Genomic DNA, 288358 nt, shown 5'->3' with positions numbered 1-288358 from the left:
AAACCAAAGTGTGTTGAGGAAGAGACCCCTTTTTCTCATCCACACCAAGGAGCTATGTCCATTACTGTTGGTCCCGGTTTCTGGCTGTTAAAAATATTAGAGCTAGGTGGAAAATTATGTCCACACAAAAATCTACACACAGATGTGAACAGCAGATTTTTTCACAATTGCCAGGACTTGGAAGCAACAAAGGTGTCCATTGCTGAGTGGGTAAATAAAGCATGCTACACCCACTAGAAGATATGAGCTATTAGGCCATTAAAAGACATGGGGAAGCATCTATGCCTATTACTAAGGGTTTACTAACCCTTCATTACTAACTGAAAAGGTTACATACTGTATGTTCCAACCAAAGGACATTCTGGAAATAGCAAAAGTATGGAGGTAGTAAAAAGATCAGTGGTTGCCAGGGGTTAGGGAAAGGAAGGACAAATAGGTGGAGCACAGAGGTTTTTTAGGGCAGTGACAATACTCTGTCTGATACTGTCATGGTGGATACACGTCGCTCTGCATTTGCCCAAACCCATTGAGTGCACAGCACCGAGAGTGAACTGTAATGTAAACTGTGGACTCTGGGTAATAATGAGGTGTCAGTGTAGGTTCATTGATTGTAGCAAATGGACCCTCTGGTGGAGGATGTTGATGTGGGGGAGGCTGTGCTTGGTGGGGCAGAGGGTATAAGGATATCTCTGTACCTTCCATTCAATTTCGCTGTGAACCTAAAACTGCTCTAAGCTATCAAGCATTTTTTTTTTAAGTTAGCACTCAGAGCATTAGATGTTTGTCAGTAACAGCAACAATGCTACTGTTGGGCACAGATGTCAGTATCCTTTGGGGTGGGAGTGGGTGACAGGGGCTGGCTAGAGGTGCTGAGAAGGAAGAGGAGCCAGATGGAGGTGGGGAAGTTGCACTGGCAGAGTTTGAGGCTCTCCACCAAAGGCAGCTGGTGGGGTTGGGGCAAGAAGGAGCTGGGTACCCCGGAAACAGGCAACAGCAGTGCTGAAACCAGGGAGCTCTTTCCACTAAATCTGCAGTGAGCACGAAGTGGGAGCCAGCCCAGGCTGAGCCGAATGCAGCAGAAGTTGGTTTAACAGGGAGGCACATCGTGTACCCTGATGTTTGCGCTAAGGCAGGTGTCAGAGACTGGAAAACGGGGAGGCAGACAGGGAGACATGAGAAAGCCAGAGATGGTGCAGAGTATCTTGTGGGAAGGCACAGAGCACTGAAAGGGAAAAGCGTGAGCGCGGGAGGAGCAGCATGAGTGTGGGGGAACTGCGTGAGCCTGAGCATGGGAGGAGCAGTGCGAGTGCAAGGGGAACAGTGTAAATGTGAGCACAGGAGGAGCACTGTGAGCATGAGCCGGGGGAGCAGCACGAGCCAGGGAGGAGCATCATGAGCCAGGGAGGAGCAGCACGAGCCAGGGAGGAGCAACACGAGCCAGGGAGGAGCATGATGAGCCAGGGAGGAGCAGCACGAGCCGGGGAGGAGCAGCATAAGCCAGGGAGGAGCATCATGAGCCAGGGAGGAGCAGCGTGAGCCTGAGCGTGGGAGGAGCAGTGCGAGTGCAAGGGGAACAGTGTAAATGTGAGCACAGGAGGAGCACTGCCAGCATGAGCTGGGGGAGCAGCATGAGCCAGGGAGGAGCAGCATGAGCGTGAGCTGGGGGAGCAGCGTGAGCTGGGGGAGCAGCACGAGCCAGGGAGGAGCAGCGTGAGCCTGAGTGCAAGGGGAGCAGTGCGAGTGCAAGGGGCAGTGCGAGTGCAAGGGGAACAGTGTAAATGTGAGCACAGGAGGAGCACTGCGAGCATGAGCCGTGGGAGCAGCACGAGTGTGGGGAGGAGCAGCGTGAGCCGGGGAGGAGCAGCATGAGCAGGGGAGGAGCAGCACCAAGGCTGATTGGGCCAGCGGTGCCTGTGGGCTCCTGTCCCTGCGCTCCTACCTGGGTGCTTGGCTGGTTTAAAAACTGACTTCCGGGCCGAGCCCGTGGCGCACTCGGGAGAGTGCGGTGCTGGGAGCGCAGCGACGCTCCCGCTGCGGGTTCGGATCCTATATAGGAATGGCCGGTGCAGGGCCAAGCCCGTGGCGCACTTGATAGAGTGCTGCACTGGCAGGGCGGCGACGCTCCCGCCGCGGGTTCGGATCCTATATAGGACTGACCGGTGCACTCACTGGCTGAGTGCCGGTCACGAAAAAACGACAAAAAAAAAAAAAAAAAAAAAAAAAAACCCAAAAAACAAACAAACAAAAAACTGACTTCCAAGCTCTTTCTAGGGCGCAGCGTACACCTGCTCCACAGACACGGAGAGTGGAAGGAAAACTACGATAAAACCTAGGATGACGCCAGAGAGCACACGCGGATTTGTTTAAATCAACCGTTTGTTTATCTAGAATCTCTCAGCAAGCAATCTTTTGAGAATTCCTCTAGTCCAGTAAAATAGGATCTCTATTATTCAAGGTTTAATATATTCGTATTGAGAGAGCAACATTTTCGTTATCATTTGAAAGGAAAAGAAGAGAAAATGATTAGGATTTATTTTTATTTATGGGTCAAAAACTACATTTCTCATGAAGTAATCTATTTTGCTGGAACTTATATTCCTGAGAATAGATTGAGTGTGTATGTATGTGTGTGTACATGTATGGATGAGTAAATGTGTGCGTGTGGTGTGCATGTATGTGTGTATGAGTGTGTATGAGTGTGCACGTATGTGTACATGTGTTTGTGGTGTGTATGTTTGTATGTGTGCGTGTGTGTGGATGGGTGTGCGTTTGTGTTTGTCTGTGTCTGTTTAGACACCTGGGCTTCTTAAATGGTCAGTAGAACAACTGAGAAACAGCCAGGGAACCCCGGCGTCAGGCTGAGGTACCCGGCGGGCATGCCGGTGCCAGGGCTGGAGACAAGGTGGGCTCTGGTCTGCTCCCCACAGAGTGCCTGGCCCAGAAGTGGGCTGTGAAAGCACAGTCGTGCAGCGTTTTTCACTTAAAAATATTCTACATTTGTTACCTTGCGTAAGAGTTTCAACTTTTTGCAGCCAGTCATACAATTGGGATAGAGGGATGAAAAAGCCCTCAGTGAAACTCCCCTGTTCAGGGCTCATCGATTAAGAAACTCCACTCACTTCTTCCAGGTGGTCTGTGAGGAGCCTTCCTGGTTCACACAACTGCATGGAAGAAGAATCTAACAGGACACAAAAATATGCGGGCTGGATGGAAGCAGATAAGGAGCAGCTATGAATAACATTAGCCCGTCATTCTAACTGCAGACCGTCAGCCTTCTCTGCTTTTACCCCGAAGATTATTAAACAGATAAAAAGGATTTTCCAGAATCTTTTAATAGTTCCATATTATTCTAAGCTTTTGATTTATGTGCCTTTCTTTTCCCTTTGTGTTCATTTATATCTATTTCCCCTCAAATCCAATGCATCTTTACTCAGATTATTTTTCAGCAGGATGCCATCTGAGCCTGAGACATTCTGGGAAGACCTACATGAAATGCACGCAGGGCCTCTGTTCCAGGTGGCTCAGTCCCAAGTCCGCAGAACTGTGTCACTGCAGATTCCAGCTCCAAGTCTGGAAATAAAAAAATATACAGGGCACCAAAAATTTCTGGAAGGAAGCAGGTCACATCTGTTTTGGGTGGCTAAAGCTTAAGGCCAGATAGTGTTCATTATTAAAGGCTTATATAAAATATCTAATTTGGGGGAGGATTAAATACCCCCATGTACACACACACACATTTGTGCAAACACTCACATGTGTGTGCACACACATACAGTGACTTCCTGCTGCCGAGAGCAGCCACTGTCCTGGGGCTGGGCTCCCCCCATGCATTGCCGCTTGCACAGGAGGTGACTTTTCTCTGGTGGGCACCTAAAAAAGAGAAGATGTATACCAGCGAACACAGTTCTGGAGCTGTGCTCCAGTCAGAGATCCTCATGCTCCTGATGCTTGGAAAAATCTCCTGAAGCAGTCACTCTGCAGCTCCTGGTAATCACTTTATTTTGATTTTTGAACATCTGATTATTAACTGGAAACCTTCCCACCGTGGGAAGTGCATATTGATGGTGACTTTCCTCTCAATCTGACCAGATAAGTCAGTACATGAATCAGATGTCAAATATGGATATTATATTTGGAAAGAGCCATTTGATGAGTCTTAGAGTCAAGGTTGGCAGAACCAATTTTACTCCCTTTAAAAAAAATTTATAATATCGGATGCAATTTTTTTTGGTATTAGCTTCATGTGTTTATAACTTCATGTTCGTAGCTTCATGTGTTTGAATTTTAAGGTTTAAAATATTTCTTTTGAACCTCTGCATGGAACATGAGAATGTAAAATAGAATGTTTTATCCTCATAATATGTTCAATTTAACGTAGTGTTTAAATATTGTGCATTAACGGCATTACTAATATTGTCAGTAAGTGGAATGACTGTTGAAAGTGGCTTGCAGACAGACCGATCTATCTATCAATCAATCGATCTATCGTTGAGAGCGATTTACTGTAGGGACCAGCTTGTGTGATTATGGAGGCTGAAAAGTCCCAGATCTGCAGCAGAAGCTTGAGACCCAGGACGGTATAAGTTCCAGTCTGAGCCTGAGTCCAAAGGCAGAAGACTAGTGCCTCAGGTTGAAGACAAACAGACAGAAAGAAATAGTTATCTTTTTTATTCAGATTTTAATTCTGTTCAGGGCCTCAGTAGATTGCATGAGGACGTCCACACTGGGGAGGGCAGTCGACCTGACTTGGTCTACCAATTCACATGTTCACCTCATTCAGAAACACCCTCACGGCCACACCCAGAATGATGTTTAACCAAGCATCTGGGCAACCCATGGTGCAGTCAAATTGACACATAAAATTGATCATCACACTCACCTTTTCCTACATGTGGGGAATCCCCACCTGTGAGTTTGGCTGGGAGTCAGGACAACCCCCCCCCCCTGCATATAACAGCTGCCAATGCAGCCACTCACCTTCTACCACCTGCGTGGCTGAGTGTGGGCTTGTGTCCTGGGCTCAGCCAGGACCAAGGATTTGCCATGGACCCCATTAGGAGGTGAGAACACAAAGACACCAAAGCCTGAAGAGCCTTTTCGGTGGCAAGTCCAAAATTCCAGAGCAGACGATTCCAGAGCTAAAAATTGCAGAGCCAAGGATTCTAGAACAGAAGATTTCAGAGCCAAAGATTCCAAAGCAGAAGATTGCCGGAGATTCCAGAGCACAAGATTGCAAAGCTGAGGATTCCAGAGCTGAAAATTCTAGAGCCAAAAATTCCAGAAGATTCCAGAGCCAAAGATTCCAGAGCCGATGATTCCCAAGCCAAAGATTCCAGAACAGAAGATTTCAGAGCTGAAGATTCCAGAGCACAAGATTGCAAAGCTGAGGATGCCAAAGCTGAGCATTCCAGAGCAGAATATTCCAGAGTTGAAGGGGCAGCTGTTCCTGTTCAGGGAGTCAGAGCCGCTGCCTTGGTATGCCAGGGAAGACTCAGGACCTGCACTCAGCATGGTGGCAGCACATCCCCTCCAGGTCACTAGGGCCAGCGAGAACACAAGTGCTGTTCCTGTCTGTGCAGGCTGTGAGCTGGGTCCCTGTGCTTCAGGAGGCTCTGTAAAGTACCCCACATATTCTAAACAAAACCCTCTTCTGCTGAAATCAGCCTGAGTCATGTCTGTTCTCATCCAGAAACCCTGTAATGCCGAGCTTCCGAAGGAGAGACCTGGGCATGTTTGGCCTCATTTCAGGATCCATGATGACCTTGGAGCATGTGAGGAAAAACACACTTGCCCCTTAACTAGTGTTGTTGCATTGAAATGAGTCTCAAAAAATGGACATATGCAAAAAGAAGCAGTTGCATTTATTGGTTCCTGAGATCCCAACACACCCCCCATCACATGAAAGGTGGGAAGCGAGAACACTAGGTGCATGCTGGACCAGACGCCCTGATCTCTGGCAGAGGGCAGACTACGGCGCGGGGTTAGCAATGGTGGGCATGGCTCATAGGAGGGGCCTCCTCTTCCCAGCAGAGCCTGCCTGCCATCCTCCTCCACGGCCCTCCCTGCTTCTCTGCAGAGCCCGCCAGGCGTGGGGCTGCACACAGCACCTTGTGCCAGCAGTCCTGGGGTGCACTTGGCTTCTGTAGATGAACCCTCTTACTTTTCCCCTTTGTCCCCATTGGACACTCTGAATGGCCTTTCTCCTGGTGTTCCCTGCAGAACCTGCACTCACAACCATGACTGCATCTTGCAGTGTTTGTCTTTGTGTGACTGGCCTATTCCACGGACACGAGCAGTCTGAGGTCGTCAGGAGGGGCAGAGAGTGGAGGATGTTGGCCAGGGAACAGGGCCAAGGGGCGTGGAGAGCTGCTGCTCCGCACTGTGAAGGTGCAGTTATGCAGGCGGCCAGCAGCAGAGGGTCTGGCCCTGGAACCTGAAGCAGGCCGAAGGGAACACTCGAAGAGGATTTGTGTTTTGATTCATTAAAAAGCGAGCTTACATTTCCACTTGGGGGCCCCAGACTGTTGCGGATGTCCCCACACCAGCAAGGGGCAGCCCCTCCAGGGGCAGAAAACAAGCAAAAAGCGCCAGATATGTTAGAAATGAGCCTGCAGGGGAACCATGACCCTGATTTGGGAAAATTTCCTGCATACTGGGCAGTGCTTTTTGAAAATAATTTCTGTCTGAAAGAAGAAAAATGAAATAGTAGGGAACTGTCAATGTGAGTCTATTTGAGAGTTTGACCTGCTTTTCCCAGAAGTTCCAAGCACGGGACCAGTACAGCAATAGGCAGACCCTGCTTTTGTTCAGTGACGATCCTGGACCAATGGCCTTTCTTGATGTGAACAGCCCTGGGTCACTGGCTTTCTTGATCAACAGCCCTGGGTCACTGGCTTTCTTGACGTGAACAGCCCTGGGTCACTGGCTTTCTTGACGTGAACAGCCCTGGATCACTGGCTTTCTTGATCAACAGCACTGGATCTGTACCGAGTTGGCTTTTCAGAAACTATTTGGGTCCTCGGTGTCTCCTGATGGCTTGCTAGAATACTGGTCACTTTCAGGACTAAGAACCCCAGGACCAGAGTCTCATCCTCAGGACAAATGCCACTCCCCGTTGCTGTGGGAATTTCCTCCTGTGTCTCCATGGTGACTTTGCCTTGGTCAGTGGTTATCTCAGTGCCTGCACAGAGAAGTTGGACGATAAGGACTTGACAGCATAACCTTAAATTCAGGCCATAACTTTTAGTGTGAAAATTATTATATGGAGAGATGCAGTCAGGATAAAAACACAAGCACATGTATGCACACATACGCACACAAGCATGAGCACACGTGCATACACACGTGCTCATGTGGCTTTACATGTATTTGAGTCACCTTCAGATGTTAGGTCATACTCCAGAATTGTTTTATCCAAACATAATGTATAAATCTCTGCAGTAGCCACTATGGATGACATTCAACGGCAATTTTGGTGCAGAACCATAATCCACATTTTTACACATGTGCCACCAAAGCTCACTCTGGCTGGCCAGCTGTAGCTGTGGCCACTAATTCCTGGAGCACATACCCAGGAGGGAAAGAATCCGCACTCCCCTGGGTGACCATGTCAAGAGTCGACCTTCTCCAAGGACTGTGGGTCAGATGGATTCCAAAGCACACTTGAGACCAGTTTGAGAGCTGTGTGGTGGAAATTGTGTCATGAACTCCAAAGGGAACCTCACTCATGGGGAGTATGTGAAAGGCTCTGAATCACGCTATCCAGGAGGGAGATAAAAATAAATATCAGGGTTTTCAGAAGCACAAACACGGACTATTGTGCCTTACTTTATTTCAATCTATCCTCAGCAGGGATAATCCAGCAGCCTCCTGAGAACAGATCCCATAAAGAAACGGATAGGAGGCCTTACAAGGTAAGTTTCTATTTACCACCTCGAAGACACGAGCAGAACCACAAATAGATAAATCAGTGCCTTGTCAATCACACTTTGCAAAAACTCCCGGCCCATTAAGCATCTCCTGGCTAATCACCCATCGAGACCAATCAAAGCGAGGTGGAAACAGGCTTTCTCTAGCCCTGCTGTCGACTCTCATCTCCATTGAGCTGGCTGAGTTTTACGTGGGTTTTATTGGCGCAGGGCTGCTCCGCCTGTCCATTCATTACTGTCAGCAGCTCTAATCACACTGGCTTGATTTAGACAGAAGAAGGGGGCTGCCTGGAGAGAAGGGGGTGGGCTGGTGGAGGGTCTGATTAGCATGTGTGAAGCTGCTCGGGGGTCTCTGAGGGGCAGTGAGGTCCTACGTGTTCACGGCATGGAGCAGGAAGGGACCCATCACAGGCAGAGAGTGAAGGTTCTATATTTTAAATGCTCTTTACACAAAATCATCCTGAAGGCACAGAGAATCTTTCCAATGCATGAGAGTATAGAAAATCTTGTTGCAAGAAAAACAAAAATTTTAATTAAAATATCACCTAACTATTTCCAGAGCCGAAAGTATCAAGGATATGCTGTGTGGGCCGCTGCAGTGGTGGCATGAAATATTACAGTTTAGATTTTCAAGGTCCACAAGGTGCCTTTAGATGAAATGTTGTCATTCCAGAGACTCCTTCGTGAAGGTAAGCTCCCGCTCAGGTTTTCTGACCACCATGGCTGCGTGCTGTCACAGGCAAAAAAAGACTGCTTCTTAGATCTTGGCAGAGCTGAAACAAACCAAATCTCCCAGCAATCAGGGTGGGACCTTGGCCACTGTCCTGTCATTCACTCCTGTGTACTGACCTCCGTCTCTGTGCAAGGCAGCCTCGGTAGAGACACAGTCCCAGCCTCAGGGGCTACAGTCCAGTGATGAGGACAGATCTACTCCAACAATCACTTGGTTAGAGTTAAGGGTCCAGTTGTAAGTGCAGAGATGGGAAGGATCACAGTGCTGGGGCTGGCTTCAGCTCTGGAGGGCCAGGGAAGACTTCTTGGTAGGGATGTTACCTAAGATGAGGTTTCCATGATGAGCAAGCGGTGGTTAAAAGGACGGTTTGTTGGGGGAGCAGAGGTGCAGACACATAGCATGTGCAAAAGTCCTGTGGCTGGGGCAGAGTGTCCACGAGAAGGAAGCAGGTTGGACCAAGTGGAGCTGGTGAGACGAGGCTGGGGAGGGTCTGCACAGACGATTATGGAGTGGTGGTAATAGCTCGCTGCTTCAAGGTTTTACATAAATAAATTGTATTTAAAGTCAGGCTGTCAATGGAAATTTTGAAGCCAACTATGGTTTTAAAGGTAATTTCATTTTATCATTCATACACGGTGATGTTGGTTAAGGGTATAATCAAAATTCAGAGGAATTCATTATTTAAAAATAAAAAAAAACTGCTCAAGGGGATAGAAAATCTCATTTAAAGTATCCATATTTAATAATATAAAATAATAATATTCCAGTAATTATGAAAATTGTATTTTGCAACTGTCTTGGTATATTTTTAATTTTTATTGTTATAAAACATATTTTCTCCATTTATTATGCTTTGGGAAAGTGCCTGTTGGAGGAAATAAAAAAGGCTTTTTTCCCCCACACCACAAGATTATATAAGCTGCCCTGATCTTGCAGAAAACCGTTTCTTCCTCAGAAGATCATTTTTTCAGATACAGTGGCTGTTTGTGACCTGAGTGAGGGACACTCTTCAAGACAGGGAAAGGAGCCATGTGCCAGGCAGAACATCTCACACAGAAAAGCAAGCATCTAAAAACCTTTTGTAATGTGGCCAAGTATTAAAAATGGTAGAAAAAGAATAAAACTATAAATCAACATTTCTTCCAACTTTTAAAGCTTTAAGAGACTTAGATTCTGAACATTTTATAATGGAGAACACACCAGTCCAGGACCCAGAAGCCACCAGACATTGATTAGAGCCTTTGTGCAGGTCTGGGTGGGGCAGGCAGCTGATCCGCAGATGCAGAAGGTTCTGTCTTGAAGGCTGGTTGATCGGCGCTGTTGGCTGGCATGCACAGGGCTGCAGGGCCCCTGACCCTTTCTGGGTTCAGAGGACAAAGCAAGGAGGATTTCCCATAGAAAGGTGGTCCTCAGCCTCGACCACACAGCAGACTCATCTTGGAAGCTTTGTAAACCAAGCCTGGGCCACACCCTGGAACAAGTGAATCAGAATCTCAGGGAGGGGACCCAGCATCAGCATTTGGGGGCTCCCTCAGTGATTCCAGTGTGCACACAAGGCTGAGAGCCAGGTCATGGAGGTGGTGAGGGGCTGAGAGTTGTAGGAGGAGCCAGGGAAGGAGGAAGCGATGCGGTGGTGGAGACTGTTCTGGGAAGAGGGGGAAGCATCTGAGGGGGACAGGAGGTGCTGTCCTGCCCTGCTCTCCCACGGGCTCTGGCTATAGCCATTCATCTCCTTCCAGGAGTGTGGGCCTTGAAGCACCTCAGCTCTCACTGTGGACTGAAGGGATTGCAGGTTGCAGAAGTTCTTCAGGGAGCGGGGGGTCCTTTCCGGAATGGCCCTTGTTCCTGCTCTATCTCAGCTTCAAGCAGTGACCTGCCTTGGGGACAAACCTCTTTGTCTTTGAGCCCCTGCATGTGTTACATGTAACTCATGGCTGCCACCCTGACTTCCTGGTGTCCTGGAGCACAGCTTCTCACTGGGCACAAGCAGCAGCTCCCTGGAGTCCTCTCCGGGCATGCAGAAGCCGCTGCTCCCAGACAGCCCTGGAAAGCCTGCTGCAAATGTCTTCTTGCAGCTCTGAGGTTTCTTGTAAGTGTCAGTGTGTATTTGTTGGGAAGACAAACGGGAATCTGAAATGGGGATTCCAACAGAGCTTGGTGAGAATGCAAGCAGATTACTTGCCTGGACCATGTAGACAGGGAACCGGCTCGAGGAATCTCCTGTCGCTTGTGCAGTGCTAGGGCAGAATGTTAGCAGTGGTGGACACTGGGCTAAGAATCCAGTTCCAGTGCTGTCCAAAGACAGGGCATTGCAAGAGGGAGGATGCAGAGCTAGAGGGATGGGGGCTGCCACCAGTGGTCCATCTGACCATCTGTTTCTTCACTGGCACCCACAAGTGAGACCCCCTTGACTGCTCAGGGTCTTTGATGTAAGCGTGGCTTGTGGGGAAGGTCTGGAGAGTGTTGACGGTATAAAGACACCCTGAAAGTTTCCTGATGAGAAAAAGTGAGAACTTTGTCACCTGCTATCATTTTGGATGCGTAAGGGTTGTCACAGAGAAATCAGCGACACTAGCCTCTAATGTTATTATGTGCACACTGTATATTTACCTTTTTGCCCCATGGAACTGTGATGTGTTTACATAACAATGACTTTCAAAGGCTTATCTGAAAAATGTGCACAAAGCAATAATCAGTGGTAATAACCAGTAAATGTTGCATGTTTAATTAAATTTTGGAAAAACTATGTTAAAAATAAATATTTTTGTGTGTGTGGCAAAACTCTTTAAAATCTTTAATTGGTAGCACGCATTTTCAATTCCTAAGGACATCCTGTGAAACACTTCCCAGATTCAAATGACCACAAGACAATTTTTTTCTTCAAGGTGTCTCTTGGAACTATTGGTGCAGAAAATTCACTTTGGAAAATACAGTTTTATTCCAATTTTAGCTGCAATACAAAAAAAAAAAAAATAGAATGAGATATTATTACACACAAATAATAACTAAGTAGCAAAGCGTCTGATTGCTGGGGAAGCTGGCTCTCAGAAGCAGCTTGCATGAAGGAAGATTTTTGGGAGTGGAGAAGGGAGGACTGGGCAGCTGGACAATGTCGTAGGGAGCCTGGAGCTGGGATGCTACTGCAGCTGAGTCAGCCCCTTACATGCCTGACCCAGTGCACCTGCCCGACACAGTGCACCTGCCCGACACAGTGCACCTGCCCTTGCCTCCCCTCCCACTGGAGTCCCATCTCAGTTCTCCACAAAAGAGTGAGCCATGCCCCTCTGACTACATGTCTGGGGTTATCAGAACTTCAACTACCACCAGTGATGAAGTCCCCCTTGCAAACCACCCTGGTTAATCCAGGCCCCAGATCCCATTTCAGAATTGGATTCCTTTCTGGGTGGAGTTTTCTGGGAAATAGGGAGTAGAAATCTGCTTGCAGGAAGTAGACTGGGGAGTTGTCTTGGTAAAACTGCTTGAGAAGAAAGTTGGGAAGCAGGACTTGCAGAGAGAAAAGGTGAGCTGTGGTCTTCAGAATTGCTCCAAATTGTGGCAAGGGGTCTGAGCCTCTCTACCAGCACATGGACCAGCTATCCCCGGGGAAAAAGCTTGGCCTTGGGCAAGGAAGCCCCCATTAGCTGGAAATATTTCTCCTAAACATCAAAGATATTAAAATGTTAAATTTCAATAACTACATTTAAATTTTAGTGGTCTATTCTCAGCTTATTACTTGGCAACTTGAAATATAGATTTTTATTCTTAACAATGACTATTTAAAATTTAATATTGTAAATATGTCATTTCTCCAATAATTATCCTATAATTTAATGTAATTTCTATCAAAATTTTAATAGTGCTTTTTGAGAAACACAGTAACGGATTCTAAGACCTGTCTGAAAATATAAGGGAAGAAAACTCACCTTTAAAACACCAAACAGTATGTAATGGGTATAGTAATTTTAAAAGTATATAACTAGTGTAGGATAAACAAATAAAGGAATAAAGCAGGGCAACAGAACGTAGAGTCAGAAGCACATTTGCGTTATGGGTAAAGTCAGAATTCTAAATCCTACAAGGAAGGACAGATTACTAAGCATAGTCCTGGAGCAACCTGGTTCCATTGGAGCAGTGGTTTCTGGGAACTCCACGTGACATTTTACACACAGGTTTTACATATTCTATGTGGGTTAAACATTCAAATGCTAATAGTCAAACAAGAAATGGTACTAGAAGATATATTATATGGAAGATTGTGTCTAAACTTGACATGCAGGAGAAGACCTCCTAGAGGACAGACCCCAAGCCCAGAGAATAGAAGAAAAATGGATGTTTTTGACTGTACTCAGAGTGTCTCAGTGAGAGGGAAGAGCTGATCGAAGACCACTATTTCTATGAAAAATATTTAGACAACAAGATAACATAAAGAAACCATCTTGTTGTGAGCAGCAGAGTGATGGAAGAAACTTGGAGAGATGGGTTGACTTATGCAGTTCAGGGGTGTTATTTTATTTGAGGGGTGTTAGCCAGTTCTGGACATGGGCAGGAAATAGAGAATCCAGCTTTGCACCCATGGGAATGTGTTGGTGAAACATAAATAAGCCACAGAGCCTTTGGGAAACACTGAAGAGGCACCAAGAACATGGCTACATTTTCCTCAAGAAAATTGGCAAATACCAGGGCTACCCTGAGCAAGAGATTAAAAACCTGTGCAGAAAACCTCTGCAAAGTATGAGAGTTCTGTCACTCGCATGAGCCAAAGGTTAGAATTTATGACTGACTGGAGGGGAGATGCTGTGGAGAATACAGACTTGAGTCAGGATCAAACCCCAGAGGGCCATGGGCAGATCAGGCTGAGAGTTGGCTTTAACTGAGTGCAGCTTCTGGCTGGAGTGAGGTGATCAATCATCCTCTGAGGGCTTAGTGTAGGAAAGATACCACAATATTTCATAGGCAATGTCTGGTACTCAATAAAGTCATATCTTGAGGAAGCAGTACCACGGTATCGAAATTAATAGACAAAATAGACAATAGAAACAGATCAATAGATGATGCAAGTAACTGAGCTAGTTGAGAAAGGCTTTAATACGACCATGATTAAAATGTTAAAAAAATGAATATACAAATGTGGGGAACATATGAATAAATCGGAATATTACCAAAGAATGGGAATTTATGAAGATGAATCAAATAGAAATTCTAGAACTGAGGGAGTAATAACTGAAAAAAAATAATCATTGGACGAATGTGACTGCAGATTTTAAATAGCAGAAGAAAGCATGAGGAAACTGGAGAACAGGTCAACAGGTCATATCAAACCAAAGCACAATGAGAACGTTAAGTGAAAAGACAGAAAGTAAGAGTTAAATTGGGGGCGGTGTAAAGTCGTAAAATATCTGTCAGTTGAGCCCCAGAATGAGAGACAGACTAAATGGAAAGAAGGAAAATCCAATGAGTAATGAGCTAGAGTTTTCTAAAACACTAACAGGAATTCAGCGAGAGTGAGGCGGCGGGGATTTGTAGGACAGTGTACTCTCAGGAAGGGAGATACTCATAGAAAGAGCTCCAGAAGTGTGCTCTGGGGTGCCCTTGAGTCTTTAGCTGAATTTGAAGCTGAGAACACACAGAGTCATGTTCCACGAGTCTGGACAAAGGCAGCAGCCAGGGAGCAAATGGTCGAGCAGGTCAGACTCCACGGGAGACATCCAAGCTCCAGCCAGGCAGACTGAAGAGACTGTGTTGGAGGCTCACTGGTTTCAGAAGAGACTCAAAAAGACCGTGCCTCAGAAGCAGCTATGATAGATCTGCTCTAAAACAGCATAAAATCAGACTATATATGTGTGTGTGTGTGTGTGTGTGTGTGTGTGTGTGTATCACTGATCCATATCTCACTCCATACACAATATTTAACTTTAAACAGAGGACCGAAGTATAAAAGCTTAAAATTATAAAACTTCTAGGAAAAAACAGAGGAAGAAACCTTGGATTTGCAAATATTTCTTAATCATTCTTAATCATAAATGAAAAGACTTTATAAATTGAGCTTTATCAAAATAAAAACTACTCCTTGGCCAAAACCATCAAAATAGGAAAAGATAAGACAAAGACTAAGAGGACATAGTCACAATATAAATAGCTGACAACAGACTCTTGTATTTAAAACATAAAGATATCTTTACAACTCAAAAGGAAGATAGACATCCTAATTCAATATTGACAGAATACAAGGATTTCCCAGAAGATGATTTTTGGATAATCAATTAACACATTAAAAGATATGCAACATCATTAGTCATCAGGGAAATGAGAATTAAAGCCACAGTGAGGTACCACTCTCCATTTACTGAGAAGGCTGAAAAATTTATTGTAATGACAATACCAAGTGAGAACCCAGAACAACAGGAAATCTCATTCTCAGGTGGAGAGAGTGTAAATTGTGCAACCTGCTTAGAAAACAGTCTGGAAGTTTCTTATAAAGTCGCGCACACACTTGCCACATGACCCGATGAATCCACTCCTGAACATTTACCAACGAGTCATGAAAACACGTGTTCAAAACAAGACTTATGCATGAATGTCCACGGCGCTGCACTCCCAATAATACAAGACTGGAAATGATCTCCGTGTTTTTGAACAGTAGAGTGAATAAACATTTGCAAACATCCAGACAACAGAAAAATATTCAGCAATAAAAATGAATAACATGCTGATTTACACGACAACATGGATGAAATCTCAAAAATATTTTTCTCATAAAAAGAAGCCAGACACAAAAGAATACATATTGCATGTATTTTTATGGAATTCTAGAATAACAAAACCGATCTATAGATACAGACAGCTGCTGGCTGAGGATGGGGTGGGAGGATTGACCAGAGGAAATCAGGGACTTTTTAATGTAATAAAAATGTAGATATTTGTCAAAACTCATCTAACTGTACACTTAAAATGAATGCATTTATAAACATGTAAATTATACTTCTATAAATTCTATAAATACAATGTTGTGTCACTATGTACCAGCAAAATGGCTAAAATTGAAGAAGTGGATGATATGGTGTGTTTGAAGAAACCTGGAACAGTTGGAACCCTTATATGCTGCTGGTAGGAGTGTAAGTTGCTGCAACTCTTTTAGAAATCTATTTGACAATTCTACTAAAATGAAATAATATATAACCTAGCTAGTCCATTCCTACTTAAGGACCCAGCAAATGTGTACAAGTGTTCCGCAGCATGCCTGCACTATAATGCTAATTGCAGCATTATCGGCTTCAGCTCTAAACTAAAAGCAGCCCAGATGCCCATAAATAGTGGAAGGATTACAATAGAATACTGAGTGGCAATTAGTATCAGAATGGATGAATTCCAACCACATACGATAAATCTCACAAGCCTTATTCTGAGTGTAATAAGACAGACACAAATGGGCACACTCCTGTGATTCTAGTTACACAGTACCCAAAACCAGGTGGGAATGCACCGTGCATCAGTCCAGGTGTGACCTCCCGCAGTGGAGGTGGTGTGTACTGGCTGGAAGTGGACTCCAGGTGGCTTCTGTGGGTGTCCTAAGAACTATTTCTTGATCCGACTACTGGTTACATAGGTTTGTGCACTCTGTGAAAATTCACCAAGATGTGTATTTACTGTCTGGCTACTATCAAAAAGGTAAAAGATAACAAGGGTTGGAGAGGATGTGGAGAAAGGGAACCACACACTGTTGGTGGAAATGCAAGTTAGTACAGCCATGACAGAAAAGGTATGGAGGCTTCTCAAAAAACTAAAGATGGAACTACAGTACGACCCAGTAATCCCACTTCTGGGTATAAATCCAAAGGAATCAGTGTGTCGGAGAGATGTCTGCACTCCCATGTTCATTGCAGCACTATTCACAGTTGGCAAGGTACGGAAACAACCTAAGTGTCCATCAGTGAATGGATGGATGAAGAATATGTGGCATATGCACAATGGAGTACCACTCAGCCTTAAAAAAGAGAGGAATCCTGTCATCTGCAATAACGTGGATGAATCTGGAGGACATCATGCAAAGTGAAATAAGCGAGGCCCACAGAGACAAGTCCTGCAGCATTTCTCCATGTGGAGTCAAATACAACTGAACTCACGGAAGTAGAGAGGAGCGTGGTTGCTACCAGAGCCTGGGGAGAGCAGGGGAGGGACAGGGTGGGGAGCTGTGGGCCGAAGGGTGCAAAGTTTCAGACAGGCAGGAAGAACAGGTTTTGCTATCTATTGCACAGCACAATGAGTACAGTCAATAATAATTTCAACGTAACTTAGACAGTCAATTTCAAATGGCTCCCTAGAAAAAAATGATAGATAAACCAGGTGATGGCTATGTTAATTAGCTTGATTTAGTTAACAACATTTAATATGCAACATTGTGTACATATATCAAAACATCACATTGTACCCCATAAATGCATACAATTATGATTTGCCAATCAATAATAATAATAATCTTTTAATAATATACATTTATGATTTCTGCAGTTTACTGAATGTTTAATCTACTTAATAAAAAGCTTGCATAGAATGTCAAAAAAGAAGAAAATATAAATGCCCCAGTGGAATGATGGGCAAAATACTTGACTAGAATTCAAAGAAATACAAACGGCAGCGGGGACGTGTCATCGTAGGGGACGGTGAGAGCTTGGCCGATCATGTGAAGGTGAGAGGAGATTTGGAAAGGACCTGGAGGAGTGAAAGGCAGCCCCTGACTCCTGAGAAACTCTTGAGGGCTCTGAACATCAGCGCTTTTCTTTTCTTTTCTTTTTTTTTTTTTTTGCTAGCACAATCTGTTATGTTTGCTTGTGTGTGTGGTCTCGTATATACAAAACGATTTCATGGCTCATACAGAAAACTGAATTGTGACCGCCTGACAAGCATCACCGACCACATTGGGAGGGACTGTTCTTATTGACCCTTCACTAGAATGTTAAGTATTTACCAGCCGTTTAACCTGTTTATTTATAACAAACCAAGTTCAGCAAAGGGAATGAATGCTACATCATCATCCAAAATAAGCGTCTCTACTTTACATCAGTTAGGGAATGGGATAGAAAGCCAGAGCTTGTATGTGAGAGGCGTGAGTCTAGACAGACAGGAGCTTGGATGGGGACCTGCGTTGTGAAGTGTGGACAGAAGCGGAGAGCTCGCGGGAGAGCAGGCGCCTGACCTCACCCACATCCGCGGAGAGCAGCGCCCGGCTCCTTTGCATAGCACTGAGCTTTGCAGTCTTTTACATGATGTTATAGAAGATGCACTTATAACTTAGTCTGTGCCATAGGAAGTGATGATTCATTTGTCAGAAAAATTATTCAAAAATAGACATTCCTTGAAGAAAAAAGAGGTTGATCATGCATATCCCTTTTTATCTACAGAAGCACACCATTTATTCAAAATTTGTAATGTTGAATGCTGTTTAGCAGAAAGAAATAAGCCTCTGTCCATGTCAAGAAGAAAATAAATTTGGAAACCCAAATGCTATGGTAAGATTGTTTACATGCTGCAAGTTTTGCAAATGAAAAGATCTGGTGGGAAAGAGAGGAATGCACTTTCATTATTTTAATAGGTTAATCTAAAATGTGCAGCGGGGGATGAAAAGCCAGGCATATGCGTTTGACCCAGCACCTGCCTCCCCATGTTTAGATTTCCACTCTCAGTGATTGAGCGTCAGATCAGAAGCAAGAGAAGGACTGTCTGAACTTGTTGCAGGCATTTCATGTCAACACTCTAACTCAACACTAGGATAATTTTATAAATGAAATCGGGATCTGAGAAGTGAGGCCACATGATTTTGGCTCCCACTACATCCAGTTCCAAACTTCAAAACTCCATGTGTCTGCCTCTATTTCATGCTGTTTTTTAAAGATTTTTGGTTTTTGTGTTTCAAATGCCATCATTACCTGGCGGGGCAGATGACCGGGTTCATTCGCTGTACTGGACGTTCTGCTTTTGTTGAGGTCACCAGGTGCTCGATGGCTACCTAATCACAACACGACCTCCCACTTCTCGTGAAGAATGGGCTCCAGACGACACTCCTCCTGCAGGTAAGTGCAGCCTGTTTTTCACATGAAGCATCTTCCCTCTCACATGAACACATCCGCACAGCCAAGTAGCAAACAGCCCTCAAAGCCTCGTGCTTTCAGGTACATAAGAGCAATGCTCAGCTAATTGCTCAGGACGAGAAGATATGCTATTTGGTAAATGAGGTGGCTTACTTTGGAAAAATTATCACTTTGATCACCAAGGTATAAAATGTTTAAGATGTTTTAAATTCTTGTATAGAACTAACTTTCCTACAGTACTTGTTTTGTGAAACACAAGGAAAAAATAGCTGGGGCAGAAATGATAGTTTAATTTACATGTCAGAAAAGCAGCCAAGAAAACATTGAACAGCTTGAGAATACAGTACTGCCAAGTAGCATGACTTAAAAATTCAGTTCAATTTTGTAAAGAAAATATTTCTCTTCCCACGTCTGCAAAGCACAGAAGGAGAAGTTCTAGGAACCCTGGGTGCTGGGTGACAATGGCAAGAGTCACCACCTGGCTCCACTCACACCTGTGAAGATACAGGGCTTGTTAGTGACTGATGAGGGACCATTCAGGTGGCCAGCGTCCACAGAGGGGAGGGACAGTGGGGAAGTGTTTAAAACCCTGTCTAAAGTTAAGTGTCATTTGCTGTCTGCAGTCTTGAAGCTGTGACAACCAGCAGCACAAATGAGTGACCACAACGGAGTTTAGACAACAGGTACTGGTTCACAGATGCAGGGCCGGGAAGAAGTTAGACAGATGCCACGGACTGTTAGAGGGAGTCTCAAGAGCTGGGGCCACACGTGACGCATGTCCATGTCTCCTCATGTGGCATGGCACCCGACACCTAGTAGGTGCTCGATTAACATCTGTTGACTAAATTAATTAAAAACTAATGCTGATAACAACAAGCCTCCAACATTCATAGGTACCACTTGGAATGTCCTTCTGTCCCAGGCACTGTGCTAGGACCCTGAGCCTTCAGGACAGACGAGGAAGCTGGGACCCCTAATGATTGAGAAGCCTGGTCAAAGTCACACTCCCAGTTAGAGGCAGAGCCACAACACAAAACTAATCAGCCTTTTCTGGAGTCAAAGCCTCTCTCTTTCCAGTACTCTGTGATTACAATGGAAGGCCTGAATGTGAGAGAAGGGACCCCACTTTCAACCGTGCTTGTAGCTTAGAGACAGGAGGGACAGGAGTTGTGAGTGGCTGTTGTATGAGACAGGATGTCCACGTCCATTTTTCTCCCCTCCCCAGGCTCTTGGATGCCACACTCCTCACCCACTCCCTCCTTCCCTGTGTGTGCTGAGCACCACTGGGCACCCCATGCAGCTCCTGCTGAGACATGTGCCCTGCCCTGGCAAGGCCCCAGCTAGCGAGGGGAGCTGATCCCTAAGGAAAGGCCAAAGCACGGTGTGGCATGAGCACGTTAGAGGAATGTTCCTGTTGTTTCTAGGAGCACCAAAGAGGCGGCTATTCCTGTTTGGGGTGTTCAGACGGACATCACCAGAAAGGTGCATCCCCCTAGATCTTGAAGAAGGAGCAGACTGGGGGACAGTGGAGAAAGGCTCAGGGCGTGCAGAAGACAGCAGCTCTGGAGTGCCCGGCACAGAGCGCGGGGGAGGGCACGGCAAAGGGATTTGTGTGCTGTATCAAAGGAACCTAGGAGGCATGGGTCACTGCCAGTTAGACAGTGACATGTCAGGTGCCGGTTTCACAGAGGTGACTCTAGTCTAGAAGTCGTATGGAGGGGAAGGGGCGAGCCCCGACCTGAGAGACCTGAGAGTCTCCTTGTGTCTCTCACTTGGACTCGGAGGCAAGATAAAAAGGGCGGGTGAGACCTCAGGGGATGGAGCAGGCTCAAGAGAGATTATCATGGCCAGAGACGGATGGCAGGGGCACCAGCTGGAACGGACATTTAGGAGGCTGGGGGCATCCAGACCTGAGTTGGAATGGAGAAGGGGACAGGTGTTTGGGGGTCTGGGGAAAAGAGAATGAGCTTTGGTCATGTCGGCCAGAGATCGGCAGAGCTTGGAGGTCAGGGGACACAGGGGTCGGGGCCAGCGCTATTTTGGGTAAGGCCCCTCAGGGAAGATGATCAAGGGAAAGAGGTGACAGGGAGTGCATGAATCTGAGGAACAGCACAGGGACACACTCAGGCTGAGGTCATGTGCAGTGTCCTGAGGTTGGTTGGGGCAGAGAGGAGCCTGGAGGCACAGGTGCCAGGAGAGGAGAGCGCCAGGTGCACTGGGCAGGTGTGCAGGCGAAGCGGCGGGCAGAGAGAAGGCTGTGGCCGGTCACCACACTGGGGGTAAAGTCCAGGCTGGGATCCTGCTGGGTGAGCTGAGGCTGCCGATGACCAAAGTGTGGAACGTTCTCCCACTACTTCCTGAACTGGAAGTTCCTGGTGTTCAAAACACCATTTTGAGTGAATGAATGCATAAGAGAGCCTCTCTTCCCTGCAAGACCAAGGTACAAGCCACAGAACCTGTCAAAGTGTTTAAAATGATGCCCTGTACAGGTTTGCACCAACTAAATCCTCAGTTACAATGAGACTCAGTAGGTTCACTTGGCAAAACACTAATTGAGAGCCAACATTGCCAGTGAAACTCAGCACAGCTGCCCCAGTGCATTAACAATGTGGACACCAGCAAGACCGAGGACTCCCTACATGGTGATGCCCCAGCCAGTGAGCACTGAGGGGCCAGCTGTTCCCAAGTCCACATCCCTGTGGTGCCACTGCCATCAGTCCCCTGCAGGGCTCAAGGGCGGCCTCTACTCCTGACTGCTCAGGAGTCACCACATGGAGGAAAGTTGCCCTGACGAGTCCCCAGGCCCAGTGGACTTTGCGTGGGCAAGACAGTCAGCTTTGTTTTCCCAGCCCTGGGGCTTGGGGGACTTCTGTTACTGTCTCATAACCTCGCTTTGCTGACAGACACACCTGTCGTGAGCACTGTGGCCTCCCTCTTCCCAGAGCAAGGTTCAGCATGGGCCCGTCCCAGAAGTGTTCCTTTCCTTCCCCACCTGTATCCTGAGCGTCTGCTGCCTCCGGGCCGGCCATGGCATGGACACAGCTCCCCCAGGACTCCCTCACACTCTGTCACCTTCCCTACCTTCGTGGCTGCCTCTGTTCTCCAGCTGAGCCCCACAAAGGCAGGTGCCGCATCTGTGCCGGCTCTTGTTACAGCCCCAGTCAGTACTCAGGGTGACTGTGGAATGAATGGATGAATGGAAGCTTTATGGAGAGGAGAGTCGCATAGTGCAAATGGCCACTCACTAATTTGTTGCTTCTGTGAATTAGGAGCATTTCACGTTGGGTTTGTTTTAAATGGGGCACATATCTCGCTGCTGCTAGGATTTAATTTTAATGAAACAGACACTTTTGCTGAAGCTGTTTTTGCTTTTATCTTTTAATGTCTCACATTGTTCATGAACGATTCTGCTGGATACTTTCTTTCCAGCAATGTCAGAACCTGGGAGAAAGCCATGTGGCCATGAATAAGTCTCTATAATTTGCTGCAAAATGTGGGCAACTCAGACACGAGTGTGTGCCTTGCTAAAGGGGGCTCCTGAGGTGGGTGGATGGTGGTCCTTGTCCCAGGGCATCAGACGGGCTGGGAGGGCTAGAGGTGGGAAGCGGGGGCAGGTTCCTCTCCCGCCTGGTAAAGCATGGGAAAGGATGGCCTTAGCTGGTCCTGAGTAGGTGAGGATTTGCTCTCTCCCATGTGCTCACTCATATGATCACTTTTCAGCCATTCATCGAGGACCTGCTGTGCACCAGCACGTGAGATACATTGGCAAACAAGCCACCACTCTCACCATCAGGAGCTTGAGGTTTCTTTCTCTGGTCCTCAATATGCTTAGCCCATTTACACACAGCCTTCCCTGCAGAACACACTAACACACACACAGGCACACATGCACACACGCACGCATCCCCAGGCTCAGAGCTTGGTGGGGGTGGGCTGCCATGTCCCCGGGGCACCTGTGGCCAAGGGAACCCTATAAGGTGCTGTATGTAGCAGCTAAGTCTGAAATCATCTCTGTGATAACTCTGCTGTGGCGATGGGCTATCTTTAAGGAGAGGCGGGAGCACTTTTGTCATCGTGGTACGTTGACAAACTTCCTGAGCAGTGATAATGCAGTCATTACTTAACAGAAGGGACATTACCTGCTCTGGGGAATTTTGCCAAGTGCCTTCTCAGCTCCAAAGGGAAATCCAGTCGGCATACAGACCATGTGAAGAGATAATCAACTGCCCTCGAGAAGCTGCTGAGACGTGACAAACGGCTGATGGCAGGGGACAGGAAACCTCTAAGCTCCAGCTGGGAAAGGCATCGCCTCCATCTTGCCTCCGTGGGCGGCACTCCTGCTGTTATGACCCTGCCGCTCTGAGAGATGGTTAAACGTCAGGTGGGTGTCTCTGTGTGGTTCGGACCATCTCACTTCTGAACTTAAGAAGAGGTTCCTCTTGTTTTATTTGTTTGAAAATTTCCAGTGGGAACTGACTCAAAAATATCCCATTACGAGGCATCAAATCATAATTTCTGTAACAGAGAACACGAGCAAATGAAGAGAGCCCCGAGTTCAGAGCCCCTCGTGGCACACACGTTTCCCAAGTGTTTTGCTGTCGACACTGGGGAAAGTCTCCTCACCGGTCAGCCTCGTCCTGGGGCAGGGTGTAGGACGCACTTGGCGCTGGGAGCCAGCTCAGGTGTGAGGACAGCAGGCTGGACTAACGAGAGTCTGTGCTGTCAGGGCCATGATCCTTGCTCTTCCCTCACAGTCACAGTTAGTGCTGAGGACAGTCTCGTTTCATCTCCAAGGGACATCTCAGCAGTGGAGCATTTTATGTTGTTGAGAGTGAGAGGCTGGGCTGGAAAGTCCACTGTGGACAGAGCTGAACAGTGAACTCCAGACGAGAGGAAACCACAGCCCACCACCCACCCTTTCTGTTTGGACACAGACGAGCTCAGCCTCAGGGCTGAGGCATGCGTGGTTGTGAGCTGCAGAATGTACTTTGTTAATGTGGAGAATGAAAACACTTGTGCTGAGCAGACACATTTCCCAGTGAAGATCTGCAGTAATTGATTTTTAAAGCTACTGTAGAAAATGCCGTTTTTCCTTCTCCGTTCTCTGCTGTTAAAATACAGTTTCATGCAAGCACATTCCTCTACCTATCTCCTTATATCTCTGCACAATAACTAACAATTTTGTCAGATTGTTTTGCCAGGATAGGCTTTCAGATTTCCTTAACTAAACCATCATTTACAAGCAGCCTGAGCAGAGCCGGGAGGAAAAAGTCAGAGATTATCTTGCAAAATTGCAGAAAAACAATGTGAGTGGTTGATTGATTTTCAAATGGATGACAAATAATTAATAAAGAGAGTAGTTCTGTTTGGCTGGTATATCTTTACAAAGTGAAAGATGTTGCTATTCTGAACTTGCAACAGTCATTTGTGAGCCCAAACCTGGGAAAATCAGTTTGCTCTCAGGAGGTGTCAGGATTCCACGCTAAACCTTGTGATCATAGTGAGCTGCACGTGTGATCTGGGGTCATCCCGGTTGTCCCCTTATTAAGATGTGAGCAGTGGTGGTTTCTCTGGAGCCTTGTCTGTGATGGCAGCGTGGGCATGGCCATGGACTTTGATGATCACCATTGTCCTGCATTTGGCACTGAGCTAACCACAAGAGTGGCACCTGGGATAACTGAAGCCACGTGGCTCATGGTGGGGGCACTGCATCCCTCGCTGGGAGGTTGGGTGGGCCGTCAGTAACACGTCAGGCTGCAGACACCCCTTTTGTAAACGTGAAAATGAAAACCCAAAGAGCAGCGTTTCCACCAGTGGCGACACTAGCTTTGCATTCCAGTTGAACCTGCGTGGTTTTAGAAGCCACTTCTGCGGAAGGAAGTTAAACCTCTGCTTTGTTTTAACCCATTGGTGGTTTAAATTCATAGCCATGCCTGGTAATTTTAACACTAGCACGATCGTGGGGTTGGTTCCACCTTTTAGGGCCTGGTTGATGAGCCTTCCTCGGATCTTTTGTGCCCCATCCACTCTCTTTTGACCTTTGTCGATCCTCACCCATTAGAATCTTGGTATTAGCAGGAGGCAGAGACAGCAGCTCAGAGGGGAAGCGATTGTCAAACACTGGGACTCAGTGGCATGGCACATTTTTTATTTGGGGCTAATCATTTTGGGATGAGGACACTAAAACATAGAGTGACGAAGTGGCTTGTCCATGATGCCACAACAAACTTAAGTGGTTCCAGATGGGGAATAGAGTTTTGGCATCTGTGTCACATGGAAACTTGAGCTCAAGGTGGAAGCAAAGCTTGTAAATCACACATAGAGTCCCCTCCCTTTCCTGAGCCCCCCCCACTTTATTCCCATACAGATGTCCATGTAGAAGGAAAAGTAAAGCACCTTAGGTCAGCTGCCTCATCGTGGTGACCCTCTGGCTGTCATTCTCAATTCTATGCTGAAGCACACTCAAGTGACGGATTTCTTTGCTTGACACTGAGCTATAAACTCCTGTGGACTGAGATAAACCAATTTGGAAGGAGGACTATTATCCCACTACATGGCAAAGGAGAGAAGAGAAGCTATTGGCTCAGCTGGAAGAAAGCCTCAATAAATGGCAAATTTATTGCATTTGGCAATGCTTCAAAGCACTTCTAGTTTCTATTTTAATAAGGTGACATTGAAAATAACCCCAAATTTCTTTTTAAATTCAGAAAATAAAAAATCTCTTCAACTATTCCCTGCCATAAAAATAAGTCCAAATGTTAGGTGAAGGGATTCTAAATTATAAACTACGTGCTCCTTGGGTTGCCCTGTGACTTTAAGCCCCACATTGATGTAGTGAACATGATCATTATCGTTGGCCGAGCAGAGCAGCGAGTCTCCAGTGCTGTAGATTCCTTTGATTTCTTTATCATTAAATGGTAAGATGGCAAATGGAAGCTACGGCCCACATTTTAGGGATACCGCAAGATCTGGGCTGCTATGAACAGAAAGCTCACCCTGCAGCTAAGGGTCTGAACTGAGATTCCTTTGTCAACAAAAATTCGTGGAACACCTAGAACATGTTTGGTGCTGTCCTAGGTGCTGAAGATACCTCAGAGAGGGAAAGACATTAACAACCCTGCCTTTCAAGGTGTGAATGAGTCCAACCAAAATCAACCAAGTCTGGTCCAGGTTGCAGAACCATGTGCTAACCTATAGGTGCATGAGCAATACCAAATGCACACTGTTTTAAGACAAAAACCACCAACAACAAAAAAGCTGTCCTCATAGAGATTATAGCTTACATCCTAGTGCACAGACGTAGTCAATAAACAAAAAGTAAAGGAAATCTGCAGTAAATCAGGAGATCAGTGCTATGGAAAAAATTAAGACAGTTTGAAAAAGGTATGATCCATGGGCATACCTGGGTGAAGATTGCTCTGGGCAGAGGGCACAGCAAAGGTGTGACCCCAGGTGATCCAGTGCATGGCAGTTTAGAGGATTGGCAGGGAGGCCACATGGGTGGAACTAAATGCATGGAAGGGACCATGGCTGGGTAAGGTGGGGAGGGTCAGGTGGAGCAGGACCTGGCCAGCCAGCAGAAGACCGTGGCTTTCCTTCTGAGCATGCACTGAGGAAGACGTGGATATGGAGGCAGGAGAGGAGTCCTGAGGCCTCTGAGGCCATGGCCTGACCCTTGAAAGGACATGGTTTTTGTTAACTGAGAGTGCAACAGAGGATGAGCTGGGGCACTTAGGATGGTCTCTGGGCAGCATCTGGCCCAATCAAGGGCTGTTGTTAGCTGTGGAGTGAGGACATTCAGTGCAGCTCAGTGTCTCTGCAGCCATGTTCCATGGAGGAGGCACAACACGTAGTAGGTGGAGAGTTGGGTTTAAATAGGTTGGTGATTTTGCCAAAAACAGAGGCAAAGGCAGGGATGGCACGTGCAAAGCAGTGATGGTAAGGGTGGCCCGTGACACACAAGCTTGACAGGAGGAAGGTGAGGACACGGGAGGGGAAGGGACACTGGAGAGCCAGTGTGGTCAGTGGACATCTTGTGTGTGGGGGGCGGGGTCCAGGAGCAGGCTGCAAAGACAGCAGGTGCCACTCAGGGAATAGACATCCGGCGTGTGGTTGTAAATGAGATGCGGTTCTTGGCAACAACCAGGTCAAGAGTCTGAGTGTGGGAGACAGCAGACGGGGAGGGGGAGGTCCTGGAGGAGGGATGGCCACATGGGTGGACATTGAAGCAACCATGGACTGTGCCTGCAGTAGTACTGGAGAGTGTCAGCAGTGACAGTCATCAAGTGGTGGTGCTGGTGGTGTCTGTGGTCTTGTCAGACAAGGTCTTGACAGTCACTGGTCTGTAGTGCAAAATCATTGAAAGCCAGGTTTAGGAAACCATTCTCCTCTGGGGAACTATGGGTGAGGAATCAGGACAATGCTTGCCACGTCATGATTAACCCCCAGGCCTTGGTTGGCAGGGGGGTGAACGGTTCAGTGGACCAGGCTCCTGGAGGGATGTTAGAGCCATGGCTGGTGGAGAGTCTGACCTGTGCATTGTCCAGCCACCTGCTGCAACCTTGGCAGAGGTGGGGACTTGGGGTCAGAAGCTGGGGGTTCTGAGGTGGTGGGGGGAGCAGGGAAACATTAAGTCATTTGTTAACATTACAGCTACTCGGGGTAGAACTCTGCAGCTCACTAGCATTTCTTACTTGGTCCTCGCCTGTTAGGTAGGTCGGGCTGGTACTATTGACTGTTTATCAAATGAGAAGCTACAGCTCTGAGAGTTTAGCTGGCACCCTGGACTCCATCAGTGGAGCTGGGACTCACTCCTGGGCCTCCCCTGCTGCCTGTCGTGTTCTTTCCACTGGCCAGATCAACCCCAGCAGCCACCCAAGGTGAGACGCGGCCACGTAGTTCAGACCAGGGCCTGGCCAGCCTGGGAGAAGGCAGTGAGCTCTGGGAGGTGACATCGGTCCTAGCCATGGCCCTGAGGCTGGCTCTGAGCTGTGAGCACTAAGGTCTGCTCTGTAAGTGGCCAAGAGTCCTGTGAGTTCCAGGGTCACTGCTTCTGCCCACCCCCCTTATCCAACCAGGGCCTCCTCTGTGGCCTCCAGCCTGCCTCAAAGGCTGGGTCCCAGAACTCTGAAAGAAGAGAGCCCAGAGGGTCTCTGCACCGGCCGGGGTCCCTATTCACAGCCTCCGAGGGAAGCAAGACCCTGAGCTACTGAGCAGCCTCTCCCAGACCTTCCCCACGGTGTCTGCAGGATGTCCTGGCATCTGGCAGGTCAATGTTTATGCTTCTAACCCTGGAAACAAGAGAACAGGGGACATTTCTGTTCTCAGATGGAACCCCGAAAAATTTGATTAGTGTGGTAATTAGTCAGTGTCGGGTGTCTTCCTGGCTGGGCTGTAGGGCTCAGAGGTTGAATCGAACACTGGACCGGGGTTGCCAGGCAGGTGCTTTGCAGATGTGCCTAACACCTACAGTGGGGCTTGAGCAAAGGAGGGCACCCTCAACAACACGGGACGGCATCGTCTGATCAGTCGAAGGCCTTAAGAGCAAAGTCTGAGGTCTCCTGAGAAGAAGAAATTCTGTCCAAGGCGGAAGCGTCAGCCTGACCTGCAGATTTCAGGTTTGCCAGCCCCGAAAATCTTTCACTTTGTTAAAACGAAGCCCTCTCTGCTTCTGTCTGTCTGTCTGTCTCTCCTTCACACACACGTGCGCGCACACACTTGCACACATGCACACACGCACACACATGAACTTCTGGTTGTGTTTCTCCACAGAGCCCTGGTTGACATAATTAGTCATTTAAAAACATATGAAAGTAAACCAACAATTTGTTACTATCTTTTGGCAAATATACAGAGAAAGCTCAACCTTCTGTCTCCAAACATCTGCCCAGATGTCAGACAAAGTGAATCTAAGCAGGGGCTGGGGACAAAGAGAGCCCAAGAGACCTGTCACCTGTTTCAGAAAGGACCTCATGACTCTGAGCCACTTCTTCCTGAGGGAAAATTTTATGCCAAATTATTAATTATGAAAGAAAAGTTATAAATCAGCATGTTGTTTGAGTGTTGTTCACGCCAGTCCAGTCACTACTTAATTTGTGTCCCAGAGTCTGCCTCTGAGGAGTGTTACTGAGCTGGGACTCAAACCATTTAACTTTTCACCAGGCTATTCTGCAATTGAAAATTCAAATTTTACAAGAAACATTTATTTCATTCATTTATTTAATTTTTAATAAGTGGCTCCACTACTAGTTTGTTTATGAATTTTTTTTCATAAGGAGAAGAAAAATGAAACAGAATCACTTCTCCCATGAACAGCCGCTGGGCCCATGCTAAGTTCAGGGGTCGCTCCAAGGGAGTGAGACCCCGCAGAGCGCAGTGCAGGGGTGGATTGTGCAGGGAGGAGCTTGGACTCGCCAACACTCCCTGACACGTCGACAGCTGTGTACCTATTTCGAGCAAAATAACCAAACAAGAAAAAAGATGAAACGATACCAATCATTACCCGATTCTCACAGTGTCTCTCACAAGAGGTTATTCTGTTTGCTTTCTTTTATATTCAAGAGCACGTAAATGACAATGACATCAATCATATTTTTGAAATCATGGTGATGGGAAAGGAAGATCAGCCCATGATGCCTGTTTTGAGTTGCTTCTTTGCTTATTTCAGGCCCCCCAAGAGAGCACAGCCTGGCCCCTCCAGAGGACGGAGGGATCAGGAGACCCCAGGCTTCAGGTTGGTTCCAGAGAGACATGGCCCAGACCACACAGCCCTGTCTGTGCTCCTGAGCCAGAGGGAGCAGCTCCACAGGAGCCCTGGCTCGAGCCCCTGGAGGATGGTCCTCCTTTGTGAGACTTTGCTCTGTGCCCTACCCAGATCCGGCTCACTCTCCCCGACAGCCAGCGTTCCTCTGCCCTCCTCCCACTCTGGGGCCCCCTCTGGCTCTCCCCAGGCATTCTTCTAAGCCCATTCTGCTCAGGTCTCCAGCTCCTGACAGCCAGTGGCCCAAGGGTCTCCAGCTGGCTGGACTCCACGTCCCAATCAGCAACTTAACCTCAGGGGAGGGCCCCACTGATGCAATAGAAAGTAGTTCTGAACTAGACCACCCCTGCTTGACAATGAACTTCCCATCTGTTCAGCATGGTTATTATTTCTTAAGAAAGTGGGTCTCCACTGTGGCTGGATTAAACCTGCCCCGGCGTGTAGCTTGTGCACAGGAATGATTTTTGATGTCTCGATTGAGTAAACTCACAGAGCTCTAAGTAAATTTGCTTCATTCTCTGCTACATCGATCTTGAGAGGTACGTATTACTGAATCTGCAATGTTGACTTCACGCAGTTCTTGTGATGGGTTTGGAGACTGCAAAGTGCAGGATAGAAGCACAGACTCTCAGCCCAGGTTTAAAGCTGGCTCTGTCCCTTCCTAGCTGTGTGACCTTCTGCAAACTACTTGACCTGTGTGTGCCTCGGGCTCCTCAGCTGTAACACGGGATGACAATCCTGGAAGCACCTGCCCCATGCATCTGCTGTGAGAATGGAAGCAGGTATGCATGGGGACGAATCAGAGCAATGCCTGGTGCTGCATGTCGCCGGCCTCACGACATTGTGCGGTGCTGAGTGCCTATGTGCTTTGCTGTGACTGTTTTGAAACCCATCACGGCTCAGGTCCTGACCAACTTTGTCCTTTACAGCACTTTTCTAAGTCTCTGGTAATCCTGGTGAAGATGTGCCTGTCTCAGGTTTCAGGAAATGATTTCAACACCAGGTAGAGCTGATGTAGGTCTCGACCCCTTTACATCCCTAATGCATCCCGAAAAAGCCACAGTGCTCCATGCGCCCATTCTTGATAATACGTCTCAGTCACAGAAACAGGGCCCGAGTAGGTCAAGATAACAACAGAGAGGGATCCCGATCTTCAAGGCGTCTTCCTCCTTAGAAGCTGGGGACAGGAGGGGGGAGAGAGAAGAAAGGATATTGAGATTATACATATGTTGTTATAATAACTGTATAATAATGCAATTATGTAATGGTTAATTACTATGAATTAATAGGCACATAATGCACTTTTGTGCCCACTGATGGCTCAGTTTCCATCAGGTTGTTAGTCCCAGCTGTTGTCATTTGGCTTCTAAGAGGAGGAAAGGACAGAGTGGGTTAGGAAGGGCCAGATGCAGGTGTCGGGGCAAGATGCCCGGGCCGCTGGGTTCAGTGCAGAGAGGGCAGGGCCTGTCACAAGTCACTGGCGTCACCCCAGAGCTTTCTGTGTACACTTATTTATTTACTGGTGGCAGGCCAGTACAGGATGGAACCCTGGACCTTGATGTTATCGGCACTGCACTCTAACCAACTGAACAACTGGTCAGCCTGGAGCTTTCATCGACCTATCAAAGGCCACTGCCTGGGCAGAAACACAGCTTGTCCCAGAGGGTTTCCACTGACCCAGGGCCCAAAGGCCCCATGCTTCCCTCCTTTGCAGGCACACCGAGGAGAGAGACGTGAGCCCTCCCCATCACCGGGCGGTGACACCCAGGCGTCCCTGACAGCAGGTGGGCGTGCTTCCTGGCTGCTCTGTGATGCACAGGTGCTTGGGAGAGCCCCCTCCCCTGAGACAGGAAGCACCCCCACCCCACAGCCCCAGGCTCTCCAGATCCGGCCCACATCTCACTTCCCACTCTGGCTATAGTCAGCGCCTTCAGAGACTATGCAATTTTATCAAGACATGATTTCCTTCCAGTAAGGACGACTGATGTTTAGCTCTTCAAGACTAATGGACAATACAAAATCCCCCCACACAAGGGAGTGCTCATGACAGCCATGTGATGTGTCTGGCAGCAGACTACAGAGCAGGAGAAAGGTCCCCGTTGCTGTCCTGTTACCCCAGTCACCTTTTAAACCCTGGGCACTGTCTGCCTCGCTGGCAAGGAATGTAATGCATCCCAACCCAGCCACGTGCTAGCTGGGGACTGTCAGAGGAATGGGATACAGAGTGTATCCAACAGCAAACCTCTGGAGCTCACTTGGCCCTTGGGTCACAAAGCCTGAGCACAAAGCTTCCCCTCTTGGGTGACCAGCACAACTTATGCTGAAATTCAGACTGATTTTCCCTTTGCAAACCACCACCAAATAAGGGTCTCAGTGCAGAGCAGCTACCTTTGCACATATCTGGCCCACACCAAGAGTTAAAACGTGTCACAGGCCCCTCGGGCCTCTGCAGGCTGTAGCCCTCTGCTCTCCCCCACCCTCCCGTGTGCTGAGTGTTGTACTCGCCTCAGCTCCTGGGAGCAGGAGACACTTGAAAGGGAAGTGAGGACCCAGAGCACTCGCTCTCAGGCTGCAACATACATGACAGTTATGGGGGGATCCAAATTCTGACCCTGCTCCCCCAAAGCTGATCTTGGAGAAGGAGCCACAGACCAGGGAGGATGGTATTGTGTCACACAGGTGGCACACGCAGGTCATGCACACAGGTGACACACACAGGTGGCACACACTGGTGGCACACACTGGGTTCATCAGCACCCCCAGGGCTCTGCTTCCAGCTGCTGTTGGGCTTTCTTGGAAATGCTCAGCAGCTTTCCCAGGCCTTGGGAGGGGAGGCTGCCAGCACCAGAGGTAGTTCACACTTGGCTTTGTGACTGAGCATTGTTTACCCCAGGATATGGTGGGTCTTTGTTAGAGTCCCGACTGGAAAGATCCATCCAGGGTGGCCAGCCTGGACTGGGTGCCTCTCCTGACCATTGCATCACCCCCATGGTGCTGTCGGGGGCTCTGCGGAGATGCCTGGGCCCTGACCACTGGCAGGCAGCCCTTCCAGAGCAGAGCCGCCCAGGAGTGGAGGCTGCAGGTGAGCATTCTGCACAGGTACACACAGCAGAGGTTTCTTAGAGCACCGATCACCTGCTCCTCTCAGCCCAGCAGCGCAGCATTGTGGGTGGTGTGTGCATCTCACAGTCTGGACACTCCTTCCAGATCCTGCACGTCTCCTACAAGCTCAGACAGCTGCGTGCGTTGTTCAGTGTTTTGCTCCAGTTTCTTTATCGGCAAAGTAAGCGAAGTCTCAGCACGTATCTCCAAGGCCTGTTGGAGGTTTGCATTAAACAATGCATGCAGAGGGCATAAAACGCCACCTGGCACATATTAAGGACTCAGTAAATACATACAATTATCTCCAAGTAGTTTCACCTGAGAAGTGAGCTGTAGCGTCCCTGTATTGTGATTTTCTCTCAGGGGAATCAGGAAAATGCTTTACTTTTGGTGAAGTCTTCACACCCTGTGGGTGAAAAAGTCCTCGCCGACCTGTGTAAACGTTAACGAGCTTATGTGTTTTCTCACAAGCTCACTTAGACCCAGGGACTGAACCTGGTGACACCAGGCGAGGGAGGCAGCTGTTCTTGTCCTTGGAACGTGGACAGGCGGAGCTGGTGGGTCATCACCTGCTAATTCCTGCGCTTTCCGGTGTGGACAGGCCAAGCCTGAAGGACCTCCTATAACGAGACAGAAGAAGAGAAGCCCGCAGCCCTGGGTTTCCTCCCTCGAGATTCCCTAACAGGAAACTGATCGAGCAGTAACACACGTCCCATCCTCAAGAAGACCCAGGCCCCCGGTGACCTGAGGCAGACCTCACGCTCTGGGTCCCTTGGAGCTGGCCTGGCATTTCAGGGTAGTGGGCCTGAGACTTTAGTGGCATCAGAGCCTCCTGGAGGCCCCAGCCCAGAGTGTCGGGTTCAGCCGTCCAAGTGGGGTCTGCGAATCTGCATTTCTAACAAGCTGCTGCTGCTCTGCTGGAGCACAGCTGGACAGCCACCGTCCTGGATTTCTGTCGGCCTGTCTGCTGGTGTGAGGGCGAGACCCAGATGGTGGAATGAGCTTTGCCAGGCCCTGCAATGGCGACTCCCAGCCCTGCGGGGGGCTGAACTTTTGAAGACCACTGCATTTGTCCTCCTGCTGTGAATTTCTCCCGGAGGCCAGTGAGCAAGAGGCACAGAAAGCAGGTTTTTACCATGAATTTTTCTACCTTGATGCAAAGATGATCACGTTAAGTTGCAAGTCCATCCGCTGCCAGCTTAGCACCTGCACATTTAATTCGCCCAAGTTACAATGTCGCCGCACCTTTCAGATGTTTCTACTAAAGCAGATTTTTTTAGAGATGTTCACATCCCAACCGGCTACAATGGCACGAACACGAGTCTACAGGGACATTTGTAGCCTGTGACACCTGGCCGTGTTGTATAAGCTGTAAATCAGAATTATAAAAATCACTTTTAAAAAAGAACGTTTTTCTCCCAGTCGTATTGTCATTACTTGCCGCTTGGTTTGTCCTGTTCATCACTGTGAGCTCCTTAACTGTGGGCAGGTCTCAGAGAGCGTCCTCGGGAGGAAGGAAGGAAGGAAGGATGGACAGAGGGAAAGAGGGAAGGAAGGAGGGAGGGTGGGAGAGAGGCAGGAGGCTACTTCGCTGCTGTCGTGTCCACTGTCTGTTTGCTCTTCAAAGCCACCTTGTCAATCTCGCTCTAAGAATCCAACCTGGACTCCAATGATCCAGCTGGTGTTCAATGAATAGCTGTTGAAAGAGCATGTCTGCTTGTTCAGCAAACACTCGCTCTTCGATTTCTCTCTGCTCAGCTCTGCACCAGGTGCACATTTGATGCTGAGCACAAGTGACAGAGTCCCCGCTCGGGTGGCGTGGGCTAGTGCCCACACCGTACACCCTGAGGCGCTCTTTCATGTGAGAAAATCCCAACTTCACAGGCCTCTGAGGTGGGGACTCTGTCATCTCATCCAGACACTGGTGGAGCATCCCGCAGGAGTTCTCAGGGTCCGAGCAGCTGAGTTTGAGAGAAGAGGCCGTTCCAGCTGAGGCCCAGTCTTGGGACACCTGGTCCTTCTGAGCAGGACGTTTACCTTGGAGCATCTCTGGACCCAGCACTGTGGCTAAACAATGAAGCAAAAGCACAAAGACACACCAAAGTCTTGAAAATGTGTTCATCCTGTGCTGCTCCAGGACAGTGGTTTTGAAAGTTACAACCACACATTACTGATATTTTACTTGCATATGCTATGTAAATATCTATATATGACATACAGCAAATATATATACACACACACACACACACGCACACACACACACACACACACACACACACACACACACACACACACACATATATACATGTATATATAAATCTCTATTTCTCACAATGAGCCTAAAAAGCTGGGCTTATAACTGCCATTTTGGAAATGGACTAGAAGAAGTTTACAGATCTTACATAATTAGTTCAAGGTCACTTAACTAGTGTCAAACGAGACAGAATTAAAAGTGAGCAGCTGTTGAATCCAAAGGAGATGTTTTCCCACAGTGTCAGAGGCCGTGTCCCCTGGGATCAGAGTGGAGAACGGGCACGAAGTCCCCGTGCAGTGCCCGTGCTGGAGGCCTCTCCCCGGAGACCCGCCGTGGGAAGAGGCTTCCATCGGCTGACGCCCTTTCGAGCCCCGGGGCACACAGATTCCATCCTGCAGAATGGTGTGTGATGGGGGCTGAGGACAAGGCCCCTTCCGAGCTGCAGAGGGCCCGTCTCAGACCACAGCACTGGGCATGCAGGCCTGGTTTCTCCACTCAGAGACGTCTCCTCACCTGTGCAATGCCCCACTCCGTACCCCTCCTTCCCGACCCCCAGGACCCCTCACCCCTGAAGGAAGTCCCTCCCGCTGCTGAGTGAGGTGTCGCAACGTGTGCCAGGGTGGGGACTTTTGTCCCAGGTAACAGCCCACAGAGGGTAGGGGGCCACTACTCTGGATCGCAAAGCCACTGAGGGCCGCTGAGACCATGCACAGAGGAGGGTCCCCTCCCAAGCCTGACTCCTCCGGCCAAGCCCACCTGTGAGAAGGGAGGGTGCCTGCAGGAAGGAGTCTGCCCTCGGTGGGCCAGACTGAACCCGCTGTGGCACATTTCAAAGTGGTCCCAGCCATCGTCCCTCCTTGCGATGGCGTCCCACCCTGATGCCAGACTCAGGCAAGGACGTGCCCTGGTGGTCGGGTGTACACATTCCTAACTCAGGCAGAAGTCTGCAAAGCACTTGCCGGCTTCTCTTCCCAGTCTGTGGCTCTGCCTGGGCCATGGTGGCATGGTCCAGCCCCTGCCAGAAGGTCGGATTCTTGAAGAAAACCGGGTCTCTCCAGGTGTCTCCACAAATCCACCCTCCAGGCAAATGAGGAAATCCAGCCAAGATCACAGGAAGCACGTTGCCAGCCCAGGGGGCATGAGCTAAATCAAGGCTCATTGTTCTAAGACCTTGCAGTTGTTACTTGGCAATGCTGTGACCACGGACAACTGATGTACCTGCACCAGCCGAGCAGACAGCCACCACCACAGGCCCAGTGTGCCTCTCCCTCCAGGGCCGGGGGATAGCCAAGGCCAGGAGGGCAGGGACTCGAGACACCTGCCTGCTGCGTTCCCTGGAGGGGTGGCCCCTCCCACCTGTAAGCCCCTCCTGGTTCCCAGCACTTGAGGACTCTCTTCTTGCCTGTTCCAGACTCACCTTGCAGGGCCTAGAGAAGACCTGACTCCCTGTTCTGTGGCCGGGATGAAGGCATCAAGTATTTCATGGGGAAAGAGCGGCCAGTGGAGTGGGCATCGCGAGCCTGGCACCTTCCCGGGGGCAGACTGCACTTTGAGGGAAAGAGCAGATCACAGTGCTGAGCACAGGAGGGCAAACCCTGATTTTTCTTTCTGAAATGAACTGTCTAATCTCATTGTAAATGCGGCTATGTGATTTGACGCGGCTTTTACAGCATGGTGTTATAATAATTAACACTATCAAGATGAAATGAAGCATGTGGACAGCGATGGGCCAGAGAAGAACAGGATTGGTGAAATGAAATTAAATAAAAATTCGAACCAGAAACAGACACCAACTTCCCATTGTTTCAGTGATAGAAATATTTATGTCTCTAAACATTTTTTAAAAAATCTCATTCAGTTATTTCAGGGTCTCGATAGCTCTTGAAAATGAGACAGGCTGGAAATTTAAAACAGCTTTCTTTCTTTTTTTTTGTCTTTTTTGTGACCGGCACTCAGCCAGTGAGTGCACTGGCCATTCCTATATAGGATCCGAACCTGCAGCGGGAGCGTCACCTGCAGCTCCCGAGTGCGCCACGGGCTCGGCCCTAAAACATCTTTCTTTTAACTATTCGATGCCAGAGGAAAACGTGAAAATGACTCTTTCTTAATGAGTACAACTTGCATACACTGTCGACCTTGCACGAATCCTGCATCATGTGAAATACGCTGCACACCGTGTCACCTGGCACGTGTTTTCCTTTCATACGGCTGACACTTAAAAATACTTCCCAGAACCAAGAAAAATATCACATTAATCTTACTATCCATATCTAAAGAAAGGAGGGAAAGGAAAGCAAATCTACATTCTTTTTAAAAAAATTTTATTAGCATATTCATTATTACAAATTGTAATTATTCTTTATGCCCCTTACCGACCAGTCACTCCCCAACCCCCCCTCTTCCTCGCATCTCTAGCACCCTTAGGTTTGTTCTCTCCTTCTGAAGGTTCAATGTGTTGTTGTGGTCTGTCCTTTCCTTTTTCCCTTCTTTTTCTTTCTTTCTTTTCTTTTTTCTTTCTTTCTTGGCACCTAGTTATGAGTGAGAACATGTGGTATTTCTCTTTCTGTGTCTGGCCAATTTCACTTAACATAATTTTCTCCAAAGTCATCCATGTTGCTGCAAATGGCAGAATTTCATTCTTTTTTATGTCTGAGTAGTACTCCATGGTGTATATATACCACATTTTCCTTATCCAGCCATCAGTCAATGGACACTTAGGTTGGTTCCAACTCTTGGCTATTGTAAACAGAGCTGCAATGAACATGGGAGTGCAGGTGTCCCTTTGATATGATGATTTCCATTCCTTTGGGGATATGCCCAGCAGTGGGATTGCCGGATCATATGGTAGCTATTTCTGTTGATGTTTGAGGAACCTCCATACTGTGTTCCATAACGGCTGTGCTAGTTTACAGTCCCACCAACAGTGTAGACGTGTTCCCTTTTCCCCACATCCTTGTGAGCATTTGTTATCTCAGTCTTTAATCGTGGCCAGTCTAACTGGGGTGAGGTGGTATCTCAGTGTGGTTTTGATTTGCATTTCTCTGATGCTTAGTGATATTGAGCATTTTTTCATGTACCTGATGGCTATTTGTATATCTTCCTTTGAAAAATGTCTCCTCATCTCCTTTGCTCATTTTTTAATTAGATTATTAGGGTTTTTTATTGTGTAGTTTTAAAAATTCCTTATATGTTCCTGGATATTAATTCCTTGCAGGATGAATAGATTGCAAATATTTTCTCCCTCCCGTAGATTGCAAATGTACTCTTCTCATCGACAAAGGGCATAAAGTGAAAATTCCCATAGAACCACAAGCGCAGAAGGGGTGGGCTCCTGCAGAAGCTCAGCAGGAGAAGAGGAAGCCGCCTTAAGCCCGAGATGAAGCTGCAGGGCTTGGAATGCTCATGGAGGGCAGGCACCGTTCTCTTCAACCACGTTGTTGAGCGCTCTGTGAACGAGGTTCAGGGTGACCCTGTGCTGCACGGGTCTGCCCCAAAGTCCTGGCGTCTGCAAAGCCAAGAAGCCCTGGGGCTGGACGGACCATGGTGAGTGAGCCTGGGGAGTCGTGCTCTAGGGCATGAGAGTGTCCCTCCCATGTGTCTGACTGTCCCTGCTGTGACCACACCCGACTGCAGCCTTGCCCGTGAGTGGCAATAGAGCCCTGGCCACTAGGATGTCCGTGTGGCTGAGCCAGTGTCGGCTCTCCAGCATGCTCTTTGTTCAGGGCGGTGTTTTGGTGGTGGTTGTTTGCCAAGGTTTCATGCCTTAGTCCTTGCCTAAGGCTGGTCTCCCCATTTTGCCGCGTAAGAATGTCGACCAGTTTTCCCAGCTCCCCCTTGGATGAAGAACCAAGCATCCCTGGCTGTGCCCCTGACACAGACCTGTGAGCAACGAGGTTGGCATCTCCACATCACTCATTCATTCATTCCTTCATCCCAAAACACTTACTGAGGGCCTGCTCTGCAGGAGCAGATAGGATAGAATTCCTGTCCTCCAGAACACCATGTAGAAGGATAAGCAGTCGTGTAATCAAGACATACAATGAGCTGCGGGAGGGTGGAAGGTGTGGGATCAGAAGTGCCACGGAGGTAATAAAATGCTTCTCACAGGAGAAGATATTTGATTTAGGCCTTGAAGTATGAGGAGGCAGGAAAAAAAGACAGTGCAGCCTTCTCAGGCCTGCTGTGCAGAAGGAAAGCACCTGTGCCGTGGAACGAAGAGCATGGGACTCACAGAAGCTCACGGGAGAAGCTGTGCATGTGAGCATCTAGCTAATAAACACCTCTACAAAATGACTCGGCCTCCATAGGAATGCATCAGCATGTAAATTAAACTGCAAAAAGGTATTACTTGTCACCAAGCAGGTTAGGAAGATTTTTAAAACAAGCATTAACTCCACAATGAGATGATCCGACTACACTCACACAGTCCCAACTCAGCCACATACATCAGGAATTTTGAAAGGGTCCGTACCATTTGGCATTGTATAATCTGAAGTGAGGACAAAGATTTACGCTCAAAGACTGTACTGTGTATATCCAGTCAGCAAAGCTGGGAAGCCCTAAATATCCAACACAGAAATATTGAATATTTACACATTATTATGTGGTTGTGAAAAACCATGTTCATAAGAAATGTTCAGTGACAAGAGAAAATCGTGGTGGCATAAACAACAATTTACGTTACACCTGCACATAATTACGTTACCTTAGCTACATAAACAGTGTGTCTTATGTAACACACCTTCAAACGTCATTAACAACGTGTGACTACGACAGCCTCATGCAATGAGAGTTTATTACCATCCATCGCAAGACATCTGGACACAGGTGGCTCTAAAATTAGTGCACGGCACTTGTGAGGATTCTGCACTCCCACGCTTCCTCTTGGCCACCCTTGCTGCTGTGGCCCTGTCCTCGGGCCTGGTCCCTCCTGCTCACAAGATGATGTCAGCCGATGGACTCGCTCAGCTGTGTGTGACAGCTCTTCCACAGCCCCCTGTAGACCTCCCCGTACATCTCAACTCTCAGTGGCTGTGATGCAGTATGTGCACACACACCTCTCTGTGGTGACAGAGACGGAGAAGACAAAGTCAACGTTCATTCTCTGATGGTGAGGAGAAGCCCATGTTCCCCAAGCACTGCCACCTGATACCTGAGCAAGGCTGTGTCGATCTGCTTGGACTGACCTAACAAATATCATGGGCTGGGCAGCATGAACAACAGACATTGTCTCGAAGTTCTGGAAGCTGCAAGCCCTAGAGGAAAGTAGTGTCAGGTGTGGTTTTTCCTGAGGCCTCTCTCCTTGGCTTGCAGGTGGTGCCTTCAATCTGTGTCTTCATGTGGTCTTCTTCCATGTCCCAATCTCCTCTTTTTATACAGACATCAGTCAAACTGGATTAGGGCCCCATCTTCTATCCATATGACCTCATGGAAACTTCATGAGCTCTTTAAAGGTCCTGTCTTCAAATGCAGTCACAGTGGGGCTTAGGGCCTCAATTTATAAATTTTGGGGAAACACAATTCAATTTTTAACAAAAGTCAAGAGTTTTGCTAGCAAGAATTTTGAATAGAGAGAAAATAGCTGTTGTGTAGACAACAAACAATCTTTCAGAATATGCTTTGAGTAAGGAAAGAAATATTCTAAAGGTTCAGCAATCATTATCTTGGGGGTGATTGTGACATTAGGGTTGATTTCGTTTTGTGTCAAACTTGCAAAGAAAGAAGGAAGCTGTGTAGAGGAGGGTCTGTGGAAATTCTCATAGGGCACATAGTATATTTGACTAAATATTAAGCTAAACACGCACAGTGTGGAACTTTATACATTTGGAGAGAGAGGAACTGCTGTGTGACTGTAAAATACACACTTCCCAGAGCTCAAACAGAGCTGAAAGGTGCGTGGGCTCCCACCGGCCAAACAAGCAGTGTGGCCTCGTTGAACGCCAGGGAATTTACCAAAGACCTGAGAATATTAAACTTTGAGAAAATGCCCTGCGGAGATTATAACACAGGCAGGAGTAGAGTACGTGACAATGACGTAAGGACGAAAAGTGAGGACAGAAGTCCACTGTGTGAGCTCCTGCACTAAATTTGAGGTTGTGCATGGTTGAAGCTTGGCTGTGGTATTTCAAATATGTGTGTTTTCTATGCAATAATAATGTATTGTTATTAAGTGGTGGTTACTACCAGAATGCAAGAGTAGCTAACATTAAAAGCCAATTAATTTAACTACCATGTTAAAACAATAAGAAAAAGGTGACCTCAACATATGTGGAAAATGCATGTGACAGGACATATTCTCCATGTTCTCAGAATATACTTTCATACATTCCCGATGAAAACTATCAGCGCAGATGAACAGAAGGGAACTCCTTAACCTGCTGATGGGCATCCAAAAGAAAACTACTGACCTTATATTCTTTGACCTTACTAAATTCACTTATAAATGCTCTATCTAATGTTATTCCTTTTATTTGAAATTGCTTTGACTCTTCTAAGTATTTTTAATTTTCATACGATCATGCTATCTGATTTCAAGACTTATGATAAATCTACCTTAATCAAGAAAATGCACAATTTGCATAAAGATAGACAAGCGGATCAAGTGAACAGAATACAATGTCAAGGTAACCCAGTGCAATGAACAGTCCCTCAGAAGCCCCTCCAGAATGGCTAGACCTCTGGAAATCCGCTGCTCTGCAAAAGCAACGAGAACACTGTAAAGAATTGTCAAAACAATTTTTTCAGGACTTTGTAAATTAACCATAAGCTGCAACAACCGTAGGAGCATTTATTCAAGGAAAATAGATGAATCTGGAATTGGTTTCAAAACACATAAATAACTCATACAACTCAATAAGAAGATAAACAATCCAATAAAAGCGGTCAAAAGATTTGTACAGACACCTCAACAAAGTGTTACATTATACACATTATACTATACTCTTTAAACAAGTGCATTTTATTCTACATAAATTGAATCTCAGTGGAATTCATTTTAAATTTTAATATTAAAAACTCAGCAAAATATTTGAAAAGACACTAGTCAAGGGAATATGTATGAATGACCGATAAGCATGCAAAAGTTGCTCAATATTGGTAATAATCATCAAAAAGCAAATGAAAGCCCCAGTGAGACGGGCCTACGTAACATTAGCATTGATAGAATTTTAAAGCAAGAATGTTTGGTGAATACAGAAGCAACCAAGCCCTCTTACGCTTCTGAAGAGAATAACGTTGTACGACACTCTGGAAACCAGTCAGACAATTTAGTACAAAGTTAAACACAAACATTTCACATAACCCCAAAATTCCACTTACATGTTTACAAAAAGAGATGAAAACATATGTCCACACAATGAGTTGTCAATATGTCATCATAGCAGTTTTATTCATGATGGCCCAAACTTGAAACAACTAAGAATCAGCAGGTGAGCTGGTAACTACGTCTGGGGACGTTTGTGCAGCAGAACATCACTTAGCCATGAAACTGATCCTCTTAAAGCTCGCACAAGCCTCAGAGCATTATGCTGAGCCAGAGAATCAAGATGCAGATACGTATGCATTGCAAAATTCCTTTTATGTGCAATTCTACAACAGGCGTAACCAATTAATAGGACATGAGCAGGTGAGTGGTCACCTGGGGTCTAGGGTGGGCTCATGGGATGGAGTTCAAAGGGAGCCTTGGAGGCATGGTGGAAATGTTCTATGTCTTGATTATGGTGGCGGCTACACTGGTGTTTATATTCGTCAAATATTTAAAACTGATGAATTTTATTGCATATAACGATGAGTATCCTCAGTAAAGTTTATTTCATAAGTAAAATAAACAAACGAACAAAAAAACCAAAAAACCCTCTGAAACATGAAAACAGAATAATTATTGTTCCCCATACAACAAATTTACCTAACCAAGAACTTTTGCAGGAAAAATGTGAAGCCCTTTCCCAAATTTTAGGAGAGCTTATGGCATGTCACGAGAGGAACTTGTGCCCCTGTGACTAAAGAGCAGTCCGTGGTCCCCAAGCGGATGAGTTGTGTAACAGCATCTGGGTACCTTCCTGAAGCACATGCTGGCACACAGGGGACAGAGAAGTCATCGGGTGAAAAATCACCTTTGAAAACGTATACCTGGAAGGGGCACAGTCTTGAGACAGCCGGTCCTAACTCACAAAATCACTGGGTATCGGAGAGACACAGCTTTGGAGGTGGATTCTCTCTACTGACTGTTAAACCTCCTTTGCCCCCAGCACAAAGCAAACTGTTTCTTTCTACGTCTGTGTGGATGGCTAGGGTGAAGACCTCCTGGCCTCAATCTCACTTAGTGTACACGACAAAAGTAATACCCAACTTGCAATTTGCTGTATAGATTGGATGTGAATTCCTGCTTACGTTCCAGGCATGGTGGGATTAAGGGTCTTGCTCAAGGTCACAGATGTTAATAATGTTCAGATTCAAACTCAGGCATTTAACCATTAAGTGTAGAGCAGAGCGTCTTCCAAAAGTGCATCTGACATCTTATATGGATGAGATACGACATGACTGTCTACAGTGCTGCTCTGAAACCATTAACACAGCTCATGGTAAAGTTATTCTAGTTTTTGCAAAGTGTAAATTTTCATGGAATAGTCTCATGGTTGACATTGCTAATTTTGTATAAAAGCCTCTTTCCTTCTTACAGAGTGATAGCGTGTAGCTGAGACTGCCCACCCCCATGAGTCTAAAAATTACATCTCCTGGACCCCATTGCCAGTAGGGGTGGCTACGTGACTAAGTCATGGCCAGTGGGATCCAAGTGGATGTGGCAGTGTTTGGAACCTTCCCAAGGAGCAGCTGGCATGCACCTTTTGATTTTCCTTTCTTTCCTCATCCTGCTTATCCCATGGCTGGAACTCCATCTGGGACCATCTGGGACATACCAACAAGGCTGGGTCCTGAGGGCACACAGACATAGAGCCCTGGCCCTGGCCTGCTGTCCTCAGCACTTGTAGTTGTGAGAGAGAAAACCCCACATATTAGTGCTTAAACAAAACAGACAGACAGAACAGACATTTATTTTTGTTACTTGCTAGATGAAACCAATCTCAGCCATCAGTGCAAAAGCCCATGCAATTTCATTTCACAGAATTATCTTAACCATGGAGTATCTGTATTATACACACTGAAAGTCATCTGATATATGCAAATGAAAGTAGAGCCAAACAAGATTTTAAAAAAGGGAGCTTAAGGCATCACCCCAGAATGTGAAACAGGAATGGAGGACGGGATTCCTTGCTTATCCACTGTGTATGGAATATGTACCATCCCCATGGAGCCGTGGGAACTAGTAAGACCCAGCCCCCTGTGCTCCTGAAAGTGGGATGAGAAGGACCCTCCTGAGGGTGAACATTTACTCTGCTTTTGCATGTGTCATCAGAACTTTGGAAGATAAACGTTAGGATCTCTCTTCTACTTCCCAGGGGAGAACACTGAGCTGCAGGTGTTGTGTCTTGCTCCGTGCTGCTCAGAAAGTGGCTAACTAGGACATGACCCTGGCAGCGGGACACCAGAGCCTGTGTTGTCCAGACAGGAGATGCCTCTCGGAGCTCGCCAGCTCACGAATGATGGAGAGAAGGACAGAGACAGAGAGAAAAGAAGGATGCGGAAGCGAATGGATGTGGTGACAGATAAGCGGGACCCCCCAAATGAAAACTCCGAGGCTTCAGAGAGCACACGCAACAGAGCGAAAAGGCCACCCACAGTGTGGGGGGAAATGTTTGGAGACAGACACCTGCAGAGAGGTTTATATCCAGAATGTATAAAGAGCTCCTGGAACTCCACAACAACAAAGCAAACAACCCTAGTTTAAAAGTGGGCAAAGCACTTGAACAGGCATTCCTCCTAAGAAGACGTGCAGATGGCCAGTGAGCACAGGAAAAGGTGCTCAGCATTGCTAATCATCAGGAAAACGCAAACGTAAATTAAAACTGTGGTGAGATATCACCTCACACCCATTAGGATAGATACTATGAAACAAAACAAAACAACACAAAACAAACAGAAAACAACAAATGTTGATGAAGATGTGCGGAAATTTGGACGCTTGTGAACTGCTGGTGGGACGTACATGATGTAGCTGCTGTGAAAAACAGCATGGCATTTCCGCAAAAAATTAAAAATAGAATTACCATATGATCCAGCAGTTCCTTTCTGCATGTAGACCCAAAATAATTGAAGGCTGGGCTTCAAAAAATACTTGTACACTTGTGGTGGAGTTTGGATGTGTTGTCCCCTCCAACACTCATGTGGAAATTTGATCCCCAGTGTGGCAGTGTTGGAAACTGATTGAGTCATGGGGGCAGATTCCTCATGAATGGATTAATGCTCTCCCTAGGTGCGGGATTAATGAGTGAGTTCTTGCTCTATCAGTTCCTGCGAGAGCTCGTTGCTTAAAAAGACCCTGGCACCTTCTCTCTCTCTCTCTCTCTCTCTCTCTCTCTCTCTCTCTCGCTTCCTGTCGCCATGTGATCTGCTTGTACCCTCCAGCTTCCTGCCAATTTCCACCACAAGTAGAAGCAGGCTGAGGCCCGTCCCAGAATCGAAAGCCAAATAAACCTCTTTCCTTTATAAATTACCCAGTCTCAGGTAGTTCTGTTACAGCAACACAAAACGGACTAAAACAACTTGTGTTCAGAGCAGCACTATTCACAATAACCCAAAGGTGGAAGCAACCCAGATGTCTACTGACAGATGGATGGACGGACAAAATGTGGTCTATACATACAGTGGAATACTATTCAGCATTAAACAGGAAATAAATTGTGACACATGCTACAACACAGACAAACCTCGAGGACATTCCCATGCTCAGTGAAATACTCCAGCCATAAACAGACGAATACTGTATGGTTCTACTTTTATGAGGTACATATAATCTTCAAATTCACAGAGACAGAGAGCTGGATGCGGTGGCCAGGGGCTGGGGAGAGGGGTGGAGAGTTCATGTTTAATGAATACAGATTTCAGTTTTGCAAAATGAACAGAATTCCAGACAGGGATGGCAGTGACGGCTGCACAACAACGTGAATGTGCTTAATGCCACCAAACCATATGCTTAAAACTATTAACAATTGTGAATTTCATGTTGTGTGTATTTCGCCACATTTAAAAAATAAAAAAGAGGTTAAAAGAACTAAATGCAGGTAAATGAAGGCACTGGACCTGACATTCCCTTGTGGAAAGTTGCAAGGATAAAAGGGAAAAAAGGAAACAGGTTCACACATCGAAGAAAACTGAGGCAAGAGGCCGCTTGTTTTGGAAATATTCAAGCTCATCTGCCTTTTGCTGAGCTGGGATCGGTCAGGGAGTGGACAGAAGTAACTGTAAAAACGATATGGAAAACAGGTACATGTAATATTTGTCAGTGTCTTTTGCATCCCACCATCCGCCCCCATAAAATATTCTAAATAACTTCTAACGATCCACGTACCAACTGTCCTCTGGTGCTGAGGCTTTGCACGGTAACCCTTCTCGGCAAGTCGTGAGAAATGATGAAACAGTGTGTGGGCTGATGGTAATTAATGCCTCAGGAAAAGTCTGTCCTTGGCATGGAACAGGATTCCCTCCTCATCGGTGGAGGGAGTGTAGGTTCTGTTCGGCACTGCTGGTGCAGCTGGGTGGGTGGGCTTTGGAGGCTTTGCGTCTTTCAGTCTAAAACCGAGCAGTCCAGGAGAATATCTTCTGGTTTTGAAACTGTCTCTGACCGGAGGCTCCATATTATGGTTGCAACAAAGCCAGCTTGTGTTTGCTGGAAAGGATGTTGTGTACAGACTGACAGGTTAAAAGAGAAACAGTGCCATTCTGTACTGTTTACTTGTTAAGGCATTTTTTCCAGGTAGTTTGCTTTTACTGATCTGCTCCATTTTATGTATATATTTGGTGGTAGCAAGGGTGCGGGAAAAATGGCAGCAAAGGCTGAAACAATCCCAGCATTCTGCACGTTTGGGGAGTGGCCAGTGTCCAGGTAGGCTGGATAGAGATGCCCTCTGGGATGTCCCCCGTGGCCACCGAGAGCCAGGAGGTTTGCCCAGGCTCCAACCCCATTTCTCCCTGCTGCGGGCAAAGCTGTCCTCCTACTCCTCACTTGACTTCTCCCAACCTTTGCAACTTCTCAGCCCATGAGGTTGCATCGCCCTCCTTTGATGATTCTTCTCCTCTGCTTGCCATTTATGTACATTCCCATCTTCGCTCTTATGCTGGTGGTTCCCTTGTAGGGAGAAACACTTGTGCCATGGAAGAAGCCTCTAGTAGTCACCTTGGGCTGCTACAACAAAACCCCATAGACCAGACAGCTGGAACAATAGACAATTATTTCTTACAGTTCTGGAACTGGAAGTTCACGATCAAGGTGCCGTCAGGGTCAGGTTCTGGGGAGGACTTCCCTCCTGGCTTGCAGATGGCTGCCTGCTCCTGTGTCCTCAGCTGGTAGAGAGAGAGCAAGCTCTGGTCTCTCTTCCTCTTCTTATAAGGACACCAGTCCCATCATGGGCTCCACCCTCATGACCTCCGCTAACCTTAACCACCTCTCAGAGACCCCATCTTCAAATACCGTCCCATTGGAGGTTAGGACTGCAATGTGTGAATTTTGGGAGTGCACCAACCATCAGTCCATGATGAAGCCTTTGTGAGGGGGGCAGAGGAAGCGACTCCAGCCCCCTGAATCTAAGTGGAGCACAGCGCTGGTTTCAAACCCATTTTTCTTCTCTGTGACTTCCAAGGCCGGTTTTTACACAGGTGGTGACCACACGGCATAGTTCTCCATCAGCATCTTCCGAGACGTTCAGGATCACCATGTGTTTAACAGCGCCCTTCTTCACTGCAGTTACCTCCAGGAGCCGTGGCTGGACCTCGTAGGAGGAGTCACTTCAGGGCGACTTGGTCTTGAGCAACCATTCTTCCACCGTTGAGGGGTTGCTTTGGTGGTCTTCACAGCAGAAGACGCATCTCTGGGGTTGGACATGTGGATGACTGGGTTGTTGCTGGGGCCGGAAGGCATCAGGCTTCCTGCATGAGGCTGCCCTTCCCCGGTCCCCGACGCCAGCTTCTGCAGGTCTCCGGAAGATGAGGCTGTGTTGGCATCTTTAATTCATCAGCCCTTCATGCACCAAACTCATCGTGCACATCAGTCACAGCACGAGGGATGTTATTTTAAAGCACCTCACCACTTGATAGTAAAAGTAGAATTGTTCGTGCAGCGCAACGCGTCATCTCCACTATGGCATTTTCACGCTTTTTCCGTGGAAGGTTAAGTTTGTGTGGAGTAACAGGAGTGGCTCTGCTGGCGGCTGATTGCTTTTCTGCTTGACATTTTTCTATATGAAATCTGAATAAGGGATTCTCCTTTTTGGACATTGTTCCTTGAGAGCAGAGATGCTCTCCAGCCTCAAATGAGGCTGCTTGTCAACAATGTGGTGGCATCAAAAGATCAAAACTGGGCTCTTCTTCAGAGTAGGATGCCTTCATTAGCCGGTGGGGCAGGGTCCTCACTAGGGTGACCAAATCACCTTCACCCAAGTCATCCTGGTTAAAGTGGATTGGAAACTGTGGAACCATTGGGATACTGCAGACCTATGTCACAGCGCACAGCCATGACCGCTTCTTCATTAAAATTTCTGATCAGCAGATTTAGGGATCTGTCTGTCACTTTCCACTTTGCGCTTGGCTGGGTGGACCCACAGACAATGAGCTTCAGTCCAGGGAGTGTTGAAGGCATCTGAGGGCATCTTTGTGAGATTAAGTTAGCAAAGTGGCCCGAGTTGCTCTGCTCACGTGAGTGCCTTGGGCTGGTGTGTGAGAGCGTGTGGTAACTCTCGGAACTTGCTCCAGAACCTCACGGGGCAGTTCTGCTCTGGCTACCCTCGTGGCATGGCTTCAAGGTCTCCCCGCCTTTTTAAAACATTTTAATTTCTCAGTATACAATGTAGGTGATTGTCGTGTCCCCTTACCAAGTCCTCCTTTCCCCTCTACCCACAATCAACATCGTATCTGTTCACTTGTCTTACGAGGTCTCCGTTTTATTTGCTATTCTCTCAATCTATGACATTGATTCTCAATGTGGGCGGGGGGTTTTGGGGTGATATTTGGCAACGTTAGGAGACATTTTTTGATTATCCTGACTTGGGAGAGTGATACTGACATCCAGTGGGTAGAGACTGGAGATGCTGCTAAACACCCTACAATGCCCAGGAGAGCCCTCATGACGAAGAACCATCCAGCCAAAACAGTCAGTAGTGCCAAGGCTGATAAACCCTGCTCCATGCTATTTATATGCCCATAACACCATAACTTTCAAAATGGCATATGAAGGAAATAAATTAATAAAATAACAAAAAATGATTCTGCAGTTATTCCATTAGGAACTTTCATCATGTCATAAACCAGGTCTATCTTAATTTTGATGAAGAGAGAACTGAGCACACAGGTAGCAGTAGGGATTGTAGAAACAATTCTAGTGTTAGAAGTATGTATCAAGGCTCTTACCATGTGTGGGCTCTACACAAAGTACTGTACGCAAATTATACCATTTAAGTTTTACAACAACCTTATGAAATAAAGTTTAACTAGCCATTTTATAGACAAGATAAGTGAGGATAAAATAAATTCTGCTTGCAATTGTTTTTCTTTTCTGAATGGTCTGCTATTGGCTCTTGCACACAAGCACAATTTTCTTCAGGGTACACACCTGAGAGCAGAGTTACCAGGACATAGGCTGTGCACTTCAAGAGATAATACCAAATGCTTTGCCAAAGTTGCTAGGTCAGTCTTTAATACTTTCAACAACATTTTGCTCCAAATCACTCCCAACATTTGACTAAATCAGACTTTAAAGTATTTGACTACCTGGCAGGTGTGTTATGGTGACTTATGCTTTTAATTTGTGTTTTTGTTATTAGCAAGAAAGGCAAACACTTGTTCAAAGTTTAACTGGCCATTAAAATTATTCTCCCAGAAAATGCCTTTTGTTGTTTCATCCACTGAATAAACTGAGATTTTTAAAAAATCTTTTACTTATTAATTTATAGTTCTTTATGTGGTGAAAATCTAATGTATTATACATGCTGTAGCTTTTTTCATTTTCAAATTTTAATTTTAATTTCTTGATTTTAATGTAACCAGATTTATCAAAATTTAATTTATGGCTAATCTATTTTATATTTTATTTAAGAAACATTTGCTAAATCTAAGGTCAAAAACATCACTTCTTTAATTCATGTGAGATTGCTTAAAATATATCCCTTGTACCATTAAGTCCTCAGACAACCTGGAGTTGGATTTTGTCTATGGTGGGACACAAGAACCAAGTTCATTTTTTCAGTAGAGCCAACTGGCTGTCCTAGAAGCATGTGATCCTCAGGGTCACTTCTGCCTCTTGCAAATATGCTGTATGCATATGTCTCTGGGTGCTCTATTTTTAAATTTTATTCTATTTCTGTAATAGATGTCCTAAACAAAATTAATGTCATTGAAAAATATGCATTCAAATTCTACTTCTAAGAAGATGGAGTAGGCATATTCTTCCCTCTTCCCCTGGCTACATACAACTAGAATCCCTGGGCATTACACAGAATAAATAAACATCCGATTGGTGGAGCAAAGAAGGCAGGCTGGCTAGAGGTATCCGGACCCAAGGGAGAGCATGGTAATGAGTCCCCCGGGCTTCTTTTTGTCTCACATACCCCAAATGTGGAGCTAAGGAAGTTGGCAAACTGGAAATGCCAGTGAGCATAGACAAAAAAAAAAAAAAAAAAAAAAAAATCGGAACCTGCAATCTTCAGCTGAAGAACCGGGACAGGGGAAACCTCACAAGAAGGAAAATTTGAGGGCAGTGGCAGCTTTACTGCAGCTCCACACACACACACACACACACACCAGTAAAGGCTGAATGCGGAGCCTGGAAAAATATAGTAACATCAACAACAACAAATAAAAAATATTCAATGTCTGGACTCAAAAGCAAAATGGAGGGGGCAGAGAAAAGAATCTTCCAGGAAACTGAAAGATAGAAAAACAGAAATTATCAAGGCTGAATAAAAGAGAACAAATAGACTGAAAAAGAAATAAACAGCCTCAGGGACCTGTAGACTATGACAGAGGATCTAACATTGATGTCACTGAAGTCCCAGACAGAGAGAACAAAAGGGCATTGGGTTGAAAAAGTACTAAGAAAAATAATGGCTGAAAACTCTTCAAATCTGACAAAAGACATAAAACAAGAGATTCAGGAAGCTGAGAAAACCCCAAATATGATAAACTCAATAAAATCCCTACCAAGACACATCACAGTCAAACATTTGGACACCAAAGATAAAGAAAAAGTTTTGAGAGAAGGAACGGAAAACCAATCAGTTACCTGTAGGGAAAGAATGATTCAAATTACAGCAGATTTATTGTCAGAAAATATGGAGTGCAGAAAGAAGGTGAATAGCACTTTTCAAGAGCTAAAAGAAATGACAAACCAGAATTATATACCCAGTGAAAATATTCTTCAGGAATGAAGGGGAAATAAAGATGCACATGAATGAATGAAAACTAAGACAGCTTGCCACTAGGAGACTGAACCTATAAGAGTAACTATAGGAAGTTCTCTAAGCAGAAAAAAATGATAAAGAAAAACCTTGAAATATCAGAAAGGAAAGATAAAATAAGCCAAAATATGCATAACACAATAGACTTTCGTTTTCCCTTTGAGTTTTCTAGAATATGAGTGTCAGTTGAAGCAAAAATAACACTATCTGATGTGGTTCTAAATGTATGTAGAGGGACTATTTAAGATAGTTCTATTCTTTTTTTTTTTCTTAATTTTATTTTGTCGATATACATTGTGGTTGATTATTGTGGCCCATTACCGAAACCTCCCTCTTTCCTCCCTCTCTCCCCTCCCACCCAACAATGCCCTTTCTGTTTGCTTGTCGTATCAACTTCAAGGAATTGTAGTTGTTATGTCTTCTTCCCCCCCCCCCCCGGTTTGTGTGTGTGTGTGTGTGTGTGTGTGAATTTATATATTAATTTTTAGCTCCCACCAATAAGTGAGAACGTGTGGTATTTCCCTTTCTGTGCCTGACTCGTTTCACTTAATATAATTCTCTCTAGGTCCATCCATGTTGTTGCAAATGGCAGTATTTCATTCGTTTTTATAGCTGAGTAGTATTCCATTGTGTAGATATACCACATTTTCCGTATCCACTCATCCAATGATGGGCATTTGGGCTGGTTCCAACTCTTGGCTATTGTAAAGAGTGCTGCAATGAACATTGGGGAACAGGTATACCTTCGACTTGATGATTTCCATTCCTCTGGGTATATTCCCAGCAGTGGGATAGTTGGGTCATATGGCAGATCTATCTGCAATTGTTTGAGGAACCTCCATACCATTTTCCATAGAGGCTGCACCATTTTGCAGTCCCACCAACAATGTATGAGAGTTCCTATTTCTCTGCAACCTCGCCAGCATTTATCGTTCAGAGTCTTTTGGATTTTAGCCATCCTAACTGGGGTGAGATGGTATCTCAGTGTGGTTTTGATTTGCATTTCCCGGAAGCTGAGTGATGTTGAGCATTTTTTCATATGTCTGTTGGCCATTTGTATATCTTCCTTAGAGAAATGCCTACTTAGCTCTTTTGCCCATTTTTTAATTGGGTTGCTTGTTTTTTTCTTGTAAAGTTGTTTGAGTTCCTTGTATATTCTGGATATTAATCCTTTGTCAGATGTATATTTTGCAAATATTTTCTCCCACTCTGTTGGTTGTCTTTTAACTCTGTTAATTGTTTCTTTTGCTGTGCAGAAGCTCTTTAGTTTGATATAATCCCATTTGTTTATTTTTCCTTTGGTTGCCCATGCTTTTGGGGTCTTATTCATGAAGTCTGTGTCCAGTCCTATTTCCTGAAGTGTCTCTCCTATGTTTTCTTTAAGAAGTTTTATTGTTTCAGGGTGTATATTTAAAGCATCTACAAAAAAACTCTTGGAGGTAATAAATGATTTCAGCACAGTAGCAGGATACAAAATCAACACACAAAAATCAGTAGCATTTCTATTCTCCAATAGTGAACATGCAGAAAGAGAAATCAAGAAAGCCTGTCCATTTACAATAGCCACCAAAAAAATAAAATACTTAGGAATTGAGTTAACCAAGGATGTGAAAAATCTCTATAATAACTACAAACCACTGCTGAGAGAAATTAGAGAGGATACAAGAAGATAGAAAGATATCCCATGCTCTTGGATTGGAAGAATCAACATAGTGAAAATGTCCATACTACCCAAAATGATATACAAATGTAATGCAATCCCCATCAATATTCCAAAGGCATTTTTCTCAGAAATGGAAAGAACTATCCAGATATTAATATGGAATAACAAAAGACCACGCATAGCCAAAGAAACGCTGAGCAAAAAAAATAAAGCTGAAGGCATAACACTACCTGATTTTAAACTATACTACAAAGCTATAATAACCAAAACAGTATGGTACTTGCATAAAAACAGACACACTGACCAATGGAATAGAATAGAGAATCCAGAAATCAACCCACACACCTACAGCCATCTGATCTTTGATAAAGGCATCAAGCCTCTACACTGGGGAAGAGACTGCCTCTTTAGCAAATGGTGCTGGGAGAACTGGATATCAATATGCAGGAGAATGAAACTAGACCCATACCTTTCACCATACACTAAAGTCAACTCAAAATGGATTAAGATAGTTCTATTCTAACAAGAGGAAATAAAGAGATATATAGGGAGGTATGGTTTCTAAACTTTACTTGGATTGGTAGAATGAAAACACTGGTAAACTATAATAAGTTATGTCTTTAAAATTTAATACACAGAGCAACCAATTAAAAAGCTATGCAAAGATATTTTCTCAAAATTTCTATATGTTAATCAAAATTAAATTCTAAAAAATAATTAAATAACCCAATGGAAGGCAGGAAAAAGAAAACAGACAAAAATAAAACAAATAGAACAAATAGAAAATAAAATGTAAAATGTTAGACTTAAGCTCCTACATATCAACAATTATATTAAACATAAATGGTCTAAATACACCAATTCTGAGACAGATCAGCAGAGTGGATTAAAAAACATGACCCAACTATATGTTATCTGCAGGAAACTCACTTCAAACATAACGTTAGAGGCAGATTGAAAGCGAAAGGATAGAAAGGCTGTATTATGCAAACATTAATTAACAGAGAGGAAGAGTGGATATAATAAAATCAAATAAAGTTGACTAAAAGACTAAGAAAAATACCAGAACCAAAGAAGGGCATTATTTAATGATAAAAGGGTCAGTCCACCAAACTGACACAGCAATCCTTGGTGTGTATTAGGAAATAACAGAGTTGCTTAATATGTAAAGCAAAATCAGATAGAACTGAGAAGATAAGTAGCTAAATCACAATTTGTCTTTAACAAGTCTCTCTCAACAAGATATGAGAGATGTCAATAATGGTCTGTCAACAATTGATAAAAAAATTAAACAGGAAAGTAGCAAAGATATATAAGAATTCAACATCACCATAAAGCAGTAGGTTTAACTGACATTTACAAAATATTCCATTCAGTGACAGCAGAACTGATATTGCTTTTAAGTGTCTACAAAATATATACCGTGATAAACCATATCCTGGGCCACCAACCTCAACATATTTAAAGGAACCAAATCCATCAGGGTGTGTTCTTACACCACACTGGAGTCAAGCTAGAAACTGATAACAGATTTCTGTTAAAGTTGTAAGTGTCACCAATCACTTAAAACAAAATACCATATTTATAAATAATCCATTGGTCAAAGAGAAAGTCTGAAGGGAAATTTTTAAAAATACTCTGAATTGTACAAAAATAGAAATACAATATTTCAAAGTTGTTAAGAAATCACTAAAGCAGTATTAAGAGGAACATTTATAGCACTAAATACACAAATAAGAAAAGATAAAAAATCTCAACTCAATAATATATGTTCTCATCTCCAAAACAGAAAAGGAAGAGTAAAATAAACCCAAATCCAGCAGATTTAAGGCAGTAATAAAGATAAAAGTAGAAATCAATAGAATTGCAAATAGAAAACAAGAGAAAATCAATAAAACAAAGAGCTTTAAAAAGATCTGTAAAATAGATAAAACACTAGCAAGACTGACAAAAATGAGAGAAAAGACACAAATTACCAATATTAGTAAGAAAACATGGGAAACCAATATAGACTTCAAAAGGATAATAAGGAAATACTAGGAACAACAATATGTGCATAAATTTGACAACTTAGATCAACTGGATTACATCCTTGAAAAACACAAACTACCACAATTCTCCCAATATGAAATAGCTAACTTAAATAACCCTGTAGTTATTTAAAAAATGAATTTATAACTTTAAAAATACCCCCAAAATGAATCTGCAGGTCCAGACGATTGCAATGGAGAATTCTATCAAACCTTTAAAGAAGAATAAATACCAGTTTTACACAATCTCTGCTAGAGAATAGAAGAGGAGAGAGCTCTTTCCAATTTATTAAAAAATAAAGAAAATCTTTGAGACCTATCAGACAACCTCAAGAGCATAAACATTTAAATCAAGGGTGTTAAAGAAGGGGAAGAAGAAGGAAAAGACATTGAAAACCTATTCAGTGAAAGAATAACAGAAAACTTCCCAGGTATTGGTAGAGACATAGATTTCCAGATCCAAGAGGTTCAAAGATCCCCTGACAGATTCAATCCAAAAAGGTCCTCTCTGAGACACATTGCAGGAAAACTGGTAAAACTCAAAAACAAAGAGAGAATCCTGAAAAACAGCATGAGAAGAGCATCCAGTCACCCAAAAGGGATTCCCCATCAGGCTAGCAGCAGACTTCTCAACAGAAACCCTACATGCCAGAAGGGAATGTGACAATATATTTAAAGTACTAAAAGAAAAATATTGCCAGCCAAGAATACTATACCCAGCAAGCCTATCCTTCAGCTACGAAAGAGAAATAGTGTATTTCCCAGACAAACAAAACTGTGAGAATTCAGCACCACATGACCAGGGCTACAAGAAATCCAAGGTTAGTCCTGCATCTGGGATCCCCAAAACAATAATCACCACCACATGAGCAAGAACAAATCCTACTGGTAGGGCACACATAGGCAAATGAGAAAGAGAAAAAAGTATATCTTACCACTTCCAAAACCAACAAACACCAAAGACAAACAACCACAGGGAAAGAAAAGAACAAAAGATTCTTAAAACAACCACATGAAAGAATTAAATGACAGGAGTTAAGCAGTACACTTCAATAACAACCCTAAATGTTAAGTGGACAATTCAGTAGTTTTTAGTATATTCACAGATATGCGTGATCATCACTAAAACGAATTTTAGAGAATTTTCACCATCTCAGAAAGAAACCCTCTATTATTTAGTGATCAACTTCCATCACCACATCCTCTCCAGCTCTAAGCAACCACTGTAGATTTTCCTGGACATTTCAGATAAATAAAATCATATGTGGTCTTTTGGTACTGACTTCTTTCACTTAGCACAATGTTTTCAAGGCTCACCCATGTTGTAATACGTATCAGCACTTTGTTACTCTTCATGGCTGACTAATATTTCAATATATGGATACATCACACTCCGTGTGTCCACTCTTCTGCTGATGAACACCTGGTTGTTTCTACTTGTCTAATTTTTGATAAAAGTATGACAGCCATTCAATGGAAGAAAGATAGGCTTTTCAACAGACGGTACTGGAGCAAACAAACATCTATAGGCAAGACAAACACAGGAATGACCCTTGACCTAAGTATCCCACCTTACACAAAACTTAATCCAAAAGGCATCAGAGACTGAATGTGAAATACCAGAAAGAAAAGGCACAGGAGTAAATCTTTTGGAATATGGCTACGTAACAAGACTGGACACCAAAAGTATGACCCAAAAAGTATGACGAAAACCTTCATCAAGATTAAAATATTTTTCTCTGTGAAAGACCTTGTTAAGAAGATAAAAAGACAAACTACAGACTGAGAGAAAATATTTTTAAATCACATTTTTCAAAAGACTTTTTATCTAAAACACATAACTAACACTCAATATTCAAAATTTAGCCAAACAATCCTATTAGAAAGTGAGCAAAGACAGGAAGAGACATTTCACCAAAGATGATGTAGACATGCCCGGTAAACACAGGAAAAGTTGTTTGACATTATTACAAATCGTGGAAATGCAGATTAAACCACAGTGAGATTTAAGCACACATCTATCAGAATGACTAAAAATATAGTGACACCATCAGATGCTGGGGAGGATGCACAGAAGCCATCTCTCCTACGTTGCTGGTTTTGGAGAACAATTTGGCGGTTTCTTATAGAACTAAACATGCAACTATCATACAACCAAGAAGTTACTCTTCTGGGCATTTTTCCCAGGGAAATGAAAACTTATGTTCATATAAAAATCTGTACAGGAATATTTATATCGGCTTTATTCATAATAGCCAAAAACTTGAGACAACTCAGATGTCTTTCAAAGGATGAATAATTAAATTGTGGTATGTCCATGAAATTTTATTAGTAGTGAAAAAGAACAAACTGCTGATGCATACAACCACCTGGGTAAAACTCTAGAGAACTATGCTGAGTGAAAAACTGAAAATGTTACATACTTCCTACTCACCTTTCTATTCTTGAAAGGGCAAGATTATTAGTTTTAATTTGACATAAGGTCTTTATAAACAGGTGATTAAGTTAAAATAAGACCTTTAAGGTGAGCCCTAATCCAATCTGACTAGTATTCTCATAAGAAGAGGAGGTTAGGACACAGACACAGGACAGAGGAACCAGCACATGAAGACACAGGGAGAAGATGGCCATGGACAAGCTAAGGAGAGAGGCCTCAGAGGAAAGCTGCTGGCACCTTCATCTTGGATTTCTAGCCTCAGATAAATAAGTTTCCATTGTTTGAGCCACCCCATCTGTGATACTTTATTATGGCAGCCTGAGCAGACTGATACTGGGCATTTCTAATTTAGAGCTATTATAACTAAATCTGCTGAGAGATTTTGGATGAGGCTTATTGCAGACGTATGTTTTCATTTATGTCAGGTAAGCACCTCAGAGTGAAGCTGCAGGTCACATAACAGGTGTAAGTTGAACATTAAAAGAAACTGTCAGACAGACTTCCAAAAGAGTCGGACCATCTAACACTCCTCTGCAATGGATGAGAGCTTTGGTCTGGTGTTTGATATTGTCAGTTTTTCATTTTGCTTTAATTTTAGCCATACTGGTGGATGTGAAATGGTGTTTCTTTGAGGTTTTGATTTGCAATTTTCCTAGTAACTAAATGTTTCATATATTTATTAGCCATTTTAATATCTTATTTTATGAAACATCTAGTCAAGTCTTTTCTTACTGGGCCATTAGTCTTTTTGTTATTGATTAGTAGGAGTTCTTTATATATGTTTGCTGTTCTTTACACATCCTTTGGCAGATGCATGTATTATACATTTTTTATCTCAGTTTGTGAATTGATTTTTCATTTTCACAGTGATGTCCTCTGAAGAGCAAACATTTTAATGATTGATCGAAACATTTATCCATTGTTCTTTTTCATATTTCATGCTTTCTGTGTCCTGTGAGATTTTTGCCTACACCAAGATTGGGAGGATTTTCAAACATGCTTTCTTCTAGTAGCTTTAGCTTTTACTTTTAGTTATATGATACATTTTGTGTGTGATATGAGGTAAGGGTCAAGCTTTGTTTTGTTTTGTGGTTTTTCATGCTTTTATCCAATAATTCCAGTACCATTTGTGGAAGGGACTTTCTTTTCCTATTGAACAGTGTGTCATGTCATGGCTACTCTTGCCCTTTGCACTTGCAAAATGTGTTCTAGAATCAGTTTATACAGTTATGTAAAAAAAAAAAAAACTTTTTGATTCTTTTGATTGCATTTAAATTTTACATAAATTTGGGAAGATTGGTAGCTTTAAAATATTGTATTGTCTTCCTGTGTATATCACCTATCTCTCAATTTTTTAAATTTTTTAATGTCTTGCTAAAGTTATACAATTTTATCCATAAATAAATCACACATTTTATGTTAGATTTCTCTTAGGGATCTTATATTTTTTGTTGCTGTTGTAAATAGTATATATTCTTAAATTATATGCTCCATTTGCTGCGTGTATTACAGAAATACGAATAACCTATACACTGATTTTTTAAAACTTACCAAACTCTATTTTTATTTACTTAGTATTTGCTCTAGAAATTTTAACATATGCATTTAGTTTGACAAAGTTAAAACTTAACAAGCATCTTTACTGTCTCCAAATCTACATGCTGTTTTTGTCCAACACTTCAATTCTAACTTAATTTCTAACACCACGAAGTATTCATCATTGCTCTATCATAGATCAAGGCAGGCTGGTGTTTTCCACATGCATCTGCTGCTTCCTCTGCCCACTGGTCTTGCCGGCATCTCAGGACTTCCTCCTGGGATGGTTTTCCTTCTTTCTGCAGAGTCTCATTATAGGTTCCTCCAGTGAGATTCTGTTGGAGTAAATGCCTTCGGTTTTTGTTATTTTTCACGTCTTTATTTCGCCCTTACCTTTGTATTACACAGATGTTGGGTGTGGTGTTCTACATTTATCAAAAAAGGTGAACTTTATTATCATCTATGCATTTCTTCTATATACTTGATGATTTCTTTATTCATCTGGCTTTCCTATCAGTTACTAAGAGAGATGTGTTAAAATCTCCCATTGTGATTATTAATTTGTCTACTTTAAACTACAGTTGTATAGTTAAAGATTATGTTATTAGGTCCATTTACATATACAGGTTTAGAACTGTTGTGTCTTCTTCTCGTATCATTATATGCTGCTGCTCTTTAATCTGTAATAACATTTCTTGCCTTAATGTGTGCCCTTGTTTGTGATCTGTATACGTCAACCAGCTTTCTCTTGGCCAGTGTTTGTATGTGGGACTGCCCCTCGTGTTAGCACGGCCTCGGGCAAATCTTCCATGTTAGACTCCTGTCTATAGAAATAATTTGACCTAGAAATGTATTAGAAGATGCATGGGTCTACTTAAGGAACAGCAATTTACCCATGAAGATTTAGAACAACGGGGACAGAAGAGGGACATATGTACTGGGGGATTCTCCACTCGCTGCACGTGAAATGCTTTGTGGTGTCACACATCATTTCCTCCTGTCCATGTCCAGGAATCTTCTTCTCGTGTTCTTTATCTTCAAATGTACCATACCTGGCTATTTTCACATCTCCTAACATGAGAAGAAGGTGGCCGTGCTGTTGTGACTCACGGTGGCGTGGCACTTTGGGGGCCGTCGTCGTGGAAGCCCCTGCGGCTCCAGCGCCAGCAACCCCAGCTCCCAGCGACTGCTCCAAGGCTGCTCCTGGGCTTCCTGATGACGACCATCAAGGAAGCCCCTTCAGAGAGTGTGGGACGTGGGCTGGGGATCTGCCACACTTCCAGAGACTGGGGACTCGCGATCGGCATGGGTTCTGGAGGAGGTTTGGTCATTACCTCTCTGAATACTGCATCTCTCTTTCATTTCTCCTTCATCCCTTTCTGGAACTCTCATGACATACGTGTTGGCTCTTCTCTCGTGACCTCCCTCATTTCTTATCTGCACTTGCATATCAGATTCCCGCCTGTCTCTTCCAGTCCGTCTATTGTCTCTTCGGCTGTGTCTGATCTGCTTTTTAATCGAGACATTGCAATTTACACCTCAAACACTGTCTTTCATTTCCAATTTCCCAATTCACCCAGCTATTTTCATAGCTTCTCATTTTCAGCTGCAGCTTTAGTATGCTTTTTGAAAATATTTTTAAATGTTCTTTAAAGAGAGTATAAAAATATTTAAATTTTGTTTAACTATATCAAGCATACATATTTCATATCCCATATCCTTTAATTCCAATATCATTCATCTTTTAGAGTCTGATCCTTCTGTTTTATGCACTTATTTTTCTTTACAAAACTCAGTCACGACGGCTTCTTTCCTCTTGTGCTTCTTGCTTTCGGATATGTCTCTTTGATCTTCTTCTATGGTGTCTCTTTGGGGACTGGATTTAAAACTCATCCCTCCAGAGGTTTTATATTCCTCACTGCCGAATGTCTGGGGCCCCCTCCCATCAGGGACCAGTTCAAACTATTTTTTATATATGTATCGTTATCACACAATATATTTTATATACATATTAGCTCCACAGCACGCGTGGGCGTCCGTGACTATGCATTTTTCGAGGAGGCAAACTCCTTCCTCCTCCTAGAAGCAGGTGCTCAGCATCACGCCCGTCGTCTTCTCCTGCAGGACATTGTCTGCTGGTCCATGCCAATGGTGCCACCTTCCTAGGACCCCAGCTCCATGTGGAGCCTCTCAGGTAGCCCCCCCTTGATTTCTGCTCCCCACGAGCACAGCACATGGAAGCAGAAGCACGCAGCCACCCCGAGCTGGCTAATGTCCCCATCAGGTGACAGCTTCAGCTCAATCACCCCTCTTCATTTTGGGTTTTCTTGTCATTTTTGGTTTCTCAGGATTTCCCCTGCTCTTTGGCCAATTCAGCCTGGTGTGTGTGTACATATATATAGTAACCATATATATATATTTTTAAAAATCATATGACTCGTATTAGGCAGGCTTTTCAAGGCATGTCCTTGATGATCCTCATGCAAGAAGGGTGTGTAGGCGCACCGAGTCTATCACGCCCAGTTCTGAGGACACAGGCAAGTCCCGCTGTGTGCAGTTTACATTCCAGTGATTCTCAGCGCAGAAAAGGAAGGAGGCTTCCAGGTGCGTCCCGACCCCGTGGCCTTGCCCTCCCCAAGCTCGGCATCACTCAGGTGAGTCACTGTCCTGAGGCACCTGCCTGGGCTTCCACTGAGGGGGGTGAAGAGAGGAACGGTGGCTCCCCCAGAGCAAGGGAGGACACAGGGGAGCCCGCTATGGCTCTGGAGCATGCAGAGAAGCAGAGCTGGGGACAGGGACTGGGAAAGGTCCCTCTGGGAGCTGTGTGAGTGGAGGGATGAAAAGTCTTCTTTCTCTGCTCGCCCTGAGAAAGTTACAATGAGGTAGGCCCTTGGCAGCGGGGCCGTGCACAGGTGATGCGCTTACCTGCAGACCCGCTCAGCTGCCTTCAGCTGTGCTCAGCTCACCTTCCCTGCTGCACCCCCTCTGCTCACCTGTGGGCGGCCTGTGATGGTCAAGGGTGAGCTGTGCAGGACGCTGAGTATGGTGCCTGCCCTGCAGGCACACGATCTTATCATTAATAATTAGAAACACAGCGCTGCATCTGGGCCACCTTGAGGGCTGAGGAGCCTCAGATGCTCATCTTCTCTCCTCTGCAGGTTGATTTCCTGCATGTTTAGCTCAGAGGGCAACGGAGAGGACTGCAGTCATCACAGGAGAGCTTCTGGACTTGCTTCTGGATCGCCAGCGCTGCTGACGTCGAGGCTGTCATTTCCTGGGTGCATTTTACTTTCCCAAATTCAAAGAATCACACTTGCGGAGAGGGGGGAGCAGAGGGAAGAATGCAGGTACGCACTGTGTGGCTGTGCTCCCGTAGACTCCACCCAGGGTGGCTTGGCTCCGGCAGGGCTGGGACTTGACGTGTGACAGTCCCGCAGGCACCCTCTCTTTTTCCAAACCAGTCTGTCCATCTGTAACAAGCCTTTGTCTTGCCAACAGAGGAAAGAACATTGAACTATGCACAAGGAAGCAGGATCCTGGCCTCAACTCTGCCACCTGAGTGGCCTTGGCGCCCCAGGCCTGCCCCTGAAGGACAGCTGTGGGGACTCAGTGAGGATCGGATGCTCCTGAAGGTCCTGCAGCCCCATCATCCGTGGGTGGACTCAGAACCCCGTCTCCCACAAAGCTGAGCCCTGCAGCCACATTCTAGGGGTGTCCTGGGTCCTATCTTGGGGCTTGCTCTGGAATGCATGGATCCATGTCTGAGCATGTGGAAGAAACTCCTCTTGTGGAATCCAAAATATTTTACTCTGTTCCACTTTCATGGCTTTTTAAATTTTGCTTTTTTTTTTTTTTTTTCCTTTTTCTGTGCTGTGAGCAGGAAAAGTGTTTCCTTCTGTGGCCCTAGGGAGGTGTCTGAAGCTGACCTGCCCTGCACCTGGCCCTGGGACTTCAGGCTCATGGTGGGACTTCCAGGGTTCAGGTGACCTGGGTGGGTGATCTCCAAGCCAGTTCTGCCTGGCTGGGAGCACAGAAGGAGGCTGCTGTTTGGTTACTGTCTCGTGGTCCCTCTGACACCCTCAAGCCACTCAGCTCCCTGTGCATTGTGTTTCATATTGAAGTGAAGTTCAGAAAGATTTTGCATGTGCACACATGTTCGTTCGGCAAATATTCATGGAGCGGCTCTGTTCCAGGGCTCTGTTCTAGGTAAGCAGTGGTGCATGTGATGCTGGACAGGGAAATGGAGTGAAAAGGGAATTTTTATTCTCATCAGCTCTCATCAGCTTCGAGGATGTCTGACCTCAGTGCAGTGCTGCTGGCAAGCATCCCCGCAGACTCTCCCTCATTTTTGTTTTTATAACAGCCTGGCTTCTCTTTGGGGAATCTGAGATTGTGCAGGGGGCAGGACTCATCCAGCATCACCTGGCCACTCATGACAGAGCAGGGCCCAAACTGAGCTTTCGAGACACCACAGTCAGTGTGATAACCACTGTGTGATCTGAACTTCTCACTTGTGGATGAGGCACCTGAGGTCCGGTGGTGTCAGGGACCTGGCCAGGGAACACCTGGGAGGGGCACTGTCTTAGGAGAGGCAGATCTTATGACCCACTTGATGGGCTTGGAGGTTGGGCCCCAGGGCATCTTCTGGGATGATTTCATGGAGAAAAAGGTCTGCTGCTTGCTGGAGTCATCCCTAGCCTGTCTGATGTCACAGCAGCCCCAGGAACACACAGAGTAGGCCCTGAAGCAGCGAGATGGCGCAGCTGTCACCACCAGGGTCCCCATGCAAACCTCACTCTCTCGACCCCCAAATTTCACATACACACCTCTACTTTACCACTTCATCCCCTAAAAAATAAAAAATTCTTGCCCTGTCTAATTCTGAACATGGAAATAAGGTCAGAAGTCAGATGCCCCAGGGATTGGTCCCAAGGCACGTATATTTCAATATGTTTATTAATGAGTTGAAAGAGTCAGAGAAAAGGTTAAGTGGCAGAATATGCTGAATGCACAGAATTATTTAAGTTAACTCTTTCAGGGGGAAAAAAATCACAGACTATCTTTTTTGAAATTCTATTTTTTTCTTACTGTATGACTATTTTATCAAGGTGAAAAATATTAAGACAATCAATGGTGCAGAGACCACATTTAGCCTCCTCGTTTTTTCCTGTTAAAATATAATTTACTGTTGAGAGTAGAGAATTTGGATAAAGGACTATGATGGCTAAATTCAGAGCTGCCAGCTCTCGGGAGTGCGTGCTGCTCCAGTGTAACAGCTGCCGAACCGAGATTCTCCAAACAGAAGGGAAGAGAGTGGACAGGTACAGAGGCCAAGGACGGACGTGGCCTCTGGTCACCAGGTGTCCCACACCTCAGCAGTGTCCTGGACCTTCTGGCCCTCCTTCCTTGAAAGCTTGGGCTCTGGATTCAGGTTCTTTGAATCTGAATTCCAGCCCTACCGATGATCTGCTCTGGGGTCTTGGGCAAATTGCCACGTTTCTCTTTTCCCCAGTTTCTTGCCCTCTAAACAGGCACAAGGACATACCTTTTTCATGGCACTTTGGGAGGGGTTTAGTGAAAGGATGCATAGACTAGCTTAAGACAATGTCTGGTTCGGGGTTCTTGTCCAATGACCACATTTCACATATCATGACCAAATTTTAAACCAAGCTCTCGAGGCCTCCTGCACAAACAGAGCACTTCACCCTGGCCCGAGCAATGCGTGCCGGCACCTGGGTCTGCTAAAGGAATACCACTTCCACACTTGCTCTTTAGGCCCTGAGCTCCGATGTGAGTTTAGGCGCTTACAGTCACGTTGCATGGCAAGCCTGTATTGTGGGCACCGTGCTAAAGTGTATGCTGCTAATGGCCCAGGAGGTGTGCTCGTGTGTCTTCGGGGTCCTGGTCCACTCAGGCACATGCAGGCACATGCTAAGCTGCCAGCAGTGGTCCAGACCACTCTGTCCTGGGAACTTCCTTCTTTTGGTGCTTCTAGAGAAATGTACCCTGGGCTAGGTCATGAACTCCTGTATCCTGCAGTTTGTGCCAATTGGACCTTGCTTGGAATCTGCTTCTTCACTATTTGGAGGGGTGAGGTGATGAGAGCTTACTAGGCAGGACATATCCCACGTGCGGAGGAGGCTGGTGAGCCTCCGAAGAGAAGCAGGCGTGTTTCTGATGCCAGAGCTCCTGCCTCCTGGGAAGTGGCACACCAGGGCCTCTTCTTGTCGCTGGTTGCCCAGAACAGTAAAATTGTGTTAAAAACGCACTTGACAATTTACATTTTCCCCCCATTCAGACCGAGCTGCTTCTCCTCCTGAATTATTTCTAGTTAGCAGGTTTGCTATAACGTGTTACCCAGTCGTGTCCCCTCTTCCTTTCCAGCGTGTGGCACATCATGGTGCAGTTATGCAGAGTGACAGCTGATGTGCCTCTGCACAGGGACGTGGGGTCTGGGCACCCCGCCCCTGTAGGCTCTAGTTAAGGAATCGGGGAGAAGAGGGCCTTTATGTCGGGACAGATGGGAGCTGGGTTAACACGGTCGCTTCACCTGGGGTGAGATCAACGTGCTTTGGTATAATAAAATAAAACTACATTTAAGTATAGATGTTGTGTCAAGATGAGACGTTCGTACGTTTTCTGACTGGCAAAAGGCCTCCTTAACCCAAATGATTATGGCTATCTAGTTGTTTGCTCAGGCTTTGCAGAGAAAATGCAGATGATTTCATGTCTTCAAAACCCACAGATCACGCTACCACGTGTGCGCTGAGACACGGGCAGAGAAAGCACATGGTGGCGAGAACGCACCCACCTGTGCCCTTCCCTTCTGCCCTTGTAGGTACCCCATGAACTATCTTCTGAGCAGACCAAGACGCCTGTCCCTTCTCCAGCAGCTGGTGCTGCCAGCCAGGAGTGGGACAGTAAAGGGCACAGGAAGCCACCGCCTGTCCTGGGGTGTCCAGCTCATCCCTCAGCCTCTGACCCCTCACGCCTGTCCTCCTCTGGTCTCTCCCGCCCGGCCACCCTGCCTTCCCAGGTATCCCTGGGTCTAAAGAGCAGAGCGGATGGAGCGGGACGGGCTGGGCTCAGCGAGGACCTGGCCTCCAGCTGCCTGGGTCCCAGCCCCTCTCCTCTCCGTTGCTGGGCGCCCTTGTGCAGACACAGCCTGCAAACCCTCGCCGCGGCCCTGTCTATCAGGCCTGGGTCTTCAGTCCAGGGCGGGGGATCTTCTGCTCTGTTCCCCAAGCACCGCACAATTGAAGAGAAGGAGCAGCACGTGCTTACCAGCATTCAGGGCCTCTCGACAGAGCCCAATGAGGGGAGCACCTGCACTGGGGTCCTTCACGGTGTGGACCTCGCGAAGCACCTACGGGAGGCGGAGGGCAAGAGAGGGGCTTGGTCCACACCAAGGGGCCTATGCCTTGGTTACGATGCCCAGGAGCAGAGCCACACACTCCTGACTGGGTGTCTGGCTCATCACGGCCATGCTCAGCCCTACACAAGCTCTACGAAGTCCATTATTGGGGACATTTTAAATATGTCTTACAGATGGTGGACGGACAGATAGATGGATGGATATTCATAACCACAGAAGCAATGCAGGTTTGGCAGGCTGTCGAGTGAATGCCTGGTCATCCCATGATGGGCTCCTGAATCCCAAAGCTGGGCACAGAGGGGGTCAGCACCCAGCGCGCCTTGTGCTGGGGACACTACCGCCCCCCACCCCTCCTGCCTGTGAAGCAGCGAACCACGGAGGAGGGAAGGGGTCACTTCCTCCCACCCAAGCAGAGCACTGATGGCTCTGAATGAATCACGTGTAGATCTTTAGAAGGCCTGCCAGAAGGGGAATGTGGCCTCGCTGCAGATGGAATGTCTGCTTATATGTCAGATTGGCTGGTCTGTTTTCAAGGAGAAAGTGTAGAGAGATGGCATGCTGGAGAGACGGGGACAGAAGGATAGGAGCCCGCGTTCCCTCCTGGAGCACAAAACGAGTCCTCTCAACAAGTCCAGGGCCACCTCAAGGGCAGTATGGGCGTGGGACATCTTATTGGTACCCCAGCAGGGCAGCCTTCTGCTGGGCAAGGGCTGGGCTACCAGTTGCAGGGGTAAGACCAGGGTAGAGGTCGAGCCAGAATGGACCCTGGGAGCCGTGCCTCCAGGAGCCCCTTAGGTTCCTTCTTGAAAACCAACCCACGTTCCAGCCAGCGCACGGATCCCATCACACAGGGGTGGAGAGACCATGACCCACTGAGTTAGCTTAAAAACATTTGCCTGGTTTCTCAAATCTGCCTTCCTATTGCCCAAGACACAAGGAGGAAGGAGTTGAGAGGCGGGAGAGGGGGACTGAGGACAGACCACACGGGGTCCCGCGCCTGGTCCCTGGGGTCTCTGGGGAGGAGCCTGTGCAGTGCTGGGGCAGGGGAGGGGATCAACATGGCACCAGACGTGCACGACAGTCCAAACTGACATGTTCAGGAGCCGCCCCAGGGGCATGAACCTGAGGAGGAAGCAAACCGAGCTGAGAATGTGCAGGAGACTGGCCGGCGCAGAGGCAGACCCGAGACATGGGGTCCACCCAGACTCTGTGTGGCGCGTCCCCTGCATGTTTTCATTTTGTTTTGTTTTTCACTTAAAAATGTCATGTGCAACTATTTTCTGTTCGATTATTGCTCTTCTGTGACATTGTTCTAATGTCAGAATAATATTCCATACTGCGGATATCTTACCACTTACGTCACTGGTCTTTGATGATAAATAGTTAATTTTTAACTATAAAATATTCTAACATATTTAAAAATAAAGTCTCAGCATTGAACCCAGTGCTGTAGGAGTACGGGTGGTGCCGGGACCCTCTCATTTCCAGGTCCTTGCCTCAGGTACATCTGTAATGACCCTTTTTCCAAACAAGGTCATATCCACAGCTTCCTGCAAACACAGCTTTTGGAGGGGGGCATAATTCAAACCACCATCATGAGTTTGTGACCTTCTTTCAGGACTAAATGCATGAGTGGGGAGTCTGGGTGAGTCTCACAAAGGAGGCAGGGTTTCAGGAGTACCCTGAGGGTGAGGTCGAGGGGAGAGGACGCTTCAGGTGTGGGGGCTGCCAGAGCTGGAGCACGCCATCGGAAAAGAGGGGTCCTGTTAAGGACTGGTGAGAGGGATTATGCTGAGCACATAAGGGGGTAGTTCTGGGTGCCTCTTTCAGATATGCTTGTCAGAGGCGGTGAAAAAAACATGCTCAGGATTGTCACCAGGACGTAGGTGGCAGTGACATAGAGCAGGCAGGGACCCCTGGGCCAGGCTGGGCCTGTCCAGACAGTAGTCCTGTCCAGAGATAGAGTAGTCAGACAGGCAGAAGGTCAGTGTCTGGGGAGATGAGGCTGCAGACTGGCAGAGGGACAGGTGACAAAGACCCAGGTTCCAGGCCAGGGGCCGGGAAACAGATTCCAGGAAGACTCACCGTCCTTCAGCCAATACCTGGGATGCTGCTCTATGCAGACAAGGTGCCGGGCACAGGCCAAAGAGGTGCCCGCAGAGGAAAGGATTCCTGAGGGAGTGGGAACAGGTGCTTCTTAGTGAAGACACGCAGCAGGAGTTGCCTCCACGCAGCCCTGGGCCGGCTGCTGCCCACGGAGGAGACTGTGAATGCAGATTGGCCGGGGAGCCACAGGGCAGGGGCATCACAGGCAAGCAGCACAGCTGGACAGCCCAGCATGCAGGGTTTCCCTGCCATGGCCTTTTCCCCACCTGACTCTGTGTGGAGGTTCCTGTACCCTGACTCTGAATGCAGGTGCACACAGTTTAACCAAACGGGCCAGAAGCTAGCCGTGTAAGCAAGTGTGCACCCTTCGAGCAGTCCCCTTGGAGGGTGGCGGAGACAAAACTCATCAAGTGCTACTCCGTGGCCTATTGGGCATGGCATGTTCACGTGTGTGATCTTACTTACGTATCAGAAAGTCGGCACAGTGGATGTGAACCCACAGTCTCCTGTTATATGACGGGGCGCACTCACCCAAACTCCGCTCCCACCTAGTGGGGGATTTTCTCTGCTACTGATAAGTGGGCTCCTCTAAGATCTTTAAAAAATGTGGAAAAATGCTCATGCTGTGATATTGAGTGGAAAAGAAGATTTAGAGTTACATATGGCACAAGCTGAATTAAAGCTATTTATTACAAAATAAACTCAATATAAAAGCAATATTACAAGATGCAGTATATTATATATATACATTGTGTGTATATACACACAAACACATGAGGATCTTCAAACCATTCATGGAAGGATTTGCATTATCTTTTAGTTCATTTTTCCATGAACGGTTTGAAGACCCTCGTGTGCGTGTGTGTGTTTGTGTGTGTGTGTGTGTGTGTGTGTGTGCACAAGTATGTATCTATAATCACATTATATATAGAAAGATGTGAATGGAAAAATGCTGCAGAGAGACGGTTGCTGAAAGGTTGGCATTGCTTCTCCCTGAGCGGTTTTGACTCACGCTTCTCTGTATTTTCCAGATATTCTATAGTAACACATTTATGAGAAAAATAATGGTAATACCCTCGTTCGCACAAGTGCACTCCTGCCTGCCAGGTGGTCCATCGGTGCTGCATGCCCCGAGCTGCCCTCTCTGTTTCCTGGGAACCTCATTCCCCATCATGGGACCCCACAGATGGCCTCTCCTCTGCCCACTCTGTCCTGGCCTTGGGCAATGCCGTCCCCATCCTTGATCTCAATGACTACAGACAGCTGCCACTCTCAATTCTTCTGTTAATTCCGGTTCTGTAGCTCCATCCAAGATCTCGCTCCCAAACTCCACACTGAAGTTTCAACTGTGACACAGATCTTCCCGGGCGTCCCTGGGAGCCCTCCAAGTCGGCGCATCTTGGCATGTCTTTGCCAACCTCTGCCTGCAGCTCATCCCGGAAGGCGCCTCGTCTCTCCCAGTGAGGGATGCTCAGCTGCCCAGACCCCACTTTCGCAGAACTGTGGACATCACTCTCATGCCCTCTTCCTCACCCCGCACTGAGTCAGGTGTCAAACTGCCACCTCATCCTCCTGAATCTGCCACTCTCCTGCAGCTTGCTTTCGTGGCTTTCATCCAGGGCCTAGTCATCTCTCAGCTGGCGAATTTTCAGTAGGGAAGGACCCTGTCTGAGCGGTGCTTGTTTTGGAAAGATGTTCTGGCCGTGTGAGTGGTGGGCAGGGCAGGAAGCTGCCGAGGTGACATCTAGATCCTCGACTTCCCTCCTGTTCCCCTTGTGTTTATTTTATCTCTGTAGGCCTGGAAGAAAACATTTTAATCTCTCTCTCTCTCTCTCTCCCCCCTTCTATTTGATTTTACTTAGAAAAACAAAGTAACTTAAAAAAAAAAAAAACCCTTCCACAGGCTGCAAAATCTTATTCCACTGATCTCTTCGTAACATCCCACGTTATTGCTTCCTGAAAGGTAATAAACAATTCAGAACTCATTAACATGTAGATAATTCACGTTTTCTCCTGCTGAGGATGTCCTCTAGCTTAGTGATATTCTGTCTCAACTTAGCTAAAAATTTCTGCTGGTTTTGCCTGAATAACATGGACAGACTTAAGGTTGTTTTTATTAGTCAAGAGAGCTTGAGACTAGATTGTATATAAAACACTTTATAAAGAAAATTTCTCACTGACTTTGACAGGGAGATAAAGGGCATGAGTTTATGGGGTGCCGACCACCGTCACTGCCCAGGGAGGACCCCCTGGGGGCGCTGTGGGTTTGTAGATGTGCCCTCCACAGCACACATCTCCCTGGCATGCAGCCACCTGGTTTCAGTCCTCAGGGAGAACATGGCTTTCTGCTTCTTTGAGTGACGGCTGGCATCCATCTCTGCCTTCGTTACATCTTCTCAGTTTTTGCTCATTCAAATATCCCCATGATGCACTAATGACTTCCATGGGACGGTCCATGAAGTCCTCTCAAATACCCATTGAAATGAGGCTATCTAAGATGAGGGCTGCTATTATCTGTGGGGTTGTAGGGCTGTTCCTGGGTTGAGCCGGTGTGAGGAACATACCCTGAGATGAATCGATGGAAATAACAGCCATGAGTAGGGGAATAAGCCCATCTCCTGGGTCCCCTGTCACGGCAATCAATTAGTGGACATTGCTCTGTGTCTAGGTCATCCAGGTCTGCTTTCCCAGAGTTGAGCACATGACATGGTACAGAAAAGGAGTTTGAAGCATTGTGATACGTGAATGCCGTAAAGCCTGTGGCAGGGCATAGCAAAGGAGTTTGGGCTACTTTGAGGTTCTTTGAGTGAAGAATTACTTGTGATTTCCCACTTCTTATTCAGAACCAAGCAGTTGCCCAAGGCTTCATGAGCTCAGGTCGCTAGAAAGCCCCAGGAGGGAACATCACCAGTTGGCAAATCTGACATTAGCAGAACCACTCTAAGGACAGGGCTGTCTGGGAATGGGGGTGAGACCCCCCCAGAGGAACTGCTGCAGCACCCACAGTTGGCAGCTGAATCCCACCTTCCCGGGAGCAGGGGCCCGTGCATGCCAAGATTTGCTTCTGCTGAGAGAAGCGTGCAGGACAGCACTGCCGCTGGCAGGCTCCTGTTCCCAGCCTCTGAGCAATGGAGAAAGGACGGATGACTCACACCCAAACAGGACCATGTAAAGGGCCATGTCATCCTGCCTAGAGATGCGTACTCCAGTATCTTAGTCTGACTGTGACCTTCAGGATCAAGGCATTTATATCACATGTGTGCATGTACAAATACATGCACATGATGGAAGGTTTAAGTGAAAAGAAGCACCCTTCTTATCTGCAGAGCTTTCTAGTTTTAGGTGAGAGAAAAAAAGAATCTTGCAGTACTTCTGCATCAAAGAGAGAGATAAACTTGCTAATTGAAAAATGATTTGCATGGAGGAAAATGTGGAGATGCCAGCTATGTAAATCAGCATATGCCCAGATCTAAAAGAACTCGTGCCAGGCCAGGAGGAAATGAAGCAAATCAAGAGAACGGAGGAACAACCCTGGAAGCAATTGAAAGCATTGGGCACTTTAGTTCATCTCAGGAGGTGGCAGCCCCTGTGTTTGCAGAATCCTGGGTGTGTCTGTGGGTGCAGGGGGGTGGGTGCATGCTCTCCCACTCAAGTCAGGGTGGGTTTTACATGCAAGCTCTTCGATGCAAGCTTTCCCTCGAGGTCTGCTTCAAACGCTCCTAAGAAGCCCTGGGCTTGCGCTGGCGTTAACTGTGGTTGGGTTTCTTTGGTTTAGCGCACTTAGAAGTTGATTAGCACGTGAAAGTCTGCCCTGCTCTCGGCACGAATTGCCCGGGGCTGGGCCAGATCTCAGAGCTGATGCTGGGGAGAGCATCAGAATGAGGAGACAGCGTCCAGGGGACCCAGGTCCGCCGCAGGACGCGGGATTGCTGGAGCGGCTGGGACGAGCGCCGCCTGGTGGTGAACGGCGTGTGAGCGGCGCTGAGCCGGGAGCGGTTCTGCAGGTGCAGGCGGTGTGCGCTCTGGGTAGAGTGAGGGTCCTCTGAGAAAGTCTGTCCTCGGCCCTAGGCAGCTCAAGGTGCAGCGGCAAGGGCCACACGTGGTGGGGATGCAGGAGCACAGTTCTGTGCCTGAGGGAATCCAGGACGAGTTTGCAGAGGGTGATCCTGCTGGACAAGTGGGGCATCTTGTGCAAAGGCCCTGAGGCCACCCGCCTGGAGCATTGCACCTAGCGGGGCTGCCATGGGGTAGGGGCCGCCGAGGCCAGCAGGCATCTCGCATGCAGGACTTTAGACCGGACGCCGAGGTTCAATTACCGGGCCACGAGGACTCTCTGGGGGCTTAGGAAAATGTTCGGCAGATTTGTCCCCAAGACAAATCTACCCTTGCCCGGTAGCGTGTGGGTGCCTGCCCGGCGTCTACATCTGCAGTTCAGTATCCCCTGGGGGCCTTGTGGGGCCCTGCGCCCGAGACGCCAATTAAGCCAGACAGAGAGCGGTCCGCGCGGGGTCCCCGTCTGCGGAGCAAGCCCGACTCAGCCGCCGCCACCTCGGCCTGTGAGGGCCACTGCGTGTAGATCCCAGAGCCCGCACCGGCCGTGCGCACCGTCCGCGAGAGCCTGAGGCCACCAGCGCCTGCACCGGAGCCACGGGAGGCGGGAGCAGCGAGACCCGGGTCGGTCGCCCCCCGGCCCCCCGGGGCCCTCGCCTACCCGCCGCGGCCACCGGGTCCAGGGGCGCAGGCGGGCGGGGTCCGGGGCGCGCGGGCGGGGCCGGGGGCCGGGGGCCGGGCCCGGGCGGCGGCGGCGGCGGCGGCGCTCGCAGGGGAGGGCGGCGGGCAGGAGGAGGGGCTCGCGGCGCGGGGCCGGGGCAGGGGCGGAGCGAGCGGCCGCGCCGCGGCACCGAGTGAGTTGGCTCCGGAGCCCGCGCCGCCGCCGGCCCGCACTCGGGCGCCCGCCTCCCGGCCGCCCCCGCCGCCGCCGCCCGGGATGTAGGATGCTGGCGGGCGCCGGGCTCCAGCGGCGGCGGCGGCAGCCCGTCCTCTGGCCGATGAACGCGGACCCCCCACCGCCGCCGCCGCCGCCCTGGGTCTGCATGGTTCCCGGCTCGGCCGGGCTGCTCCGGCTCGGCGCCGGGGTCGCGCCCCCGCCCGTGCTGCTGGCCTCGGCTCAGCCCCCCGCGGCGCCGCTGCTCCCGGCGCTGCCCGGCTGGACCGCCCCGGCCGAGCCGCTGCCGCCGCTGCTGCCGCTGCCCCCTGCGCCAGCCCACGCCGCCGCCGCGCACCACTACCCGCTGCTCAGCGGGCAGGTAACGTACCCCGCCCCGGCCCCGGGCGCCCCGGCTTCCCCCTGCGCCCGGGCGCCAACCCCGCCGGGCCCGGCCCGGGGCGGTCCTGGCCTCGGTTGCGCCGTCCCCTCCCCGAGCCAGCAGGACGCGGCCCGGCAGCCGTGCACGGGCAGCAAAGTTCATGCCTCGACGTCCCGCCTTGCCTGCCAGCGGTCTTTGCATTATTTCTCCCCAGTCTCCCAAAGAGCAGTTTAGACACCCGGGGCCGGAGGTGGCCCAGCCCGGCCCCGACGCGCGCCGGGCGCTGGCGCTGTCCGGGGCGCGGTGCTGAAGCGGCCGCCGCCGTGGCTGACTTACCGCGGGCAAGTTCAGACTTTCCCAGTCGCTGCCAGACTTGACGAGCAGGGAATCGAGAGCTATTCCTGATTCTGGTCGGGTTTGGGGGTCCCCCCTTTCGTTTGAAAATGGGCTCAGGGCAGTGCTTAAGAGGATTCAACCCAGCGGGGGCAGGCTGCCTTTAGCACCGAGAAATGTCACCCGGGGTTCCCCTCCTACCCACGGCCTTGCTGGGTCGGTCAGGTTTGCTAATGTCATATTGCACTTTAGAAGAGTTTGGCGTTTAAAGCTTGGGGTTCAAAAGAAAAAGATGTGACTGTACCTCTGAATAATGGTGTGACGGAGCGAGACAGGCTGGTTTTGGCAAGATTCATTGTTTGCCATCTAACTATGCAGATGCGTTTAAATCATGCAATAACATGTATTTTATTCCAAGCATCGACCTCATTAGCATATTCAAATGAATGTTTGTTAGAATACACCGTTTAATTAATTTAACTTCAATATTATCTTGTGAGCTTTTCTAAAAGATGTTGTTAAACTTCTCCTAAACCGGTCTTTAGACTGAACGATACATTACATCTGCCGTACTGGATCTCGTATATTGATGTGTGATGCAGCTCAGACTGGGTTTTATTGAATATTGCTGGTAGCTTTTGCTATATTTTGGAGGGGTTGTTATATCAGAGTTCTACCACTAGAGGTACACACTGTCAAGGAACTACATTTTTTTTTCTTCTATATAGAAAACTGCATTTTTTTCTTGTATAAATTTAAAAGAAAAATCTAAAAACAACTTAGTATTAATTTTGAAAATATTTCTGTGTTACACAATTTCTGTTAGGTAACAATATTTAGAACCAGAAGAACACGTTCACATGATAGGAAAACAAAACTGCTTTTATGATTTTAAAACAATAGATGTCAAAGTGTTCCATGTCATTGAACAGTGCATCTTATTAGTTCTCCCTGATGAAGACTCGGTTATTTTAATTAGAGAGAGTGTCACCTAAATGGCTTGACATTTTTTTTGTGTGTGTTACGTGATACTTATATTTTCTTTGCTGTAGAAGCTATCTGTACTGGTGAACCTTGGGAAACTTTAAGTATTAATTTCTTAGCTATTTTCATTTTGAAAATATCAGCTCAGTGTTTTTAAAATGATAAACGTAATTGTTACAAAATGTTATATTGAAAGGAATATTTGAAAAGTACAGCTCTATGCTTGCTTGTAAAAAGAATTTAAGAATTTAAAAGGAGCACCCGCATTTCTCTTTTGCACCCTGGCTTCTCATTATCTCAGAGCAGAAACCTATTTCTTACTGTGTCCCCATGGTTTTGTGCTCAGAAGTTCTTTTCTGATATTAAAGAATGCAATGTTGGTAATGCTTTGTAATGAAACTTTTATAATTTTTTTCTTTGATATGTAAACATTCATAGTTTTTCTTGACTGGTGAAAGAGAGACTTTATCTCTTAATAAAATACGTACATTTAAAAATTCCTTTTTCTGAATAGTTACTGCAGCATCATTTGGTACAAAGTTGAGTTGATTGATTGAGTCTAATGACTGCTCCCTTCTCTCGTTTGGGTTGCAGTGGCTGTTTGGTGGCCATTCTCCGTCACTGGGACTGTCCCCCTCTTCCACAGTGGAGTTGGTGCCCATTTTCCCACATGTCTGCATTTCTGCTCTTCCACCTCCTGTTGGGAAAAGTTGGATAGATAAAAGGATACCTAATTGCAAGGTAAAAATACAAGCAATACAGTTGGATAAATGGGCTTTCAGTTATCAACTTGTTGGGTATAACCATAGCAACAGAAAATACTGTGCATTTTCTAATTGCAATAGATTGACCATCCAGGTATAGAAAGAAATCACTTGAGAATTAGGTTGATCTGTCCAAAAACATCAGCAGACTGGGGGTGGGTGGGTGGGGGTATTTTAGCTTAAAATTGTTGGATTCCCTAGAACAATGTAAAATTTCCAATTTCTGAATCAGAATCTACTTTTTAAAAGTTTTTTGTGTTTTTAAAATCTATAAACTTTGGTCAAAATACAGCCTTAAACATTACACAATTTAAGTTTAAATTTTAAAAGTGAGTTTTTCTTGCTATTATTGCTTTGAGATTTTATCTTTCTGATGGTTTGTTCTGGCTTTTGAATTCAAATTTACTAACTACATTTTGCTTACTTGAACACTGAAGAAAAAGTAATATGTTCACTTGTTCTACAACACACTAATTACCTCATTGGGGCGATTTTTTAATCAGTAAGCTGGCTGCTGGGCCAAACTGACCAAATCAATAATTGAAAACCAGCCCAGGAGACATTAACTAGAAGATGGTTAGTATTGGAGCCCCATGGATCTTTCTTTCAGTTTCAGAATGATGCTTTTATAGAGTCCTCAATAACAGAATGTCCAATGTAATTTGATCATGTAAGACAACAAATATTTTCACAGTAGTGTTTAGTCTTTACGATGTGCATTGCCTTAAATGTTATACTTTTATCATTTTTGCACAGATCATTTTTAATAATTCCTTTGCTCTGGACTCAACATGGATGCATCCTGAGGAATTAAGATTGTTCCATGGGCACGAAAAGCCTCATTTGCTAGCAAACCAAGTAGCTATGACCCTGTCCAGGCCAGCCCCTGCCTCCAGACCTCTTCCCACAGTGGTGTTAACACCTCAGCCTATACCAGGTTGGTGCCCAAATAATAGTGACAATGTGATTTTTTTTGCTTTAGTCATAAATTAGTTATATGTATGAAAACTATATTTTAATGAAATAATTCTCTTAGTAAAATACAATTTATTTTCATGGGCATGGATCTTTTTAAAAAAATGATTTGGGTAGCTCATTCAATATTTCTTTTTGGAATATAGGATCTATTTTTAAGATGAAGAGATGGCTGAAGGGATTTGCAGAAAATTGTGTTTGTAGTGCTCTATTTTAAAAATTGGACCATGTTTTCTACTGATTGCTCTTAATAGGGGCACTAATTGATCTGTCAGCTGGTTAAAAATGTTAATTTTCTGGGGTGGGGTGCACACATTGAAGCTCTCTGGTCTGCAGGACACAGATACATGTATGATTTCTGTGAATTTTGCCTTCACAATGGGGGTGATAATGGAGATGGGCTATAAAATGTCCTGTTTGGAAGATGGATTTTGTTTTATCTTTGGAGTCTAGTGTCCTGAAAGAACATTTGTCCTGGAACAGACTTCCATGAAACAATCCTTGGATGAAAGACTGTATAATAAACCTGTATAGTAACAGCAGAATAAAATCATCTTATGAATTTTTAAGTTGATTTTTAAAATCACCTTAACATATCATATTATAAAAGCAAGTACTGCCCGTGCCAAAATTGTCTTGAAACACCTTCCGTTATGGAATATTTTATGACTTCAGGATTACATTATCTTCCTGTAATTTCCTACCTACCAAGCCGGTCTCAATATGTGTCTCTAAAGTTTAGTAATAAAGAGATGTTCCTGTGGATAATGCAGCACTAGTTTAGGAGATATATTTATTTTCTTCTCTGCCTACATATTTTTTCCAATTTGCTATGAATCTTGTTTAGTAATAAGTTAAGAAAAACAACTCAACTGTTTGTATTTCTCACAGGCCTTGATAATTCTTGACTGAAATTTACCTTCTGTTTTTGTAATTACACATTACTGATTAATTGAAATCTGAATGGGCATCATGCATGCATACATTTATAGATGTTTTACACTAAGATGATCATGTTTCCTACTTGACTTAATGTTGATAAAAGGTAATTAGATGGCATGCATTACAGGAAGATTCCATGACTTTATATATGAAAGAATAATATTTTAACTTCCTAATGCATTGGCAATAACTGTCACTGAGATAATCAACAAATTTAGTTTAAAAAATAGTGAAATCAGTTCGCTTGTTCCAACAAAAGTTTTGAATACTCCAAGTTATTTAAAAATTAAGATATACTGTTTAAATATTACTGTAATTAACTAGAAAACACAACATTATTAAAACAGTTACAGATAGATTTTTAGATACAATATGTTATTATTATTAAAATTGCTATTAATTTTTTGTATCTTATTATAAATTGATAAATTTATATAGTATACTTAATTTATCTCATAAGTTTAAACATTTATAAATATACAAATACATGTAAACTTGCAATTTATAAAATGAATAATGTGTAAATATGTAAGTGATATATTACCTTAACCGATCTAGTTATAAATATCTATATTTAGAAATAAGTGGCCTCAGATTCAGATATATTTTATTTATTCTCTTTAAATTAATCAAAGATGCATAATTAGGACTCTAAGGGAGCTGGAAGAGTGAAGCAAACCTCCTCCCTTTAAACAGGCCTTCTGAGCTGAGCTCACTTTCCTTTCGTGGGCAGGTAGTGGTTTTTGTGCAATAGCCATTTTTTAGCACTTTTCTATGTGCACTGCTTGTTTAGGGTAATGGCACCATACAGCATGACCTCTGACGCTGTGACACTGGCACAGTTTTGTCTGCATGAGCACATTGCTTCCTGGACTGAGCTGAGGTCTCTTGGGTGGAGACGTGGTTGTAGAACCTGTGAGGTGTCTACTAACGTGTCACCACCGCCCCCATTTACTGCAGATTAAGAACTGACGGCGTGGCCCAGGGTCTCAGGGATAGACCACGACTTAAGTGAATTTAGATAAGTTATTTAAAATGTAATTAGTGTTGTAAAGGACAACTTCTTATACACATTAGAGTCATTCCTGATGATGGTAATAATGAGCCTCTTCCATCAAACTCAGATCCATAAATGGCCTGTGGCCCACTGGGTTAGTCCATTTCTGTTGCTTGTAACATAAACACCTGAAACTGGGTGACTTGCAAGAAAATGAAATTTACTGTTTGCAGTTGCTGAGGCTGGGAAATCCAAAGTCCAGGGAACACTTCTTGTGAGGATCTTCTTTGGGGGCAGCTTGCAGAAGTGCAGATGTCTCACCTGGCAGAAGATGGCAGGGCGGAGAGAGGGATAGCTCTCATGCCCTCTCCTTTTAAAGCCCTCAGAGCCACACCAGTGACCACCATTATTGATCCACTCACTATGGTGTGGCCCTACAATCCAATCACCTCTTCATGCCCCACCCTTCAATTACTGTAATAGGATTTCCCACCCTCCTCAGTTGCAGTGAGGATCAAGCTTCTGATATATGAACTTAGAGAGACACAATTTGATCAGTCCGCAGCAGCCACTTGTAAGCGTAGAAACTAATGATTAATGTTCATATTCTTCATTACACAAGCTATTTTTGAGCACTTTCTTTGCTGGCATGGTACCGGGAGCTGGTGCTATGTAAGGCTCTTGCCTTCGTCAGCTTAGGCTGCCGTAAAACAAAACAAAAGAAAACACAAAAACACACAGAGACTGGGTGGCTTAAACAATGGACATTTGTTTCTCATAGTTCTGGAGGCTGGAAGTCTGAGATCGGGGTGCAGGCATGGCTGGGACTGATGAGGACCCTCTTCCTGGGCTGTGGACACTGCTTTCTCGCTGTGTCCTCACGTGGTGGAAGCAGCAAGGCAGTTCTCTGAGGCCTCTTTTGTAGAGACACTACTTCCATCATGGGGGTCCCCCACTAACGACCTCCTCTAACCCTAAGGACTTCCCATAGGCCCCACCTCCTAATAGCATCAGCTTGGGGTTTGGGGCTTTAGCATATGAATTTTGGGGAGACACAAGCATCTGGTCCATAACAGCTCTGTTAAGGAGCTCAAAGTCTAGCGGGAATATGCAAGTTGGTTTATAATTACACAACAATGCAATGACTGCTGTGTCCTCTGCAAACGTGTGAGGAAGGACTCCAGGGGCAATGCCACCTCAGTGCAGAAAGAGGGACATGCAATTCCAAATGAAGGGAATAGAATGCTCAAAGTCCCCCAAACATAAGAAAAGTTGTATGATTAAGTAATTACAAGTAGCTAAGTGTGGCTGAACCACAAGAGGAGAGGGCAAGTGGTGGGGATGCAGTAGTAGGCAGGTGCCCAGGCCCTGGGGACCTCTTCATGCAAGGTACATCACGTTAGAGCTGTGTGGTGAGTTGGTCCTCCGCTCTCCATGGACTGTGGAGGGATTTTATGTCATTCTTCCATTCAGGATCCATGGCTCCTCCAGAAAATACAATTCATCCTCAGGAAGTAGAGGAACCACAGAGGAGGCAGACAGCATTCTCACTGACAAATCTAAGCAGACAGAAATATGCAAAGCTACAAATGTACCAGAAACTAGGGTCTCCACTTAGTAATTCAGCAGCTTTAAATAAATTGTCCCTAATTGGTGTGAATGGGTTAAATTGAGAATTAATCTAGCACTCATTCATTCCAGAACCTAAGATGTTGATTCAGGGCCAGATGGGCAGAATGAGGCAGCATGTTCCCAAACAGTCACTTCCCTCCAGTATCCAGCTGGAAGTTTCTGTGCATCATTTGCTTTGCTCTTGCATCAACATCTTCCTTCTCCCCTGCAGTACTGTGAGCCACTCTTCTTCCCGGGGAAAAGTGGGGGTGGCCTTGTGTTTCAGGACATGAGGTTAATCGCAGATAGAGGCAGAGGCAGGGTCAGGGTGGAAATAGTGCTCTCTTAGGAGTCTCTGTATTTCACTTCTAAAACTAAGATCTTCAGAGGCCTTCAACCTACTCAGAAATAAAGTTATTTATACTGAGAGTATCAAGCAAAGGGAAGAGAAAGCAATTAATTCAGTTTCAGTCAGTAAAGACACATGAAATAATAGTACCTTGCTGGAGACTGGAGATTTGTCTAAAATTTATCCATGTCACACTGCCCTTCAGTTTAAGACCAAAGAGCCCGGTTCTACTAACGCCGGGTTGGGGAATAAAAAACTAAAACACTGGCCACGTCTCTTCTCATTCAAAGTTGACTCAAGAGAAAGATTGGGAGGAACATGGAGGATGAGGTGGGACATCTGGAAATAATCTGGTTCACGAGATTCATCTACTCAATAGATGCAGAAGAAAAACAAATCTGAGAAACTGATTTTTCACAGGAACTGGTAAACATTTTGGATAAATCAACTTTTGGTTTACCTTAATAGGTAAATTAAAAAAGCCTATAGAAAAGTGGTAAAAGGTAAAATCAAAAGGGAACTGACCAGTGTGAAAAGATAGTTCAGAGAAATGAGAAAAGAATGCAAGGAAGCTTTTGAAAAATAGCACTTAACATTTTAAAGAGAAGAATTAGTTATGAATTGAACAAGAGAAGATAACACAGAAAGATTCTTGAGCTGCACAGACGTGACTATGAAAATGAGTTATAATAATGACAGTGATGGTTGTGTAAAACAGAAAGCCAACAACAGGTCTATATTTATTTGACCTCCTGAAACATCAAGTAGAATGCAACAGAAATACTGAGTGAGGCGAAGCAGGTCATATATGCTGCTCTCTATGTCCCGGGACATTCTGTAATGGGGAATGCGCTACTTAAGAGAACACCGAAGTTGAAATAGCTTCAGATTGTCCTACAGTATTAGATGTGATTAGTCCTGGAGAAAACTTTAGGGAATTATGAGGAAAAGAAATTGTGATTTAAGAAATTCATGCCCCACAAGAAAGTCATACAAGTGCATAACTGAAGAAAAGACATTCTTGAAAAAGCAAAAAAGTATTAACTTTGCCACATCCAATGTTTTCACCTCAAATTCTGCTTTCTCTAAAATTAATGTTGCCACCACTCTACCTACATCTTATATTTTACTTTTCTTATCAGTTTTTGCCTTACCTTTCGTTTTGAACTCAGATCAATTATTTAAAAGTACAATCTGTGCCTTTGCCTTCTAACAATACAGTTTAGCATGTTTATATTTGATTTAATATTTTCATATTCTTCTGTAATTGTTATGTCCTACTTTTTATGTTTCCTTGTTATTCCTTTGTTTGCTCTGTTGTTATTTGTGAGCTACATTTATGTTTTGTTGGATTTTGCTTACTTTTGTTTTATACAGTTAGTTGGAATGTGTTCATACTGATTCTGATTTCTCAAGCAATTACCAGTAAGATTTTTTTAAAACTAGACTTGAGCTAATGGTTTCTCAATTTTAAAATCATGACAACACTATTGCTTTAAAATTACTGTTATGAAACATGAATTTTTTAAAGTTTATTTTGCACAATTTTATTTTTTTCTATTTAATTTCTTCAGCTTAGAAATAAATCTAATACAAGAACTGAGAATAGGGAAGGAAGATTTTAACCTATCTGTAATTGTCCACAATTTTGGTTAATCCTATAGGATTATGTGAACATTCATTAATTTGGTTACAGGAAAGAGTAAAACTTTATTTTATTTTATTTTTTTTTAATTTTTTTTTTCAAAATTAGTAGTTTTTATTCTTAGTCATATGACATTTAATTTACATTTCATTTTTTTTGTTATTTTTTATTTTTTTTATTTTTTATTTTATTTTATTTTTTTAAATTTTATTTTGTCGATATACATTGTACCTGATTATTGCTCCCCATCACCAAAACCTCCCTCCCTTCTCCCTCCCCCCCTCCCCCCCAACAATGTCCTTTCTGTTTGCTTGTTGTATCAACTTCAAATAATTGTGGTTGTTATATCTTCCTCCCCCCCCCCTGGTTTGTGTGTGTGTGTGTGTATGTGTGTGTGTGAATTTATATATTAATTTTTAGCTCCCTCCAATAAGTGAGAACATGTGGTATTTCTCTTTCTGTGCCTGACTTGTTTCACTTAATATAATTCTCTCAAGGTCCATCCATGTTGTTGCAAATAGCAGTATTTCATTCGTTTTTATAGCTGAGTAGTATTCCATTGTGTAGATGTACCACATTTTCCGTATCCACTCATCTGATGATGGGCATTTGGGCTGGTTCCAACTCTTGGCTATTGTAAAGAGTGCTGCGATGAACATTGGGGAACAGGTATACCTTCGACTTGATGATTTCCATTCCTCTGGGTATATTCCCAACAGTGGGATGGCTGGGTCGTATGGTAGATCTATTTGCAATTGTTTAAGGAACCTCCATACCATTTTCCATAGAGGCTGCACCATTTTGCAGTCCCACCAACAATGTATGAGAGTTCCTTTTTCTCCGCAGCCTCTCTAGCATTTATCGTTCATAATCTTTTGGATTTTAGCCATCCTAACTGGGGTTAGATGGTATCTCAATGTGGTTTTGATTTGCATTTCCCGGATGCTGAGTGATGTTGAGCATTTTTTCATATGTCTGTTGGCCATTTGGATATCTTCCTTAGAGAAATGCCTACTTAGCTCTTTTGCCCATTTTTTAATTGGGTTGCTTGTTTTCTTCTTGTACAGTTGTTTGAGTTCCTTATATATTCTGGATATTAATCCTTTGTCAGATGTATATTTTGCAAATATTTTCTCCCACTCTGTTGGTTGTCTTTTAACTCTTTTAATTGTTTCTTTTGCTGTGCAGAAGCTTTTTAGTTTGATATAATCCCATTTGTTTATTTTTCCTTTGGTTGCCCATGCTTTTGGGGTCATATTCATGAAGTCTGTGCCCAGTCCTATTTCCTGAAGTGTTTCTCCTATGTTTTCTTTAAGAAGTTTTATTGTCTCAGGGTGTATATTTAAATCCTTAATCCATTTTGAGTTGATTTTAGTAAATGGTGAGAGGTATGGATCTAGTTTCATTCTCCTGCATATCGATATCCAGTTATCCCAGCACCACTTGCTGAAGAGGCAGTCCCTTCCCCAGTGAATAGGCTTGGTGCCTTTGTCAAAGATCAGATGGCAGTAAGTGTGTGGGTTGATTTCTGGATTCTCTATTCTATTCCATTGGTCAGTGTGTCTGTTTTTATGCCAGTACCATACTGTTTTGGTTATTATAGCTTTGTAGTATAGCTTAAAGTCAGGTAGTGTTATGCCTCCAGCTTTATTTTTTTTTGCTGAGCATTGCTTTGGCTATTCGTGGTCTTTTATTGTTCCATATAAATGTCTGAATAGTTTTTTCCATTTCTGAGAAAAATGTCTTTGGAATTTTGATGGGGATTGCATTGAATTTGTATATCACTTTGGGTAGTATGGACATTTTCACTATGTTGATTCTTCCAATCCAAGAGCATGGAATATCTTTCCATCTTCTTGTATCCTCTCTAATTTCTCTCAGCAGTGGTTTGTAGTTCTCATTATAGAGATTTTTCACCTCCTTGGTTAACTCAATTCCTAAGTATTTTATTTTTTGGTGGCTATTGTAAATGGGCAGGCTTTCTTGATTTCTCCTTCTGCATGTTCACTATTGGAGAAAAGAAATGCTACTGATTTTTGTGTGTTGATTTTGTATCCTGCTACTGTGCTGAAATCATTTATCAATTCCAACAGTTTTTTTGTAGAGGTTTTAGGCTGTTCGATATATAGGATCATGTCATCTGCAATCAGGGACAGTTTGACTTCATCTTTTCCAATCTGGATGCCCTTTATTTCCTTCTCTTCTCTGATTGCTCTGGCTAGTACTTCCAACACTATGTTGAATAGGAGTGGTGAGAGTGGGCATCCTTGTCTAGTGCCTGTTCTTAAAGGAAAAGCTTTCAGCTTTTCCCCATTCAGGATGATATTGGCAGTGGGTTTGTCATATATGGCTTTAATTATGTTGAGATACTTTCCCTCTATACCTAACTTATAGAGGGTCTTTGTCATGAATGAGTGCTGAACTTTATCAAATGCTTTTTCAGCATCTATAGAGATGATCATATGGTCCTTGTGTTTGAGTTTATTAATATGGTGTATCACATTTATTGATTTGCGTATGTTGAACCAACCTTGCATCCCTGGGATGAATCCCACTTGATCGTGATGAATAATTTTTCGTATGTGTTGCTGTATTCTGTTTGCTAGTAATTTAGTGAGGATTTTTGCATCTATATTCATCAAGGATATCGGCCTGTAGTTTTCTTTTTTGGTTATATCTTTACCTGGTTTTGGTATCAGGATGATGTTTGCTTCATAGAATGAGTTTGGGAGATTTGCGTCTGTTTCAATCTTTTGGAATAGTTTGTAAAGAATCGGTGTCAATTCCTCTTTGAATGTTTGGTAAAATTCTGCTGTGAATCCATCTGGTCCTGGGCTTTTCTTTGTTGGGAGCCTTCTGATAACAGCTTCAATCTCCTTTATTGTTATTGGTCTGTTCAAGTTTTCTACGTCTTCACGGTTCAGTTTTGGGAGCTTGTGTGTGTCCAGAAATTTATCCATTTCCTCCAGATTTTCAAATTTGTTGGCGTATAGTTGTTTATAGTAGTCTCGAATGATTCCTTGTATTTCAGATGAATCAGTTGTAATATCGCCTTTTTCATTTCTAATTTTTGTTATTTGAGTCTTCTCTCTTCTTTTTTTTGTTAGCCATGCTAATGGTTTGTCAATTTTATTTATCTTTTCAAAAAACCAACTTTTTGATTCGTTGATCTTTTGAATTGTTTTTTGGTTTTCAATTTCATTCAGTTCTGCTCTGATCTTAATGATTTCTTTCCGTCTGCTAACTTTAGGATTGGATTGTTCTTGTTTTTCTAGTTCTTTAAGGTGAAGTGTTAGGTTGTTCACTTGCCATCTTTCCATTCTTCTGAAGTGAGCATTTAATGCAATAAATTTTCCCCTCAATACTGCTTTTGCAGTATCCCACAGGTTTTGGTATGATGTATCATTGTTTTCATTAGTTTCAATAAACTTTTTGATTTCCTGCTTGATTTCTTCTTGGACCCATATGTCATTAAGTAGAATGCTGTTTAATTTCCATGTGTTTGTATAGTTTCCAGAGTTTTGTTTGTTATTAATTTCTAGTTTTAATCCATTGTGGTCTGAGAAGATACATGGGATAATTCCAATTTTTTTGAATTTATTGAGACTTGATTTGTGACCTAATATGTGATCTATCCTGGAGAATGATCCGTGTGCTGATGAGAAGAATGAATATTCTGAGGTTGTTGGGTGGAATGTTCTGTAGATATCTGCCAATTCCAATTGGTCTAGAGTCTTGTTTAGATCTTGTGTTTCTGTACTGATTCTTTGCCTAGATGATCTGTCTAATATTGACAGTGGAGTGTTCAGGTCCCCTGCTATTATGGTATTAGTGTCTATTTCCTTCTTTAGGTCTAATAGAGTTTGTTTTATAAATCTGGCTGCTCCAACATTGGGTGCGTACATGTTTATGATTGTTATGTCTTCTTGATGGATCAGTCCTTTTATCATTAAGTAGTGTCCCTCATTGTCTCTTTTTATGGTTTTTAGTTTAAAGTCTATTTTGTCAGATATAAGAATAGCCACTCCAGCTCGTTTTTCTTTTCTGTTTGCATGGTAAATCTTTTTCCATCCTTTCACTCTTAGTCTGTGTGAATCTTTATGGGTGAGGTGGGTCTCTTGTAGGCAGCATATAGTTGGGTCCTGCTTTTTGATACAGTCAGCCAGTCTGTGTCTTTTAATTGGGGAATTTAAGCCTTTAACATTAAGAGTTGTTATTGAAAGGTGTTGATTTATTCCTAGCATTTTATTGGTTGTTTGGTTGTCTTAGGTGTCTTTTGTTCCTTGCTTTCTGATTTACTGTTTGGTTTCTTTGTTTGTTGGTTCCTTAGGTTGTAGATAGTGTTTTTGTTAGCTTGTTTTCTCTTCATGAATGCCATTTTTATTGTACTAGCGGGTTTAGATTTTTCTTGGGTTTTTATGGCAGTGGTAGTTATTTTTCAGGAACCAAACCCAGTACTCCCTTGAGGATTTCTTGTAAGGGTGGTCGTGTGGTAGTGAACTCCCGCAGTTTTTGTTTGTCTGAGAAATATACTATTTGCCCCTCATTTCGGAAGGATAGCCTTGCAGGGTAGAGTATTCTTGGCTGGCAATCTTTGTCTTTTAGTATTTTGAAAATATCATCCCATTCCTTTCTAGCTTTTAGGGTTTGTGATGAAAAGTCTGATGTTAACCTGATTGGGGCTCCCTTATAGGTGATTTGACGCTTCTCTCTTGCAGCTTTTAAGATTCTCTCTTTGTCTCTGAGTTTTGCCAATTTGACTATGACATTTCTTGGAGAAGGCCTTTTTGGGTTGAATACGTTTGGAGATCGTTGAGCTTCCTGGATCTGAAGATCTGTGATTTTTCCTATACCTGGGAAGTTTTCTGCCACTATTTTGTTGAATATGTTTTCAATGGAATCTCCATTTTCCTCCCCTTCTGGAATACCCATGACTCGGATATTTGAGCACTTGAGGTTGTCTGATATCTCTCTCAGATTTTCTTCCATGTCCTTGATTCTTTTTTCTTTCTTTTTGTCTCCTTGTGTTATTTCAAACAGCCCATCTTCAAGTTCAGAGGTTCTCTCTTCAACTTCGACAAGCCTGCTGGTTAAACTCTCCGTTGTGTTTTTTATTTCGCTGAATAACTTCTTCAGTTCAGCAAGTTCTGCTACATTTTTTTTCAGGACATTGATTTCCTTGTATATTTCCTCTTTCAGATCCTGTATACTTTTCCTCATTTCATCATGATGTCTAGCTGAGTTTTCTTGTATCTCATTCAGTTTCCTTAGAATTATCACTCGAAATTCCTTGTCAGTTATTTCAAGGGCTTCTTGTTCTATAGGATCTACAGTATGAGATTTATTAACTTTTGGTGGTGTACTTTCTTGATTTTTTGTATTTCTGGTGTCTTTTTTTTGGTGTTTATTCATTGTGGCAGGGGGTTTCACAGTCCACCGGTTTGAGACTAATGACTAACTAGGATGTTGCTGTGGTTGCCAATTTGGTATGGCTCCCGCCGTGACTGCTCAGTTGGCCTCTAGTGTCTTGTGTGTGTGGTTGCCTCGGGTCTTGGGCTTCTCCGGGGATCCACCTTTCTGGTCAGCTTGGACTCTGCTGGGCTGGTGGATCACGTACCACAGGGTGTGTGATCTCTGTTGAGCTTTCACTTTCTGTACAGGACTTCTCCCCGTTCCGTGTGCTCTGGCCCAGGCTGTTAGATCGTGCAGTGGTGACCCCACTGGGCGTGTGGTTTCTGTCGAGACTCCGCCTCCCTGGCCGCACGTCTCTCCCCTCTGTGCACACTGTGCTGGGCTGGGGTGTGTCTTCTGCACCCCTCGTCTATCAGCTGGGCCTTCAAGACCCTGCTCAGCACTGCCTCGCCCAGGAAGTCTACCAGGTTTCTGCTGGGCACAGACGACCGGTCTTTCTGGGTGCCTTTGTAGCACTGTGTAGATCTTTCTCGGGTCTTGTTCACCTTTGTATCCCCCCGGTATAAACCGAGTCTAGTGCCCGCCTGCAGCCTGCTCTCCGGCAGGTTCAAGCGGACCTGGGAACTCTCCTACCACACTATTCCCAACCAGAAATTCGTTAGGCTTTTTTCTAAACTGGTGGTCGCAGAGATGGAATCTGCCTCCCAGTAACAGGAAGTTTACCGGGGCCGGAGTGCAGGGTGTGGTGGAGTGACAGTCGGCCCGCCAGTACTTCCTAGCCCTCCCAACACTGGTCGGGACGCCCTACACCCCCAGCCCCGCCAGAGAACTGCGGAGGGAGTGGGAGAGGAGGCCGGCCCGCAGAGTCCGGAAAGCCCCGCGCCAGGCCAAGCAAATGGGCTCAGTGATGGCCGAGCAGGGCGGAGCTGCCCGCACCTGGGAAAATGGAGGCAGCACCGGGGCAGTGAGTGGCCTGGTGGTGCAGGCGGGAGCCACGTGGGCATCCACCCCCCGAACAGAGCTGTGCCAGGGATCACTCACAGTGCTGTGCCAGGTCGGGCGCTCGCTCTGTCTCTGGTTTGTTGCCTTCCGTGTTCTCGGCGCTGCCGCCTCGGGCTGTTCAGTCACGGCGCCGCTCGGGCGCTCCCAGGAATCTTCTTTAATGCCGGCCTGAAACCTCGAATCCTGAATAGGGCAGCTGGCCGCCTTCAGTGCGGCCCCAGCCTCCGGGATCCTGGCTGCATCCACAGCAGCCCTGGCGCCGTGTTCCCTGTTTCAAGACTCACTTTTGCAGCTAAGAATCAGTTCTTTTCCTGCTCCACACTTCAAAGCTGTTGCCTGTAAATGAGGCAGCCTCTCCTGCCGGGGGCAAAGTGGCGTTGAGCCCCCACGACCGGCCAGCAGCAGCAGTCCTCCCTTAAGAGATGGCCAGAGGAAGGTCCACAAGTTTCCCGGCTGCCTGAGGCCCAGTGGCCACCTTTTCCACCTCAGCTACTCCGCGCCAGCCGCGCAGCTGCCGCCATCTTGAAACTCCTAAGAGTAAAAATTTAAAACAATTGTCTTGATGGAGAAAAGATTACTATAAAAATTATAATCTGAATACATAACCCCAAATATATTGATAAAATTAAGGAGAGGAGAAGGGAGAGATGTGAGGGCTTAAGTTCTTTTAAAATTCCTCACCTTTGCTAAAAAAGGCAGAAGTAAGAAACCCGTGCACTTGAAACTCAGATAAACAAGATTATCCAAGACTAAACCTGGACTAGGACCCCTGCCCACTAACCAGCCTACCAAGTACTGGTAAAAAACATCATCCATCTACCATGGGGGAAAGAGGAGGAGCACAGAGTGACCCTTTTCCGTGGTGCAGGAATATAGGATGACTGAAAGGCATGATGGGAGAAAAAATATTGAAAGAGATTGTCAGACACCCCAGAACCTATGCTCAGCAAAAGGCATTGATAAAGGATGTTGAAGCCTGTGGGATCTTGAAGGAAACCCTGGTAACAAAATTCAAATCCAGGTCAACTCCTGAATCCACTGACACAGCCTCATTCACTAACATCTTGACACAGGAGGGGTGTGCCCACCCCCAGGAGTAAATCTTATTTATCTCATTATCTGGTATTCTACTCATGATGTCTAGCATTTGACAAAAAGCTAGAAGACACACAAACCAAATAAGAAATAATAAACCATTGTCAAGGTACAAAGTAATCAACAGAATCAGACCCTAAGATGGCACACATAAATGAACAGATGGACAGTTTCATCAAGAGATACAGAAAAAACAAGAGAGTCACTGAAATATTAGAAGAAGCAAAACATGATACCAGAAATAAAACATTATTTCAGTGGACTCATGAGCAGATTCAATACAGTCAAGGAAAGAATCAGTGAAGTTAAAAATAGGTCAACAGAAATTACTGAAGTTTTAACACAAAGAGGAAACAAGAGAAAAAATGGAGTGTACTTTTCCAGAGCTGTGGGATAATATTAAGTGGTTTAACATATGTATAATTGAAGTCCCAGAAAGAGTAGGGGAGAAAACATGGCAGAAAAACATATTTGAAGAGATAATGATAAAGGTGATACAAAAATAATGAACATTATCAAATCACAGATCCAAGAACTCAGCAAACCCCAAGACTGAAAAATAGAAAAAGCAAGAAACAAGCTGACTCTGAAAACTTGCCAAATCAGGTTCAAAATTCTGACTCAAAGACTGAAAACAAATTTTGAAGACAGAGGAAAAAAGACATATTGCACAGATAAGAACAAAAATTGCAGGAGTTTTATTTTCGGAATCTATATAAGCCAGAAGACAATGAAAGGACATGTTTAAAGGTCTGGAAAAAAATCTCTCAATCCAGAACTTTTTACTAAGTGCAAAAAATGATCAAACACCAAGTTAAATAAACATTTTCCCAAACAAACTAAAGCTGAAAATAATCCATTGCCTGTAGACCTGCAGTTCAAGAAATTAGAAAAATGGTTGTCAGGCAGAATTATATAATAGCAGAAAGAAACTTACCTCTACACAAAAAATAAAGAGTGCTAAATATGGACTACATTAAGGTAAAGCATATTTATTTTTTTCTTATTTTTAAATGATCTAAAAGACAACTATGTATAAGGAACAGAGAATAGTATTGTGGCATGAATGCATAGCCTGTGTAAAATCAAAATGAGTGTCAACAGTTTTACTAAGAATGGGAGGGAAGAATTGAAAGTCTAGAATTGTAAGGCAGTTACACCATGAAGAAAGTGGCATAGTATTATTTGCAGGTTGTAAACTAAAGATACGCTTCATATACGTGTGTGTGTGTGTGTGTGTGTGTGTATTTCTTTATAAAGGTATATGTGTAGTAATGCATTGAGAAAGGACTTAAAATTGTGTAAATGTTATAGTTAATAAAACAATCATGGAGATAAAAATAGAATCATACTAAAAATTCAACCCAAAAGCAGGTATAAAAAGAAAGAAAAGGACCAAAGTAAAGTTGTAACAAAGATATTTAAAGAAAAACCTATAAAAATAGTAGATTTAAATATAAAGATCTAAACTTCCTAATTGATATGAAAAGGTTTTCAGATTTTCAGCCCCAAACATATGTCTCGAAGAAACCCACTTTCAAAATGAAGGTCACTTTCATAGACAAGGTAAAAGTAAAAACATGGAAAAGCAATATCACATCAATAAAAATCAAAAGATAGCTGGAATGGCTGCATTAATATTAGGCAAATTAGAATTGTGAAGAAGACTATTATCAAGGATAAAAAGGGACATTACATAACTAAAAATGTATAAGTAAGAACCACAAAGGCATAACAATTCTAATAAAAGAGCTTCAAAATCCATAAAACAAAAATCAATAGAGCAGAACAAAGAAATAGACAGTCACTGTTCAGTGGAGATTTCAACTCTCAGCCCTCAATAATAGGGCAAGACGCAGAGGATCAGCAAGGGTTTAGAGAACTCACACAGTACTGTCTACCAGCTTACCCCAGTTAACGCTTACTGAGCACTCTTCCTTACAGCAGCAGAACACGTGTTCTCTATGCACATGGAACATTTGTCAATACCATATGCTAGACTACAAAACAGCCAACAAATGTTAAGTAATTAAAAGTAGACACAACTTATTTTTTAACCACATAGAATTAAGTTAGAAATCAATAACAGAAAAGGATCCAGAAAATCTCCAAATATCTGAAAATGTAACAAAACACTCCAAAGTAACAAGTGGTTCAAAGAAGAAGTGACAGAGGAAATTAGAAAACATTTTGAGTTGAATAAAAGTGAAAATCATGATCAAAAAATCTTGTTCTTAGATGGAAATTTATAGCATTAAAATGCCTGAATTAAAAAAAAAGTCTCAAATCAGTGATCTAAACATCGCTTTAAGAAACTAGAAAAGGGAAAGCTGATTAAACCCGAACATACAAAAAAGGAAGAAAGTAGTAAAGAAAAGAGCAGAAGTTGAAGAAATTAAAAACAGAAAAATATAAAGAAAATCAATGAAACTAAAAGCTGATTTCACAGAAACATCAATGCAATTGATAACCCCCTGGCTATAGAAAATAAGAAAGACAACACAGATTACTGATGTTAGGAATGGAAAACAAACAAATAAAATTATTAAAAACACTTAACACTAAAAATGTAATAGGATGATTATGTTTTGTAATGACACATATGCCAATTATCCTGATTTGATCATCACATATTGTACACAAGTATTGATAGTCAACTCTGTACCCCACAGAAATGTATAATCAATTATTTTTCAATAAAAAAGTAATAGGAAAATACTGAAAACCAATCCATGGAAATAATTGCAACACTTTGATGAATAGATACATTGATTTTCAATCCCCAGCTATCAGTGCTCACTCAAAAAAAAAAAAAAAAAAAAAAAAACAGTAGCAAACAACTCCAGGCCCAGGCAGCTCCACTAGTGAGTTCTATCAGATATTTAAGGAAGGAGCAATTACACAAATTTAAGTAAATTTGTTCAGAAAATGAAAGAGTGAAGAACATTCCCCAAGTCATTTTTGGGGTCAGTATAACTCTGATAATAAAACCAAATAGATATTACAGAAAACAATAGCAGACCCATTTACTCCATGAGCATAGATGCAAAAACACTCAACACAGTATTAACAAATCAAACCCAGCAATATGTAAAACTGATAATATGTCAAGACCAAGTGGGTTTTTTTGTTTGTTTTTGGAATGCCATGCTAGTTCAACATTAGAAAATCAAGCAATGTGATTTACTTCATCATCAGAAGAAAGACAAAAACAGTATCTCATTTTAATAGATTCAGAAAATACATTTGTTAAACTCAACATCCATTCAGATTAAAAAGCAAAAAAAAAAAAAAGAAAGAAAAAAGTAAAACAACCCTAACCTGAAAACACCTTTAAGTCAACTAGGAATTAAAGAGAATTTCCTCACATTGACAAAGGGCATCTATGAAAGAGCTACAGCTAACACCGCACTTAACAGTGAGAGCCCAGGGCCGGCCCCGTGGCGCACTCGGGAGAGTGCGGCACTTGGGAGCACAGCAGTGCTCCCGCCGTGGGTTCGGATCCTATATAGGAATGACTGGTACACTCACTGGCTGAGCACGGTGCGGGCGACGCCAAGCCAAGGGTTGCGATTTCCTTACCGTAAGGTCACAAAAAACCGTGAGAGCCCAATACTTTCCCTTTAAGGTGGAAAAGAAGGCCGGGGTTGTGCTCTCAGCACTTCCATGCAGTAATTGTACTTAAAGCTCTAGCCAGTGCAAAAGGCAAACAGAGTAAGAAGAAAGGAACAGAACTGTCTCAGGGTGTGGACTAAATGATTGCCTGTATAGACCATCTCAGAGTCTACCGACAGCTACCAGTAACTTATAAGTGAGTTTACCAAGGCTGCAGGATGAAAGGCCAATGTACAAAATTCAGCTGTATTCCTATATTACTGGTGATGAACAACTGGAAATTAAAATAAAATATCAGTATTATTAAAATAGCATCAAAACCATGAAATAATTAGGGATTAACCTAACAAAATATCTGTATTCTGAAAACTACAAAACATTAATGAGAGAACTCAAAGAAGACATCAGTAAAGGGAGAGATACTTTGCATTTCTAGACTGGACGACTCAATAACGTGAACATGTCAATTCCCTTTAAATCGCTCTACATGTTCAATGCAACCCTAAGCAAAATCCCAGTTTCATAAAAATTGACAAGTCAATTCAATAATTGTTATGGAAAGGCAAAGGGGGTAGAATAACCACAATGGTTTTGAAAAAGAAAAGCAAACGTGGAGGACTCATACATAAGTGATTTGAAAGCTTTTGGTAAAGTGTCAGGCTTTGTGGAATTGGCAAAATCATAGGAATAAAGATCAATAGAACATAGTGGTAGACCATCCAGAAGTAGACACCCACGTATAAGGTCAATTGAATTTTGATAAAGGTACAAAAAAATCAGTAGAGAAAATGTTGTCTTTTCAACAAATGGTTTTGGAACATCTGAACATCCATCTTCAAAATAAACAAACAAACTTTGACCATATTTTGTACCATATATAAAAATGAACTAAAAATCAACTCAAAATGGATTAAGGACTTAAATGTAAGACTGGAAACTATAAAACTACTAGAAAAAAACAAAGGGGAAATGATTTATATTTGTCTGGGCAAGGAGTTTTTGAATGAGACCTCCAAAGCACAGTCAACAAAAGCAAAAATAAACAAATGGGATTACATCAAATGAAAAGGCTTCTGCACAGCAAAAGAAACAGTCAACAGAATGAGGAGACAACCTACAGAATGGGAGAAAATATTTGCAAACTACCTATCTGACAAGGGGTTAATATCCAGAATATATAAGGAGCTCAAACAACTCAACAGCAAACAAACAAAAAACCACACAAACATAACAGGTAATCCGATTTTAAAAAAAGAACAAAATACCTGAATAGACATTTCTCAAAGGAAGTTATACAAATGGCCAACAGGCATATGGAAAAATGCTCAATATCACTGATCATCAGGGAAATGCACATCAAAACCAGAGTGTGACATCACCTCGCTCCAGTTAGAATGGCTACTATCAAAGAGACCAAAGAAGACAAGAGCTGACAAGGATGTGGAGAAAGGCAACCCTGCACACTGTTGGTGGGAGTGTAAATTAGTACAGCCACTATATAAAAGTATGGAGGTTCCTCAAAAGACTAAAAGTAGAAGCATCATATGATCTCGCAATTCCAGTACTGAGTATGCATCCAAAATAAACAGAATCAGTATGTCAGAGAGATACCTGCACCTCCATGAGGATTGCAGCCTTATTCACAATAGCCAACATATGGAATCAATCAACGTGTCCATCAACAGATTAATGGATAAAGAAAATGTGGTATAGATACACAATGGAATACTATTCAGTCTCAAAAAGGAGGAAATCCTGTCATTTGTGACAGCACGCATGAACCTGGAGGACATTATGTTAAGGGAAATAGCCAGACACAGAAAGACAAATACTGCCCGATCTTACTTACATGGGGAATCTAAAAAAGTTGATCTCATACAAGTAGAGAGCCCAGTAGTGGTTACCAGAGATTGACGAGGGTAGGAGGGGAGATGGAGAGAGACTGGTTAACAGGTACAATGTTCCAGTTACATAGGAGGAATAAAACTCTACTGTTCTATTGCACAGTAGGTGACTATAGTTAACCATAACATATTGTATATTTCAAAATAGCTAGAGGAGAGGATTTAGAATGTTCTCACCACAAAGTAATTATTAAAGTATGAGGTGATAGATACACTTAATTGCCTTAGTTTGATTATTACATATTGTATTATGTATTCGAATATCACATTGTATCCCATAAATATGTACAAATATTGTACAAAACCGAAAAAATAAATTATAAATCTAATTATAAAATTAAAAACTCTAAGGCTTCTGAAAGAATACATAGAAGAAAAATTTTGTGACCTTGGATTGAGCAAAGATTTCTTAGATGTGACATCAAAAGCATGAACTGTAAGAGAAAATGCATTAATAAATTGGACTTTGTCAAAATTAAAAACTGCTGCTCTTCGAAAGAACTTTTGATAATGTAAAAAGAAAAGCCACATACTAGGAGAAAATATTCACAAAACATATATATGTGATAAAGAAATGATATCCAGAATATACAAAGAATCCTCAGAACTCAGTAATATGAAAACAAATAAACTAACAAAAATGGACAAAAAATATGATGAGATACATCACTAGCAAAGAAGTACAAATTACAAATAAGTCAGCTTCATATATCAATAGGGGAATGCAAATTAAATCCATTATGAGAGTTCCTACATACTTATTAGAATGGCTATAGTAAAATATAAAATTAAAAAGAAAAACAAAACTGACAATACTAAATGGTGGTGAAAAACTAAGTGAAACAGAAATCGAAATTACAAAAATAAACCTTGTATAAAATAACCAAACATGAAGTGCACATATGAGAAATAGTACTAAGATACATGTCTGCAGCCTGAAATGATGATGATGTACACATGGAAGTGTGGGCATGGCATAGATAGCTTTCAAATCAAGACATTAGAAAGTTAGAGGACAAAAAGAGAAATGTGTGGAAGCAAATGATAAAAATAACAGCAAGTATTCATAGTTTTAAAAACAGAAATAAATTAAATTGATTAAAAGTGCTCCCTTCACCCGTATGAACACAAAAACATATTACATAAAAAAAGAAACATATTAAGTGGAGACATCTCTGCTCAATAATGATAATTTTTAAGATGATTAGATAATTTATTTTCTGGGATATAATGAGCTATTCAGCTTGAACCACAATGTGCAATCCCCCCAGGTCTCCTATGTAATCCCCCAGGTCTCCTGTGCTATCCCCCAGGTCTCCTGTGCAATCCCCCCAGGTCTCCCATGCAATCCCTCCAGGTCTTCTGTGCAATCCCCCCAGGTCTCCTGTGCAATCCCCCCAGGTCTCCCGTGCAATCTCTCCAGGTCTCCTGTGCAATCCCCTCAGGTCTCCTGTGCAATCCCCCCAGTTCTCCCGTGCAATCTCTCCAGGTCTCCTGTGCAATCCCCTCAGGTCTCCTGTGCAATTCCCCAGGTCTCCTGGATGCTTCTAACTGGACATATGCTTAGTGACCTCATCCTCACCATCTCCCTTGGCCTTGAGTCTCATTTACACCTGAGACTCCACAAGCGTTACTACTAGAGTCTCCCAAACTCCAAGGAAACTTTTCTTATGATATAGAGTTTATTTCAGAACACAGAAAATGGTGAAACCCTAATATGTACTATAAAGTTGGTTACCAATTTTATCAATGTTTTTAGAAAATAGAAAAATAAATAAATTATATAGACAAATCTCAGTTATAAAGATACCTGTAATGATCCTAAAAATGTTATTGAAAATGCAATAGTACAGTAACAATAACATCTGCCAGGATCAAATGGAGTGCATTTCATGGCTGCATAAATTGTGTAATAATGAGAAAGGCATTGACAAGGACATCACACCTGTGGGTTTAATAAGAAAAAATATATTCACGTCAGTAGACTATATGAAGATGAATTGTTTCATGAAATGTAGCAGCTATTCAAGAAATCAGGGAACTAAAAAGTGAAGTGGAACCTGATAGAGAATATTTATCTAAAAACCACCACTTTGCAGAAAATGCTATTGGCATTCCCAAGATAATCAGAGTTACTGTTTATCATTTTGCTTTAACTATTTTCTGGGAGTTCCAGCCAATTTAATAAGAAATGAGGCAGAAATATGATATACTACTTAAAGGTTATATACTTTCATGTTTTGAAAACTCATGATAGTCAACTTAAAAACTCTTAAAATTAAAGACAGTTTAGCAAAATGGATTGAAAAAATATAAACATGCAAAAGACAATATGTGTTCTACACATCAATAGGTACTTAGATGTTGTAATTAGCAGTATAGCATAAAAAAATGCACAAAGTACTTGGGAATGCCCAAAACACTTGGGAATGCCCATCAGCACAGGTAGATGGATCATAAACTTTACCTATGTATGGAACATAAACAAACAAAACTGTAAGAATTTTCTGATAAATGATACTTTCCAAGTGGAAAGACTCACTATGGTCTTGGATAGGAAAGTGGTATACTGTGAGGATATCAAGTCTTCTCAAATTAATTTATGAATATAACAATTCTAGCTATATCACTTTTTTCAAAGGTGAGAAGATCATTTAGAAGTGTTGCTGATGCAATTCAGAAAAAATTCATGAAAAAATAGAATTGGAAGATCATATGAATTTTTCCATGAACTTTTTGAAGTATCCTCTTATTAACATCTGAGGGGTTTAACTTATTCTAAAATTACATCAATTTTTTAAATGTGGTACTGATGTAGTAATCTACATATAGGTCAATATAATAAGTTTTAGAACAGTTGTTCCATTGAACAATTTATTCTAATACCGTACTATAAAATGTAAACAGATTATTCAGAATAATTACAAATGATCATTATGAAATATGTGGTTTACTTATGGGAAATTCAAGGAATGCAAATTTAAAACACCATAACGTTCTCCTATTAAATTAGCACATAACTTCAAAATGACGCTGTTTCTATTCAGGGTCTGTGGTGCTGCAGGAGAGCATGGGCTCGTGCACCCTCAGAAGTAGTGCAGGTGGGCCAGGTGCCTCCACTTTCAGACCCCTTAGAAAGCTAATATAAGTTCACTCTATGATTCTACTTCCACAGTAGGTTCAAGAAAGAGCAAATATGTATGAACAATGATTCAGCACATCATATTTATAATATCAAAAGGAAAAATAAAATCTCAAGTGTTCATGTCTAGATAATTGGATAAGTGAATTTTGACATGTTAAAATGAATAGTCTTCAACCATTAAAAAAACACATTTAAAAGATTATTTAATGACAATAAAATGGTCTTTATTTCTTTTTCTTTTCTTTTTTTTAGTGCTAAATTTTTAAAAGCATGTTGCGAACTTTGTGAACGAGAGGATCCAGATGTTGAGAGCATCATGCACACACGCATGCACACACACACATACACACTCGTGCACATACACGCACACACACACACATGCACACCCGTGCACGCACACATGCACGCACACACGCACACACACACACACATGTGCACGCACACACACACACACATGCACACACACACACGCACACCGGCACGCGCACACATGCATGCACACACACACACACACGTGCACACACACATGCACACCCGTGCACGCACACACACATGCACGTGCACACACACACACACAGACACAGACCCTGAGAAAGATGAGAGCAGTAGGCGGCACATCACGAGGCAGTGCATTACTAGCATTGACGATGGTTATTTCTGGATGCTGGGATGAGGGGTACTTTTATTTCCAACCACGTAATATCTTTTATTTTCCATTATAATGAGCATGCATCACTTTATATCAGAAAAATGCCATAAATACACGAAAATGCTTTTCTTCTTCATGCCATTGAAAACACGAATATCACCTGCTGCTGGAGACTCTCTCAGCCACACAACTCTGTGGAATGAAGATGATGAAGCCTTGTCCATCTGTGCCACAAAGTAACAGTCACACTAAGGCAAATGCTTGATTTTTTTTTTTAATTTCGAGTATTTTATTATTTCAAAGGATTCTTTCTGTTTTTAAATTTGATGTCATTTTCATCATGCTATTTATTCCAGGAAATAGAAAGTGCTTTTTAAAATTCTATAATCCTGACTTTTGACATCTTGTATCATTCATGGGTATACGTGGTGTATCAGCATCCCAGGGCTGACATCACAGAGTACCACAGTCTGGGTGGCTTAGATAACGGATACGTATCCCTCACAGATCGGGGGACCAGAAGTCTGAAATCAAGGTGTTGGCAGTGCTGGCTTCTGCAGGCTCTGAGGGAGGGTCTGCTCCTTGCCTCTCTCCCCGCTTCTGGTGGCTGCTGGACAGCTTTGGTGTTTCTTGGCTTGTAGACGTATCACTCCAACCTCCGTCTAGATGGCCACATGGCTGCCCACTCTGTGTGTATCTTTGTGTGTTCTCTCTTTTTCTTATAAGGACACCAGTTTTTGAATTCAGGGCCCACCCTAATCCAATGTGACCTCATCTCTTCTTGTTGAAACATAATTGATTATACATATTTGTGGGGTACAGAGCTGACTGTCGATATTTGTATACAATATGCAATGATCAAATCAGGACAATTAGTATATTCATCCTTGCAAAAGGTATTCATTCTTCATGTCCGTTAACTAATTTCTCCTTAGACCCTTCCTTCTCTCCCTTTCCCACCTGTGGTTCTGTTCTCTTCTTCTGAAAGTTCAACATATTATTGTGATATTTCTTCCTTCCTTCCTTCCTTCCTTCCTTCCTTCCTTCCTTCCTTCCTTCCTTCCTTCCTTCCTTCCTTCCTTCCTTCCTTCCTTCCTTCCTTCCTTCCTTCCTTCCTTCCTTCCCTCCTTCCCTCCTTCCCTCCTTCCCTCCTTCCCTCCTTCCTTCCCTCCTTCCCTCCTTCCCTCCTTCCCTCCCACCTTCCCTCCTTCCTTCCCACCTTCCCTCCTTCCCTCCTTCCCTCCTTCCTTCCCTCCTTCTTTCCCTCCTTCCCTCCTTCCTTCCCACCTCCCCTCCTTCCCTCCTTCCCTCCTTCCTTCCCTCCCTCCTTCCCTCCCTCCCTCCCTCCCTCCCTCCTTCCCTCCTTCCCTCCTTCCCTCCTTCCTTCCTTCCCTCCTTCCTTCCCTCCCTCCCTCCCTCCCTCCCTCCTTCCCTCCTTCCTTCCTTCCCTCCCTCCCTCCCTCCCTCCCTCCCTCCCTCCCTCCTTCCCTCCCTCCTTCCCTCCTTCCCTCCTTCCCTTCTTCCCTCCCTCCCTCCCTCCCTCCCTCCTTCCCTCCTTCCCTCCCTCCCTCCCTCCTTCCCTCCTTCCCTCCCTCCCTCCCTCCCTCCCACTTATGAGTGAGGACATGTAGTATTTCTCTTTCTGTGCCTGGCTTGTTTCATTTAACATAGTTTTAATTTATCTAATTGCATCTGCAGAGACTCTAACAATTAAGGTCACATTCTAAGGTGAGTTAATAGCCACAGAGTTCAACATCTGAAAGAACTTTAGGAAGGTGCTCTTTTATTTGCTCCTTGGAAATGACCCTGCTGATCCTTGGAGAGGAGCGTGCACGCCTGTGTTCTAGCACAGGGGGTAGCATCCGCCTGCCCTTACAGTGAGCATCTCTGCAGAGCACCCATCCTGAGAGGTTGGGTCTGATCTCCCACCTAAGACTGCACGTCCACGTGACTGCGATGGGGTGGGGGTGGGAGAGCAAATGTAGATAAAGAGTGAATCACTCAGTCCTGAGTCAGTCCTGACTTACTAGGAAATGAAACTAGGACCTCACAGCCGTTCTTTGTCTCAGTTTCTCAAACTGGGTTGGGGGTGCAGTTCCAAGAGGTTTCTGACGTCAGAAGATGAACCGATATATCATCTGTGTGCCCAACTGTCCCTAGAGAGCTGGGGTTAGGGTTAGGGTGCTTTTATGTTACAGAAAACAGCTACCGCAGCAGAGATGCACACTGCGCTTGGCTGTGCAGACCGCAGGTAAGCCTGCAGACGCTCCGCCCTCCACCCTGCTGAGACAGGCTTGCTTCCTCCAGTTCCAGAGAGACCTATGGGAAAGCAAATCCAAGAAGTACTGTACACTATGCCATCTGAAAGAAGTCAGAAAAATACTTGCATATTAAAAATATTATACACGAGAACACAGACTTTGAAGCCAGACAGCCCAGGTTCAAAGTGACCTCTGTCAGTTGCTCCCTGCCCTTGAGAAATTTACTTAATCCCCTGTGCCTCAGTTCTCTCATCTGTGAAGTGGGTTTATTTCTAGAATTAAGTGCATCATTATCATAATATTAGCAATTGATACAAATGACTACTGCTGGGTAGTGTCTGCCATGCCAGCATTATTCCCACTGTCCCCATAGAAATCCCCCACACCAAGCATCTCTAGACGGGATGAATGTGGATGCTGTCTTTCAAACCTTGCAATGAGCCTGCTAGTCCTTTTGATCACTTTATCTCTGCGTTTTCTCTATATCTAGACTGTTCTTCAAGCCACCATTTGTATGAAAATTGGTTGTGCCCTGAGACCCATTGATAAATTATTCAGACATCAACGAAAATTAAAGGACTGCCTAGATAATGAAAGTTAAATGAGATTTGTGTTTACCCACACACTTCATATTACTCTAAAGAACTGGGAATCTATGTCCTGGTGATTGTTATCTTCCTTGAATTTATGGGTTGCATTCCACAAAATAATGAATCAGCTTGTCAAAAGATGAAAGTTCTAACTACAGATATGATACGGAATCATTGTATTAATGCAGAGAGATACAATTAAGAGAATAACTAAAGAAAGGTCAGAATTCCATGATAACTGCACACATTTAATAGTTAAATTAGAGGTGATTATTTCCTACCTCTCTTCTTACTGGCAGTATTCCAGATTCTGGTACTATTCTAAAGTGGAAATTTAATGTGAACCACATATGGAATTTAAAATTTTCTGGCATTTGTATTTTTAAATAGCAAAACAGGTAAAATTTAATGATTTGTTTATTTTATGTAGTCCAATATATTCAGAGCATTTTCTCTCTTTTCTATTAGATGTCACTATTATTTTTCTTTTATTTTTATTATTTTTATTTTTTTTCCACTTATTTGTTTTTTATCTATTTATTTTTATTAGCTCCCCCGTATGAGTGAGAACATGCAGTATTTCTCTTTCTGTGCCTGGCTTGTTTCACTTAACATAATTTTCTCTAAGTTCATCCATGTTTCTACAAATGGTAATATTTCATTCTTTTTTACAGCAGAGCAGTATTCCATTGTGTGGATATACCACATTTTCCAAATCCACTCATCCAATGACGGGCGTTAAGGCTGGTTCCGTCACTTGGCTATTGTAAATAGAACAGGAATAAACATAACAGTGCAGATGTCCCTTCAACATGATGATTTCCATTCCTTTGGGTAGATATCCAGAAGTGGGATAGCTGGGTCATATGGTGGATCTATCTGTAGTTGTTTGAGAACATTTTCATTTCAACAAGCAACGAATATCAAATTATTAATGAGGTATTTACTTTTTCTGCTGTTGTCTTTGAAATGCTGTGTGCATTTTACATTCACAGCACATCTCAATCCAGATTAGCCGCATTCAAGTTCTTTGTAGTCACATGGGGTGAGTGTTTCCTGTATGGGATAAGGCAGTACTAGACCATAATAATTGAGTTAATCTGTGAAGATCTCAAAGTTCTATTTGTTAACATATTTGAGAGAGACTATGAAATAGATTATGAAATAAAGTTTTAAGATAGCATTTCAAATAAATTTACTCTGTGCCCATTCTGTGAACAAATTAAACACAGATGGGATGTCTCTATGTCTATGATCTTATAAGAATAGTTAAAGGATCCATTTAAATCCACATATAAATGTTATGAGCTTGTATGGTGTTTATACTCACAGATGGTTGCCTTTTACCATATTTTTTCCCAATATAAGAAAATTCATATTTGTTATATATATTAAAACATTGGAAATTACTAAAATGTAGAAGGAAGGAAAAAAGTCAGCCATAACTCCAGTATATATTTACAAACAATGTTAGTGTATCAGTGTATTACTATACATAATACAGTATCATAGTCACAATTTTGTATTTTACTCTGAATTAATATTTTAACATATTTTTTATGACATTGTAAATTAGTACATGTCATCTTTAATGAATTTTTAAAAATGCACTTATGAATCAGAGTTTACTTAACGTAAATATACCAAGAAAACTATTTCCAAATGTTTACTATGCATCATTTCTTTACAACTTCCCAGACTGTTTAAAGACCTCTTAATCCAAGTCGTCAATGTAGTCCTCCAGTTTTAAAAGACGTAAGAAGACTGCCGTGCCAGAACCACAGAAGTGTTGATGTTCAGGGAAGAGATTTGTTTCTTCCTTTCCATTCTTGTGCTTTTTAAATTTAAATTTAAGAAATTTACCTCTACTGCCTAGGACTTTCAGTGCAGTGTCTGATGTGGTACAGACAGTATGCAACCTCTGCTGCTCCCATTTTTCAGGGAATAATACATTTAGCATTTTCTATTAATAATATGTACTGTAGATTTTATTAACTATTCTTCATCTGGCTTTGGAAAATTCCTTCTGTCCTAGTTTGCTGGTGGTCATTTTTGTTATCATGTAATTCAGTGATGATTTTTTCCAAGGTTTTTCTTTTTCCTATTAAGATAATCACAGTTTTTCCTTTAATTTGTTATCATAGAGAATGACAGTTAAAATGTTAAAATGGTAAATCACCTGCATTCCTTGGGTAAACCCCAGTTCTTCACGATGAATGGACATTTTTATATGCAGTGCTGCATTTATTGCTGTAAATTTGTTTATGATCTTTAATCTATGTTAATGTACAAAACTTCCCTGCTGTCTTACTTTCTTCTGCTATACTCACCTGGTTTTAGTGTAAAAGTCATACTAGCTTCATAGAATAAACTGGGAAGTGACCCATCTGTTTTAATGCTTTGGAAGAGTTTTATAGTATTAGAACAGAATAGTCCTTTAAAAATAATTTGTGGGTCTTGCTTGTAAGGACCTGGTCTTTCCTTTGTGGAAAGATTTTTTTTTTTTTTTTAACAGCATTTTATGCTTTATTTTGGTAATTTAACATTATGTTGGCTTATGTTAATTACTGCTACATATATTCTTTTTTTGTGGAAAGATTTTTAACTACAGATTTAATGTGTTTTGTTATATGACTATTTATACTTTTATTTCTTATTCTAATAGAGTTGATAAGTTATACATATTTTTTTCTAGAATTCATCCTTGCATCTAAGTTTGCAAATTATCTTTGTTATGAGATTGTCCGGTGCTTACTTGTCTTTTTAGCATTCTATGTTAATAGTTATCTTTTGAATGTGTAATATTATTTAATTGTACCTCTTCATTTTCAAAAATTTATTTGTTCAGCTTCTCTAGAGGATTGTCCATTTCATTTGTTTTTAAAAGAAACAACTTTTAGCCTTTAAATGTATCTTCTATACATTTTTCAATCTTATTGATTGATTTCTGTTCTTATCTCTATTTCCTTCCATTTTCATTGGATTTATTCTGTTTTTACTTTTCCTAAATCCTTAAGTTGTGTACTTGAACATTATCTGTCTTCTTTTCAAATTAATTCTCTGTCTTTTTTCTAATAAAAGATTTAAGGTATACCTTTCTCTATATACACATTTTCATTGCCTTCCTTAAGCTTTTAAACGTACTATTTTTATCACACAGTTTTACATTTACATTTAAATTTTCATTGTAATTTTATATCTTATAGAACATTTTTAGAGATTTCTGTTTAATTTTCTAATTCATGAAGATTTATAATTTTTTTGTCATTTATATATAATTTAAATAAATTGTGGTCATATATGTGGTCTATACAACAACAATTCTTTTGAAATTTGTTGATTTTTGCTTTAAGGCCTGATATATTACTAGTTTCCATAAATGTTCCATATGGGATTGATTAGAATGTGCTTCCGTTAATGTTGGAAGCAAGGTTCCATATATGTCCATTTGAACAGGCTCGATAATTACATTGTTTAATTAGATTTTTCCTCTTAAAAGTATTTGAGAAAGGCATGTTAAATATTGTAGATGAGGAGGGTTTCTCAAATTCTGCTCGTAGTTTTATCTATTTTGAGATTATTTCATTAATTTTTTCACATTTTGAGTTGTTATATTTTTATGAGCAATTTTACCTTTTTTTATTACACGTTCAGCTCTTCCACACCAATAATTCTTTATCATGTTTTTGCACATGTAAATATAATCACACTGTTTCCTTCTGCTTACTCTTGCCTGTGGCCTTTTCCATATCTCTGCTATCAACTGTTCTGTGTGTTTTGCTCTTAGGATTTAAGTGAGTCTTTTTTACACATTAATTAGCAATAACGTATTGCTAACTGGATTTTTTTCCAATTAGCAGTGTTATTTTTAACTGGCCAGTTAGTTTATATTTATTATGAATATTGATCTGTTGGAACTTGTTTCCCTTTTCTTAGCTTGGTACTTCGTTTTGTCCTAATTTTTTTTATGCTCTATTCTTATTTCTTGTCTTTTTTGTTGTTAATTTAACTTTTGTTAATTTTTTTTTTCTTTTGAAAAGATGACCGGTAAGGGGATCTTAACCCTTGACTTGGTGTTGTCAGCACCACGCTCACCCAAGTGAGCTAACTGGCCATCCCTATACGGGGTCCGAACCCGTGGCCTTGGTGTTATCATCACCACACTCTCCCGAGTGAGCCATGGGCCAGCCCCTAACTTTTGTTAATTTTTAAATTTTGTTTTCCTCTATTGTTTGTAATTTACACACTCTATTTCTATTATTAAAAAATTCTCTTAAATTTATAACATTAAAATCTAATGTAAAAAGCCTAAAGTTAAATATTATCTTGCTACTACCAACCCCCACTAAACAATATAAGGGCGTTACAATTTGATAGGGACCATCCGACTTCTGTACTCCTCCTAACTTAGATGCTTGTATTGTTTATTATTTAGTTAATTAAAAAATTATCATTATTGTTATTATATGCTGGTTAGATATTTGATTTTTCTCAGGTATTCCTTCCAAAATCATTTTCCTTTGTTTTTAGCAGATCCTTTAGAATTTCTTTCAATGAAGGTCAGATAGCAAAATCTCAGTTTTTGCTCATCTGAAAATACATTTTTATTTTTCCCTCCTTTATGAAAGGTACTTTGGTTGACAGTTATTTCTTCTCAGTTCCTCGAGGATATTTTTCTAATGTTTAATGAGATCCATTAATTTCTGCTGAGATTTTCCATCAGTCTAAATAATATTCCTGTCTGAGTCATCCATCTTTTCTCTCTGGATGTTTTAAAGAATTTATCTTTGACTTTCCGGTTTACAATTTTAACACAATGTGTCTAGATGTGGTTCTTTAAACAACGTACCCATCCTGTTGTGTGTTCTGCCTCTGCGGGTTCATGTCTTCCATCACTTCTGGGAAATCCTCCAAATGCTGCCCCTTTATCTCTATTTTCTCCTCCTGCAACGTTGGTAAAGAGTATATTAAACCTAATTATTCTGACTTCCACATCTTAGTTTTCCTGTCATATTATTTATCTCTCTGTTCTCTATTATTCTGGATATTCTGGATAATGTCTTCCGCTACGTTTTCCAGTGGCTGAGCCGCTCTTCATCTATGTCTAATATGCTGTTTCAGCTCCCTATCATGTTTTTCAGATCAACAATTACACTTTAAATCTCTAGAAATTGCATCACTTTTTTTCAGATTTGCTTCGTTCCTTATAGTATCTTGATCCTTATGCCTCTCAAAAACATTCTACACACAATTATTGTATATTCTGTACCTGAAGGTTCTGATATGACTCGTCTTTGTAGGTCCAGATTTGTTGTTTGTTCTTTTGCTGAAACTCACTCATGGGGACTTTCTTCTTTCTTTAATTATGAGCTTATCATTTTATCTTAATGTGTGGCACCTCTGCAAGCTAAGTTGGTTATATTTTCCTCAAAAGTGGCTTTACAGCTGCATCTGTAGAACCAAGGGGCACCCCAAACCAAGACCAGTCCCATCCCCCAAAGGTACAGCTCCTGCTCCGTTCTAAACTCCTGGACTCAGCTCCCCGTGTCCCTGCTGGCTAGCCTCTACACCTGCCCTCAGGGCTAACCTGCCCCTCCTGTCTGTCACTTGTAGACCTGAGCTAAGGTTTTCCTGGGATATGGAAAGAAGTGGAATGCTTGGAGACCAGGCCCACAATTGGCAAGTCTAGCAGCTGCAGAATTCCTCAGAGAGCCTTGATCATATCTCTGTTGAAAACATAACTCAGTTCAACATTTTTTCTTTTCTTTTTTTTTTCTGAAAAGACTGGTTAGTTCTATAGCCTACACACACTTATCTCTAAAAGTGTAGAATAAGAAACATTCTTCCAATGGAAGACATACTTTGTTTCAGATTATGTACCCTTGAATTAAATACTCTGATAGACAGGCAAAGGGTGAGGTAGGCAGGTTCGTAGATTGTTCTTGAAGTATAGATATCAACAGAATTTTAATTCAGTCAGAAAGTTAGATTCAAGACCTGTAAAAAATGAACTTGTGAGAAGTAATGTTATGACAAAAACTAAATATTCAGCTTGCCCTACCATTATTTTCTTCCTTTACAATTTTAATATCAATGTCATGCAGGTAAGAACATGTGCTCTTAGAAGGCAGAAGCCCTGTCTGTCTGTCTTACTGTTGCATCTCCAAGTTCTGGCACAGTGTCTGGTATAACAAAGGCTTGATAAATATCAAAACAATAATCGATGCCAGAAATAAGGACTGAGTGCCTACCCTGTACCATGTCCTGGTATATGTGCTGGGGGCTGAACAGTGAGCGAAAACAGTGAATCGAAAAATTCGGCTTCTGCAGTCGTTTATTTTGTTAATATTTTAGTGCATTAACTTGTGATAACAGATTGATCAACTTTAGCTTTCAGATAAGCAGATCTAGTTTTCCTAGTGCTACAACTGAGGCTACTTTCATGGTTTCTATAGTAAAGAATTAATTCCCTTCTGCCTACTAGGTGTTACCAACCACTACAAATTTTCAAAAAGCAACTGCATCAGAAATCTTAAAAAGTAATATGTGTTCCTAAAACACCATGCATGTTATGGTCATATTTCCCACAATGGTATTTTTCGAACATGAAAATGTGACTTCAAAATAGGATTCTTAGAAATGTGAAAGTTTAAGATCTGAATATCTGGCTGTTATGGGTGCCTTGAGAGATGAAGATCTGGGTGCATTCCTTCTCGGGGGCTTTGTGGAAGATGGTGTTTTCATTTGCACTGGGCAATCTTTACTCCCAAGTGTCACAGGTGTAAGCAGGAGCTGACCAGGCTTTTTGGACTCCGAAATTTATGCAATTTGGCAGAGGGGTCCTCTTTAAGAGAAAGAATCCAAAATTACCAGCAGGGGCTTATGGATAGAGCCTTGGGAGGGCTTGGGGAAATGAGGTGTCCTGGAGGTCGAGCCTCATTAGCTTCAAGGCAGATCTGATTTTGGAAAACATACAAGGAATTCAGGTGTTTCCCAACAGCCAAGATTTAGTCTCAGTTTCCTCGTTTCTCCACATCAACGTGATACTCACTCTTTTAAAGAGAGTGAGTATTCATTACAAGTAGGCTTATCTTAATAGAAGGGACTTTTTAAACATTGGAAGTGAACCTTGAGTCTCTTATGGTCTCATTAGCCTACTTGGGCTCATCGTCTGTGATGCAGAGCCCTGCTGCACGGTGGATTCCCAAGGTGCTTGGAAGATGCAGGACACGCCTTAGCACGTGCTGCTGCAGGACCGTGCACAGGGTGGACATCCACGAAGTGTCTACTCACTTCCACAAATGATAGCTGAATGCAAATTGGAGTGCAGAGAGTGGGATTTAACAGCTTGCAGTTGAAGTGGAAATGTCGTGACTTCTGGCCATAGATGGTTGCCACCGGGATCATTAGAAAGGTGTGTAAACATTGGTGCAGGCTTTGGATGAGAGAAAAAGAATTTGCACAGAGGACCACAGCGATAACTCCAGTAACAACTTTAAGAAGTGACATTTTGTGGTTGACTCTGAAAGATCAAGATGTGAATATTGAGTCAGGAGAGCGAGGTGGGGCTGCGGGCGTGCTCAGGCCCCATGGACTGCACAACTCCTTTGCTCTAGACCTGGGGGTGAAGAGCAAACAGCAGGGGCCCAGCAGGGCCTGACTCAAGGCCCCTGGCTGCTGCCGGCCTCGGTGGCTGGGAAGCTGGTGAGCCCATCACGGAGAAATGTCATGGTGGCTCTCCACGGCCGCCCAGGTACACGTCACTGTGAGCACACATCACAACCATAAAGAGAACAGGTGCGTGTGTGCGTGCGTGTGTGTGTGTGTGTGTGTGTATGTTCACGCCTCTTCCTATGCGGGTGCAGGTGCCACCTGTAGCTTGAGATTTTAGGATGCAGGCTGGCTCTGCTGGGCCCTGTTATACTCAGAGACACTCATGCCATGGGAATTCCCCATGGGGTTTCCCAGTTAGAGCATCTTGAGCTTGCAGTAAAGGGCAGGAGCCGAGGAGAGGGAAGTGGGTGCAGGCTGGGTTTGCAGTGCCTGTCTCAGCCCTCTGGGCCCCACAATACTCTGAATGCGTTTCCACTCCTTCAGATGATTCGGGGGCCGCTTCCCCGATGCAGTCAAGGCGGGTCCGCTGAGGTACGGCCATCTGCACCAGGCAGCTGGGTGGCCTGTGTTCCTCCTGAGTCTGACTCAGTTTTCTCTTTCCTTTGTTTAGAATTTTCATGGATCCAGGCTACGTGGCCCATGAAGACTTTCTCTTTGATCTGGGCACCTCTGGTGGTGTGACTCAGGTCTATCTAGCCATGTGTCACTTCGCTGTTGATGAGGCCGGGTTGTCATTAGCCGCTCCTGAGAATGCCATAAATCCTGGGGAATCTGGGCATGGTGTGGTGCCTGGAACTGAATCTCTGCTGCCCGCTGGAGCTGGGGCTCTGGCAAGGGCACTGTGCTGACTTCTCTGCACCTGCCCTTCTCCTCTCCTTTGTCCCCCAGTTGTTTGAGCGTTAACTGTGTGCCAGGCACTTGGTAAGGACCTTCCCCACACATTATCTCATTTACGCTACACACAGATTCTGAGAGGCAGGTGGCATTGTCCCCCCCTGAGGGTACACACACTGCTATGGGGTTGGGTCAGGCTCTGGGAGGACAGTGATCAACCAAACCAGGTGGGGTCTCTGGGCTCCTGGAGCATGGCGGCCTGCAGGAGAGACAGATTTTCAGATGAATGTGGGATCGCATGGGCAGCCACAGCAGGAAGGTCATGGTCCTGTGCCGTGGGCACATGTGGGGACAAGAGAGAGCCCATGAGGCAGGAGGGTGAGCAGGCACTCTGGCCCGGTAACGATTTCATGGCAGGAAAATGGCCTGGTCAATCTTGTTACGGTTCAAGAATCAACATAAATTGGGAGGGGGTCAGAGAGGCCGCCTTGTCTAATCTGCACAGACGTGCTCTAGGGGAGGTGTCCCTGCCCCTGCTTTATAGTACAGAAGACAGAGCAGGCTCTGGAGGTGACATAGCTCTGGCCAGGCCCCGCGGCTCAGCTGGGGAGCTGCGTGTCAGGCAGAGGTGCACACCAGAGGGCTGCGGTTGGCCCTCCCTGCATTCTTGAGGGACCGTGAGGCCCTGCAGGGCAGGCAGGGGGCTGGGTGGCTGCTGCCAGGCTTTCTTTTGAGCCTCCTGGTTCCCTCTGCTCCTCTCTGCAATGTCTTGCTGGCCTGTCCAGACTTTCCTCTGCCTGAGCTAAGCCTTAGCAGGTGACTGAGGACGCCCCCAACATGGAATGAAATCCAGCATCTATGGTGGGTGCCCTTTGAACCCTGCTCTCTCCTCACCTGGGAGACTCTTGTCCCACTGGCTTCTGTCATTTATCAGAGCATTTGCCTCCAGGCCTTTGCAATGGCCATTCCATCCTCCCGGGACAACTTTCCTTCAGACATCCTCACGGCTCACCCTGCTTCGTTAAGATCTCTGCTGGGACGTGACCTTACAGGCCCCCTGGTCTCCCCAGACTAGCACCTGAACCCAGGAGGGGAGGGCTGTCTGCTGGCATGGTGCTTGCTCCTGGGGGGCTCCCTAAATACTCGCTAAGTTAACAAGTGCGTGGACAAAGCCTGGGAGCAGCTGTTGGCATTCTTGGCAGGAGGTGCGGAGTGGCCCTCTTCTGTGGCTGGGATCCAGAACAGGCCACCACCTTCCTGGCCTGTAGGAGATCCTCTGGCCATCCATCTGTACAGCTGCAGTGACTGGGACTGTTGCTAAAGCTCCGGGGTGTGTGTGTACTGCTGCAGGGAATCTCTACGAAGAATGAACTAGAATCTCCTTTGTATTTTCTGTTCTGAAATCTCCACCATCAGTCTGCCAATTTGAAGACCCTTTTGTCCTTGGAATCCCCATTCATTCATGGGGTGCTGGAACTGACAGTTCTGAGCAGGGTCGTTCCCTCCTGGGCAGGTCTGCCTATGCGAGGATCCTCCTGGTCCCTGCAGCTCTCAGCACAACAAAGACACTGCTCTCCATCGCCCCCACCAATGCCTTGATTCTGTGATCTCAAATTCTTGTCTCACTCGGGGTATCAGTGCTACAAGGTCATTGTATCTTATTATACCGTATTGAAACAGAAGTTCAGTCGGGCATATTTCAGCAGCACCTACATATAGTGAGAATTTTTTTTTTTTACTGAAAATTTCTGTCTTAGATTGTTTGGGGGGTATGTTTGGAACCCTGGTCCACAGGTGTTTCCTGGGAAAGTGCTGGGTTTTGAGGAAAAAAGTCATCAGTGTGGACACGTTTTAGTCCTGAAAGTAAACAGCCACATGCCTTTACCTGGGGAAATTCAGGAACAGAATCCACTCTGCCAGGTGGTAAAAAGAAAAACGTATTTGGTTTCTCAATTATGAAGCTCTCAATCATCTTAATTTCATAACGAAGATAGACACAGCAAAGCAGGAAAATTCTGAAAAATCATCAGCTGGTTGATTGCATCGCTGTCTGAATGCATCTCCAAAGAGAGAGACACAGGTTGGGGATAATTTCCTGCGCTTTATTACTGCCGAGGGACGTTACGAGGCAGGTAAGAGGTGAGTGTGAATCGGGATATCATCAACTGGTTTGCAAGCAGCTGCCTGACGACAAACAGCAGAGTTTTGCTTAATGCATTAAAGAGCCCTTCACAAAACTTCCATCATGTGCTGGTAGGATTCTGACCTGCTCTCAAGGTCAATATAGCCTCAGGCTGCCTGCTAGCAATAGGATCTGCATGCTGCAGCTTGAACCGGTAAACACATTTATTGCAGGGTGAAGGGTTAATGGTTTGTCAATGCCATCACATTCCACAGAGAAGGATGCTCTCAGGACCCTCCAGGGAGAGAGGTTGCTGAATTTCCCCAAAGGTGAGCCCCTCTTGGCAGCAAGCTTAGAAGTCGAGGAGGCTATGTGGACCCTTTTAACCCACCAAGTCCACTTGTTGCAGGAATCCTTTGGGAGACAAATGTTGTCTAGCAGCCACCTAGCTAAAATACATTTGTTAAGCACCTACTGCATATGCAGTACACAGCATATCCTTTAAGCGCAGTTCTGCCCTAGGGGTTGATAAAAGTGTGTGGTAGAAGTAGGCGTGTCTTGGATTCTGATGGGAAATGATTCAGGATAGGCCAGGGGACCTTCTAAACCCTTCAGTCCAGTCCCGCCGGGTGCATGCACGCTGTCACAGTCCAGTTCTCCCCCGTGCTCCTGAGTCTGGGTCTGCCACACACCCAGCTCCTTCTTGTGATGGATCTGCCGCCAGCAGGCGCTGGCCGGGAGGGGAGGCCAAGCTGACAGTGCTCGTGAGCAGTTACTGTAAAACCATCCAATGTTTCTCAACGAAGAAAATCGTTGCCTGCTCTTCCTCGCTCTTTCCTCCTCTCACTCGGTTCATTATAGCTATCAGGACATGCAGGTCACCAAGTACTAGCAGCAGTTTGTTCTTTGGGATGGTGTAATTAATATCCAGTTTTAATAAAATGAAAATTCAAATCATTATGCTCCAAGTTACATGAAATCATAAAAACAGCAATAACTAGTGTTTCTAAACTGATGTGCCCAGCACAGTGAATTCTCCACTTTCCCAGCACTGAGTGATTCATGCGTCCTCACCTTACACCATCTGTACCACTGAGGCTGGGAGAGCGACCTCCACGCGTGCAGATCTCTAGCGACTTGGTGATTAGGTATTTGGGGTTCTATCCAGTGTGTGTGTGCGGGGGGGACGTGATGGGGGATGCCTGTTCATACTGATGATGTGGGGTCTGCTGGACGTTTGGAGCTCTTTAGCTCTGTGGGAGGACACCCCACTGAGAGGCTCCTGATGCTGTGGAGAGAAGGAGCAGGATTGACCCCTGCTGCAGCCCTTCAATGCCGAGAGCTGGGAAACGTGGGCTCCTTTTGTCATGGGATGGGGGGACAATGACCTGGGAGGGAGCATCAGTCACAAGGGGCACTGTTCGGGTCAGTGCCTGCAGCTTTGGGCTACACCCGAGGTGACAATCTAGATTGCAGGACCTGGGATTGTGGATGGGGACAGGTGGGCTGGTAAGCGGTGATGCCAGGACATGAACTGTGCCCAGCTCTGGTTGGCTCCCCTGGAAGGGAGACAGGATGGTCTGGGGGCCCATGTGTCCTCCCAGTTCTGGGGCTTTGGAGGAGACTCAGGGTAATCTGAAATGTGTGTGAGGATGTGCAGACAGCGTCAGGTGAAACACAGCCAGACCGCAGCAGGGCCGCGTGTTGGGAAGAGCTGGTTCCTAATGGAGTGCCTGGTGAAACATGGCCAGATTGAAACTGCCCTTTGCAAAATGGCTCTTGTGCACGGACACGCTATGCAATAAAAGCCAAGGAGGGGCTATATGGATAAAATTTAAAGGATTTGTACAGGAAAGTCAAGTTCAAGATTCCTTCAACGACAGAGAGGTCGAAAGGGTTATAAAGCACAGACCAATAAACTGTCCGATCTCGGTTTTCGCGGTGATGGGACGTTTAGCAAAACTGAAAAACTGAACTCGCGCTGCTGAGCAAACATTATCCTGGAGGGTGGTTTGTGTGCACGCTCAGAATCTCACAGTCTGGATTCTGGTGCTGAACACCATTTTGAAGAAACTGCATGATTTGTTTAGAATATGAATGTGCAGATGTTTTCTGAAATGCAGTTTACTATCACCTTTCCTTGCAGTGTCTGCTGGATAAACAACCATGAGTTGTGTACAATTATGGCAGACCCCAAAAAGTCCAGGGAATCGTCCTTCTTTGGGGTTATGGACAGATGTTGGGTCAGGGTTATCCTTTCATAATGTGCCAACGCCCCGCTGTCCTCTCACCCAGACAGAAGGAAAGAAAGCCAGAGGTTTAAGTGGGGACTCACTCCTCCTGTGGCATATTTCCTGACAAAGTGTTTTCTTTCTGTTCGGGAAGCTTTTTGTCAGGAATACTTTCCCTCTCGTCACTGCCTCTCACTTTGGAATGCGTCCTGACACTTCCTTGTTTCCTGGAAGGGATAAAAGGGGTTTCTGGGCGGCCACGTGTCCAAGCACGTGCTGCAGTTTCCTTCATCTCTATGAGCTTTTACTGGAAACCCCGTGCCGGAATCCAAAGGTTGTCGGGTCCACTCGGGAGGCAGAGGCAGGAGCAGGTGATTGTGCTAGAAGTGAGGCCTGCACCTGCTTCTCTGGGATCCCAAAGGGGGTACTTAGCATAAAGAGCATTGTCAGAAGAGACCTCCTGGGCAGGAGGCAGGCAGTATGAGTGTGCAGGTGTGGCACAGAAGTCACGGTGCTGGAGAATGCAAGGGTCCCCCCCGCATGAGCCCTGCTAAGGAGAGTGCTTTGCTCCAGGAGGGTTGTGGTGAGGTGGGGTGCATCAGATCTTCCAGGACAGGAGGGATCAGGAGGGATGAGGCTCGACTGGACGTGCAGTTTAGAAAGGCCTGTTGGTGCAGGCTGTTAGATGGAGGAAGTCGTCGAGATGCCCGTGAGCTGTGATGGAACTTTCAGGAACTCAGGCTGTCACTGAAGAGGCCCCTTATAGTGGGGTGCAGGAGAGAGCTTGGATTCCAGAATTCCTGGGTCCAGTATCAAGATCTGACGATTGATTAGATGTTGAGCCAGGGAGAGGAGGAGACTAGGTGATTCAGGTGTTCCTGCCCAGGGTGACAGGGCCTGGGGGCTGCTCTGCAGTAGGGTAGGACATAGCAGCAGGAGAGGCAGGCTGGGGGGATGGTGGATGTGGAATTAATTGGCGGCATTGACAGGGGGAAGTGTCTGTGGGACCATCCACATGTCTGTGTGCTGTCTGTGGCTCATGTGAGGAACCTGAGCCCAGGAGAGAGACCTGGGTTCCAGCAGTGTCCTTAGTCCAAGAAGAGGCCTCGGCACAGGTGGACGCTGTTCCTTGGGGCTGGCAGGAGGGTGAGGAGGTCCAGAGTGGGGTGAATGTGGACACCCCAGACGCCCCTGAGAGATACAAGTTGGATCTGAGAGATTTGAGGGAGATACTGAGCAGTGTGGTCAGGGAGCCAGGAAAGTGGGAGGGAGGGATGGGGGTGAGCGTCCCAGGGAGGCCCCGGGATCACAGCCAGAGCAGGACTCAGACTGGCCCAGGCTGATGAACAACGGGGAGTGAGCCGGTGCAGATGGCACCGACTCGTGGTTCATGAGATCACTGGGTGCCTGCTGTGTGCAGGAGCTCAGGAGTCTAGGAGACCCACGTGAGGAGGTAGCAGGCAGAGGTGTGTGTGCGGTGACAGCCCTCACAGCTGCAGGTGGAGGTACGGGTGTGATGGGGCAGGCCTTGAGCTGAGGGTGGCCAGTGCCATGCCATCCAGGTGCCCTGGAGGAAGGAGTCTGGACCTGGACCCAGGTCCCACCACAGTGCTGGCTGCCACCAAGCCCAGCCCCACCCCTTGTGTGACAGATGAGTGGAGACTTGGCTCTGAGACCCCTGAGGGTGATGGACACAGCCTCTCCTGCACCCACCCTGAGCCCTATCACTGGGCTGGCTCCCCACGACCCACAGGCTCTGGGATCCTCGGCCAGCTGCCCACTGTGAAGAGGGTGGCGGACACGGCAGAGTCTCACTGGGTGGATGACACCTCCCCCCGGGCCTGGGTTGAACCAAGGGGCCTGGGTCAGCCTGCGGGGCCTGGACCAGGACAAGAAAGCTGCGATCTGCATTGGGGTCTGTTCTTGCTGCTGCATTTCATGTTGAGTAACGACTCCCAAAGCCTCAGTCCTGGGAAAGTTTTCCTCAAGATTCTGAGGCAAAGAGACTGAAGGTCCATGTGAGTCTGTGACAGCTGAACCCAAGGCATTGGCAAAGGGGTCTGTAGGAGGCGGGCAGCTATTTTATTCCAGGAATTTGGTTAATGCGTGGCTTCATGCCCAGGGAGGAGGTTAGTTGGACGTGCCTGCACCCCTAGCAGAAACCGCCCGAGGATCTCACCACTGTGTGTGGTCACCACTGTATGCGGTCACTGCTCAGGCCCAGCCCAGCTGCCCAGGCTGTGTCCTGACTCCTATGGAGTGTCCTGGCTGGGGTCTCCAGGGAGTAACCTGTTCTAGGCCTTGGGTGGGGGAGGGTGGGCAGGGGAGTGGCCAGTAGAGCTGTCTGAGTAAGGGTCCCCAGACCAGCAGGTGAGGTTGGGTGACCCTGCCTTCCTGAATGCTCTTGCCTGAAGAATAACCTCTAAAGCCTCATGTCTTGGAAAGACTCTCAGGTCAGTGGAAAAGGCGGATGAGCCCTCGGGGGGTCAGGGAGCCACAGGGAGCAGCGGCCCGGCAGGTCACGTAGGCAACAATCCCGTTCTCTACACCCTTGTCCCCACTCCACAGATGAGGACCGAGACAAGGAGCCAGAGGAGAGGGGCCCTCGGCACTGGGAGAGATCCAGCCCCACTTTCCTGGCATATTTAAAGCTCGTGACTGTACCAGGAACTGGTTGTCTGGTTTGTTGTCAACCAGAGCAACAAACACCAGAAAAAGTGAACAAAAGGCCACATTGTTAAGCGGCAGTTCAAACACCTGCACAGAATCTGCACTGGCTTATCATCTAGACGTGAGAAAACCTACCACGGGACTTCCAAAAAAGGACACAGTTAATTCCTGACAGAGGTCCATATTCCGCCAGCTGTGCACTGAGGCAAGACAACATGACGCTCTCAGAGGACGCAGAGGGAAGAAAGACCCCATGCTGCTGTGGCTGTGTCCGCACCGGCTCACCCCTCAGCCCGCTGCCAGCTTCATGGCAAAGCCACGCACGTCTGCTGTAGACCCACCCCCTGTGAAAGCCACCGCACGTGTTCCACGTGCCTGAAGTCACTGTCCTGATCAAAGAATCATTTTTTGCAGGAATAATTGCCAGTTGGTGGATAAATCGCCTGAAGGATTTTCACCAGAGCTGAAATCATTTGCTAAACAGACGTAGTAAACTAATGGTTGTTTATTTTTTTGAATGTGTTGCTCGGCTTAGACAACGCAACAGCTGGTGTTTGTCAGATTCGGTTTTCTCGTCAGCGGAGGCCTCTCCACAGCCATCCCATTGTTTACCTACCGCCCTCTGCCATCTTCAGTCCTGAAGGTCCTCCCCTCCACGTGGGCATTCTCCAAGGCAGATACGTCATCGAGGCCTCATGCTGATCTTTCCTAAAGATGCAGAAGTTAAATATTTAACATTTTATCTACTCTGCAACCCACTGGTGGTTATAATTCCCAATATAGCATTTGCTGATGCTTCCAAGCCTCGGGCCATGGAGTCCACAAAGCCAGAGCACTCTTTTCCGGGGCTGAGTGTCCTTCCAGCAGAACGGCCAGAGGCCTGGACCAGGAGTGAGGGGCCGGCCGGTCCACCAGCCAGTCCTCTCCAGCCACACTCCTGAGCCAGGCTCCTCCTCGGCAGAAACCAGGGGGAGTCTGAGATCCTCCGGTATGAGGCCTGGCTCTATTCCAGAGTGTGCCCAGAGAGGCAGAGGGCATCCAGGGAGCCGTCCACACATGTGGCTGCTGCTGAACTCGCCCTGTACTGGACCCAGCTTGCTCCCTCATGTCCATGGTTCTGAGTCCATGCCAACCCCCAATCCCGGTTCCTACCCCACCATCTGTGCCCTTTCATCCTCCCTGTTGAATCGTAGAAAAGCAAAATCCAGCTGCTTGGACGGCTTCTGGGTTTTGGAGGCAGGTTCCAGTAGCATATCAATAGCCAGTCGACAGAGAAGGCCACAGCAAGACCTGGTGTGTCTGAGGCCAATGGAGTTTAAACCAGTCAAGGTGCCAATCATGGCCAATCAGCCCCATGTGTGCAGTGCTGGCGTGGACTCTGATGATGCCGGGAGAGGCTTCAGCAAGTTCTAGTCCTCTGAGACGTATCAGGTAGGAGGAGGCAGGTCTTCAGCCAGGTGGCCCCAGCCCTACTGGTTGAGATTCAGACCAGACACGTTGACTTGAGAAGGTGGGCACCATGGCTCACCCTGGGTCTCTGTGCAAGTTTCATAAATCCCAGTGCTGTAGTTGGGATGTGTGTCCCTCCAAGGCTCACACTGAAGCTTAATCCTCAATATGGTATTTGAAAAGTGGGGCCTCTAAGAGGTAATTGAATCATGAGGGTCGCACCCTAGTGAGCGTGTTGTTCCACACACGGGCCAGTGGGTTAAGGGATTAACGGGTGTTCACAGGTGTGGATTGGTGGCTTTATAGGCAGAGGAAGGAACTTGCGGGCACACTCTTGCCCTCCTGCCATGTGACGCCCTGCACCACTGTGGGACTCTGCAGAGAGGCCCCATCAGAAAGAGGCTCTTACTGGATGAGCCCCTGGGCCCTGGACTTCCTAGCCTCTGAAACTGTAAAGAAATAAATTGTTTCTTTATAAATTACTCAGTTTCAGGTATTCTGTCATAAGTGACAGAAGATGGGCTGATATGAGGATATTTCAAAAAGTTTGTGGAAAGATTCATGTCATCTATGAATTCTATTTTCCATGAACTTTTTGAAGTGCCCTCATACACTCAGTGAGCCCCGCTCGCTGTGGCTGCAAACAGGGACCCAGGAGCTCTGCTTCACACGGCTGTTGGAGGGATGCCTTGAAATAAAATGTAAGCTCCTCTGAAGTCTGGTAACCCGAGAAGAAGGCAGGGCGGCACCAGTGCTGTAACCGGCCGCAGTGACACTGCAGCAGACAGGACAGCCGCGTGCACAATGTCCTGCCACTCCTGCTCCTGTGCCCTCTCCTCAGGCTGTCTTCAAGGAAAGTGCACAGTTAATTATGGTTTTGCTTAAAATATTGATTTTTATAAGTAGTCCTGATGGGATGGCCTTTCTGGCTTACCCCTTAACTGGCTTAGCAGTTATTTTTGGCGGGACCTATCTCATCTCACTGTTTATTTCCTTACTAAGGCATGCCTGCAGTCCTTTGGGGGAAGCAAGTTATTATAATTATTTATCAGTTGGCACAGTTTACTGAGTGCCTGACCATCTTCCAATCTCTGCTCAAGAGGCATCTCCCAGGGGGAGCAGCTGACGTCCTTGTCCCCCTGGCCCCAGGCCCATCCCAGCTGGTGTCCTCGGGCTGTGCACACAGGAGGGCTTTCATCTCTTTGCACTGGTGTCCCATGTCATCCTTCCAGTCCCTGTGTGGGGCACAGCCTGGCATGCAGAGATGCTCAATAAGTGTCTGGCTAGATGGGCAGGGAAGGAGGTGGAAGGGTACCACAGAGCAGCTGGCACCCTTCCTTCGCAGCACTGGGTTCCCCGTATTTGATTATTGTGCATCCGTCAGGAAAAGTCCTTGGGCGTCCTCCTCTCCAAGTGCATCCCCCGCCCCGAGTGTGTCCCTTTCCTTTTGTGACTCTCACACAAGCGTCGCTGGCTCTGTGGGCTCGCTGTGCGCTGCGGGTGTGGTGCCAGGGTCTGCTGCTCCAGCAGGGGCTGGGTTCCAATGGTGGCTGTGCTGGAATAGTCGCCCGTCAGAGCTTGGCCCGGGCAGAAGTCTACGTTAAGACCGGGACACCCTCTTTCCAGCTTGTCCGCTGACTATGAAAACCATTTTACTGACGCTGATTATTAACTTTCCGTCTCCACTGATATTATTCAGTTGCTTTTGTGAACTAATTGGGGAGTGTTGCATTATTAGATGCCACCAAATGAATTCAAAGCAGGTTAAAAACTATCTTTCCATGTTTTTTTTTTTTTTTTCTTAATGAGGCAGATAAGAAGGTACACTTATTTATTCTTCTTTTTAGTTGACACATAATTTTTGATAACAAAATCACAAGGTGATAAAAGTATTTTACACTTCCATCTACAAAACACTCTCTTCTTAACATCTGTTTCTTCTAAAACACTGTTAGTTATCTTCTCGTTCATTACTAAAGGTCATCTTCACTTTAAACAGTAGATGAAGTTCATTTTTTAACATTCACTAGGAAGCACATCACTGAGATGCTGAAGTCTGGCCCTCTGTTCTCATAAGGAAAGACATTAAGACAGCAGTCCTTGCAAGCGTGGTGTCCGCTGGCAGACCCGTCTCTGATATGTCCAGGATCACTCCCCATCTCCCTGTAACATTCATTAAAGATGGTTGTATAATGGTCTTGTTCTCATAAACAGACCACATCGACAGCATCCAAAGCGTGTGGTGGGTGACACTTTGCTGTACAGGGAAGGCAAGCCCCCGCCCCCTCTGACCTGCTGGTCTCCCCAGTGTCCTGACTGCTCTGGCGCTCTTGCAGAGTGAGAGAGCAGAGGCATGCTGCCGTGGGTCCGTCCTGCTGGCCCATGAGCAGGCTGAACTGTAGGAACGGGCATCAGTGCATCTGCGGGAGGGAGGGCCAGCCAGGGCGTGTCACCGTGGCCTGAGGGGCTCTGCACTTCTACAGCCCTTCTCTCCCACCCACCACCCTCCCGGAGGTTCCAGTGGCTCCTGTGATTGGAAACCCCAGACCATGCTGATACCACGTGCCCCTGCCCCCTAAGACCTTCCAGCAAGGACTTTAAGTGGCGCTCACTTGTGGAGGCACACTGAGCAGGGCAAACAAGCGGTGGGATTCAGGGGGAAACAGCTACGGTGACATCATATCAAAATGGAAATCCCAAGGGGGAGAAACCACACCAAGTTAGAAACGATGTATTGAACCATTCACAAAATTATCTCATTACACAAACACGTGCACACCCAAAACTATTCACACCTTTTTGCCCAGGACATCTACCCTGTGGTGACAAATGCAGATGTCAGCTTGTTTGCACTCGGTGGTTTCTGTCATGGTTATTTACAGCAGCAACACCTACGGTGATGGAGTGAACAGGTGAGCGTGAGTGAATGTGAAGCATTTATGTGCCATGTGCATCCCTGGAATATTAGTCTCCAGCTAGTAGTTGGCCTTTTGAAGGCCATTGAATGACAAAGGAAGTGTCTACTTTGTAACATCTCACAAAGAGCCCTGCGTACATTGTGACTGTGGCTGTCAGCCAGACTGCCTGCTGGAAGCTGGCCACATGGCAGAAGCTCAGCCATGTCCAGTTGGGGAGGCCAGAGGCACATTTTCACACACTCATTCACTCTACTTTAGAAATTTTCTGTAGTATGTTTTTAATATTAAGATGATATATTTTGATGATACGCATATTAAGATGATATGCTTATTTTTTTCTGACTTTAAATCTGTATATAGCAACATTAAGAAGCTACTACATACCTCCCAGAATAGACAAAATCCAAAGCACTGATGTCACCAAATGCTGGCAAGGATGTGCGGCAGCAGGAGCTCTCACTTGGGGCTGCTGGGGATGCAAAATGGAGCAGCCTCATTGGAAGACAGTCTGGCAGTTTCTTAAAGACGCTGAATACTTTCTTCCCATATGATCCCGCAGTCACGCTCCCTGATATTTACCCAAAGGAGCTGAAAACTTAGGTCCACGTGAAAACCTGCAACAGAATTTTATGCGGCTTTATCAATGATCATCGAAACTTGGAAAAACCATGGTGTCCTTCGGCAGGTGAATGAGTAGACAAACTGTTGCATCCAGACATGGGATATTGTTCAGCAATAGAAGAGAAATGATCCGTCGAACCATGAAAAGACACAGAGGAACTGTAAATGCACATTGCCATGTGGAACATGCCAGTCTGAAAAGGCCACATAATGTTTGGATCCAATTATATGACATTCTGGAAAAGGCCAAACTGCAGAGAGAGGAGAAAGATCAGCGGTTGCCAGGGGTGCAGGGGTTGGGAGGGGAGGGGACGTGTAGGTGGAGCACAGAGGAATTGTAGGCAGTGACCCACTCTGTGTGACACTGTGATGGTGGGTACATGTCATTACACATTTGTCAAAATCCATAAAATGTATAGCACAAAGAGTGACCCTAATAAAAACTGTGGATACTAGTTAATAATAATGTACCAATGTTGGCTCATCAGTTGTAACAAATGTGCTACTCGAATGCCAGATGTCAACAGTAAGGGAACGGGGCTGAGGGCAGTATATGGGGACTCTGTACTTTCCGCTCAGTTTTTCTGTAAATCTAAAACTGATCTATAAAAACTGAAATTTAATTTTAAAAATCTGTATGTGCCCAACACAGGGAGTTTGGAAAACACAGAAAGTCAGAAAGGAGGAGAGAAAATGAGCCATAAGTCTGCTATCTGCTATTATTAAGATTTTTTTTCATCTTTTCCTATGAACAATTTTTTAAAACATATCTGGCATTATATTATTAAATACTTTCTAGATGCTTCCAAGTTTCTATCTCCAGCTTGGATGTCTTTCTGGAAATCCAGGTTCAGTAGAGTCTGGCACTGAGCCCATCCAGGACCGAGCATTGTCCCCTGCCTGTCTGTTCCCAGCAAAGCATCGGGGTGAGACCGTTCACCATGTCCTCCCTCCCATCGGCATGCCTTCACCTACCCGCACAGCCTGGTCATCCTCGGCTGCCCTCATCCCCCTTATTCTGCTCCTTAACCACTCTGCTCTGGCCCCCTGATTTCCTGCAGCTTCTGGAACACAGGGGACAGGCATCCGCCACGGGGACTTTGCACTTCCTGCCACTTCTCCCTGGACCACTCTTCCCAGGTCCCAGCTCAGCTCCCCTCACCTCATGCAGACTTTTATCTATGTACCCCTTCCCAGGCAAGACTTAAGACCACCCATTTAAAATTTAGACCTGCACACCAAACCTTGATCCCCTGTCCTGCTTGGCTTTCCTCCATGTGGCCCTCGACTGTAACATAAAGCAAACAAACGAGAGAGCTGAGCCCCGTGTGTCTTCCCTGCCTGGGAGGAGCGCTCCTTTGGACGCAACCTTCCACCTTCCTGCTTCGCTGCTCTGTCTCTAGGAGCTAGAACGTGCTGGGCACCCCGTCAGCCAGACACAGATTGGGGGACTGAACGACCACACGAGGACACTTCAAAACGTTTATAGAAAGGCTCGTGTTATCTTTTAATTCTGTTGTTTTTAAAATGTGTTTTTAAGTTGCTTTCCAGAACTAACCAAACTAGACTGCCACCACCCATACACGATGGTACCTACAAAAATACTTGTTAGAAACCACATTTATTTGGGAGACTGAGAATTCTTTACAGAAAAGACACAGAAAGAAGCAAACTTTCAAATGCTTCCTTTAATGCCAGAAAGGACAAGCCAGATTCCAAGTCTGGAGCCTGAATCCTCGGGAGGAACTGCCCACACTGAGAAGGGGCTGGTTTCTCCATCCCAGCGGCCAGTCAGGCTGGCCACATCCTGCAGGGACCCGCGGAGCACTGTGCACGTTGGAAAGCACCTGTGCCCTGTCCCACAAATGCCACTCTCCCCACCCCCTCCCACACCCTTTATGAACTTCTCTCTTAGCCTTAGTCAGCCAGTGCCCCGAGTAATGGTGCACATTTTGTGATCACTTCTGAGACCATACATAATGCACCACAGCAAGGCCATTTCTCCTCAAGGCGCCCCTGTCCTGGCTCACCCCTGTCACCACAAGTTTTGCACACCCTGCGCATCACACAGCTGTGTGCACGTGCTAGGTGCATGGTCCATGTTTTGACAGATGGAGAACGCGTCACAAACATGCGTGCTAGGCAGGGTGGTGTGCCACATGGCTTTCATTGAAGGGGGTCAGTGCCACACTCACTTGCTCTCTGGGTGCTGATGGGTACAGTGGAACAGCATCTGTCACCTACAGACCCTGGACGTCTGTGCTGACCCTTGCATCCCTCTTCTGCAGGTGGTTGCCACAACAGCCGTAAGCCGATCAGCAGCAGTCCTGCCATCGCCATCGCGACTGCCGCTGCCACTGCTGTGGTCTCCGTGGACCCCACGGAGTGGACTCCATCACCCTCCAGCATGCAGCCGTGCCACTTCCTGACTTTGGCACCCATCAAAATACCCCTCCGGACGGCCCCCTTCTCAGGTAGGCACAGAACGCCGTCTCTTGATGCTTCATGCTGTTCCCTGAATCTACGGCGTCCACTCCAGGCTGGGGCCAGGGCCCAGGGTTCAGTTTCCTGGTCAGCCACCTGTGGGACTCACGTGCTGTGGGACATTCAATTCCAGCTCCAGAGAGGGATGCTCGATTGGGGGCAGATGGGGTTTTCTCAGTTTCAGACCATACGCACTCACCTGGATCTCTCTGAGCCAGGCTGGGGCCAGTACACCCCGGCATTTTCTGCCATGGAGCCCAGGTTAAAGTTTCTGTTTGAGGAAATGAGACTTTCCCTTGCTCACTCTTTATGGGGAATAATGCATGTCCCTAGTAATGCAGGGGCCCTGAGAAGTCTGTGACTTTCTTACGTGGAGTGCGGCAGGGGGGATCTGCGTCCAAGCTGGTGCCACCTAAGGAGCACATTGCTGGGCCGGGCCAATGCTGGACACGTGGTCTGGACTCCTGCCCAACATGGCAGGGCTGAAAACCAGAGGCCTGGGTGACCACAAAGACATTTGTACTCACAAGTGCAGGGGGCGTGCTTCCTTTCTGGCAAGTCCTCAAGAGAGTGGCAGGGTGGGTGGACATGCTGGTGTTCTGAGAGGGGCCGTGATGTCCCTATGGGGGCTGGGGGTGGCCGGAGGCCTGGACCCCTGGACTGGTTGTAACGCTGCTCTCCATAAGCATTTGCAGCTTCAGGTGTGTGTGTCCATTAACTGTAACCAGCATGCGTGTGCCCCAGCCACCCTTGTGAAATGCGTGTTTCTTCACATGTAGCAATAGTGACATTAATGTGGAATAACTTAGAGTAAATTGTCAATTCTTGTGAGCTGGTACTATTACTTTAGTTTCAGTTCTTTGTGCGATACGGTAAAACTTGAAATTCTGTGGAAGACAGTGTGAATATCATTACCTGCTGGATTATCAGTAGCGGGAAACATATCACAAGATTGCGATACACACACATGTATTTTGTTTACATGTACACACGTATACACACGCACACAGAGTTCATGGTAGAAAAACAAATATTGTATTTCCCCTACTTTCCAGTTTTCTGGAGTGTTTGTGGCTTGCTGACTTTGTTTCTGGTAAATCTAACATGGTCCTCTTCAACTGTGGACCTTGGGCATTCCGTACCCGGGTATCGGCTGACGAATTAGTTGATTAGTGGGACTTTGCAGTCTCAAGAACAAATCTGGTTTCTATTTTGTCATGTCAGTGAACGTGCATTTAGGATGTGATGGGGAAAATAGATAAAACACACGGACAGTCTCGGTGTGGGCCATACATTACAGCTGTGTCAAAACTTTGGTTAAAATTAATCTGTCCATTGACATTTATTGAGGGTGGTTTACTATTTTCTTAGAAAATCTCAGAACCCAAAACTGTGTATTTCAGGGATGGCTTCACTTGCCATGTCTCTTACGTGATTTATAAAGTGACATAATAATTAGGCGTCTTTCCATGTTTGCATTTTTAAAGGTTCTATAATCAAATTTGCCGTAATGTGCATTCAGTTAGAAAAAGACAAGCATCAACGTTATCTGTCTAGTAGGTAACTGCCAGAACAGGCTGTCAAAAGGATAAAAGGGCGTTCCTCAAGAGGGAGCTTCTAAAGCCGCGTCTACAGTGCTGTCCATTTGATCTGAGCACCCCACTCTGCCGCAGAAGTTGTGGGTTGAAGCTGAGGTAGAGGCACTGGGTTTGGACCAGTGACTGGGTCTGAGCTGTGGGCTGTTTGGCCAGTTCTGGGCTTTATTGGTGCATGTGGCTCTGCCTGGGGGTACTCCTCGTAGGAGGGTTCTATGGGAGGGATGGCCACCTGGTAGCGTTGTCCTCGATTTCTCCTCTAGACTTTTGCAGAAAGGAATTGATTGAGGCTGGCCATGCCCGTAAAGAAACCCCTTATAAAATTTCCCTGGTGCTTTTTGAAAACCAAGGCTTGAAGGAGATTGGGGGAGAGATGGCTTGCCTACCAGGGCTGTCAGGACTGTTTTCTAACCCCCTGCAGGAGCCTCATTGAACGAGAGACATCCAGGAGTGAACCGTTCTGCTGAGCAGTCTCGTTGGACACCAGCAGCACACTAGGAAATTTCTGACACCCTTAAAATAGATAAACTAGGCAGGGGGCGGGAGAAGGATGGAATATCCCATGGTGTGCTAGGTGGGTGTAAGCAGAGGAGATTAGAAAGGCATTAACAGCAAAATGAGCTTTTATAGACAGAAAAATGCACGTCCGTGGAGTTTGCTTCATAAGCAAATTGGTTTTATAAAAGCACGTGACCTTTAATTTATGTATGGGTGAATAATCCTGTTTTTATTCAGAAGATAATAATTTCCATTTTAGACAAATGAGCTTGACTCTTTTATTTATACCCTTGATTTGGTAATAAAAACCAGATAACCTTAGAGGACCCACATAGTTTACGTGAATAGTTTTCAAGTGGGGGCAATTTTGCTCCTGGGGGATATTTGGCAATGGCTGGAGACAGTTTTTATTGTCATGACTCAGGGGGTCGCTACTGGCATCTGGTGGGTCAAACGCAGGGGTGCTGCCACACATCCTGCAAACCCTAGGACGGCCCCTGTGATAAGGAGCTACCCGGCCCCAATTGTTAGCAGTGCCTGTGTCAAGAAATCCTTGTTTACATTTCTAGAATTCCACTGAGCAAACTGTGGGACCTGTACTGGTGCATGGATAAGCTCACCTGGGGGAGTTAATGTCCCTTAGCTGAAGGCCCTGGAGGAAATAGGATCTGTGTTGGAGAGAAGACTGAGCCATAGGAGTTGCAGTTCATTGTACGCCTCTAGCATGCTTTAGAGTTTCAAATAAGAGACCACATAATATTTAAAGAGCCCCATGACCCCTTTCAGGTTCAGTCACAAACCAAGTTTCGTCTTTCAGAATGTTGTCACACACGCAGCAAAGCTGTTCCAGGTGGTGGGGTCCCGGTGGCCTTGCACCACGTCAGTCCGTTTACATGCCTGTCCCCTTCCTAGATGGTAAGTCCCCCACCGGGGGTCTGCATCTTTTCTACTTGTCCTGCCTGCGCCAGGCACAGGTTTGTTGAGCCGACAGCTGTGTGTGCAGAAGTCACCATTTCCCGGCTTGAGGGGCCGCTCTCCTATTGTCCAGTGACAGGCTGAGCACAACCTGTTCTGCGCATTCCGTGATTTCTAATGCTGTTTCTTACCTGTTTGCTCCTGAATAAGAGGGTGAGGAGGAGGTAAGGGTGAGATGGAGGAAACGGGTTACCTGGGGGTACTGCTGCAGGTCAAGGGGCACCGTGTCCTCAATGCCGGCAGTGCAAGAACGAGCGACTGGAGCAGGGTGGACAGTGGAGGCTGTTCTCCTGTTCATAGCCTTCAAGCAGGTTTCAACTGAACGCAGTTCTGTCTTGTTTCCAACTGTTTCTTCAAAGCTTAGAGCTTCAGGCTAAAGAAGCAACACATTCAGTGGGGAAATTGTACCTGGTATCGTATTCATTTCTTAGTTTTTAAGGAGAACATGCTGTTTATTAAGGGCAGAGTGAAAGACACGTAGAAAAAGGTGTCCAATAGAGCAGACACGCTGTCCTGGAGCTCTGCAGGACAGGATCAACCCACCCTGCAGCTGCAACAATCTTCTGTTCAAACTTCACGCCGGGAGGGCAGAGCGGGTGCCCACGTTCACGAGGCCATGACATGGGGACAGAACTCTGGTGCCGGCCCCTATTTGATGGAATAAATGAAGGGATTCTTCTTTCAAGAATGATGGTATTTATTTTTAAAACTTGGCCTACCATTTCCTAAGCACTCAAATGAGAAAGGCAGATTATCGGTGAGCAGTCGTGGTCTGCAGGAAGAGCAAACTCCTATAGAACACAAACACTACGAAGTACCATCTGCCTTGAGAACCATTTGCCACCTGTTCTCTTGCTTCCACGACTATTTAATGGTTTAAATTTAACATTTTTGCTGCCACGGAACAGCTGGGAAGTGATTATTTTTTGGTTCTATCAGTCACTTACCAGCCAACCTACATAAAAAGTCAGAAAAGTCTCCAAGCCGGGATTCCTCCACGCAGCCTTTCATGTGGCCGTCGGCTTCCCTCATTAGCAGAATCTGCAGATGCAAACAGGCACTGGAACAACACTCCAGCCTTTTGAGGATACGGTCTTTGTCTTTTTCTTGTTTAAATTCAGGAATTGTTTCCTCCTCCACTATAATCAAAAATGTCATAATACATGTTAACATTTTAGAGATTTTTAGTATCAAAAAATATTGTAACAACATAATTACTCATACCCCAAATGCCAGAAACTCAGCTGGCTTCTCTGAGAAAGACTTACGCATTTCCAATGGTGCGACCGAGCTCCTTCGTTAGGAAAATTGTTGGATCTGAAAAGACAAAAAAACCTTTGTATAGTTTATAATCCACGATAAGTGAGCTCATATTAAGAATGCAACTACGTGTATGCAAGCTGGTGTTTTTACATGTAGGCATGAAGGGTGCAGCATTTTCTAAATGGAGATCCCATTGCTGGGATCCCAAGGTCAGAACTGCTGAGTCGTTCCTGTCAGCACGGTCTAGATCTCCCATCGAGGAAGGGACGTTCCTGTGACCTTGTGTTCACCCTGAGACGCTCCATACCCTGCCACCTTCCCTGAGAACACTGAGCACTTCATCTGTCTTAGCCATCGCTGCTGTTAGCTCCAATTCACTTTCTTTGAAAAGAAAAATTGGAAATATACCATGCACATGAAAGCATGAATGTGTTTACGTCAAGTATAAAGAGCACTGATACAATAGACACCCAAATGCCTCCCTCTGAGCCTAAGAAAGTAGACGCTCCCACTGTCCCCTCTGGATCACCCCAGAGGTTACTACTCTTCTAAAGAGGCATCAATCATTTAAAAACTTTGCTGTTTTTAAAAATATTTTTACCACGTGAATATGTATTATCACTAGACAGTATATTGCGTACTTTAGACGCTTATGAATTTTACATAAATGTAATCTTAGCTTTTGCATTCTTTTGTGATTGCCATTTTGCTCAAATGTGTGTGTTCTCCAAAGTCCTCCCCGCCGATGGTCATGGTTGTGGCACAATCACGACAGCTTTTGTGCAGCGTTCATTCGCATGAATCCACACGTTGCGTTGTGGTGGACCTTTCGGCTGCTTCCTGAAATGTCAGGCGTGGTCGCGCCCTCTTTCCTTCTGGAAGCATTTTCCTCTCCTCGTCTTGGAAACTGCACTCTGCTGGTAATCTTCCGGGGGGTCTTTGCACAGATGTCTAAAGCCCCGGACCCTCCTCTGTATTCAGTGTCCTGAGCCTTCTCATCCTAGGTAATAATGAGTCCCCACTTCATCTGCCTCTGTTTCCCCCCGAGCTCTGGGCTAACAGGTACAAATTCTCACTGGGCACCTGCACTTTCTCATGGTATCTCAAGCCTCACTTTTCCATGAAGCAAGTATTGATTCCCAGCCCATGGATCTTCTCATAAAGAAACAAAACCAAATCTTGTTTCTCTTATGGTCTTCCAAGTAAACGTATTTGCCCCACCCCAGACCCCCCAGTTCAGTAAATTGCTCTCCAATCTACCCAACACCTCGAGGTCATCCTGGTACCTCATGTTCATCCCATCAGCACTGGGGTCCCCCCTTCTAATCGAAACCCCCTCTCCTCCACCACTGTTCTGGCCCAGGCCAGCAGTCTTGACCGGGGCTGCTGCACACACTCTCTGCTTCTGCTTTGCCCTGTCGAAGCCATTTTCCAAACAGAAGCCAGTGTTTGCTTCTCAAAAGCCCATGTCAGACCACGCCTTTCCCTCATGAAACCTCCAAAGATTACCTCCCATGGAGCTTAGAACAAAACCCAAACATCTGCAGAGTCTCAGGGTCACTGTCTTTGTGGCCCAGGTCCACACACACCCTTCCAGGGCTGCTCTCCATCTGCCCCATGCTCAGCCCCACTGGCCGTGGCTGCCTCAGGGCCTTTGCACTGGCCACCCCTCTGTGCAGGCGGCTCCTCCACCATTTGGGCCTCAGCTCTCAGGAGCAGCCCATGTCCTCCATTCTGAAGTACGTTCTGGAATAGCCTCCTCCTCGTTACCCGTGTATTTCCGTTTTGCATTAACCATTGCTGGAATTACCTTTGGTGTCTATTTCTGGCTTATTTTCTCTTCTCCCATGGGAGAATGTGAGATCCCAGAGGGCGGGCTCTTTGCATCTTACTAACCAGTGAGTCCTCCATGCTGAGAACAGTGCTCAGGATAAAGCTGTCCCCTGCTAAGTCTTCGCTGAGTGATCAGTGCCGGCACACTGAGGCACAGCAGTTAGTGCTCGGATCTGCACAGTGAGGGTCTTGTCCATGATGTTTTGAGTGTTGGTCAGCCCCGTTCTCTGGGTCCTCTCTAGGACAGTGAAGTGGTGGCCACAGTACTCTGCACTGTTTGTCCCACACCCGCCCCCACCAGGCCCAGTCCTAACAAACAAACAAGATCATGAGTGGCGGGAGAGCCAGCCATGAGCCCAGGGCTTTCTCTGCGGGGAGGACGCCATGTCTCCCAGCTCCAGAGGCTGCTCGTCAGCTCAGCATTGATTAGAATCTCTCATCTGAAGCTCAGACACAGGATGAGGCTACTTTTCAAAGGACTTCAGAGGAGTGGTCACGCCCCAATCTCTACGTTCTTGTAGGATTTGAATTTCCTGAAAATAAAAGGCTTGTGGACCCCGTGCAGCCAGTGCCATTACTTAGGGCTGAGAGACAGAGTCGACGGCAGTGAAGACCAGCCACCTAAGTCTCCATGATGGCGAAGGGCAGAGCGAGGCTAGAGCTCAGCTCTCACCTCCAGGGACTGTCCCAGGAGTTTTCAAGGATTTCTTTCCTATGCACCACCATCAATCCCACCCACCAGCAGTAATCCACATTCAGCAATAGAGCCATGATGCTAAAATCAATGACCTGATGACCAGCTCTGTGGCCAGGTGGCCACAGGCTGAGAGCGTGCAGAGGCTGATCCCTGCTGCAGTGAGAACCTTCATCAGGACCCTGTGCCCCACCAGGCAGGCAGAGCGGCAAGGCCTCACCCACACACTCCGTGGCACACATGCCATCCCTGGGTGGGTCCGTGGGGTCTTTGAGCAGGGGCCACTTTTACAAGAGACCCAGAGGGACTGTGAGAGGAAGAGGTTGCTCTGCAGACAGAGGGAGGGGGAGGTGTCACCCACTGCTGCTGTCATGGAGAAACAGCATCCCAGGGGACCTGGCTCCTGTGTGAGCTGCAGTGTGCTGCTGAGGCCATAAGCCAGAACAGCATCTCAGCACACCCTCTGTAACCCAGTCAGTGGCTCCTTCTGGGCTGGACTGCTTCACTGAATTTGTGATAACAGCACTGGGGACACAGTATCCATGTCCGGTGGCTGTCAGAGGTGGTGAGAGTGACATCTGGTTGGGGATGTGGTGGCGGATGAGGAGCCCTGATGGGCATCTGCTGGAGACGGTTGGTCAGAGGTCCACACTGAACAGTCTTCGGGTCTTAACTCTCAGGCAGACCTCCTTGGTACGTAAATACAATGAATGCCAGTCAGGGGTCTGTGCACATTTAGGAGCCTGCAGACCTGTGTTTAATGGCCTGAGTTGAAGAGAGCTGACGTTTTGCTCTTGGTGCTGAAATTTCCAGAGATCATGCGGGAGTTGCTTTGATCAAACACCGTCAAGGCAGCACTGGTCCTTTGAAAGAGCTCTAGCTGTGGAAACTGTATGAGGGGTCCTCAAAAAGTTAACATGGGATTGCTATGTGATCCAGCGAGTCTGCTCCTGGTGCAGACCCAATGGAACTGAAAGCTGGGTCTTGACTAGGTCTTTGTGCACTGGTATTCACGGCTGCATTATTCACAGTAGCCAGGTGGGAGCAGCCCAAGTGCCCATATGAAAGAACAGATACACAAAATGTGGTCTGTGCACACAATGGAACACGACTCAGCCTTAAAAAGGAAGGACGTCCTGACACATGCTACAACATGTATGAACCTTGTGGACATTATGTTCAGTGAAATAAGCCAGTCACAGAAGGACACATACTCTATGATTCGACTCATCTGAGGTCCCTAGAGTAGGCCAATTCAGAGACAGACAGAAAGGGGGTTCTCAGGGGCGGGGGAGAGGGAGCGGGGAGTTAGTATTTAATGGGCTTCAGTTTGGGAGGATGGAAAAGTTCTGGAGATGGACAATGGCAATGGCTGCCTAACGATGTGAATGTGCTTGATGCCCCTGGACTGTGCACTTAAAGACAGCTAAGATGGAACATTTTATGTTATGTGTATTTTTCCACAATAAAATAAAGAGAGGAAAAGAAAGTAGCCCTGACGCTCCGTGCACCGGCCCTTCCTTTCTGGCTCCAGCTGGCCCACATGTGCGGTGCAGGCCTGTTCTCATAGGCAAATGAATGAAATCTATTTTAGGGAATTTGGAATGTGCCAGAATAGTAGCATTAAGTAAGAAGTAGCGAAGACATCTTATTGCTTACGCCCTTCGTTGTAAGTGAAATTTCCAACAGTCTGGCATCTGCATCCCTCGGATTCAAACTCCAATAACAGCCCTTCCGGCAGCCAGATTTCTGGCAACATTAGCCGTCTGGAACATAGTAGAAACTGAGGCGTGAAGAGAAAAGCAGGCCTCTGAGCACAGGTGAGCACAGCTGTTGCCAAATGCATGTGCTCTCCTGGAGGAGCAGACTCTGGGTGGGGGCTGTACAGAGCAGGAGGGGACGGGGACCCTGGAGCCTTGACGGTGGGGATTTGTGGCTGGAGCATTGCCTGAGGTGGGATGGGCACAAGAGGGGAAGAAGAGGCAGGCAAAGGGAGTGGGGGCAGAAAGCCAAAGCTTGGGGTGGGAGCCTGGGCAGAAAGAGGTGAGACAGGTGACCCCACGGTTGGGGACCAAGGCTGAGGTCTAGAGGACCGAGGATGTGGCAATGTAGAATCTGGAACGTTCTGTTGTCACCATGTTTTCCTGGCACCATACAGATGAGCAGAGACCCCCCAAAAGGACCCATTGCCAGAGAGCACAGTGTCACTCTTACTGGCCAGAGGACTCCAGCCAGGCTTCAACTCTCCTGGGCTCGAGCTGTCTAGAACCGCAGGTGGGAAGCGGAGAGGATTGTTGATGGTGACGTGTGAATGCTGCAAAGAGCGAGGCCGTCACGCACAGGTCAGCATGCCCTAGACACTTGCTGCTGTGCTGGGCCGTGAGAAAAGGCGTGTGGGCTCGGGAGGCTGCTTAGCTGAGAAAGAGCTGCGTGCTGGGAGGCTCCACCCGCAGTCGAGAGTTTTATAGATGTTGATGATTAGAAGGCTGAGCTTAGCTGCTAGCAGGCAGAGTTGCTCACCTTCCATGAAGCCAACTACAAGCTGTACCAGTGCAGGCTCTAGGAGAGGGACGGACGCTGCTCTAGAGAGCCGCAGGCATGGGTCTGTCACCGCTTACGTCCCGCTCCCTGCTGCAGTTTACGACTGGGTCTGCTCAGCCGGGGTCACGGGTGATGTCCAAGATTCAGCTCTCCACCTGAATGTGTCTCTTTGGGGTTCCAGGGATCTAGGGATGAGCTGTCCCAAAGGCTGAGACACGGGCCATCTTTCCATTTGGGAGTCTTGATGTCCTCGTGATGGTTGGCAATGTCGTGTGTGCAGAACATTGCGTTGAGGCCTACTTTTCAGTTTTAAATATTGGTGGCTACTTATCCTTTGTAATGACAGTTATCACCTGTCACAATTCCATCCTATGGCATTGTCCTTCCTGATCCCTTCTGGTAGAATGTTGTCGCACAATGCGGTTTTCAGTGATCTAATTCAGAATGAGCAGTGTGCAAGTCTGCTCCATCATCCAGGGGATAGTGGGTCTTGGAGCCCCTGCAGGAGGCCATGGCATCAAGACACAGAAGGCAGAGTTCTCCCAAGGCCACATGGGCCAGAGGGTGCCCCAGTGAGAGATGTAGTAGCGGGACACTCAGCTGAGTGTTCAGCCCATTAGCTCATCTCATAGACTCCAGATGGAAGGAAAGTGGGCCTGAGAGAAGCCAAGTGCAGCCCCGGCCAAAACCAAGTCGTGCCCTGCACCGCGGACGTGAGTCCTCTGTGGCCCATTCAGCTTTGCAGCGGCTGCCCCTGTGAGGGCGGGGGGTCCACCCCTTTTGGGCCGAGTCCCGTCTGTAGGACCCTCTGCTTTCCTGCTCCTGTCACGGCAGGTGCAGTGATGGTGGGAAGGGCAGCCAATTGCCCCCTCGCCGGCCCCGTAGCCTGGAGAGCAGCATGGGGCTCCCGCCTTTGTGGGGGACGAGGACAGGCTGGCTCTGCCAGCACCTTGTCTTAGAGCCGGTGGGCACATCCACAGGAGGGAAAATTCACTGATACAAAGTTACTCAGGGGATTCTCTTAGTGTTTAATTTTGTGCCATTCCCATATAGATGTTCTTCAACAAACAGACATTGCCGTAGACCCAGCTGGCCCTCCGCCCATGCTGTCCTCAGGGCACTGAGGTATGGCACTGGGGGGCCCTGCCCCTCACTCTGCCTGGCCCAGTCTGCTGAAGCCAGGGGTGTTTTCTTGTTGCTTGTTGTTTCTACAGCTTAGGGAGAATATGCCTTCTGTTTTTATTAGAATCATTCATATATTTTCCCCTCCCTGCACCCCCTTGCAGCACAGGCAAGGCTGAGGAGAGGCTCGGCCAGCACGGCCAAGGTCACACCCTGCTTTAAGCACAGGCAGCTCCACTCGACCTCACTAGAGGTATGAACCTCCAGGCCACTTGAGGAGACCCCACGCCGTCGGCCAGCGTCTGGTGGTTTTACATCGAGTGTCTCTAGAAGGATCTACAGGGGAGCCGGGTGGGCTCTGCCAGCTGCCGTCAGGCTACTGTGCACGCAGAACACACTTCCGTGTGATTCAGTGCACCCCCCTTGTCCCCTTCACCTCTCATTGTCCCCTACATCATTACATAGCACTGCCTCATTCTCTCAACGAAGCCCTGGCTGCCCAGGGACAGTGTTTGCTGAAGGCGTCCTTTCTGGATGCTCGGCAGGTGTGCACCGCGTTCTGTAAGCGGACCTTTCTTGGCTGGGAGAACACGAGCGTTTGAATTCCTTGTGAGCGAGCCCAGGGTATTGTTTTCTGTTTCCAGGTTGCTATTTGTGTTCCTGCAAAGACTTGAAAAGGAGAACAGCCTTTGCTGCTCTCGCTGCACAAGCCGCTCCCGTGCGTGGGGCACCGGCAGGAACACACTCACACGGGCAGCTCCTGGCGGCAGGAGCAGGACAGGCACGGATAAGTGTGTCAGGGTTTGCCTGAGCACATGTGCAGTCCTGCAGTCTGCACAAGTGGAGAGAAAGCTCATGTACGCCTGAGGCTTTCCAAGAAAACTGAAATCACAAGAGTGACCACAGGAAAGGGACTTGCTTCTCGTGCTGAAAAGAACCCACGTGTGTGTGCTGTCTTGGAAAGGGCGACTGTCCTCAGTGACCCGCACACACGGTGCTTGAAATAACTGCCATAGAGCCAGGTGGAGCTGGCTCTCAGGGCCATCGGAGTCCACATGCTGGTGACAAAGGATGGCTTTTCAGAACCTGCTGCCTCCCCTTTCTTTACCTTTTTTCAGTTGTGACACTGTGTCTGCTGAAATGGCGGCAACTAGCCGCTTGTATCTCCTCAACGCAACAGGCTCTGCAGCACGACGTGTGCAGTGGCTCGGAAGTTTCTTAAATAGATCACTTTGTTTTGTCCCCCCATCAACAAATCAGGCAGTTCCCCCTCTCTCCGGAGCCCCCGCTCTGCTCCTGGCACTAGGCTGTGTTCTGAGCATTTACTAGTGATCCCAAGAGAGGGCCACCCCTCCCTCTGGAGGACGCTGGTGGACCAGGCCAGCTGCATTTGGTCCTGTCCCTCTCAGGTTGATCCCGCTGAGCTGGCCTTGCCTTGGAGGACATGCCTTGGAGGGCTGACTCGGGTTGGGTACCCCAGAAGCAGACTGACACAAAGACTGGGTATGAGGTGTGACACCCCATGGCCATGGGGTCAGTCCCACTGGGACTCGGCAGGGGGTCACACCGTTGTTCAGAGTGTCACACTCAAGGAACGAAGGAGAACAAGGCCCTCTCCACTGACTCCCACCTGCGTTTGGTTGGGGCGGCCCCTGCAGGCTCTTGCTCCCTGGTGCTGCTGCCTGCCATGCATGTAGGCCAGCACCGCCCCTCAGCCCCACAGGCCTGAGGCAGAGAGCGTCGTCAGCGGTCGTAGGCAGAGTGGGGGAGGAGACAGCTCGACAAGGCGTTGGGGCACAGGTGTGCCTGCTGGCAGGTGGAAGGTGGCCCAACCTCGGGACCAAGCTCAGGTGTGATGAAAAGAGAAGATCCAGCCTGGTCTGTTGTGACCAGACCTCTCTAAAGGTCATAATTAATAGGGCTTTGGGCTGGAGTCATGGAGGCCATCCCATCGTCCTCGTAGCTATGACACCTCTTGCTAAGGCCATGGGGCAGGGCCTGGACGGCATCCAGTGGCCCTTTTGCAATGATGGCTTTTGTAGAGGGGCTCCCTCAGGTCACCATGGGTTGTGCTGGCTGGAGGAAGGAGCCCCTGACTGCCAGCTGCTCTTTAGGGCTCCCGCCAGTCTTGTGCCCCCACGAGCCCCATCTCCTTGGGTAACTAGGCAGGGAAGCTGGCCAGGCAAACCCAGGGACTGGGTGGATTTTTAGATGACCATCACTCTGGGAATTAGATGCCAGGACTGGGGAGTGTTACGACTCATAATTGACTCATCGTGAACTGTCCCGCTCACGGTGGTGTCCAGCCTGCCCTCACTGAACAGGCAAGGCAGCCTGTGCACCTAAGCAGAACACACCAGCAGAACCTCTCTGAGGGGCAGGGACACAGAGGGCAGCGGTGGGATGCAGGGAGCAGGCACGGCTGTGGTGGCAGAAGAGCACCGGTGCTGAGAGAGATCAAGGCAGGACAGGGGCCTGGATGAGGGGCCGCTCTGAAGGCCCCGCTTCTCTCTTCTGGCCTTGTTTTCTTCACGGTGAGGTGAGAGGCCAGTGGGATGTGGCTCCTGAGGTGCTTCTGGCTCTCGCGTGTCTTGAGCCTACAGGGCCTGGTCTGGTCCATGCATCCGGGTGAGGTGGGATGCAAACCTGGTGGCCTTCAAGGTCAGGTTGGGGCCACAGGCGGGGCTGCCAGGGCAGCTGCCTGCGAACACCTGCAGGGGCTGGTGTTTTCACCTGGCCCTGCCAAGTCTTTGTGATGTAGGTAAGGGTCTTGAACAGTCCCTGTTTAGATTATTTGTTTTTGCACAACCAGGCAGGGAGCTATTGTGATGATACCAGTGGGTTATGTTGGAGGCATGGACCACACAGATAATGGTGGGTGCTGAGGGGCAATCAGGTTGAGGATCTGACAGACAGCTGCCTTGTGGACAGGATGCCTGTAGCTGTGGGAGAAAGTCAGACTTAAGGATGACTGCAAAGACTTTGTCCCGAGCAACTGGGCGGATGGAACACCATGAATCACATGGGGTAACGGAGCAGTGCAGACGTGGGAGCCAGGTCTGGAGTTTTCTCCCACCCTGCTGCTTCCTATACCTGAAGCCTGCTTCTCTCCTTCCTTTAGCAAAATGCCTCTGAATCTGTGTCCATCCTTGCTGGTCCCAATCCCTCTCCTCCTCTTTTCTTTTCTACTCGACCCAAGCAGACTTTACCCCCCTGTGTCCCTGAGCTTGCTCTTATCCAGGTCGCCAGTAACTTGCCTTTTCTAAATCCGGACGGCGCATTCTCTGTGCTCCTGCTGCTGACCTTTTATCAGCACCTGACAGAGTTGGTCCCTTTGTCTTTCTTGGAGCATTCTTGATTGATTTGCCTCCAAGTCACGTGCCTGGTGAATCCGACCTTTCTGGATGAACTTTCCCTGGGTCCTCTTCTGCTGCTGCTCCTCTCTCCACTCCCTCCATGCCAAGCTCACCTGGGTTGGGGTGGGACAGGCAGGGAGAGGGGAGCCCATGGCAGCTGGGTGTCAGTTCTGGGCAGCTCCAGGATCGGGTCAGATCCACGAGGACAGGCCCAGTTGGAGAGCACTGAGCTTGGCTGTGTGGTCCAGACTCTGGGACTGAATGGCACGTCCTCTCCTGGCATGTCTCTTCAGAACAAATCATTACCTACTAAAAGGTAAAAACCAGGGGATGCTGCTAAGAGGACCTATGAAAAGATCCTCTGTTGCTTGCTTACCTCCACTGGCACGGCTACGTGAGCGTACGCACACGTGTGCTCCCGCGCGTTTAAGTAACCGGTAAACCTGTAACTTTAAAATTTATCTTATTATTTTCCCAATCGCATATAAAATTATTTAGCACTTTTATTCATATTTATGGCAGTGGCTCTTCAAATTCCTTTCTTGTTGTGATACCATTGGAAGGTGACTTATATTCTAGCTTTGTTTTTATTGTTAGGTATTTATTTTTTTCACACTACAATAGTTAATTCTATTTGTTTAAGGACTCATTTGCAAGCATTAAACCAAGCAGGGGCTTTAATTCAGTGCGCCCGAATTCGTCACAGGTCGTTCAGGTCCTCCTGGATGTCCCACGGGGGATCTGCACTTTTCTTGAGCTCAGCAACCTCATCATCCTTCAGCTTTGGCTTGGTAGCAGCGTCAGTCCCCGAGCATCGAGGGTACGTGAAGGCTCAGGCAGGTCCTCTGTGCTGTATGTCTGCTTCGCCATAGCTGACGCTGGATGAATCCTGGGGAGATTTTTCAACATGGATTCAGTGAGACTGGCCACACTTAATCCAGTGGCCCAGTGGGCGTGTCCTTTCAGCCTGATGACTCCATAGGCACGTTCAATCACATTCTTTGTACTTCCTTCCAGTTCTCACTGTCACTGTCCATTCCCATCTCTGGATTCAGTCCATGGAGAGAAACACCCGCCATGTTCACCCCACACGGCCACACTGGAGTCACCACTTTCTCCCAAAATCCGTCCATGACAGCTGCTGGGATGAATGCCCAGCTTTTCAGCCATAAGACAGGGAAATCTAGCAGAATCCAGATTACACCCACCTCCAGTCCCTTGGTGCTTGGGTAGTCCCCTTAGTTTCCAGGTAACACATGTAAGGATGTCCACTGGGGTGGAATCCACGATGATAAAGCAATCAAGACTGTGCTTGATGATCTGAGGAATAACGAATTTGAAGACATTAACATTTCTCTGCACCAGATCTCCCCCTCTTGCTGACAGGCTCCCACAGGTACCATCACAATCTCAGAACTGGCGGTCATAGTGTCATCTTTATCTGCCACAGTCTCAGATGTCTGAGGAAATAAACTCCCAGGCCACAGGCCCATTATTTCTCCTCTGAACTTATCTCCTAAGACATCCACCAGAGCAAGTGCACAAGCCAGAGCTCTCCCAGAGTGGTGACTCACGCGCCAGGCCACCCTGTCCACCACCACTACAGAGATCATATTGTTTGGGACTGCTGCCTCTTCTGCGACTGCTGCAATGTGTTCTTTCTTAAGAGCTGCCACAGTGTGCAGGAGAAGGGCTCTGAAGAGTGCTGCAGCAGTCCTGCAAAGGACACGATGTCTCCAGCTTTGTTTTTAGTTCGATGGCTTCTGGCTGAAACCTTTGGGAGGGTAGAACCAGGTCTCTCACCACCGACTTCCTGTCCTCGTCAGCATCCTGAAGAAAGGGCAAAGGTGTGAAAAACACAGACTCCACCTTAAGAGAGTGGCCTGGGTTCACCAAAGCCACTGTTTATTTTTTCACCTTCTTGTGTCACTATACTGTCCTTCATTAGCCAGCAGCATGGGCCAGCATTTCCTGTGGCGAGGTGCTGGCCGTGGCTGTGACACTCAGTAGCTCACACGGTTCTCTTGAAAAGAGCTGCAAGAGGGACTTCCTGAAGCCTTCCTCACTCAAGAAGGAAGGACAGTCAGAGCCTTCTTGGGCGCAGAGCGAAGGGGTCATTCATCCCAACCTGCTTTCCCTGAGACGGCACCGCACTGTGCTGCAGGCCACTGGCAGGCACACAACCTGACCAAGCATGTTTGATTTGGGGAACAGACGGGACAGACACTTCCCGCAGACGAGCTCTCCTCTCAGACTCTAAATTCCCCATGTCCACCCAAGTTGATCACCCTGCCTTCGCCCGTGCTCTCAATGTCTGTGGTCTCTGAGGGCCGCACGTGAAAATTAGCCCAGCTAAGCCGAGGATGTGGCGTGACCCCAAGTGCTTCTGGAGAAGTCATTCCTTCTGCTCGGCGAGGTGCTTTCAGAAGTAATCAGCCTTTGAAGTGTTTAGGGCTAACTCCCTCTGAGAGCTGCCATTGCGGGACGCGTGGCTGCAGGACCCATCCGCTGACTGCCGTGGTTTGAGTGTCTGTCCCCTCCAAAGCTCATGCTGGAGCTCAAGCCCAGGGCAAATGTGTTAAGAGGGTGGGAATTCTGACTATGGCATTTGAAAGGTGAGGCCTTTAAGAGGTGATTGGATCAAGAGGACCCTGTCCTCCTGCATAGATTAATCCATCCATGGATTAATGGGCTAATGGATTAATGGGGTATCATGAGAGTGACTGGGAACATTAAGGACAATGAGGACCTTAACCCGCTCAGTCCTCTCACCATGTGATGCCCGGCGCCACCTCAGGACTCTGCAGAGTCCCCACCAAGAAGAAGACCCTCACCAGATGCGCCCCAGGACCCCGGACTCCAAATCTGTAAGAAATAAATTCTTTCTCTAAAAATTCCCCAATTTCAGGGATTGTGCAATAAACAAAAGAAAATGAAGACAGTGACCTTTCCTGTCAGAAAACCTCACGCTCATTGAATGCTTTTCCTCATATATGAGCCAGAATGCAGATCTTTCTTCATCTTTTTTGCTGATTTTAAGGACTATAGGGTTCAGGCAACACATATCTACCCAGAATTCATAACGTTTCCTGTGGTTTGCTTTGCGACTGGCACATGCCAGTGCGTGTGTGGGTGTGTCTTCAGGATGCACGTGGAGTCACACACAGTGCGTGTGTGACTGCGATATTCACAAGCACGCGCGCGCATGTGCGCACATGTGCGTGTGTGTGCGTGTGTGAGTGCGTGCGTGAGCATGTGTGTGTGTGTGCGTGCGTGCGTGTGTGCGTGCGTGTGCGCGTGTGTGCACGTGCGTGTGTGTGCACGTGTGCGTGTGTGTGCGCATGTGCGTGCGTGAGCATGTGTGCGTGTGTGTGCGCATGTGCGTGCGTGAGCATGTGTGCGTGTGTGTGTGTGCACGTGTGTATGTGCGTGTGTGTGTACGTGAGTGTGTGTGTGTGTGTGCGCATGTGCGTGTGTGTGTGTGTGTACGTGAGATTCAGGCCATGCAGGAGGCCAGGTGAGAAGCGACAGGGATGGGGATGCAGGGAGACAGTGCTGAAAATCACATGTGAGAGCCATCTGGGAAACAGCAAACAGACTAGACTTGTGAACTGATCCAGGAAGGACTGCGGGGAGAGAGAAGTCAAAGACTGTCCACTCTAAAATCTCTTTTTAGGTGTGTTACTGTCCCTAAGGATTTTCATTCATTCCTGGTTCTTTCCGTCATTTTGTCCTATCTTGTCTTTCTTGTCAGCGATGAATCCCTCTGCCGCAGAGACCTTGTCTCAGGTCTGTGTGCCCAGGGCTCAGCCAGCAGTGGCTTCTGCAGGTGTTTCCATTTTCCATCATGTGGTTATTGGCCGAGGACATGAAAGCGAGAATAGGAGACAGAACACAGCCTGTGCCCAGTAGATGATGCTGATTTACATAAGAAGACTTCAGAATTTGATCATGGTGAGAAAGAATGTGCAGATATAATTTACTGTGGCCAATGCATAACACTTAAATACATCATACTTAATTCATGGTAATTAGTGGAAATGAATTTACATGTGCAAGTACTTTGTGCCTGCCCTACACAAGTGAGTTTGACTAAGCCTGGCATTAGTTTCTACTTCCAATGAAAATGTGCTGAGTGCTGTGTGGTGTGTGCAGTGTGTGTGTGTGTGTGTGCACACATGTGTGCAAGCCTGTGTGCATAACTCACGTTTACACCTCTGTCTGGGGTTACACTGCAGCATCCATGCTTAACAGCCGCTGTATGAACTTGCATGTTTTCCTCTCCACACATCTCATCCTGTGCACTTGGGAATCCCAGTGGGAATCGTGAGCATTGGGTACTGCTGGCATCTGGAAGGGGCATTTGCTGGTTATGTTTCAGTGCAGAGTCCCCGGAGGATGCCCACCCTGTGCTCAGGAGAGGAAGTGCATTGTGGGCTTGTGTTGCTGTGGGTCGTCACACCTGGGGATGGTCCAGCCTGCAGGCTAGAGGGTAGATCCCTAATTTGTCTTCTTTGGACCAAGCCCTTGCCTCTGCTGCTGGTTCTGCCACATTCTGCGTGGCCCGAGTCTGCTCAGGCAGGCATAGGCAGCCAAGAGGAGGAATCTCTGCAGTGAAGGACAGAGGTGGGAGGGGGTTCCCCCAGACCCCCCAACTTTTCCTCTGCTTTCTACCATCCCTTCTCTAACTGGGAAATGCCAGTTGGTTCTCCCTGCCCCTGGCTGGCCCGTCCCTTCCCCACCCATGTGGTTCCCGACCTGCTGTCTCCCAGTCTCCATCACCGGGTCCTGGCCTGGCCTGCTGCTCCTCCCAGGGACCGCAGCACTGGTGACTCCGGACACCTCAGACTACTGCATGGGAGCCACAGCCGCCGGGCTTCTTGCGGGGTTTCCAGTTGCTGTCCCTGTCCCCCACAGCCCCACCTGGATGAAAACGCCCTTGCACATCCTACTGTTTGCACAGTGCCCTGTCCCCTCTGTCTGCTCAGGACCTAGCCCAGCTCTTCACTAGAACAGAGTATTTACCCTTAAGAAGGGTCAGTCTCTCCAGCCGCCAGGGGAGGCCAGTCCGCAGGGAGCCATACGTCTGTCCAGGAGGGTCAGGGGCCCACTGCCCTCATTTCAGGGACAACCAAACGGGGAGCGGCTTTACAGGAGGGGCTGGTGCACTTTTCAAGGTGAATGCCTGCTGCCCATAGGAAGCAGAAGCAGAATTAAACCTCTCAGTTTTTAAGAAAACTTATTAGTTTAAACCCATTAACAAGCTGTAATACTGGCTGTTATTCCCCAAAATAATTAATCATAAGCAAACTCCAAGAATTCCAAAGAGGCTAAGCCTGGCGGCACCGCCTGGTGGATTAACTGCTGTAATTAACGTCGCTCCTGCAGCCTCCTTTCATCTGACTTTTTAATTACGTTTTGCCTGACGCTTTTTCCAGTGTGTGGTGGGTCACGGTTCCCTGCTCTGCACACGGTGGCAGTAACACCAATGTGACTCCTCGGAGCTCTGGAGATCCTGGCTGGCCTTCGTGGACACAGGCCCCTCACCGAGAGCTTACTGACTCCTTTGACAAAAGGGTGCAGCTGAGGTCAGTCTGGTCTTCAGACAGCTTGCCTTGAGGATGGGCCAATTGACAGTGATGCCAGCACTGCATGGCTCTGTAAGGGCTGGAGCCTGGTTTTGTCCACGTGCCACCACAGCAGTCCCAATGGGTCTCCCTCCCTCCCTGTGCCAGTGACACCCCAACTTGGGTCCCCCTGCAGCACCTGCCACTTCCCTTCATTGCCCAAGTTCCTCCTGCTCCCCACAGTGTCCTTTACTCATGGCAGTGAGATGTGCCAAGTCTTCATGACTCTTGTCCCACCCCAGGGAGTGGCACCAAGACTCTGGGCAGCAGCTGAGCTCCTCTACAGGCTGGGTGACACCAGGGCCCTTAGTCCCTGGTGCTGTTGAAATCATACGGATGACTTGATCCAGAGGTAGAGCACTTAGAGACTGCGCCATGACCTCAGTGCCATGAGCTGTTGGAAGCACTCCCCAACCTGCAGCTCACCAGCCCCTACCACTGCACCCCAGCATTCCTGGCAGCAAAGCCTTGGCCGTGGCTTTAGGGACCAATTGTCCTCCCCCCTCCCAGCAAACATTGGAGACACTACACTTCCTGTAGTCCCTTCTGTCCAGTGTACCTGAAATAACCTTTGCAGGCTGCTGAGAGCACCTGCCCTCCCTCACGTGGCCCAAGCCCACCCCTCCCACGTTGCCCAGCTGACTCTCCAGGGCTGCTGCTCTGATAAACCACCCTTTCTCGTGGACAAGCTCCCTGAGCCCCCAGATGAAAGGAGGTGCCTATTATGTGGTGAGATGCATCTGACACCTTCACTCTCTGGTGCTTCTCATGGCTCTAATATTACACCTTTTGTATTTAATTTTCTCCAAGTGTCCCTGCACATGGGGGCAGAAGACCGAAGTCAAAGAGCAGGGGTCTCCTGCTGCCCCAGGGGCAGCCCCTTTTAGTGGATGCCACTTTTAAAAAGATTCATATTTTAGAGAGTTAACTTCTCCATTGTGCCTAGACTGTTGGTATCTTTATGTCTCTACTTGTAAATTTTGGATGTGGCTTCTGACACATATGAAAGATGGAGATTGCATTGGTTTTCTACTGCCCTGTAATGGAGAAGTGAGCTTTAGCTGAGTAACAAACCATTCCAAAGTAGAGGCCTGAAATAGTGTCTGTTTACTTATCGCATGACGTTGTGGGTCAGCAATTTGAGCTGGGCGCGGGCAGATGGCTCTCCCGCTGCTAGGGTGCTCTTGAAACCTTGTGGGTTTTGTGTGCATTCAATCAACAGAAGCCACACCCGTGTGTGCTTTTGAGACATACCTTTCTTTTAGATTTACCGCAGTTGTGGATCTAGACTTCTGTGGGATGACATTGGCAAGATCTCTTAGAAACTATTTTCTCCAGCTGAAGGGACTACTAAACACCACCCTAAATTTTCCAGAGGTCTTGCCAAAGTGTTTTAGAAAGTCTCGTACTTGGCCTGTGGGCCAGGCCTCCTCTCCCTTTGAGAATGGTTTGAGCAGCTGGGGACTGGGAGTAAGAAACAGTTTTCTTTTTCCACCTCGGTAAGTCGTGGCTTCTCTCAAGTCTGCTTGTAAACTGAATGATTCTTTAGTTTATCTGGATCTTCTCGGGTCTTACCATAGGCAAAGGAAGCAACTGATGTCCTCAGCATTATGCCTGAGAGGGCCATCCACACCCATATGGTCACCGGGTGCATGCCACCCTCCCGCGGGCACTGCTGCTGTGGCTTGGGGGCTGCACCTCATGGTTTCCCACCATTTCCTTGGCCTTGCTGACAACTTCCTCCTCAGTTTTCTTGCATCCATTTGTTGCCTGCTCCAAAGGAAGATGCCTGCAGTCACTTTTTAGGTTTTTGCTCTGGCAGCACCGGCTTTCTGTATCAACTTCTGGGCCAGTCGTCCTGCTACGTAACAAACCACCCCAAAATGGAGTGGCCGAGACCTACAGCCGTTTATTTAGCTCACAGTTCTGTGGGTCAGCTCGGGGGCTCGGCTGGGCCCCCACACCTTGCTGTCAGCCGACACCTTGCCCGGCACTGGCTGACCAAGTCTGGTAGTGCTTTGTGCCTGTCAGTTGGCACAGGGTGCCTGCCACGCACCTCGCACCGTGGAGACCACGTTGCTCACGTGGGAGCAGCAAGACAGGGCAAGGCCCAGCGCACACGTGGTTTTCAAGTCTCTGCTCACGTCACGTGTGCAGCTTCCCCATGGGCCAGTGCAGCCCAGACAGTCACAGCCAGGGCTGGCACGGGACAGGCTCCCAAGGGCAAGGGCACAGGGAGGTGTGAGCGCGTTGGTCGAGCACCCTTCCTCAAGCATCCAGGTCACTTGCACAGTCCCACGCGATGACATTTATATAACTTAAGTACTCAGAACTAAACATTCCAACGTAAATAAAACACCTAAACCTCTCATTCTTCTTCCATAAAATGATGAGTTTCTTCCACAAAACGGCGACTCTCTTCTTTATGATACGAGGACGCCGACACTCCGACTTCCTCCTCGGTTTCTGATCCCGACTCCTGTCACTTACACACTTTTGCTTTTGCATTTTCAGGAGTGTTCACGATTATACTTTGTCTTACGGCACCTCCACATTTTCTAATTTTGTTCATTGGCCGATTCTAGATGTCGATAAATACTTAAATGTTCAATCATATAATTAACTGGATGTTGTTCCATTGAAAGCCCCTGGGACAGTGTTTTAACACCAGAGTCAAATGCCGTGACCACCTGTCACTGCCTCAGCTCAGCCCCCTGGGTTTGCGGGCCGACGACATCGTGAGGCTGTCATGCGCCGCTGTGTGCTTGTTCGGACCCCTCCCTGCACTTTTGCACTCTGTTTCCTCCTCTGTCTTCCCGGGGCCCTGCCTCCGCACACACCCGTCTTCTGCATCCCGTGCTGCCAGCAGCCTCTCTCCGAGCTGTGCAGCTGGAACTTCTGCCCGGCCGGCTTGGAGCCACTATGTCTTGAATTTAGTATCTTCTTTTCCAGCTCACAATCGCACTTTGCTGGAGCACATCCTAAAATAATGTCCCAGTAAAAGATATTGCTGGCGCCTTTCATGTTGGAAATTCTGATTTTGCCTTCAAACTCGATTGATAGATTGTCAAGCTGTATGATATTAACTTGAATTGTTATTCCTTCAAAACTTTGAAGAAATGCTCTGTCATCTTCTACAGTCTGAACTCACAAAGAGAAAGACGTGTTCAAGTTCGTGTTACTTTGTGGATGACTCGTCTTTTCTTTTTGTAACAATACTATAATAATGGCATCCCTTTTATTGTTGATGTTCAGTGATTTCCTAATAATATTTAGACATTTTAAAATATTAATTCTGTGTAAAACTCTGTGGGTATTTTCAACCAAAGATTCATGCTCTTCTTTACCTGTGGGAAATTCTCCTGTTATTACATGTGTGTATACACACACGCACACGTGCTGTTAATGTACATTTTGTATTATCTAGTCTATTACACATTACGTATTATGCTACGATGGTACAATGTGTATATTGTAGTGTAGACACCATCAGTGCACTGTTACAGTGTAACGTAAATGCAGGCTGTAGATGCTTTTCTCCCCTCCATGGTACGTGCTGTGTTCCTGGTGAGCTGTCAGTCATTACAGATCGTCCCTCCTTATCTCTTATTCATTTCTCCTATGTATGTATTTTTGCATCTTTGACATTTTTCGCACATTCTGGGAGACTTCCTTGACTTTGGTTTCCACATCTATTGAATTTTTTGGAAACCTACACGCACCTGCGAGTGTCTCTTGTGTTCTGCACCCGACCTCCTGTCTTTCGCAGTGGTCTGCCCGTCCTGTGGTGCGTGTGCTGTCCCCGCAGCTTTCTCGGGGTACGCTGTCTGACTTCTTTCATTTTCAGCTCTGTTCAGTTTCCCGAGCCTTCTGTCCCCGCTCCTGGGCTTCTCTCCCTGGTCATCTCAGTCTTTCTCTCTCCTGCAGCCAGTTCTTTTCATTGCTGCCTTACAGACTTTAACCCCTTGTCAAGAGGAAGACCTGGGGACAGGTTAGGGTCTCCTCTCCTCTGGGACAGCCACTGTCCTGAGCCTCTTGGGTTGTAGCAAAAGGACCCCGAGGCCTCTGCTTCCTCCTTCAGCAGATTCTGGTGACGGTTCTCTCTGCCACGTGTACCTCATAACTGGTCCCCTCTGCTTCTCACCTTCTGGAAACCTGTGGAAATCAATCATCTGCTGGAGATGTCCCTCTGCTCGCCCTCCTGTCCTCTCTCTCCCTTTCAGCTCTTCTTCGTGTGTATTTCAGAGGAGACACAGCAGGGACAGAGCCAGCACGTCTGCCTTCTCTGTGGTCATGAAGGGTCAGGCCGTGCGTTATCCTTGAAAATGTGTGATCAAGTCTGTGAGCCCGTCCAGGCGGGGCCTGGGCTCATGTCACCACATCTCCAGCACCTCGAGCGAGCCTGGCCTCAGGAACAGATGCCCGCTCAACAGTTCACTCACTCATTCATTCAGACTCAGCCAGTGCCTACTGAGTGCCAGGGATTGTCAAATAATAAAAGAGCCCAAATCACTTACAGAAAGCAAGAGGGACAAATTATAAAATGGCCAGCTCCATAAATGTACTCAGTTAATGAATGGGTAAGTGCAGGTGACAAAGTAACATTCTCAATTCCCGTGTGGACAATGAGCACCTGCTCACAGAGGTGGGCCGTGGGCCCCCGGACATGTCGCGTGGGCACTGCCCATGGCAGTGTGATGCAAGGCTGTGCAGCACCTGCTCCTGCACATTCTGTGCCCAGAACCGGGCATGACAAGGGACGGGTCAGGCTCAGAATGTTTTTCTGGAAGAAGGCCATGCATGTCTGTGCAGGATTGAGGGCAGGGAGGCTGACGGGGCACTGCTGGGCTCCCAGGGACAGTGTCCTATGGACAGGGGTCGTGTCCCATCACAGGAGCAGGCACACCAAGAATGATCTGGGGGGGGGTGGCTCGTTTCCCCAATCCAAGATGTCCTGTCTCCTGATGCCACTTGCTGTAGACCTGTCCCATTGGCATCACTCTCTAACTGGGATGCTGCGTGAAGACATCCCCACCACACTCTGGGCCATGAGGGAGCCCGGAAGGGTCTTGCTCTGACCAGAGGCTGGTGCTGGCATCTCCTCACACTAGGAGGAGGACACCACCCTCCTTGTGCAGGCACAGGGCAGATGGGCAATTGTTCCACAGCCCTGGCAGCAGTTTCTCCCGAGTACCCCTTGTCCGAGGCCCTGGAAATCAGTCCTTCAAGAACCCTCTGCCTGCATGCTCTGCTGGCCTCCCAGCCCTGCTGTCTCTGGCCCACTGGGCTCTGATGGCTGACACTTGTGACATCCCTGCACATTTGAGTCTGGAGCATTGAGTGTGCTGTTTGTGAAAGACATCTGATGATTACCAAACTTGTTTTCATTATTTGACCACTCGTAGAAGCCTGCAAAAAGCTTTCTTTAGAGATAAGAAATAAATAACAGATAACAAGGGAGTGTATTCTTTTTTTGACATGCCTTTATTTTCAGGCGATAAGGAGCATGTGTACATTTTGTTCTTATTTTCATTTTGGGCAGTGCCGTAAGTGTCTTCTGCGGCAGGCCCTGTTCTGTCCACATGGCTTTGGTTCCCATATCAGCAAACAATCTATGGGCTGTTGTGTATTTGTTTTTAATGTCCTCTAAAGTCTACATTCAAGTGGAGGCATGGAATTACATTTCCAAAAGGCAAGTGCAGATAGTAGTCTGTTTCTGGGTGAGGGTGAAATGTTGTGTCCCAAGCTCAACTCTGTGACTCATTGTGATCCACTGCCTGGACTTCAGCAGCCCTTAATGGACTGTGCTTTGGGGAAAGCACCTGCCTGGTTTGCAGCCCGTGAAAAAGCATATGTGTTATGTGGGGCTTTGACTTTTGTGTTTTCAGATTTGAGTATGTGGCAGGCAGGGAGGTGCCAGGTGAGTGGGGACACCAGCAGACAGACATCAGGCTTTGCCAGGGCAGCCCAGTGACCAGAACGACAGATCCCACTCTGCTCAGCCCCTGTGGTGCTTGGTGGAAACTGTGGCTCAGCCCCTCCGTCCCCTCCAGCCCAGCCAACATGATGGGCAGGAGGCTTGGAGCACTGGGGACAGCCAGGCAGCCTGCTCTGGTCATGCGCCATCAGCACTTCCGGAACACCTGAGGCAATGTGGCAGACAGAAGGGAGGCTTCCCATCTCTCACAGGACCCTGGGCCACTAGAAGCACATCAGTGACAATGGACATGAGAGAAGCTTCTGATGAGAATGCCTGGAACTTCAAAGGAGCCGCTTCCTTGGCCATTGCTTGCTGTGGCTCGTGTGAGAAACAGCCTCTCCCTGCCCGCTGAGCTCCCTAAGGCACAGCACTGTCCTGTGTGCGACAGCCGGCCTCTGCCTCCCGGGTGGGCTCCAGGCAAAGCGTGGAAGCCCCGCCCCCATATGAGACCCTCTGCAGAGAGCCGGCCTTTTCCATTGGTCCTTCGTCTTGGTGGAAACATCACATCTTCTGCAGAGCTGCCTCCAAATATTGTTTCCAGGAGAACGACATCATTGTTCTCCGGCGTGGATTCCTTAACAAGATGGCTGTGCAGACTGGGACAGCGTGCAGGGGCCGCCCCCTGAGGTCCTGCCGTGGCGAGGGGGCTCGGATGGGCTAGGGATTGGCACAGAGGGTGGACAGGACAAGGCTGTTAGGGCAGGAGGGGCTCGGACAGACCCTGATGTCGCTAATGGGCCTTTGATTTTCCAAAATGTGAAGAAGTATTTTGATAAAATTAAGCCAACTTTCGCACCATGCTTCAGTTAAGAATGTTCTATGTTAGGATTTTGAGGGCTGGAGAGTTGTACAGAATATTTCAACTGAGAAATCAGTAAGATATCTAAGCAGGAAGCGCATGAATAGAAAGCAAATATAACTCAGCTCCTGGTGAAATGGGATAAGAGAACATTAAGGCCTGAAAACCATTAGGTGTTACTGGGATTGAAGCCCCATTTCTTCTGGGAACTATTTCTAAGAGAAGCAGATTGACTGGCTGGCTATGGGACTGCCGTTTTCTACGCAGCTGACCCCTAGACTCGCCACTCAAGCCGACGTACAGAGGCTTTCAAAGTTGCTGAAAGTGGTGAGCACACAACACTTTGGCCATTAGAACACAACCTCTCCACCCCCACCTGCATACATTCTTCTCCTGACCTGCAGAGCAAATCCATGAAACTGCCCTAACCCAGCTGCATTTGCTTTAAGGCTGTGAAGTATTTCTGGGTAAATTGAAGAGCTGCTCTCAGGTCTCTTCCTATCTTGAAGACTCCCTGGATCCATGTGCAAGAGCCCACAGGTCCCCACTCACCTCTGCGGCTCAGCCAAGTATAACGAGGTGACACTTTCAATCCTGCATTCATTTGGCAAGATTTACTGCCCCTCTTCATCGTGTCAGACCCTCAGGATGTGCATCCGGCAGCACACAGGGCCTGGCCTTACCAAACGTGCGTTCTGCAAATGAGGACAAAGGCCAACTTGCCAGCCCACAAGCTGGACCTGCTGCTCGTGTACCTCAGAGACAAACCTCTTTTGGAAGCATTAACACCCTTTTAAAGTACTGCATAAAATGATGGAAGTTTATTTAAGTCCCTGAAATTATATATCTGTAATTTTACTTAACCAGGTACAATGTAACTAAATAACTAATTGTTAGTAATACCACTAGTAAATGTACTAACTTATCTTCATTTGTTTATTTATTCACTCACTCATTTCAATAAATGTTCATTAAGCACCTACTAAGTGCAAGGAACTGTTTTTGGTACTTGGAAAAGCTTGAGAAAATAAAAAATGTCCTACCCTAGTAGGAGACGCACACACTGACAGAAGATGGGAGAAGAGATGAAGTATATGGCGTGTGGAAAGTGACAAGCATTTTGGAAAACGGACACAGTAGACAAGGAACAGAAGCTCAGGGCACAGTGGAGCTGTTAGCATCTTGGGACTCCCCGAGATGATGACCCGTGGGTGGAGTGTGGTGGACGAGGATTAGCTGTGGCTAGCTGGGGGGACGGCCAGCGCAAAGGCCTAAGTCAAGGGTGAGGCTGACATGTTTTTTGCAGACCAGCAAGGAGGGGAGAGGAGTGGCAGGAGATGGGCCAGGTGGATGATGGAGAGCAGGACCACAGAGGGGTTCCCGAGGCTGTTCTCGACTGCACGTGAAATGGGACGATGGCAGGGTCTGGAGCAAAGGAGTGCTATGAGATGCTGTGTGGTTTTAAAAGCACCACTCTGGGTACCAAGAATGAACCATCAGGGGAAAGGTGAGGGAAAATGTTAGTATGAACAAAGGACTGCCGATTCACGTAAAGCAAGTGGTCAGATGGATGCTCGGCCTGCGCCTCCCGTGGGGACGTGTGTGTGTGTTCTTGCTCACCTGCCTTGCCAGTTTTCCCCTCAGAGCGTGGCTCCTGGCGATGCCCGCTACAGCCACAGCTACCTCTGCTGAGCGTCCCACTCCTGGACAGTCAGCAGCTGTGCTCTGAGATGGGGACAGGTGCTGACAGATTTACAGCTCCTCTCCCCAACGGGGAGGGTCATAATTGGATAAATTGTCATTTTTTAACCACCAACGAGCTAACTAGGAGGGGCTATGCTACGGAAACAGTGAGGCACGTGAACTCTCACTTCAAAGGTGGCTCTGTTGGCAGTGGTCATTGTGTGGCACTGTGGCCCTGGAACATCAGCATGGCCATTTCAGGGGTCTGTTGTCATTTTGAGGCTGATATCTATGACTAATGACCAAATGGATGTTTTAATTAAATTGTTTGAAAATCAGTAGGAATAACTAATTTGCTGAGAACCATTGAGTGGTTTTTATGGTTGGATTTGTCAGATCATAGGTCGTAGGGTGGGACATGTGATCCTCATATGTGCAGGCATTGAGGACGAGCATGCTGTACAAGGATAAAAAAAACGAAAGCTTGAGGGTTGCATATAAGCAGCTGCACAGCAACTCAGGAGACAGAAATGCAAGAGTCACGCTGACATTTGGAGTCTAGATTAGGAGTTTCAGGGTGACTCAGTACCTGACGCTAACATTTAGGAGAACCTAGATGCAAAAAATGTCTCTTATTGGTTCATGTTAAAGGGCTTTGGTTGCATTACAATCATATCACCTTGGCAGTATATTTTTAATTATATAAAGACATTTTACAGGATTTATTTATTGTTTTAAAGTACTAGGTAAGTGCATTTTTATTTATAAGAGTCATACACAACAGAAGTACCCACAGCAAGACATGCAGGTTGACTGCCACCAGGCCCTGCCAGCTGGGGCCTCACTGTCTACTTTGGGGGGCACCAGAATCTCTCTGTACCACAGACATGTACAGGTCTCTCTGGCTGGCTTGGGGGACCCCAGACTTGCATAAATAGGGTCATATCATAAATGTTGTTCTACATGTTAAGTCAACCTTTTTTTACTGGAAAATTTTCCATATCAGTTTGTAGAAATCAACCTCATTCTGTTAAAGTGCACCAGAATATTTCATAAATTTCAACTGTCATAATTTACTAAATCATTTTCCTTTCAATACATATTTTTTTATTTTTTTTATCATTACAAGTGATGCATACACATATTCGGGATTACTTGCAATGTCTTTATGACAGATTCTTAGAAATGGTATTGTTGGGCCAAAAGTTAAGCTTTTTTATTTTTTATTTTTCTTTTAAGATGCTACCTATGGCTTTCCAGAAAGGCTCTGCCTTCCCTCTTTCACCCCAGCAAGGATGAGCCACTTCCTTGCATGCTCATGATTCTGAATAGTCCACCACTGCAGTTCTCTGAGGTTAAACAGGCATCTTTGGTCATGTCATCATCACTGACATTTTCTTAGACAACTACTTTGCACACTTTGTAGAGATAAACTACACTAGGCATAGGGATTTTCACAGGTGCTGATTTCAGGGTGTTCATTGACCTTAAGCTCCATCCGAGTGGCCCTCCGGCAGATGTAGGAGTACGTTTGTAGCATGTTGGGTCCCTTGCTGTTGACAGAAGCCCCCACTGTCAGGAAGCTCCCCACCTCATATGTCAGCCTGCCCCAAGTTTAGAGAAACCAACAGTGCTACTCAATGAATTCCTCCAAGGTGCAGGTCAATTTCTGCCCTTTGGATCGCGAGAGACGAGGTCACTCTTCCTCCCATGTGACAGGCGCAGGCTGGTCTGACCTCAGCTCTCTTGACACATTGATGCATCCTGCCTTCAAACCAAGAACCACTAGTTTTCTCAAAATTTTCCCAAGAGAGGTTTTAATAATTTTGCTCCATAGCTTCCATATTTCATTCATCCCTTTAAGAATTTGGTGTACCTAACAGCTAGTGATAAATTGCAAAAATATTATTTGTAATAGCAATGATTCATGAAATTACATTAGCAAAATTAGCCTGTGTGACGATGAAGTGTCTTTCCAACAGCATACTTAACAGGTAATGTGGCTTCTCTCACATGCTCAGTGGCTCGGGGCTGTCTGGAGTAGGAAATAAAATCAAAACATCAAAACAAAAATATCCAGTGATCTGCTTCCAAGAGTTTTTAGGAGGTAAGTAATTTCTTAAAAGGTTAATGGAGATTAAAATGACAGATTCTCTTTTCACCGCAATATATTTTTGATAGTTTCCAAATTTATGTTTTAATGTAGCATTACAAATAGGTCATACAAATATATAAAAAAAACAGTGCTAACTAGGGAAAATATCTGGAGGGAAAAGGACTAGTAAACTGTAGAGATTTTTTATTTTAAAAGCCACAGAAGACAAGACTAAGAAATTTGAATGCATAATCAAGTTTTGTGTGTGTGCATGTCATGTGTGTACATGAACACTGTTTCTTATTTGTAGAAATGTAATGGCTGTGAATGAAGGTGACATGAAAGAGGAAACACATGAGTTAATACAGAACAAGTGTGTAGCCTCGTTGATGATAAAGTGATTCACGTTGCAGTGACGAGATCTCAGTGTTCCACTGCACAGTTCCCTCTCCTCGCCTACCTCCCCGCACGCCCTTCTTCCCAGGTGTGGTACAGCAGAGCCACCGGCAGGGCTGATGGCAGAGCAAAGTCCCTGTTTGAAAACGCTGCAGGAATTTGTGTCACTGCCTTGTACAGGTGATAATCCTCTGGCTGGTAATTCTCCTTATGGGAATTAAGCCTTGGGATATAGGAAATTCACTCCAGGCAGAGCTGTTTGTGATTATTTTAAATCAGAATCACCTTACACCTCCAACAGTAGTGTGGATAAATTATTCTTTGAAGCAATTCTATGTAGCCTTTTTAAAAAGCTATTTACAACGGCTACAGAGTAACCTAAAATGCCGCTTGCACACTGAGTTTTTCAGAGGCAGAGACTGGAGATTTGTGGAGGTGTTTTCGGTCTCCTTCTCCCTGGCCTTTTTTCTCTCCATAAGCTGAAGGGGAGGGCATTTGTGAGGCGGAGAAAGGAGGTGAGGCATTTTTGAAGCCCTTTTAGCAGCTTCTAGCAAAGAGCTCTCAATTCTGCATGTTCCTTGAGTTGTGTTGGGAGCAGGACAGCTTCACTTTTGGCAATTCAAGGTGCTGCAATTTTAGAAGGAAAGAAGGAAACCAACTTTAAAACTTTTTTCAGGATTTATCAACCTCTCCTACTCTTTTGTGAACAAAAATTGGTTATGGAACAAAACTCATAAGATCAGATCAGTTACACAGCTGTTTTCAAAGCCTCTTCTATGAGGCGTGCACGTGTTCCTGCTAATCTTAGGTGTGCCGTGTGCCCCAGTTACCTCTTCTCCCAGCTGTGCTGCATAACACAACAAAATCTCAGTGGCGGTGGCAACAAGCGTCCCGGCTCATGCATCTTGGGTCAGCTGGGCAGTTGCTCATCGTGGTCGGTCTTCTTCCAGGGTGAGGGGTTGGCTGGTGTCATCAGGTCTGGAGTGCCCATGTGGAATGACAGGATGACTCACCTGTGCTCCACATGCCCTCGTCCTTTGGCAAGTGCCGAGCCTTGTCTGCACGGGATGGCAGAGTGTGGGAGTGAGCCAACCTGTGCGCAGGGCTTCAAGCCCCTTCCTGGGTAGGCAGGCCCTGCGACAGTCAGGGACCTGGGCACAGGAATGAGAAAAATCAGGGTCATTTCTGAAATCTGCCACAAAAAGAATGCATACATCCTTATTTTCCTATGATCCTTTTTTTCTGAGTCAGCCTTCCACTAAGCAGGAATACTTAGCCTTTGTGTAAAAATTCTCTGTGCTCTTTTAAAAATCCAGTCTTTTCAAAGTTAAGCTCCCGATCGTGGTTGGCTAAGATGGTCTTTTTGGAATACTCACTCTCTTCAGGTGACTTCTGAGTAAACTTTTTCTCACCAGCCAGAAGCTGGTGTTGGGGCTGATAGTGTCCTTGTGGTGATGGAGCCTCATGCCAGTCCTGCTGTCCACCGAGGGGCTTTGTCTGAGACCCTCCCTGGTCTGAAAGACTCAGTGAAACTGCACCACGGTGAGTGGCATCCCACAGGCGTCCCCGGCCCAGGGCCGCTGGCTTGGAACTCAGGCGGCACTTGGTGGATAATTCACCCTGGCCTGGCAGGCTGGTGAGACTGCTGCCTCCCTCCAGATCTGACGGTCACACTGAAGTGCTCTTCTAAGCCTGACTTAGCACAGTTTTCAGGCCAGTCCTAGTCCTTCATACTTTCAGGGGCAAGACTTGGGAGCCATTTGGTGCCTCCTCGAGCACTTGGGAAGTCCTTTATTTTGGCCCTGCACACAGACCCCTCTCTCCACTGTGGCCTCCTCTGTGTTGGTCAGCAAGGGGCTCACTGTGCCCTGTCCTGCTCAGAGCTGGTGAATGCAGGGGTGTCTCTTCCCAGCGGTACACGGGACTCAGTTACTCAAGATGCTCCTGGGAGGTGCAGACGTGAGTGAGTGGCCTGTGAGTGGCCCTTGAGATGTCCAAGGTTTGGGAAGGGCTGCTGTTCAGCAGATGTGCTAACAAGCACCGTGCCTCCAGCCCTGAGTGATGCCACATGTGCAGTGGACTGTTCCTGTCCATGTGCTCCTCTTACCCCACATGGGAACAGCTTTGCTGAGATACCATTTGCCACCACCTCTCCCTTCAGTGGGGCTGTCAGGATCATCTGTGGGAAGACTATTTCCGTGTCTTTTGCACAACAGTTGTTGCCGATTGTCCCTCTATCTGCTAGGGTTTGCTGCAGGTGAAAACAAGCCAGATTCTGCTGCAGGTTCCCTTGGTGGGCAGCACGTCAGAGGAGACAGTGAGGAGCCTGCCTTTGCCAGGCTCGGTCACGTGGTAGGTGAGAAGGCCACAGGCACACAGTGGACTTAGCACTGACTAGAGAAGGGGCACATGCTTTTTGAAATAGGGCAAACAACAGAGAAGTATATATGTAAACATCAACGGTATCTCTGTATCCAGTCTGAGTTCACCATCCTGAGGATCCTGCTATGGCCGATAAGGCCTTCGGGACTTTCTTTTTCCTGTGAATATAAACACACACACAGACACATGCACACACGTGCACACACATGCACATGTGCACACACCTCCTTTTACAAAAGTGAGAGCATTTCTTTGTGTTTGGTATCCATTGCACATGGATGCTATAAATTTTATTTCCATTCTACCATGATTACTTTGGAGTTTTAGTACACATGCTTTTTAACTATCCATGTGTAGACAGCCTCAGGGATAGTCCAAGACCAGGGTTTGAGCATGGCTCAGCCAGCCAGTTGACCTGTGAGATCCAGGACAAGTGACCCCATCCCCAGACCTCTGACTACTCCACTGTGAACCGAGTGTAAGAATACACACCCACTGGGATGTACCTAATGAAAAGTGTGTGTGTGTGGTTCTATTGTTTTGTTTTCTTTTTAACATTTTTCATTTTTTTATTTTTATATTTTTGTCTTTTTCGTGACTGGTACTCAGCCAGTGAGTGCACCAACCATTCCTATATAGGATCCGAACCCGCAGTGGGAGCGTCGCTGCGCTCCCAGCGCCGCACTCTCCCGAGTGCGCCACGGGCTCGGCCCCATTTTTCATTTTTTTAATTGAAACATAATTGACTGTACTTATCTGTGGGGTGCAGAGTTGAATATCAATACCTGTGTGCAATATGTGATGCTCAAATCAGGATAATTAGTATATGCAACGTTACACAATGGAATACTTTTTTGTCTCATGCTTTAACTGAGTTGGTGTGCAATTGGTGATACTTTTATTATTTTATTGTTGCCAAAATTAGACTTGGTCATGTTTGATGGCTCATAATTGTGAATATATAAGTCATCAGACATGAGAGGAAAACTTTTCGGAGCCTCTGCTTACAAGGCAGGAAAGTTATGGGCAAGTTTAGGAAGGAGACCCTCAGAGTGGGGAGGAATGAGACTTTTGGGAACAGGCTCATGAGCAGGCATGTGTAGGAACTGCATGGAGGTCAGGCCCTGACAGCTCCAGGCAGGTGAGCTGTCACATCCCAGTGAGGACCCAGAGCTGGTGGGGGTGGAGGGGAGGGAAGCCCTGTCTCTGGACCACACCATGACCATGCTGCTGGGGTTCCAACCACACTAGAGTAGCATCTGGTTTAGTGTGGCTGGAATCACATAAGATTGCCAGTTAAACACCTCATAATGGATGGGTGAGGTTTTCCTTCAACATGTGTTTAATTATTAACGATTAGTATTTCAAAATTGTCTGTGAAAGTGAAGACCAGTCTTTAAAGGTATACATATAGATCATGTACATACATGCATATATACACATACACACATACACATGTGTGTGTATATGCGCACATACCCGAGAACATATATAGCAACAAAACTGGCAAACTAGAAAGTGCTTATTTATATTGGAAAAGTCCCACCCTCTTTACAAGTGCTGTTTGGAAGTGTTCCTGAGCTGCAAGGCTCCCGGGTGAGTTTAACGGGCTGGGGTCACCATTCCTGCACTTGGGTTTTAGGAAGCCTTGCCCTGATTAAAGCAGGGGTGCGATTCCTGGTCCCCGACCCTCCCCAGGAGTTGGCTCCACTGTAGGATGTGTCAGAGGAGACGTGACCCTAAACACGACTTCAGCACTCAGCCTTACAAGTAGCCGGTGGTCTGACGAGCCACAGCTGGGAGGATGGCAGCCAGGCAGTGTCCACCCTGTCCGTGACTCCAGAAGAGCCCTGAGGGCAGGGAGACATCTGCGCTCCTGCGCGGCACGTCCCCACATGCTCTGCTGTCTGGCATTGACGCGCGGCTGGGGCCCCGAGCGGGCTGCAGGGTAAACCGGGTCATGTAGACGCGTAGACAGCAGCTCTCTGTGCGGAGAGCTGAGTTCATGCCCACCCATGACCGCTGCTCTGGAGAGTCCCCAGGGCCCAGAGCTGATCCTGCGGGAGGGGATGAGACCAGGGCCCGGCCTTGTGAAGGTAGCGCTGGGAAGGAGAGAGCTGCAGCACAGTGAGCAAGGGTCTCCTGTGTGCACACGCGTGGTCCACCGAGAGGGCTGCACGACCTGCTTCTTTATTCTTGCTTATTATTTTCTTTTAATTATAGAACACTTCTATATATCTTGGGCTATTTGGAGATTTCATTTACCTCCTACAAGTAGGAGTCGACAGTTGTGCTAACTGGTAATTGATGTCTATACTATACATTGCTCAGGCTTATGATTATCGTGACATCCACTTATGAGAGTGACGCCGACCAGCCCATTGCAGGGTGGGTGTCCAGCTGGCATTTTGGCAATGGGCATGCAAAGGTGGGAGACATGAGATGTGTACATTGTTGACAGCCAGGACTTTTTCGTAATGATCTTAATATTGTATGTGAACGTGTTTAACTTCCTCCCATGATCATCTATTTGGAAAGAACTAAAAAATTCTGAACGGAGTGTCAGAGGAAGAACCAGCCCCAAAAGCTTGACCTCAGGCTCTGGCTTACGGGGGAGGTGTGGCGCGGGCTGGGCCGTGCAGGGACAAGGACCCAGAAGTTAAGCCTGGAACTGGGGCTCCCAAGGCCATTGATAGACACCTCGCCTGGACTCTGAGGCCTGCAGAAGTGGTGTGGACTAGACCACTGAGTGCTGCTAAGAAAGCACAGGAAGGGAGGGTTGGGGTGGGGCAGAGGGTGGCCTTAGGCGGGGAGGAGAGACGGGACTGAGGTGCTGGGAGGCGAGGGGGGCAGAGGCGGAAACGGACAGGATGTGAGAGCCCGGACATGACCAGCCAGCCGGGCCTGCAGCCGATGCCTCCAAACTGCTCCTGAACACAGCTCCAGGGACAACCATGCCCAAACCTACATGCTAGACAGAGACCAGGAGAAGGCTTTCCCCTGTCTGCTTAGAAGATGAGAAAGCAACATTCTTCCTCAGTGGTCAATATTGAATGAATGTTGCTATTTCAGGTTGCGTTAGGTGTGGCCGGGTGACAGGGGGGTGACAGGGAGGGGTTGCTCTCCTCCCACTCAAGCCGCTCAAGCCCTGACATCAGGGAGCGCCACTGCCAACCTGGTACTAGCCGAAGCCTAAAGCCACTGCAGGGATGACCCTGTCCCCCTCTGCCCACAGCTGGTGGCCTCCCTCAGCGTGTTCTGCTCTGCCCACTTGCCAAACCCAAGCCCAGCCCCAGGAGACTGAGAGCAGGAGTCGCCCTCCCCAAGACCACCCGTGAGCAGGCACAGTGTTGGGAGCTCCCCTGGGCACAGACGCTGTCTGGGCTTGGACCACCCTGGCCACTTCCCCCTGGGACAGCACACTCCACGCTGCGCCGTGGAGCGTGGGAGGACAGCGCTCGACGCCACGGGGTACTGCTCTCCTGGAGCCTGCAGGGGCACAGGCCAGGCCAACCTTCAGCCTTGCCATTGTGAGGAGGTCAGGGGAGCTCCTGAGAGAGAGACAGAGGAGGGGGCACCTCCCTGCCCAGAGCCCACCCGGCCCCAGCATGCGGCTCCTGCTGCCAGGCACTGAGGTCCACATGCTGCTCTGCGTTTTGCTTCTGTGTTTTCCTTCTGAGGCAGGACACTCCAGTGTCATCCAAGTGTTACACAAACGTGAAAACACAGCATGTCCTCTGTCCATCTGCCCCGAGGCAAGAACAGGATGCCTTTTTGTTCAAAGCGAACCTAGTTATTGTTGCCTGGGCTTTTCAACTTCTCAACTACAATTATTTTTGATTACATGTATTTACTGTGTGGCTAATTTACCTTGAGTGCCTTGAAATTGAATTTGTGGGCTGTGTGTTTCTGTCCTTCACTCCAGCTGCGCCGCTGGTTATTTCTCTCTTCCGTCCCTTGTCTGCTTGTGAAGACCGTGCTCTGGTTCTTTGGCTGCAGAGCAGAAAAACTGCCTCCTCTGAATGCTGATTTTCATGGTTGTAATCCCAATTTTTATGGTTCTGAAGGAAAACTTTAAAGCCCAGTCATTTGTTGGATTCTCTACTGGAAAGGCAGTCACCTGTTTCTGAGACAGACTAGAATTCTGCCGAGTGAAGAAATGTGTTGGGCAAGTTGGTGTGTGAAGGCGACCGATACCTGGGGTTGGGGGTATTGCTCCAAGATGTGTGTTCTTCAAGTCATTTCATCGCATTAGGATGATTGAAAACAAAATTGCTGATTTTGAAACTGTGTTCACGAGGCTGACTACTCTTATGTTTGGCGTAACCCTAACCTGTATTATCGTGCCACGTATGAGTGAGTCCCACGTGCCACGTCCAGCGCCGGGCCTTGATCTGGAAATTCCTCTTGCTTTGCTTTCCATGCGGTCAGACTCTGGTACTTTGAGGGGAATGCCTCTGTAGTGGTTGTGAAGTTTGGGGTTTTCCTTCAGATGTGTGGCTTTTTAAATCAGGGTTATGTGGTGCCTCGGTCATGAAATCATTCTTGGTCTGAAATAAACACAGAAGTGTGCTATCAGGGAGGCAGACACCATGCTCTGGGCTGGTGTCCTTGAAGTCATTGTTTTTAAAAATTAGGAACATCTTTGTCCTTCCCCTTTCTACATGTGGAAGAACAATGTGCTTGCAAGAACAGGTGCAATGGTCTCCTGTAAGCCGTTCCTCTTGTGTCCTTGCGAACGGTTCTGGTGGTAGCTCAGTGTTTTGGGCTGTGCGGCACAGCCAGGTGTCTGTTCCCTACACTTTGCTGTGGGACATTTGTGTCTGGCACATAGGACCCGTCATAGAGGAACCTCCAGCAGGTTGTAGTAATTTTGACCTCCTGATCTTGTTCCTCCGATAAGCGAACCAGCGCGCGATGCAGGAGGTTCGAGCACTAGCATCCAGTGGTGAGTTGGAATCCCGGCTATTTGGGCCCTGGGCAGGGGCTCGACATCCCAGAACCTCGGTGTCCCCATCTGCAAAGTGGGGTGGTCACAGATTGCTCCAGATTGGTGTGTCCATGGCAACAATAAATGAAAGTATCCAGATTGGTGTGCGGAGCCCAGCAGGCCGTGGTGCTGACTGATGTCTGCTGTTGTTGCTGATAACCACACCGCTATCAGCAGTAATAGTAAGGCACACCCTATTCATCATTCCAGGCAGAAGCCTGCAAGTCCAGGTGCACTAATTAGAGCAGGAAAGGTCTTTTTGTCGGGATTTGAACTTGCTAGAGGTTGCTTTTTTTGTTGTTTCCCCATAAATGGTTGGTGCTTTCTTGCATGTTTTATTTGGGACGGTTGGGGGAGGGGCTCGGGGAAAGTGTCCCCCAGAGGCCTGGCGGTGGCCAGGTGTCTCACAGGTTGGCCTCCACTAACCGTACTGAGGCTCCACGAAAGAATGGCGTTGCTTCTTTCCTGGATGGGAGAGTTCAAGTTACTCGACCAAAGCCACATGGCTTCTTAGCACCACAAGGATTTCAGTCAGTTCTGACTGACTTACTCATTAACAGACATTTGATTGTCAACCAAATGACAGATATTGTGATGTCCACCAAGGATTCCAAGGTGAATTAGATAAGATCCCTGCTTCTAGGATCTTAGAGTCCAGGCAGAAAGAGGAATAAAAGTAGCTAATTAAATGAATAGGTCTACGATGGGCTATGGGCAGGTTGCTATGGGAACTGAAAGGGGCGGGTCTGGGAAGGCCACAGGAGAGTCAGGAGGTGACAGTGGAGCCGAGGCTGGCATGGGGATGGGCATTCTGAATGGATGTGCGGGAGTGTCAAGGCTTCAGGGACGGTGCATGCTGGGGCTGGTGGGAAGGGGGACGTGAGGCTGGACGGGTCGGTGGGGAGGACTGTGTGAGGCTTGGAGACCAGCATCAGGGTGAAGTTTAGGTCCCAGCCAGGAATAAAAAAGATAACTAGAAACAGAGAAGCACAATAGACTGAAAAGAAAAGGCAGGAGGAGTTGTTCCAAGATGTCACAATCGCCTGGAATTCGGGACAGAGAAAGGAATATCTGAAGTGACCACGATGTTTCCACTGTGGAGCTGTGATTGGACCTGGCTGCACTTCGCCACTGTGGGCAATGCAGCGAGGTCAGGGAACGGGGGTAGGAAGACAGGCGATGATTGGAGCTGGGCAGGGATGCTTGGGGAAAGGGCAGCTCAGCATGTTGAGCTGAGATCTATTAGTGAGCTGGTCACCTGGTCACTTTGTGTCCTGAGGACATCTGTATATGGTGGGCACAGAGTAGGACCAAGGCAGAGGCTCAGAGGTAGCTGAGGAGCAGATTGCCAAAGGAGACCATGGGGGGGTGACTACAGAGCTGGGAGGAGAATGCTGCTGGGGGAGCCCCATCACCAGGTCAGAATCTGCAGATGGGCCCCATGGATGGAGCCCGAGGAATCTGTTGTAAAGTCTCCCGTGGGAGCAGTCTCAGAGCAATGGCCACCTGATTATCAGACTACTGCGGGAAGGGGGTTAAAGGAGTCAGGGCTCATACGCAGAATGGTCTGATGTTCCAGGAAATTCTGATGGAAAGAAAAACGTCAGTCGAGTGGTAAAACCACTGGGGTAAATCCGAAGTGTGTGTGTGTGTGTGCGTTTGTGTGTGCATATGTGTGGGTGGGTACATGTGGGAGGGTATAGGTATATGTGTGTGTGGGTGTGTGTGTGTGCATATGTGTGTGGGGGTACGTGTGTGTGTGCACATGTGTGTGCGTGTGTGTGAATGTGCATGTGTGTGAGTGCATGCATGTGTGCACACGGGCTTTGTTTTGTTTTACTTTTGTAGCTGTTGGTTTTAAGGTAAAAGACACTGAATATGTTTACATTTTAAGAAAAAAGAACCGAGAGACAGAAAGAAATTAAGGATATAGGAAAGGGTAGACTTAAAAACACTTGAGTCACGCATGATGGGTTGTCTTTCGACCCTCCCTGGAGCAGAATGCAAACCAAGCTGTGGAGCTGCAGGGAGCCTTCATGATGGAGACCCTGGCAGAGCACAGTGGCAGGCAGGGTGCGTCCGACATCTCGGCGAGCCTGTGGCTGGGTCTCCACTGTGAGGGGGCTGTGGCTTTGTGGCCATTGCCCTGGAGACTGAGGGAGGGAGTGTCTTAATGTTGCCAAGGCCAGCGCTGCCTAGAGCCGTGTGAGGCCTTTGCTTAGTGAAGGCTCATGGACAAGTGGACGAGGGTGTCCTGCTGTGCTGAGGAAGAGTCAAGCCCTGCGTTTGGTCATTGCTCACTGAGACATGTGGGCTGATAGGTGGCCTTTGAGATCCCCTCCCCTCCCCTCCAGGTGGACTCAGAGGGAAATAAGGGCTGTGCTTGCCTGCTGGGGGCCCTGGAATGGGGCTGGGGAGAAGTTACCATCAAGGATGGAATTCTGTGGCTGAGCTGGGGTCCAGGCCACCGCCCTTGCTGGACGAGGCTGCAGCCAGTGCTGATTTCCCATGGGTGGGGCAGGTGTTGGGCCGAGTGCAGCTGCTCCCCCGAAGCTGATAGGAGGACTGGGGGCTCCTTGCGACCTCCCCCGGGGGCTCTGACTCAAGAAGGGGCCTTTTCACCCTCTAAACCACGAGTGAGAGAGGGGACAGGAAGGGATGGGGCAGGCAGGCCCACATCAGGGCCATTTCTGTGGCTATGTGGACGTCGTGCTTTCTTTCCCATGTGACGTGAGCCCAAGCAGCCAGGCCACCTCTCACCATTTCGTGGAGTCGTGCTTCACGGAGCTTTTGTGAAAATCCACCGTACTGGACAAACAATCCAAGAATCTAGAACCTTCCTCTTCCTCATCAGGAGGCCCTAGGACCCTGCAGGAGCTCATCTGGATGCACTGGCTGCCTCCTGCTGTAGGTATGGAAACTAGAGTGAGTTTTCCCTCTGCCCGTGGAGACCTGTGCCTTTCTCAGAATGCTGAGCTTTGTTCAAGAAGCCGACACATTTCCAAACTCCCGGCCCACGGCCCACTCGGATGGCGCGGATTCACAGCTGAAGAGTGAGCAGACCAGCGTCCAACATGCAGCCAGCGCCGTCCACACAAAACGTCGTCTGTGGATTGCTCTGAAGCATCGTCAGGAGGGGGCACTTGGAGGGCTGCGTGTGCGTAGGTGGTTCATCCTTGCGAGCAATGGCGGCACTTGCCACACTGTCACATGCTCTGCAGAGTGACCATCACAACGCTGGGACACAAACGTTCCACGTGATTGTGTGACACGTTGCACCATTCTAGACTAAGGGAGGGAGCTCTGTCGGATTTGACTGAGAACCTGAGAGACTTAGTGTGTTTTCAGCTTCTCTGGAGGAACAGGAATTGAGATTTCTGCACAGTGCAGGACGTGAGTAAAAATGCCCCCATGACCACAATCTGCCTTGTCTGCTACCTTGAGAGTGGGATGACTTCGGCTGGGACGTTCTCACTGACTGTCGTGAGCAGACACACTGCTAATGCAAAGAGATGGACAGGGGTCCTCAGGAAGACTCCACTTCTTCCCGCAGGATTTTAGGGCAGCAGAAAAGCGAGTCTCGGCTGCCTCCGTGGGCTGCGGGCGAGCTCTGGTGTCTGTGTCGGTGAGCACTGCATTGGGCCAAACAAGTTCATTTTAGGAGGAACTCTCATTGTGTTTAATGAACTATATCACAAATGTAACCGTACACGTACACCTGGCGTGTTTTAAAGGTGCATTTTCTTCTGAACGCTGCTTCCTTGTCATATGTCTTTTGGGAGCTTCCCGGGTAGAGACCCTCACCACAGCCAGCAGGACCCGCCTTGCACCGCTGCCTCCCACCTGCACGGGGAGCTGGGTTTCTGGGGAGAGCGTGCCGTCACCATGGGCCGGTCTTTTTCCACTTTGGGGTCTTTTTCTCCCCCCACGTTCCCCACTTCCCCTCGGGGCCCCTCTTGGTGGTTTCTGTAGGGAACATTGAGAAGAACGTTGCTCCGTTCTGTCCGATGGTGTTATCACCTCTGAATCGGATCTGTTTAGCAGGCACCTCTCCTCTAAAGAACAGCAGTGATATTTTTTCAGAATAGAAGATATCTCTGTATATTCTTGACTAGTTTAGCTGAGCATAAAAGAAGAACCATGGTTAAGTTTTTTAAATTTACAAGAAATACATCCTTTAGGGATCTCTATAAATGAGATACATATAAATGTACACTTGGCATTACCAATGAAATTTGCCTCGAAAACAAGATATTTCTAATAAAACTTTTGGATGCATTCTGCTCAAATTATCTCTAACATGCGCAGGTTTAGAAACTCTGAATGTGCTCTTTCTGTAAAATCAGACAACGAATGTTGGAGACGGCCCATTCCTCGGTCTGCAAACTTTCCGAAGAATCGGATGGGACATTCAGGTCTTGGTCATGAGTTAACTCTCTGTTCCCTCACATTCTTCTCTCCTCGGGAGACCAGTATCTCTAACCTCACCTGTTACCTGGACACAGGTAAGGAAGGGAGCGCAGAAGCTGCTGCTCTGACTCTAAGATGACCCGTGCTCTTGCCCCCAACTACATGTAGGTTTGTGGGATCAGTTTCCTCGCATCTGTAGAGTGGAAGACTCACCCAAAATGACTGTCCTGTTCACTCTCTCATCAGCCCAAGCTCACAGGAAAGGGCTTTTCTAGTTGCTAATTTCTAGTCAGTTGATAAAGGTCTGGGAAAGATAGGACACGCACCAGGGCTGCAAAATAATAACTAAGAGGGCATCTAGCAAATATTAAGCACTGGCTGTGTGCTGTATGTACATCTTACCTCATCTAATCCTTCTAACAAGTCTGTGGGAAAGGTGCTCTCTTTACGTCCATTTTACAGAAGAGGCAGCTGAGGCACAGGTAGACGAAGTAACTCGCCCAGCATCAAGGGATTTCTAAGTGGCAAGCCCAGGACTGATGCCGGCTGTCTGGGACCAGAGCCTGTGCCCTTGACCATTGTGTGCAGTGACTGGGAAGAGAAAGGCTGGTGGCTTGGAGGAGCAGTGGCGTGGCTGGGGTTGTTTTGTTTTGTTTTGCCAATATCTCAGCGACAGAACCAGACACATTTCCCAGGTTACAAAGCAGGGGTGTGCCAGACAGGATGGTAGGATCTAGACTGTGCGTGTGCGCGAGTGTGTGTGTGTGTGTGTGTGTGTGTGTGTGTGTGTGTGTGTGTGTGTGTGTGTGTGAGAGAGAGAGAGGCAAACACAGGCAAACATTTCCAGCAGCCTCAATCCATCAGTGCCTCTTACTCCTCTCAGCTCTGCTTTTTGGCTCACCGGGCTCATCACCGCACTTGGCTACAGTGTCAACAGCTGAGAAAGGCTCTGTCTGGGTCTGCAGCCCTCTCCAGTAGGGTCCCAGTGGACATGCTGGCTGAGGCCGTGTTGGTGCGAGGCCCCGCATTGTGCTCACCAGGAGGCCTCCAGTAGCCTGCTCCACGTCCACCCACACAGGCGCCAGGTGCTCTGGTGAGGGCCATAGGCAGGTCCCAGGTGAAAGGACCCAGGGACGAGTGGGTAGGTCCAGTCAGGAGGGGGAGAGGCTGGTGCAGACGGCAGGGTGAGCCTTTGGGGAAGAGACTGTGTGCCTGGTCCTGGTTCTGGAAGCTGCAGAGATGCGAGGCCCTTTGCTGCTGGTGTGTCCTGTGTGCTTTCCTGGCCACCTGTGCCGTCCCTCAGCAAAGTCTCCTGCCTGGCCCTTTGATTTGCAATGCTTACTTGTTACTGCGCATGGCTGCAGCAAGGCCCCTGGAATGTGGGCTCTCAAAGGGCAGCCGCCTTGCCTGTTCAGACATTTTCCTGGTCACTGTGTTCCTAACAACTAATGCGGGGTCTCCTTCAAGTTGGGTCCTGAATACACATTTGTTGACTGAATGCATGAACATAGTATGTCAGAAAGGGACTTGGGCAGGGCACATTTTGTCAGGCTGTTGGGAAGAAGGGGACCCAGGGTTCCCGTTCTCCTTTGTCTATGTGTTATGATCTTGGGCGACTACCACTATCTCTGGTACATTCCCACCCACCCATGCTTGGAGCACAGACCTCCTCCTGCTACTCCTCGATGGCCAGAGGCCTCCCTACCCCTCGCCACAGGTAGAGGGCTGCAGCCCTCCGTGGGTGTGGGGGGCACTTCCTATTTGCACTTCCTGCTGCCTCTGTGGCTGCAGGGAGGTGGAGAGAAGGCAAGCCGTCGGGGGTGCTGGCTTAGTGGCCCACTGCAGGTCCCCCCAAGCCTCCTCCAATTTCCCACCACCTCCGCCTCGAGGGGCACGTCTTGCTGGCTGCAGTGCCTCTGCAGCTCACGGGCCGACCTGCACACTGTGGGACGTGCGAGCCCAGGGTCAGAGCCCCAGGACACATCTGATCAGCCTCTAGGATTGAACCAGATTGTATGTGTCCGTGCTTATGCTTTAGTTGCGTCCGGTGTGCTAGATCTCCATTTGTGGTCACAGTGCCACATTTCCTTCACATACCTGTGCATAACTACAAACAGTAAGTGGCTCTAAGAGGATAGCAGATGCTTGCAGAGAAGACCAAGATTTGGGGACTGGAGGTCAGCCTGTCTTGGGGCTGGATCAGGGAAGAGAGACAATGAGGAAGAGGAGCTAGGCTGACCGGGACACCGGCTCCCTGTGGATGGACCTCAGGGAAGGTGGCACCCAAGCCAGAGGACCCGGGCCATCAGCAGGTGCTCTGAATTTCAGAGCTCAGCCCCTGGAGGTAGACGCTGCATCTTGGACTTGATATGACTGTCTTCCTCCCTGGGTGGTCAGCATATCTGTGTTCCAGAAGGCTCTTCTTGATTGACCTCTTGGACCCTCCTTGTGGGGCCAACCTGCCCCTGACATCAGAGCCCCACCGGCAGAAAGTGGGGAGGTTGGAAGGAGCCTGGGTAGCTGAAGGCAGAACAGTCACGGCCTTCCCCCGCAGCTCCCTACAGAGGGCAGGGATGGACGGAAGGATGGTGGACGGACGGCCGGTCAGGTGGGTGGAGGGTCAACATGGCTACCAGGATGGAGCATAGTGCCCAGGCTGGGAATGTGAGAGGGGACAGGGCCTGGAGGTTGGAGGACAGGCACAGTGCTGGGGAGAACATCGGATCGTCCCCATCATGGAAGGATGGGCAGAAGTGGGGAGGGGATGCGGGAAACTCATCTTGCCACGTTCCGTGAATTATCTGTGTAAACACTTGTAACAAATAACAATCCTTAGCCAAACATTCATTCATCTGTCTAGTCAGTAAACACCTAGGAGACAGTCTATTTAATACAGGGTCTTTCTCACTGGCCCTTTGTGTAGAAAGGTTCCCAGAGATAGGGGCTCCTGTGGAGGTCCCGGGCTGGCTGTTGGTCCTTGCCCCCCAGGGGACCCAGCCACTGTGCCCCTAGGACTGGGTCTCCCTGACACTGCATCATGCCCATTCTGTGGGGATGGACATGGAACCATGGTTACCTGGCTTTGCTAAGGCCCTTGTGAAGAGAAATATCTCTCCCAGGGGCTTCCTGAGGTCCGTGCCTGTCACTACTGCTAGAACCACCCCCACCCCAATTTGTAGCCAGAGTCCTGCCTCTGTTTCCTACTGACATCCATGTGCTGTGAGTGCTTGGGCAAAAATGATGTCGCAAAGCCGAGGTGACCGCAGCTCAGGTCTGTCCTTCCCACTGAGGCTATACCCCTGGGATTGGGGCTAGGGAATTAGTGAGCATCCATCCCTGCTGTGTCCAGACAGCCTGCTGGGCCTCCAGGGGCAGACATATGGCAGGGAGTGGGGACTGGAAGTCCACAGTCCCACTTCTGGCTTTGTCGTTGGCACTCACTGTATGTGCATCTGCCTCTGGTTACTTAGCCTCTCTGACTCTCTGAGCCTTAAGCCTCTTTTTCAAAGGTGGAGGCCTGCGTCCTCCCTGCAGGTGTATTGTAAGATTAGCAATGCTGTGTGGAAAGCCCAGCAGGCACCTGGCCACCAGGACACAGGGGCAAGTAGCAGCACTGTTGTGACTTGGTGAGGGAAGCTCCTATGCAGCCAGGCAGATCCTGCTCCTCAGCCCTGGACCACAGCCAACCTCAGAGCTGCAGGCCAAGCACATATGCAAGAGCACATGTACACACATAACACAAGACACACACCCAGCACACACACATGCACACACCCAATACACGCATGCACACACACGTACCCATCCAATACACATCAACACATGCACAACCCAGTATGCATATGTACACGCATGCACCTACCCAATACATATGCACACATGTGCCCACCCAAAACATACATACACACACATGTACCCACCCAACACACATAGACACATGCACAACCCAATATGTGTGTGTACACACATGCACACACCAAATACTTGCATACACATGCATACTCCCACCCAGCACACATACACACACAAGCACAACTCAATACATGCATGACACACACATGCACCCACCCAACACACATGCGCAACCTAATATGTGCATGTACACACACATCCACGCACCCAATACACACATAAGCACAACTCACTGCATGCATTCACACACATATGCACCCACCCAAGACACATGAACAACCCAATACGTGCATGTATATACATGCACCAACCAAACACATATACACACATGCACACACCCAATACATCCATATACACACATGTACTCATCCGACACACATAGACATACATGCATACACCCAATAATGCACACACAAACACATGCACACATCCAACACAGACCCATGCACACACCCAATACACATAAACCCATATGCACACACCCAATACATGCATGCACACACATGTACCCGCCCAACACACAGATATGCACAGACCCAATACATACACACATGCACACACCCAACACACACGTGTACATATCCGTCACACACACACATACATGCACACACCCAGTACATACATGTTCATACATGCACATACCCAATACACACATATATACACCCCACACTTAGCATTAAGGCCTTATTCATAGCCATCATCTATGAAGCCAAATCTTCCTGGTGAAAAGATGATATTTTAAAAACCTTTCTCAAACTTTTCTAACATGGTACTGTCTTTAGTAGATGCTACCAAAAGTCCCTCTCAGCGCTGGAATGCCCTTGAGAGTAGCATGTAGACTAAGTTCCTCCATCTCTTACCATCTTCCTTCTCGGCAGTACAGGGAGACTGCAGATTACCATATAGTATAAAGCCACTAACTAGGGGAGTGCGAGGATTAGTTATTGCCTCTCCACATTCTGTGGTTTCATAGGAAGTGATGTTTGTGAGTTCCTAGCTTTAAAATTCTTCCTCTTTAAGCAACTTGTTTAATTAACTTATGCCTGAAAACTTTTTACGTCCACACTCTAAATTTTTCAACACTTATATGTACGACTTTACTTACTTTTAGCACCGGACTTACTTACCTGGTCACTCTCAGTTTTCAATGAGGCTGGAATATGTCAGACCCATAGAGAAAATATGCTGACATCATAAACCAATGGGAAGAAATGGAATCAGCTATAATGGAAGATATTCCAATACTGACAGGTAGATTGAATTATATGCCTTTTTCTTATGAGTCAAAATTCATAGAAATTGCAGTATGGCTTCTATCTGGGGCAGGGGACAGTCACCCCAAACCCCATGGTTATGACAAAGCTGCATGGTGGAGACACCACTTCCCGGCTGTGGACCCCCTGATGGAGACGTGCAGGTGCAGGAGACACTGCGGGTGTCTGGAAGCTCCAGTAGCCCACGAATCCCCCTTAAATTCCTCCCTCCCATGCTGCCCCTCCTCTGTCAGTTGATGGCAGCCTGTCTTCTCTGTGCTGTCTCGCTTCCAGATGAGACATCAGCTTGTTCTAATACCATTAACGTCCTGACGTTCTACAATTACAATCAGTGCCAGAAATCAGGAGGTTGAGAAAGTTGGTTTCTTAAGAGAATGCAGAGACAATTACAAGAGCAAATGACCTTTTAGCCAGATCTGAACTTATTCAGAGTTTTCCCACAGGTGCCACCGTCCGAGCCAGAAAGGGTGCTGTGATCATAGCGGGTGGGGGCTGGTGATTGGGCTGCCTCACTGTCCGCTATGAGGGGCACAGCTCACGGGGCTACATGGTGTTTCCACAGTGTTGTGTGTTGTTTCTGTGTTTTCAAATACAGTATTTCTAGCAATTTCATTTATCTGTTAGAGGAATCGGTGCTTTCTAATACAGCACTCACAGTACTCTAAGTAGAAATGGGAACAAAAGCCATGTACTGTTGAAACAGTGAAAAGCAACACTCCAGGGAATGCAGTGGGGGGGACAGAGAGGGAAGGGGGTGTCTGCAAGAAGAGATGACAGGAGACAAGGACCAGGCCATGACTACCCAGGTGGCCACGGCCATCCAGGTCTGGCTGGCATGCGGGTCTGGCCTCGGCTCGTGCATTTGGGGGCAGGCACTACCTCATCCTCTAATTATAGAGCTAGCCACCAGTAGGGTCAGGTCAGAGCCAAACTCAGCCTGCGGGGAGGGAAGAGCAAAGCACTTTCCACTTTTCTCTTGGCTTCGCCTGGCCGCCATCCTGTTTCTAGGCACCCTAGTGCCATTACTGGTCAGGCAGAGGAGTTGATGTGAGGACTGCCCTTAGGATGCTGGAACACCAGCCAGGCCGGTGTCTGGGGTCCAGGCCCCTGCTGCAGAGTCCTGCCTGCCCCTTGTTCTACTTCATCCTGCCCTCAGGCTGGGCACCTCACCCCGTAGACTGTAGGTGCCATGGGTGCAGAATGGAGGGGTGGGGAGACATGGCACAGGGGCCAGAATGCGGAAAGCACATCAGGCCTGCAGTCCTTGTGGCCTGGGTGGGGATCCTGGCTCCACCCCTGACCTTGGAGTGACTTGGGAACAGCCCCAAGGTCTCTGAGCTACAGCCTCTTTCTCTTCGAGCTCTGCCAGAGGCACGGCTCTTCTCTGACTGTTGAGAGCATTCAGATGCCTGTGACACACCCCACTCCCGTGTCTGGCCCATGGTCGGCACAAAATCTGTCTTTTCATAAGTGCCACCAATATAGATTCCCTGCCATGGTCGGTGGAGTTGAAATCCAGCTTTTCTGGGCCAGTGGGCAGACCATTTTCTTAGATCTATTTTCTCTTCCTGTTCCAGTTCTGGACCCAGTTAGAGCCCAAATGAGCAGGAAGAAATAGTCATGAAGTGTCTGAAAAGTCGGCCCTTTTCCTGGGTCTGGCTCTGAGGAGCCTCAGTTTCCTCCATTGTAATACGTGAGAATGAGATGAGGAAATCTACCGTAGAGTTTCCAAAGCAGGGCCAGCCCATTTTTCTCCAAGATTCTCCACATAATCCTTGAAAGAGGCAAAATACTGCCCACAGCGAAGCCTCCCCGTAGTGAAAGAGCAGACCCTTGTAGGCCCCGTGAGGGCAGATGGCACACACCCGTGCCCCTAACGCCTCTGAAGCAATGCCGCAGGCTCCTCGAGCCTTGCCTGCCCCGTCCCACCCTCCAGGCCGCCTCCCCTCTGGCCTCTTCTGTGTCACCCCGTCCTGGGCTTGGTCTGCGCTGGGGCAGTGCCGCTTTCCTGTTTCTGTCTCAGACGAGGGCAGAGCGAGCAGGACCTGGCTTGCCGGTGATGACTGGCTGGAATGATCTCACCTGAGACCTTTTTGAGACCTTTTTTTATTTTAAATGAATCGATTCTCTTCCAGTTCGCTTCTGCCTTCCAGGCTGCTGCGTCTGCTCCTTCGTCCTGCCCTCCCTGGGGCCCGTCAGCTTCTGTGTCCCGGTGCGGTCGGCCGCTGAGGCTTCGCTGTGTCCACACCTCGGCTCATGCTCCTGGGCAGAGAGTTTTGCTTCAGACTCGAGCTTCTGCACAAGCCACAAGTAGCTTGCTCTGTGCTGTCTAGGGTGGCCACTTTTTCTCGGTCATGTACTTTTTCCATAGGAAATGTTTTCATGTTTCCTTTTAGTGCAGTGAGTTTGCATTTTCTTTGGACACTTTTTAGTTTTCTGGTACATTAGAGGTCAGAGTAAACCCCTGGTCCAGGACGACTTCCTTCCCTGTCCTTGGAGATTTTTTCTAACACTTTGGGGGCCTCCCTTCCTCCCCACAGCCCCTCTCTCTGGCCAGAGCTGAGCATCACCCCCTGAGCCGCACCGGCACCCCCAGAGCCGCACCGGCACCCCCAGAGCCGCACCGGCACCCCCAGAGCCTGTGTCTCCCGTCATCCCGTGCACGTCAGGGGGCTCTCCCCTCGGGGTGGGACTGCGCAGTGTGGGCTGCAGTGTTCCTACCGTTAGTTGCCTTCATCTCATGGAGCCTCTACAGAGAATTAGGCTCTCACCAATTACATCTCATCAGACTGGATTGGATCGGAAATTTCCATTTATATCTAAATACACATTTTAAGGTCATTTTCTCCCAGCAGTTGATTTGTTTATCTAGTGGTGAGTCCCCAACTTATAATGCTTCCTTTGACTAAAAAACAATCTCATCTGATTAGCCATTCAATTCTGGCTCCCCATGGGGTAATGTGGATTCAACATGGGAATCTCAGGTGTACAGGGTTGGAAAGAGCTCTGGATGACTTATGGTCTGGGGGTCTTCAAATGATAAAAAATTGTTAGTGGGTCAGGACCAGCATTGCATTTAAATAAAGCAGCATTGAATAGGACGTATCAGCGTTCAAGAGTGTTGACCTTAGGAAAGGTGAGCGCTGGGTCTGGCCCGGCTGAATCCCCAGAGCTCCACTTGCTCCATGTGATCTTGGGCAAGCTCCTCCTGTGAGGTCTGGGCCTCAGTTTTTCCATCTGTAAGTGGGGACAGTATCAGTGCCCACTGACAGGGCTATTCTGGAAATTCACTGAGATGATCTTTTTAAAGGCCTTAGAGGAGTATTTGGCACAGAATACACAGTAAGTATTAAATGTGCTTGTCAAATAAATAAACTAAATTTAATTAAATATCAGTATATGTTGCTGGCTCTTACTGTCAGAAGTTGTTCTTGCTGGGCACACAGCCAGTAGGTCTGGCCAGTCCGGCACCCAGTGGTCCAGCTGCTCCAGCTGGTCAGCTGTGGACTGGGCCTCCTCAGGGGCTTGCTTGCTCTTGCTGCGTGGACGCAGCGCCTCTCACGGGCGTCCCCCTTCCATCTTCAGACAACACGAAGGGTTCCAAATCCTCTTGAAGCCTGAACCTCTGCAGTTCGTATTTGGCATATTGTGAGTTTAAACTTCATGGAGACACTTCCAGGAACAAGGTGATGCCTTTTCTCTTCCGCACTCACAGGTTTAGACAATGATTAGCCCTTTAGCAAAAACATGTATGAAGCCCCTAGTTTCCTAGAAAGGGGGTAGTTCTAACTCCAGGAGCGGGGAGGCTTTCAAACCAAGAGGTAAAGAGGTGCTGGGGATGACACGAGAGGAGCAGGGATATCACCAGTTCCAGCTGGATTTCAGGGAAGGAGAGAGACGAACAGCAACCAGTGCCAGAGCACGTGCGGCCCATCAAGGCAGCCTGGCCGGTCTGGTCTGACCTGTGCCCTAGGCACGGGGGGACCAGATGTACGGTGGTTGGGAAGGGACTGTGGGACCAAGTTAGGGCAGGCTTCACACACAAGGCCAGGACCTGCCAAGCTGGCCTCTGACTGTGAGCCCCAGCCTTAGCTGAGTGTGCCCCTACCCCAGCCCTGGGGGCAGAGCCTCTGAGCCCCTACAGGGGATGTCAGGAAGCCAGTGAGGCTCTGCAAGAACTTGTGAATCCACAAACCAGCGAGCGCCCAGTTCTGTGGCCAGTGGGGCCTTTGTGCTTATTGGTTTTTGGAATTTTAATTTGTTTTTTTTTTCCCATTGAAAGCATGCCCTCCTTTTCAGATATGTAGGGACCCTCTGCCAGGTTAAAGTGATTGACTGCCACAGTCGTCAGAGCTGTCCTGGCTGTGAGACTGATTGATATTTGGGAGCACTTTCTCAGGACCTGGAAAACCAGCTTTCCGGGCTGAGCTCTGGTCTCCTGTTGGGTGGAATTCTGCTTATCCCCAGTGCCAGAAACAGAGTTCTCTACAGAGCCCTAAGCTTTTGTTGAGCTGAATTCTTGCACTTACGTGTACAGAGCTATTTCAATTAAGATATTCCTTCAGCAAACACACTGGAGGGTGGGATACAAGGAGATTATCAGACTCACAGTTGCTGGGAGCTTACCTGGAGCCAGATGCTGATGTAAGTGCTTTACATATATTAACTCTTTGCATTCGCAGCAATGCTGGAGACAGCTATGGGCTATGGTTGTCCCTATTCCACAGATGGGGACACTGAGGCACAGCTAGGCCAGACAGAGCATGGCCCAGCTGAGCTGGAATCTGAACTGAGGCCGCAGGGCTCCTGGACTCTGAGTTCTTAGCTGTTCACTTGTATTTTACTAAGAATTTGAAGAGCAGAATAATATTTACATATCTTCTTGGAGTTTTCAAATGTCTGGTCCTAGTGAAAAATAATTTTATGAACTCTTGTTTAAATTATATCTGCTTTCTACGTTTGAATTTCTGTAGAAATTTCCAACATGTGAGCCCCTGGATCCGAAGCTCTCCAAGCTTTCTGGAGGCCAGCATACGTGTGCCGCTTGTGCAGAGCCTGGGCTCTCCTTTTCCCACCTCAACCTGCACCATCCCATGGTGCCAGGGCTGAGGCTTGGTAGAGCCTGCTGTCCTCTGGCCACCAGGCCGACCATGGGGGGCTGTGGCCAGTCCTCACACGTGTCCCGCATTGCTGACGCAGCCTCTGATTGAGGTTGATTAGGGAATGGTTTTCCTGGCCACCTGCCTAGAAGGGATGGAAAGGGGCACTTTCAGGCTGATGAGTGATTAAAGCCTTCAGATCCAGTGCGCTTCTGAAGGCCAGACAGTAGGCTGAGAGAGGAGAGGAAACCTTTTTTCGAAAAGTGCTCTGGGAGTGCGGCCTCATGGGGTGCCCCCTCACACTTCCTACCATGTGTCGTACAGGGCCTGTGCCAACAGTCCCATTGTAAACCATCCTGACTGCTCATGCCCTAGCTGCTTTTGTCTCTTGTTGAAAAATGAGCTTGTTTGCATCTGCGGTTGCTTGCTAGCCTTCACAAATTAACTAGCTGTTGTATTAGCCACCCATAAATAGGCCTAATTTGGTGGTCTCAGGTATAATTAAGAATCTTGTAACAGCAGGCTTGTGGATGGCCAAGCTAGAGAAGGCAACTTCAGGAGGGTGCTTGAGACCCTTCACAGAATTATCTGCATGTATTGGGCAATTGCTCTTTTCTTTGCCATTCCACTTTGGAGGCTAAATTTAATTACGGATTTTTTAGATAAGGCCTTATCATTTTGATTTTATAGATGCCAAGTCTAAATGAATGGGATTTCCCATGATGCACTTGGGCTAGATGAATGAAGTTCCCCATCAGGCATTTGGGCTAGATGAATGAAGTTTCCCATCATGCACTTAGGCTACATGAATGAAGTTTCCCATCATGCACTTTGGATACCCTTAACTTCAGGCATGGATGTGAACATGGAAAAAAATGCTACCTTCAAGACCTTTGTGTTGCAACCTCACAGAACAAACTGCATGGGTCTCAAGACAGTAGGGGATCTCTTTGTTGTCCTGTTCCTGAATCTGAGTTAAGATGGTGCCATCAGGAGAAGAACATGAACAGCGTCAGCTGGCTGCACTGTTGTGCAGGGGTGGTTCTGACACCGGCACCAGGGGATGGGGTCGTCTTTCTTGTCTGCCTGAGAGATTAGGATGAATACTTGAGTCACAAAACCCCGGTGCTTTGTGTCTTTGAGCTTTGCTAGACCAAGGGTGAAACCAAGAATTAAATTCCGCTGGAAGAGTTTGGAGTTGGCCATGATAAGCTTCCAGTCTGGAGACAGAATTCTTCTCTCTAAGCCAACACACAAGGCTAAATTGCTCTCCCCCCAAGTCTAGATTTCCCATGTGAAACTTCTAAATAATCCCATTAGAGAGTAATAGTCGTAGCAACAGCAACCTCTCACTCCTGTCTTTGGTTGGGCAGGGTTCTAAATATTCATCCTGGTCTCCTTGCAACCCTGCCAAGAAGGAACTGCGTCCTGCTGTCATGATTCCCTCTCAGCTAGGGAAGCTGAGGCACACAGAGGTTGTCCCTCTCTCCTGAGGCCATGCAGCTGGAGGGTTGGAGCATCTTCTCTCTGCAGTCCTCCCTGCGCTGCCCAGGACAACATCAGCTCCCACAGAGAGAACACGAGCCCACAGCATGTTTATGCACCTCTCTGTACAGACCTCGGAGTCGCTGTGTTTGATTGTCTGTCACTGCTCCATAACTGGGAAAGGCATAAGAACAAGATCTGTGAAGTGGTCATGTGTTTTCTCAGCAACAGCAAAAAGATGATTTTACATAGGAACTAATGCTGTGGAAATTTCTGTTTATGGGATTACTTTGAAATTTTATAGTTCTTGCATAATTTTCTATCAGAAAAAGGGATGCTGCCAGCGGCTGTCGATTCAAGAGGCAACTGTGAGCAAGGCCAGTGGCTGGCTGGCCTTGACTCTGGTGCTTCTTGGAGTGGAGCCCATCCCCAGGCCTGACGGCCCCTCCTGGAGACATCGCTTCTCCACTTGTGCAGTCCCTGTGCTGCGTCGGTGTGGCTTCAAACTCCAAACGCTAACCATGTAGGTTGTGTGCACGAAAGAAGCCACCTACCATCTTTCTGGAAAATTTCCTCCTTGGGCCGAAATGTTTGCTCTCCTGGTAGGGACTTTGCTTTCACTTTGAAATGTCCCACTGTACACTGGGACATTACTTGTCATGGCAACTTATAAAACAGAAGAGGTGCTAACAAATGGAGTCCCTGCCCCGGTGTGGACCAAGAGCACCAGGACAGGGATTGTAGCAGGAAGTCTTACACCACACCCTGGAGCACCGTGGTGGGGAGCACAGAGCTGTGGCTGGCCACATGTTCAGGTGCCCAGTCTCACCCACAGCTCACCACATGCTGTCCTGATGCAAGCCACCTGATCTAATTCTAGCCTCCATGGTCCCTGCCCGTGCCCCGTGCCCCATGGCCCAGACGGCAGCCCCACGGCCCTTTGTGGCCGTGCCCAAAGCACAGATGCATGGGCTGTAGGCAGCACTCGAAAACAAACGTTCAGAAGGTCCCCGAGTGGGTGTGAGTCAGAAGGAGAGATTTACCAATGTCTTTAGACATTTTATTTTGATTAAAACATTAAAGTGCATAGCAATGCCTCACGGAAACTGTAAATCTTTACTGGAGGAAAATGAGAAAACAGTAACGGCATTAAATAATGACTTGGCATTCCAGCGGTTTGCAATGCCTACTTGATTTTACATGGGAAACTGGGCGTTGTCACTCCCAAATTAATGTTTGGAATATGAGTTATTGATTGCAGATATAATGTATTACTAATAAGCAAAATATGTTTGCAACCTGGGACTGATGGAGTAGTTAGCAAAGCAGGAAGAAAGAAAAGTGAGGAGGAGGGAGGGGACAGGGGGAGGGGGAGGCGGGGCTCCTCTAGGACAGGCCCTGCTGGACGCTGATGACAGCCAATGTGACCCTGCAGTGTCCAGCAGGCTGAAGTGTGTTCTTTCTTGTTCTTAATTGCACAGCCTGGAGATGTGAATAACTTGGCATAGCTGCACCACTTGTAAGTGGATAGGCATGGACGCCCACCCAGAGTTAATTTTTCCTGGGATAATCCTCTTTCTCCTTTTTTCCCCCTTGTTGTTGCCCACTGTGTCCTGCTCATTCGGATGTCTTCCTTCCAGAGGGGCTTTGGAGAGAGGATACGGCCAGAGCTGGCTCTGTTTCCAGCAGGGCCTAAAGTGAGGAAGGGTGGCAGGTTCTTAGCTCCTGCCCAGGATGGTGCTGGGGCAGGGAGAGGCATGTGGGTGGAGGAGCCAGTGGCTGCTGGCTTTGGTGTTTGAGCTGATAGTGCCTGCAAAGCCGTGAGACCTCAGGGAGAGCCGTGTGCTCTCATCCTCAGTCTCCTCATCTGTAAAATGGGCACAGTAGCAGCTCCCCACTGTTCTGCTGGAAATTATGGCAGCAACAAGAGAGAGAGAGGGAGAAATAATGTCAAGATGCTTGAAAATCTACAGTGTTGTACTGAATTTTATGTTCGGCTGCTTAATTTTTCTCCAGGTAATATTTATCTTACTTATGCTCTTTGCATAAGAAAAAAAATACATGCTTGTAAACTAGGAAAAGTATCCTCTAGAGTTTTAATTCTCACTTCTATTGATAGGAACTGCCCAGTGAAATGATGGTGGTATGATAATGTAGTCTGACCAATGAGTGCTATATCTCTAGGTGTAAAATATATATTAATCTTGCTATTTTGGGAGTCTTATCATTAAGATTCTGATGTATTAAAAAATAATACTTGGAAAGTATTTATCTTTAGAAATTCATATTTAAAAATAAAGTCTTCTTGGGCCGACCCTGTGGCTCACTCGGGAGAGTGCAGCACTGGGAGGGCAGCGGCACTTGGAGCGCCGAGGCCACGGGTTCGGATCCTATATAGGGCTGGCCGGTGCGCTCACTGGCTGAGCGCGATGCGGGCGACACCACGCCAAGGGTTGCAATCCCCTTACCGGTCACAAAAAATAAAATAAAATAAAATAAAAAATAAAAAATAATAAAATAATAAAAAAATAAAACTAAAGTCTTCTTTAAGCTTAAAGTTACTTAAATAATTATATTTATTTAGATAATTAGGTTGGTAGCCTCACAAATGGCAAAGACTATGCATTTTATAAGTATATTTATCTAGAATGTCCATATTTGTGGTAAAAGAATTATTTAGTAGTCATGCCATGTGCATATAAAAATGTCTATTAAAGTTCTAATAGTAATTCCTTAATGCTTTTAAAAACAAAACTCCTATTTTTAATCGTAAGTACAGTATGTTGGTATATCAGTCTGTTTCTGTTGCTTATAATAGAATACCTGAAACTTGGCAATTTGTAAAGAAACAGTATTTATTGCTTACAGTTTGGGGTCTGGGAAGTCCAAAGTCCAGGGAACACATCTGGTGAGGGTCTTCTTTGGCAGTGACTACAGCAACACAGGGTGTCACACAGAGAGAAAGGCAGAAACAAGAGAGATAAAGAGAGAAAGTGCTCCTCACGGGCTCATCCTTTTAAAGCCCTCAGAACCACACCCATGACCACCATTAAACCACCAACTTATTAATCCATTTACTAGAGCGTGGTCCTGCAATCTAATCACCTCTTCAAGGCCCCACCTTTCAATTATGATAATAGGACCTCCCACCCTCTTAACACCGTCACAGTGGGGGGTTAACTTTCTAATACATGGACTTTGGGGGACACAATCCAATCCACAGCAGCGGGTATCCACTTTCTCCTTACGGTTACACTAAAAATTCTCAATGAACTTGGTCCACATTTCTATTTAAACGGTTCATGATTTTCCATATTTTTGCTTATTTGTTAAACCTGGGTTGAGAAAGAATGTTTTACTATCGGAAAGGCGGTGACTTTTTCCTCTATAGAAATAGTAGGGCAAGGGACAGATGATATACGTTAGTACGTGTGACTTGACTCCAGCTGTGAAAACCCGTCTGCTACAGCACGGAATGAGGACGGTGCCGAGCAGATGGAAATGGCATGTGAAGTCAGGGACGCCTGGGGCCACCTGGCCCTGCTCTGCCATCCCTGGGAGTTTTGGCCGGCACACCTCTCTGCTGAGCTCTGGATGCCAGTGTGTGTGCCAGGTGTGGCCATGTCGAGGAAGGCAAGGCTTGCAGACTCTCCCAGGCACTGCATCATGAGACCAGGTGACACAGATGACAGGCACCGCCGTGTCTGGAGGAAAGTGAGCTTTTTCCACATAATGGGATCTGGGCATTGCTCGTGGATGAGGGGCTTGGATGTGGGGGTTTCTCTTGGAGAAAGGGCAGTGGATTGGGCAACACAGAGATTGGGGATGACTCAGGAAGGCCATTCCGACTGCATCCAGTCCTGTCCTCCCTTGGTCTTTGGGGGATGGGGACCCTAGGGACTGGGTGGGCTGGGAGGCACACTCGGCCACCTGCGGCAGCCCTCCCACCTCTACCCACTGCTGGGCCTTGCCTCCCCAGAGCTGCCAGGGCCTGTGGGGCTGTCGTTCTTGACACAAATGTGTCCAAAGTCAATGCTGGAAACTTCTTTCCTCTTTCTATGACTGTTCACCTTCCTAAAGACCCACTTAGGTGAAGCCTAGACTCCCTGGTATTCCAAAGCTGACCAGAAGCCTCAGGTGTTGGGGCGGGACCCTGGCTCCAGACCTGGAGAGTCCCAGATCCATGTGGACAGTCAGTCCAGGAGGACAATTCTCATGCCTCAGGCATGTGCTGCTAATGCAGGACAAGGATGCCTTTTGCCACTGCGTGTGCCCTTTCTTCATTTTAAGACTTTGCTCCTTCAGTGTTCTTAAACCTCAGGCAGCTGTCCTCATCTGCTGATCAGAGCCGGGGTATAGCAGGACGGTAGCAACTGATGCAAGAGCAAGCCCAGGGAGGAGCTGGCAGCTGGTTTTATAGGGACATCGGTCTTCATATTGGAGTGTGTGACCTGTAGACAGTGAACTTGAACCCTACCGCACATCTCGATGGTACGCCCTGCTGGGCTCTCCTCCTGGGCAGCCTCCAGGTAGCACAGCCCTGGCCAGCAGAACCCCTCTCGATGAGGCCTGAGCATAGAAGTCAAGAACACCTGTTTGGACTTTAGCCGACTTGGAAGGCACCTGTGATGTCACCATGTCTCCAAGGACAGAACCTTCCTTTGGAGAAACTGAAATCTTGCTGTGCCTGGAGCCAGAGGTTTATGTGGGCAGGTGATGGGACTGGAGGGTGGGGACCTCCCTGCACATAACAGTGCAGCTTTCTCCGGCCTCTGGGAGGCCAGCGTATGTGGAGTGCCCACTCTCCATGCTCACTTGCTGGACAAAGCACACTTTCTGGACGATTCCTGGGTCAGGTGTGAGGAGGGCGCTGATGATGGCCAATCATGGGGAGGCCAGCACAAACACCTGTTGAACACTTGGGAGCAGAGAGTTTTAAGGGTCATCTGCCTCCATGGCCCCTCTGGGAGTGAACTGACCTTCCCCAATCCTTCTTTACCCCACCCTTCGTTTGGCTGAGGGAGCCTCTTGCTGTCCCCTGGATGGGCCTCACCTTCTACCTGGGTCCTTATCCTCTTCACGCTGAACTCTGGCCTCAGACCCCATCCTCCATGCCTCCTGCTTCCCTGGGCAGTCAGCTCACCCAGGGCAACTAATGCAAGAGCAAGCCCAGGGAGGAGTCCCACTTCTGCCCACACTGAGCTCAGCTCCGCTCTGGGCTCTTGGAGGCCCCTGGACCCACTGGGAATGTTCTGGTTCTCAGCACAGCCTCTTGCATGTGGGAACCCAGCCGCCTCCACCCTCTTCTAGGCACTGCTCAAGGAGCTCAGCAACGGGCCCACCCGCTTGGGCTTGGCACCCAGTGCCCACACACGCGGCTTGTAGTCTCCCTCCACAGGTGCTTATTAAGAGGAGGAAACATCCTCTATTCTGCCTTTCTCTCTGGTGGCTTGTTCTTTCTCCAGGAGGGCTCATGTCCTGCAGGTAAATTCTGCCCTTCCTGGGCCATCTGAGGCCTGGAGGGCTCTGGAGGCAGTGGCGAAGCTCCCTGATCTGATCTCTATCCCCAAAGCCCCGTGTCCAAGCATGCCACCCTGGAGACCTTCCCACTTCTCACTGACCTGAGTCCACTTGTGGGTTGGTGGCCAGTCTTCAAGATCATGACTCCTCGTGCCCCTCAGGCCTTCCTTGTGAGGATTCCCCTCTGCTGACCTTGACCATGCATCAGGCAGTCAGTTCAGTTGTTGCCCAAGGCATCTTTCAAATCCAGCCTGTACTTAATATTCCAGAAGTCAGAGCCCTAGCCAGTTCTCAAGCCTTAGGAATCCTGAGGCCTGAGTGTCTACAGCATGCATAGCGGCACTTCTGAGACTCCCAGGGCTCTGCAGAACCCCACCCCCGACCCCTTCAGAGGCCTCAGGGGTGGGCTGTTGGGGGACAGGAGGAGCCACCACGTTGGCCCTGAGTCCTCAGCACATCTGCTCTCTCTGCTTCTAGCCCAGGGGCTCCTGCAGACTCACGTCTCCTGTGCACGGCTACTTAGAAAGGAGGAACTCTCTTCAAAGCTGAGCCCCAGGGCCCGGTGTCCTCAGCAAGGTGGCCTGGGGAGAAGTGCTGCCTTTCCAAGAAGTGGCCTTTAGAGGGATGACCACACACAGGTCCTGTGACCGCTAGGCCAGGAAGGCATGTGAACAGGAAAGGCATAGAAGATGGTGTCACTTCAGTGCCACCAGGCTTCACGGGGGCTGCTTGGGAGGAGTTGCGATATTTTTTTAATAAAACTTCATCCTGTTAAAAAGTTTTACAGTGTGAGATACAGCCTGAAATGAGGCAATTCCACAGAGAAATCATCGTGGGAATAATTCACACTAATGTAGTTTGAAGGAGGATGCTGTTTCCAGAGTCTAACTTTTCCTCCCTTTTTTCTCTCACTTTTTGATTTTATTGCCTTATTTTTTTGACATTAGGAGAAATTGAAAACCTGTTTCAGTTTCATAGCTTCACATTTCAGAAGCCAGTGACACTGCCAATAGCAGACGCGTCTGATTTGTGCTGCACAGCGCGGCCTCTGCGTCACTTTCTAATTACGTGGCATTCCATAAAGGAGAGCTGTTGGGATAAAGGGATAAATTGCTAAGGTTAACATCTTCTTTCCCTTTTTAAGGGAACCACTTATCAATCACAAAAGGCAATAAAACCAGGTGTGAGGAAATTGGATAGAGAAGATGGGTCTGAATTTATGACATGGGCCACTTGGTCTGACTTGGCCGGGTTCTCTGTGGGGCCCCGGGGATGGCAAAGGGGCAGCTGAGGTGTGGAGGGGCGAGTCAGACCCAGAGATGGAGGCCCTAGACCACAGCCCAACTGCAGACAGGGCTGGACCCTCCACCCTGTGGCCATGACCCTGGACTGCAGGCAGAAAGACCTCTGCACTTGGACTCTGAGGTGGCGTAAACCTCCATGGAGAATCTCTCCCTTCTCCAGTTGATAACGCCAGGAGGTGAGTGAGATTATTTCTCAGGTTTCTTCTTTGATACATTTGAATATCTCAGTATATCCATTTGTGACTGTTCTCTTGTGCAAACTCCTTCATGGTTTCAATTTGTACCAAGCTGGAAGCAAGAACCACACTTTGTAGCAGCTTCTAAAAAGAAATCTATTTCACAATTCTACTGGGTTGGCCAGTGTTCCCTCCCAGCCCCCATTCACACCCACCCAGAACCCGAGAATGTGGCATTATTTGGAAATAGGAACTTGGCAAATGTAATTAGTTAGGGATCTTGAAATGAGAGCATCCTGGATTAGGGTGGGCCCTAAATCCAATGACTGATCTCTTTACAAAAAGGATGAGAGTGCACAGAAACACCAGAGCATGGCCATTGACGGTGGAGGCAGAGACTGGGGTGGTGAGGCCATAAGCCAAAAGACGCCAGGAGCCGCTAAGAGCTGGAAGAGGCCAGGAAGGATTCTCCCGGAGAAGAATGTCACTTGAGGAAACGTGTTGGTGCCCAGGACCCTCGTCCTGGATGCCCAAGAGGACCCACACAAGGACTATAATGGGGGAACCCAAAGAGGGCCATTGGCAGTGCAGAGATCCCCATTATGGAGAGTACTCTGCACCAGGAGCCCTGGTGGGTTGTGGACCACCTGGCAAGTGGAACCAGTCACACAGCTCACTTCTTTGATTGTGGCATGTCTTCGTCTGTTCTTGCTGCTAAAATAAAACACCTTAGACTGGGTAATTTATAAAGAATAGAACAGTATATCCCACAGTTCTAGAGGCTGGGAAGTCCAAGTTCAAGTCATCAGCAGATTCAGAGTCTGGTAAGGGTTTCCCCCTGCTTCCAAAATGGTACCTGGTCGCTGTGTCCTCACATGGCAGGAGGGACGCAAGGCACAAAGGACCTAGCTGGTTCCCGCCAGCCCTCTTATAAGGGCACTAATCCCACTTATGAGGGCTCTGCCCTCATGACATAATCACCTCTTAGTTCTGTCACCCTGGGTCTTAGGTTCCAACATATGACTCTTGGAGGGACACATGCACTTAATCCACAGCATGGCCTGAGGTGCCATTGCTTGACAAATGTGCTGCCGGGATACAGCAGTGGTCCACCCATGATGTGCCGCCTCCCTTTGGAGCGCAGGGTCTGGCTGCACAGTGGCAGTGGGAGGTGGAAGTCTGGCTGCACGGGGAGGGGGGGCAGTCTGCAGAGATCCAGCGTCCAGCTAACCCTCCAGATACGAGCAGAGGTGGTGGCAAAGAGGAGGCACTGCCTCCCCACCTGTCATCCCCCACCTACTTTCTGGATTCAGACCTCCCTGAGACCCTGGAGATGGCAGAGCCACAAAAGAGAAGCAACCAGGTCCTCATGGGAGGGACGCACCTCCAAACTGGAGAGGTTTAACACAGTGGTGAAATTTCTGTGTCTACATGTGCTTGGGGCCAACTTGAATGTTCTAAAAGAAATAATTTTTCTTATGACAAAAGAGCAATCTTTCTTGTTTGTCACCAGCCTCATTAGACATTCCATCCTTCACCGGAATGAGCTGGCTTAAGTGACGAGCCCCGTGAACGTCACCGCAGCAACATATTGACAGTCATAAAGAAGATCATCCGCTGCACAGCCGTATTCAGTAAATCGAGCGGCTGCAGCTCGGAGGGCTGTTGATGGAGCTTAAGCACCGTTCATAGCGCAAGTTAGTGCTCCTCGAGAAGGTGGCACTGCAGTCATGTAAATCTCTTTAAGGGCTGTTGTTCAGGTTCTTGAATTTATAAGTGGAATTCCTAGTAGTCTTGTGATAAATCGAGCATGTCAGCATCAGTGTGGCCTTTGACCTCCTCTCCTGTAACCCGTAAACCAGAATTAGCCTCTTCACCCCAAACTTCCACTTAGGATGGCATTCAATTAGCATAAATCACAACAACACAGAACACTGAGGTGTATGTTTCTGTAGACCGAAGACTTAATTACTTAAATGTTAATTTTTTCTAATTAAACTGAAAAGAGAACATATTCTATTTTTAAAAATGAAGATAATTTAGGAGCATATAGAATCTACCACCTCCCAACCTTATCCTCCTGACAGAGGGAACATCTATGAACAATTTGGTGTGATAATCAAGGTATTTCCGATGCATTCTGTGCATTCCTATGTATTCATGATAATATGGAGGACTTTCTAAAAACTTAACTGGGATTATAGAGTGCATGCATTTCTGCTAGGTGACTTTTATTTAGAATATACCCTGAATGCTAGGTGACTTCTGTTCAGCATATACCTTGACTTTCATTCACTATATACCAAAATGCAGTGACCTGGAGAGACTCTCCAGTTGTGGCACTGCAGTGGTGTCCCACAGCTTGGTCACACACTTGTCTCATTTGCTGTTGGGCCATTAAGCTGTTTTGCATGTGGGGCAGTTATAAGGAGTTCTCAGTGAATGTTCCTCTGTATGCTTCTTCACGCAGGTGTTAGTGTCATGTGCAGCTGGTTATAATGTAATTTGGTGCAATGTTTCTGGAAACAAATGGGTTGCTATAAATCAGGACTTTAAAATTTTCTACATCATTTAACCCAGCAGTTCCAATCATGGAACTCTATCCTAAGAAACACTGTCACTGGAAATTCGTTATAGGGTCTGGAGAGTGCTAGGCCTGCAGTGAACAAGCCACCCACTGCCCCACACGGCCCTGGGCATGCAGTGCCTCCCTCACTTTTTGCACCCACTCTTTCCCCATCTGTAAGGAAGCGTTGATGGGCATCCTGTCAGCACAGATGGACGTGCAGGGGGACAAAGAGTAACAGTACTTTGCAAGATGGCCAGCAGATCTAAAGAACTCAACAACAGCTGATCATTTAGATCATTGCAGTCCCACAGAGAATAATGCAGAAGCACATCCTTAGTTTATCCCTATAGTTTAAAATAGGGAAATTTAAAATAAAAAAGATATCTAAATGCCCAGCAGCAGAGGCTGAGTAGATTGCAGTCTATGGTTTTGTGGAGACATTAGGCGGCCATTGAAATCATGCTTATGGAGAGTTCTGCCTTCCAGACACACTAAGGTGGTGGTTGGGACTCCAGGGCTACTGGGGGTGGGGCTGCCAGGAGCCCTCATCAGACAACTGAACCTGCCAGGGCCTTGATTCTGGACTTCCCAGCCTCCAGAACTGTGAGAAAACAAATTTCTGCTCTTCATAAACTGTCCAGTTTTAGCAATTTTGTTACAGTAGCACAAACTGGACTAAGACAAAAAGTGGTGCCAGAGAAGGGGGGTATTGCTATGACAAATCCCTAAAAAATATGGAAGCAGCTTTGGAACTGGGTAGTGAGTAGAGGCTAGAAGAGTTTTGAAGTCAATTCTGCAAAATGCCTGTCTTGCCGTCCATGGAGCATTAGTGGTGATTATAGTGAGGGTTCAGAAGAAGGGAAGAGCTGTAGGAAAAGCCTCATTCTTCTTAGAGATTAAGTAAGTGGTCGTGAACAGGATATTGGTAGAAATATGGACGGCAAAGATTATTCTGCTAAGGTCTCAGATGGAAATGAGGAACAAGGTATTGGAAACTGGAGGAAAGGCCATCCTTGATACAAAGTGGCAATGCACTTGGCTGAATTGTGTCCACGTCCTAGGATTGTGTGGAAGGTAGAACATAAGCGTAATGGACTAGGATGTTGATAGAAGAATCTCTAAGCAACAAAGTGCTCAGGGTGCTGCATGGCTTCTCTCAGCTGCTTAGAGTAAAATGTGACAAGAAGGAAACAATTAAAGATAAAATTTGTAAACAAAAGAGAACCAGAACTTAAAGAGTTGCAGAATTCTCAGGCTGGCCATGTAAAGAATGAAAAGGTGTGTTTAGGATAGAAAATCTAGGGAGTGGCCAAGTTCAGGGGCTGTTCATCAAGACAATGGGAAAACAACCTGAAAGGCATTTTAGAGATCCTTAAGGCTGCCTGCCTTTCCTATTACAGGCCTAGAGTGCCAGGGCCTTGAGGAATGAGCCCAGACTCTCTGAGGGACATCAGGGCTCCCCCCTGGGCCACCTCAAGTGTCTGCTCACTGCATTCTTGCCCAACACTTCTCAGCCACCCCAGCTGTGGCTGAAGAGGTCCCAGGTGTGGCTGGAGTCACCACTCTGGAAGGCGTAGGCTTTAAATCTTGGCAGCATCTATGTTGTGTCAACTCTGCAGGTGTGCAGAATGCAAGAGGTATGGAGGTGTGGCTACCTCCACCTACATCAAAAAGGATGCCTCAGTCTTGTGGCCCAGGCAGAGACCTGCCACAGGGGCAAGGCCACAATAGAGTTCCTCATGAAGGCAATACTTAGTGGAGACATGGAGGCAGGAGCACTCCTAATACCCCAAACCTATAGTCACCAGCTTGTGGCAGTGGCAGCCTGGGAGAGCCATAGGCACCCAGCTCCAATCTGAGAGAGCTGCTGTGTGATCTGCACCTGGCAAAGTTGTGGGGGTGGGGCCTCCAGGAACTTTTGTGAGACACCAAACCTGGTGGAGCCTTGATCTTGGACTTCCCAGACTCCAGAACTGTGATAAAATAAATTTCTGTTCTTTATAAATTACCCGGTCTGTGGTATTTTGTGATAGCAGCACAGATGGATGACGACACCCCGTGTTATGAAATGAAGGTGCAGGACCACAGACTCCTTCCTGAGGGAACACACCCACGGCACCCAGCACTGCAGGAGCACGTGGGCACCTGCTCATGAAGGGACCAGTTTCAAAGTGTGTGGCATCAGAAGCTGGCTGGTGGGAAGTTTTTGCAGCCACTGAATGTGTAAAACTGTGAGATGAAGACTTATTTCTAAACAACTACTAATTAAATTTGAGTTCTCTCCTATCAGAACATACTCAGTAATGCAGCATATGCAATGATAAACACACCACACATGGCTATAACTTCCTGTGCTAATCCAACAAAATAGAATTTATCAGAACTCCTGTGCCATTGGGCAGGGAGCAGCAGCAATGCGGCACCCATGAGCAAATCTGCATGTGTAAAAACATCATCAGTGCGGCAACTGTTGAGAACAGAGAAACAAAAAGCCATGTTGATCAATGATGCTGCAAGAAAAATTGAATTAAAGTTCTGTTCTCTAGAAAATGATGTTACAAGGTGGCTTTTGTGTGCAGAGGTGTTTGACAAGGACACAGCCTGAAAATGTGGGAGTGAAAAGTAATTTAGAAATATGGCAGGCAGCTGGCACAAATATTATGCGATTTTTCTCAAATTTGTGATGTTGGTGATATTTTAAATTTGTTTTTCATGTTTGGAATGTGTTGTGATTTCTTTCCTCATTCTAAGTAAAGATACATGCTTGTATCTCATTTTATTTTGTGGCTTTATGCTACTTTCCCTAATGCAGGCTCCGTGCCTGTGTCAGCTGGCCAGGAGCCCGACTGTCTGGTAGGTGTTGTCTATTCTGGGTCACGTCAGCTGGGTAAAGGTGTCTATTCGTAAAGACCGGGATGTAATGAAATTTCTCCAGGGTTTACAGAAGGTGCCTCCTGACAATGGACTATGGTTAATTTCTTCTTTTTTTTTTTTTGTCATTTTGCATTTTGTTCTTTACAAACTTTCTGCAGTTTGTGTCAGAAAAAATAGAGGTAGAAGGAACCCTTTGGGCATATTTGAGGAGAGGGAACTGAGCCCGTCTCTGATCAAAGGCTGCAATGAAACCTCTAGCCCCGACGCTGGCAGACCACACAGGGAGCTCTGCACATGGAAAGGGCCACAGGGGGCTCTTGCGGTCCTTCTGCTTCCCTGGAGTGTCCCCACCTCCCTGCACTCCTGGTCCCCAGCTTCCTTATTCTGCCTCTCATTCTAGGGGCAGGTCAGGGGCCCACCTGAGTTCTCTGGTCTCTACCAGTTCTTCCTCTTCTCTGGTAGAGCTGGGATCCACAGTAAGAATATAGTGCCAACTTATACTAACAGGTGAATGGCTGCGAGCCCAAGATAAGGTAGAGCAATTGCTTTTTTTGTTCATAGAATATTTATTCGTTCTAACAAATGGCTCAGTGGTTTCATCCCAGCCAGTCTAGCCAGGTAAAGTGAGCCCATCCAGGCAGCAGAAAAGCTCAGACTCTGGCAGTGGCCCCCAGGTGCACCATGGTGGCCTCCTGTCTCCAGGGCTCCTCACCCGTAAGTCTGCACCAGTGAAAGCTCAGGCCCTTCCCAGCAGTCTTCAGGACAGGGGAGACTGGAGAGACCACAGGAGATGCCCGCACATTCAGGCTGTCTTCAGGGAATGCTCTGGCTGTGAGTGGGGCACCGGTGTGGCCATGGCACCCCAGGCCTGCCACTGTGACCCGAGGTGTTTAGGCCCAGTGCCTCCTCTTTCTCTTGGGAGGAGCCAGCACATCTGCCTTCTCCGAAACATTCAGGATCATTGTGCAAGCACGGCCATGGGTGTGCCTGGCTTGCTGGTTCAAGGCAGGGCAAGGTTCATCATACTGTTTGGAAAGGGGTGGTTGGAGAGTGTTTTCAGATAGCGCCGAGCCTGTGAAGAAATCCCACCTCCATGGGCAGAGGTCACATCTCCATCTGTGTATGATGGTGTCTGAACATTTTATCTGAACACTTTATCAAGTCAAGGATCCATTCATTTTTCTTTCTTTTTATTTTGTCCCCTGAAATGTGAGTACCTTGAATATTGGACGTTAGCAGCTGGCATCCCAGTGAGGCTGTAACAGGGTGTCCACTGGTGGTCAGCATGGCTGGCTGCCCAACCTGTCCTTCACTTATCTTATTTAGTGTGTGTCCACTGAGTGCCAGGCTCTTTGGACAAGCTTCCCAGACCCCATGTGAAGTGTTTCTTCAAGGAGCTGACAGTCCAGGTGGGGCCATGGATGCAGGTGGCTGCACTCCAGTTCCATTGCATGGAGAGAGGGACAAGAGGCAGCGCTGCAGGCACAGATGGTTCTGCCCGCAAGTGCAGGGCAGGCTGCCCAGAGACATGATGCCCAAGCTAGACAGGTCACGAGGGGGGGCAGCCACCAGAAGGGAAAGAGAGGGTGTGGGAAGGGTGGGGGACGTCCCAGGCTGAGGGCAGAGCCAAGTGAAGAATGGAGGCCGGCGGTGCGGGGCTCAGCTCCAGCCCGATGGAACTCGAGAAGCCGGGGTTGCCTGGGCCCTGTGGGATGCGGCTGGAGGAGAGGGCCCCTCCTCTGTCTCATCCCCTGGACCCCTCCCATAGAAGCTCCTGGGGAAGGGGATTGGAAGGACAGTCAAGGAGAACATTGTCGTCTTCGAGCGAGCTGACATTCCTGTGGCCTGTTTCAGGAAGGGATTGCCAACTCTAATCAGCCTTGAAAAGCAGGGATTTCCTTTTCAATTTCAGTTTTACTTCGAAGCTGTGTTCTGGTTATACTTGTGGTGTCCTAAGCCTCTCATATGGAAGGATTTAGTGAGCTAGGCCTTTCTGTCAATGTGTCTGTTGTTTCTGGGCTGAGACATGCAGACCTACACGAGGAAGACAGCCAGGTCCACCTGTCAGGTAAGGACAAGTACAGGCAGTGATTTGGGCTTTGTGTGCACAATTCTGGGTTCCTGGGTGCTAATATGCTCTCATCAATGCTTCACTCGTTATCAGAATATGGCGATAATATTCACGCTCCTGATTTACTTCTGCTTCTCGCGCCTGTGAGAGCAGGTCCCAAGCATGCCAGGGCCTGAAACACAGCCTGGACTCACGGGCAGAGGGAGCTCCACCGTACCCAAAGTCTCAGTGATCCGACAGTGGAAAAGGTGGTGGCCTGGATTTACATGTGGGCATCAACAGCCAAATTTTACCCTCGACTTGTGTTGCTCTTTGACCTTATGGTAGCATGTGTATGTGTATACACATGTAAAAATGCATGATCAGTGTGCAAATATGTGCTTATCTGTGCAGGAGCAGACCGAGGGACCTATAGGCACTTAGAGTATGTGATTAATAAGACATTTCAAATCAAGAGGTGGAATGGGTCATTCAGGTAAAAGTGTTGAGAAAACAGAGTGGATACCTGGTGAATTATAAAGGTGTATCCACACCTCACACCTGCACCTGGGTAAAGTCCACACGGTGTCAAGAGTGACATGCAAGAAATGAAACCATGAAACTTCTGGAGGAAATCACGAGAGCATGATCCCATAATTTTGCAGTAAGGAAGTTCTTTCTCAATACCACTGTCAGCTCAGAAGCTCTGAAGGAAAGAACGGAGAATCCACGCACCTCAGCATAAAGCCTTGGTGGGTGGTAACGACGATCACAGCAAAGTCAAGAAGAAAACAGCCTGCTGTAATTCTTACCTTAGACAAAAGGGCCCTGCAAATCCATAAGGCAGATGAATCCATGATCCAAAAGGAAATAGGCGGGAGACATGAAGCTATGGTTCATAGGAGAGGAAGCCCAGGTGTCTTTTTTAACCCATGGGAAGGTGCTCACAGGCAACCAGAGTGATACCATCTGTCTCCCTCCATCAGGAGGTAAGTTCCTGGGGGCGGGAAATTGATGTTTGTTCCAGCACATACCAGGCCAACAAAAGTGCCCGGCACAAGGCAGGGTCTCAGTAAGTATCTGTGAATCTCCACAAAGACACGCATTGCCACCTCTGAGGCTGGCAAGTGTCAGAGCTCAATGCCCCAACGTGTGGCCGTGATGTAGGAAGCAGGCACTAGCCCTGAGTTTGAGGCTATGGTCACTGCTCAGCACATGTGTGAGATGGCCGATTTGGCAACATTGTCAGAATCACAAAGCTGTGTAGCCTGGATGCAGTCACTGTCCTTATGGAGAATTTCTTTCACCTAAACTCCCTGGGTGTTAGGTGAGGTGTATGCTGGGCTGTTCTTTGCAACAAGATCTGTAAATGCTAAAAATGACCTATATGTCCATTCATGTGAGGTGGGATAAACAAACACTCTGTCCATATGGTGGCTATTGTGCACCATTAAAAAGGACAATATGTGATTTATTTACCTGGATTTCAAAGGTTCATTAATATCTCTTAAAAAACAAACACGCACACACAAAAAATGTTACAAAACAAGTATATACTATAGTCCATTTGTGTACAGAAAAAAAGAATAGGAAAAATATGAACTTATTTGTCTGTAAGTGCATGAAATATCTAAGGAAACTGACATAAAAGAGTAGTAACATTCTTTACTTCTGGTTAGAGTCATGTGCCTGGATTTAGGCATGGAGGAAGTTACCTCACGTTATATCCACTTGTCCTTTTTGGAATTTGGGAATGGTGACTATATTATCTATTTAAATTTAAACTTATTTGAAAAGAAATGTACAGAGTCATAGCCCACGTGCTCGCGTGTGTACGATGCAAACATGCAAAGCATATCCAAAGACAAAACAACTGAGTACGTGCGTGCAGCATCTTTTGAATATTCTATAATAATTGTGCTGAGTTATTGCTAATTGTGTGCCCAGTATTGAACGTGGGGGTAAGTGAAGTGTAGAAATTCAGCTCTGTTTTTCTGTGTCAATGAGACACTGGAGGCCGCCTAAAAGTAAAACCATTTTGGTAAATATTTGCTTTTGTTCTGGGATCTCATTTCTCTCAGGCTGTGGTCTATATATTTCCAAGATAGATTAAGTAATTGTGTGAGCAAGAGGGATCTTTTATCTCCCTGTAAAAACCCATTTTCTAGGTGTTCTGCCTGGAAACCAGCACTGCGTATTATTTTCATTGCGTTCTACTGTATTAGGCGGGACTTTAATTCCCTTTATTTCAACTCATAAACCTTGCCATCGATGAGACTAATTGCATCAGAAACAGCCGGGGAACTTCACAAGCATTCAAAACACATAAATAACACTACCGATTAACCGCCACGACGGCCAGGCTCTCCATCTTCTTGTCAAAGCCTGGCGCGAGTCGCTCTAATTGCGCCTGTGGCAGGAGTGGCCACGTCCCTGCGGGGCTCTCACTTGGAAAGTGTGCTGGGGACAAAGCAAAGGAGATGCACCTTTGGGGAGCAAGAGTTCCATTTAGGATGGAGAGCCTGTATTCAGCTCAGTTCCAGATTGGCCCCTTTCTTGCAGGCAACAGACTGCCCAGCGACGGGGCCGCGGCTGTGGGACGGGCTCGCCTCTGCGGTAGGTGGTGTGGACTCCTGTCTTCTCTTCCGACTGTTAACACTACATCCTCCCAAAGCAGCATCACTGAGTGCTTTGGAGGTGACGGCTGCACAGGCCTGGCACGAAAGCTCCTCAGGTGAACCACGTGACCCCACATCTCCATCTATGGCAGCTCGTGTCTGAAGGACAGTGATGGAGGCAGGCAGGCAGGACACTGGAAAACTCAAGCTCTGAGGGAGAACCAAGGGGATAGCGTCGCCCAACAGGGGCAGATTATTTTAGCCTTTGATTTTATGGTGCAGTTACTGAGGATGACGTGCCAGAGACATCTGTGACCACCTCCTTCCTAATCCGGCCTCCTTTAAAGCACAGGGTGGGTCTGCAGGTGGGTGGGGATGGGGGGTTGGTCCCCAATGAAGCCACAAGGTTTACATATCAGCAGAGCGGGGAATTCTCCCTGTTGGCCAACTGGACACCTGTCCTTGTGTCCAGGACAATGGGAGGGCTCCAGACTAACTTGGACCTTTGCTCAGGTTGCACAGCCTTAGCAAATCTGCTTTCTCATCTAATTACTCCTTGGTTCAACAGATCACCATGAGCCAGGACCAGGGGTGGAGGCAGGGGTAGTGGGGATTTGACAGATGTGTCCCTGCCATCACTGAGGTCACTGTCTTCGGTACCATGAGACTCTGTCTTCCGTCCACCTCTTGGCCTGTACTTCTCAGTTACTCTGGCTGCACCGCACATGTCACAGCCTTGCTTGGTTGGGAAGGTGCAGAGCATGTGTGTTGGGGTGGAGTGAGGGAGTGGGGTAAAGGGCGGTGGACCTAAGGGTTGGAGAGGTGGGGTCAAAGATCACAGAGCAAGTGGCTGTACATGGATGCAGCTATCACCCCCAGCTTAGATTTTTCGAAGCCCCTTCATGAACACCACCTCGCATTAGTCTAACAGTGGTTCTGTGGGATAAATCAAGGCATTACCTTCAGCCCTGTGGGATGGATGAGAAAAAACAAAAGCCAACCAATAAGCAAAATAGATGTTCAGGATCTACAGCCTTCAGTGCTGTGACCTTCCTGCCTGTCAAACCAGATGCACAAGGAGGTGGAGATGTCCTCTGATGGACCTCGTCTGGCCTTCAGCCACCTCCAGCCTGTCCTCATCCTTCATAGGCGAGTCGGTTTCCTTTTCCTTTCTGGAACTTTCTAGATCAACTTTATCACTGGTGTTCCGAAATACCTCTCTGATGTGTCCAGATATAACTCTGCAGCCATTAAATCTGAAGCCTTGTGTCTCTAGAGCTTCCAGATATTCTGTTCTGTCATTTTCTGCTGTCTTTCTGGACCTTTTAATCATCAGATGTTCAACCTCCTGGATGGATTATCTATATCTCCACTTTTTTTTCTCTTTTTTAAACTGAGTTGAAATTCATGCAACATAAAGTTAACTATATTAAAATGAACAATTCAATGGCATTTAATACAGTCCCAGTGTTGTGAAACCATTGACTCTATCTAGTTCCAAATTTTTTCATCATTCTGAGGGAAAACTTACCCACTAATCAGTCACTCCCCAGTTCCCCCTCCCCTCAGCCCCTGGTGACCACCTCTCTGTGTTCTGTCCCTGTGGATTTACATAGCCTGGACATTCCATGTCGATGAGCTCATACGGTAGGTGACCTTCATGCCTGGCTTCTTCCACTGAAGACGAGGGCTTCGAGGCTTGTCTGCACAGTGCCGCGCATCAGAACCTCACTCCTTGTGGCAGAACGATGCTCCACTGCAAGGTGCTTGTCCATCAGTGCACATTTGTGTGGTTTCCACATGGTGGCTGTTGAGAACCCTGCAGCTGTGAACGTTTGTCTACTAGTGTTTGTTTGGATACATGTTTTCAAATTTGGGAGTTACAAAGCTAGGGGTGGAGTCACTGGACCTTATATTAATTCCGTGTTTAACTTTTTGACGAAGTACCACGCTGTTGCCCACAGCAGCTGGACCGTCCTACAGTCCCACCTGCCGTGCACAAGTCCCCAACTTCACCACATTATTGACATCTCTTGTAGTCTTCCTTTTTTTCTTTTTCAAACTTTTAACTTCCTATTGGGTGTAAAGTGGTTTCTCATTGTGGGTTTGATTTGCCTTGCCCTGGCACTAATGATGTCGAGCATTTTTTTCATGTGCCCATTGGCCATTTGTGTGTCTTCTTTGGAGAAATGATTATTCAAAACTTTTGCTCATTTTTAAATTAGGTTGTTTGTCTTTTTCTGGTTGAGTTGTAAGACTTCTCTACATACTCTGGACACTAGACCTTTATCAGACATAATGCTTGAAAATATTTCCTCCCATTCTTTAGGTTGTCTTTCTGCTTTCTTGATAGTATCCTTTGATGCACAAAAGTTTTGAACTTTGATGAAGTGCAACTTATCTATTTTTTCTTTTGCTGCTCATGCTTTTGATGTCATATCTAAGAATCTATCACCACATTCTTTCCTGTTTTGAAACATGTGCTTGATATTGTCTTTCAAAACTCTATTCTTTTTTTTTTTTTTTTTTTTTTTTGCTGTTTTGGAATATGAGGGTGCTTCAAAAAGTTCATGGAAAGATCCATGTTATCTTTCAACTCTCTTTTTCCACTAATTTTTTGAAGGACCCTCACATCGGCATGTGTATCTATCTATGTCCACACCTATCTATATCATGCATATATATCTTGATATTTCTTTTTCTATAGCTGTTCTTTATCTATACTTGTAACTTATCTTTACATATAGGTATCTATGTCTGTATCTGAATATATATCTCTTTATATATAAAACGATAAGGGAATAAGAAAGAGCTTTGGGAAATGTAAATATAGTAGGATACACACACACACACACACACACACACACACACACACAAATGTGACTTCCAAGAGCTTACTAGTGTTTTCTAATTGCCATTTTTGTCAGCATTTTGTTCTTGTCTCATAGATAAAGCCCCTTTTCAAGTCTTTTGCACACACTCTGTACACTATGAGCAAGTGCTCGCTGGTGCGTCTTACATTCTTCTGTCACACGAGGTCCACTGTCGCTTGTTGAGCTGTTTCCTACAGTTGTCTTTGTTTCATGCTGAAGCTTGCTGCAATGTCTGCAATCCTAGGATGTCCATTCACAACATAGAATCAGCAAGTAGAATCTGCTCTGACTGTGATCTCTGCAGCTATGTGTGGTGCTGCCAGAAACTCTGTTTTTACTGGAGGCGGGGTGTGCCAGCAGCCAGCCATCTGGGAATGGGACCCTTCCATGGCTGATTTGGAGGGCTTTGCTCCGGAAAGGAAAGCCTTCACATCAGGTGCCTTGGCTCTTGCCAAATGTTGTATCCAGTTTCTTATTTATGTGCTGATTTGTTTCTATTCTGTTTGATTTCTCGGCACAGGGGAAAGGCAGATTGACAAGCCCATTTATCTCTTCGGGTGGATAGTTGTTCACCCATTTATGTATACATTTGGTCAGCCATCCAACATTTATTAAATGTCTGTTTTGTGTCAATCACAGAGTTGATTTAAAGTAGATTTAAAGATTAAAAGACACGCCTTTGGTTTTCAGAGAGCTCACAGATGTGAAATGGGTCATTTAAATGTGACATGCTAGAGTAGAGATTGGTATACCATTTTTTCCTACACAGAAGGACTGTGGGGTCCTCGCCAGCTGTGGCATGCTAAGTGCAGTCTCCTCAGGGGACGGGCATCTGGAGCTCTCCTCTGAGAAGAGGAAACGGGCTTTGTTAGGCAGAAAGGGGCACACGTTCCAAGAAATGGAAACTTCCAGTTTGGAGGCACCAAGGCAGGTGGTGGGCTGAGTTCTAGGGAAATCCACAGCTTGGCCCCAGATGCAAAAAAAAACCAATAAGAGATTGGTCATTGAGAGGGGAAGTGTCCAGCCAGAGGAGTTGATGCTGACTGAGCATCAGTGCCTGGGGAGGTTCCTGGCAGACGAGCTGCGGGAGACACACCCCAACTTTAAGAGCAGACCCATGAGCCAATCATTTTCACAGACTCTGTAAAAAGAGGAGCAATGCACCAGGTGGAGAGCAGAGCCTGGAGGCTTCCCCGACACGGGGCCATGGACGGTGTCCCAGGGAGGATGAGCCTGAGCACAGCTTGAGGTTGGAATAAGAGTAGGTCAATAAAATAAGTGGTGGTGGGGGAGTTGTTCCAGAGAGAACAAGTCATAAAACTGCCTCACGTGCTTGTCCTGGGGACAGGGTTTAGGCGGTGCAGAATTCCTAAAGAACAAGATACCCGTGAGGAAAGAATGGAATTAGATCGTGTCCTACAGAGAGTGAGGAGCCATTGAAAGGTAAGGTAGGCCCGAGTCCGATTTGCAAATGGAAGCATGGACTTAAGGGCCAGAATTTCTGCTTCTAGTGGACAAGGAGCTGACCCATGTGGTAAGCAGCCTAGGAAAAGGAAAACCCAGATAAGAACTTTCCTTGGAGTATTTCCCTAACAGAGGATCTCTTTTTACCAGATGCTCCATGATAAGTATAGGATTGACTGTTATTAATTTTTAGTACCTTTAAAAGAAATAGTCATTAAAAATGCAAATTCCTTAGCAAATGTCTACTCGTGCCAAACAGAACACATTCATGGTGGGTCTCCTTCTCTCTGTCTTTCGAAAAATGTGCCTGCCCTTGTTATGAAAATGCTCTTTGTGTGTATTTGGGGATGGGCTGGCTTTTTGATGGCCTTGACGGAGGAATTATTCTCTCAAGTGATGGTGGTTTGCTTAGATGCCGGCCCAAATTGGATTGTGCAGCCTGACATTACAAATCAAGGCCACGAGCACAGCACTGTTTTTATCCTTTAGCACACAACCAGCAATCCCAAGCCTGCATTCCTTAAAGGTTATGTTTGCCTTAAACTAATTAAAGCCATTTGTATCAAATGACTGGAACAACTTCCCTTTAGAAAGTAAAGAAAATAACTGAAAGAAGTTGGTTTAAAAAAAGAAGTCTGAGTTAATTTCATCAACTGAGATGAGAGCTACACTATTAATTTTATTACTTCCAAATGTGAAAATAAATCAGATAGGTGAGAACTGCATTTTCACATAGATTAGTCTGCAAAGTTGGAACTAGGCTCTTTGGAGAATAGCTGGCCTGCAAATGCTAATGTAGTGTGTATAGAAATCAAAGGCTACCACAACCAAATATGCAGAGCGATTCTCGCAGGTCTTTTGAAACCACCTTTTGCTTTAGTCATGTAGAGTTACAGGAAGCGTTAAGTACACTTTTGTGCATTGGGCATATACCCTTGTAAGTATCTGTTCATTTCCATCATGCAAATAGGCTAGATTAGGATGAATTTACCACAAATCATGTAGTATATCTGAGAGAATGTTTTTAAACGAATGTTTATTCCTTTGAAATTATGTACTTACTGAAGCTCTACTGGTATGAGATCCCCTGCCAAGAGCAAGAGACACAAAGACATGGAAGGAGCTCAAGTATCTCACAGTCTTTATCTTGATACATCCTTAATGTGAATTTTACTCTCTTTCACACAATGAAAATACAAGGCGCATTTCTAAAAGAGGCAAGACAAAATTCTTCAGGCCTTTTTCCTGTGCCCACTCACATGGGAGACTCAAGGACCCGTTCAGTGTTTTGACTATTCATTGTGCACGCACAAAGAACACACAAACACATGCAGAGATGCACTGCTGTGTCAGGTTTTGGCTTCTATGTCCTGATTTGCACCTACATCTCAACATAAGCAATGCTGCTCTGAAAGGAATGAGTGGTTTTTCCCAATTTTTCTGCAAAGAGCGTTTATCAAAGATTTACCTTAAAATGTTTCTGATAAAAGAAAAAATAAACAAATGGGATTATATGAAATTAAAAAGCTTCTGTACAGCAAAGGGAACAGTCAACAGAGTGAAAAGACAACCCACAAAATTGGAGAAAATATTTGCAAACTATGCATCTGACAAGGAATTAATATCCAGAATACACAAGGAACTCAAACAACTTAAAAGTAAAATAAACCAAACAAACAGTAACCCAATTTAAAAAATGGCCAAAGGAACTAAATAGGCATTTCTCAAAGGAAGACATACAAATGGCCAACAGACACATGAAAAAATGCTTGACATCATCAGGCAAATGCAAATCAAAACCACAATGAGATATCATCTCATCCCAGTTAAATTAGCTATTATCAAAAAGACAGAGAATAGCAAATGCTGGCGATGATGTGGAGAGAGGGAAAATCTCCTACACTGCTGGTGGGACTGTAAATTACTGCAGCCATTATGGAAAATGGTATGGAGCTTCCTCAGACAACTACAGATAGAAATACCATATAATCCAGCAATCCCACTGCTGGGTATATACCCAAAGGAATGGAAATCATCATATCAAAGGGACACCTGCACTCCCACGTTCATCGCAGCTCTGTTTACAATAGCCAAGATATGGAACCAACCTAAGTGTCCATCAGTGGATCACTGGATAAGTATATATATGCAATGGGATACTACTCTGCCATAAAAAGGAATGAAATTCTGCCATTTGCAGCAACATGGATGAGCTTAGAGAAAATTATGTCAAGTGAAATAAGCCAGGCACAAAAAGAGAAATACAGCATGTCCTCACTCATAAGTGGAAGCTAAAATATAAACAAAGAAAGAAAGAAAGATAGATAGATACACCCATCACAATAATGTGTTCAACTTTCAAAAGCAGGGAACAGAACTGAGGTTACCAGAGGTGGGAATGGTTGGGGGAGTGGTAAGGGAGGAATTGGTAAAGGACCATGAAAAATGATTACATTGTGTATTGTTAAATATACTAATTATCCTGACTTACTCACCAATATTGTACACACATATGGATATTCAACTCTGTACCCCACAAATATGTATCATCAATCATGATTCAATAAAAAAATAAATAAATGAAAGAAAATGTTCTAGAGAGAGTAATCAGAAGGCCCAGTTGGATGAGAAAGGTGCATTTTGCAAAGATTCTTGGAACCAGAGGGGCTGAGTCTGCACATGGCACACATAGGGACACAGAGAACCCCTCTGCTCCTGATCTACAGGCCCATCCGGTCTCCATCCGGACTGGGGTCTTCTCTGCTCGCTCGAGCCCAGGCAGACCCTGGCTGGTGGACAAGGCTGGCTCAGATGGATTTCGCCTCCACAATCACTAGGATTCCATTGCATGAACATCCGCCATGGTACGTGGCACTATATATTAGCATCTTGTCCAGAGTCCAGAGCCAGAATCTTCCACGTGGAAGTATTCTTCCTGTTCTCTTGATGGAGAAATGGAAACTCAGAAGAGGTAAACCATGGTCCCCACACTTCACGGCCAGTAAGTGGCTAAGCTGAGTGCCGATCTCAAGGCCTGATCCCAAACCTCAGCCTCTGCCCTGAGCAGACACCTCTCTGTGTCCCAGGGTTGCTGGGGGCTGCTGTCTCATCCTTGCCTGATTCCTGATCCTTCCAGAGCAGGTGAAGGGAGAGAGGTCATCCCTAAAAAAGCCTGCCTGCCGCTCTCTTCTTCCTGGCCTCAGCACACCTGCAGGCTCCGGGACCTGGCTGCACAGTGGGGGATCCTGGCTCTGGCTGGAGAACCGGATTCTGTCTCAGCCACGTGGTCCAGAGAGCAGCACAGATTCCCCAGACTCGGGGGCTACTGGCCGAGGCCCCTGTGGGCAGTGGTGGGGGCTGCGCTCTCCTGCCTGAGCCCTGAAGTTCCGCAGTCTCGAGAATAAAGCCGGCAGGGACCCTCCTGAGCAGCAGCATCAACCGAGACCCGCCCCACAACTTCCCTCCCAGGTAATAGATGTTGCTAAAAGTAGGATCCACTCAGTGGGCGTGATTCCTATTCTAGAAACGGGTGGAACGAATCTCCCTTTCATATTACCATTGCTTTAATAGTGAATTCCCTCTTGTACAAAGACATTCCTATCCGATAAAACGTAGTGATGTAATTTAGACGACGGATATATTTGATCATGTGTCTCTCTTCCACATAGAACTGGAGGTTGGACGAACAGGCGTTTGAAGAAGTTGTAAAGTCTGAAGTTACGATACTCACGCTAAGATAACTAAGGTGTTAAATACAGTATTTTAAGACTGTAACACTTCATTTTAACATTGTCGAAACGCACCTAAGAATAGTCCAGAACCCCTCTTAAAATTCCCTTTTGTCTACAAAATAATAGCAAAAGTAGATAGTAGCCTTAGAAATACTTCAATGGAAAAATAAAATTCAATCATTTTTACTTTATTTATAAGACTCTATATAAAAGACTTTATATATTATTTGCCATTCACCTTATATTAACAAGCTAATATGTCAGGTCCTCGTATTTTTCAGCTTTCAGTGCTGCCTGCAATGCCCAGTGGCGGTGGGGGTGCCTGGTCTCAGTCTGGCCCTGCACTGTCCTACCTCCTCCCACTTGTCCCATCTGTCACCTGTCCCTGTGCTGTGTCATGGATGTCTCAGTCTGGGACCGTGTGCTATTCCTCATCTCTGTGTCACAATATACATGTTCTGCTTATCCTGAACCCTTTTCCACCCTTGGGGTGTTCGTTTACTGCCACTGTGCCTGAGCCATTCTCCAGACAGGTTGAGTGTCTGAGTCACCCACAGAGCTGCTCGGTCACTACCCGTCCCCTGGACAGGACGCCTGTGCCTTTCTCCCTCTCAGTTCATGCAGGCCTCGTGCCATGCTGACAGCAGGGAGATGCTTGGCACCTACCGTTTACTGAAAAGCGAAGTTCTGGGAGGACTGCTGTCACCAGGGTGGGACTCAGAATTCCAGGACTTCTGAGCGTGCTGGCGGCCACCTCTCTGTGGCTCAGGTGGAGGGGGCCTCCTGGGAATCAAGGGTGTGGGGCCTCAACCTCCCGTGAGGCACTGTCGGCAACATGCACCTCTGTTTCTGCCAGTGGAAGGGCAGTGCAGGGGTCTGCTCACCCGCTGTAGGATAGCAGGCTTCCACCAACCCCACAGCCCGTGTCATGTGCTTAAGAAAAAGCTGCCAGGAGCCCCCTGCCCCCAGCTCCCCATGGTGTTCATTTTAGTGGCAAAGGCTTTGCCTGAACTTCCAGGGGTCACACTGCAGGACCAGCTTGGTCACCCTGACTGGTGTCCAGGCTGGAGAAGGCAGTACCCAGGGGTGGACCCAAGGCTATCTCGGTGGGCTCTGGGGAGGGGGCCTGTGTTCTTCCAACCACCCCCAAGTCATGCAAGGTGTTCTGAAGAGCAGATTCCTCATACCTCTGCTTAGGGCATTCTTAGATTGAAAGGAAAGTTCAAGAACCCACTGAGATGATAAAGATTTTGATGTTCCTCTATTGATAACTCAAGCCAAGAAACTCTGTGGTTCTGCCGGCAAGCATTGTCAGGCCTCTCATTGTGATCTGGGAAGCCACCTGAAAGGTGCAGCTCCATACCCAGGTGGCCGAGGGGGGCCACCAGCCACCTGTTGTCCACACACATGCCCCACCGTGTGCAGACTTGCTCGGCCTCGTCAGCCGTGGGGCAGGCTGGATAGATGTTCACAGGAGCCCCACCCCACCCCAGGGCCCCCAGGAGCAGGACACAGACCCCATGTCAGGGTCTCCCCTGCTGTAGGCAGAGGCTGGGCTGGCACCGCCATGAGGTGGAGCCGGCGGTAGCACCTATGCTGGAGCATGTCCTGAGGCATGACAAGGAGCACGAGTGGTTGTGGGGTCATGAAATGCTCAAGCCTGACGTTTCCTCGTCAGACAGTGAATTTGTGGCTCTTTGGTGTGACAGTGCAGCCCCCCTGTTGGTTCTGCTATTTAACTTTGTAACAGAGGGAAGCATCAAGGGTGGAGAAGGAGATGTTCAGCCCGAGTGTCACCCACATGGCGGAGGCTTCAGGAGTGTCCTGGGGATCCAGGAGATACCTGTGGGCAGGGGAACAGCCTGTGCTTTGTGCTTTCTGGGCCCCCAGGTGTGACAGGTGTCACCCAGGTGTTGGGCAGAACTCCGCTCTGGGGGAGGGGCAAAAGTCTCTGCACTCAGCTTCCAAATTGAGGCTGGTACCTCTTCCCAGGCCCTGAGGACAGATGGACGACTTGTGCCGTGAGAGCAGGGTCTCCTGTCCTGCATGGTGAGGCAGCCTGGCCTTTTCGAGTGAGACCCCAAAGCTCAAGCTGTTTGAAGGACACTCAGGACCTTGAGATGCTCCTGATCCCATTTATCAAAGCTCAGCTGACAGGAACAGGAGACATTCGAATACAGACACAAACCACTTCGAGGGCCCCGTGCTAGCTGGCTTTCTTGCCTTCTACACTAGCCCACGAAAATCCTCTAAGCTCCCAGGAATGCCATGTGTGTCCTTGTCTTGTTTTAAATACACAGTCCTATTGAAAGCAGAACAGGCAACCTTTCAGTGCCAAGGCTCAGAGCAGCTTCCTCAGGAGGTGCCCCCTAGAGAGACCTCATCTATAAGAAGGTACAAGCCTTGGGGGCCCAAGGACAGAATCCTCTGCACTGAGATCAGGACCTGCTGTGCCAGTGGTGTGGGCTGCGTGGTTTGGAGTTTGGCCATTCAGACCCCTGTCGTTTCTGGCCCCCGTGAGGGCAGCTGTTGGTTAAAGTCTGAGGAGAACACAGGAGGCTTGAAAAGACCTCAGGACAAAAGGGAGGGAGAGAGATTTAATAACTGTCTAAGTCTGTAGAGACTGCTTAGATAAAAAATGGCAACATGCCAAAGTCCATTCCTAGAGGAACAAAATAAGTGGCGGCAGACTTTAAGCAGCAGAGGGGATCAGGGGCTGGAGGCTACCGCTCCTGAGTGCCAGCGACATGCATCATTAATGACTAGAAGAACCAGGCATGTGAGTCTAGCTCGGCCAGACTCCAGTGAGATTCGGGTGGTGGGGTGGGTGTCCGGGGGGGATTATGTGTCGGGAGCCTTCCCTCAGCCTCCACTGTGACCTTGGCTGGTGTCTGTCCAGCACCTGCTGCTCTGTGCCCTGCTAGAAGCTGGTGTTGGCTGCATCGTGGGAAACTGCACGATGTGGGAGCCATACCACATGGGCCCTCTGATATACCACACAGGTGCCAACGCCCGTGGAGGAGGAGGTGGCACAGAAGAGCGAGACTCAGCACTGAAAGACAGAAGTGCTGCACTTCGGGACAGTGTTCAAGGATGCCTGGGTTATGAAGGCTGTGCATAGTATATGCAGTTTTTATAACCCAGCAACTTGTTTCTGATGTCACCTTTACAAAAAGTCTCCGGCATATGCAGGGCAGAGAGCAACATACCTAGCAGTGGATTTATGAGCAACACATTTGTCTCTGTGAGGGCTGAAAAGTCAGCAGGCACAGTTTTTTCTTGTGTCTTTGTGTGCATGTGTGTGCATGTGCATGAGTGCATGTGTGTCTCTGTGTGTGCATGTGTCTGTGTGTGTGCTTATGTATGTGTGTGTGTCTCTGTGTGCATGTGTGTGCAAGTATGCATGTATGTGTCTGTGTGTGCCTATGTGTCTGTGTGTGAACTTGCGTGTGCCTGTGTGTATGTGTGTGTCCCTCTGTGTGTGTCTGTGTGCCTATGTGTCTGTGTGTGCACCTGTGTGTGCCTGTGTGTGTGCACTTGTCTCTCTGTGTGTCCATGTGCGTGTGTGCAATATCTCAGGTGGACAGGTGCCCAAGCCCCCTGTTGCCAGCTCAAGTAGCAGGGCAATGGCTGACCTTCCTGACCACCAGTTGGGAGGACCACGTGCTGCCAGGTGCATAGGCTCTAGCATTCCAAGGACGTGGTAGCGTGGCGGGCCGATATTCTTTTTCTGGCAGCTATAATTCTAATACTGCCTTGAAAGGTAGGTGTTGCGTAAATAACTCAGCCTGGTGCTATGGAATGGATTTATGCTTTTCAGAAGTGGTTGAGTGCTGCACTTTTGCAGCGTGGTCCACCCAAGTCAGAGGCAAACATTTTAGATGATGGCTGCAAGCTGACAGGGATCTCTCTGCCTCTCTCCCCCTCCCCTTCCTGTCTCTGTCTCATCTCCGTCCCTGTCTCCATTCCTACCCCTAATCCCCCTCCCGCTCCACCTCCCTGCACCTCCACCTCTGTCTATCCATCGCTTCTCTTCCTGGTCCAAGGTTGTGGGAAGGTCCTGCCTGGTTCACCACGTACCTGGCACCAGAGTGCTCAGAGGACTTCTAATTTATTTTTTTACAGGAAATTGTCTGATTTAATATGTCTCTTTTGCCTTTAACATCCTACTTCTGGGTGAGGATAAGAACTCTGTGATTTTTGAAACTGCGTGGGACTCAGCCGCGGCAGCTCGTGTATTCATTCATTGTTGGACACACGTTCATCAGGGTCAGAGGTTGTCCGGGAGTGGCTCTGTGGCTCGCTCCCTGGACGCTCGTTGTGTGGCCTGCTCCTGGGGTGGGCCGCGGTGTCCTGGGGTGGGCCTGAGGGTAGCTCCCCGGGAGGAGCACCCCCGGTGTGCCGCTGTGCCCGTGGGTCCCTTCAGGCAGGTGGGCTGCCTTCCTGCTGAAACCCAGGTCAGCTGTGCTCCTGTCGCCATCCCTGTCCCCATCAAAGTTCAAAAGCTTGCTGTGCTAGAGGCTGCATTTCCTAAATCTCCAACCCGGTGTGGTCCCTCCTCACGCGAAGTCTGTCTTCATCACAGAACCAGAGTGCTTCAGGCTCTGGAAAACTCCGGTGAAAGTGTCCCATCACTTCCACAGACCATTCTGTCCGATTGAACAAACCAGCGGAGGAATCAGGAAACCGAGGCTGGGAGGGAAGGACGGAGTCCAGTTGTTGCAAGGGTGGAGCCCTGGTCTGGGGTAGGGTCACGGCACTGGGTGGGGTCCCGTTACAGGGGTGGGCTGGAATTGTAGGGCGGAGTCGCGTTAGCCACTAGCATGTGGAGTGCGGTAAAGCAGTCTGACCCCTTCTTGTAGAGGAGACCGAGCTCTTGTCCTCTTGTCTGAGTGTTTTATGCCCCCCCCCTTTTTTGTGCAAGGGGAAATCGAGGTTGTTAAAATGGGTAGAAAATTAATTCTCTCTGCAGTTTGTCAACTGTGTGAAATCAATACCTATGAGAAACTTAGGACTCAGAAATGATTTGCTGTTTATATGAAAATAATCTTCAGTCACAGCAGAGTTCAAGGAGGTGGCTCTGATGTCATTTTCCATTCTTCGCTGGGGCAGCCGTTGCAGGGGGGACCCGGTGGGAAGGGGCTGCCCCAGCTGTCACCCCAGGGCTAATCTGAGACAGTATACACACTGTCCTGGCCACCCCAGTCCTCCCTGTCACTGAGCAGAGCTGGGGACATCCTGAAAAGGCTGTGCTGGGAGGTGACCCTCTTGTCCTTTTCTCCCTTTGAAAGGGACGTGCCAGGCATGGCTGCCACTGCGGTTTCAGCCTTTTCTGCTGGGCTCTGCGTTCAGGCTTGTTCATTCTGGTGTGTGGTCCTCAGTCAGATGATGGGGTCACCCTCCCGCCCATCGCTGCACATCAGATGGTCCCAGTGTGTCCTTGTGCCCAGCAGCTTCACATGCTCACGTTCCCTACTGTGTCTGCAGCTGTGGTGGCATCTGCACTGAGAAGGGCACAGACCCCACCTGCATCTCCTGGCGAGGGGACAGGACTGGAGAACCGCCGTCCGATGGCCCTGGGTCCACAGAAGCTCACTCCTCCACCTTGTTCTTCCCATCCTGAGCTAGGAGACTCCAAGGGCGGCTGCCCAGTGGACCCCTTTTTCTCAAACTCCTGCCCAATAGCATTTTGCCTTGGTGACGTTATCGGGAGAGCATGCTGGGACCTCTCTGGCCAGCAGGCTGCAGAGAAAAGGGACTGAAGGAGGGTCCTCCAGTCCTTCCCTCCCTCCTGCCAGCTGCAGCCTCCCCCGGCTGCCACCCGCTCGAGCACCCCTCCCACTTCTGGGTCTCTCGTTATTGTTTGTTTTTAATCTCTGAAGTCTGCGTCTCCCCTGCACTGTGATGATTTCCCTCTCACAGCGTCAGTACTGGACCCAGCCGCACTGCCCAGGGACGAGTCTCCTCTGCTGTTCTAGGTCTCACTCAGGACCCACACCCTCACCACACCTTTCTTAGAACCAGACACAAGGGACCCTGAGCATGTCGTTTTTATTATCTTAAGCATACCTTGCATTTTTTCCTTATTTTATTGCCACGTTTTTCAAAGGGGCTCAGTGCTGCTTAAACTGACAAATAACTTCAGCCCTCCCTGCCAGTGTGCTCTGTGGATGGAAAACGGCTCCCCTCGTCTGCTGTCCTCCTGTGTGCAGCGAGATCTCTGTGCCTCCGTCGTCTGAGCGTGGTGGAAACTGTTCTGGAGTGGCGCCTGTGGGAGACAGGGTGCGAGATCAAAGGACATTCACTTTTATCCCTGAGACAGTTCTGCACACGGGTGAGACATTTTACACTCTTGGAGGTGAAAATATTCATGTGTGGAAACGGGGTCACTGGATTGTGGCAAACACAGAAAATGAAGCTCGAGGGACTCCCGGATTGCCCACTACCACCCATATATGCAGCGTTCTCCCAGGAACGGAGGTCACGGGACCGAGACCTCTATGTCCAAGCAAATTTCCCCCGAGTTCGTCTTTGGTTTCCCTTCCGTATGCCACATGCTGGGGCCAGCGTGCACGTTGGGTTGAGTGCTGTGGGTTTTCTTGGTAAACCCTTCCCACAGCAGCCAGTGGTCTACAATGACCAGGGGACTCATCCTGCTGTTACTTCCAAGCCCATGGGCACCCCAAGGAAGTCACTGTCAGGTCATGTCGTGGAAACCACCTGTGGCTCAAGGGTCCCCTCAGTCTGCGAGGAGATTTCCTGCCTTTTTCCAAATTTGTCAGAGGAGGTTTGTTCCAAAGGAACAGAGCGTCAGTGGTCACTATTGGCTTTCAAAACAGAGAGGTTAGCTGGCTTCTGCTCTGTTCCCTGCTGTTCACCCGTTTCCCTGGGTTGAGCCCCCTCCACCAGCAGGAGACCAGGGGAAGAATGTTCTCACAGGCTTCCAAGGTTCCGAGTGCATCTTCTGTTCCTTTGGCATCTATTCCAAACAGTTTCAGATATCCTGCTGGGTTTTAGGATCCCAGAATTGGGAGGGACTCAAGAGATTAGCTCATTTTATGGATGAGAAAACTGAAACCAAGGGAGGGCAACATTTACTGAATTAAAATAAAATCGAATTTCAGAGTCACCCTTCAAATTGGGAGAGATACTGATGATTTCTCACATCTTTTTGACAAGGTAGACAGTTATGGATTGCCTGCAGTAGTTATTCATCTTTAAAAAAATTTTTAAAGCAGACTTTTTTGGGTGTTAGAAATGCTCCTAGTGCAGTGTTCAAGGTAAGCAGTGCGTGCTAAAGTGAGGGCATGTGGTCGCCCCCGGGCCACCACCCCCGGCTTGCACACCAGCTGTCTTCCATCTGTGGCCGGACCTCAGGTGGTGGTGGATAACTTTGAGTCTTCACGTTTTGGGGACTCTGAGAGAACAGCTGGCTTGGATCTGGACTAATGACCTAGAAACAATATGTTAGAAAGCTTGCTGTGGCCCCTGACCGCTGATTAGACGCAAGTAAACCCGCGTCATGCTTCTTCTAGGGAAACGAGGTTGACTGATGGCCGAGCTCCGAGAGTTTCCAAAGTCAAGTCTTGCCCAAGAGGTGGAGCCTGGTTTTCCTTTCCGCTTTCTTAGAGGTGATAAGCTGTGGCCCCTCTTCACCTTCACAGAGCTGCTGTTGTGCGTCCTTTCAGCCACCCACGTGGCTCTTGCAGCACGTGGAGGGAAGCGCTGACACCCCGCGTCGCCGTCCCACTGCTCCCCCAACCACCAGGGCTGCGCTGGATCCCACCCGAGCAGACAACAGACACTTGCCAGTCGCCTGGGCACTGCTTTCAGGCGAGGATCCCCTTCTCCTTCCAGACTCCCGCTTGGTGTTTCCTGCTCTCCTTGTCACTCAGCAGTGCTAGGAGGAGCATCAAACCAAAGGCCACGGGGAGCACGTCAGTCACAGGGCTGGGCTTGATGGGCAGATGACTGCGTGGAAGGACATCCCATCATCAAATGTGTCTGTGCTCCCCGAGGTTCTGCACGTCCAGCGTCTTACAATGTGCTGATTTTTCTCCTTAAACCAGTTCTCTCTTCCCCTCAGGGAAGTATCTATGACAACATCATCAGAGGTTTCAGAGAGTTTCCAACTGAAGGGTGCTGGAGCACGTCAGGGTGGACCCTGAGGTGGCCCGTGGAGAGCCATGGAGTAAGCAGGTCCACGGCAGAGCGGACGCGACACAGGCCCGGTTGCCTGTGCAAGCCCAGGGCGCTCACCGCAGACCTCCAAGGAAGCTTCCAGACCAACGGCTGTTGAAAGGGCTGGCTGTTCGGGCACGGTTCTGGGCAAGGCACAGACATTTGCTCCAGGTGTTCCGGGGTGTGTGTCCTTGATGAGGGGCTCTAAAATGACCATCAGGAATATCTTCTCAGAGAAGCACCCGTGAGGAGCAGCGTAAATCCATTTATCTCAAAAGCCAGATGTGAAGGACTGATTTTTACAAGGCTCAACTGTTTTAAGTAAAATAAACATCTTAATATGTTTTCTCAAGACAGTGCGGATAAGCTTAAGCAACGTGACTGTCATTCGGGAGCAGTATTCTAGGCTTCCGACCCTGCTGTCAGTGTTCACAACCATCTCCTACACGCTGGCTTCTTGGCATGCTTGTGCAGGTACTGACGCACACCGCCATCGATCTGATTGCCGTCGGTCTAGTAGGTGGCCGCCGTGCTGAAAGCAGTGTGTCCGACAGTCACAGCACAGCCTCACTCTGTCCCTGTTCCGTCCACCCACACTGGCCCCGCGAGGCTTGCTCTTTGCTCGATGGGCTGGCTCTGGTGCCTCCAGGAAGGAGGCAGAGAGACGAGGGTCCCGAGGTCCTGCCTGGTCTGCCCAGTCTGCTCCTCTCCCGTGTGTCTCCTAGGGCTGCCTGATCCCCTCATCCAGCGGCTGGCTGTAATGCAGACGTAGTCTCCTGACAATCCAGTTTTGTAGAGGAGGCCACAGAAATAGGGGTAGGGACAGAGATCCAGGCTCCTGGGTGCCTGTTACTCCTTGACAAGGAAAGGGCTTGGGGAATGATTCTTCCAGAGTTCTGGAAATCTTAACACAGCCCAGTGGGTCTGCTAACCATCTGAGTGAAAATAGCATATTTCTAGTGCCTCCATTTTAACTTCTTGACTCAGGTGCGATTACCCAGTTCAACGAGAAGGTGACAGTCCCTTCCCCAAGGCTGATCTTGAGGTGGACTCACATACCACGGTGCCAGGCCCAAGCTGTGTCCTGCGTGGTGGTCGTGGCTGCCCAGGAGCCCGCGGTCAGCCCTGGCTGGCCTCCGTGTGCAGGAAGAGCCCCGACAGAGGCTCAGGCCCAGACACACTTGGTGCAGAGATGGGAATAGCAGGAGCAGGCCGGCCATGCCAGGGACTCCGACGCTAGCCTGAGCTGAGATTGGCTGTTTGCTTAACAACAAGGACAAACCTCCCAACCACTGGGAAGAGTCTGCAGGCCAGGGCGCTCTTCAGAGTGACAGTGGTGGACTAGGGCCTCACTGCGGCCATGCATCCAACCATTCAGCAGATGGAAGGAGGAACCAGGGACAGAGCCATGTGCTCTTGCTGGGTCCAGATGTCACGCCCCTGGGGCCCAGGGCTGTTTGGTCAATGTCCAGAGCTGCCCTGATATTACTGCTCTGTGTCTGAAATACAGCTGCTAACTGAGCACCCTCTGAGTGAGGGGCTTCCTGTCCCAGGGCTCTGGGGAAGAATGCCCTGCAAGCCACCTGGCTTTGCTGCCACATGTGTTCCAGGCACAGACACCCACAGTGGGCATGATGGCCGGGCCCCAGCGGGTCCAAGCCTGAGTGGCCTCTTCCACAAATCTCCTTCCCAGAACCAGTGCGGAGGAGTCAGTTTGCAGAGGTTTCAGTAAGACAGGAGGGAAGGTGAAATGTTCCCTGCCCTGCCTTCTGAGCACAGAGGTGTGCTCTGAGCAGGCCCCATGGCACACGCCTGGGTGCGTGTGTGTGTGCATGTGTGCATATGTGTATGTATGTGCAAATGTGTATGTGTGGGAATGTGTGCGTGCATATACATGTGGGTGTGCCTGTGCATACGTGTGTGTGTGTTTGCATACACCTGCATGTGAATGTGTTTGCATGTGTGTGTGCTCTGCACATACGTGAGTAAAGCAATTCTCGTCATTTCTCCTTCCTCCCTTCTGCCAGAGAGGAATACACCCAGGACCCCCTAACTGCTGTGTGGAGAGCTGGGAGCTCCAGGTGCAGCACTTCCTCTGCTCACAAAGGGTCCTGACCCGCACACCCAGAGACCCCTGTCAGGGTTTCCTTTGTGACTGTATCTGTTTGTGAGGCTGGTGTGTGGTTAGAAGGCTTGGGTTTCCCTTTAATTCTTAGTATTTGACAGTGGTCAGCTTTGTTGTCTTTCACTTAGTCTGTTTACTATTTGCAAAATTTTGAGAGTTATGTGGGCATTTGTGGATAAGCTGAAACTTAGCAAAGTTTCTTTTCATATTCAGAACCCCACATTTTTGCCTTTTTCTTCCCTTTCTCCCCTGTCAACTACTATACTATCAAAGCTCTGTGTAGAGAAGGCCACTGCCCACTTCATGAGAAGGAAACACTGGTGACTGGAGGCCTGGCCAGCGTGGACACGGGGCCAGGGTGGCTTCACGGCCAACCGTGTCAGAGCCTCAGCAAAGCGGGTTCTGCTGTCACATGTTGGTCTCTGATCCTTGTCAGGAGGGGCCTATGTCCCATCCGTCCACTACCCACGTGGCCTGGTCCACAAGGTGTGGTCAGTGGTGGTGTCAGTGGTGCCGAGCATAGGCAGAGACGGGATGTCCAGGGAGCAATTTGCCACCGCTGGAGGAAGCTCCCGACTGCCCAGAGCACTGGGGACCCCGGAGTGTGAGAAAGCAGCCTAAGACGCCACAGCCCTGGCGTGGCTCCTCTGCCCTGGGCCCGCCTGGCTGCGAGTGGAGGGCAGAGGCCAGGCGTTTGCCATGAGGTTCTCGTGGCCTTCCTTGCCCAGGCGGCCGCATCAGCGAGTGGACTGCTGACAGTCCTGACTGCCCTCGTTGGGACACGCCTGAGTCCAGGGCCTCTCCCACGGGCTTGCTTCCTGAGCTGCTGCTTCTGAGAAAGCTGTAGGAGTCTGGGGTGGAAGGAGCGGCACCGGTGAACACAGGGGCTGGAGAGGGGCCGCTGCAGATGCGGGGCTGTGGCAGGAAGCAGGGGGAACGCGTGGCCCAGGCCTCTGATTCCTGCACACCTGCGTCAGGTGTGCCCTTGCTTCCCGGTGAGAACTTTGCTGCTAGACCACAGTCAAAACGGTGTGGCGGTATGACCTTCTCATAGGAGGTACAATGTTTGCCAAGCAATTTGCATCTTCATCTTCAAGGCCGCTTTTTATCTTTGATTGTTTTTCAAAATGGATGTGACAAATGGGATTTTAATGATGCTTGCTTTGGTCCCACAGATAGAAGCAGAGAGCGCCGCCACCGCCGTGTGCCCTGCCCGCCGGCCCTGGTGCTACACTCGGAGAGAAAGAGCCGTGCTGGGGACAGTGGAGATAAGGTCGGTTTCAGGACTCGCCTGTGTTTTAAAGATGCAAAACCCCAGGTCTGGAGGGTCCGAGGCCAGGACACCATCACGCTTGTTTCCACGTGGCATTTAGAGATGGCTGTGCTGCCTGCTGTGTGAGACAGAGCAGAGTCAGGCTTGCACTTCCAGAGCAAAGCGCGGGGGAGCACTGCGACAGAGTGGCCCCTCTGGTCCTTCCCAGGTCGCAGCTCTGGAGCTGCCGGGGGTGCCCATCGGGGATGGGTGCAGCTTGCCGTTGACATCTGGCCCACATTTCAGAATGAACAGAGGACATACAGGCAGTCCGGCTGCATGCAGGCGAGGGTAAAGAAAACCCAGTGCATGCTTGATTTTCTCAAAACATTCTAAATTTAGTCCTTTCTCTTCGCCTGTTTACCAAATGGCATTTTAAAGACTGACCAGGACAGTGCATTTTATGCATGTAATGTCTGTGATAGCACAGTCCTATTAACTTTTATTGCTACATTCGAAATTGCAAATCACACTTAATCTGTAGTCTGTCAAATTTCCTGGAGGCTCTATCTCGGCTAGGTACACTGTCCCTTACTTTATCTTTATCAGCATTTCTCTGTCCAAGGCCCCTGTGAGCTCTCTGTGCTTCCTGGTTTCCCACCATCTCCCCCTCAATGCCATGGGAGGAAATAAACACCGTGTCGTTCACCTCTCCTTCCAATCCTCAGTGCCGATGTTAAATGGTGAAAATTGATCACAAATGTTAGTGCAAATTAAACTTTTGCCCCCAGTGTACGATTTTCCTATAGGAGATTAACATCCAGCCAGAATTACGTATTAATTACACAGATAGCCTTTCTAATGCCTTCAATAAATACTTTCGTTATCACTGGGTTTTGTGAGTTTAATTCACTTTTACTACTTTAGCGTGGAACAGGAGTTTTATACCATGATTAGCCATTTTTATCACCAACAGGAAATCATAACCAGCGTGCGGCTCATGAAGGAAGCCTCGTTAATTAGCGGCAGAGGATTCTAGCATTGCCAAATTTAAATGTTAGTCCCCATCACAAATTACCTCCTACTATATTTACTTGAATAATTAGGTGAGGTAATCTACTACTCAGAGACTTCTCGTTGAGTTTCTATTGTTCAATTAACTTCATAATGGAAATCCCCTCTAGTTTTTCTAATTGGATTAGTAATATAAACTCTAGTCTTAATATATATTTTTTGAGACAAGTGTTTCTGAATACTCCCTCTTATGCTAATTATTTATCTTGACCTGATTTTCCCACAGGAAACAAAGATATTTTCTACTACCAGAAAATTCTTTAAAAAGCATGGTTCTAAAAACTGAAGGATCGTTATATCAATTACAAATCATTTATTAAATGCAAGTAGTTACACATTAAATTAATTAATTAATAATGAATGGAGGGCCCCGGGAAGACCCCATCCCAGTAAAACACAGAGAAGAGTATGCACGAGTAACAGGATTGCGGTCCCCTGGTCCTTACGTGTGCGGAGTGTGAGAGACGCCCCTGCCAGGCTCAGCCTCATGCTGAAGACTGTGCAGCAGCTCTGCAGCCGGCGTTTGCATCTCAGGACGTCTCCTCCTTCCCTCCTGGCCTGGGTCCCCGAGCACTGCCACGCATCCTTGATAAGGTGAACAAGACGCGGCTTCACTCTGCTGTCAGTGGCTTTACCGATGGGCCGTGTTCGATGGATTTACTTGTTAGGAATTGATTTCACCCTTGGTTCTTCTAACTTTTTGCTAAAAATGTATGCTTCAGCACTTCAGTAATTTGGGGCTTTTCTTTCTAACGACTCTGAGTGGTGGCTGGGACCGTGGAAGCCAGCCTGGCCCCGGTGCGGCCCTCCCCCTGCGGGCGGGTGTGCTGGGCTCGGTGCACCATGGCCGTGTGCGTGCGGCTCAGCCCGTGCTGGTGTGGGCTCCTGCGGGACTCGGACCATCGACTATATTTAGTTTTGGTTGGTCACATGGTTAATCATCTTCTCACCTACACTGTCTCATAAAGTACTGACATTAATGATGTAGAAACAGAGATTCTAAAATCTTAGGATGACATTCAGGGTTTTTTTGTTTGTTTGTTTGTTTGTTTGTTTGTTTTATGAATCTAGCATTTTACTTTTTTACTTGCCCCAGACACTTTCAGTTCGGAACTGGGTTCTCAGACCTGATGTCTTCCGTACGTCACTGCAGCTAAATAAGTTAATCTGAATCTTGGGTCTGTGTTCATATTGGAGATATGATGTTTCGTATTTTCTAATCTCAAACAACATTTGTTTCCCTCCAAATTCTATCATAATAAATACTGATCCCCTGTCCCAGACATAGTTTGCTTTTTTCTTAATTTTAGAGAATTCATCTTCATTTTATTCTAAATGATGTAATGTCCAACATTCTCTGCTTTTTAAGCAGAGACACAGAGACAGAGTGGTACTTTTCAAACCCAGATGTGTATCAGAGCCTCCTGCTCCCAGATGGACTAGAAAGGTGGGAACTACCTGGGAGCATCCACATACTGTAAGGGCCGAGACCTTATTTAAGAATATGGGCTTGTCACTTCCTCCTGCCCTTACGGGACCTGGATGTGTTAGCCCCAGCTTCAAGGTAGGTGGCCCAGTGACTCCAACGGCTGGGGCTCATTTCCAGAGATGAATACAGTGGGATTTCCTGCCCTGAAGACGTCAGGCATCAGGTGCCCTCTCTCAGCTGCCACTGTCTGTGGAAAGCCAGGCAGCCGAGACAACTTGGGTAACTGGGGTGCCTCGTCTGACCCGTTAGCATGGTCTGTGCTCTTAGCTCTATGTTTTTGGCTTAATTGTCCACCCACTCGCTCTGCGGCACTGAGCAGGTCACCATCTGGTGGCTGCCACAGGCAGGTTGGTCTGCAGGAGACTTCTGTGACTCCTCACTTGGTTGCCTGCAATAGAAGGTGGGAGTTCAAAATTAAAACAGCTCTCTCCTCTTCTTTCTGTTGACAGGAACCTCCATCAATACTAGTGAGAGGAGAGGACAGGGCAGCGAAAGGCAGCAGACCCGTGGCCTCCACCCCGGTGCCTGGATCCCCCTGGTAAGATGCTCCAAAACCTCAGGGCCTCGGGAAATGGTGTCATCCTGTCCCAGCATTTGCATGATGTCAACAGAGAACATGCATGCTCCTCGGGTATATTGTATTTAAAAAACGAATTTGCAACTCATGGCAGGTAAAATTCTACACTGTTGTTATAGTAATGCCGTTGCATATGCATCAGTGAAAGAGCCTCTGGAGAAAAGGCAGCATGACTTTGGCATCAGAGGATTTTTTCCCTCCACTCCAAGAAAAATGGAAATTGAATGATTGTTAATTAAAGACTTGTCTGGTTCTCTCCCGTCGCCCTGTGAGGGTTTCCGGTCTTTCAGCACGCCATGCTCAAAATACCCTCTACTAGGGACCCACAGTCTTTGGCTTTTGAAAATGTCCTTCTATAACAGAGTCATTTGGAAGCAGAATAAAAAGGTTATTATAGTAAAAATTAGTTTTAAAACCTGAAGATTAGAGTGCAGTATACAGCTGGGAGGAACAGCTAATTTAAGGAGCAGAAACAGCAACCCCTGCGTCTGTTCACGGGCTGCCCAGGAAGAGAGAGGAGCCCACTAAGGGTGTCAGGGTCTCATCTCAACCCTGCGTGTTAAGTGCAAGCATCTGCATGACCAGGGCCTACTGTGCCCTGCGCCTGTGCACTGACCCCCTGCTTGTTATGGTAAACCGTACTCCTATCTGAAGAGGCCGGTCGCTTCTTCATGGTTAGCTTCTTCATTCACCTGACAGTGTTCAGCATCCGCAGACACCTGTGCCCCTGGCTGTCTGCCCTCAGCGCCTCTGGGGTGGGTCTACATTACATTAATGTGCTGTTTCCCAACAACTGGGTCTCCAACACTTACTGGGTGTCCCACAACCCAGTTCTGACATTACTCGGAGTCAGACCCCACAGGCTCAGGACTCAGTCCCTCGAGACTGCCCCCACCTCAGACCCTGGCCACAAGTGGGGGTCCCAGGCCATTTGCACTTCTGCCTGGCTGACTGCCAATCTGGGGGTCCCCATGACCTGCCCTCAGCTTCAATGATAATTTGCTAGAGTAACTTGCACAACTCAAGAAAGCACTTTACTTATGATTGTGGTCTTATTATAAGGGTTACACTCAGGAATAGCCAAAAAGAGGAGATTCACAGGGCAAGTTATGGGGCCCAGAGCTTCCATGCCCTCTCTGGGCATACCCCCCTCCCAGCACCTCAAGTGTTCACCATCCTGGAAGTGCCCTAAGCTTCATGGTGTCATTTTTAATGGAGGTGTCATTACATAGGCACGATTGATTAAACCACTGGCCATGTGATTGAGCCCAATCTCCAGCCCCTCTGCCCTCCCGAGAAGTTCCAGCTCTCTGATCACATGGTTGGTCCGCTGGGACCAGCCCCCGTTTGGAAGCTATGCAGGGGTTCTGGGGTCACCTCATTAGCACAGACTCAGGTGTGGTCAAAGGGGCTTGTTAGGAATAACAGAAGACACTCATATCACACAGGAAATTCCAAGAGTATTAGGAGCTCTGTGCTGGGAACCTGGGGCAAAGACCATATTATATGCCTGTATTTTATTATATCACAAACTCTTTGGGAGCTTCTATAGCCAAACTCCCAAATGTGTTTTTGAGGCAGGCACACTGAAATGCATCGTATGGGGGGACTGGGATGAGTTCAGTGGGACCGTGTGCCCCTGTCCCACTGCTCCCTCGACGCTGCCCTTGGGGGATTGTGACTGTGTAGAGGAGTGACTGTGGACGCTAGGACCTCCTGACTGTGAAAGCTGCAGGTGCTTTTCCTCAGCCACCCCGTGCTGCTGTGCAAAGTGCACACGTGATCCGGGAAGGTGACACTGTTCAGACTGTTGCTGTCCCCGCCTCAGTGCGGCTATTGTGGGACAAACTTCCTCAGCCAACTTGGCTATTGAGAAGCTCAGTTAGCCCTAATGCTGCAGGATAGGTTCAAGATACCATAATATTTTAATAAGAAATAAGAAAATAAAGTCCAAACATGTAATTTCACATAAAGCAATACCCTATCCACTTCTAAATGAGAAGACTGAGTTGTGTCATGATAATATTCGCAGTGAAATTTGAATTACTTTTCTAAACAATCTGCTCCTTTTAGTCGGTATGTTGCTTCTAGAATGGTATTGTTTGAGTTTCCTAAAGAATTTCTATTTCTTTTTTTAAAAAATAATTTGGCTTTTGACACCAATGGTAATTTTGAGGGAATTAAATCACTATCTTATTGAGAGGTAATTAATATGTTTTCCTAGGAATTGTTGATGATGTGGGGAAATTTCAAGGCTACTTGCTAAACAAAGTATAAAATCCATGAGCTTTTGGTTTAAATGACAATAAATGCCAACACCAATGATTAATTAGCATCTTAAAATTATTTTAAAGACTATGGATTATGAAATTAAAAATACATGTATTGAACATTGATGTTAGCATTAGATCATTTTCTAAAAAACACAGATTGACATAGTACAAATTTTATATCAGTGATCTATTAATAGCATGGCCCAAAGTTCTTTTTTTAAATGACTTAGGAAGAGATAAAAGTGTGCTTCAAAGAAGATGAGGGTCACACTGCATCCATCACAAAGCTGACACTTTCAGAAGGTGCCACTTCCTAGCGAAGCTGATTCACGTTTTTATTCTAAGAAGAAATCGTAGTTGAAATGCAAGAGATACATTACACACTACTCAAGTGAGCACGGTGCCTCCACGTGATGTTAGTAACCGTGTCAAAGCACAACGCCAGTGGCTGATTTCACTTTTCTGTCTTGGAGAAGTAAGAGACACTAGAGATACAGGACACGTGCTTTGTAGAGCTCTTGTAGGCATTAAGCATGAGTGACAAGTCTTCGATTCTTTGAATATCTGATTAGTGTTTTGAAATCCCAGGTATACTGCTTGGTCCTCCTGATTTTATGTTAATGACATGTCTTTAACTCTGACTTTATTTGATATTTTAGTACCTGTTGATGACATCTTTTTATTAATTCATAAGCATTAAGTTATTTCATATGATATTTTAAAAAGAGGAGCTGTGGATTCTCTAAATGCAAGTATTAAACATGTTTGACTTTTAAGGAATTAATGTCAAAAACATCTTCTTGGATGAAGTTGGTAGAATTTTCCAGGAAGAAAAGATATTTCCCGAGGCCTGATACATATGCATGATGCTGCCAAGGGGAAGGTAATTAGAAACTACAGTTATTAAGAGAGATGCTGGGCGTGGTCACATCGGAGCGCATCTATTTTTCTTGTGCATTTCCTTGACACGCAGCTGCTGCACTAAACTCAGAGACGACACATCACTCTTCTCTGAACACATCCTACAAAGAGAAACCAAATGTCACTTTGTCCCCTTTGCACAATTGAGTCTTTTATGATGTCAGAGAAGGGACAGGTGAGGCGTTACTTGTCAGGGAGGGGATACTAATGTTGAATTAAATGTCAAAGTGGGCTAATTAAGGCAATGAGGAGGACGTGTGAGGAGCTGCCATTTTAGATCCACGTTTGAGTGGCCTGCAGGACAGAGAGTGGAGCATGCCATTTCCAGCTCTGGTCTCGCTGTGTTTGTGTTAGTCTCTAGGGTGCCTGCTTTACTCCCTTGATGGGCCTCCAGGGTCCCTGATGGTCCCTCGCCTGCATAGACAGGTTAGTGTTTCTGTAGATCTCAGACCTGAAAGTGCAGTCAGAAGTCAGGATTTCACTGCCGTGAGAAATGAGCCTGCGTGGTTTAAGGAGAGCTGGGAGCTGATCCAAGCAGGAGCAAAGTGGGGTCGCTTTGATTATCCATAAAGGCAGACTCTTCCAGAAGCTCTCAGCCATGGTCACGAGGGCTCGCAGGAAGCCTTCTGTTCGCTGAAGAAAGCCTGGGTGACAATCCCACATTGACGGCAGCTTCCCAAGGGCTGAATCCGGTCTCTGCAAGGCAGGACAGACATCGGCCAGAACTCAGGACTAGCCTGTCAGCGCTGCTGACACCGACGGGTGTTTTATCTGGTCGTTACTTAAAATGAGAAAATAAGCTTATGCGAAATACCCAAAGATCTTTCAAGAGTTATGTAGAGAAGCTAAAGTGAGGCTCTTCAGGAGCACTGCTATGTTTTCAACCACACAGCCTGTGTCGATGTAGCGAGCACTCACTGAGGAGCAGGGAGGAAGCTCGAGTCCCCGATGTCATCTCCAGCCCCTCTCTCTCAGTCCCTCAGGGCCTGCTTCCCTGTGCTTGTCACCTCAGGCGGAAGAAGTGGGGAGGTGCTGCCCTGCAGGAGAACAGCAGAGGACACGGTGCTGAGCTGTCAGGAGGCCAAGGCTGGGCCTCTCCCTGGGAAGGGTCCCCTTGCCCAGCTCCTCGAGAACCTTCTATCTAGAATGTTGTTGTGACATCATCAGCTTGACCAACCTTTGCACAAAAGGTGGCAAACCTCCCCATGTCCTGAAGCAGAGATGCAGTCAATAGACACCCGGCAGGTCCCCCGCACGACGCTGCTCTTAAAGTCCAGCACCACATTTGCACGGTGGGTCTACATCCTTGTCCTGAGTGCCGGACAGAACGCCACGTCGTCTGTGTGCCTTTGCGCAGTCACTGTTGGTGGAGGTGGCAGCGGTGGCCAGAGACGGCCGGGTGGGAGAACATGCTTGTGGGGGAGGTGGGAGGAGGATTCCACTCTCTCTCCCTTGAATTTCTCCCCCAATCTGCCAAGTGGATGAGACAGGCTGCTCAGTCCTGCCCAGAGACGGTGGGAGGACGAGGCGGGAGGGAGAAAAGCCAAGTCCCCACAGGCGCAGCCCTTTCATCTCGAGGGGGCTCAGCCCCACTAGGTGGGACCTGGGGAGCGGCAGGCTCTGTCCAGCAGACAGGACGGACGCGCCTGGGCCGGAGCATGTGAGGCAGCACACAGATGGAGCAAGCGACCCACGGGTGCCTTGTGTGGGGCCAGGAGTGTCCCCTCTCTCCAGGGAGCTGCGATTGAAGCTGGGAGAGAGAAGCAGAAACGCCTCCCGCTCCTAGAGCTTGTAAACTTCGGAGTTTGCTCTTTGAAGGGTGATTGTGGGAATCCTTCTGTACAACAAAGCAACCACCCAGTTTTCATCTGATAAAATCCAGACCTTCACATATTAGAGCTGTTCGGTGTATATACGGTACCAGACTTAACTCTGATGCTCTAATTACATCCTCTGGGATATGGGAACGGTTAGAGAGGGGAGAGACTATGGCAGCTATCCAGAAACTATATAGCAGGATTAAAGAAGGGGAACATATACATATTACTGAAAATGGGCATAAAATGATACTTAAAATTAATTTTGCATGTTACAGCTGGCTCCATCTAGTTGAAACCAACCATGGCAAGTGGACGGGCAGGCTTCTCTTGGGGAACCACGATTGCTCACCTGCCAGCAGCTCTCTGGTTCAGTCACATGCATCTTCCCCCAAGCACAGGAACTGGGTTCTTTGTAACTGGACACAAATATGCACCACCATGTTAATTGTCATCAGTGCCCTCTCCTGGGTAATAATCCCCTATTAATTCCCTAATTAGCTCCCCTTCTCCCTGAATTTGGAAGTTCCATGGTGGCAAGTGAGGAAGTTGGCAACTATATCCTAGGCTCTGCAGCGTCCCAGGGTGCTGGCTGCCCCTGGATTAGGATGTGCCGTGTGTCTCCGTACCTAAGCACCAGAGACTAAAAGAGTTCATGTATCTCCCGAAGCACTAAATTTATAACAAAGACTGATCTAGGATCTGGGGAGAATTTGGCCACATAAACATAAATCCTAAATGTGAAGCCTCTTTCTTAAGTTAACAGCAAAGCTTGGAAGCCAGAAAGAAATATATCTCAGGAACTCAGTAAGAAAATGAACGGGGTCCACCGGATAAAGGACCTTCGGGGGCCTTCCACCAGGACTTTTGGGATGCATGTTTTCTGGGGCCTTAGCACACTCGGTTCTTCAGGGAAAGGCGCACACCGGGGGAAAGGCTAGTAGTCCCAGCCGAGGTGCGTGATAACCACATGATAACCTTCAGCTGCTCTGGTCTTTGGTGAATATTGTTTGTTTTCTGTGGAAACCAGGACACCTGGAGGAACTCAAGTGAGTCCTACCATCCCTGCCAAAGGTCAGTCTGACCTGGGCAGCCCTTCCCTTACTTCTTCCAGTGGAGGAGGCCATGTGTCCAGTGTCTCTCCTGCACCATTCAGCCTAGCATCTGGAGAGGCATCAGTGGGGCTCCTAACTCTGCTACACGGCTTCCCAGACCCACTTGCACCAACCCACCTGCCCAGGCCCACCTGCCCAGATTCACCTATCCAGGACTGCTGACTTTGGCCCTCAGCTGGTGATGGGTCGATATGAGGGTTTCAAGTGGCTGCCTGGGGTCCAAGATTGAAATCCTGTGCTCCTAATTTTGAACCATGGTGGGTGTTCAGGAAAGCTGGTGCGTTACCATGAACCACCTGAAGGGCCCGTCTGTTCCTGGATTAGGAAAACCTCCCTCTCCAGGTGGCGGGGGAGGTGGAGGGAGGACTGGGATAAGCTGAAGCTGTTCCCCGTCCCGTTGCCTTCTGCCCAGAGCCTGCCCAGAGCCTGCCCAGAGCCTCCCCCCGGGCACAGACGCCTCCCATAGCCACCTCGCACCCATATTCCTGAGGTCCCCCAGCTCCTAACAATTCTCACATGAAACAGCTTGTCTGCTGGTGGAATGAATTAAACACATGCTGATACTTTTCCAGACCAGTAGATTTTAATTAACTGGACACTGTATGTGAGCATTTAACAAATCACCTTCGTCTTGGCAATGGCAGAGCCCATGCTGGGAGTGGGTGGGTCTTCTTTCTGAAAATTCCAGAGCACAGGTATCCTAAGGAGATGGAGGTTTGGGGGCATGTGTTTGTCACCATATAAACACCACACGCCATCTAGTCTATTGGAAAGCTTCTCAGGAACACTTAGTCCTTCCTCTGTGTGGGATTTGTCTGGAGTGGGGCTCCCCAGAAGCAGCCTCTGGGGCACCGGTGAGCTGCTGAGGTCAGAGGAGACTCTGAGGACAGAGGAGGAGAGCAGGGCAGTATGAGGTGGAGCAAGTTCTATGGGCTGAAGGTATCGCCCAAATGGTGTGATGGAAACTTGACCCCAGTGTAACAGTGTTAAGAAGGTTGGAAATACAAGTATGGTATTTGCCAGGTGGGGCCTTGAAGAGGTGACTGGATGCTTAGAACTGTGCCCTGGTGAACGGACTGATCCATTCGTGGAATAATAGGCGTGTCTGATGGCTTTGTAAGGGGAGCGAGTGAGAAGGTCAGCTCTCCCTTTCTCAGCCCATCCTTGCCATGTGACACCCTGTGTTGCTGTAGAGAATCAGCACCAAGAAGGCTCTCACCAGAGGGACCCCCCCGGACTTTGGACTTTCCAGCCTCCAAAGCTGTAAGAAATAAATTTTATTTCTTGTAAATTACCCAGTTCTAGGCATTGTGTTATCAGCAAAAGAAACAAACTGATACAGTGAGGGTGTGGTCTCAGCTGGAGTTCCAGCCATGCCAAGGGTGCTCTGGACCGTCAGTTGTACCAGAGCCTTGGTCAACTATTTATATACTGCATTGGACGGGCAGGGGCATCTGATGCGGGGTGGGGTGGTTGGTGCACCTGCCTGGTAAAGTTGATCTTCAGGAAGGGGGCACCAACTGTGGCCATGACCAGGGTCCTGCCACTAAACTGCAAAATAAAGAGGAAAGACCAGAGATGCTAGAATTTAGATGGGTGGGTATTAGTCTGCCAACCTTCTTTTGTAAATGAGGACACTCATTGGTGGGGAATCTATGCACTAAAATATTGCAAAGGGACAGACAAGCACAGCCCACACAGGAAGGTGGCCCCAGCTCCTGATTCCTAGCAGAGTTCCCTCCCTCAGTGATTCTAGAGGAGGGAGCACATCGCTGGTGGATGGGGAACCTTGGTGGCAGGACGGCCCACAGCTGGGGACAGTGGCACCCCTCAGTTCTGTCTGCTGTACCTGGACCACAGAAAGGTGTTCTTTATCCTCGAGGTGAGATCAGGACTCCTGGGGAGAACTTATGGGTCCACACAACGGCTGTAAAGTCTTAAGCGGCTACATAGAGATGCAGAGAGCCAGGGTTTCTTCCAGAATTTTCCACTGAAATACAGTCAGATGTGAAAACAACAACCACAACAATCTGAGCAAGACTGTTGCAAGTGGACCCTGCTGGCTGTTGGGCCTTCTGGCTTAGAGCTGTTGTTCCAGCTGCAGCCCAGGTGGAGAAGGCTCCTGAAGCTGTGCATGGTGTTGGGGCCAGAGCTTGCTTCCACCCCTGACAAGCTGGACCGGATACCCAGCAACATGGGAGGAAGGGCTCAGGGCCGCTGGCCTCCTACAGTGACGTGAGCTGCAGCCCTCACAAAGCTGAACTGGAAACGGAGCTACTGTCATGGCAGGAAAACCATCCATCCCCCCTCCCACCAGTCCCCAGAGCACGGACCTTGTCGGGTACTCAGAAGAAGCTTAGCATGTGGCTAGTCGTGCACTTGCACATGGGAAGCTCTCTGTCACCAGATCTGTGTCTGAGAGGAAGGGGCCGAGCTCCTTCTCACCAGCCCACTCTCTGTCTGGAGAGTTCATGCAGTAGCTGAGTTGTGCATAATTTGCAGCTCGGCGTCATGACCTTCACCTTCACACCCAGCAAGTCCTTCTTCTGCCAGCTGGTTTCTGGACTGTGAGGGCATGCTGCCTCCCCCAGACCTCCGGGGGCTGTGGCATCTCCTGCCTGGGCCGGGGTTCCTGTCTAATCTTACCAGCCTTGCTCCTTGTCTTCCAGAACCACTGCAGAGGCCCGGGCAGTGCCTTGGGGACCCCTGAGCCCGCCTTCCCTGAGCCATCTGCGTGTGATGCAGGCAGCGCCAAGCAGGGTGGCCAGTGCTTCTGCTTGTGAGTCCATCTCCCCTTGGGAGGTGGACGGTGAGAATAGAGCAAGTCTCCATCCAGTCCCACCTGCAGGAGAGATGGAATGAGACAATCAGGGAGGGTGAAGCAACCTTCTCAAGGTCACCTGGAAGGTCAAGGGCAGGCCCAGAGCTGGAGGAGATGTGAGCTGAGAGGGCAGGCCACGTCTGCTTCCACGGGTGTGACCGGGCCAGCCATGGCCAATGCCTCCGGGCTTGGGCTTGGGTTGAGGTTGCTGTTTATTGGATGCTGGCACCCAGGACCAAGAGGCGCCAAGGTGCAGCTCATTGCTAAGTCTACCACAGGGCTGACATCACTGTGTCAGCAGGGCTGCTCCTTCTGGAGGCTCCAGGCGAGAATAGTCTCTTTGCCTTTTCCAGCTTCTGGAGGTATCCTGAGCTCATGGCCCCTCCCTCCACCTTCAAGGCCAGGGGCACAGCACCTTCCTGTCTCTCTATGTGAGCGTGTACGTGCGTGTGTGCATGTATATGTGTGTGACCTCTGTTTCCATCCTCATGTCACCTTCTCTGACTCTGACCCTCCTGCCTCCCTCTTATAAGGACTCTTGTGATTACATTTAGGGCCCACCTGCATATTCCAGGATCTCCCCTTTCTCAAGATCTTAACCATATTTGCACAGGCCCTTTTGCCATGGAAGGGAACACATTCACAGGTTCTGTAGGTTAGGACGTGGACATCTTTGGGGCCATCATCCTGTCTACCACACCCATGAACCTGGGTGCTGGACTAGTAAATCCAACAGACCTTCTCTGGGTCATCTCTGGGAAGGGTCCTGGTCTGCCCAGAGTTGTCCGCACATGGGGGCCCAGAACCTGAGCCCTCTGCCCGGCCCCTAGAACGTGGCTAGCTGGGTTGAACATGGAGTGATTTTCCCTGTGCAAAACAGAAAGGCCTATGCTGTCACGGGTCCACACCTACTGCATACACCAGCATGGGGCCAGGTGTGGTAAGGTGTGAGCAAGCTTTTGGGGTCCCAGACAATGGCTGTCACTGCCCCCCGTTGGCTAAGGGTCCCCTTCAGAGGGAAACCAAAAGCTGGAGGTGGATATGCAGGCTGTTTCTGCCCATTCCCATGGCATCTGAGAAACCTGAGCAAAATCACAGAGCCACAAGGACCCTCAGAGGTTAGTGGGAAACTGAGGCCCGACGGGGATTTTGCCCAAGGGGAACCTTCTGGGAAACCCGTACAGAGTACATTCTCTGTAGCGTCCTAAGACCAGTAAGGGGACAGAACCCAAAGCTCGAGGCCGGCCTTTTTGGCATGACCAGCCATGGTCGTTGGGATGCATTGATGTTAGAACCCAATTCCTCTGCATGTTTCCACGTTGCAGACTCACTGTGCCACTTCCCTAAGGAAGGGACTTTTCCTTCTTTCTCTGTTTTATTTTCTTCATTTTTAAAAGTCTTTTCTGATAATCTTCCACTATAAGGGGTTTTAAATTACAAATTATTCCTTCCAGATATTTTAGATTCCCATAGGTGAAAATACAAACCGAATTCTTTTGTCCTTCTAAGAATGAACAGGACACCAGTGCTGCAGCTGCTAGTGAAAGCGGCCTGCTTTGTGCTTCTGCTGCTGGAGGGTAACCATCTGTGTGCTGCCATTCTCCTCGACGCCTGTGCAGTGCCTCAGCGGGGAAGTTTAGGGGACCCCTCCCCTAATTACTGTGTCCCTTGGTCCGGAACCAGAGGTGCCTCAGAGCGCTCAGGGTTTGAATTGGGATTGTATTAAAACAGAGATAGCTGGTGTGCTAGGAAGAGCTCTGACCTTGTATGACCTTGTGCTGCCCGGCTTTTCTGAATTTGGGTGTCCTTACTGGTAAAAGGACTGTCATGAGTATGTCTATCTGTTCACCAAATGTGATAAAATATGAGAAAGATCTGTACTGCTCGCTAAAAAGACAGGCTTTGTTGTTATTGTTTATACTCTACATAAATAACCTTTGCAAATATGTGGATTTCAGTCCTGAAAGGCTTTTTGAATTAGGGTGCATACTGGCGACTTTCTAACTAAATGCATTTGACAGTGACTGAGATGAATTTTCAACAGGTGTGTGGTCTGGACGGGCGATGACAGGGTTTTCTTCTTCAACCCCACGATGCAACTGTCTGTCTGGGAGAAGCCTATGGACCTGAAGAACCGTGGAGACCTCAACAGGATCATCGAAGACCCACCCCACAAGCGCAAGCTGGAGGCCTCAGCAAGTAACTAAGACCTGGGCTGTTTGCATCCATTTTAAAGGGTTTAGGCTGTAGATTTCTAATGAGCATGAAATGAAAGCACATGTTTCCTGGTAATGTTGGAAATCAATTATTAAGGAATCTTGTTCACGATTGCAAGATTTAATAATTAAGTTTTTATAGCACTTTCTGTAGAAACCTTGATCCTTCCAAGCAGTCGGGTCTGGCTTTCTTTTCACATCAAGTAAGGTTGTTAATTCAGAGAAGGCAGTTTATTCCATCAGCCACTCAGATTTTCTTTCCAACATCACCATTATCCAGAATTTTATTTTTGTTCCAAATGTCTTATGAATACCACTTGAGAGGCCAGATGTACACAAATGGGAGTGTACTTCCTTCTGCCTTGCACACTCACTTTAGACCCTTGGGCTAGATCAATACATGGTTGCACATGGATGGATGCTTTAATTCTGCAGGAACCTCTGCACCAAGAGGGGAGGGCATGCTGCTTGGCTGCAGAGGAATGGCAGGCTTGGCAGAGAGGCGGTTACTCCTCACCATGTGCTTGTAAATCTTGTCTCACTGAGAGTCAGAGAAGATCTTTTAGCATTTTCAGATAGGATCCTTTCTGATTAGACCTAATACATTTTTTATTAGCTGCGGTGTTGGGAAAGCCCCACTCCCTGACTCACTGCAGACATTTGAGAGCAGAGGCTCTTTGCCAACTGGAGATACAGAGATGCTTTTCTGCCAGGCCGGGCCAGTGGAAATGGGATCTCGACCCATTGGAAGAGGGTCTTTGTTATTTTTGTGGGGTGTTTATGGTGTTTGTAATGATATTTTGATTCCACATTGTATAGGGCTGACATAAGGTGTCATCTGCCCACACTTGGAGTCAAATCCAGAGACATTTGATTGGAAGTTTAAGAGATAGATAGTATTATAAAAGTTTTCTTGGCATTTGCAACAGCACGAAGAGACATGGCAATGATTGCTCTTGAAAAGCGGTGCTAGTCTTTTAACATCGAGACATGACAGGTTTGATATGTTTATTTCACTAAGATAATGAGAACATTCTTCAGAGACCTTGAGTCACCTGATGTTGGGAAAAGCTAAATGTCCTGGGAGCCTGTTTAACTGAACCTATGAAAATGTCTTTGTATGCAGGGAAAGTAAGGATTGGATTTGGCGATTTTGTTTTCTTTTTTGATCAAGTGGCATCCATTCTTTAAAGGGATATTTTGAATCCTGAATGTAGAAAGAAGTCATTATACGAAACAATCTCCCAAGGTTTTTATTCACGGACAAGATAATGGTGCACAATTTAGGAAGCCCATGAGACCTTAAACTCCTGAGAAATGTTAAGGTACAGTTTATTGTCACAGTGATTTTATTTGCTTGCTAAAAGGCAAATGCCACAGATAGATTCCTTGCTCCTTTCTTTAGCTTGCAGTCTGGTAGGTAATTGGGTGCCGCTTCATTTTTTCCCCCCAAATCGACAGAAATGAGAAAGAAATTAACTTTTTAAAAGTCTACACATAGTTGCTCTCCTATTTTTATTGTTTGGACCAAATTAGGCCAGGTCTGAAGAGAAACATGGAGTTGTTTTAAAACATCCCCCTGGGTCATCTGCTATATGAAGGACTGGAAGGACTGTGGGTGGAGGACAGGGACCCGAATCACCTACTAACAAGAATCTCATTGTATACTTAAAAAGGTAGAGAGTTGAGCCTTGTGTCTAACACACACAACCAGAAATATCTGATCAATTTAGATTTAACATGTCATGGTATCTCGTCTTCTCTCAACTGCATTTTGATGTGTCTAACTACTCTGCCTAGATAGACATGTGATTTCAAAATCACCTGTAGTTACAAAATGATTTTTAACCTTACCTCCTCTTAAGAAGAGAGAGATTCTCTTAAACCAGGTTTGCTTGGGTTTTTTAACCTGAATCGTAAGGATATGCAAATGACCTCAATTCTCAACTTCCCGTTGCCAGGGTAGAACTGATATTCAAGAACATAAATTCTAATTTCCTAAGATCCACCCAGAGAGCTTTGCAGCAAAACAATTAGTACAGGAGGTGTTCCTGGAGAGCTAATTAATAAGGGGCAGAGTTGGTAACCTCCAGACACCAGCAGTGAGTGGCATTTCCCTGTCTGGTCATTCACTGGGACTCATCCAGTGATTCGATCCCTAATTATTCTAACAAGCTCTAGGGAGATTGCCATGGGTGGAGAATTTTGTTTTTCACATTTATTCTGACTGTGAGTCATTGTAGACTTGAATACATCAATACCTATTTCTAGTGTGAAACGGAACAATTAAGCATTCCAGTTGATACCTATTATTTTCAAGAGGCAAATGAAATAAATTAATTGTATAAAATGGCTGCCACACTTAATACTATTAGGTCCTAGTGGTGCAAGTGTGCGTAGCGGGGTATAAGGCACGGAAGTGGTAGCTAATAGCATTAAGTCTTTACAGGGCACAGGATACAGACCTGCCAAAAGAGCTAAGCCACTCGCCATTTGGCAGATAAAGAGCTGGCTTTTTCATTCTGCTGGCATTGCTGAGGAATTCGAGTGAAGGCCTGAATTATTTCCTAATTACCTTGCAGTGCACCTAGACGTTTTAGGGCCCTGGTAGCTGAGCCGTCGGTTGGGAACATGCTCCTGGTGAACTACAGTGAAGCGAGGGGGACCAGGCCTCGCCCCACCCGTCTGTCACGTGTCGTGCAGTTCTGAGCTGTTACACACTCTTCAGTTTAGGGGACACTCACTTTCATTTTTCCACCAGGTTCAGTATTCCTCAGACCTGCCAGAGGCTCAGCTCTTTTGCTGTGTTTACCTGCAGCAGACGGGGCCTCTGCACTGGGACAGGTGGAAGCCCCCCGCCATCTGGCTGATGTACTGTGGCTCTGTCACCCTGGCTGCCCTGCCTGCTCTGTCCACAGCAGGGCACCCCATCCCTTCACTGCGAAGACCGGTGCAGCTGTGGGACGCCTTGGGGCAATTAGACACAGTGCCGTTGGGCCCTTCCTCAGGTGGAGAGTAGGCACGGCAGGGGGGGAGATGGGGATACACACCCCAGCATCCCCATTCTGTCTCCACCCAGTGGCTAAGGAGGACAGGAAGCTGGGGACGAGCTGGAGGGAGGCGGGCAGAGTGCGGTCCCCTCTTCTGGACTGCTCTAATCACATCACAGCCCCAGGAGTGGGTGCCATCAGTATTGGATACCAATTGTGGCTGTAACAAATTGTCACACGGTGGTTCTTCACACACACAGTCATTGTCTTCCCAGAGTCCCACAGAAGCCTCACTGGTGTCTGCAGAGCTGAGCTCTTTCTGGAGGCTCTTGGGAGAATGGATCTTGGCCTTTTCCGGCTTCTAAAGGTGCCTGGTTTCTTTGGCTTCTGGCCCCTTCTTCTTCCTTTGAGGCCAGCAGAGTGGCCTCTTCAACTTCTCTGACCCTGACCCTCTGCGTTCCCTCTTCCACTTTTAGGAGTCCTTGTGACCTGTTGGACTCACCTGGGCAAGGCAGGCTGCTCTCCCATCTCAGGGTGAGGTGTTTAGCAACTTTAATTCTACCTGCAACCTTAATGCCCCTTTGCCACGTAACCTAACACATTCACAGGTTCTGGAATTAAAAAGCAGACATTGGTGGTGGGTGCATTATTCTGTGACCCACCATCTCCGTACCCATTTTACAGAAGGGGACGCTAAAGAAAGGAGTTTATTTAACTCGCCCAGGGTCACACTTCTATCAAGTGGGGAACTGGCATCTGCACCCCAGTGGGTCTGACTCTAGATCTGTGGGGGGCAGCCTGGCCAGGCCTCGTGTGAGCACAGGATAGAACGCTGGCCCCCTCTGTGCCCCTCACAAGTAACCAGGTGCGGGCAGCCTTGCCTCTCACACTCCTCGTCCCCATGCTGTAACAGAGGTGGCAGGGACAGCACTCGGTTTCAGTTGCTCTGTACACATTCTAGTCATTTATACTCAAGACAAGTGTAAACAGAGAATCACATGCATTTCACCGTGCAGATTATAAAGTCGTCCCCGTGAGTAAATACAGCTGTGACTGGTGAATGGGTCACTTTCCCAAGCACTGTTTGGCAGGGACAGGATGCTGGGTCTCCAAATCACAATGGAACTCGGTGGCCAGCTGCTCAGTGAGACCTGGGTCATGGAAAGTGGAAGTGCTGGAGCTCTCCAGAGTGGTGAGGACATGGCCCCTTCCATGCAAGAGGATGCAGGTGAACGTGTGAGACTCTTCCCACATAGAATTCACCAGCCCCAGGCACTGCAGGAGGAATCCTGGCCCTAACATGGGACCTGTGTCCATATCTGAGCACCGTCTGCTGGCTTCCAGGGCCTAGGGCTCTTTGCACAATGAATGCATCAGGTGACTTGTTTTCTAAGTTTCATTTTAGTTTCTGTAAGATGACACCCAGATAAGGCAGATGAGTAGAGACAGGTTATCCCCAGGAGAATCCCTTATAGATTTTCAGGAATTGGGGTGGGGGGGACAGTGCTTCTTTAACTCCTGGTGGAATTTGGCAGGTAGGGGAGGAAGAGACAGGATGCGCGGGCATGGCACAGGTGTGATCTGCAGGGAGCTCCAGTAATGCTCACCTTGCTGTGCTCGGCCTCAGCAGGGCAGGGGCTTAACCAAGATTCCAGATGCACCACTTAATTAGCGTGGATAAAGAGCCTATGTCTCCTCTCTGTGCCTTTGGGCCCACCTAACTGTTAGAGACAGCATTTTGTAGTGTGGTGTCCCCAGAGCCTAATGCTTCCAGCCGCCACACGCCTCCTGGGTGAGGATCAAAGGAAGGAAGGGAGGGAGAGAGGGAGGGAGGGAGGATTTAATTCCCCTCTAAATCAATCATTTATTTATTTAGGGACTCACGGTTGACCAGGTGCAGGGCTCAACACTAGACCCAACAGTGAGCAGGTGTGGACAGGAGGCAATGGGTCGTGGGTGTTGGGGAGACATGAGGGGCAGTGGGTGGACGGAACCACGTGCCTACCCAGCCCAGAGGCCACAGTTTCCTCCTCAAGGAAGGGTCACTTGCACTGTACCCCAGAAGTTGGGGATGAGGCAGGCAAAGGGTGTGCTGCAGGCCCTGAGGCAAGAAGAAGAGGGGCAGGCTTGGGGATCCCCATGTCCCCTGTGGTTGAGCAGGGCGGGGTGCAGCCTGGGGAGGCCCGCAGTGGACACCAAGGCGTGGGAAGCCCGGGAGCCCCTGCGGTGGCAGCAGCATCGTCAGTATAGCATGTCCAAACAACCTCAGAGACGTCCCCGTTAGGATTATTGGCCAAATGCAGAACTTCCTCCTGAGTCTCAGCTGGGAACCCTAGCCCAGCACAACAAAGTGCCCCTGTTGGGTTCGTCCCCCAGTCAAGGTGGCCTGTAGCCACCTGCGCAGCTCTGTCCAGGCTCTTTCTCTTCCTGAGCTCCATATTCTTTACACTTTTTTCTGAAGTCAAATGCAGCCTGGTGTCTGGGGCTGATTCTGGTATCTGTGGGTGCCTGGCTGGACCTGCCGGCTCAGTGCAGACAAAGCCACTGAGCAGTCTGATGGCTTTGACCCACCTTCCTTCACACCCAGAACCTCTTGTCCCCCAGTGCAGGCTAACACTCCCCACCCGCCTCTCCTGGCAGGAGCTGAAGTCCAGGTGACCCTTGCTGCCGAATGACCTTGAGTGGGGTGCCCTGGCTGCTCTGACATGGGGCTCCTGTTCGGCATCCTGTCCAGATGCCCACCACCGTCTGCCGTTCTCACCCAGCTCTCTCCAGATGCTGTCTGGGGCTCCTGCCTGTGCAGGGGAACCCTGTCATCTCACCCCTCTTTGTGCCTGGAAGCCCCAGTCCTGGGAGAGCGCTTGCTCTTCCTCCCCCCGAGGGTGCCCAGGTGACGCGTGGAGGGGTGTTTGGTGTTGCCATCCTTCCTACTTTCTCATTCACAAACACGAATCTTAGAAAGAACAACAGAACACTTTGCGAGTGAAGGACTCATCTCTTGTGGGTCTCGTGGATTTCAGATCACGCGGAGGGAGCCATCTGCCTGGCACTTCATGGAGAGGTCCCAGGAGATGCAGGCCACCCTGCTGCAGTGTAACTCTGACCGTGCGGGGCCAGTGGCCTCTCAGCCTGCTGGGTGGCGCTTCTGTGCCCATGCTGAGTGTTGAGGGCGGGCCTTGCCTGTCCACTGGCCTCTGCTCCTGGCACATGCTCGACACCTCGCTGAGCACGCAGACCCCCCCGCAGAGCACGCAGACCCCCCGCAGAGCACGCAGACCCCCCGCAGAGCACGCAGACCCCCCCCCCCCCCGCACAGAGCACGCAGACCCCCCGCAGAGCACGCAGACCCCCCCGCAGAGCACGCAGACCTCCCGCAGAGCACACGCAGCTGTGCGTGCAGAGTGTCCCGTCAGCCTCAGGAGCCGAGTGAGGTCTCCCTCAGGGCTGCCTCAGCCGATGCCACGCTGAAGGTTACCACACTGAAGGTTAGTGACGTTCAGGACTGCAGACAGAGCACCGTGTCACTTCAGCTTCAAGTTTTCTGACTTGCTTTGTTTGTAGACAGTGAAACAGCCTGTCCATTCACTTCAGAGCGGCATCCCGCTCGTCTGAAAGCCCCGTCCGGGGCCAGCTCTCGGCCGTGAAATTCGGGCTTCACCAGGTTGGAAGGGTGTTTTGGAGGAGCTCTGACGTCCTCTAACTGATATATTTCTTTGGATGTAAAGGTCATTTAACCTGCTGTTAGCCTCTTTCTGCCGGATCCTTGCAGATACCCCCAGAGCTCCTGTAAGACTCAGACCCCAGGAAATAGCTTATCTGAGCTAGTGAGAGGATTGCTCCCGATAAGCAGGGGACCGTGACCTTAAAGTGGGCTGCGGGTCTGAACGCTGACCCGCGGAGGGTGCTCAGGAGTTGAGCGTGATTGCTGCAAAGCGGGGAGCCCCTGCCGTTCAGGAGGGACGTGGGGATCCGCCCAGTTCACAGGCTGCGGCGCTGTCCTCCCGGGCGCCCTCAAACTTGCCGGGTCCCATCTGCCTCGGGACTCACCACACACCAAGGACATCAGCTAACGGCAGGTGTGCCTCACACACCAAAGTTCAACTCCTACGATTTTTCAGTAAGTTTTATCCAGAGATTGTGCGACCCTTTCTAAGAAGACGTATGGAATAGGTGCCATCCTTCCCACTCACGGAGGGAAGACATTTGGCTCACGGAGACTCGGAGGACTTTGCACTGGTGAATCCAACTGACTTTAAACGTGCGTGCGTGTGTGTGTGTGTGTGTGTGTACACACCCTTGTAAGATATACAGGGAAGTGTGTGTACACATCACATCAAAGAAATTGGCAAGCGGTACCTGTGTTCCGCACCTTGCTCATACCACATCTGGGGTACTTTCATCCCTGCGTGTTTAGAGCATCTCTCTCCTCTCCCTCCCCCCCTTCTCTTTAACTCCCCCTCCCCCACTTCCCTGCGTCCTCTTTGCCCCCCACCCCTCTCCCCCACCCTTGTTGGGACACGGCATGACTTCATCAGACCCTCCCCGCTGATGGGCTTCTAGGTCATTTGCTTGTTGGTGCTAATACACATAATGCTGGTAAGAATATCTTTGTGCATATATATTTATCTTAGGAGTGTTTTTACAAGTGTATCTATTGTGTAGTTTCAGGTCATTAGAATTGCAATGTAAAGAAGTACATGCACTTTAAATTTTTGACAAATATTGCTAAATCTTCTCCCAAAGAGATCGCTCCATGCACACTCCCCTATTAGATTCTGCATCTCTCCTCATCACTGTAGGTCATCAGAACTTAGTTTTTAAAACCATCTCTGTCCCAGTTGGCACTCCTTTTATTTGGGTGGCATTGAACAGTCTCTCTCCGGTTTGCTGGCCACTAGTTTTGTTGTGTGTCCCTGTGAAAGCCTTCAGCTTTAGTCTTTTTTATTCAGTTGTACAGACTCTTGCAAATCAAGGATACCAGGGCTGGGCTGTAATACTATTCCAATGTTTGTTTTGGTCTTTTGATTTGTTTTGTGCCACGAGAAGAGTTGTTTTTGATTTTTTTTCTTATTGAGGTAAAATCTACGTAAATGAAGTTTAGCACCTTAACGATTTTAAGTGTAAAATTCATTGGCACTAAGTTTATTCACAGTGTTGTGTGGCCATCACCACTGTCTACAGCATTTCTAAAGCTTTTTCACCATGGGAGAGGGGAGACCAGGAGGCACAAATGAGCAAGTGCCCAGCCGCACGTGCAGGGACGCTGCTGGGTGTGGAGGCTGCCACCGGGAAGGCTGCACGAGGGCCACCGTGTTTGAATTGCTGAGTGGGTGCCCTGGGACGGGGACCGGAGGTGCAGGAGGTGGAGATCCAGGCAGGAGTGGAGCTCAGGAGCAGCGAGGGGACAGGGACAGTTGGAGCCATGGAAGTGTTCATGTCAAAAAAGCTACAGAGAATAAAGGGACAGACCCTCAATGTCTTTTATCCCCTTCCCAAACACCTTAATTTTCATAAATAGTCTTTTCTCTAGACCCGTGCCTCTTAACTGGGGCAGGGGCAGTATGCCTCCCAAGGACAGGTGGCAATTTGGGGAGACATTTCTGGTTATCACAGCTGGGAGGGGACGCTGCTGCAGGTATCCAGTGTGTAGAGACCAGAGATGCTGCTAAACATCCCAGAGTTCACAGGACAGCCCCGTGACAAAGAGTGACCCAGCCCCAGATGACAGTGGTGCCAGGTTGAAGACCCCTCATGGAGAGCCCTGAAACCCTCTTGGGCTGTGTCTTCTCACCTTCCATGCGCTGAAGTCCTAAATACCCCTCACCCCCAGCACTACCCTAAAAGAAGCCCTGATTCCTGCACCAGCTTCATAGTTGAAAGGGTGGCATTGTCTATAATGGCTCTTTTCTGGTGGAGACCCTCACAGAGTGTGTGTGAGGAAAGACTGCTGGCCTCGTTACAACATGCGGGGCTGATGTGTCTACAGCCAGGTCCTGCTTAGGAAGTGCTTGGTGGCCCCATAGGCTGAGCGGGTAATGGTGAGGCTGTGTGCATGTGTAGGACGTGGTGTGGATGGGCCGCTGGTGGCAGGAGGCTGCCAGGAGGGAGATGCCATGCGGATGGGGTGAGCCAGCAGCTCACAGAACTAGACCCCCTCATCTGACCACCAACCCCGCTCTGTACATTGAAAGAAAACCTATGAATAGATTTGAATTGAGAGCTGGAGACAGAGGCATTGCTGGGATTCCGAACACACCGTGTACAGAGTCGTCAGGTTTTATAAGAACAGGCGTGGAGGGCTTTGCAGGTGTGGAGTCGACGCACTCACGATGCGTGGTGTGCTGGTGGCAGAGCCTCTGCAGGAGCCAGGTGCAGGGCTCCAGTCATGGGGAGGAGCAGGTGGGGACATGGAGGACACTGCCCATGCTGTGACAAGGGATGGTGGACACAGAATGAGAAGCAGGGAGCGTCTGGAAGTCGCTAGGCCTGTCAGGGCAGAAATGACGATGCTCTAGACCTGTTGTCACACTCACTGTCCTCTTTCCTCCTTGGAGACCAGCACCAAACCCCAAGCTCCTGCCTCTTCTTCATTCCAAAGCTCGCCACACAGTCACAGGGCCAACCACTCCTGGGGGGACAGGGGGCTGTGTCTTCAGAACCCATTTGGCTTTCCGATGTGGATGTCTAGTCTGTAGTAAAGTGCACACAGTGTGCAGGAGGAGCCTGGTCCGCCTTGCAGCGGGCAGAGGACTCACGGGGACCAAGCAAAGGCACGGCTGATAGTCAGCCCTTCCATAGAGCAGCTGGCCACGCAGCCAGTCCCGGTCTCGAGGCTGGCTCACGAGAGCGTGAAGGCAGACGTGGAACAGCAGGGCTCGTGCCAGGCCTTCATCCTGAGGGGTGAGGGAAGGGCCAAGGGGGGGCCGCCTTCAGTTCTCCGTCCCCCACCCCTCTGGGAGGTCCAGCAACCTCTAGATGGACAGCCACTAATAACGACCTTTCCACAGAACAGCAAAATCAGATCTCTCTTGTGCCAAAATACAAAAGAACGTGTACCAAGAGTAGATGACTTGTAGGATTTGGTATCAGTCTTTACGAGAAATCTGTTTTCCTACTTTCCAGATGAGTCTCTTTGAGAGCGTGTGTGTGCTGCCTGGTGGTTTGCCAGAGCGCTGAGCTCTGACCCTCCAGCGATTAACTTGGTTTTCTCTCAGCCGACAGCAGCGACGGGTCCAGTTCTGAGGACGGCAGGGAAGACCAGAGCCTGAAAACCAAGAGGAACCGGTAGGTGCCACGTCCTTTCCTGTGTGCCTTTCCTTAGTGGGCGCTCGGGGTGTGGGAGACAAACGGCATCGGTTTGACGGTACTGACTTTGAGTAAAGACTAATTGAACTGCCGAACAGATGGCAAAAGTCCTCAGGTTCTCTCTCAGCAACTGCTCTGGGCACCCCATCGAAGCAGGTGTCTCTGGGCACCTCAGACGCTGTGCACACGGCCTGGTGCCCCATGCCCAGCCCCGGCTGCACCCCTGAGCCGTGTAGGAGCGGTAAGGGTGGGCAAGGTGTGTGGTGGTGTGTGTGCTGAGTGACAGGGTGGGCTTAAGGTTGTCAGCCTGGCGTGGTGCTCCAGCTCTGTGTCCTGCTTGCTCAGTGACCTCAGATTTCTCATCAGTAAAATGAGATGAGGCCTGTGTAACTGCACGTTGCACTGGGTGGATGGGAAGCTCTCCAGCCACACAGGTGTGTCATTGCTTGGTTGTGGTGGTTGCAAAGCCCAAGGGTGCGGAACCCCTCTTTCCTATGAAACCAGGGGTGACTCTTAGCCCTTCAATCCCTTCTGTAAGGCCATTGGCCAGCCCTTCCTTTCATACTGAGTTTCGCATAAAGGGGTAAAAGTGGGGGATTAGGAATCTAAGTTCCCCAGAACAGGAGAGACGGGTGGGATGACATGGCTGCCAGGGCACCTGTCTTGGGCAGGGAAGCGTGGAGTAAGCCTCACAGGTGTTTCCTGAGCGAGCTCGCTGTCGGCCCAGGTGGTGCCCGTGCGGGTGTCCCGTCAAGGCCTGGGGTTCATGCGGCCCAGCAAGTGCATTCACAATTGCTCATGCACAGGTGCAGCCCCTCTCTCGGGACATCCTGGGCCTGCGACAGGACCAAACGCAGTGTTGAGAATGTTAGCATTGCATGTATTTCCTCTTTAACACTGTGCCTTAGAAGCAGCACCATGTCTACGAAAGCAAACGCTTGCCGCTTCTCACCTCTTCAGCCCTTCATCCCGTGGCTCTTTAGCAAAGGACAAAACCATGGTGGGGGCAGGAGGGAGCAAGAACTAGTGTGGGGTCGAGCCGGTGGGCACCTGACAGGCGGGGGTTCCAGGGCAGACTCTTCTCTCTAGCGGACACCCACAGAGTGACAGGCCTGCAGGATAAGATACCACAGAACTTTCCAGACAATGCAAAAAAAAAAAAAAAAAAAAAAAAAGATAAGCACTGTTCTCCCTAACTCAGGGAGGTGGTTTTGCAGGAGGTGGGAGGTCTCCCCCTCCCTGGGCTTATGGTGCCTGGCCCCACACTCAGGCTGCCACCGGGCAGGGGTTCTGTGTGGCCCTGGCTTGACACTTCCCACCCCTCCCATGGGCCTGTTTTCTTGCTGCCCCAAATCTTCTCCTTGGAAAATCTCTTTTGGGATCAAAGGACACTTGGGGATCCACAGGGGTGGACAGGAGGGCTCTAGGAAAGGGAGCATGTGTCCTCTCCTGTACTCACGTCATGTGTTCACCACGGACACCAGCTGAGCCAGTCTCTGCTGGTCTGGATCTATAAGCTCAATTTGAAAAACAGGATGCGCTTCCTGAGGCATAAGAGAAATGGAGATGTAATGATTTTTTGATGAATCTTGAACCTGTGTAGGAGGAAAAGCTCAACAGGATCCAAAGTAGCTGGGATGTCTGCCATATCGCCTGTCTTCATTCGCTGTCCTGTGGGACTGGCCTCGGATTCTCAACAGTTGGCATTTCAGTAACGTCAAAACATTAATTTAGGTTTTAATCATCTGAATGACTTCCATAATTGAAAACTAACTTTGAAACAAACACGGATGTTTTGCATGATGCCGCCCAGTTCTGGCAGTTGTACGTTCCCACGTTCGTTTCTGCCTCGAGGCTTCTGTGTGAGGCGCAAGCGTCCCTCAGGCTCCCCGGACACTCACATGTGGCTGCCGTGGGCGGCTCTGTCCTCCCAGCACCATCTGGGAGGAACACGCTTGAGTGGTCATTCAGCAGCTGGGCTGAGGTCCTGGTGTGCCCACCAAGTCCTGATCATTCCCTTGCGAGCCAGTTTACAAAGCCGCCCTGTTCTTCCTGGAGGCTCTGTCACAGGCAGGTTCCCAGCTCTGCCGCTGCAGCACCGTCTGCACCCTGTGCCCAGAGCTGATCGTCCTCAGCATTTTATCCTTCTTCAAGTACTGCTCGACCTCCTAACTGCATTTATGTACTTTTACATAGTAGGATCTGGCACATGTGGTCAGACAACATGCCTCCGTAGAGCCTGCTGGAATCAGTCAATTTTGACCTGCACTTTTTGTATAAATAATGTAATTTTTCCTCATCAAAAGCACTTAAAATCCTCCTGCAACATGTACCTCACTGGCAACTGTGTGATGATGTTAAAGAAACAGGAATAAACTGTGATGCAGGTTGCTTGGGATGCTGGTCGCCACTCCCTGCCTTTCTTACGGACCCTGGCACGATTGATCTACGTTTGTGACATTTATACATGATGGAGTTAAATCAATTGCGCCAATAATTCAGGCCCAAATGATACTTTTCCTAAAATTCCTTTGGAGGAGAAATATGTCACAATGACAAGCTTTCAAATTACTAAAATATTTTAAACTCCCTGGTGGGTGCCATTTCAAATAGCTTGTTATTTACTATTTCACGGAATGTGCTCGTGATGCATGATCATAGATCTTCCCTGGGACCAAGAAATTGATTAATCATTGCATGTCCCCTTTAGCGCAGTGCCTGAAGGTCCCCCAGTTTCTGTTGTGTAGGCCTTTTTATAGTTCAGACCTGTTTTTTGAATATGCTGTCTATTTTAGAGAGTTGGGATTTATTTCAAAGAATCACACTGAATTAGGGATTCAGCAAAGGTGCGTCATTTGGTTTGAAAATCAGAATGAACTTATCCACATTAGAGAAGTAATTGCCAGTCATGTACATGTCTTCGAGCCCCTTCATGAGGAGCCAGGTTTTGCCAGTCATGAGCCTGGGGATTTCTGCTACATTCATAGCTTTTTTTTTTTTTTTTTTTTTTTTTTTTTTTTTTTTGTCTTTTTGTGACCGGCCATACTGCGCTCAGCCAGTGAGCGCACCAGCCATCCCTATATAGGATCCGAACCCGCAGCGGGAGCACTGCTGGACTCGCAGTGCCGCACTCTCCCGAGTGCGCCACGGGGTCGGCCCTACATTCATAGCTTTTCACAGCATCAGAGAGTAACACTGTTCTTTTGTGTTTTCTATCATTGGCCAGATGGCCTGGAAAACATATCTATGTTTCTGTGACATTTGGTATAGATTTCTTGTACTAAGAGTAACCAAAAGAAGTCTCTTGGCTTGGAATATTGTTTATCAAAGTAGTTTGTAAACTTTGGGGATATCCAATTAATGGCTTTGGATGTGCATGGTAAAGTTGACCTCCTACCATAAAATTGTGACATCAAACCCCAACACTTTCTTGGGGCTCTATACAGCTTTAGCTGAAGACCCAAGAGCCTGGCATGAGCAAGAAATGTCCCTTATGGTCACTTTCCTCCTTGCCCAAATATGCCCTCCTTTACTCTTAGCAAACCAAGGTGGCCATGGTGCCCCCAAATCATTTCTTTTGGATAGCACTGGGGCATAAAAGACTCTGGGCCACTCTGAGGAGGTAGTTTCTGTAAGAAATCCCCATCCTAATGCCCATACATAACCGTGAGCTGCCTTCTGTAGAGCTGTGTGGCTATAATCTGTCTACCCGGGGTTCTGCGCTCCACCTGGAGGCGACCTAGGGTGGGGTGGGTCCTTCCAGAGCAAAAGGAGAACACCACCATCCAAAAGACAGAACAACTCAGTGATAACTTTTGATGTGCATAACACAAAGCCCAGTCTGCAGGCTTCGCAGCCACTGCCCCTGAGACAGTCTCCAAGTCAAGCCCACTCCCCTGTTCAATCAGAAAGCTGCTGCTCCCTGGTGCAAAGGACAATGAAGAGCCATCAGTGAGCGTGTTCAGCAAGGAGCGGCAGCACATGGTGCCTCTGTCTCCACAAACAGAGCATGAGACGAGCCCCTCTCACATCTGCAGAGATGCCTTCTAGGATCCCAGAGCCATTGACTATTGAGAAAGTGAGAGCATCACTTCTTTGAACATGCTTTGCACTAATGCTATAAAATGTGTGGACTCCAAGTTAAAATGGCTATGAAATTATGTCTTTAACTTATGCCTAGACAGCAACAGAATTATCTGCATCCCAGTGTCAGCACCAGCATCTCATCTGATTCTCTGCTGACTTCATGACACAGGAGAGTGCAGCGTCTCTCTGTGATCTTCGACGTGCTTGGAAAACAGATTATTAACATCCTCTTACCTTTCACTTTATTCTTTGTATTTAGTTCCTGATTGTAGCTGATCAGTTGGTTCTGTATAGAAACCTGTGGTTTTATAAACAGTATTGAGTCTGTGCCATCTGTCATTAGGTCATTCTACGTGAGACCCTTTATTGGTATCGCCCATGAGAAGAGGCGGTGTGTGAGCAGCAATTTGTCATGGGATTCCAATTTGTCTTTTTAGGCTGAAACATAGACATTCCATGGAATTTAGTTACTTTCCAAAATGGACTATAAAACGTACGTGTTTCTGAGAGGGGAGAGTAGACAGTCAATGCTGGGTGCTAGTCATGAGACCCATGTCCTGTTGTGCTGCACATGGACACAGCAGGCGTCACTTCCTAGAGGCTGGGGAGACAGTCAGGGTTCGCTTCCCGTTTCCGTGAAGTTTTTCACTCAAATGGAGATAAATCTGAAATCTGAGCCCCAGGAGGCCCTTCTAGACTTGAGCCCCAGGAGGCCCTTCTAGACTTGGTTCTAGAGTGTTTGACCTTCATGGTCTTCCTCAGTTCTCTCTTAGGTTCTCTTGGTCTGCCATTCGCGTCACCTGACTTGGTCGCAGAGTAAGCTCTTGGAATGTGCTATCATCACACTTTTCACACAGCACCGAGGGAGGGGGCTGGGGGTAGTGGGGGCCTCCTGTGCTGGCAGCGGGCATGTGAACTCTGAATGACACCACGGTGTCCCTGATGGGTCTGACCCTCCCTTGCACGAGTAGGACCTCCTTCCATGAGGGGCTTTATTTATAAAGTCGAAAGAACCTGAAATAACTGCTGTTTGCTGGGGAACCTTGGACCTTCCCAGCTTCTGGACAATCGTTCAAGTTCAACACAACCCGCATACGTAGGCAGGTCCTTCCTGCTGTTTCAACTAAGTCTTAAATAGTAAGTCAGATTTTGACAGGCTTTCACGGGAGGAGACATGCTGACTCCTGCTGTCACGTGGTTCTCCTCGCCCCCCCACCAGGGCAAGGCCCTAGAGTCCCCTCCGGGCCAGGAGCAGGTCAGGTGAGGGCACAGTCTCCTATCAATTCAAGAATCTCCAAAGAGCTTTCCCATCTGCATTTGGGGCTGTCTGGCCCCTGCACATGCTCCAGAGTATTGGGAAATATCTTCCCTGACAATGGCCTTTAATTTTAGAAGGCGGTTTTAATTTCCAACTCTTCTTTGATCTTCTGACTTTAGAACTCTCTCTCTTTTAAATGGGATCTGGGGAATTTCCTATCCCTAGAACTCCTTCTTCCCTGCTGAGCATCACGTGCCCAGGGGGACTGTCCACACACCTTCCCACACATTACAGTGACAACTTCTGAAATTGCTGTAGCTGTTTGAAGTGGAAGTTTATTTTCTTAAGTCAGCAGATTGTTTCCTGCTAGCGTGGCTCATGTGTTAGGTCCTCACTGGAAGGCCCTACCACTTTGCTTCCTTTCCAGGAGGTGGGTCTGTCTTCAGAAATCTTTTTGTCCTATTAAGTTGACACGTAGGAGAACTTACCACCAGATTATGGTTTGTCAGGGGTTCCATGCATGTCACTGCTGGGACACAGAGAGATATCGCCAAGCAGGAGAGCACATCTACCCCACACCATGCCACTTTGCTCACAAGGCTGGTTACCAATAATTTGTCCCATTCTATGACCAGATGGAGGTATAAATTTATAATAACCTGAGGTCATTTTCTCTTGTCTCCCATGAAAGAGAATGCATTTGTCCTATATTTGTGAGAAACAATAGGTTAAGTCTGTTTGATCTGTTTATTACTTCTGATGTGGAAAATGCTCAGCTTGAATGAATGAGTAGAGCTGGGTGGGGCAGACCAGGGACACTAGAGGCGGGGAAGAAAAGTGATTAGTTCTGAAGGGGGTGGCCTAGGATGAGAGGCTTGCTGCGAGGCAGGGAGAAGCCAAAGAGAAACAATCGTGGAAAGGGAAAACAAGTCAGGTAAATTCAAAAGATCCAGTTGACATGAAGAGAATTCTATCAAAGCACAGGAATTTTAACATGATAGGAGGAAAGACAGAGAGCTTAAGACAGCCAAGCGTTTATTTAGATGTCTAGAACTGTGCTGAAAAATGTCCAACACAACGAAAAAGACAAATACATACACACAATTAAGCAGTAATAGTTACTTTACCTATTTTTAACTTTTTATGATGGAAAAGTTCAACATAAAGAAAGGAGCAGTGTACTTAACCCCCTTGTGCCCTTTTCCTGGCTTTAGCAGCTATCTCAGGGCCAGTTCTGTTCATTGCTAGTGCATGCTCCACAGGTTATTATGAAACAAACCCCAGATTTTACATAGATTTCACCTGTAAACATTCTAGCATACATATGTAAGATATAAAGGTTTAAAAAAATACAGCTATGGGAACATATGCACACCTGAAAAACAATTCCTTAATATTATCAGATAGCCTCCCGGTCGTGTTCAAGTCCTTGATTGTTTTATCTTTCAGCTGAGCATCCAAATCAGGTTTGCACATTGCGCCCTGTTTATCTTTCTCCTGAGTCTCTTTCAATCTATAGGTTTCTCTCCTTCTTCTACACTAATTTTTTTTTTCTTGTGTTTTAAGGAAATCAGTTTCTTCATGACGGTGGAGGTCGCCATAGTCTGGATACACATGTTCATGCCTGTGCTGCCTCGACGTGTTCCTCTCCCCTGTGTTTTTCGGACATGTGTAGTCATACCTGCAGGGGCTATCAGATTTACGTTTGGTTAGAGCTTCCTCGTTGAGTTCCTTCCACCAGGAGGCGTGTAATGTATGATCATTGGCCTTTTGTGATAGGAGCAGATGATTTGCTTCGATCCAATATTCCCTTAGGGATTGCTAGATGACTGGTGCCTTAATTCTATCATTTTGCTTTCATTTACTAGCTTGACTGCTTTTATAAAGAGAAACTTATCCTCAGAAACTCTTTGGTTCCCTTGAGGTCTAGTGTGAACAGCAAACACAGGACAATGCTTGATGCTGTCCCCTTAATATCAATTTTCAAAATAACGTGTTGGTTCCATAGCATCCTCCAAAGACGACCAATTCATTATGCACTCCTGGATTTACGTAATTTATATATTTTAATTAATTTTAGTTTTCTTCTCTATCCAGTAAAAGACAGTGATAGAGGATGTCTCATTCTTGGCGGTGGTTGGTTAATGATCCCAGGCATGAGGTGAACATTATCAAAACGTAGGTGCACGTCTAAGACATTTTTCCTGCATTATTTTTGAGTATTTGTTCTATTTCATTGCTTTGAGTTTCCCTCTTGGAGACTCCAAGGACACGCTCTGGTTCTTCTCTGCTGTCCTCCCGAGTCACTGCCTTTGTCCTTTCTGGATGTGTTGACGGTATTTTCTGACTGCTCCTTTCTTCTTCTACTTCTCTGAAGACATTGTCTGTGACGTTTATTCACTCCTGTGTTCCTCCTCATTTGTTTTTCATTTCTAATTGTTTCCCTTTTGTTTCTAATTATGTCCTGGATTTTCTCAGACCTTTCTTTAAATCTTTCCTTTTTTAATATTCTTATTTTCTCAGATTTTTCTATTCTGATGTATGCTGCTGTTTTATAGCACCTATCATTTTCTTTTAAAAATTTAACTCATTTTGGGGCAGTTAACATTTTCTCCAGACTCTTGGGCGCATCTCTTGGCCTCTCCTCTGCTGGCCGGTGGGACGCGACTCTGCCCGCTAGTCTGTTCTTGCAGCAGCCATGTGCGGGCTGGACTGTGACGGTTTGGGTTATTTCTGTCTAAGTGGGTGACGTAAAGGGAGGTGGCCTGGGATGGTGTCCCCGTGTCTTGGCTCTGGGGGTCCCTGCCAGTGTCTGTGATTACTATGGGATGTGGGGCCTTTGGAGATCTGCCTCTGCTTGCAGCCTCACCCTCACCTGGATGGATCTCCCCTCCCCGTGGCCTGACGTCCCCGCTTGTTTGATTTAGATCGTGCTCACAGCGGTTTCCCTTTAGTACTGAGTTTTATCCGGAACAGAGCCTTCACAGACCCAGCCACCCTGCCTGCCCGGCCCTCCTAGGCCCCCTTGGCTCCTCTGCAGTTTGGAGCCCGCGAGTGCCCCAGCTTCAGCTGCTCTGCGATTAGCCTGCTGGGCCGCCAAGGCGGGGACGCCGCTCTCAGCGTAGGGACTTCTGCTCATGGCGCTCCCAGGCTTGCCAGCACCTAAGACCGAAGGACGAGCCACCAAGTGGGCACCTGGGTCTGTGCACCCACAGTTTGAATTCTCAGGGACGCATCTCCCCTGAGATCGTGGAGGTGCGGTCAGTGGCTTCTGTTCTGTTGCTCTGATAGACCGTCTGTGTTCGCGTGTGGATTTGAGGAGTTTTAAACAAACTTCCCCTCTGCCTTTGCTTTATTTAGCATCATGAGGTCTGTTTTTGTTTTAAATCAGAATTCCCTAGAGCCTGTGTCCTGAGGTGCATGTGATTGGGCTGATATGTTTCCTCCAATATTCCCAAAAGGAGCACCCAGAGGCAGCAGGAGAGGAAAGAAATAAGTTGCTGTCAGTGGTGGCGGTGGTGGTTGGTTTGTTTTCTAAGGAATGGCCTCCACCAGCCATGCCCAGATACTCTAGGCTGAGGCCCCAGCCAGCTCCCTGGCTCCTCTCAGCCTGCACATACTAAGGGTGAGGGCTTTGGTGATCTCACGGATGCTGATAGAAAATTACCTGCAAGAGCCACAGTGCAGCACCAGACTGGCAGGGCTTTGTGTCCTCATGGTGACAAGCTCCCAAATGAGGACACTGCATAGGTCACAGGTACAGAAATACGTGATAGTGAGGTGATCAAGGACCTTCTAATTGCTGGAGAATCACTCAGAGTAGGCCCAGCCAAGCACTGGTCCTGGCACAGCCACATTGTGGGGCAGCTGTCAGGCCAGTACCCATGGCCCGGTCAGCCACAAGACTGACCTGCTTCTAGTGACTCGAGAATCTGAGCTTGCTGCTCACTGGACTCTGACGCTAAACAGAATGAGCCCCCTGCCATTGGCAGCCAGACACCTGTCGGCCGGTGTTTCACCACTGGAGAAACCAAGGCCTCTGAGAGGTAGAGTGGCCTCTGCAGGACAGACACAACTGCAGCTGGCAGACCTGCAGGCCCATCAGCATTGGGGAAGGTCTGGGATGGCTGTAGCTCCCGATCCCCTGGCACAGTCTTCCTCATTCCATTCCCTCTGCTTGGCATGACTCCCGGCGCAGCCATGACCGCGTGAACAGCAAATGCAAGAAGGGACCTGTGTGTGTGATCACACTGAAGGCACAGAGGACGTGGTCAGCATGGGGGCCTGTCTGGCCTTGGGCAGAGCCAGGAATGGTTTGGGTGAGCCCCATGGCCCCTCCTTGGCAGATGCTATCAGGACCAGAAGGACTACTGATATCAGGACAGAGGGTGCAGCCAGTGCACTACTGGTGGGGGGGTAGTGAAGAGAGTGCAGCAGAAGTGAGCACAGGGGTGTTGGTAGGAGGTCAGTGGTCAGTCAAGCAGAGAAATCAGAACCGAGGCTGTGGCCAGGGGACAGGTCCCTGGAGGTCCCAGGATGGCCCAGGGCCCAACCTGAAGCCCGAGTCCTGTTCCTCCAGACAGAGTCTTTGTCCCTGCACATCCTAGAGCCTCTCTGCACACTGGGCAGCCTTGCCTCTGCATAAGCACAGGGAGCAGCTGTCTCTGCTAAGCTTACCTGGCTCTGTGCATAACCCCTGCTTGGGCAAGCACAGCCAGGATTTTTCTGGTGGCTGTGATCCTTCCTGAAGAGGCATCCATCCCAATTCCATCCATGGCTTTGAATCCTGAGCATCCATGTGAGCAGGGCAATGCTGGCAGACCCAATGCCCCTGTGTTCTGGTTCCACTCAGGGACCTGGAGTCCACCCCGATTGATGTGCTGGGCTTCCTTACAGCTGCCAGAGGCATGCGTCTGTGCAGCATAGTGTTGAGGCTAAAGAACCAGGGAATACAAGTCATTCAAAGTCTGTCTCATCTGAAGACCATTTGTTACAACCACATGATAGAATGTCTGAGGCCCCATAAGGCAAAAAGATTCATAGAAACGTTGATTCCTGCAGAATTTCATATTGTGTCTAACACTGGAGTTTCGGTATGGCAGGATTTTTATGATAAATTCCCAGCCCTCTTTGCTGGAAGAAAGAGCAGTTTCTCCCTATCCATTAAATAAAATATGAGCTGCCACCCAGATGAACAGAAAGCTGGAGCCTAGCCTGGGGATAGCTTGTGTGGATAGTCAGAGTCTACCAGAGACAATGAAGGTGAAGAATCATCCCCATGATTATCACCCTCATTTTCATCATTGTTATCATCACATAATCATCACCACAATCAATATAACACAATCATCATCACCATCACCATTGTATTAGTCTGTTTCCATTACTTATAACAACGTACCTGAAACTGGGTAATTGACAAAGAAATAATACTTATTGCTTACAGTTTCAGAGGCTGGGAAGTCCAAAGTCTAGAGAATACATCTGTAAGAGCATTTGTTGGTGGGTAGTGACTCTGCAGAGCAAAGCAGGGTGTCATGTGGCAATGGCAGAAGCAGAGAGAGCTGGCTCTTTACCCCTTATTTTAAAGCCCTCAGAGCCAGGCCCATGACCACCATTAAACCATCAATGGATTAATCCATTTTCTTGGGCATGTCCTCACAATCTAATCACCTCATCAAGGCCCCACCTTTCAATTACCATAATAGGATTTCCTACCCTCTTAACACTGTCACAATGGGGGGTTAAGTTTCTAATACATGGTCTTTGGGGGACATAATTCAATCCAAAGAGATCGCCATCATCACCATCATCACCATCATCACGACCATCATCATCACCACCATCATCACCATCACCACCATCACCATCATCACCATCATCATCACCATCACCATCACCACCACCACCACCACCATCACCATCACCACCACCACCATCACCATCACCACCATCACCATCATCATCATCATCACCATCACCACCATCACCATCATCATCACCATCACCACCACCATCACCATCACCACCATCACCATCATCATCATCATCACCATCACCACCATCACCATCATCATCACCATCACCACCATCACCATCATCATCATCACCACCATCATCACCATCACCACCATCACCATCACCACCATCATCACCATCACCATCACCATCACCACCATCACCATCATCACCATCACCATCATCACCATCATCATCATTACCACCATCACCATCACCACCACCACCATCACCACCATCATCACCATCACCATCACCATCATCACCACCATCACCATCACCATCATCACCACCGTCATCATTACCACCATCACCACCATCACCATCATCACCATCACCACCATCACCACCATCAGTCACCATCACCACCATCACCATCACCACCATCATCACCATCACCATCGTCATCACCATCACCATCACCACCGTCACCACCATCACCACCATCACCATCACCATCACCACCATCACCATCACCACCACCAACACCACCATCACCACCACCACCATCACCATCACCACCACCACCACCACCATCACCATCACCACCATCACCATCATCATCACCATCACCATCATCACCATCACCACCACCACCATCATCACTATCACCATCACCACCATCACCACCATCATCACCATCACTATCACCATCATCATCATCACCATCACCATCATCACCATCGTCACCATCGTCATCACCACCATCACCATCACCATCACCACCATCACCATCACCACCATCACCATCACCACCATCACCATCACCATCACCACCATCACCACCATCATCACCATCACCATCACCACCATCACCATCATCATCACCATCATCATCACCACCATCACCACCATCACCACCACCACTATCACCACCATCACCACCACCACCATCACCATCATCATCACCACTATCATCACCATCATCATCACCATCACCATCATCACCACCATCACCAGCATCATCACTATCACCATCACCACCATCATCACCATCACCATCACCACCATCACCATCATCACCGCCATAACCATCACCATCATCATCACCACCATCACCATCATCATCACCATCACCATCATCACCATCACCACCATCACCACCATCATCACCATCACCACCATCATCACCATCACCATCACCACCATCATCATAATCATATCATGATCCTCCTCATCATCATTGTCATAATTGCTTTATCATCTTCATCATTACCACATCATCATCATCACATCAGTATCAGTACTATTTATAGACCAGCCACTGTGCTAAGTAATTTAAGTGCATGATTTCAGCTTTCCCATCTGGAAAATGGGGTTATGATGATGATTTGATGAGGTGATACAGGAAAAGTGAGGAGGAGAGAGTTTGATACAGAGTGACAAACAGATATCACACTTTCTTATTATTTCATTTAATTCTTACAAACAAATTCCAAGTAGTAGTATTATTGTCTGTACTAATATAGATGGAAAAATGGAGAGAAGAAATGGAGAGTCAGTGAAATGATGAGACTTGCCTAACAACATAGGAGGGTCCTTGTAAAAGTCTGTGGAAAAATAAAATTGACAGATAATATGAATCTATCCATGAGCTTTTTGGAAGTACCCTCGTATAGAAAGTCAGCGGGAAAGTCCAGATTCAAAGCCAGGGTCTGTCCATTTTCAGAGACCAAACTTTTCCTTAGTGCCCGACACTGGGCCCCGTCACTCTGTCCCTGCCACGTGGATCCTGTTCTTGTCATTGCTGTTGGCACCACTGGGGGCTAGAGAAGATGGGTTTTGCACAGGCTGGTGCACAGTCACAGACAGACAGCTGTCCTGAGACTCGCCGGGTTTCTCACCTTGCTGGAGTCCTCAAGCCTTGCCCTCAATTCCTGCATGGCCTGAGCAGTAACATCAAAACCATAGTGCATTTGCGAAAGCAACCTGGTATTACGAATTCTTTTGACACCTCTGTTCAATGAGAATAAGTTCAATGGCCACATATTCAAAAAACTTACCAAAATGTGGCACATATTACATGCTGGACATATTCTGAAAGAATCTCCCAGAAGGGCATGGGTCTGCAGTGCCAAGACAAAAGCTGGGATGGGTCGGCCTGCAAGGACAGGGGCTCTAGTGCAGATAAATTCGGGCTGCCAGTGTGGCTCCCACTCTCTTTAGGAAGTGGGACCTGGAGCTTGGCTGCTGCTAATGCACCTCCAAGGAAATCCCAGAAACAAACTCAACCACAAACCTAATCCAACAAGCATTTGTTCCCTACCTGCTGGACACCAAGTACAGGCTGCCTTCAGGGACCTCACCTGCAAGCACAGGAGACCGGTCTGCAAGTGGCTCTTGACCAGAAGTCTGCAGCATCACGGCAGCTGCAGGAAGACCGTGATGTGAGCACAGGGACAAAATGCCTCAGCCACAAGCGGATGAGACCTTCTGGGGAGATGACCAGGTGACCAGGCAGAAGCCCAGCCAGGACTTGTGGGTACACAAGGGCACAGGAAGAGCATGTGGGAAAGACAGCCTCATGGTAAAGGCACAGAGGTGCAGAGGAGGTTGGTGGAAGATGAGGCCACAGAGAATCCTGTGGTCCTTCTGCCAGGGCTGTCTGTGTGTCCTGGACACAATGCGGGGGTGGGTGGGGGTGCAGACCCAGTTCACCCTGGCAGCACATGAACTTAGCCTGTACCGCAGGACCCCCTGCCCTGTGGTGATGGCCAAGAGAAGCCTCAGGAGATGCGGAGGCAGTCTGCAGGCGAGCGCAGCCCATGCTGCGGAAGGGCTAAGCTTCCTGGCACAAGCCAAATATGAGTGTTCTGGAAAAACCCTGAGGCTGGGCGGTCCCTCCTGGGAGTCGGGGAAGGTGCAGTGCTTCCGGGGTTGGGCTGGAAACATCTGGCACTGAACTTCCTTCCCGGGAAACCCTGAGCTCCTGATCTCCAGCTAGAGCCTCTCACGGTGACCACAGACGGTCTCTGGACAGCCCTGCTGGGCACTTCGCTCTTTTGCATGATGGGGATGGACCCTGCTAGGGGTGGAATTGTGTCCACCAAAAATTCATATGTTGAAGTGAGGGAGGGAGGGCGGGAGGGCAGGATGAGTGACCTGACACTAACAAGTCTTAGATGGGATGTCGCAGCTCAGAGTCTGGGAACAGGGCCCTCAAATGCAGCCTTGGAGATGTGTCAGAGGCCAGGTGTACAGCCAGGGTGGCCCAACACTGGCCAAAGGGCATAGCATCTTGTGCAAATGTGCATCAACCCTGACGTCAGCAGGTGAAAGAGAGAGGGGCTCTCAGTTCACGACGCAATAGTGGAAAATCATGTTTCACTCCCCTGAGAGCTTCTCTCAGGAGCGTGATCTTTCTGCAGGTTCAGGGATCCGAACCCTTCGACTCATATTATGTCTGCATTTGCTTTTCATGTTGACACTGTCCTGCCCTCCAGAGGGTACCTGTCATCTCATGTCCCACCTGGGAGAATGAATAATTTTTAAAAATACATCAAGGAAATAGTCATTCAAGAGTCTTTTTAGGTCCAGGAAGATATTTCCCAACCACACTTGAAGGGTGTGGGGAAGGCGGGCCTTGGCCCCTCAAGTCCCGACAGCAAGTAACCATGCACTCCAGGGCTGCTGGCGGCAGGGAACCCACAGCCACTCGGCCTCCCAGGAATGCTGCTTGGCACTGTCCTGGACTTTGCATCACAGGGAAGCCCTGGCTGAGCAGACAGAGGCAGAGCAGGAGCTGAGACCCAGGACTTGGAGGCTGCTGGGCTCCTCATTACACTCACAGCGGAAGGTCTCAGCCCTCCCACGGCCTCGGAGACTCACCTCAGGGCCTCTGCATAGCTAAGCCCTGGGTCTGGGGTGTTCTTTTCCCAAGTACACACAGGACCCCTTCCCCTCTCAACAGTCTGTGTTCATGGGGTCCTACCTGCCCCACGATCCCCACAGTCCCTCCCCACATCTGGGTTTCTTTTTCTTTTTCCTTTTTAAATTTCCTAAGCATGTAACATCTCTGACTATGCCACCTAACTTACTTATTTAGCAGAGTTGCTCCTTTGTAACTCTGTGTCCCTCTCTCTAGAATGTGAGCCTCCACCGGCAGGGGCCTTGAATCCCAGTGTGGGGAGCAGTCAGCTGCAGACATGAGCTGGAGGGGGGACTGTGGGGCCCTCACCATACCTCTCCCTGTCATGGTGCAGGTTGAGGAACACAGCAGCTGTGTGGGGTTGGGAGGGTCTATAGTGAATGCACTCCAGGGCTCAGAGAATCTGTACAGGCTGCCTGGGCTGGGCAGAGGCACAGTGGCCCTCTGGAAATGCCTCCCGAATGGAATTGAGACTAATTTAATTGGATCTAAGTTCTGATAGCAATTCTCTGACACCAACTGGTTGTCCTGTGCTTCATTCTGTGCCTGACATAACTACCCTGAGACAGTGCAGACCCCACATGTCAAGCCCAACAGGATTGTCCTCATCTCAGACACCAGCTGCAAATGACACCAGGTTATTTGCAAGTCTGTCCGACTTGGGTACAGATTCTGGAGCTCCCACACCTTTTTTCAGGTTGGGTAACTTGCTAGAATGACTCACAGAACTCACTAAAGTAATGTACTTATGACTACAGTTTTATTGTAAAGGTAATAACTCAGCAACAGCCAAGTGGGAGAGACGCACAGCATCCCAGGGGCAAGAGCCTGTGTCCCCACAGGGCTGGTGTCTGCCTCTCTCCTGCATGTTCCTGTGTTTACCAACCAGGAAGCTCCTGAGCCTTGGTGCTCAAGAGTTCTGCTGGGGTCTCACTACAGATGCATGACTGATTAAATAACTGGCCAACAGACTGAATTCAATCTCCAGCTTCTATCTCCATCCTCGATAGGGGGTAGCAGGGAGGCTGAAGTTTCAACCTCCGATCACATGACAGACAGCTCAATCCCTCCCTTGAAACTCCCTGAAACTATCTAAGGATCCAGTGAGTCCCTCATTAGCATACACTCAGGTCTGGCCTGGTCAAAGCGTTTTTCATGAATAACCAAAGGCTCCTATCTCTCCCACATTTCAAGAGTGTTTGAAGCTCTCTGTCAGGAACTGGGGACAAAGACAAGCCTCACTCTTTAGATTCCCATTCCTGTCTTTCCAGCACACCACACTGCCAACCAGCTCTCCCCAAGGGGGCTGGCCATGCTGTTATCAGTGAGGCTGCAAGGGACATGGACCTGCTGTAAAACAGAACCAAAGTCAAGGGCTGCACAGCCTCTGGAGGCCACCCGGGGCTGGCCGTCAGCAGGGACCCCAGATGGTGGGCTGGCACCTGCACACCAAGACAGATGATGCTGAGGCAGACCAGGGCCGCTGGGGCATCTGCCACAGTAACTGTGCCCAGCTTCTCAGCCCATCACAGTGCAGATGAGCAGGGCTGTCCTCCTGCCCGGCCGCGGCTGGCGGGACCTGCCCAAGGCATCTGTCTTTGGCATTTCCTGCTGAACATTGTTATGATCAAGTGGATGAAAATGTGGGAGGCCTGTTTATCAAATTTATAGAAACTGCGAAACTAGGAGGCAGAGCTAATAAGCTGATGGCAGAATCAAGATGTTTAAATATTTCAACAGAACGAAATTATAACAGGATGCATTTGCATCATGGAATTGCCTCTTTGCGAGGCATTTTAAGATCCTCTTGTCTGAAACACGCATTTCACCACAAATAAGGTTCAGAGGGTTTCTGTAATTTGGTGAAGGTCGCACAGCAAGCCCTCCTCAGCTGTGAGGCTCAGAAGTGCCTGAAATCTGGCACAGTGGCGGGTGGACGTCTCCAGACCAGGCCCTCCCTCGAAAGTCATCATCGTCTCAACCTGAGTCGGTGTTTAAGTCTCTTCCCCCTCTCATGCTCTGCCTTTGGGAAATGGACAAATTGAATGCCTTATTTCTGCAAAGCCTCCATAGTGACAGCATTAGTGGGAACACCAACCAAAAGAAACCTCATGGTGCCGAAAGTCTGCTGCACTGTGGATTTCAGCTCCGACACGCGTGTTGCAGTAGTGGATTCATGTGTGTGCACAACCACTGAATTCACGGCCCACTGGACTATAAACTCCATGGCAGGGGGTGCTCCTTATTTTGACCACAGCCCTGCCCTGTGCCTCATACAATGCAGGGCACGTTGTGCACACACAGACCCTGGGGAGGGCAGGAGAGAAGACAGGAAGGAAGGAGGGAAGGGGGAAGGATAAATAATTAATGCTTGTTGTTCATGAAAGGAAAAATTGTGGCTGGACTTGCTGTGTCTAGAATCCAGTGCACTGAGTCGGGGTCTTGTGTATTTTACAGCATATTGTGCTGCCCTCTGCACAGGAGCAAAATCAGGAATCTTTGGCTTTAGAGACTTACCAACATGGGACAGACACAGGTGTGTGCACGCGCGCACACACACACACACAGGCACTGCACACACACGTCATTAACAGCTCAGTTAACATGCTCAGAGGGATGGGCTGAAGGGCAGAACCAGGAGAGGAGAGCCCTGTGCTTGCAGTGTGGGTGGTTACCACAGTGGCTCCACACAAAAAGGAGACCCTGTGGTTATGGTGCAAAGATTTGGGGAACACCTGCCCTGGGTAAAAGGTTGGGTAAGACCAAGCCCCTTTCAACCTATGCATTGCACCTGAAAAATTTCCCAAAGCAATGTGGCAACTTAACCAGTTTCTGTGATGTAGCAAAACCGTCCCCACCCCGCGCATCCAGCAACGCTGCTGTAGGCACCCAGTCAATGTAGCCTTGGGGACACCACCTGTCACTTCAGTGAGACTTCGGCTTGAACTAGCTTTACTGTAAGTATTAGGATTTACTTTCTGTTAAAGACACAAGGATCATTTAGCCATAAGAATGGCAAAAATATATTCAGCTAGTTTGCATTTGCTTTAGACGAATTCTAACTGAACTGAGAGCGTAGCGGTCTGGAAGTCATCCAGCGGTCTGAACAAAATATTTTGTTGAATAAGCTACAACATGTAATCATCGGCAAGAGCATCACAATGTTGTATTAATTGTATTTCAAGTTACAACAATACAAGGCATGTTTCTCACTTCTATTTTTAACTACTGAAAATTTATTACAAAGAAATCCCAATTATGCCCTTTGGAATATGATACAATTGCAAATCCACTGGTAATTTTCTTTTTTTTCTAAACTCTACATAATTGCATAAAAAGCAAGAATGTAACTTCTCCTGAAATAGTTGGTCCATAAATAAAGTTCCCTAATGGGCTGAGCCACCTTAGTTTTTTGTTTTGTTTTGTTTTTGTTTTAGTTTTTGCACCTTTTTTATTAGTTTGGATTAGTCCATGTTCAACCCCTGGGAGTGAAACACTTGTTAGACATAGAACATTGCATATTCTCAGCATGACCTAAAAACTGTAACTAGCATATTTCCATGGCACCTTGGATAGACAGTGATGGGAAAGCTGTGTACCTGGCAGGTGTCAGAGGCCAGACTGGCTTGGTCCTGGCTACTATATGACCATATGTCCCTTTTCCTCTCAGTCTCCTCTCCTCCTCTCCAAATGAAGAAGTCATGCAGACCTCGCCTCATGTCCAGACCCCCCAGAGGAGGCCCACTTGGGCCAGATGACCCTGTGAGGTGGAGGCTGTCCTGCACATTACAGTATGTAGGCAGCCTCTCTAGTCTCTGCTCCTAGGTGCCAGCACAACCTTCCCAGTCGTGACAACAACAAATGTCTCCAGACATTGCCAAATGTCTCCCAGGCAAATCACCTCCAGTTGAGAACTCTATGCTAGTGTCAAAGAAAACCAGAGCTGGACAGTAGTTAAAGTGGTAAAAAAGATTATATTTAGAACTACTGCAGTAGAGGAAGGGAGACCTCAGTATAGAACCAGGCTCAGCTTGGAACCCAGCATGGGCAGTCGGGAATCTACAGCCAAGGAGCAGGTGGGCTCAGTGGATGGGAAATATGAAGTGGAAACATCAGGGGTGAAGGGGAGATTCCGGCTCCACTGACCTCACAGGATTCTTGCTGAAGGCAGGCCAAGGTGGTCAGACATCACCTGGGGATGGTGGACGATGAGGAATTGGATAAGATTTCCAGGTGATCAGATGTCCAGGGCCTGGGGTTGTGACTGAAGCAATTTAGTAGCCCTCGAGGCTCCCTGGCTGGCAGCTGGGTGCAGTTCCATCCACACAGGGCTCATGGTCTTCTCATGTGGGTGCCCCTCCACTAAGGCTTTGGTCCCCTCCTCCTGCCCTAAATCCAACAGGGCAGTTTGCATTCCAAGAGCCAAACCGGTCCAGGCTTTGAAAAGAGTTTCGAAAGAGTCTTTGCTTGTTAAAGAATGTGTTAAAGAGGGTTTTTAAAGGTTGTGATGAAAACCAGTTGTGTCTCCAAAGTCGTGTTTAACTCTCTGAGTCTTCTGCCTCTAAAGGACCGAAGGCCATGGGAGTCCGGGGCCGGAAGAGGCGGAGAGAGAGGACAAAGGCACCAGGACACCACCCCCCCAGATCCTCCTGCCCCTGGAGGAGCGCGTGACCCATTTCCGAGACATGCTCCTGGAGCGAGGGGTAAGGACAACCCTGTGGGACAGCGCGAGGGCGGAGGGACTTGCAAATGGTTCCTGGAATCAGCAGCCGAGTGATCTTGCCCTGGAGTCTGTGGGGCTTTTTTTCCCTTTTCATGTTCATGATTAGGCTGAGTGATGTTTAGATGCTAAATGACTTGAGGTCAAGGGCAAACCACCCTGGAAAGGAGTTCTGCTTCTTGTCTTAATGGAGACAAGGAGAGCATGGGAGGTGTAGGTGGAAGTTCCCGGGAGGCGGGCAGGTGGGGTCTAGGGAGGCCTGGTCACTTGTGTGGCGGGAAGGAAGCACCCACCTGTGGACATGGTCCCTGCTGGAGCCGCGCCAGCCTGCAGTGCCCCTCCTCGGCATTACCTTAGGCGAGTGTGGGCTCTCATCTATGGATTAATGACTACATTTTGCTAAAACAGGGATATCCTAGTTTTAGCTGATTTCTGAATGTACTTTTGAATTTGGGGGGTGGAGGGGCTTTTTATACTTGAATCTCTTTCCAGTAAATTTTATTTAAAACTTTAGTGTTTGGTGAGTGAGCCAGATACAGTATTTTAGCCCAATTGGATTTCTGTACGAAATGTGACTGAATGTAGAAGGTAGTGATGGAACCTGTATGTGGTGGTAATTATAGTGAATGCTGTAAATGGCCTTGTGGATTCAGAAGCAAGTTGACCCTCAGTCGGTCCCAACCCCAGGCTGTTTCCTGGCCTGGGCCCACCCCCAGCAGGGGCATCTGGGAGCTGGGGTGTAGGGCCATGGAGACCCAACTCCCCCAGAGCTGGGCAGTCCGAGCTGGGCTCTCTCAAAGGCAGGGCTGGGGCACTGTCCCCAGGTTGGGTTAAGCCCTAGGGGAACAGGAAGACCTGAGCAGGTCCAACTCCTGTGAGTTCTAAGTAGAGAGGAGCTTATACCCCCACCCCCATGGAGACCTCTCTTCCTTTGCAGCATGGATTTGAATATGGCGTCTCTTTATGTGTTGAGTCACTCACTGAGAAATACAGCACAGCCCTGGCCTTGAGGCACTGGGGAAAGTGGACTTGTGAAGGCAGAGCACCATGTGTCAGCCGCCACTAACAAGGAACACAAAGGGCTGACTTGGACACACGTGCACGTTCAGTGATAGACCCTGGCACGTGGCATGGTGGACACATGGCATAGTTGCTTGTTTTTCCCAAAGACATGATTTTAAAAACTATTTTTACTAGCTGAAATTTTATTTTAAAAAGGACCTGCATTCCCTCCCTCCCCTGGCAACTTTCATTTTTTTTCTCCAAGCTGTAGAGATGATTTGATGACGGCAAACCTGGTGGTAGGGACACCCGGGTCTCACTCCTGCCTGTGTGTGTTCCCCGCCAGCCGCTCAAGGACACTGCTGCCCATGGGAGGGGGCAGCTCAGCCAATGTCCCCACTGTCCTTCAGCCTGCGCTTGGTTAGCTCTCTTCTCCACTTCTGCATAATCCACTCAGACCCTCCTGCTAGCACACACGGAGCACAGGAACCAAGCACGGGTGGCATGTGTTTGGAGCCACACTGTCCTGTCCAGGCACCTCTTGGTCCTGCTGTGGAGGAGTGGACCTGCTTTTGCAGCTCCATCCTCATCCTGCATCATTCACAGAGGGTGTCAACAGTATGTGTGCCCTGTCAAATGCCTGTCTGGGGCCATTGGACCAGCTCCTGGTCTCAGAGGCATGGACCTAGTGTTACCACCCAGTCACCACCACTGGTGGCTGCCCTCCTCCCTTCCTCCTTCTACTCTTGGCATGGGGAGGTGGTCTTTGTTTAATGAGGCCAAAGATGACAGGGTACAACTGGTTTCAAATAACTTATGTCAGACCTAAAGATGTATGCCAAGTTGCCAAATATATTACACAAATTTGTGATACAGTCCCTTCTCTGGGGGGCCCTCCCTGCTGTCATATGACACCTACGTCTATGCTCATGTCCCTGCTATGCTGCTAGACCAGGGATCCTGGAGGGTCACATCTCAGGGTGCCCAGGCTCCAGCTCAAGGTTTGGTGCTTAGCAGGTACTTAGTGACTCCCCTGGGATCTTCCTGGTCTCTGGGTGGGTGCTGTGCACCCAGCCCATGGAGCACTGATTATGGAGTAATGAAGGGCTCATCTTCCGGTTGTAGCTGTTGCCTGCTTCTCCCTTCTTGGCACTCATGTGCCCACACGCAAAAGTGACATGACAGAGCCCCTCCTGGCAAAGCCCCCAGTCCTGGGATTCCTCTGCTCTGGAGACCAGGCTGGTGGGCCCTCCAGAGTTTCCTCGTGGTGATCTCATCAGCTATCAGACCCACACGCAGGAGTTCTCTGCCCTTTACCCCTGTTCCTCTCCCAACTGCAAGAACATTGCAAGAATACATGTGCTTCAGAATTTCTAAATAGAGCTAGCCAGTTGGTCTGGTTGAATTACCTAGCAGGAGACGTGATCCATCTTCCGTGAACTTGACGGCATCATGAACATTTGAAAAATGTAAGCAGACACTCATTTCAGCTCTTTAGTGTCTAAGCTTTCTATCTCTCTGTTTTGGAAACCAACTAGGCCCAATTTACCAGCACAGTTTTAACCTAACCTGCATGGGAGATTAGCACAGCCTAAGAGGTCTTCCTTCCCTTACCAGGGCAGGGATGCTGGCTGGCTACATTTATATGGTCTCTTAAATTTACCCAAGTGTACTTGGTTGAGAGATTTTGCTAATGAGATTTTCAGTGCATTCTTACCTGATCGAGAGTGGGTGATTCATGTCAGCCTTTGATTCTGAGATTCTTATATAAGAATTAGCAAAAACACCATCAAGATCTGAAGCAGCAACCACAGTGTTGTGTGTTAACCCTGGGAGAGATGGGGGTGAGGCCTGGACCCTCATTTCATGAGGACTTTCAGGAGAAGCTCACTCACAGCTCATGAATAGAAAAGATCAATCTGAATTTACTGCTAATGTGATAAAGCCGTGCCAGCACTTATGACTTGCGGACTTCATAAAATATGCCAGCAGATTTGCTCATGCTCCTGAGGATTTGATAGCTCAGCCATAAGCTTTCTAGTTGCTTAAATAATGAGACACAGAAAGGCCACTTTTTCATGGGCCGCGCGATGAATAAGATTTTTTTTATTGCCTTTGTTCAATACTTCAGTTCAGAAATTCATGTATGTATGTGATGATGCTGCTGGGGGGATTTGTAGGGGTTTAAAAAGGGCAGACCTCAGGCTCTACCATGTGGGTTAGGGATTGGGGGAGGGGGATGATGTTTTGTGGTTTTGAGGTACGTACCTGTTGGCTAATGAAAGGTTCCTGCTTTCTGTTTGTTTTTTACTATAGGAACACGATGGAGCTTTCTTCTAAAACATTAGTCTATAAAGAAGCAGGTTTAATTGAATAGCAGATTATTAACTTAAACCTACCTGTTCAGATAAATGCATTAGAAACATTCTATTGAGTAAGTTTCCCATCTACAAAGTATCCCTCACAAGTAGGTAACACTTTCCCAGGAGCCAGGAGAGAAATGTCTTTTCTAGAATACCGGATCTTGAAAATGGGCTTACTTTCTTGATCTCTCTTTCTGTTAGTTCATTATCAGAGAATATAAGTGCAACTGATTTGGGGCCATTGATTTTGTATCCTGCAACATTACTAAAATTATAAATCAGCTCTAAGATTTTTTTTGTAGAGTCTTGACTTTTTTCTATATATAGGAGCATGTCATCTGCAAATAGGGGCAGTATGACTTTCTATTTTCCAATTTGGATGCCCTTTATTTCTTTCTCTTGCCTGATTGCTCTGGCTAGTACCTCCAGTACTATGTTAAATAGAAGTGGTGAGAGTGGGCATCCTTGTCTTGTTTCTGTTCTTAAGAGAAAGCCTCCAGTGTTTTCCCATTCAGGGTGATACTGGTGGTGAGCTTGTTATAGATGGATTTTATGGTGTTGAGATACTTTCCTTCTATACCTAATTTGCTGAGAGTCTTTATCATGAAGGGATATTGAATTTTCTCAAATGCTTTTTCTTCATCTATTGAAATAATCATATAGTTTCTGTCATTGATTTTGTTGATGTGGTATAGAACATTTATTGACTTGTATATGTTGAACCATCTTTGCATTTCTGGGATGAATCCCATTTGATCATGGTATATAATTTTTTTGATGTGTTGCTGTATTCTGATTGCTAGAATTTTATTGGGGATTTTTGCATCTGTGTTCATCAAAGATATTGGTCTATAGTTTTCATTTTTTGTTGTATTTTTATCTGGTTTTGGTATCAAAATGATGCTGACCTCATAGAGTGAGATTGGGAGAGTGGCCTGTGTTTCAACTTTTTGGAATAGTTTGAAGAGAATTGGTATTAATTCCTCTTTAAAGGTTTGGTAGAATTCAGCAGTAAAGCCATCCAGTCCTGGGCAGATCTTGATTCACGGACTCAGGAGATGCACCTGGCTCCTCTGAGGGGTGCCACTGTGGGGGAGCCTTGGTTGGCTTCTCAGGACTGGTCAGCTTCTGGAACATTGGCTGACAGTGTGGCTGGCTACACAGAAGAGCCACCTGGGGTCTGGATTGCATCTGTGTTGGAATGAGGAGTTCACAACCCCAGATCACATTGACCTGGCCACAGTGGTCCCTCCCTGCACTAAGATGGGCTTCAGTCATGAGGCTGTTACTGTGAAGTTGGTGCAGATGAAACAGGGGCTCCCTATCAGGAGTCCTTGGCTCACAGGACAGGGTGCACCTTCTCCCAAGCACCAGGAAGGACAGCTTTGACCCATCCTTCTGCACCTCCTGCCCCAATGAGTAATGGCCATCACCCCTTCCCTGCCCTCAGACACTTAAGTAGTGTTGCCCCTCCAGAGCTGTCACAGGTACTCAGGCTTGGGCATGGCTCTGTGTCCATCATCATGGATGAGGGGCTGTGGACATGAGGGCACCTGCATTTCAGGGGAAGCTTATCTGATTCATGTCCCTATGGCAACTCTTCCAAATCTCACAAGGCTCATAGTAATATCACCAGTAAAATAAAATTGTGTTTTAAAAAACTATTGCAAGCTTGCTATAGAAAATCTGCAATACGTAAAAAGTATAAATTTCAAAAATCACCCCAAATTCCTCCCCTCAGACAATTATTATCATCAGTGGGGTACATTTCTTTCCTGTCGTTTTTTCTAAAAATAGATTTTTAAAAATCAAGAATAAACACCTTTATCTCTCAGTATAACCAGTACTGAACAGTATTGAACAGGGTTGAACCAATTATTTGTTTAACGTGGTCAGTTTCATAGGGTTCTATCTAATTTATATATTTGCATACTATTTTCTCTCTAAGCATTTTTGAAAATATTAGTATCAGCTCTTGGAAAACATTTTTGATGAAGGCATAATATTTTTTTCATTGTCAGCTCAAAAATCCTGCATTTTAATCCATTTAGTATATTTTCCAATTTTGCTATTTTAAATAATACTCTGATAATCTTTTTGATATGTAAAGTTTTGTTTATGTGTGGAGGATTTCTTTCCTTCAAGCAATAAAAATTTGACCTATATCACTAAATTGTTATTTTAAAAGTTGTTTTAATTCAGTTTATTCTCCCATTAGCAATGTTCGGGAATTCCTGAGAGTTTGTTTTGCCAACACACTCTACCAGCATTGAATAGTAAGAAGTTTGAATATTTACTTTTTAGTATCAAAAAAACCTGATAGTTCTTTTCCTTTGATATGTGTCATTTCTCCACTTCCATGCTGTGGTTTCTGTTTCTGGATTGACTGACATGGTCTTTGATCATCTTAGAGCCTCTCTAGTAGCAATAAGATCAAGGTCTAACTATGAATATGCCCTTGGGAAATACGGACTGCCCATGCTGATTTTTAGAATGGGATTATAACTATCCCTAATGTGAAAAAAACCTCAAAAGTAATCACCTGAGTATACTGTGAAATAACTGTAAAATTTTATTTATCTATCAAAAAAAAAAGCTGATATTAATAAAATACTAAGAGCACCTAAAAGCTCCCGGGGTGATGGGTAGAGTTTGGTGCGCACGAGAGTTAGGGCTATGCAGACGTGCCGGTGAGAGCCTCGCCCTATGGCTTCCTGGATTACTTCTGCGTTCACCTAGGCTCACCTGGGCTCACCTGAGCTCATGAGAACTTTGCTGACCACTCCTGCCTCTAAGTGCTGGGGATTTAACATCCCAAGGGCAACTCTCAACCAAGGTGGGGTCAATAGGTAACACCCCACTTCCCCGTCCTTGGTGGGACAGATCGCAGGCAGGTGTGGGCATGTTCTGCATGATGCTTCACTCAGCACAGCAGCCACCGTGACCACTTGCTCATTCACATGGCGGCCTCAGCTCTGGTTCCATGTGTGGGTTTCCAGGACTGCCTGGATTACCTCCCAAGCGCACCACCTGCGCCCAAGCCCTTGTTGCGGGGCTGCTTGTAGGAGCCCTGAGATGGTGACGAGGATGAGGTGGGGACATAGCCTCCTCGCCATGCCTGGTCACTGCCCTGGGCCACAGCTGCCTCTAATTGTCAGGGACTCCAGAGCCACAAATAGAAGACACAGCAATGCACTGTGAAAATCAGATCAAAAGGGCTGAGGAGCCATGTTTTGTTTCCCATCTGTGTGTGCAGCAGAGGCCGGGGCAGGGGGGTGCAGCAGAGGAGAGTGTTTGAAGGGACAGAGGACAGCCAGGCAGTCCTCACAATAAAGACTGTCCATATGGCATCAGCACCACTAGGGCTTGTGGAACACACAGTGGGTGGCAGGAAAGAGAATGTTCTGGAAGAGGGGTCAGCTGGGGGAGGGCTTGCTGTGCTGCACGTGGAGGTGGGTGGAGTGGGAGCTGGAGAGGGGGAGCAGGGCAGGCAAAGCTGGACAGGCTCGTGAACAAGGCGAGGGCCTAAGTCCACGCCTGGGCCCTGGCTTCAGGGAGGTGCACGAACCCCTCCACTCAGGAGAGAATGGGTGTCTGCACCCCTGGCTGGGGCCTTCAGTCAGTTTCCCTGAGCCCAGGGGTGACAGGAGGAGACAGGAGAGACAGAGATGGTAGGAGAGGGAGAGTGGGGGCCTGCCATGGCCGGCCGGCCTGCAATGTGTGCTGGGGAGAGACAGGTTGGCAGGGGGAGGCCAGCGAGCAGGACCCCGAGCCGGGGGCGACCGACAGTGGAGGGGCCCCTTCGGGCAGCTGCCAGGACAGGCCACTCCACACCCACCGCATGTTTTCCACACAACATGCAGAGATGTGACAGCATTGCGGTCACATGGGCGCCTTCTTCGTCAGTCACATTCGTGAGTGCAGTGGATGACCAGGATAACTGATCATGTCCCCGCAACACCTCTGCCCGGGCACACGCTGGAGGAAGCTGGGACGGTGTTTCAAAGGTCCAGCTGCGCCGTCGCCAGGAGATGAGCTGGGTGTTGACACACTGCTGCTTCCTGGAGGGCATCTGTGCTCATCATCCCGGAGGGAGAAGCCACCTTTGAGCTGAGGGACAGCTCTCGCTCTGCTTTCCTACTGTCATCGCAGAGCACCAGGGAAGTGTGGGAGCAGATGCATTTGGCTTGATGGCAAATCTGGTCAAAAACATCAGCTTCTGAATTAACTGCGTTGGTGCTGGAAATGGAAATTAGCTGCACATGGAGACCCTGTTCGTTCCCGGCTCTGAACAAGACAGCCGAGGTGGCAGCTGCACTTGCTGGGACCCTGGGTGGAGGGTGGATGGACAGACAGGCAGCCCCAGGCTTCTGTAGGTGGGCACGGTGGCGGCTGGCTTGGTGTCCAGCATTGCTGCGGCTGTCCAGGAAGCCCGCTCTAGGTTGGAGGCCATGTCCGCCGGGCAGGACCTACAGGGGCCATCCTGCATTAGGGTCCTCGGCCTCCCCTGTGATCCAGAAATTGGAAGATGCTCCAGGGCGTTTGTGGGTTCACAGTGAAAAGCTGAGCGCCGCTTCCTTGGGAGGCCCCGCTCCCGACGGCAGCCTGTCGCGGCCTGTCTGGGGGTAACAGCCCCCGTGGCGGCTGCTCCCAGCGCCCGCCTGACAGGACAGGTGCCATCTCACTCTGCAGCTGTTACTGAGCTCTCCCCACCACTTCACTTTAACTGAATCCGTTTCTCTCCGAGTCGAATCCTCCCCAGGAGCAAAGCAGCAGCCTCGTTTCTCTGTTTCTGGAGACGCTTCTGATGGGGCTGGGCCTGAGGTTGGAGCCTGTTCTGTTTGGTTTTGTTTCGTGTGTAGTCACCCTTCAGGTGACTTTTTTCTTCTTTATGGACAAGATATTGGCCACCTTCCAGTGGCTCTGATCGAGGCTTCGTCCTCATCCATCCACAGTGGGGACGGCAGGCAGCCTCCAGGTTTGGGACATGCTAGGCGTCTGGTCCCCACTGCAGAGTCTGCTCACCCCGCTGTGGATGCCCGGGGGAATGTGGGACCCATCTGCGGAGCAGCTCGCATCTCTCGTGGCCAGGAAGCAGCCAGAAACCTGGGCAAAAACTATATATATTAATTTTTTTTAAAAGAATTGACTTTATTATAATTCTAGAACTCCAAGCATTCTCAATGAACTGGTGGAGTTAGTTACGTGACACCAATTGTTCTCTGCCCTGAGAGAGCGGGGACCTTCTGGGGTGTTTGCAGGTCTCTGCTGGAGGGACACATGCCCATCCAATTGAGCTGAATCAAGGTTGACCACAGCTTCTGTCCAGAACAGCCCCCAATGCTGTGTGGTCAAGTACACTCTGTCAAAGAGAAATGGAGCCATTCCGCCTTGGTACTTTCAACATTTTACCTCTTTCTCAGTCAATTGAAGAAATCCCTGGGTGAAGCCTGGGTCATCCCACCCAATAAAAGGGCTTGTGGATATTACAGAAGGGGCTTTGACTTTGATTATTGAAGATAGAACTGTTGGCTTAAAAAATCCACCTGTTAAATGATGTACCAAGTACAGCACGTTTACTGAAATAGTACCTCTACCAGGAATATTTTAACCTGTCCAAAGCTGGTAACATGAGCGGGATTTTGTTTTGTAAACTGCTGATGAGCTTTCCCCACCCACCTGCCCAGACCCCAGAGTGGCCTTCCTAAAATGCTCGTCACGTCTGACTTCCTCTCCTGTTGCTCTCAAGCTCATGTCTGGTCTCCGAGTCCTGCCGTGGACTGTCCCACAGGTCTGCCTCTGTCTCTCCAGCTTTTCCTGGCTCCTCTTCAGGCTCCCCCCGCCCCCGGCATGTTCAACCCCTTGCAATTCACAACCCTCATGGGTCATGAATCCCAATCTTTGTGCCCACAGTCCTAGCACCTCCTCTACACCTCCTCCATGAGCCATGTGGAAAACTCATATTCCAGAATAGACAGCACCCTAGATGCCGCCACCCCCGGCTGCTGTGGGTGCACCTGCCCCACGTCCCTTAGCACCCAGGCGTGGCTCCACTGTGCCCTCTCAGCAGCTCACAGCTTCCCTCGCCTGCTCACCCAAGACCACAGGCTTCTGGAGACCAGGGCCTTGACTAACTGCCTCAGCTCCCAGCCTGGGGCCTAAGGCAGAGTCATTGCTTTTACAGGAATAAATTATTTTTAAATGACTTAAACATTCCCTTGCTTTATCAGCTGAGAGTATCTACAAGCAACAGCATTTCAGTAGCAACAAAAACACCCAGTGCCCAGATCTTGGTTTCTAATATCACATGCCAATTTAAAAAAAAGAGAGAGAGAGAGAGAGAGAGAGAGAGAGAGAAACCCACAAAATAACAGGGCTTTTTGAAGAACTGACTGCTTTGAGGGCTGAGGCAGAAAACATGTACAATGAGCCTTAAGCATCTTGTAGTGCCAGAAAATGAGGAAGTGCTCAGAAAGCAGAGTGAGCTAATGTCAAAGGGACACAGGAACCAACCAAAAGAGCTCTTGATGGCCAAAGCTGGGACAATTTGAGCAACCAAATGAGTACAGTGGTACTGGTTTATAACCCAAAGTATGAACTAAATATCCCTGAGCCGTGCAGATCTAAACAAGTGATTAATTGAATAAATAGGTACATGTGGAAGAATGGACACAATCCCATCCAGAAGAATTCCAAATCCCTTATATAGCTCCTCCACCTCAAGAAGTGGAGCGTGACCCTGAAGCGTGGGAGGTGCACAGTGACTTCCCTCCAGAGACTGCAGTGTGGGAAGGGGGACCAGGGTGACTTCACAGCGGAGACCCTGACAAGCACAGCCAGGTGGTCGAGGTCGGCATCATCAGGGACACGTCGTGCTGATGCTGCGCACCCTCACTGTGACGTGATGAGGACAGAACTTCACCCCTGTGGTCTTCCTCCCAAACCCCTCACCCCAGTCTAATTATGAGAAAAACCTCAGTTGAGTCCCGTAGGGGGCATTCCACAGTATGACTGAGCACCGCTCCTCAGCAGTCAAGGGCATCAGTAACAGGAGAGTCTGAGAAACTATCACAGTGTAGAGGAGACAAAGGAGACGTGAGACTAAATGTCACGTGGTCTCCTGGCACAGAAAAAGGTCACTGGGGGGAAACTGAGAAAATCTCACTAAAGTGTGGACTTCTGTTAATATTACTGTTGATAAACCTAGCAGGCTACCATGTTAACAATATGGGAAACTGAGTGAGGGGTCTATGATAACTTTCTGTAACAGTCTTGCTATTCTTCTGGAAATCTAAAACTATTGCAAAATAAAATAGTTTATTTTAAAAAACTGCCTACCTAAGAAAAGGTTAAGTGTTGATTAAAACTCAACTAAAATAAAGCTAGGCTCATCCCATCGTAAGACATTGCCCTCTGTTACGGTCTGTGGGGTTCTGAAAACTTTTCCATGTATCATTTCTCCTTCAAAGGTGGAATATTTCAGAATGTAACACATCCGCAGATATCATCAGGGCTTCAGATCAGGGGCGCAGTCCTGGAAGACGCCCAAGGAAGACAGAGTCCTGAGTCATGAGTCTAGAAATTAAATTTGGTGATGTTCTAAGTATTGATTTTCTTAGAAAGTTTGACGCGTCTAACACTATCATGCAACACCGCCTCACTGACTCCTTTTACCTTAGTGCTGTTTTTTTACTATTGATCATTTCAGTGTGACTCCAGGGTCGGCACTAGACACTAAGAGCAACTCTATTGAATATCTTTTTTCAGGTGTCAGCATTTTCTACGTGGGAGAAAGAACTACATAAAATTGTGTTTGACCCACGCTATCTGCTTCTAAACTCTGAGGAACGAAAACAGGTAACTTCCCAGGAAGGAGGGACAAGGACTTTACAGACCTGGCATGATAGGGACGGAGTCAGGCTTCTCGCTGCTGATGAACAGATGGCTGCCGTTCCTGGTTTTGTTGGTGGGAATGGGTTATAGATTGAGTGCTCTAGCAGTGGGCTTGTATAGCAAGACTTAAAGGCACAGAAGAAGGTTATTCTGGTAATTGTTCCATTAGGTCATGACCCCATAAGAAAAAGACTCATATTCAAAGATGAAAACACAGATTTTGGGAACATTGACCACCTTCCAAATGACTGTAAAATAATGTGTTAAAATGCTAAATACTTCAGGACTCATAATAATAAAATAGGAGGTCTTATATTATATAATTAAGGTCTCATATAACAACAGTGAAACGGGAGAGGTCCAGAAAACAATAGGAGTATAAGAAAATGACAGAGATTCTAGAAATGTGGTCCCAGAAAAGCAAGGGATGGGTTCCAGGTGGGTGCCCGGAAGGCATTTTAAAAAGAGACTTGGCAGGAGTCTGCCCCAGCTTTCGTACGAACTAGGTGTCTTAGTCCGTTTTGTGTTGCCGTAACAGAATACCTGAGACTGGGTGATTTATAAAGAAAATGAAATTTATTGCTTACCGTTTCTGAGGCTGGGAAGTCCAAAGTCCATCTGGTAGTGGTCTCACATTGCAAGATGGTGGAAGCAGAGAGAGCAGAGAGAAAGGGAGACAGACTCTCCTCTTCTTTTAAAGCCTTCAGAACCACGCCCCTGACCACTATTTTTAACCCATTCACTCCTGCACGGTCCCACAATCCAATCACCTCTTCAAGGCTCCACCTTTCAATGACCATAATAGGATTTCCCACCCTCTTAAAGTTTCTAACACATAAAACTTGGGGGACACAATTCAAACTTCAGGGAGTTTTGGGGGACATAATTCAGTCCACTACATTCCACTCCTTGCCCCCCAAAATTCATGTTTTTTCATATGCAAATGCATTCATTTCATCCCCACAGTCTTAACTTGTTTCAACTCAGAAGTCCATATTTCAAAGTCCCATCTGTGAAATCAATACAAATTATCTACTTCTAAGATACAATGGTGGGAAAAACATAGGGTACATATTCCCATTCCAAAAGGGAGACATAGGCCAAAAGAAAGGGGTAACAGGTCCCAAACAAGTCTGAAACCCAGCAGGGCATGCACTGAACAGAGGACTCCCTGTTCAATGTTCTCTGCACACTGGCGTGGGGGTTAGGTCCCCAAGTCCTCTGGCAGCTCTGCTTCTATGGCTTTCCCGATCTCAGGTGATACTTTAGCTCTCTCAGGCTGGCATTGCACACTGGTAGCTCCACTGGTCCAGGGTCTCCATGGCAGTCCCACTCTCACAGCTCCAGTAGATATGGCACTGATGGGGTTTCTCTGCTGTAACTCTGACTCCACGTTTCCACTCAGCATTGCTCTATGTTGTCTACAGTGACTCCACCCCTGTGACAGATCTCTTCCTGGGTCCCCAGACTTTTCCTTGCATCCTCTGAAATCGGGGTGGAGGCTCCCAAGCCTCCACAGCTCTAGCATTCTGCAAGCCAGCAGACCTAACACCACATGGATGCCTCCAAGGCTTCTGGCTTGTATTTTCCAAAGTTGCATGTCCAGCCACACCTGGGGCCAATTTAGCCGTGGCTGGAGTAGCCAAAGCAGCTGGGGTGCTGGTACTGGAAGCAGCTTCCTGAGGTGGTCCTGGGCAGCAAGCCCATGGAGGGCACCTCAGGCCTATTCCCCAAGACCATTCTGTCTCCCTAGGTCTGAGGGCCTTGAGTAGAAGAATTGGCCCCAGAGGCTTCTGCAATGCCTTCAGGTTCTTTTTCCTCTTCTCTTGATAATCCCTTTCCTTTGTACTAATCTTCTTAGCTAATGGTCTCTGGGCTGCACCATTGCATGCTCTCTGCTTCTCTACCACATGGCCAGGCTGCAAATTTTCCAAATCTTTACGCTCTGCTTCCCTTTTAAATTTTGGCTTTACATCATGCTGTTTTGAGGGGACACAATTCAAACTTCAGGCAGTTTTGGGGGGACATAATTCAATCCAGTACACTAGGCTACTGAGACAACACTGTTTCCAGAATAAACAAACAGAGGACAAACTGAGTTGCCTGGGTCACAGGAGGGGTTAGCTGTAGCTGGGGAGGGACTGATGGCACAGTGCCATTAGCTCACACAGCCCCTGTGCCCAGCCAGGGGTCCGTGCAGTGCGGGAGGACATCCGAGCAGGGCCCTGAGATATAGCCCTTTGGAGGGGAGGCCTCTGTCACGGGGAAATTGCGTGCTCTCCGCCAGCTTTTTCAGGGAGCAGAGTCTGATCAAGCCGCGGCCAGGAGCATGGGAATTGCAATTTTCTTTTTGGTTTTCTCATTGGCTCATAAAGTTCCTTTTAGCAAACAGCTGAGATGACCTCAATGAAGCCCCAACGCAGCACAGTGCCAGTAGTGTTGGTGTCTGACACAGCCAGCGATCCCATCCCGCCCCGCCCCACCCCCACCCCCTGTCCAGCTGGAACTGGACAGTCCCTCCAGCAGCCTCGGGGCTGGGGCGGGGGAGCGCAGTGGGGTCCTAGGACTGACCACATTAGAGTGCGGGCTTGGACCTCTCAGCAACTAGGAATTAGTCATCTATTGTTGCCTTTTAGCTGAATTTCATTTTCCAGAAAGTAATACTACAGTAGAGTAAGCTGAGTTTGGGCTTCATGTATGCATATATGCATATATATAAATTTATATATATATATGTATATATATATAATTTTATACATATGTATGTTTTCTATAGCTAAGGAAAACTGTGGGTTTTAATAATTGGTAATATTTCACCCTTTTGTTGCAATATGAAAAATCAAAAAGTTTAGCTATGAAAACACATAGTACAAAGCCTGTTTGTTTATATGAGGGAATCACCTTATGCTGTAGTGATGAGCCATGCACTGGTCCCTGTCTGAAAACAGTCCATGCCGGACGTATTTGTTGTGTGGATTGCTTTATGTCATGGATGTTTTCGGAGGCCATTCAAAGGGAGTTGAAGAAGTAAGACCACCCTCATCCCTGATAGAAAAGCCCATTTGTGGTTAGGCCCCTTCCAGCAATCGAGGTTTGGTGCCTGAGTCCCGTCTTTGGAATGACCGGGAAAACAGGGGTTGACTGGCTTGCATGACAGTGACAAGAGGAGGGGACAGGGTGAGCTGAAGGAAGAAATAACACATGGGCCCCGTTTAGAAAGCACAGTCCTCTGTACAAATGAACTGGTCAGGAATCCTTAGACACGGACTCCTGCAGAACCTCTTGTCCCACAGGGGTTTCCTGGGGAAAGCCAAGGCCATTGATGTGGAAATCACAACCCGCCCTGTTCTCGGGGGCTGCAAAGGAGAGGACAGGGATGCTAAACAGAGAATGGGGGCTGAGGGAGTGAGAATCAGACCCGTTTCTATGGCAACAAATAGACTTCATTTCATTCCACTAGAACATACAGCAATGAGATAATGGCCAATAATATGTCTTTTAAAAAGTCATGCCCCCCTTTGGATAAAACTGGCATAATTTGCTAAAGAGGAATAAAAACCTGCTATATCAAATTATAGCAGCATAAATAAAGTGACAGAGCAAAGGCAGAGGACAGAGAGAAAAATGTGGTTAGACGGATAAGTGGCTCTAAGCAGAGAGGAGCAGGTATTTCTTAAAAGCTAGAGCAAGTATTTCTCAAAAGCTCTGACCCCACAGCCTGCCAGGCTTTCTACCCAGATTTAAAATTAATAGAGCAAAACCCTGGCTAATGACGGAGCCACACGCTCTTACTTGGATAATAACCCTGCATTCACCTTTTTTATTAGTTTAAATTACAGGACAACTGGAAATGTTACATTACTATTTGCCTGTGGGTAGAACAAGCCAATCATAATCTTATTCAAATATATGTGCACATGTTCCAAGTTTAAGTCTTGCTCTTGAGGCGAGTAGCATTTTGTGTTCATGAAACTGTAAAGGTTTGTTGCTACTGAAATGGAAACTGAAATGATGGACAGAGTCAAGAGAGAGCCACTTCTGAACTGCTGAAGGGGTCCAGCTTCAGTCAGCCACTGTCCTTGCTTTCCCAGCTCCACTACGTGGTGGGAACGCTGCAGATGGGCCCAATCCACGCCTTGTGGACCATCAGTTAGATTGGTGCGGAGTTGGTATTTATTGGCCTTATAGGATCATATGTGGCTTTTTATTGATATTTTTACTTGTTTGCATAGACATCTCAATTACCTTCAGTTTGTCTCTTATGATGTTCTTGAGGCTCAGGTAGCACTGGGAATGAAACATCTTTGCCCCTCCCCCTACTTGGACTTTGCAGTCCGTAAAAGACCATTTTTCTGATGTTACAAGAATGAGCGATCTCACTCTGACGAAGAATAGGGCCATGCCATGGATTATTGGAGAGATTTCGTCTCATGATGTCACTGCCAGCTTCCAAGAGAACATTCCCTAGAGTCTTGAATGGATTTGCCTGGTGGAGGATTGTCATGTCCTCCACTTAGGAACGGGGTTTCCTGTTTGGGTCAGCATCAGAACATGCTCCTGGTCAAGCTGGAGGGTGCACAGTGTCTGAGGCCGGCTTTCCTTACTCACTGGCCATTTCCATCAGGACAATCCACGCCAGCAACCACGAGGTCCCTGATATCCTCTGTGATCCCACTACACCAGACTCCCACACTCAGAAATGGTTTTCCTGGAAACTAGAGTGCAGGAAATCAGAGATGCTGGATTTACTTTATTTTCACTATTTAAAGTCATTTTTGGAGACTCCAGTGCCAATTATGTCACCATGGGAAGTGACCAGAGCCAATTAAGTGTCTAATGTGTTCCTGATACTACCAGCAGTAATGTGAAAGTCAACAACACTATAAATGCTTCTCAGAGAGCCCCAGATGAGAAACACTGTGGCATCAGAGTCAGGGTTTCCACACTGTCAGTTCCCTCCATGACACCTGCAGGGAGGGCCGCCAACTATTCCTAGGACTTCTCAAGCAGGGCTGATTGACGGTTTGACCCAGCAATGATGCCTCTAAGTGGAGACACATGTTGGGCCTTGTGGGAGTCCAGGTTTAATTATGTAGGTGACTTGGCTTCATTGCGAGCACCACAACTGAAGGGCTGTTGCTTGTGGCTCCAGCAACCATGAAACGACAGTGTGCTTCAAATTCTTGCTGTGTTTTCATGTTGTGTTTGCAATACAAAATTTCATTTCTGGTATGCAAATTTCATAACACTCTCCTTTTGTGTATGTGTTTTAAGATATTTGAGCAGTTCGTCAAGACAAGAATAAAAGAAGAATACAAGGAAAAGAAAAGTAAACTGCTGCTAGCCAAAGAAGAATTCAAAAAGCTTCTAGAGGAATCTAAAGTGTCACCCAGGTAGGGAGAGAAAAATACACTAGATGATTTCTCGGGCTGGAAACTTACCCATTATTCAAGAGGCCTTTCGAAGTCTCTCTTTGGTAGACCTTGTCACCCAGCGTTCCACAGACACCACGAGTGTTCACATTAGAGACCTGACTTCTCTATCAGGTCACCAACACCCTGGCTGCACAAAAAATCTCACCTAACATAACAAATAAGGCAGTATTTCCATAAAATACAGCAAAGTAATTGGAAAGTGGGTGTTAGAAACTGGAAAAATACATAAGCTTAACTCTTCTTTAAAATTACCTTTGACTGGTTTTTAAAAAATAATGAACATATACTACTTTTAGAACTATAAATCTATCACTTGTATACATATAAAAATGATCGATTTTAAGGTATTTTAAATTTTAGATTGGAACGTGCAACATTTATTTTTTAAATGGACATTACTTGATGTTTCTAAGAAGACGCAGACTTCCACAATTTGCTCTGTAATTCTCTTGGTCAATAATTGAGTAACATAAGTTAGTGTTGGTTGCACAGTCCTCATAAAACTTCTCCAACTATTGAAAAGGACAGATACTTTTTGAATGGGAAGAAATTAGCACGAATTATCCTTATCAAAAAATGCTAATCATTTGTAGATTGTGATTGTCTCTGGTTAAAACAGGCACAAGGACGTTGGGTTCTAGCCGTGGCTTAGCTGTGTCTGCCACTAGGAGACAGGCACGGAACAGGGGGTTCAAGGAATCAGTCTGGAGCTCCCCACCCACCTCATGCCAGGGCAGGCTGGCCCTTCCCAGCGCTGGTCGTGGGGTGAGGTGTTGGGCCTTTATGTGCTACTGTGTCCTAGAGCTGCTAGGAGGATGGCAGAGGGGCTGCGCACGGGGACCCTGATGGTGCCTGGCAGCCAGGAGGTGCTCAGAGAATGGCAGCCGTCGTTACTGCCACCGTTGCCACTGTGATGACGAAGACACTTAGCTAGCATTCTCTATCTATCGGTGAGGGGTTAGCAGTAAGCCAACATACTCCCCTCCTCATGAATATATTCTGCAGACAAAGGAGGAAATATTCAGAACGTACTGAGCAACTAGGAAAAGATCTCACACACACGCACAGAGCTGGGAAATATGAGTGAAAGACGTCAGAAGGGAGTTAACTCACCCTTTCCTAAAATTAGATTTAATTGCTTGCTGTTTTTAAAACAGATTTCACTGTGTATATCTAAGGTATATGTTACGGGATACATGGAGATGGTAAAATGGTTAGTATAGGGTAGCAAATTAACATTTTTAAAAAATTGACACTTGGCATATATTACTTTTATATGTGTACAACTATTTTTTTATTTTTAAAGTTAGCTAAGTCTGCACCATTTTCAAAAACCTCCATGCAGACCTCCTTTACATTTTCTTTCTGCTATTGCACAGGCTTCCTAGTAAAACACATACGGTTCAAATCCCTGCACACTAGGTAGCCAGGCGGGTTATGCACGGGCCGTCTCGAGGGGCCTCTCGGCTCTGCAGAGCATCCTGTGTCTGGTCGCCCATCTCAGCCTCTCTCCTGACAAGTCTGCAGGAGCGGTGGCCATAGGGACATTCCAGTGCACTCCCAGTGCACGGCGGTGGCCGTGGGAGAGGCGAAGCAGGGCGCCCCATGGGTGCTCCTTGGGTAGGCCATGGTGGCCCCTCTTTCAGCGCAGGCTGGCCCATAGTCCCACTTACCAGGGGGGAAGAGGGGTGCAGTGCCCAGGACTCAAAGGCTTCCCCAGAACCCATGACAGCTCGCCAGTGACTGCAGAAAGCTAGTGCTGTCCCCTTGGCATGGCTAAAGGGCCACAGAGAGTTTTAATTCCCTTTTTGTTTCAGGAACACTTCTTTTCAGAGAGGCCCAGAATAGGGCCTGACTAGGAGCTGCCCCTGCCCAGCCCCTAGATGAAAATGCTCAGCTCCCATTGGACAGGCGCGGAGGTCCCACACTCAGGGTGATGCTAATCATTGTCCTGTCCACATGCAGCTCCTGGCAGAAGCACAGGCGAGCGTGTCAGCCAGGCTGTGGCCTGCGGGCAGTGCGGCAAAGGAAGGATGGGGGCAGAGAGACAGGAAACCAGAGACACATGCTTTTCTTTCAGGAGATGAATAGACCAGCACCCACAGGCTATGAGCAGGAGAAAAGCAGCTCGACCAGGAGAAAATGAGACTGTTTAGTGACCACAGTGAGCGTGAATCTGCAGATTGCCTGTCTTGTCTTCTAACAGCCACACCAGTGTGGCCTGTGATCCAAGTGTAAAAAAGCCACTCGGTTATAACAATGTAACACAATAACTAAAAGTGCAAGAGGAAATGTAAAATTCTCTGTGGAGAGTGGTTGGGGAATCACAAGAGTGCCCTGGACAAAAAGTGGATGCATTTTCCAGGCACCCTGACCCGCAGGCCGGGCCCTGCTCCACAGTGAGGCCTGGGCTTGAGCCAGTCACTGGAACGAGTGGACTTGGCTACGTACACCAACCCCCAGCCTCGTCGCCCTGTCCCTGGATTCGTGTTCGAGCCTAGGAGGATAGGAAGTTGTAGGGCCTGGTGCCTGTGGAGGTTCCATATGCCACTGCGAAGGTGCCCGCTGTTTCTGGCCCACCCAGGAGAGAGTGGCCTCACTGGTTGGGCTGGCCTCACCCAGGCTAGCTCACAGGGTGCCCTGGCCTGGTGCTGTCACCCCATCAGTGTGTTTGCCACTCTAAGCTGGCCTTGGGGCTGGACATTCAGGGAGTTCAGTGGAGAACAAAGGATCAGGGGGCAGAGACAAGGCACACTGCACAAGAAAGGCTGAATGAAGTCACAGCTGTGACGAGGGCTGGGAAGTCATTCACAATCCTCTGATCCTCCCACTAGGACGAGTTTCCCAGGGGAGGTGCTGGGCCTAGCTTCTGGTGATGAGTGGGTGCTGACCCGGTGGAGAAGTTAGGGAGAGATATGTCAGGCCAAGGGAGCAGCACATGCAGAGACGGTGGCAGTAGGAGCACGTGGGGAGCAGGGGTCGGACTGGAGACTACTCAATGGCAGAAGCAGCGATGGGGAGGGTGGGCGGTGGCCACCGTGTCCATGACCCTGCAGAGGCCGGTGAGTGCAGAGACAAGGACCCTGCAGGACCCAGGTGGGGAGGGAGGCCCCGCACAGGAGCTGTGGGCGGGTCCAGAGCTGTTGGCCTCAGCCTGTCCACCTGCCCGTGTCCCCCCTTGGCTCTGCAGCCGACAGATCTGCCTGGTGACCCTGCTTTCTGCCGTCTCAAGCAACGCCCCCATGCGATGCTCAGCTGCACCAGAGCTCACTCTCAGGGCAGGTGTCTCAGGAAACTCTTTCTTTTTCAGGACCACGTTTAAGGAGTTTGCTGAGAAATATGGCCGGGATCAGAGGTTTCGACTTGTTCAAAAAAGGAAGGACCAGGAGCATTTTTTCAACCAATTCATACTTATTCTTAAGAAGCGGGACAAGGAAAACAGACTAAGGCTCCGGAAGATGAGATGAGTTTGTGAAAAGGCAGCACGAGGCGTGAGTCAGCCGGGCGAGCCGAGCGTGACCAGGCGGTGGAGACGCGCTCAGCACGGCCTGGGGCCTCCGCACGCCGGGCCGCGGCCTGCGGGCGCTGCGGACGTCCGTTCTGGGAGGATTACTGTTTCATATTGAAGCTCTCTCTTTTGTACAACGTTCAGAGTCTGATGCATTTCTAATTGCCATGAAACGTCTATCCCTTAATTGTTTTAATTATGCAAATTACTTGTAATATACACAAATTATAAAGCCGCTGCAGGTTTGTAACTCTGCAGGGACAGGACCATCTATAACAATCTCAAGGTGTTTTCATCACTTCAGGCAGATATCTAAAACTTTTCTGAAAACCGTTGTGAACTCCTTCCTTCCTTCGGGATTTCCATGTCCCTAGGTCTCAGTCTCATCTTCTGAGTAGTAGCAATAGGATATTCATCATCAATCATAGTGGCGACTGTGCACACCCGATGCGTGGACCGTGGATCACTTGCAGGTGTCTGGGTGATGGCTCTTTCCTCCAAGAGGGGCACCCATGCCTGGAGAAGGAGCCACGCTGGCTGTCAGAGGTCCTACTTAAAAAAGAGTTATTTTGTACAAAATCATCATATTAACATTTGAGTTATTTTTATTGTATGCCCAGAGTTTGCATGAGATTTTTCTCATCCTCTTTGTATTTAAAAAATTAAAACTTTTTTTTAATTAATAAATATTTTAAACCAGTATGTTTCTGTGGCTAAAACTTCCATCACAATCTTTAACAGCAAAATTGTGTTTCAATTAAAGACACCCAGTTTCAGAAGATTGCACACAAGGGCTGTGTAAGCCTGACTTAAACAAAACCTTGCTTTTCAGCACACAAACAAGCCCTGGGTGAAACAATGTTTGGTAAAACCTTAGTGAATTATTAAAAATGTTTTAATAGTCAACAATTGTTTAAATTATTGATCATCCACTTATTTATTTTGATCTATGGAGTCTCTGTTCAGATTTAATGTCTCTCTCCCGTAGTAAACAGTGACACGGGCTCTTCTCCTATTTCTTAATTAGTCCTAATAGGGAACACATTTTGCCACATGTATTAGGATGTCATTGGGGAATGTGGGGTTCGTCCTCCATGGCACAGGCCTGGTCTTAACTCCAGCATTGTTAACACCTCCCCTGTTATGTCGTGCAGCTCATGCATGTCCATGGTGGGGCTGCTGTCCCACCTGGTCATGACCCTGTGGTGCTGGATGTGCCCGAGGCGATGGAGAAGCAGGTTCCAATCATGGATGAGTCAGATCCTGCTGGGAAACAGAGACCACCCTGGAATTTGGACAGGGACATTTTAATGGGAAGACTTATTAATCTCACAGGCTATTGTGGTCTGAGGCTGGTGAGTACAGGTAACTGTGAGAGACAGACAATAGAAGCAACATTACATGCAGGGCTCGGAGAGAGGCCTCCTCACCAGGGCTGAGAGCCACACCTCCTAGACGGGACATGACTGTGGCTCAGTGAATGGCAGACAAGTCATTATGGTGAAACTTGCTGGAAACCCAGCCCCTGGAGTGTGGAGACAGTCATTCACATGGCAGTGTCTCATTAGGTGCTTTCTGATCAAAACCACAAGAAGGGATGTTAGGCGGGGAGAGCTGCAGCCATCGAGTGCTGCTGGCTACCGCGCCCATGTATCAGGAGCTGGGAGGAAGGAGCCTCTGGGGACCCCTTGGGTTTCGCATGGAGATAATGTCCTCTCCTGCCGTTAAGTACAGATGCTCCTTGACTTACGCTGGGTTACGTCCTGATAAGCCCCTCATTACTTGAACATATTGAGTCCAAAATGCATTGAATGCACTTAACCTACCAAACATTGTAGCTTAGCACAACCTGCCTTACCCGTGCTGAGAACGCCCACATTAGCCCACAGCTGGGCAACATCACCTAACGCCACCCGTTTTATAATTGTTCCGATAATGCTGGCGCACAGTGTGGGCAGGGAGGATGGGTTCTCGAGAGCTCGCTGGGCATCACTCTTCACACGTAAGCACTGGTCAGCAGGAAGCGCCTCAGCTCCACACAGTCAGGACTAGCGGAGCCCTAGGACTTGCGGGAAGGAAGGTGTGGGTCTCCTGCCCTGCCAAGCAGCAGCTGGGCAGTGCTGGTGGAAGTATAAAGAGCCCGCGATGGTTGGTTGAAACTGGGATTACCGCCTTGGGCCTCCCGACTACGTCTAGAGACGGACTGGGCACCCACACTTCTGCATTAATTATCTCTCGCCCTTCCTTTCCCCTATTATCTCATATGGCCGGGATGACTCTTCTGGATTTCTGGTGAGTGACTAGATTAACCTCACCTCATGATAACTTGGCAGTTGGTCACATTTTATCCCATGTTGGGGCCACAGATTTTGTCTCCACCAAGGACAAGAAGTGCGCTGTGGGACCAAGGGGCCAGGCCGTGATCCGTGTGGGTATCTGCCCCTCACAGTCCTCCGTGCCCTGAACTTGGCCGCCGTGGGGGTCCTGCCTTCTGCTTGCAGCTGGTTCTGCCCGTGGGAGGAAGCAGCGGGGAATGGAGCCTGGAGAGAGTCTGGGGTTTGTGCCCATCTCCCTCCCGGCGCAGCCTGGCCAGCCGCATGAGGCTGTAGTCAGGCGCGTAGTCTCCTGGGATGGCTCGCCCGGCTCCTTTGCCATCCGGGCCTGTCCTCAGTTCGGCTCCAGAGTCTGCGATCGCCCCTCTGATAAGCCCTCTGCCATCACTCTGCTCGAGCCGGCCATCTGTTTGCCGTCAGCACAGGGGGCCCATCGGCTCACCACCGTCAGCGTTACAGTCATCACACTGAAATAGGAGTTATCAAATGCTCGGGACGGCACAGAATCACACCAGAGTGACCAGGAGGACAGGGGGGACCATTCAGCTCTCGCCTTTGTGCTGGATGTAATGAACGTGCTCTCAGTGCTTAGAAATACACAGCACCCGTTGTCCTGTGGGAGAACCTCAGGAGTTTTGCTTTTTATTCAAATATTTGGGAACTGACATTTTAGTTCACATAATCTTGCTTATGAATCTAGGAAAATTAAAGTATTTGGGTTGTAGATGGGTGATAGATATCTGTTTTCATATCTGCATCTGTTCTCCACCGATGGCTCAATGGACATGCTGAGATGAAGTGGATTCAGGAATGATCGGGTCAGCCCTCGGGGGACGAGCTCTGAAGGACTGAAGAGAGTGTGCATGGAGTGTATTTACAGCAGTTCCTACCTTGAGAGCTGCAGACTACCCTTTCTATTTAGTCTTCTGTATATATTTAAGACATTATAGAGAAACAATATTGTCATAATTTCTTTTACTTTTTTCAGGTTTCGCTTTCATTTTAAATGCCTCTAATATAACCTGGATTAACTCAATAGTAACACTTAAACTGTTAAAATTTAGCAGGAAACTGAAATAGACATTATGCCAGAGAGTGTCAATGTTCACAAGGAATCCAAGCAAAGAACAAGCAGAACTGTCGGAAGGAGGGACTGATGGTTCTGTCATTGGTCATTGGATTCAAACCTCCGGGTGCTTGTCACTGTCCTCTGGGGTGGGCAGGCCTGTGCCTTTGTTTGACCCCTGCCTTGCCCTCTCTCCACACCCTCCCCCAGACTGTCCTGCAAAGCAGACTGGGGGGGATGGATGATGTGGAAGGACAGTAGCCAGGGGACAGGCATGGATGGGAGAGGACGGCAATTTAGGCAGCTGCTCGAGAGAGCAGAATTCGAGGCAAGCAGAATTGTTTCATTGACATTTTAGAGATTTTTGTCATGTGATATAATCCCTCCCTGCCTCCACTCTCAATTTTCCAAGAAACAATCTTTAAAAATTGCATTACACCTAAGAATGATTTTATGATCGTTGCAATAATACATGTTCATTGCAGAAAAGCAGGAGACCACGTGGACATAACCTCTCCTAAGACTCTGGGGGCTTTTTCTCAGGGGTAGTGCTGAGCAATGTCTGCTTCCTTTCGGCCTGGGTTGTTTTCTGTTCCACAGTGCCTTATTTAGTGTGCACACCCACAGATACACTTCAGGCCCATATGCTTATCTTACCACGGGCCTGACAAGGGGTGAGGTCTGAGTCCCCTGCCCAGAATCTGGGTGAGGGCCTGTGACTGCCTCCAGCAACAGGGGACGACAGGAGAGACCCAAGTGGCTAAAGAGGACGTGGCCCCTGCCTGGCTCCTCCTCTCTCAGGACACCCCCCCGGGGGAGCCGCCATGCTGTGAGGAAGCTCAGGCCACCTGGAAAGTTTCCAGGTGACATGCAGACACAAACAAACGGGTCTTCAGGGGACTCTGGCTCCTGGCCTTTAAGAGGCACCAGCTGACACGGAGGGGAGCAAACCTGGCTGTCCCTGCCAAGTCCCGGCCAAACTGCAGACTCACACGCACCGCTGTCAGCTGCCAGGTCTCAGGGCGATTTGGTGAGCAGTCACTGTAACCAAATGACACCCCTATTTCCAAATGACCCTTGATCTGTAAATAACTCAGATGTCAATCACAAAAGATAATTCAACGCTTGCTCTAGACCAGGCAGTGCACTCAGTGCTTCTGTTCCTGCTGCATTTACTTTCCTTAGCAGTCCTATTTAAGGTGAGTTCCGTTATTGTTCTCACTTCACAGAAGGATCTGAAGTTTAGGAAGTGTGTGCAATTTGCCCAGAGTCATCCAAACAGTGACACGGCCAGCACTTGCATGAGTGTCTGCTGGACTCCAGAATCTGCCGGATTTCTGTTTAGTCTTTTGTCTGTTTAGTCTTTTGCAGAGCTCCTGCACTGGCTCCTGAGATGTGCCCGGCACTTGCAGCAGGGAAGGTAGACAGAAAGCATGAGAAATGACCCTGCACTGGGTGGCTTATGAACAACAGAACTGTGTTTCTCACAGCTCTGGAGTCTGGGGAGTCCAAGATCAAGGCATCAGCAGAGTTGGCCTCTTGACCATGTCCCCGCAGTGACGAGGGAGCCCTCTGGGACATATCTTACAAGGGCACTAATCCCATTCATAGGGGATCCTCCCTCATGACCTAATCACCTCCCAAAGGCCCCACCTCCTAACACCATCACACTTGGGTTTAGGTTTCAAAGCATGAACTTTGGGGACACAGCCACTCAGACCACTGCAAATGGTATGATCAATTTGTGATGCACGTCCGTGAGGGAACAGTGGCTGGCAAACAGGGCATGGGGCATGTGCTCAGTAAGAGCATCACAGGGACCTCTCCAGGATCACAGATGGGAGCAGAGCAGGCACTGGGGGAGAGCGCATGCATGGGACAGGGCTCAGAGGGGCCAGAACCCAGGGGAAGGTGGGAATGGGAGTCTTCAAATGCCTGTACACAGCTACTGAGTGGACGGTGATCCCCTGAGCCCTTGCCCAGGGGTGTCCTCCTCCCTTGAGCCTCTCCATGAAGACAGACACCCTGGACACCCCAGCACTGCTCTGGTCTGCCTATGGCCTCCTCATGACTATGGTGAGGGCCCAGCAGTTGCTAATCTTGGGTCCTGGGGCTGCAGGTCTGAGTTGTCTGCATTGCACTGCAGAGGTGAGTCCTAGGAGGCCCCTGAGGCCTCTGCAGATGCCACCCCAGGGCAGTTGCCGTGATGGAGTCCAGCTCTCAGCCAGAACTGGCTCTCAGGGGATGTACTTATGTGCGCACATCCCACTCAGGGCTGATGCACCTAATGCTTCCAATCTAAAAGGGTCCAGCTGTCCTGGGGCCAGAGGGCTTGCACAGACTAGGTGGCATCTCTCCCTTCTTTCTTAGAGGCAGAGCCCCTGGGGAAGACAAGGCATGACCAGGGGCTATGGGGCAAGCATGGCCCAGGGTAGAGAGAGAGAGAGAGCACCTTCTGCAGTGTGCAAGTGGGTCACAGGGAAGCTGAGGTCTGGCATACCCCTCTCTGTCATGGGGACAGCCCTTCCTGCGAGCCCATGGTTCTCAGGGCCATTTGGCCAGTTCTTCCCTGGTCAGTAGTTAAATTAGCCCTGCCCCTATTCTTTTTTTTTTTTTTTTTTTTTTTTTTTTTTTGTCGTTTTCGTGACGTGCACTCAGCCAGTGAGTGCACCGGCCATTCCTATATAGGATCCGAACCCACGGCGGGAGCGTTGCCGCGCTCCCAGCGCCGCACTCTACCGAGTGCGCCACAGGCTCGGCCCAGCCCTGCCCCTATTCTTCCAAACCTCATGTCCCTGTCCTTAGCAGTGCATCTTTCTTGAGAAGCATGAACAACTTCCATCATATTGAGCCAGGTTGTGCAGCACTAATCTTTCTCTTAGCAATGGCCTTGAGTGTCTCGTTTCTGATCTGTCATATGTAAGTTCATTTCATACCCATTTTAGGGAGCAGTCGTGGGGGCATAGTCACATTTGACCCGTGACCCACCTCCCATGCCACACGGTTGGGTCACGATGGTTGGGAATGGCGACTGTGAATGCACTGACTTCCCTGGGAGTGTGATGAGCAGCTGGCCACTGCAAAGCTCCCCTCCGTTCCTGAACCGACAAACCCCTGCAGATGGCGGGATGGGAGAGGCGAGGCCAGTCGGCTGCGTGGTGCTGTCCTGTTCACTCAGCACACAGGCACTGGGATTTCAAACTGCAATTTGTGTTGGGCAGCGTGGGAATTCACAGCACGGGCCAGGACCATCCTGAGATGACAAATTACTTCCAGCCCAGCCACCTCGCCCAAATGCGCTCAACCCATTGTGACCTTGGTTTGCAAACCACAAATGGAAGCAGCTGCTCTCCTGCTCTAGAGGCTTCTCTCCTCCACACATGAAAGTTTGCAATCAAATGACTTTGCCAGCTCATTCTCTTCAAAGCCCGGTGCAGCATTTTGCTCTGAGCAGGTCAAGAATAACCTGCAAACAGAGATTGGGCCGAAATGGACTCTTCCCGTAAGTGAGCAGACAAATAACAATTTCATCTCCATTCCCCCCGAGCCACCAGGCAACCCGCCTGACACAGACAGGACACGGCGCCTACGGCAGCATCGCTCAACAAGACAGACCCTCTCACTCCATGGACGAGGGCAGATGCTTTTCGAAATAACTGAAACCACTGCGAGGCTTCCTCGGGCTTCCAGATTTTGTGCAAGGAGCTGGGTGCGATTGAGCTAGGATGAGGCAGGTATCTCTACATTAGCAGGTTGGGCATAAACTAGAAGGTGGTTGTTTCCAGTTGGTCGCTGTTCTTACAGCTCTAGATTTGCTCCCAGGCTGGCGTGATCTGGGAAATCCAAGTTGTCCCAAGAAGGGCTAAGGGTTTCGTGTGTGGAGGTCAGCCTGGCTCAGGAGGCAGCCGCCCCCCACCTCCTGCAGCGGCTGAGGTCACGTAGAGTCTTTGCCTACGAAGGCGTTCTCCTCCGCGCCCCTAGCCGGCATGCCCCTTCTCAAGAGCGTTGCCCCCGCAGGTGAAGCGTCGTGCCCGCAGCAGCGCACCCACATGGCCCGGCCTCCAGCCTGGTGAGTGCGGCCTTCTGCACTGGTCAGTCCTTCCCCACTGGCCCCCCTCGACCCCACACTGACAGCACTCAGAAGACTCTGTTTTGGGGACAACATCAATCCTCCTGGAGTTTCAGGGAGGCCTGCCTTGTCCGCCTGCACTGTAGACTCTAGCAGGCCACCCTGGCAGAAACTGGCCCATCTGAGGACAAGTGGCCAGCACTCTCTTGGGACACTAAACTGTGCCATTTGCCGTTTTAAAATTTTTGGCATAGCCAGGTAGGGAGGAAAGGAAAATAAGGAGAGAGTGGCTTGGGTCAGATTCCTCAT

General features: G+C 47.6%; 1 protein-coding gene and 1 pseudogene across 1 annotated transcript; one reads left to right on the top strand and one right to left on the bottom strand.

Moving 5' to 3' along the window:
• Positions 1 to 73591: 73591 nt before the first annotated feature.
• On the top strand, positions 73592 to 280540 carry TCERG1L (transcription elongation regulator 1 like). The gene is made up of 12 exons (XM_063103498.1): positions 73592 to 73870; positions 75782 to 75928; positions 76708 to 76888; positions 124891 to 125076; positions 215756 to 215853; positions 218845 to 218933; positions 229964 to 230118; positions 240340 to 240409; positions 260228 to 260363; positions 271513 to 271602; positions 276913 to 277031; positions 280384 to 280540. Exons 1-12 carry the CDS (start codon positions 73613 to 73615, stop codon positions 280538 to 280540), a joined length of 1686 nt encoding a protein of 561 aa, XP_062959568.1. The 5' UTR covers positions 73592 to 73612.
• LOC134382434 (L-lactate dehydrogenase B chain-like) lies at positions 139664 to 149258 on the bottom strand (annotated as a pseudogene).
• Positions 280541 to 288358: the final 7818 nt, after the last annotated feature.

The sequence above is a fragment of the Cynocephalus volans genome, chromosome 7 (genome assembly GCF_027409185.1).
Source record: "Cynocephalus volans isolate mCynVol1 chromosome 7, mCynVol1.pri, whole genome shotgun sequence".
NCBI lineage: Eukaryota > Metazoa > Chordata > Mammalia > Dermoptera > Cynocephalidae > Cynocephalus > Cynocephalus volans.
This window is presented reverse-complemented; position numbering and strand designations above follow the sequence as displayed.

Coding starts and splice junctions, on each gene's coding strand:
- TCERG1L (XM_063103498.1), top strand. CDS start 73,613: ATGAACGCGGACCCCCCACCGCCGCCGCCGCCGCCCTGGGTCTGCATG. Junction 215,854..218,844: donor CTGGGGACAGTGGAGATAAG/GTCGGTTTCAGG, acceptor TTCTGTTGACAG/GAACCTCCATCAATACTAGT. Junction 271,603..276,912: donor ACTCTGAGGAACGAAAACAG/GTAACTTCCCAG, acceptor ATGTGTTTTAAG/ATATTTGAGCAGTTCGTCAA.